Source organism: Anser cygnoides, chromosome Z (genome assembly GCF_040182565.1).
Source record: "Anser cygnoides isolate HZ-2024a breed goose chromosome Z, Taihu_goose_T2T_genome, whole genome shotgun sequence".
NCBI classification, from domain to species: Eukaryota; Metazoa; Chordata; class Aves; order Anseriformes; family Anatidae; genus Anser; species Anser cygnoides.
In genome coordinates this window covers 37,345,742-37,584,685 of record NC_089912.1, presented here as the reverse complement: position 1 = coordinate 37,584,685, position 238,944 = coordinate 37,345,742, and the positions used below count along the sequence as shown (strand labels likewise).

Here is a 238,944-nt window from a genome sequence, read left to right as displayed (position 1 = left end):
AGGTCTGCGCCACTCAGCACCAGCTGAGGATTTGGCTGGCGGTCCATATTTTCCTGAAGGCATAGCAACAATCCCGAAATGTGCCAGGGGCCTTAAGCTGTGCTGCGCTCTCTCTCCCATTCCTCCTGGCAACAAACCTAGGTGCGAGGAGTCAGCTAGGAAAGTATGTGCCCGTTTTTAAAAGCCTTACTTGCAGAAGGGAAGGGAGAGCTCCCCAGTGCCTTCCCTTTCTCGTTCTTGCGGAGGCGCTTCGCTGCCCCATGGAGGGAGAAGGTTTGCTGGACACGAGCCACAGCCCCTCTGGATGTTTCCACCAGCCCAGTGAAGCGGAACAGTCCCATCGCTGTCAGGCCAGAGCCAACGCACAATATTTTACGCAACTATTTTTGTGGTGGGATCAAATGGCCTGGTATCTGGGACATCTGCCGGAAGCAAGACACCCTTTGTGGGAGTCTACACAACTCAGCTGGCCTCACGCTGCCGGTTGCTGAAGCCACAGCCTGGGACTGCTTTTCAGGTCTGGTTAAGGACAGAAAAAAAATAAAACCCAGCTTGCTTCAAACAGATATCAATCATGCCCTGTGCTACTCTGTTAGGTGCATCTTGTGCAAAAAACGAGAACTGGCGATATACCCCCACGCACCTCCCCGCTTCCCCAAATCTTATTTTTGAGTGAGGAGCTGGAGTGAACTCATGGTTGTGGCAGGCCCTCACCCCATGCCACCTCTAATTATAGGGGAGCCCTGGTCTGTACTGGCAGAAAAATACCCCCCCCGCCCCCGCACAGACGTTGACACTCGGGCTCAGAGAGTGCAACCGTCAACTGACAGCTTCAGGCACTGGTTCCTTCACGGCAGCAAGATATAAATATAAACCTTCACAGCCCTGAGGTCTCCTTTTTTCGACTTTAACTCTGGTATTTATTTATTTTTTCTGTAGCTGATTCTTAAGGTCAGTTTTGTGATAGGAAATCCAAACGCAGGGCCGTCAACTGTCTTAATCCCAGGTGCCCATCCTGTTAAGCCCGTATCTGTTGCTATCAATAGGTGCTCCAGGCACAAGGGGAGGGAGGTCAGGTAATAGAAGGGCTTTTGACTGACCTCCTCCAGCTGTGCTGACTGAAGAAAAACCTTGTCGCTGGCTAATTGCACTACTGCTTGCAGAAAAGACGCTTGTCACTTCTGGCTGCAGTGAGATTTTGTTATCAGGAGTAATGCCATGTCAGGCTGTGTGAAAGTAGCATGGGGTCAAGATCTATACACCCTCCTGAGGCCTTCTTGCTTTATCTGTGGCAAATACTCTAGACAATGTCAGAGGACTACCTGTGTAATAGTGGCAGCACCTAGCCCTGACCTGGAGTGCTACTTACCCAAGGGCATATTTCCACACATGTATGTACATACACATAAAGGAGAGAATTACCTTAAGTTTTACTCTGAAGCTCTTGTAAAATCGTTCAAGAAAAGGCATTCTAAAGTCTCCATACAGAACACTTTTTTTGGAGAATGGATCTTACCTTTTTAACACGACAGGAGACCACAGCAGTCCCTTTGGCTTTAAGACTCAGCAGGAGCTTAGCTTCAAGCAGGCTCTGGGGCAGAATGAAATGCATGGTTCACCTACCATGAAAAGAAGAGCTTTCCCTTCTTTTTGCCTTCGTTGTCTGCTGACTGAGGACTGGCATAGTCTGCAAACTAGCCAGGCCTAGTAACAGAGTAGACCACCCAAACAACCCTGTGATTAATACCCTCCCTGTGATCCAGCCCCATATACTTAGTGGCACAGGAAGCAGCTCTGAGGCCTCTGTGTGAGCTCCGAGGACCTTCACCTCAAGCGTACCACATCTTTCCTTGGCGGGACAGTGGCATGGGACCGGTTTGTTCTTTGCCAAACTCTAAATCCAAAATTATATTCTTTATCTACAGTTTACTGGAGTGTGGTTTAACAAGGTCACATGCTATTGCAGATATTTAACCAAATGCAGTCAGAAAATCACAGAAAATCAAAACCAGCTTATTGCACTCAAGTAGTCAACAATTATGTGCAAGTCCTCCGTAATATGCTGTCAGGAAAATAGAAGAGGGCAGGCAGAAACCCCAAGGAGCCATAAATCACAGGGAAAATGGAGGGGAAGAAGGCAGAAGTCTGTAAGAGACTTCAAGAGGCCAGCTATTCCTTTTCTTAGGGCAAAATCACCATCTATGTCATTCCCTACAAATGTTTGTCTTATCTTAGGTGAGATAAGACAAACATCAAACACTAGTAATGGGGACTCCACAGGCTCTCAACACAATCTATCCCAGTGGTTCACTATCTCTGCTTTTAATGTTTCTCATGAATCTTCTTCCTATACTTCAAAAACGGGTAGGAGAAAAGTGCTTTGAATGATGGATTGCAAATGCTTTTTTTTTTTTTTCTTTTCTTTGCAAATTGAACTTAAGTTGTTTTGGTGTGCAAATAAAGATTATTCTGTGATTTTTTCTTTTCTTTCTCTCCCTCTTTCTCTCTGCCGGTAATCTGCTGCAAAGTGAAAAAGCAGCAGTAACAGTTAATCCATGCAAAGATGTGGAGATGGTGAAGAATACTGAAATCTATCCTCAACCTATTTACTAGTGTGCCTGTAAGAGGTCTGAACCAACAAGACCTGGAGTGTCTTCAGAAGGTCTAATGGGGCCTTCAGTGCTTAACACCTAGAAAGGTAGGACCAGACTTGATATTCTTACCTGCATGCTGAAGTTTTTAGACATATTCCGGTTTGATCAGAACGCTCCTCTCAGGAAATAGTCTTACCACTCGTTCAGTTTGAGAACTTCTCATGATTTGTAAGCAATGTCTTTCCGTGTGCAGGCTGTAACATGACTGTATTTCATTGCCACAAAGAAACCAGTTCCTATGTAGAACACAGTTTGCAAAAGTGATGTTTTTGAGGCTGGTGTTCTATTCCCATGGAAGGACATTAGTCAATGTTGATGACCATATTCAACTTGTCCCACATTACCCACACAAACACATATTTGCAGAAGCCAATGGGCAGATCTACTGTAGGTAATAAGCTGTCATAGCTTCACTGACTTCAGCTGGATAGCAGTGATTTCCATAAATTAAGGATCTGGTCCACAAACATCTACGTGTTTGGTTTCCTTTTGTGTTTACAGAAATACTCTCCACTAACTACATATTAAAGGGAAATTAACCCTCTATATGTGGGCAGATCTCAGCTCCTTTTGGATGCTTTCCTGAACATATTATGGTTGTGAGAGCAATCCTTCAGCTCAGCGTGATCACAGACACTTTAGTACTTGCTAGTAGGACACAGAAAAGTCAGATTTTTAGAAACTGAATCAAAAACTAACTATGCTTTATAATCAGGATAGTTGAGCATCAAAAAGAATGTATTTATGATTACAGTACTATAATTTAAGTAGGAACAGTTTTGTATTTTGTAACATAAACAAGCTTTGCCACAGAAATGATTTTGATAGTATAGTGGTAAGAACCTTTTTAAACTTTAATACTTATGGTACATATCCACTAAAATAATAACACTTACAAAAAGGTTTGTCGTTTGTGTTTTATTGGAGTTCTACTCACAAAATTCAAACTATGCTGTAAAGGTAAGCCTGCAAACTGGTATAATTATGGGGAAGAAAAAAAAAGTCATACCCATGAATTAACCGCTTACAATGGCTTAAATGAGAATCAGACAGGTAAACTATTTGAAGCCTCTTCTGAAAAGACTAATAACTTTTTCTTCAGGTACCTGCAGGGAGAGAGCAAACAGAAATATTATGTCGGTAAGGCAATCATGAGCAGAATTTCAGCATCTATGTATTTTGGTGAGAAAGGGCATGAGAAACTCCAGGGCATAGTATGTGCACAAACAAACCTGAACATTTCAGGTTTTCTAGATCAAAATTCTATCCATCACAAACACTTAGGCCAAGGCTGCAAGGTGCAGAGCAGCTGGGCACTCTGCTCAACAAATCCTCCTAACAGAAATTGTTTTACACCACATAACTCTACTAACAGAGTACAAGTTTGATGGGGGAGGACACAATCTGCTACAAACTCCTGATCTGTAGAAACACAGAAGCACTTGTACAACATGATCAGATCATTTGCAATAACAGGTCAGTTATCTTAAGCAACTCTTTTGTTTTGCAAGAACTGACTTTTCATCTTTTGATTTGTTTAAATGTGACATGTCCACCAACCTACATTGCCAAGATTTTCCCAGGACCGAAGAAACAAACAAATAAACAGGGGAGAAGAAAGAAAAAGAAAAAAAAAAAAAAAAAAAAAAAAGAGGCCTTTTATAAGAAGAGTATGTGCCTTCTTTTCTCTTATCCATGAGTTAATGCTATTACTTTCCCAAAGAATAGGGGCACATATCCAACATCCCACAGCTCTGAGAGACTTTCCTGAGCAATGAGCTCCACTTTTTCTTCAACATCTCTGCATAGCTGGAGCAGAATGTGGCCTCAAGTCTCTTACTCATCTCCCATCTCTGTGTGTGATCGCAGGCATTGCCCACCAGCGTTGAAAGGTACTGTCAGCACAGCTATGATTTCTTTCTCATTCCCTGCCTGACATTCTTGTAATGCCAAAAGCTCTAGACGCAAGCTCCATTTGGCAATAAAGTTGTAATTGCCAACACAGCTAAAAGGAATTACTTTATCATATAAGAACGAAAAAATTCAGTGTTGTTTTAACAGAGGTACCCTGGAAAAGTGTGCTAACAAAGTCCCTCTGGTGTGGGCAAGATCTCATCTTCATTTTTCCTTCCTGGCCCCTGTATGTGAGGCAGCCAGAAACTCATATATAATCTCAGAAGAACAGGGAGAAATCTCAGATGTTCTGCCAACTGCCCAGCTGTGTGCCTGAGAGGCTGGGGGTAGCACGTGCCCGGAAGGCTCTGTTTCTCTGCATTGTGCTACCAGAATCCAGATCAGACTTGGCAGGTCAGCAGAGGAACGCCCCAAAAACCTCAGTGGGACTTCCCAGCATTGACAAATCCCTAGGAAGCTCTGCCAGCTTCCCAGTCATTCTCAGTAGGCTGATATAGCAGGCTGATGGTAAGCCAGATGTAATAGAGTACATTTTATGTTAAAGTGCAAGAATTAATAAATGTTCAGTAAGGAAGGAGTTACAACACAAAACTCGTGTCTAGCTGAGGAGGGCTTTCAGCCAATAGTTCCAGTAAGGCTAATCTTTGGGACAAGCTCTCACCTCTAACAAAGACACAATCTTTCTTTATATTGCTCTTTTCTTGATGGTTTTTCATGTGTGCACATATGCCCTTAAGGATTTTCAGTAACCTCCAGCTCCAGCAGCTGATTCAACGAGGATGTCAGCTTGAATCTATCTATCTGCCTTACTAATTCAATCCCACCTATCATCAGCCCAGCAGCTGGTGGGAAGATTGCTTTTCAAATACATATTCACAAAGGGCAGGTGTAGAGCTGTGGTTGAAAGCTGCATTATCTTTGAGCTCATGTAAGTCTATGGCTGCAATGACTAGAACTATTTATTTATAAATCTGTAGAAAGAATAAAGAACGCAGGTTATTAGTACTGTGTGATAGAGTTTAAGCATATGTCAAGCAAGTAAGTTCGGACACAACAGTATCCGTGGGAAGGCAGTCTTTAGACATGACATGCTTAGTGGAAATGGGGAACAACCAATATGTCTTCCATGGCAACATCCTCTTTTACTCCCTGAAATCATCAGGATTTCCTCCTAGAAGACCAGAACAAGGCACTTTCTGCCCCTTGGACATTCTGCACAGCTCTCTTTGCCCGGGTCGTGGTCATTACTCTTACTTAAAAGTCAGCAAAATGTGCTGTTGCCATGTAACCACAAACTACAGTGGTCTTGTATCAAATTATCCATAATTTGCTGTTGGGGCTATCAGCTATTTACCAGATGTAATCAGGACTCTCTTCTAAAGTTGTGAAATTAATTAGGTTCACCAATAATGTGAGAAGTTTTCTAATTAACCTCTACAGCACAGCAAAACACCTTCCTCATTCTGTCCCAGTAACTCTTGTCCAATAGGACTTCAGCAGCATCCTGAGATGTTACACCCGGGGAGAGACATCAAGCGCCTCATTATAATTAGCATTTTATGACACTTAAATTGGAGATCTCTGACTAATGGCATTAACTAACATGAGCTAAATGTTATGAAGAGCTAGAGGAAAGCTAAATTTTGTCCCAGGGAATATTGTTTACTTCTGCTGAGCAGCAGGGGGAAGGGGAGCCCCTGCATATTAGGAGGAGAAATCAGAAATGCAGCCACCTAATTTCTTGTCATTTGTCAATTCAAAAAAAACATACTTGGATGCTGTTCCTTTGAATGAGTCAAAAACAAATGACTAATGTTCTAAAAGTCAGCTAACAGTGCCCTAGACCTGGATGCCAGCGTTTGTGCCACCATCTCTCCCTGTCTTCCCTCAGGTTCACTACCAAGCAAACCACTACCTTTTTTTCTGATCCAGCCTCTGGTTTGGAAATCATCACTTCCAAGCTGTTCCAAGGAGAATAAAGGGTTTTGAAAGCAGAGCACAGGCACATTGTCCCTTCTCTGAAGCTGTTGTGTGCTGTGAAAGAACCTGCAGGTTCATTCTTATGGTTTAAAGAATGAGAGAGGGCAAGAACCTGACAGATGCCCAAGTGTGACTGTCACACAGCTGCTCCAGGTACATCTGCCATGCCAGCTTTATCCAAGTGATCAACACCTAGACATATGGATTCAGGCTAACATCCTCATGCTCTCAGCTACAGGAAAATATGATGTTACTTTTGTCCCCACCAGCCTTTGCCTTCGGCTACCCCCCATGGTTATGGGATATAGGACTCTTTCCAATTCCCTTGCACAAGACTTTGCTTACTCTAGCCTCTTTCCATGGAAAGCCCCAGAAGACCTATCAACCACCAGCCATGGATATTAATTGGTTGTTGTCAACATGTGTGTCTTGACTCCATATCCCCACTAGACTAAACGTGCCCCAACTTAAAGCAGCTCTGACCTCCCAGCAGGGGCAGCTCCCAGAGCCTTTGAGCAAAGAGCTGCTCAAGTCCCCATGCTAAGGAGAGAATGAAGGCAGAAAGCTTTCCGAGCCACAGTACCACCCAAATATTTTCTATGCCATGAGTGCTAGCACTTGAGTCATTAGCACTGTAGCTGTAACCATACTTCTTGACATAAACTCAACTTTTAAATTATTGTGAGAGGAAGTTTGCTCGACCACCCTGTAGCTGTAATGCCAAATTAAGCTAGTTTCTAACAAATGCTATTAATGCTTCACTGTAAACAGAAGTACCATTTTTCAAATAGATAACAGCAGTTTGCCTTGTGGCTGAATTAAAAACAAACAAACAAACAAACAAACAAACAAAAAAACAGTTACTTGCCTAGTGAGCAACCTGGAACAAACCAATGTCTTACAGGTAAAGATAAAAGTACTGTGTAAGATGCAGAGCTGTTTGTCCAAACCCTTGCAAAGTTTAATGATATTATGTAGGATGCAGCTGCTAATTTAAACCATAAATAATTAGAAGGGACCTTCTGAAGGTCTTGTGTGGCTTTTTTTGTTGTTGTTGTTATTTGTTTTTTTTCTCCAATAAGTCTTATTGTTTTAGAGTAGAATAGTTGCACACGGGATTGGCAGTTACTGAGCTGAATAGGTCAGGCCCAGAAATAGTGATATCCCTGAGCTGAGCTGGGCTGGTGATCCTCAGGAGTATTAAGGATGAGATTCTTGGTCTGTCACAATGTACAACACCGTTTTGCATCCTTCCGATGCTTTTTGCCCCTTTTACTTTGCTGAAAAGAGACGGAGGTCTGCACCAGGCCCTGGCCAGCACAGACCTCGGCTTGGTCCCCACAATCATCCTCCTCTTCCTCTTCTTCCTCCTCCTTCTCGGTCTCCTCCTCCTTCATCTATCCTCCATCCATCCATCCATCTATCCATCCATCCATCCACCCACCCACCCACCCACCCACCAGCTCTCAGTGGCAGACAAAGCCAAGCCCCAGCTGCACCACCGGGCCCGGCTGCCCTTTCATGGCCATGCTGTGGTCAGCGTGTGGTTGCTCCAACTCAGAATTCCTCCTCGCTGGTGTTTACAGATACCTGCTACTCACTCAGACCTGCCGTTTGTGGCACCAACGTGAGAAGCTGCGTGCCGGTTTTAGTTCTCCTTCCTGCCGTGGTATCTGTAACCGACGGCGGCGATTAACGCCTCTTTGGAGCGCGCTCCGCTCGTGCTGCTGTAACTGTAAATACCACGCAGCATGCACGCAGGGCAGCTCTCGCTTGTGGCTGTCTTTGGGCCTGCTAGGGTTTGTGTTTTGTGGTCAGAGCAGAAGCAGAAGGTGGGATTAGCTGTCTGTACTGCCATGGTTAGCCTAAACCTTCCCTGTGGTCACCATTAAAGCTTCATTCACAAAACCAGAGGTTCAAACAGGGAAAAAAAAAAAAAAGATAGATTTCAAACAGAAGTGGACATTTTAACTTCCTCTGCTTTCCAAAGCAATATGGCTTTAAGCTCTACCTGTTCTCCCCCATTTTCTAACCAACAGAAGTAATAAATAGCAGGAGCCAGCACATGTGGACTATCTATCTTCGAGACCACCCTTGCCTGTTGTGGAGACACCTCACCTTTCCTCAGTGCTTCAAGTTTCCTACAACAGCTGCCCAGTTTTCCCAGTTTTTCCAGTTTGGGGGAAAAGTGCTGCCTGTGACAAGCATTACTGCAGGACAGCCCAGATCCCTGCACTGGCGAGTGAGCCAGACAGCCTCATCTAGCAGACGGTGCTGTTGATCTTCCATGATCCCAGCCACACTCCTACAGCTCTGGTCCCAAGCCTGCTTTCACAGGGTGCCTCATTTACACGCAGGCTTGGTCTCTCACATGCTGTCACAACCACAGACTCAAGCACAGTGAGGGTAAAAACAATGTTTTGAATGCCAAAATATTGATTTTTATTAGCCATTTGTAAACTTCCCACTTGTGAATAACACAGAGATTTTTTATTTGTATTTTTTGCTTTACAAAAGGATAGCAGATAAACATTTCAGCAATTTTTAACTTGAAGTTATTCTTCAATACTCCTATTCAGCCCGATGTAACATCCACCTACCACACCTACACTGACAATTTTGGCAGGGCTGTGCGAGATCTTCCCTGAAGGACAAGCCACATGTCCCACCTGCCTCTTAGGCTGCATGTCTGTGCAGTAACCCCATCCTCCCTGGCTACATCCTCCAACTCCATTGCTCTCCTTCTGCCTCTTTTCTTGGAAAATGGCTGCTCAGAGCCACTGGGCATGGGCAGACCTTTCAGGGGCTCAGTGGGGACCCATGTTGTGATGCTGGGTCAGCACCTCCACAGTGGGAACACAGGAGGCAGTTGAGAGCAACCTCATTTGCTCCGCAAGATAATGAGCATTGTGTGGTCACTCAGGGGCTGAGGACAGAGGAATAAGAAAAATATATATATAATGTATGTATATATATATATAAATATATATATATACACACACATATATATGTATATGTGATATATATGCCAATATATGCATAGCAATTTTATATATGTGTGTGTGTGTGTGTGACAAAAGTAGCATAAGGAGGAACCTGGCTGGAGTATTATGTGTGGACAGGCAGGATGGGAATAGTCAGAGAGAAATAGATGGAGCCTGCAGACAGGAGGGAGTAAGGACTTCTCCATTTTCCAACCGATATGCTTTTCTTGTCTTTGTATGTCTTTATTTCTAAAGCTAGAATTGTGGAAGGAATAATAATAGACTGTTGATTTCCATGTAAGTAAGTGTATAAACTTTATCATTAATGTATGTAGCAGACATGTAAAAACAAGATGGAGGTATACATACATGGTCTCACGAGATTCAAAATATCATCATGTCCTCAAAAAAAATTTAATCTGTGTATAAACACAACTGAGCTATGTTGTGGACTGAATGTTTCCAGTGGATGAAAAATTAATCCTTTTAAGTAGTAAGGGGGCATAGTGAGACAGACTTTGACTATGAACATCTGGAGTATCAGCTTGAATGAAATCTTTACTCATGCCCAAACTCAGAAAAAGCAACAATAACATGAACAGTTATTACCCTGCTATATTATAATACTTGAATATGTTGCGTGTGGCCCTGCTCTTCCTGACAGAAAACAGCTAGCACAAGCCCAGTTCTTGCACTTCTTAGCAGGTGCCCTTCATCTGCTTTTCAGCATTTTTAAGACTCTCACTCAGCTTACCTGAAGTACTAATGAAGCTCAGTGCAACAGACCACATTAATTTTTGCATGAAGGTTACACAGCACAATGTGAACTATGTGGGAATACATAGGGAATACTGAACCCATAGTGAGAAGAGGAAGAAAATGCTGGAGAAGAAGGCACGCTGAAAGCCGTCAGACAAAGAGGGCTTTGCAAGTAGAATCAAGCACTTTGCACCTGCCTGCCCAGAAAACTGCCGGGCAGCCTGCAGCATGGTACTGCATGTGGAAAGAAGCACCAGCTGAAACTGAAGAACTGGTGCATGGCGAAATAAGCTGGTGTGCCTGCCAGGGTGCATGGTGCATGAACCATCAGTGGCACCAGCCCCTTTGAGTCTAGGTAATATATGTGAGAAGCGCTACCACACATTGTCCTTGTCCGGTTTCCATCATATGTATATCATATATAGCCCCATTCATCCCTGCACTAGTGTGGGGTTGCTTCTTTGTCAGCACAGGTGTCTCCCTTGCTGGGGCAGGAAGCTCAGCAAAGAATAGCAGAAGCAAATTCCAGCACCCCATGGGGATGGGAAGGCAACAGAAATCAGAGCACCAGCAGAGAAAAAAGACTGAGAGATACAGTATTCATGAAGAAAAAACAGCCTAATTACAAGTGTAGACAAGGGAGTAATTGCAAAAGCTAAACAAGTAGACATGTATAAATTAATACTTAATTTATACCACTAGTGATACTGATTAGCAATGCCTTTAAGAACTAAATATTTAGAAATAGACTCTTACTCACGTAGAGAATATCTTTCTGCATGGAGTGCTGAATTAATTATTACCTGTGAAGTTGGCTCAGTAGTCCAGCTTTGACTCCAGTGGCCAAGGACTAAAAGTCATTGCTACCTAGGCTGGATGTGAGCTACAGACCATCAACCACCAAATTGTTCTGATGAGCAATTTATTTTAGCTCTAGCTATAGAAGTCAAGACCTGAGGAGTTGAGAGACAGGTCCCCTTGAAAATTGTTCAAATTCTTTCACAGACGCAGAAACAGAGGAAAAAAATGGTGCATTTTTTGTTCGTTTGTTTGTTTGTTTTACACAAGTGCAGAAAAGTAGATTCCACTTCAGGATGCCTATGAGGTGCCCCATGGGGTGTACCTGATTGTGTGCCCTCCCTAACCAGGAGGGTATGCAGTGGAGAAGGAGCTGGATGTGATTTTTGGGCTCCTGCCTGCTTGGCCATCAGGATAAGAGCTGTCATCGATAGCCACGCACAATGCTTAACTCCACGAGCTGCCTTTGACTTCATAGCTGTTTCCAACCGGGGGGAATACAGGAGCTATAAAGCATGAATGCAATCTAGGACTGCCTCTGCTCACAACTGTGCACTTTCCTGTGTCTTGCCCTTACATGAGCAATAGTAGTACTGTGAAGAAATGTGTCTGCAGCGCATGTGGAGACACTTGCACTCCCTAGTTTGATTAGCTATGCTGCTTAAACACACACAGTTATTCAGAAAATCCCTATTTTTCCCAAGTACTGTATTCAAATTAAATATTCATCTCTCTTAAAAAGCAATTAAATTTTACTGTCTAGTAATTTGCAAATCTAAACAGCAAATGTAGAAAAATAATTAGCATAGTAAGAAATCAGTTATTTCTCTGATAAGCTCATAAACCCTTTTAATTAAAATCACAATATTTTTAATTGCTAAAGGGAATATTTTGTTTATAATAGCAAACATTTCTAAGTTTTAATTTAAGTTCCAATCTAATATTGTGATAATTGAGAAATGGCCTCCAGGGGGCAACAGTATCCACCAAACAAAATAATGTGCATCTTAACTCTACCAAAGGATTTTCATGCATGAAAATTTATCTTCTTGGGATACAGTAAAGAAAGCTAACCTGTATGAACTTTGACAAGTCTCATGTGAGCACCCACCAAGGGAAACACTTGCTGTTCATTTCAAAAACACACTAATTTAGAAGTTATTATTAATTAAGATGCAAGATTATGCTTTAAGAAACTGGATGTATGCAAACTAGAATACAATTTGTAACCAAACGTGAAAAGATGTGATTTGCCTCTTAAGCTTTCAGAAATACCTTGGAATTGCATTGCTTATGTGTTGCTTTTCCCATCAAGAGCAACCAAATGATGTGTAAAAGATTTATGAAAAGTTAGTGGCCTGACAGTAGTGAGGCTGCCACCACTCCTAAAATGTTGCTGGGTCCTGCTGGTAGTGATGCTCAGCATATATTCCCAGTAGGCACAGAGACACACAGAGTACTTATACACATGCCCTCATCTCCCTCACGCAAAAGCAAGCAACAACAGCAGCCTTTTCCTGCTCCCCTTGCTGGCTGGTCAGGATGAAGGGCCATTACTGGGAAATACATACAAATATAAGCACAATGTGGATCCCTCCATTAGCTGGCTTCTGGGGATGCCCAGGGGGCACAGGGCAGGATTTAGAGTCTCTCATGGGGTTATTGGGTCTCCTCCAACTGCTAGTGGCATGCTGGACTCCTCTGTCATGTTACAGTATCACAGTATCACAGATTTCTAGGTTGGAAGAGACCTCAAGATCATCGAGTCCAACCTCTGACCTAACACTAAGTACTCCACTAAACCATATCGCTAAGCTCTACATCTAAACGTCTTTTAAAGACCTCCAGGGATGGTGACTCCACCACCTCCCTGGGCAGCCCATTCCAATGCTTAATAACACTTTCGGTAAAGAAGTACTTCCTAACATCCAACCTAAAACTCCCCTGTCGCAACTTTCGCCCATTCCCCCTCGTCCTGTCACCAGGCACGTAGGAGAACAGACCAACCCCCACCTCTTTACAGCCTCCTTTAAGGTAACTGTAGAGAGCGATAAGGTCGCCCCTGAGCCTCCTCTTCTCCAGGCTGAACAAGCCCAGCTCCCTCAGCCGCTCCTCGTAAGACTTGTTCTCCAGACCCCTCACCAGCTTGGTCGCCCTTCTCTGGACTCGCTCGAGCACGTCCATGTCCTTCCTGTAGCGAGGGGCCCAAAACTGAACACAGTACTCGAGATGCGGCCTCACCAGAGCCGAGTACAGGGGCACAATCACTTCCCTAGACCTGCTGGCCACACTGCTTCTTATGCAGGCCAGGATGCTGTTGGCCTTCTTGGCCACCTGGGCACACTGCTGGCTCATATTCAGCCGACTATCAACCAATACTCCCAGGTCCCTCTCGGCCAGGCAGCTTTCCAGCCACTCATCTCCCAGCCTGTAGCTCTGCTTGGGGTTGTTGCGTCCCAGGTGCAAGACCCGGCACTTGGCCTTGTTGAATTTCATACAGTTGACCTCAGCCCATCGCTCCAGCCTATCCAGATCCTCCTGCAGAGCCTTCCTGCCCTCGAGCAGATCGACACACGCACTTAGCTTGGTGTCATCTGTAAACTTACTGAGGGTGCACTGGACACCCTCATCCAGATCATCGATAAAGATATTAAAGAGGACCGGCCCCAGTACCGAGCCCTGGGGGACACCACTAGTGACCGGCCTCCAACCAGATTTGACTCCATTCACCACAACTCTCTGGGCCCGGCTATCCAGCCAGTTTCTAACCCAGCGAAGCGTACGCCAGTCCAAGCCCCGAGCAGTCAGTTTCTTGAGGAGAATGTTGTGGGGAACTGTGTCAAAAGCCTTACTGAGGTCAAGGTAAACCACATCCACAGCCTTTCCTTCATCCACCAAGCGCGTCACTTGGTCATAGAAGGAGATCAGGTTCGTCAAGCAGGACCTGCCTTTCATAAACCCATGCTGACTGGGCCTGATCGCCTGCTTGCCCTGCAAGTGCCGCGTGATGACCCTCAAGATATGTTCACATAGCTGATTACAGAGCCTAACAATGAGCACATCTAAGTTGTGCATGATGGATGGTAGGAAGCACATTTCTCAGTGCTAGGTCACCAGCATTCATCAACCAGAAGAAATCTTTTAAAGAAGCCACAAGTGACTTAGGTACCTTTGAAACTGCCATTGAATGGGGACGTTAATCATGAGGCATAAGCTTATGGTGCCTAACTTCATGAGAAAGAACTTATCCCAAACAGTGTATTAGCCAAAACTACAAAGACACACAAAAAACTGAAGTAGAGGAAAAATTATACAAGTATGGTCACTATAAATTGATCCTACCTTGCAGAGAAGTATGAGGTATGAGGTATGAAGATAGTATCAGGAAAGGGGAAGGGAAGGGAAGGGAAGGGAAGGGAAGGGAAGGGAAGGGAAGGGAAGGGAAGGGAAGGGAAGGGAAGGGAAGGGAAGGGAAGGGAAGGGAAGGGAAGGGAAGGGAAGGGAAGGGAAGGGAAGGGAAGGGAAGGGAAGGGAAGGGAAGGGAAGGGAAGGGAAGGGAAGGGAAGGGAAGGGAAGGGAAGGGAAGGGAAGGGGGAAGGGAAGGGAAGGGAAGGGAAGGGAAGGGAAGGGAAGGGAAGGGAAGGGAAGGGAAGGGAAGGGAAGGGAAGGGAAGGGAAGGGAAGGGAAGGGAAGGGAAGGGAAGGGAAGGGAAGGGAAGGGAAGGGAAGGGAAGGGAAGGGAAGGGAAGGGAAGGGAAGGGAAGGGAAGGGAAGGGAAGGGAAGGGAAGGGAAGGGAAGGGAAGGGAAGGGAAGGGAAGGGAAGGGAAGGGAAGGGAAGGGAAGGGAAGGGAAGGGAAGGGAAGGGAAGGGAAGGGAAGGGAAGGGAAGGGAAGGGAAGGGAAGGGAAGGGAAGGGAAGGGAAGGGAAGGGAAGGGAAGGGAAGGGAAGGGAAGGGAAGGGAAGGGAAGGGAGTCTAAAGAAAGAAGAATATGGTCATACCACCAGGAGCAGTTTCTTAAGAACTAAGAGGAAGGAGAATTAAAGCAGAACACCAAAGACAGGAGAAAATCACAGCAGTCAAGAATTTGACATTCATGGAGACAGAGATCCTTCTTCCTTCTGGACAACATCCACAAAGATCTGGACTGAGACAGATGGAAGGAGAGTCAGTTTAGTGCAGGATTTTGTTCAGATGTGGTCACTTCTCTTTCGATTCTCCAAGATGTGTAAGTGACATTGAGATCCAAAAGGCTCACTCACTACTTGAGTGTAACACTGTCCACTTGGCGATCTCTTGTTTCAGTTTCTCTTTTTTCTTCGTTATCTACATAGCAGTCAGAACATGACCTTAAATTAATCTTTGTCATGCTTAACTCAGTATTATTTTTTTTTCCAGGATTTGAGATCCTGGTGGGATATTTTTGCTGATCATAAAGAAGTAACTATATTTTGAAACCCATTTTGTCTTCCATTCATCAGCTTTTGTAGTTCACCATGTCCAGGCTTGACTAAGCATTGATCTATCATTCATTGAGCACATGACTCAGACAGCACAAAGCACAATGAAAGCTGTGTTTCTCTGACTGCAGAATATTTTAGTACAAGGAAACTACTCTTTCAAGAATGCCAACTTTTTTCACCCTCCACTCAAAGGGAGGTCCGATCAACCTTAAAATAAAAAGAAGTCAAAATGGCTGTCTTCCTGCATGCAAGCTATTATTTTAGAGCCTGTTCCAAATGTCTTTAACTGAAATACTTCAGCAGAAGTTAGATTAAGTATCAATTAGCATGACATTAATAAAACTGTCTTCAACCAAGTAAAGATTGTAGGTAATTTTTTGCTGTTGTTATCAGTCAAAAATGGAAATTTTGAATTGTTGGAGATGGGTGGAAAACTCTGTGTTGCATAATTATTTAAAATTATTTTAATATCTTAACATAATTGTGTGTAATAAAAACATCTACTATTGGGCTTTGTAAACAACAAAATATTTGACAAAGATATATAAGGATATCATTACATTAAAAAGAACATGAGAGAATAGAATCACAATATCAATATATTCCTGTGTTACCTCATTAAATAAAAACTGAAGTAACCAGTTTGTTCCAGGACGAAAAGCATAGTGTCAACTTAATTTTGATAGCTATTCTGTAGCTTGCTACTTTACTAAATAGTGCCAGATGAACTTTCTTTTGGTCCATTCACTTGTTCATGGGTTATGTTTCCTTGAAGAAGTTGTGAAGAATGTACTGATCAAGATTTCACAGCATAAAAATAATAAAAAAAGAAAACTTACTTCATTAGCTGTTAATGACCTGGCTTGTATAATTTCTGACCTTTGGTAGCCAACTATTAAAGTGTATTATGAGGTAGTCCCTCAAAAAGTAGCTGAGAAAGCATATGTGGTTAAAAGTCTAAAAAACAATGGAAAAACAAACTATCAGTAAAACCAAACCTCAGCAGCCAACCATGTTTCATGAGTAGAAACGTGAAAAAAATGCAAGTACATAACACGGAGAACAAAACTCCTGAATCTGTATGCATTAAGGATTAATGTATCTGGGATCAGCTACAACTGCAAGGCAGTTTTCTTATCTAACAGCTGAAAAGTAGAAGCTGAGAACATCTTTTGCTACAGATAACTGATTGGGAGTGCTGGTTTGTCTAGCAGGGAATATCTGTACATATCACACATCAGTTGTCATGACAGCACGAACACTCCTTGCATCAAAGTGGACAATTACTGCGGGTTTTCCACCTGACGCTCATCAATGCAACATGTCCAATCAACTGTGCAACTTGTTTAAGAGATTCTCCACTGAGGCTATTAAAGCAAAATCTTTACTGGAAGTTCAGGCCCCATACAAAGCTTTTCTTTGGGAAAGAATCCCCATTCATGTTTATTAATTATACCAAGTCCCAATGCACTTATTTCCTTATTATTTCCTTGTTTAGTAAACTAGTATTGTTTGCTAGTAGAAAATAGTCATCCGATCATTTCCTTTTGGAAATTATTAGTCTGGCATTGTGGTTGTGTCCTTTTTTTTTTTTTTTAATAAAATCTGGAAGCATCTGAAATTGTTTCTTAGCAACCCTTTTCAGTTTGCCATTTCCTTCTATTCAACTCCCCATAGAGTGCTTCTAAAGCTGTAGTAAGGTTGGCCATTTCAGAGAAGCTATTATGTTTCCTCTTCTTGTATAAATGGTAAGATTGAGCCCAGATACCACAGCCTACTAGAAATATTCTCCAGTACATTAAAAATTGTCCTTGAAACAAAAAAATACTTTCAAATTGAGATAATAAATGAAATATTGGCAAGAATACTGATAGCTGTACTTATTGTTCTTGGAATGGACAAGAGAGGATAAGGGCAGTTATTTCCTTATTGTTCTGTGCAGAAGGTTAATTTTGTCTAAACCAAAGCTTAGCCATTTATCCAAGTCTACAAAGGTACTTCTGACTCTCATCATCTACTTCTAGTACCTTCCCTTACCTATCCATACCCATTGGCAGCATAGTTATCCACCATCCCACAGAGAACTCAGAAAGCCCCTGCACCCTCAGAAATACACCAAATCAATAGTATGTATTTTACATGTTGTGAGACCAAATGACTCAAACATCATCCCCTTTGCTTTCCATAGGTCCCCCAAAATACGCTTCAGTCATAAAAAAGTGAAAATCCTTTCAAAAAGCTCAGGGCCACAATGGTGATTCCTGTTCCTGTATTTTCCAGTTCCATCATGTAAAGAAGAGTGACAAACTGCTTCAGAAGTGAGTTTTTTTCACAGCATGCTCTGACAGTGGTAAGCGACTCTTTTAAGTTAATTTATAGCAAAATAGTAAACCAGAACAGAACAGAGTGCTCTACAATGGAAAATCTATGCCAGCAAAAGTCTGTTCACCCATTAACTTCTGTGGAAAGGCTCTGAGACATACAATGGGCTGCTGATTAAAAGGAATGGGTCTGCTGTTCATTTGCAGTCAATGTACGGTGTTCCCTTTTGTTTCCTGGCACTCCTCCCACTTTAATGGGTGCCATTTACCACAGCACTGATTAGTTTATCTATATGTGAACATATTCCAGGAAAAATGTCAAAGTTTTGCATGCATCCTTCAGCACAGTTTGGGACTTATTTTTTGTTGCTGTTGTTGCCTACAGTAAGTGCATTGCCAGAATCCTGCAATAAACCATCTCTTTGTCTAGGACCTTGTCCTAGCCTACTGCCTTCTGCTGTTTCTCCAGCAAAAAAGGGACTTCACATTGATCAGGAAAGGCAACTGGGATGCCACCCACCACAGGAAAAATCTCCTTCCTGCTCTTTGTGTAGCTGTTTTAGTCATGGTCTCTGTCTGCAGTGTGGAAATTTAGGCAATGAATTCCATAATGACAACAAGTGGTTATTACTGTGTGCAACAATAAAATGGCTTTCTGGCATCTCTTTTTTGCCTGAGCTTTCAGGACAGAGAAACACAAGTGGAGTTGTGGTACATTTTGGGCATCCATTGCTTTAACACCTGAGTTTCAACAAGTTGTAAGATTAGAGATACGTTAATATTTATCGTGCTTCTTTAATCAAGCTTGTGGATCTGAACTGAAAATCTGAAAACCTATTAGTCTAGTTTACAGAGAGGCTGGGATGAAACAATCTGGGAGGGCATTGGCAACACTTTAATTGTGTTTTTTTTTCTGCTAAAACTGTGCTGGTCTGTGCATATACACCCAGTCTCAGCCTTGCCTCTACTGCATTCATTGACATGACTGGCACTGGGATCAACAGTAGCAGAAGGAGGGCTAAAATGGATATGTTAATTGCCAAATCTGTAATTTACGTAACCTGTTAGGAAGTCCTGTGACATATACCAGCTCCGCTGAACGAAGATCAGGTTATATCATGCCATCATATGACATAACGCAACACAGCCACACACAGCTTAGTGTCAACATCAAGCAGCACCAGTCACTCAGAGGAAACACCATATGGAACAGATGGATGAGCTGGTTGGATAACCAGGGTTATGTCTGCATTTCTGCCCCTTCCATGGATATTTCACCTTTACCAGGTCTCCAGAGATGCTATTGCACTGTGGTGTGGCGTTAATTATGACGCTTGTCACTCTAACAGAATTTGCTGTCCCTGCGATGTTCCTTCCAAAGTTACAAAACTTTGTGGTACTGTGTTACCTTTCTCCCATTTAAGACCTTGGCTTTCATATACAGCAGGAGGACACTTGGTGGCACTCATTCAACATCATTTTTACCTCCCATACCACAGATTTTGTAGGTTAATCTAAACAGGTGAATAATTCTCCATAATAAGATTATCTCATGAACTTTGTCACTACAGACCAACTCCTGCAGTCACTACTCAGTTTTGACTTAATCGTTAATGAAGTCAAGAATTATTCAGCTTGTGTAACAGAAAACTAAAGATTAGTTTATGATAGTGAACTGATGGCTAATTTGGGGCTGAACTGTTTTTGCCTTCCCATTATTCTATAAAATCTTCACTTTTCTGCTTGGCTGGGTACAAAAGATTTATTCCCTGTGTTACGTGTAAATTCTTTGTCCTGCAACTGGCATGCAGCTTTTTGGAGAACAAACAAATAAACGCTGACTGAAGAGTCTAGTAACCTAAATACAACCGAGAAAAAGACCAACTGTGAAGGAGGCAGAGAGTTGCACTTGTACTGTGCCCAGAAGCCGTTCTAATTTACACTTCTGAGTGACTGCCATCTGCAACCCAATATTCATACTGTGTTTTGAGAAAGATACATGGGAAGGCCCAGCACCCTATATAACTAGGTGAACAAATACCCATAACTCCTCTGTAAAATCCTTCTTTTCCAGGAATTGCCCCAGTTGCTCACGGATAGTACCCTAAACCCCTGCCAAGGGCCCTGGCCTTATTGCTGACACCTGGCAGTCGTTCCCATCAAAGCTGCTGAAAGACCTAACAGCCAGTAGGGGATTTCTTTATTGCCCTTAACAGCAGGGCACTATTACGTTAGCTAAGGATAATCCACCACAAGATAGCCCAAAGCTTGACTGAAGGTGCCTCCTTTGTGAGAGGGGAAGACTGAGCCCAGATGCCCCTGGATCTCTCCACTCAGCAGCACTCAAAATAAAACTTCTGCGAAACACAGGTTACGAACAGGTCAGCAGCCATGCGCAGCCAAGGCATCCTCAGTGGGAAATGCCTTAAAGCAGTGGAGCAGAGCCGAGCAGACAACCTGTCCACTCAAACCACAGAACCAGCTGCACTCCTTTGGAACAGAACAGGGCTGTCCCCACCATCCTCCGAGAGCACAACGGCCAGAAGAGTGACCCACAGCTGCTCACTGGGGTCACAGTACCCATGGACCTTGGTTACTCCATGGATGTCCATTGGCCCTGAGCCTACGAAATCCGTGCTGCCAGGAAATGCCCTTCTCAGAAGTTTTGCTTTCATTCGTCTTCCAAATTTTACCAGCTGCACCAGGGAAGCTTTAACTTCTTTGGACAAAGAACACGTTTCATTACCTGCACATACTTGCATGCACTTTGTTTGTATGCTCAGTGGTATTTATGTACTTGGAGAAAAAAAAAAAAGAAAAAAAAAAAAAGCTCTGCTGACAATATCTGTACAGATATCCAATAATCATGTGTTTATTAATACCCAGCATGTACTTCTCAGACCAAGCAAATAAAATGGTAGTCTAAAAGGTGTGTGCCCAAGCCAAATCATTAACTTCAGAACATTTTACTTCTGTCCTGTTCAAGAAGAGTTTTTTACTTAAAAATGAGAGAAAGATACCTTCTCCCTTTGATAACTTACACAACTAAAATGCTTTTCCTCTAGCATTATTTTTTTTTTCAGAGTGGAAAACCAAACAACCAAACAAAAAACACACCACCGTTTTAAGAGAAACACAGGAAAGCAAAATGTGATGAAAAGGCGAGTTGCAGCCAACCGGCCAAAGATCGTCCTGCCCACGGTTTGGTAGCGCTTCAGCCCTAGCACACCTTCCCTTGGTCTCACCACCGGGGCAGGATGCTGGCCACAGCGGCACAGCCAAGGGCAGCACCTCCTCTTCGCATCACGTCCACGGTCTGTCTGTCCCCTTGCAGGACGATGGGGCTGCATTGTACATAAATGCCACCGGTGCTATTTCTGTCCGTGCGAGGAACTGTAGTTACATCATGCTTTACCACGGGGATTGTTTTGTCGAAGATGGGTTACTGGCAGATAATGGCCGGGTCAGACACCGATCCTGGGGAAGCTTACGGCAATAGACAAACAAATAAAAGACACTCTTCGCACCGAGGCGGCTGGTACCGGGCCATTAACCCCCCCAACAGACCATGCTGCGGGGAGAGGCTGGGGGCACACGGCCGGGGACGGGTGCAGGATGCTGCGGCTGCGGCTTCCCGAGGCTTTGGGATCCGGGGAGCCCCGGGGCCTGTGACGGTCTGTGCAGCTCGGAGGGACATGCAGCAAAAAGTAGGTCAGCCGTGCCGAGCGGGGTGGCTGCAGGGGGAGGGACACGGGCGACAAAAGCCGCCCGCTGCCGGCTGCCCGCAGCCATCAGCGGGCACCGCTGGTGGTATTTACAGCCTGGTACACGGCTGTGTTTTCGTAAATACACGGACACATTCAAGGAATTTGAAGGGGGGGGGGGGGGGGGGGAGGCACTTAAAATTAAGAGTGAAGCACAATTTGAAACCCTGCCTACACCAGAGCTTTTATAATCAGATTGTGACATGCTTGGCGCTAAACACTGTTTATGTCCACAATTAATACAGTTAATACTAGGTTAGTAACTGTGGCAGTCGGCCACGTGCATAGCCTGGCACATGGGTGCCTGCTCGTAACTGAAGAGGCACACTTTCCTCCTCGGTGTGCACGGCCGGGCCAGCTCTAGCACATCTGGAACCAGTTTAACTGGGGCCTCCCTCCAATGCAGCACTCAGCATTGCCAGTGTATTCTTTTAATTAAAATGCTATGAAAGGGGGAGGAGGAATTAGGACAAAAATGGGAGTGGGAGAGCATGAAAAAAAAAAAAAAAGGAGGAGCGCTAGGCTCTTTCCAAACCAAGCCACCCTGCTGCAGCAGGTTTTGTAGCCTGCCTGAACAAGACCCAGCACCAGGGAGCCCCCAGCTGGGCCTCTATAACCAGTCTGGCCAGTTCTTGTTTCTCCTATCTCTCCCTGCAGTAGGATATCTCCGCCTGCATTACCCACCGGCAGCTGGGCGTTGTCCCCAGCAGGTGAGGGACAGTGGCAGTGCTGTTCTCTGTAGAAAATGGCTCACCTAAGGGGCACTGCATCTTGCACCAACCCAGCACAAGCAGGTAAACTCCAGTAACCCGCAGATGATGTTTTTCAAAAATGCTTTTCCAGAGACAGAGGTACCCTGTTGCAACGTCAGGATGAGCATCTCGTGAGCTGGTTACAAAACTCTGCTTGTACTTTTGGGGCAGGAGGTGAATTTTGAAACTGCATTTTTACAAGGTTCAAAAGCTCTGGCAAGACTCCTGCAGGCAAGTTCAAGGCTTCCTGGGGAAACCAAGTATCTTCAAACATTGTACCTATGCAAAGTCTGACCTGCTCAGTAATACACCAGGAACACTGATGCCATAACACACCCTGCTTTTCTTCAATGGCCACTCACAACTTCAGTGAGGGTAGGTGCAGTTTAGTCATGCACTAAGTAATGCCACTAGCATCTATCACATATTTCTTCACTTATTCTTTCTCCAAGAAGAGAAGGGTTTGTTTAGGCATTTTGCACGCCCCTAAACATTTATGCCAGAGACATAAAGGTCAAAGAAAACTGTTACACACCTGCGCTAGGAGCTGGTGAAATCTGAGATCAGCTCCCAGAGAGAAGGAAGCCTACTTCAGTCATGGCCTGGCCATCAAAAATTACTGCCCTCTGCACACATACGTCATTTCTCATCTAGAAAGATACCTCATGCCAGAAGAACATCCATGTCGACCCTCATCCTTTAACCTAATTCTTTAGATAGCCTGAGATGATCTGTCACATCAATTCCTCCCTCCCCTGGCACGGTTACAGCAGAGGCAAGCTCTATATCTCACTTTTGTTCCACAGAACCTGGATGAGTAGATTCTTCAATGACACTTTACACATAGTGATTAGTATTCTCTTACGTCGTGCTAAGCAAATGGGAAAGGTGAGGGGGTTCTGATTGTTTGGTTTTGTTTGTTTTAATTAAGGTACAAATTCATTGAAGGGAATAAACACTTCACAGGGGACAAGAGATGGCACGTGTCTGCTGTTACCTACCTCCACATTTCTTTAGGAATTCCATTCTGGATCACCTGCTGAAAGTTATTGCCAAAAAGGTAGCAAATACATTGCAACACATGCTTGAAAGGGTGCTATTCTTTCCTGTTTCAAAGTTTCAGAAATAACTTTGATCTGCAAGCCTCCAGAAGTCATACACACACAGTGGATTTTATTTTTTTTTTAAAGAAAATCAATTACTGATCTCCACTGAAAATGATCTTCAGCTGAGGCACTTTTCATTTTGACACACTTAAATACCACAGAATTAACACTGAATACAGATAACAAAAGGGTCACGCACTCATCAGCAATTAAAAAAAAAAATCACCTAGAAATGGAAAAAGCTTAAGCGTACAGAAAAGGATTGTGTCCAAACAATGCAAGGATTATGAGGAAAGAAACTTCTACATCTATTGAAGGGAAATAGCATCCTACCCAGGTTGCAGTCATTGGGTATATTAGAGTGATATTTTATCTCCTAAATAATGAAGAAGGGGGATTAGGTGGAGTTGCTTTTCATTGTTAAGTAAAGCTGCCTTTTTTCCATCATCACAAACTCATATTTAGAAAGGCAGGATAGTGTGGAAGGATAGACCAAGTCTCCTCCCGCTGTTGAGCTCCTTGCTACTGTTCAGGGTGAATGACATCCCAGCGACACACAGTTTAAAACGCCTGCTCTAACCATTTGCCCATCAAGCAGAATCAAAGTGTTTCAGTGTGCTGCTTAGTCTCACTGTCCCCAGCTCCTTGGGGCTGACCAGAGCCAAAAGAGATACACATTATTTGGCAGGTTTATAAGCTGTCTTCCCGGACTCTGTTAGTCATTAAGTAACATTTTAAGTCTTTAATGATGGAAGGACACAAAGAGCCTAGAATGGACATGGAAAACATATGGTTTTACCATTCAAATTATCGAGTGTTAATTATCATCACTGTACTAATGAGGTCAGTCATTCATGCTCATCTACTTTGAGCTGGAAAGCTCTGATCGCAAATATAGTCCACTCAGATGACTCCTTGTGGAAAGAAATATGTGGGAAGCCCTGGTTTCAGTACAGTGGTGAAAATTATGGAAATCATTAAAATCAAGCGGTAGAGAGGTTATTTTATGAAACCTAAAAGTCATTTAGTTGTATGCATTCATGTGTTTGTACAGACCATTTCTCTATTTTCAAATGGATTTGGTATACTTCATTTCTTAGCAGCCTGTTTGGGAAGACTCAGTAAACAGGAGACTGGACAGAAATGCACCTAGGTGATCGTGAGTGGTGAAATGTGGCAGGCAAGCAATGCAACCATTCACTGCCAGGTTACCAGACCGATGGCATGCCTCAGAACAAGCACTGGCTTTGGAGGTCAGTGAAAAGCCAAACCACATCTTACCAGGAGAAAGAGGGAGAAAGGGAAATTTGGCCCCTAATTCTTCCCTCTCTGGCTCCTGAGATAAGCAGAACTTATAAGAGCTCAGGATGATTACAAGATTGCCTTTGATTCACAACAGAGAATAATTACCCCATTAGCTATTGTTGTGTTACTGGGTACTGCTACACATCGTGTGGGGTAGAGCTGACTAAAATGTGTGCCTTCAGCCGTTTGTTGACTAACACAATCTTTGTGGTCGACTCATGCTGCAAAAGCTTTTGATAACGCTGTTATAAAGGCATGTGAATGTCAGTGTAGGAGGGCAAAATATTTTGAGCTGCTCAGCTTCACTTTATAAATATTTTTGGAAGCAACCAATGTGAAATGCTCCATTCACATTCAGCACTAAAAAAAAATAATGGCTTCTTCTAAAACAAAGACACATCTGTCAGTGCAGTAGAGTATATGAATTTACACAATCTGCAGCACAGAAAAAGTACTTTCTCAAACAAATTAAGTTGAAGCAGGCAGAGAAAGAACAGCATGAAGCTCTCTATGCAATGTCAACAATAATTAACAGAGCACTTTATAGTCTGCCAATGCTTCCCGTGAGTAAGGTACTCTCAGATATTTGGTATGAGCCGGCTGCCCTCCTGTTCCTCTGCTCCTTGAGCCCAAAGCCACAAGTGTTAGCTTTTAGCAGCTAGCCTTTCATTAACTTTTGAAATCTTTTATGCCACCCAATGTTTCCCCTTCAATGGACAGGAGGCAGAGGGCAAGAAGACACAGTTGCAACTGCTGCAGGGATTCATGGGGCTTGCTTGGCTTCTGCATCAGACTGGGAAAACTGGGGATTTGCATGTTTCTCAGGTGCACAAGGAAAAAAAATAAAAAAAAAAATAAAAAATAAAACAGCATACTGCAACACACAGACAGCCTATTATTCTCTGCATTCCTGAGTTTCCCTGTCGAAAGCTTTGGAGAAGACAGCTTTCTCACTTCCCTCAGGGACACGTGCAACATTTGGAATTTTTCTTCGCTCCCCCTGACTCTCCAGGGAGGCATTCTGCAGCAGGGAGTCTTCTCTCCTGGGTTGCTTGTGTGCAAAAGGCAGAACGGATGTGAGCCTACTTTAGCACAGAGCACTGTGTTGCTCCAGTGCTTCTGATCTAATCGTGTTGCCTTTGCAAGTGTTTATGGATTAAATTTCCAATATTGCCACAGAATGCCACAGTTCTTTCTTTGCAGATAGCAAAACTGCAGCCTTGCCTGGAGCAGAGGAATTTCCAAAAGTTTTTCCTTCTAGACTGCATGTGAATGATGTCTTCCACATACAAGAGTGCTCCAATGGTTGTCAGGGAGACTACTGTTGGCACAACTTTGCCTTGCTATTTCGGAGGCTCGGCCAGTCGACTGCTTTCCAGAGGGCTGCGCAGATGCAGCATGCAGGAGGATGGACAGACATGGCTTTTTCCTTCGCCAGCTTTTCATGAGCATGCACTACCTCCAAATTACAGCTGGGAGGGACAGACAGCATACCTCAGCCAGTGTTATTTGAACTAGTCTGAGCAGCAGCACAGCAAAAGCATGGAGACCAAAAGTCAAGTGCAGCCAGTGTGAGACATGGGGGTTATTTGGCAGGTTGGCCTGCAGTGTGTGTATTGCTCAGTAGTTGTTTAAACTCTTCCAGGCCAAGACGGAGCTCTGCAGCAATGCTTCCCTGATGCTGGTGTCCTTCATGCAGTACATCCCTCAGCCCCTCAGCCTGATTCCCATCAGCCTGCAGCTTGTGCCATCGTCTGCATCTCCTCTGCAGACCTCAGCAATTTCCTACTTCCCCTCCATCAAGCTGTGACCAAACCTAAATCAAAACAGCTATCACGTCCCCTGAGTTTGTGTAAAGGTTGAAAAGAAGGATAATGAACTTTGCACCGGCTGAAGCTAATTAGTGTGCAGGCAGTCATTTATGATTAAGCCAAGCAAAACAATTGCCAGTAGTGCGAGAACTGAATGCTGCAGGACAGTAAGGGCCCAAGGCACAGAGATGTTAAGTGACTTGCCCAGTTTGACACAGCAATTCAGTGACAGAGGTAGAAATGGCCTGCTCAGTTCTCTCTCTCAAAGCAGGTCTAATCTCCAGATCATGCTTTGATCTCCCTTTAGCAGCAGAAAATAAAACCCCTTCTGTTCATGCTATAAGTTATTACAGAAATTACTTTCAAGTTACAGACTCACCATTATCACATCGCTGCAAGATCAAAAAAAAGAGGGTAGTAAGAGAGAAAAAGAAGGGTTACTTTGTGTCATTTACTTCCACAGTCTGCTCAACAAAGCCAAAGAGGAAAAACTTTTTTTTTTTTGACAGATGCCTTTTACAACACATCAAACACTTCTCATGGGCGTATGTCGGAGACATTTTACTACAAAGGCTTTGTCCTTTGCATTCATGACAGTCCGGATGTTTATCAGGATTTTCCATTCCCTAAATTCAAGATCAAATTGGGATCTGCATTCTGATAGCAGCAGAAGTACATCAACGTAGTCCACAATGCAAAGCCATTATTGAAAAGAAAGCATTAACTCAACATGGTCCTGCAATAGCCGTGAGGTGGGGGTAGTTTCTGTCACATGCCACCCCAACGGACTGATCTTCTCTACTTAGGAATGGGTACAGGAGCCAGGCCTGAAGGTTTTCCAGTCCTCCAAAACCCATTAGCAACAGTATAATGACCAAATATTTACCATATACCCAACGCCGCCATTCTTTTTGCTTTTTGACACTGAGCTTCAACAAGATATTCTGTCTCCTCACTGTAAATGTTAGTGTTTTGGTTAGGTGGAAATTTAATTGCGAGCCTGAAGAACAGCTCCTACACCAACAGTAGAAAAAGACAGTAGGCAGAAAGAAATGTTTAAGGTCCTTTCCTTTGCTTCTGTCTGGAATATCAAAAATTTAGTAATTCTTCTCTGTCAGTTTTGTTATAGATTCCAGTAAGTGTTTTCCAGTTCTAGTGGGTGATCCTGGATTCTCAAGGAGGGTAAGCCACCAGGTAATCCCACACTTACTCTGGCCTCTACCACCACTGTCACTGTCTAGTGTTACACAGAATTTCCAATGCACACCAGCTTCTGCATTGGCCTTGCTACCCCCACCAGAGAATGAACAGATCCATCCAGCAGGCTCCAGCAAACGTGAGTAGCTGTGTCTGCAAAGAACAGGACTTGTGTATGTTACTTGCAGCAGTAACTCTTTGAGTCACTCAGTAACTCAGTCACTGAGCAGTAACTCAGTGACTCTGCATGAACAGGCTCTTCACCTGGGTTGAATCAAAAGGAGTCTGTTCTCCCTCAGAGATGCCACTGGATGGACGGGTCACCCCAAAAGTCCTGCCTTTCAGATCTTACGCTGCTTCCATGAAAATGGTGGGTAAGTTTCTGGCAGCTCTTCCAGTTCACAGCAGGCTGGGGAAAAGCAGCATGTAATTTTCTGGCAACAACAGTGGAACAATAAAATTAATGAGCCTCTACAGCTATTCCCACCTGTTCTTAGTGCAATATATATATTGGATATATACCCACCCATGAGTCTCCCTGTGATGTATGCTCAAACAACTTTAACAAGAAAAATAAAATAAAAAATAAAAAAATGGAAGCCTCCTCAACCTTTCCTTGGTTGGAAAAAGTGTGTAAAAGACCAGGTGGGAACTTCACCTGTTTTTGCATCACACTTAAGTTGGTCCTAAGCCCCTTCCACAGAATGGAATTAATACAGGACAGATGGGACAGCAGCAGTGTCAACCCAAGGCTGATACTGACCACATATATCATAAGATAAAAAGATGGAGCAAGACATGGGTGAGTCAGCAGAATACATTTGTCTTCTATGCAGAGTCCTAAAATCTGGCTCTCTCCGTCAGGAAATTACACTACTATTGAATCACTGTTCTATACACTGCTCTGTACAGAAGTTTTCCATGGTGAGGAAGTCGTTGTTAGGTTTTACAGTTTAATGCTGTGCTGCTATTTTAAAATATGTCCCGGAGCAGCCAGCTGACCCTGGGCAGGAAAGTATTTGAAGCACATCTGACTTCCATTCTCCCCCAGTAAAAACTCCAAGATAGTCCAGGGATACGGGCAGCAACCATTCCATATTTTTCCTGGGGAAAAAAAAAAAATAGTTTGTGACTTTTCATTTCCAAAACATCCCAGAAAAGAAGATCAAAAGAACTGGAAAGGATCAGTGAAACACTCACAAAATGGAATTTTATCTCATGACAAACGCATTAGGATTGCCTGGAATTTTTCTGAGATATTTTTCTCTCTCTCTCTCTTTTTTTTTTTTTTTTCCCCACATAATATATTTGTTAGTGGACATACTTTCAAGAGGAATATTCTCATTTGAAATGCTTACATTGTGATTAGAATTGCTTAGCCTGTCCTGCTCAGCAAACTTTACCAAAAGCCCTGGCAAATTACTTTTAAAAAAGCCTCCAAGATTTGGGAGGCTGAGAGGGAGTTAATCTAAACACAACTGTAGCAAAACATGTTTAAAATTTATTTCTTTTAATGGTTATTAAACGTTCAAAGTGCAGTACGGAAGATTTGCTGATAATTGAAAAACCTCCCTTTTGCAAATATAACAATAATAAGGCATCATTGCACAAGGGAAAAAACAGATACGGATTTTATCCTAGATATCCTTCCCCTTGGACAGTGTGGCCTTTGGCAAACGTAGGGACTGTGATGTTACCCAGGTCTTTAAGTAGTGAAGTTTTCAAACAAAAGGTTGTGAAAAAGATTTGAAGAAAATATGTTTATAATTAACAATGGAGCTTGGAAGAAGACCAACAATGAAAGCAATTCTTGTTTTCTAACCTGGAGAACAAGCTTTCTATAAACACTCACAGTGAAAGAGATTACCATAGTAATGAAGTAAAGCAATGAAGTGAAACAGGGTACGCATACTACACTTGAAAATGTTTCAGACTTTCGGCTATTCTCAGCCAAGACATAAGCTATCTAGCACAGATAGACTTCGGATGTAACATTAGTGGAGGTCTGTGGAGGCAGCCTCACTCTTACATTAGTACAGCTCCATAGTCCACACTCCCCAAATGATTCTTCTTCCTTCCACAGCTATTCACAGTGTGGAAATGTTTCTACTATCTTTCTAGTGTTCCATAAACCAGCACCACATACAGCAAAACAGTTGAATTGCAGTTGTTCTTTTTAGTGTGAGATGGTTTTACACATTCATGACTAGCTCTCTATGTAAAGCTTCAGCCTAACTATGGGAAAAAAATAAAAATAAGTAAATAAAAAAAAAAAAAAGAGGTGGTTTGGGCTTTGCAAAAGCCAAACCAAAGCTGTTTCAGTTCCAGGTCCCATTTACTCTGAACCCTGAAAGTTAAAGGCTGAATGGTTTGGATAAGTGCTTCTAATTCTAGCATATCCCTATTTAAAATAAGAGGGAGGATTTGTTTTTAAAAAGCTAAAACTAGGATGATCTGGAACAAAGTCTAAAGACATTTAGGGACAATTCAGATAAACAATTCACCACCACGCACACATCAATATCTGTCCTGAATTTTTATCTTATCCCTTCCTTGCTTTCTGTCTCTCAGATATTGTTTGCTTCCCCTCAATTTCCAATGGAGCTTGAAATTAGATTTGTTTTACTTCCTTGTTTGCAAACAGAGCTCTGAACTACATATCTGTGTGTAAGTTCCATACTGAGTCACTCAGTTACTCTCCACTTCTGTACCTGAACCAGTTGAGACTGTGCAACAGAAATCACCATATATGCATGCCTTTTTCCCTCTCACTATCATTATTTAATTTTGGGAAGGAAAATTCTGATTATACCTGGAAGGAGATAGAACCGTTCAATTGTAATGGTTTCAGCCTCGAATTATGACAGCAGAAAAGGGCCAACATTATGGCTCAAGATAGTATTTATTGTCACAATTTATAACTTCATCAAGAGTTAACTTGGGAACTGCAAGCTGGCAGCAATAATTCTTACATTGCTGCAAACTGTGTTTTCATCATTTTTGTTGATACTGGCAAAATGCTTGTTTTGGCTTTCTGCATGTTGCAGTCATTAGTATAATACAGTATAGCCACTCTCAGATATATTTATGGGAAGGTCATTTTTATTCAACTGATTACGTACTGGAAACTTAAATAACTTAAATAAACAAGTGAGTTAAAGACATCAGCAATCCTACTCCTCGATCCATGCCAAACTCAACTCCAAAAGCTGGTTGGTTCAATTAGAGGAAAAGTCAAGTAGTGATTATGTCAGCAGGAGGAAAGAGGACATTACACTTCCTTTCACTGGAGGAATACCTAGAATGGTGCTACCTGACAATAGCTAAGTAAATCCATGAAGTTGTAGGTGTTCAAAGACAAGCTCGAACAAGCTCAGTAACTACGACATTAGCACAATTATTCATCCTGTTCATAATCAACAAAATTCCTATTGAGATTTCACCAAGCACAAAGTAAAGAATCAGGATCATTTATTTACAGCTGTTTGAAGAGGTTTTCCAAGGCAGGAAAGGACACTGTCCTTGAGAATGATATTTGGGGGGAAGGAAAAGTCCACGTTTTTCATTTTGTAAGTTTGTAACTGTGAAAGTTACAAAACAAGTCACTTTTGAGAAGTACTTATCTTTTATGCTCATTAGATTGCAATCCAGCGATGACTGAACATGATATTTAAACGGTAGTGTTTTTGCCAATGAGTTACATGATCAACACGAACTGCTAATGTTTTCTATTCTAAACCTTCTCAAAATGTCAAGTGTTCTCGTCAGCTGAGTAGAAGTGGCATAAAAGTAACTTTTTAAGTTGCTGTTGATGAGATACCCTTGGGGAACTTAGTATATACACTGAAATCATATTCACAATATGCTCTAATCTCCCCTGCTGCAAAAGGATTAGGCTCTTAACTCTCATTTCCATTAATGGCAATGTAGCACAGCCTGGGTCTTCCTTCCAAAAAAGACATAGGGCATTCTAAAATAACACAAGTCTTATTTCCTGAATTTATTCAAGCTGGAAGAAAATAAAAATATAAAATAAAATAAGGAAATTGCTTCTGAAAACCTAGGCCTGGTAATTCTACTACAACCCTCCTAGTTTTAGCACTGTTTTTTGTTTGTTTGTTCCTTTGTTTTAACACAGCTGAACGGCACAGAAATTCATAGTTATCTAGGATACTCACTGTAGCAGGCTCACTGTTTCTTTGGAGTTCTGCAAGCAAAAATATCAGGAAAAGGTAAGCAAGATGGTGCACTTGACAAGTATGAAGAAGACCAGGGTTTGTTCCCGGGTGACTCATGTTTATCACATGTGATAATGGACAAGACATACAGAGCTATTTCCAGTAACGTACTGAGACAAAACATCAACTTGTGTGTCCAGAGATCTCATAGCTTTGCTTAGATGCCTCCAGAGCTCTGTAGAAATCTGCTGGGCACCACTGCCTCTCATTGATTTTATCCTAGTGACCCAGAAAAGACCACAGACTTACAGAATTTTGTCCCCAAAAGTGGAGGTTGTTAAAGTATTTTCGGCAGAAGTCATGAACTAACTTGCTTCTAAAGTTTCACTAAAGATCACTACCAACATTGTATTTCCAGAACTGTGGGTCTCACTTGTTGACAGATTTCAAGATAAGGCTTTTTTGGAATCCCTTTCTTGACTGATGAACAGGGTTTTTTTTGTTGTTGTTTTTTTTTTTACTCAAAGTTTTTTCCATGCACAAATATCTAATTACATTATTATTACATTTCTCCATTACACGGAGAAATCCATTACACGGAGAAATCAGTTTTGAGTTTTAGCACTGTACATCCAGAGTAACAGCACCGGTATATAATTTGGCCCAACTCATAAGTGTTTATGAAGATGAGGTTTTATATCCAGCCTTTACGCCCATGGATAAAGTGTAAATCAACATAAAAATCAGAAAGCAGGGCAGGATTTGGTATGTGTTTTATTATATCCAATTTTGTATTTTTTTTTTTTTTTTCCACTTGGCCTGTAGAAAATGTTAGTTGGGATATTGGTTCAATTAAATAAACATTTCAAAATTTGAGTGCTTTGAAATTGCTAATTGCTCATTTGTGATCAGTTAGCAACACTCAGTGCTAACTTCTCTAAAACGAGTAATCCATGTCTAAACTGATTTTTACACTGCTGAAAAGTAAAAGGTCAAGGATGTTGGAAGAACAAGTAAGCCTCCGAAAACATTTTGGGGTCATTTCACATGTTGGATCACATCTGCTCTTGTAACTGTGTCATGCATTGCTGGATTTAAAAGCTCATTTTCAGGAGGGTAATATGATACTTCACAGCATTGTAGTCTCATTCACGTCACATTCACAAACGTAGCAAGTGGGCTGAAAAACACAGCGATATTCAGTAACTAGGCTAACCCACATCCACAGATATCCAGAATGTGGGTTAAGTACAGGTAGATATGTACAGCTGCCACATCCAGGTCAATGAGATGCATCTGGGTTCCCAGCCCATCCTTGCCTCAGCTGGCTTCCTATGTAAACGAGGCAACTGGGCGAGTTGGTGATGCTGCTTAGCAGCTTGCCCTTTAAGCAAGGCACTTTTGCTCCTTTTAGCCCAACTAATAATACTATGATGACAGTAACAAATCTTGGCATTTTGCAACATCAACTCATTACCACAAGGTTTGAAATTAATCTTTAGACTATCACATAAAGTAGCAACTTTCTTCATTGGTAATAAGGTTCTCAAAACCCTCAGTAAAACAGATAGCCATGAATGGAGCAAAAACCACCCCATCCATATGAAATTTAAACTGAAACATCAGACGCCGGGAGGCTGACTAGAAGCAAGAGGCTCTGGATGATTATAATAGATAATAATAACTTTAATGCTTGTAATTTTCAGGTGATTTATTTAATCCTCATACACACCCATAATGAAGGAAAAAAAAAAATCCTGCCTTTGCTGTACAGAGACTATGAGGCAGTGAGAATAAGGGATTTGCCCAAGGCCATGCATGAGAAGTGAGGAATGTCTGGCTGCCAGCCCCATTCTCAAAATACGTCGCTCCTTTTCTAAAGGCAGCAGCTGTTTGTTCTCTGACACTCCTAAAGCACCTAAGTTTATTTCCACTGAAGATAATAATCTGTCCAGTCCAGTGCAAGAGAAATTGGGTCATAAATGGTTAAGCCAGTCCAGTTTTCCTGAAGACTCCTGGTAAGCACATGGTTACATGCAACATCATAATTACCAGGTTCAATTTGGGAAGGCGACTGGCACACCAGGAAGGATGGTGCTTAGGCAATAGCCCAAGAGCTGTGGGTTCAGTACAGTGATTGATCTTCCGGCTAGGGCAATTCCTGTAGCCTGAAATGCAGCTAAGGTTTGTATGCACGCTGTGAATCCTCCCTTGCCACAACTGGAGGTGGGTATCTCATGCAAGAAATACACAAGCATGTCCCCAGACCACGACTGGTGCATGCACCGGAGATGTGTGAAAGCATGAGGCCTTGTGAGTGAAGGCTTCCTCTGGAACATATGCACGTCTTGCATTTTGGTTGCGTGATGGCCTTGTCCATCCCATGAGACAAGAGTGGAGTCCAAGAGAAAGTGGCAAAGAAAAGGGCATAGACATGAGGAACTGTCCCAGAAAGCAAGATCCAGACTTGAAGCCTGGGCAGGATGTCCTTTTTATGCTCGGGTCTTTCTGTGAGACTTTGGGTAAAACAGAAGCATTTACATTTTTCTACAGTAAGGCTACTGAAAAGAAGGTGGTAGGTTTATTTTGCATGTTTTGGGGGAAGTGAAGGATTGTAGGATTGTTTTTTTTTTTTGCTTTGTTTGTTTGTTTGGTTGGTTGGTTTGGTTACCATGACGTCAGGATGTTCTCCAAGATTTGATCATTTTTATATGGCAGAATAGTAATGTACCTTGCAGTTCCAAGACAGAGCCCCGGTGCTTCTGACTTCCAGCATGTGCCTACTTAAGCATGGCATGGCAGCCAGGAGTCAGAGGAACTTTTCTATCTAGAGCACTACCACTTAATGAATTAAATTGGAGTAACGGGAGTAATGAATATTCCCATTTCTACTGAATTAAATTGGTTCTTATGGTTCTAATTAATATTCCTTTTTTTTTATGATTGTTGTTGTTTTTTGTTTGTTTTGAGTAGAGGCAGGCAGAATGATAATAGACTTTTATCAGCCTGCTTATTACTGACTCTTTTTCCTGCTTTTCCTGGCCTTGCCTGCCAGAACTGACCCTTTCTGTACATCCATAGGTCTGAGATTTACTCTTCCTCAGTGCAGGCATTTTTACCTAGGCAATCTGACTTGCAGGCTAGTCACTTTGGACACCCATACTGTCAGTGAAGAAATACTGGTACCATGGAAGGACAATTAAGCCCACCTAAGAATCCAAAAGTGTGTCAAACAGCTAATGCTGGGTCTTGTAACAACCTACAATTAGCATGTAAAGCCCAAGGCATCTGCACATTGACAGCATGGATTAATCCAGTAATAAAGTAGGCTAAAATGATCATTAAACCTAATAGCATTTTTAACAGAAGTGAAACTAGAAAAGAAGCTACACAAACATATTGATTTCAGCTATGCTTCCCTGACAAGTCTGTATAGATTTTGTTATTTATGCCCTCCCCCCCCCCCCCCCCCCCCTTCCTTTTCTTTTCCAGAAAGAACACAAGGCTTACAAATGTAGAAATCTCTGGTAGTGTGAAATGGACAGTTGTGCATCAAAATGAGGGATTTGCATGTTTAACTGCCTATATTTGTATCTTCCTACCCAGTTTGCATATGCAAAGGCGAGGGTTGTTATATTTATCAGTGCATAAATGAAAGGAGAGGAGATAAATGACCTGGTTTGCAGAGGTGCTGAGCACATGCAGTTCCCATTTATTTCAACTGGAGTGTGAAAAACAGGCCCTAAGTGACTGGCCCAAGCTCACACAATGCATGATTGTCAGTGCCAGGAAGAAAACTCAGAAATCCTTCCAGTCTAATCCTCCCAGTCTAAATCCTCCCCAGCCTAAACTCTACAACAGCCTGGCCATCCCTACTTTAGTTTGCTAAGAAAATTAAAAAAAAAAAAAAAGGGGGGGGGGGGGGCACATGAAAAACTCCTGCATAATCTCTAATGACTAACAAATAATGCCAAGTAGGGCAAGTAAATATGTGCGAAGCATTGCTCACACACCCAGCAACTTGCATGTGTGTCACAGATGGTTTTAGTGAAGAGCCAAGAAGAGAAAGAAAGAAAGAAAGAAAGAAAGAAAGAAAGAAAGAAAGAAAGAAAGAAAGAAAGAAAGAAAGGGAAAGAAAGAGGAAGAGGAAAACAAGTTTGTCCAGATAAAGAGAAAGATAGAAAGAGAGACAAAGACATTTTACAATGTAAAAAAAAAAAAAAAAATCCCTTAAATGCTACAAAAGCAAATGATAAAAACCATAGAACCATTCCTTTTCCTTGATAACGTGTAGGCTAATCTCTACATAAATAGAAATAACAGCCCTTTGAAATGGCAATGATTTGCTTGGAAAACATTCATTAAAAACGTCCTGCAATTATTGACTCTATCATTATTTCTTGGCAGCAGCTGAGTCTCACTGCATCTTGTGTTGTTTTTCCAGTGAAAAGCAAAGCATTGTTTAAAAAAAAAATTAAAAAAGCAAGGACATTGTATTTGAAATATGTGCTTGGTGACATGTAGCTGATTGCCCAAAGGAATCAGGATACATATATTTGTATTATTGTACACGTGAGTAGCTTGAATCATGTACTGTTCGCTCTCTTTGTTTGGATTATGCAGCTTGGCTGGGCAGCCATCCAAAAGATTCACATTAAATTCTAGCTATATTCAGCACAAAAGTCATCTAGCATCAGAGGATCAAAGTTACATCAACCAACAAGCACCAAGGAATTGATAAGCCGCTAAAATTAGGTCATCTCCTAGCAGCTGCTTTTGATGGATGAAGTAGAATTTAGCCTCAGGTTTTCTATTTAAAGATCTGTTACAGCATCTTTTCCTGCAGCTACAATGAGAACACAACAAAGTATAATGCTTCTGATTAAATGTTTAATCATTACTCTTTACTCTTCTGATTGTTTCTGAAATGCCACAGATTTACTGCAACAGCGTATTTGCAGCTTTCCTAGCCCTTTCTAAAGTGATGTTAAAATAGTCAAGATTTTTTAATTCCTAAGGTATAAATGTTAAGAGAGGACTTTTTAAAAAATATGGATAAAAATCTTGCAAAGCTATTTACTTATCATACTTAGTAAGGTAGATTACCACTTATGGGAAACTGAAAACAAATCTCTATGCAATTATCACACTACTGTGTCCACTGGAAGAAATCATTGGAAAAATCACTAGGAAGAGTTTAAATACAAAATTACATATCCATGCATAAATGTATGTGGGGCTAAATAAATTTATCATATCTATCTATCTATCTATGGCTACATATATATATATATACGGCTATATATTCTATGTGGCTACTTTTTGGGAAATTGCCAACTTAAACTAGTTAACACACTTTTAAAGGCACTTGCTAGGGCAGTAGGCTCTTAGGCCTTTAGCAGCTGTCATTGTGATAACTATAAAGAGTACAATATATGCCCTACCAAGATGTGCTTGTGATTTCAGTGCAATACAAAATGTACCATCACTAGCAGCCTTACAGGAGAGCTGAAAAAGGAAATAAACAGAAAGACTTGAATTAGTTTCTTACACAAAGAACCGGCCCTTGACCTGCTCAGAACATGATCCAGGTCTGCTGGCTGCAACATGCATACAACATTGTATTGCCATTATCTGTGTAAATGAAACCAGCACAGGACTTTGTCATCAGGGTTTTCAATATGACATCTCTTATGTCTGTTAAAATCGGTATAACCTAATTTAAATAATCTTGAGAAACATGGGAGGGGAAAAGAAGGAGCACCTGTCCTGTGATAAATAAGGTTAACAGCATTTTGCCTTTTCAAGTCAAAAATGATGGGGACAAAGACTGAAAAACATAGTACGTGATAATGTTAGGTAAGATACATAACCTACCTTTCTACAGATGATGGACTTATGTATGCTACTCTCTAATGGTCTTACCCTGGTTTCATTTTGTCTGCCTAATAAGCAGAGTATTGCTGGGTAAGGTTTATAAGGGGTGGAAACTCCCTGTGCATTTCAGTTCCAAATTTGGTATGCCCAATCTTTATTACTGAAGAAAGCAGCACTATGCACTATAGCTCAAAATTTTAATCTATTTTTTTCCAGCTATGTACCTATTTTTCAATTAAAAAACCTAAACTGGGGCAGGAGGGAGAGTGTGTAATATGTCTGGAGCAGACAACACATCACAAACTTTTCCTTTTTAAGGAAGAATCTTTATGAGCAGAATGTAAATGAGTTTAATTTGTCAGCAGCGCTTAGTACTGCAGTCTGCTTGGCTCTCAAGCTAATCAGCTTTCTCTTTTGCTCAGGGCCTTGGAGAAAAAGCCAGCCAGGGAGCCAGCTTGTAGGTGCCTAACTGGCTCACGGAAGAGGACATCTGGCGAGATGGGGATGCTTTGATGCCACATACATTTCTGACAACCTCATCTGAAGGCTGTCTGTCATAACATCTGCTATCTTACAGTGCTATCGCCACACTTTCTTCCTATGCATTGAATGTATCTGATGTTACACTACGCAGAATTTGGGAGTTCAGTTCTGCCTAAAAAGAAGTGGGAGAAAAGTACCTTTCCTGCCCTCTAGCTGCCCTTCTTGGCTCATCTTAGCATTAATATCCTTTTTGTTCACTCGTTTACTAGCAGAATTACCTCATCACCTACTATTAACCATATGCTCTAGGCCAAAGAAGACAGAACACAAGAAGAGTTTGCTTACTTTGTGACATTACATCTCAACATCGATCTAAGGAAATAAACACAATGCCCTCTATTGTTAAACAAAATCTGTGAAACCTTTTCAAAGGAGTAAAGCCATATATTTTCAATAGGCCTACAAAGTTTGTTTAACTCAAACACAAAAGAAGAATAACATGAACACCACAAGCAGAACATTTGCAGGAGAAATTGCCATTACCCTGGTCAACTTCTTTTGGCAAGGGCTATGATTTAAAGTTAAACATACTACTCAATCTTTCCTTCTTTACAGTTATGCTATTCTTGACAGTGATGAACATGCACAAATGAGAGTGGGAGCTCACTATTATTCTGTGTGATGCTAATCCCAATGTAATGCAGCATTCCTTAATCCATAAACATAAACTAAACCTCAATTGTTCAGGAACCAATCTGAGGCACATAAAAAATCTAGTTGGTCAATTTATCATTTGACAATATGAACAATTACTTTTTCCTACTTTTTCTTTCTTTGAAAACTAAATAATTTTTAAAATCCACCCCCCACCCTTTTTTTTTTTTTTTTTTTTTTTACAGCCATTTGATGCTATAAATTCTGTTATGATCATATTCTGGGGATATCTAAAGAAGGAAGAATATCTCCATTCTCTTTCATTGCTGCTACCTGCTTTATAAAATGTCAATATTCTAGAAAAGTTGCATGAGGAAAAAGAGAAATGCCAACAGAAAAACAAAATAAATAAAAAAAAAAGAAATTCATATGAGGTGCAGCAGTTTCTTCTTTTATTCCACTTAGTGACTAAATTAGGGGAAGGAAATGGCTCTTCCCCTCACCTCTCTGTATTTTCAAAATGTAGATGTTTGGCACATATACAGTTCATAGTTTTGAGAAAACATTGTATTTGTAAATAACAGTGTTATTTTACTTTACTCACAAAATCACAGAATGGATTAGGTTGGCAGGGACCTCTGTAGGTCTTTTAGTCCAACCCCACTAGCTCAGGCAGAGCCACCTAGGGCCAGTTGCCCACGACCATGCCTAGAGAGCACAATTGTTATTTTAATAAATCATAATTTTTTACTAAATAAAGTGAAGAATAATTGCAAACAAATCAAAGAACATTTTTATGAGCTCCAGTCCTATTCACCAGGTATGAAAGCACTAGTAGTTGTAGATCATCTCACTCGCCCACATGTGGTTGCTATGCATTATGTTCCAAAATGCAAAATGCACAAACCTACTGACGACAAGAGTCTGTAAGAAGAGGAAAATTGTGGTTACTTGTCGTAAATGAGAGGACCTGCTTCTTTTAGGCCTCCTTGTCTATATCAGAAGAGTTTCATCATGCTATCTGTGTCTTCTTGGATCGGCAACGTGTCCTACTTCCATGTAAAGGTTGAGCATTTGGCAATGAATGTGAAAAAATGCTGTGCAAGATCTCATTAGAGAGATCCCTGCTAGCTAGCCCAAAAATCGTTATCAGGTAATCCCTGTTCCTTGCTTATGTTGAAGGTGAACAGAGGGCTGGAGCACCTTTTCTATGAAAAAGGGCTGAGAGCTGGGGCTGTTTAGCCTGAAGAGAAGGTTCCAGGGAGACCTCATTGCAGCTTTTCAAAACCTAAAGGGGCCTTACAGAAAAAAATGGAGAGTAACTTTTTGTTCAGTCAGATAATGATAGGACAATGGAGAAAGGTTTTAAACTGAAGTAGGGGAGATTTAGATTAGAGGTTAGGAGGAAAATCTTCCCATAGAGGGTGGTGAGGCACTGGCACAGGCTGCCCAGAGAAGCTGTGGATGCCCCATCCCTGCCAGTGTTCAGGGCCAGGTTGGATGGGGCTTTGGGCAACCTGGTCTGGTGGGAGGTGGCCCTGCCCATGGCAGGGGGTTGGAACCAGGTGATCTTTAAGGTCCCTTTCAAACCAAGCCATTCTGTGTTTTATGATTTTATGCTTTTGAACTGAGAGGATCATGTTATATACACAGTTCACAGTACACTGTACAGCTATAAAAATCTTCTACAGGAGAAGAAGTGTTTATAGAAGAATAATATAATGCCATACTTTGATAGGTCACTAATCTAAGCAGGCCATAGGGAAGATTAACGTAGGCTGACAGTATGAGGTTTGGTTTGTGGTCACGAATGCTGAGGAATCAACAGTACCAGCTGTGTTTCAGAAAGAGACATAGTTGTTTTCTATACCCATAAACTCCACTGTGAAGAAAAAAAAAAAAAAACTGTGAAAAGAATAATAAGACTCCCAAGATCAAGCCCTTGAACATGAGCAAATTAAGAAGCAGTATTAGGTTTTCCACTGCCTCTTCACTGAGCCCCCCAAGCTCAGTTCATGTGACCATGTTTTGTTACACAGTTTCATACCCCTATGTTGGTATGCAACTTTGCCTTCTTCCAGTGGATGGCCGTATATTTGTTTATTCTACTCCTTCAGCTTGTGACTTCAGGTGTCATTTACTGCACGCCTTTCAAGCCCAGCAAGCAAGAGTTTTCTTATTGTCTGGCTTTTACATCATAATATTTTTCCATTGTTTTCTGTTTGCTTTTTTTCTTTAAATAAAGATGAAAAAATTACCAACAGTAAAACATCATTGTTTTAATGTTTAGATGCAGAGGAAAGCATGTTTCAGAGAAAATAAAGTAAAATCTGTGTTCAGCATGAGCTAATTTGGGGGCCAGTTTGAGATGCCAACTACAATTCTCAGTACTTGATAGCACCCTGTATTTGCTGAATATGGTTCTCACTGCCATCAGTTTCAGCTGTGAAGGTTTAAATTTCTGCAAATCCGATCAACACCTCTCATCATGGATATTCCTAAGTCAAGAACCTACTGCGCTTCCCCACCCATCCAGGATCCTTCTCTTCACCTGCTGTTTTCCACCCTTTCAGCAACTGTATCGCATCACATCTGTGATCTCCTCCTACCAGGGCAATAAGATTTGAACTGCTGAGAAGACAGCCCGTCTACTTTTGGGTCTGGCTTTCAGCTCCAGATAAGTGCTGAGAGAAACAATTTTAAAGGAAATTTACCATGAAAAGTCTCTCCTTCAAGGTCTGTGTATGTGTGTTCACATGTGTGTAGCAGAGGTAACTGGAGTAGAAAACTACCATTGTCCATTGCCTTTACCTAATTTTCTGTCTACAGCCCTTTGAGCCTATCTTCTTTTCCATCCTGTGACTTGTTGCAGTAGGTATAGAACCCACCTCTGTGTGTCCCCCACACATTTCACTTTCTCCCCACTGTATCCATGGAGTCTTGGGCTGGAATTGCCCAGCTAGTGATGAGACCCATAACTCTGAGGGGTTTAGAAAGGTATAGTGAGATGATTGTGAATGAAGCCAAGAGAATAGAAGTGTTGGCTGAATACAAGGGAGAAAATTATCACTGTCAGAAAGTTATTAAAATCTGGACCAGATATCCATGTAAAATGGTGGAAGACATCCATTTGAGACTCTTGAAACTCAAGTGGACAAAAGCATGTACTCCCAGGGGATGATTTGAACATGTTGTACTAGACCCTTCGCAGCTAAGATTTCCAGGATTAAAACTTAGTCTTGATATGCTGCCAGCAGCCTGTATACACTCTTCCTAGCTGCAGTGGTCAAGAAAGGGACCTTCATAGCTATATCAAGGCCTTTCCCACTTATTTGCAATAGCAGTAATGAGTATACGAAATATTTTACGTCCCCTTTCTTTGCCATATATAGCAATTATTCTGTCATTCATCAAATGTACACAAATTCCTTTTCATATGTAAATACACCATTTGCTTCACAACTCTAGCCAAACAGTTGTGCAGTTCTTTGTCAAGAAGATAATATATTTAATCATGGAGTGCCTTGTTTCCATTGTATTGAACAGGTGTTGCTTAATAGCATAGCCATTGTAACACGATATTCATTTATTAATGTGAGTGTAGCGAACATATTGTAGAGACAAGAATGTGCTGGTCTCATGGTTAGGGTTAGTGGTTTCTTATGATGTGGTATGTGTAGGATAGTGGCTTTGATTCAGAGCTGCAGAGAAGCAGGAGTTCATTATAGCAAGTACAACTGATGTGGCTGTTTTTGGCCCTTGCTCACTTTTGAAAAGCAGAGAATACTTGAAAGACTTCATTGAAAATGTGCAAGTTATTCAGTGTGGTTAATTCTACGTTAGCTTCATTCCCACCTTCTTTTGAGACTGTGTACGTGACCATGCCTTCTGAAACAGCAAAACCAATCTGAAATGGGTTCATTTTGCTTTTTGATATGTGCAAAATCCCTGGAATCCTATTTCATGAAATGACCTGTCTTCGGATATGATGGAAGAAGACAGGAGGTGATCAGCTAAAATTATGAAACTATGCTGAGTTGGCCAGCGCAGCTACAGAAGCTCTGTCTCTGCGTTTACTCATTTTTAAGCACACTGCCACTTTTTTAAGAGTTACTGCTCTGAGGATTCTCTACCTAGAATTGCAGCCAGCTGTCAAGGTAGCTACAGTTGCACAGGCAAATCAGGTGAATAAGTGGAATAACTTAAGCACCTGATATTTCATATTGCATGAAATCACCCATTTACCATCAGCCCTCAGGGAAACACAACTGACAAACGCAGGTAAATGTCTGCAGTGGCCATTTGGTTTATGGAACTCAAGTGTCTACTTCAGTTTGTTTGGACACGTGTCTAGTATTTTTTTGTGAAGTGCTTTATGCTAACTGTGATGTCCTATATCATTATTATGCGGTGCATTAGAAGTATCCCCCACACACACCCCACACACATTTGGAAATGTTGCCTTTAAATTTCACGGTATGTACTTAAATGATTGTATTGGAGAGAAGATTAATAAATGTAACTAAGTCTTCACCTCTGTACAATACCATCTGTTATATGACATATTTTAGCTTTTATATCATCTGGCAAATGAATAATCTTAATCTTGTTAATCTCTATTTATACAAAGACACTTTCATCCATAATGCTAACTGGCTCTTTCACAGCACTTTCTATCAGTCAGCCATAAGCACTTTCCCACTGAAGCAAATGACAGTATCCCTCTAATGATTTCCATTGCTGCTTTCTGGACTCTGTCAGTTCCCAATGTTTTACTTTTAATGGAGGGCCAAGAACAGAACAAGGAAGCTATGAAGTAAAATAAAATGTTAATGTTATTAAAATATTTTCTGAACTCTTCTTATGACCCTTCTTTAAATTGTCACAAGAGATTGATCAAGCTGTCCAGTCCTTCTTTCTTCTTTTCTTAGACTCACAAATCTTTCTCTTCATTTTCTCCTCACTAACATCAGCTTTGTAGTCTTCCAACTCCTGTTTCAGCTGAATTACCTCATAGTTGTGAGCGAGTAAAGAGAAAAAACGATTCATTATCTGCTTTGTAATGTTCTCCCATTGGTCTTGGGATAAAAGCAGAGTGTTTAATTCAAGCAGGAAGCAAAATTACTTTTGTTTTCAAGATCAGCTATGATCTGGGCAGAGAGAACAGGCTCCATGTACGAACCCTCAGCCCTGGCATGATCACTCAGCCTGGACAGTGCTGCTTTGATCTGCCACGGCCAAAGAGGAGAGATGAAAAATTTGGACCCTTACTTGAGCCACTTCACTGATCTGCTGTCTCATTACATCAGCTAATTATTGTGTCTTTGCTCCCAAATCAGATTCTGTCCTACACCTCAGACTGTTTACTGTATTTTATCCTCTTACTCAGGCAACAGTGCCAGACTTTGTCCCTCTCATTGCAAGCTCCCTCTTCTCTGGATAGAAATCTTTCATGATTTCTTCCATGAAACTAGATTTTATCTATCTGCCTCCCAAACGGCACAGGCTAGAAGAGAGCAGGGAAATCAACATTCAGAGCCACACTGGTTTGGTGTGTGCTGTACCAGTGACATCTAGCACAGATGCTCACACAACCTTAGAGGTTCCTGTCTCAGCTAAGGTCTTGTTGGATACCATATAGGCACATCCTGAAATATAGACTCTTGCCAAAGTAATTTGTCTGTACAAATGTACAGGACTGACAATGGATTTTTTTTTTTTTTAATTTTTATTTTTTGAGCGGAGGCAGGAGCCATTTGCCTACTGTTACAAAACAAGACAGTGAGAAAACTCAGAGCAAAAGCATCTTTTGGCTTCCTGACATAATACTGTGTCTGACAAGCTGTGTCAGTCTGTTTTATTTAGCTGTTTTTTTATATTTTTTAAATGGATTTTTATATTAGCCAGAATGAATTTTATAACCAGACTGAATAGTAGCCAACTGCCAACCCTACTGTAAAATAACTGTGGTGACAGCCCACACACCCTTCTTACCAGCTGAGTGACTGCTCTTCCATCAGAGGACACGGACCATGGTTCTGAGGATCAAATTATTGATTAACACAGGTCACATTTTCACCCCTTCTCTTCGTTAACCACTCAGCCTCATCACATGCAATGGGAGACCTCAGGATGGGTTTTGAAGTTTTCCTGTCATGAAAATGAGATTAAAAAATTACCCTCTCTTGGGTGAAACTGACAGCACAACCAGGTTTACCTACAGGATCAGCCTGCAGCCTGGACTTCGGAAGGACAGACACCATGGACGGCTAAATCCATGCATGGCCCTTAGCAGAATATGCTCACACATCTTTGCTACAAGAAAGCAAAAATATATCGCTTTTATACTCAATCTGGAGCTGGAGTGGAGAAAAGCAGCTCTCCAATCTCTGCCATGCTAAAGAAAGTATGATGAAAGTACGAATTTGACAGAATCCTCTTAACTAGCTGTCCTGTGAAATACAAACATAAGGCAGGGCAGGGGGGCATTCTATTACATGCCAGTTAGAGAGACATATGAGACCTCACAGTCAATATTCATTTTTCACAGATTGCCCTTCCAGCCACATCAGGAGATTGCATCATTAACTGCAGTAAAAGCTTTTCCTACGTGGTGGAAAAATGTTCTGATGGTGGCAGTGAGAAATACTATTTCACTACACAGTGAAAATGAAAAGACTGTATTCTTAAAAAGACAAAAAGAAATCTCCAATTGATAGAAAAAGGCAAACAAATTCTATTCACAGCTCTGTGTGAATCAATGATACTAGCCAACTTATCCTGAATTGTCAGCAATGTAGCAAACTTTGGCCAGTAACTATGGTGCATCTTATCTTACTATAAACAGAATTGCTAACATGCTAACTGATACCCAACCACAGCTGCACAAAAATAGCAGAACAGCTAGGTAGGGAAGCCAAGTGATCACAGGCTTTTGAAAAATAATTGTCCCTAAACAATAGAGATTCTCCGTGCAAAAGCTTCCTAATGGAAAGATCAATATCTTTTAACTATTATTTCAACAACACTATTCTTCATTAACAGAATAAACATATTAATAGTGTACTTCATCACTTAAGTGATAATAACGGTAATAAACCACTTTAAGAAGAACTCATCTGTTTCCAAATTTAGCTGTCATTCACCCTGAAAAAAATAATGTTACTAAATGTATATATATATATATTTTATTTTTTTTCTACAGCCTTTCCATTAGGAAACTCTACTTTTTTTTTTTTTCCTAAAGATTTATGAAGACTACATAAAGCTCAAGCATTTCTGTAGTGAAACTAGAGCTTATACAGCAGAGGAGGATGCAGTGATCTTTGACAGCATAATTCCCTCTTTCTAAACATTCAACTATGCCGGAACTTATGAGGTGTACATGGGCACAACGCAGCTGTTGTATAGTCTCAGGCAAAGCACAAGGGAGATTGAAGTCATACGGGTGCTAAAATGATGTCACTAAACATAGCTATCATTAAATTATTTTTAAAATTTTAGCACGGAAACATGATCTTGCTAGTCAACAGTTACTGGATGGACCAGCTGGGAGGATCTACTGGCAGCCTAATTCAGGATGTAGACATTCAACACATTGCATATGAACCTCAAAATAAGTAGAAAGAAGGGCAGCATTCCAAAATTATTTTTAAAAACAATTTCATAACAACTCTCTCTACCACGCCAACTACTCAGTGCTGTAGGACACTCCCTGATAACTGCTGTGCTATTGCTATCATGTTCTCATCTTGAATTCTCATTATATAATAAGCAAGGAAAAAAACAATCTTGTCACCAGGGTTGAAAAACTTTATATTCTAGACAGCCAGAGGACTCACAATTTAGTGATATTAGCTGCTCTGTTTTCCTCCATCAGCTTCCTAAAATCTACTTGCTAAGAAAAACATGGGATTTGCTCTTTCTGCTCATTCTGTTTCACTGTTGACTGCCACTGTTGGCATGCAGGTTAGGACAGGACAGGATGGAGTGGACAGCACAACTAGAGTTTGCTGGCTCGATGTCCGAGCTACACCTGGCACTCTTAGCAAGGAAACTGAGAGCAGAGGGTGTGCCATGTCAACATGTAAGATGAGTCTCGGTAAGCAACGGGATTTCAGAAACAGGACTCCCAATGGTTTGTTTGAAATGTCTACCATTACCTGGAGCTACTATGATGCCGTATATGAGAAGAGTACTTAAAAAAAAGATAGCCTTTTTTCAGTGATACTAATCAGGTTTTGTTTACCCATCCTCACTGTGCAGACTTCTATCTAATGAGCTATTATCTTTCTCAAGTTATGCAACACTCCCATAAGAGCTTTCAGATTACAAATGGATTTTTTCCAGGCATCATATTGCCATGTGACCCCAAATTATCAACTGACCTGCATTAATCCAGAACTTCTAAAAAGTCATTAGGCAACATAGCAACAGAGCTACAGGAGCAGAGGTTAGTCTTTACCGTGCCCCTAACTGAAGTGACAGCACTAAAATCACATTAGGGAAGAATTTCGAAAGGCTACACCTACTGTGTCTAAGTAAAGAACATAGATGAAGTGTTAATTGAAAGTCAGAGAAGTAGCAAGTTATGAAAATAAGATTAGAAGAAGAGTTACAGAGGAAAGAGAGACTCAGCTGATTAGAGAGAAATTATTCATAAGACCAACTGCTGTAATTTGAAAAAAAAAAATCTCCACAAGCATCCAATTTGATATTACCATATTTATATTAAATTTAACACTGTGAAAGACAATTACCAAACATGCTAAAACCATACACTGGGGAACTCACAAGAGGATGCTGACCATGCCTGACATTTAGGATAAAATGCCATGAGGTTGCACTGTTCCTTTTTCTTGCCCTCTGCACTCCTCCATTATTGCCTAGTGGTGATATATTCAGAAGGAAACCTGACCGGCTCTGAACAGTAATGAAGTGCCATTGTGTTATAATGGCATGCTTAACTTATATGTTTCAATGTTATTTTTGGCAGCCATGTGATAAAAATCAAAAACTCTGTATGTGTGTGCAAGCATATTACATTCAAGTCACATGAGCACCAGGCATAATTCTGTCCCAGAAATAAATGTACTATCATGGCTTAAGTTTTCTAAAAGTGTTCTTTCCCATCTGATGCTCATTTGGGCAAAGAAAAATCAGCTTGTCTTACTGGCAGAGGCAGCAGGAATTTGCAGTAGTAAGCTTTGCCCCCCCCCTACACCCTGTAACACACTCCCAGTGCTGCTGCACTCCCATGTACAAACTAGCTGTGGTGTCAGGAGCAATTCTTGCTCCTCTCCCCAGCACCCAGCTTAGTCTGCAATGGAGCTTCTGGCCTCAGCACAGCACTTGGGTGGTGCACTGTGACCAAAGCAGTGAGGAGGGTGATGCTGCTCCTAACTCAAATACAAGGTGCTTGTAACCTACCCCCACCGACACTGAGAAGCCCAACCACCGACAGGCTTCCTCGCAGTCGGTGTAGCACCTAAAGAGAAGAAATGGAGTGCCTTCCTAGAGTACAACTCCCCGTAGTTTCCAAGTGGCCTTCGGGTGATGGACAAACTAAGAAGAGCGGTGTGAAACAGCAATGACTATTAGCTTGTACAGGAGACTGTGGAGAAACCCACATTAACTCCACACAAGCTAACTTGGGAGCACTTCTGCCTGCACCCCCCGCAGCTCTCCACAGCCTGCTTCGCAGTCCTCCTGCAGAAACATCCTCCCGTTTCTGGCAGAGAAGCAAAATAACCAGTGGCTTTTGGAAGCTGTTTCCTTGTCATGGCAACACACGCAACAACCTTTGTGGACGTCAGGAAATTGCTGGGCTTGAACAGGCAGCAATCTCCCCTCGCAGCAGTAGCAGAAGCAGGCTAAAGGCCCCACCGAGCCACCTGAAAGGCAGGAGTGGGGCACACTGCTGTCTGTGCTCCAGGTCCTGGAGGAGGCAGTATATGTGGGCTGGCTTGGACACGTGGCAGGTGCAGTGACACAGAAAGAAGCCACCTAAATGTGTCTGTGTGCTGTACCTGGTTGCTGCTGAGTCATCCAGTGCCTTTGAGCAAGTTAAGTCTCTGTGCAGAGAAGGTCTCAGTTTCTTCCCTTTGAAAGTAGAATAATGTTTCCTTAGTGGAGTAAACCTCAGAAACACCAAATGCCTGCCTGATGCTTTGAAGCTTACATGTACCATTTAACCGCACAGAGTCATCCCCTTTAGTTCTGCTGCTGTTTCCAGTATGAAAAAGAAATTACTCCAGGAATGTTAAAATGAAACTGGCTGCTCATGGAGGCCAAGTCTTTGTCCCATCAGCTTTATTTCCCCAGTCACTGCAGCCCTAACCCGTCTCCTCAGTCCCCACTGTGTCCCTGGTACATGCTCTGTATGCACAACACGATGTCTGCTGTGCTAGGGAGCTCTGTGCTGGCCATAACACCTATGCTTTGCCTGCCTTCTCTCAGTGGAGGCACTACCTTTGCATCTCTTCCTGTAGACAGAAAGCAGTTTTCATAAATCTAGTCAAAACATAATTATCTGTAATCCCTCTTCAAATCCAGCTGAGGACTGAACGAGCTCAGAAGCTACTAGTGAGGGGGACTAGCAGACAGACTGATGACAAAGAAAGATTGCATAAGCCTCATTTTCTTACGAAGCCAAGCTACAGTACAATTAGGAGATTCAAAATGATGTTCTGCAAAGACTATAATTCATCCACAGTTTACAAATTATTACAGAGCGATGTGATTCATTTAGCACAGAAACACTAAGTGTTACGTAGGAAAAATGAGGGCTGGTCCTTTATTTATAGTTGGTTGAGGGGTCCTGAACCTGATCACGGGTCTTGGAAGCAAATAAAATATCTTAATGATAACCTTGCATAATTTCACTTAGCACTGAGAACACAGAAAGTTGATTTAACAGATTAATTGGCATTTGGATTTACCCTCAAATTGTCATAAAGCCAAACTACACTATTTTAGCTATCTAACTGAAACACTGATTAATCCCACATACATCCCACATTTTATGTTACAGTAACATTGGTGACCCTTCTAAAATTCAGTAGGCATAGGGTAGTCTTCCTCATGACCATTCATGTCTGTACAACTGAATGTGGTTCCCACAACCGAGTTCCCTGCTGAAGCTGTTTTGCAGTGGTATATGCACTTTACATTTCAGTAGTAAGCACACTTTAGTTTATACACGTATTAGCTTTCTGTTAGTGTAAATTGCTCGTTCTACTCATGGTTGCCATCAAAGTGGTTAACCTTGTTTAAAACCCCTAGAACTGAAGGGTTACCCCAGCAATATTGAAGCCTATGCATTTCTGACAACCTGCATCCAGCCATTTTAAGTCAACAAACATGTCTTTTCCCTGACCCTTCTGAGCTTTTGTTCAAAAGTTTGAAGGCTGCTTAGTGACAAGTGATTTGTTTCCATTAGAACATGCCTCATTCCAGCCATCCGTGACCATTTTGTACTTCGGGCTTTATAACCAGCACGTCTCAACATTCCTAAAATCCCAGAGAGGATCTGAAAATAGAATAAGAAATGAGCATTTAAATTAAAAACAACAGCCCTTGCATGAAGCTGCCAGGTTTTTATGGTAGATAGTGTCTTTTTGCCCACCCCCACTCTCTCTACTCCCCCTTCGTCACAGGGTTGTAAGCCGCATTTTCCATAATATTTTGCAATGCCACCTAGGGTTACATTCACTCTATTTATAGGAGCCTGTTTTAAAGTGAAACAGGTGTCAGCTTGAATGAGGCTGTTGTCAGCATACACGTCCTCTTGGGGAGGGGATGGGAGGTTTACTACTTTCTGTACTTGGGGGATTTACAGTTTGATCGCTAATCTCTCTCTGCAGGGTTCGGAGGGAGGAGGGGGGAAGAACAGAAGAGCAGTGGAAGGAAAGGTTAGCTTTCTGCTGAAGCTATGCAGTGCTGCCTCTCCCCCGGCTCCCTGCAACCAGACCTTTCCTTTTTTCATGTGCTGAAACTGATCTGAGTGCTTGTGGAAGGGGCCAGACAGCCTGTCCTGAGGAATGAAACCCTTCAAATGGCTGCCAAGCAGGCAGAGCTCAAATGAGGTGGGGGGGGGCATAGAATTCACGCCTCCCAACCGCCCTGTTTCATCCATCCCACCGGAGACCATTTCTGAGGCACAAAGTTCAGCGTAATGCCCCCATGCCTCTCCATCTTACGCTACTTTTGTTATTATCTGCTAAATAGCAAGGCATTAACCTAGCATTTAGGAACTCTGGGAGGAGGCAAGATAGAGACCACTGTGCTACGTAGTGTTGAAATAAGCACCAGCATAAGAAGTCCCTGACCTACTGAGCTCAGTGTCAGGCCAAGGAGGCAATGAGCACATGAACAGATGAAGGGCGTGGGGGTGGCATGGGAAGATGAGGTAACACTTAAAGAGGATTTAGTGAAAAGCAGAAGTCACAGCTCATTGCTTGCCTTCGTTTTGACATGCACATTAACCATGGTTATTGCCTAGGTAGCTGTATACGTGATTTTTAAGAACAAAAGAGAGGCCACTAAGACATTTCACACAGGCCAGTAACAGTTCATGAACTGCAGTAACTATTAATCACTACCTATATCAAAATAAAACTCTTACTACAGTGAATGCCTGCCACTCCATTGTGTGCCAGACATGCAACAGGGGCAAGCAAGAGTTGCTGCTTGCCCAGAAAAACATCCAACGTGCAGAATTTGACTCGATGAACAGAGGGAGGACAAAGGTACCATAATCACAGTCAGACAGCTGCTTAGAGAAAGGAGAGTGGAGCAAAACGATTTGTGACTAAAGGTGACTTTTCTTGCTGAGGTCATTTAATGCAAAGATGAGTGTCTCTCTGGCACAGTAGAGAAAGCACTGGAATGAGAAGTACACAAATGGCATACACTTGTAGGGGGAAGCTGGGAGAGATGCCCAGGGTCAGTGGGAAGGCTTGGTATGCACTGTAGAGACTGGAAACAGAGCTGCCAGGGTGAACACTGAGCTGTGGGAAAAGACAGTTATAGAGGCAACTTGGTAAGCGAGGTGTTCATGGAAAGGAAAAAAGGTTGCATGTGACACTAGTGACAATGATTTAGAAGTGTCTTGGACTTATTTGGCATCATCAGTATACCAGTCTGGCTATATGAAGTTCATTTTTTGTATTCACTGGTATGCGTCAGGAGCTAGAACATAACAACTTCCACTGCACCTGAAAAGAAAGACGTGGCCATACTGGAGACATTCCAGTGTAGGGCCACCAAGATGATGAGGGGCCTGGAGCCCCTCTCCTATGAGGAAAGGCTGAGAGAGCCAGGGATGTTCAGCCTGGAGAAGAGAAGGCTCAGGGGAGATCACAGAATCACAGAATCACAAAATCATTGAGGTTGGAAAACACCTTCAAGATTTCATTTATGTCTACAAATACCTGCAGGGAGGATGCCTTAAGGACACTTTTCCAGGCTCTTTTCAGTGGTGCCCAGTGCCAAGACAAGAGGCAGTGGACAGAAAAATGGAACACAGGAGGTTCCCTCTGAAGATCAGGCAGTGCTTCTGTACTGTTTGGTTAAACAAGCACTGACACAGGTTGTCCAGAGAGGCTGTGGAGTCTCCCTCCTTGGAGATCTTCTAAAGCTGCCTGGACACAGTCCTGGGCAACCTGCTCTGTGTGTTCCTGCTTGAGCAGGGGTGGGACCAGGTGACCTCCAGAACTCCCTTCCAATTTGAACCAGTCTGTGAAATGGAAGCATCTTTCAGGAGATAAAATTACAATTACAGAATGATCAGGCAGAGAGGAATATTTAAGGTGTATTAGGCCACCGTACTAATTTCCACCAGAAGTAAGTAATCTTTAGTTCTTGGACAGATGTAATACATAGAATCACAGAATGAATCATAGAATGGCTCGGGTTAGAAGGGACCTTAAAGATCATCTAACTCCACTCCCCTGCCATAGGCAAAGACACCTCCCACTAGATCAGGTTGCTCAGGGCATCATCTAACCTGGCCTTGAACACCTCCAGGTATGGGGCATCCACAGCCTCTCTGGGCAACCTGTTCCAGTGCCTCACTGCCCTCTGAGAGAAGAATTTCCTCCTAATCCCTAAGATAAATCTCCTCTCTTTTAGTTTAAAACTATTCTCCCTCGTCCTCTCATTACCTGATTGAGCAAAGGGTCGCTCTCCATCTTTTTATAAGCCCCCTTCAAGTACTGAAAGATTGCAATGAGGTCACCCCAGAGCCTTCTCTTCTGTAGGCTGAACATCCCCAGCTCTCCCAGCCTTTCTAAGCAGGAGACATGCTCCAGCCCTCTGATCATCTTTGTGGCCCTCCTCTGGACTCACTCCAACAGCCCCACATCCTTCTTGTGCTGGGGGACCCCAGACGTGGATGCAGTACTCCAGGTGGGGCCTCACAAGGGTGGAGCAGAGTGGGACAATCACCTCCCTTGACCTGCTCTGTTGATGCAGCCCAGGACACAATTGGTCTTCTGGGCTGCAAGCACACACTGTCAACTCATGTCGAGCTTTTCATCCACCAGAACCAGAAACCATCCACCAGAAATCCTTCTCTGCAGGGCTGCTCTCAATGAGTCTGTACTCCCAGTCTGTACTCTTATCTGGGACTGCCCCAACCCGGGTACAGCACCCTGCACTTGGACTTGTTGAACCTCATGAGGTACATGTGGGCCCACTTCTCAAGCTTGTCCAGGTCTCTTTGGATGGCATCCCTTCCTTCTATTGTATCAAATGCACCACTCAGCTTGGTGTCATCTGCAAATTTGCTGAGGGTGCACTCGATCCCACTGTCCATGTCACTGATAAAGATATTAAACAGTACCAGTCTCAGGACAGACCCCTGAAGGAGGTCACTTTCCACCAGCCTCCAGGCGGACATAGAGCCATTGACCACCACTCTCTAGGTGTGACCTTCAAGCCAACTCCTTATCCACTGAATGGTCCAGCCATCAAATCCATACCTCTCCAATTTGAAGACTAGGATGTCATGTGGGACCAGGTCAAAAAGCCTTGCAGAAGTCCAGGTAGATGACATTGGTCGATCTTCCCTTGTAAATATGTAAAACTCTTATTTATCGAAGAAACAAGGCATTAAGGCAATTGGATTTACATTAAAAAAAAAAAAAAAAAGGAAAACGTTCAGCATGTGTTTGTGGATTTACTGTGATTCAATAGACATTCATGTTAATTGGCTATACAAATAACAACTTATTTTTTAAATTTAGTATTTCTGCTTGGAGTGTTTGGAGTTATCACTACTGAATAACTCATCATGGCATTTGTGGTTTCACTCATGCACATATTTATGAACACTTGGATTTTAAATATCATGAAAATCACAAAACTATGAAAATCCCACTGCACAGCAATGCAATTGAAGTCTTGTAGAACTATTTAGTTTTGTTTTATTTAACAATGAAATAAATTCAGAAAATAACAATGAAAAACACCACATAACTTCACAGAAAATGGGCTTGGGAGAAGATACACAAATATTTAAGTACAAAAGGTTACATTTTCAGAAGTGTTCACCAGCTCCCATTCCTGAAAATGAACACCAGATCCACTGGATGCTGAGTGCTGTCAAAAATCTAACCACTTCACTGAAGAGCCTAACTGGGAGCTGAACTCTCTTTGTAATCTGATCCCATCTGGGAGATGTGGCATACCAAATTCTTTGCGAAGAACTAGATCTTATCATTGCTGTTTCTGAATTAATAAAATGCAGTTGAAAGAGTGCTTTGTGCAATATAAATCATTTTGATAACAAATTTACATGCTGCAAAAACAAACAAGCAAACAAAGCCCCTGAAGATAGGAAGCAGCAGTCTGTTCTTGGGAGGGGGGGGGGAGCATCAAAATAGGTAGCTGTTAAAGCCCTGCCTGCTTAAACACCTTGGGCATGACTTCACTGGACTTTGCCCTTCCCTAACCTCCAGGGCTTCTGTTTCCCCTCACACACAAGAAAAACCTGTGAGAGCTGGAGATAGTACACAAGCACAGCTCTGCTGGCTGCTGCATTGTCTTCCAAAGGATGGCACCACTGTCTCCTCCATTTTGCCATCCCTGTCATGCCCATGAGAAACTTCTTATTCAATTACTTCTTACTCACGATTCAGGTGGATACAATATCTATATATTTAATAAATTTAGAAGTTCATGGTTTCCAGACAGGTTATCTCTAGGTGATTACAAAGCAGTTGCTTCCAGTGGGGAAGCCTGAATTAGACTGCTCTCTGGAAACCACCTGGGTCTTGAGTTCAGCTATAACCAAAGAAAACACCTTCCAGACAAGCTCTGCTACCAATCCCCTGCGTCCTTCAAACATTTGTCAAACCTCATGCCTCTAAGCAAATGCCCATAGCTTGGATTTAAGGAAATAGAGATGACTATAACTGCAGTCTTTCTTGCCATTTTTTAGGACACAATTGCTAATATTCTTGGCAATTGATCACCTAATGTTATCTCTACCAACCCAATTAAATTTACTGCCTGCCAACCATAGATAGCTCTTCATTTTGTTCTACTCTCACGGAGATACAGTTCACTTTGCACTTTTTTTCAGACCACAGTTCTTACAATTATTTCTGAAAAATACCCTTGTGTCTTCAGCATCACACATCTGCATTATATTTTCGCTGTATGCCTGGACTTGATTCTTGAAGGTCACCAAACTGCATTTAAAAAATCTTTGTTGGCTACAACAGAAGCCTGTACATCACTCTTTCTGCTGTAAAAGTAATGAAATAATAAAAGCATCCACTGTGCAGCAGGAACTTCATGTTCACCTTTCAAAGGATTTGCCACCCTTATGGAGTTAATTTGCATTAACATAAATATTCCATTAGTAAAAATGTTTATAACACACTTCTCTCTCAAGAGGCATTCTGCAACATGATTCTTCAACCACTTATGTTTGACTAATGTGTATCACATTTGAATAATATAAAAAGACAACTGAGTTAAGTGATTGAATGCCTGGAGAAAACCAATGTTAATTTCCACTAAAAGCGAAGCACATTCCCTTAATTTTGCAGCTTAATTACTGCAGTATTTGGCTCACAAATAAAAAATGGTTCAAGAAAAAGTTTCCAATGATAGGTTGCTGAAGATGCCTTTTTTTTTTTTTTTTCCCCCACTCCTATGTAATTGCAAAAAGGATTTTTCATACACGTTAATTCAAGTCTGTTCCTGTGACCCAGACCAAGGCTGGTAATGTTGAATACTTGTTTCCTGATATGTTGTTAATGTAATCTGAAACCCTTGCAGGAGCTTGGCATGGGATGTCTTCTACATCCCAAGCTAATTTAGTGCCAAAAATCCATCCAAAGAATATGCTTGAGGTAAAGCAATGCTCTTCTTCTTGGTTCCTTCTGATAGCAAATCCTTTACTGACATCTGAATTTTTCAGAAGCAGCTTTATTGAGTTAACTCTAGAAATGGGCTGATACCCACGCTATCTGTTTTGCTGCTGAGCTAACTTGTTGGCCATACGTTTCTAATAATAGCATTAGCGACTTGCTGAGGCTACTCAGTTAAGATGAAGGATATACCATCTTTAATATAAACTTCGTCTCACAGATACCCCCCCAAAATTGAGTCAGTCTTCCTGCCATATAGAAGACAATCTTAAAGAGAAATCCATTAAAATGAACAGGAGGCAAAGGAAAGGGAGTAAGAAAAGAATCTATTAAAATATAAAGCTTAAGCAGCCTTCTAGTTTATGCATAGAAAACATGTCACTGACAGAGTTAAGACAAGCTCAGAAAAAACTTGTGGCCAGATTCTGATACCACGAGTAGCATCACTCCTTTGACTTCAGTAGAAACAGGGCAATTTATCTGGAATACAGGAGTGTTCTGATGTTTTACATTATTGCTCAGTGGAGTAGTGACCCAGATTTCTACTCCAGGCAGCTGGAAACATGTCATAAGGGTCACTTAAATTGTAATTATTCCTACTTTATCATGGTTATAGAAAGTTAGCTTGCCCTGTGCTGAAGTCTTGTGAAATTTCTAAAACTCAGTTGCTATAAATTTGGTTCTAGTGAGTGGTGCTAAAGCAGTCAGATGAAGACGCAACAGAGATACAGAGAATTATTAACTTGAGCCTTGTGAAGATTTTATTCTTTCCTTTAATCTATGACTGTTAATTTCTTATTTTTTTCTTTTTGTATGCAATAAAATCTTTCATGTTGCTCTAAATAATGTAAAAAAAAATCTGTAAATTGACAATAGCAGAAAGAGAAACATTCAATTCAAGTCAAGGTTCAACCATCTTTAAAAAGAGTGCATATTTCACTGAATAAACCATATAATTTCTTATACGCTCAGTTCATCCTGTTTCTCTAGACTCTTACCATAGTGTCTGAGGTGCACGCAACTAGTGTACTGTTAAAGAGTCATCCTTTAATGCAACTGGACCTTCACCTTTTAGTGAGACATTTTTCCTCATGATACACTTACAATATGGTACACTGAGGTGGCTGACTTGTATTACTGACTTCAAAGGACAATGTAAGTAAAAGACCTCTGCAGTGTGGACATAAAAATAGGCAGAAGGATAATGTCCATTAGAGACTGGAAATAGAAGGCTTCAAGAGCTTTTAGAGGATCAGTAAACTTCATAGAATCACAGAATGGTTTGGGTTGGAAGGGACCTTAAAGACCATGTAGTTCCAATCCCCTTGCCATGGACAAGAATACCTTCCACTACACCAGGTTGCCCAAACCCCCATCCAACATGGTCTTGAACACTTCTAGGGATGGGGCATCCACAGCCTCTCTGGACAACCTGTTCCAGTGCCTAACCACTCTCTGAGTAAAGAATGTCTTCCTTATATCTAATCTAAATCTACCATTTTTAGTATAAAGCTTTTACCCCTTGTCCTATCACTATATTTTTTGATAAAGAGTTCCTCCCCAGCTTTCCTGTTGGCCACCTTTAGGTATACCGGAATGCTGCTCTAAGGTCTCCCTGGAGCCTTGTCTTTTCTGTACTAAAACCCCCCTAATCTCTCAGCCTGTCTTCATATGAGAGGTGCTCCAGCCCTTTGATCATCCTTGCGGCCCTCCTCTGGACCTGCTCAAACAGGTTCACAACCTTCATGGACCCAGAGCTGAACGCAGTGCTCCAGGTGAGGTCTCAGAAGAGTAGAGGGGGAGAATCACCTCTCTCACCCTGCTGGCCACGCTTATTTTGATGCAGCCCAGGATATGGTTGGCTTTCTGGGCTTTCTGGGCTGCAAGCACACATTGATGGCTTATGTTGAGCTTCTCATCAATCAACACCCCCAAGTCCTTCTCCTCAGGGCTGCTCTCAGTCCATTTCCCACCCAGCCTGTATTTGTGCTTGGGATTGCCCTGGCCCAGGTGCAGAACCTTGCACTTGGCCTTGTTGAACCTCATGAGGTTCACACAGGCCCACCCATCCAGCCTGTCCAGGTCCCTCTGGATGTCATCCCTTCCCTCAAGCGTGTTGAGTGCACCACACATCTCAGTGTCATTAGCAAACTTGCTGAGGGTGCACTTGATCCCACCGTCCATGTCACCAACAAAGGTGTTAAACAGGTCCCAGAACTGACCCCTGAGGAACACCACTTGTCACTGATCTCCACCTGGACATTGAGCTATTGACTGCAACTCTTCGAGTGCAACCATCCAGCCAATTCCTTACCCCCTGAGTAGTCCATCAAATCCATCCATCAAATTTAAGGCATCACTTTTCAGATGAGCACAAGAAATAATTTAAGTTAAAAAGTCTGCCATGTGATTTTATTCTGAAGAGGTTCCCATTTCTCACATACCACATTGAAGGTTCTGATTAATACAAAGGCATAGGCAATTTAGTTACTTGCTCGCTCATGCAAGGGGCCATTCGACACAATCAGCCAGTAGTAAGAATAACTATCATGCTCATGCAGATTCTGTCCACTACTGTATGCAAAGGAAAAACATGTCTTTAAGGGAATTAAATATGAAAACTTGCTCTTAATTGTAGTTTTTACGTATATGATTAGGAAAATTTTCTTATCCATACAGAGTTCCACACGTTCAGTGACCTTTTTTATCACCAGATGTCATGCCAATTTTCATTTACTGAGCGAAGGAGGTGCCTTATTGTCAACATTTGCTGGAGGAAATGGTTGTATCTATGTGACTCTGACTCAGTATTTTTGTCTCTGGTTATATTAATTCCATTTACAGCCTAAACCAGCAGAGCTGTTCTTCTGAACATCAATCCAACAACGAATCTAGGTGTACACCTAATTTTACACATGCAAGTATATTCATGAAAATTGCTTAATTTATCTGAAGCTAGACAGGTAATGAAGTTCCTGATGTGAATCTGATTTCTTACTGATGAATGAAGTCTTATTCTCATGCCTAACATCCATTTGAGTACACTACCACAGACAATTAAAAACAGTACCTGAATGTTTCATGGCAATTCTGCAGACTTCAGATACTGCTAATCCACTAATTAGGCAGTGGCACTGCCTTATCTTGAGACTGCAAACATCTGCTCTGCATCAGACAGAAAACACGTTATCTCTATTTTAGTGATTAATTCATCAGCCAAAATGTTGCCACAAGAATTGATAGAAATGAACAATGAGAAGGTTGGATGATGCTGCTTGTATAAAACACAGGATGCCACTGAAATCAAGTAGAAATTGTGATGTATTGTAATGGAAATAAAAATTGGGTTATAGAAGAGAAGAGGTCCTGAATCTGATTGGGTAAAGCACAGGGCTGTAGAGCAGACTGCGGGGATTTCTGAATGTGCATGGAAGTATTAAGTATGAAACTGTTGTGGGGAACTTTCCAAGCTGGAAGGGATTTGCAGAATGCCCAGAGAGTATGTACATTAGAAAACATGGTGATACAGCAGAGAGATTAAGAGAAATGAAGCAGTAAGCCTCAGAAGAGCCATGGGAGCAAGAAGACAACCTGTGCACACATCTCTACACCCTGGACAACACTTTCTTTCATGGCAAAATCTCCCTTCTGCTGCTATATAGTGACAGTCATCAATGTCAAGGAAAACACATCAGAAACATGTAAACACAAAACAAAACAGCAATTCCAGCACTTAAGCTACACTGACACTTAATACCTGTAATTGCATTCAAAACAATAAACTCCAAGCAGCTGAACATTCAGGGTACATTTGATCACACAGAGTTTTGAAATAGTGTCAGAAAAGATGAGGCCTTCCAGAGCACTTCTTTGTAAGTGTGCCTGATGGAGGATGTTTGCAACTCATGTCTGATAGCTATGTGAATTACTTAAATCCTAAATTTCTTCCAACAATGCACAGAGTACCAGTTGGTGTTGAGGCTTGGGAAAGCTGCACTCTCCCCTACATGGTAAGAAGCTACATGGCAAGAAGCAGTGTGATAAAGCAGTAGCTACAGTATGCTGAAAAGACCATACACATTTGGACCTCTCTCTATGTGTATATGTATAAAATCAGCATTATCATGTGAGTTCTTCACAGATCTCCCCACGAAGGGGAAAGGTTAGAGCTACCCAGCCTTCCTTACACATCCATGTATCAACATATACTTTGCCACTGAAGGCCAGTAGAGCCATAGCCTCAAGGAGAATCACCTAAATGTTTCCTGTAGAACATGTATCAGTATGAGGAAACATCACAGAGAAGCAGCTATCTGCCCACTGGGCATCCTTCTTTTTTTGTTTTACAGGAAAAAATATATTCTTAGCATTCACAGTAGTGCTTTTTCAAAGAAAGGTTATATAAAGTGATATAACACACACAGAGACACGCAAAAAAGAAATGTGAATGACTCACTGCACTTATGCAAACTAAGTTGCGTAAGCCTGTTTTTCTCAGCTCTAAAAAAAAAAAAAAAAAAAAAAAAAGAAAAGCACATACACAACCCTAAAAAATGAGCTGAAATTCTCAGTTATGAAAGTTAAAAATGTTGAATAAAAGCAGAACTCCCTCAGCTTCTCAGGGTCCTTCACGCCCACATCTGGTGTAGTGTTTACCAGTGGATAAAAATAGAAAGTTGAAACTTAATAGACTCTAACAATTATCACAGTATTTAAGAATCTATCAAAACAGAAAACATCAGAGAAGTGGAATACACTTCAGAGAAAATAACCCTGAAAACTGAGAGATCAACAGCTACATTTGAAAGTGGATTTAGTAATATTCACTGAAATATTACCCCTTGGGTACATAACAAGGGCAGACTAGACAGAAAAGAACAGACTGTACTTCTTCAATTCAACAGGTACCTATAATAATGCAAACTGAAAAAAAAATTTAATCTTTTTTAAAAATCTTGCAGAATTTCCTTTAAACGGTTATCATGATTTTAATTGTTGGCAGATGACGTCATAGGAATTGATGTTTTTAGACAAGCACGAGGTCTGTCTTTCTTGGTAAAGGGCAGGCGCATTTCCTTATCTGCCAGAGCCGGCAGTTGACAGCACACATGCTCGAGATGGGATGGGACACAAACAGGCCGGGAACGCTGCACGTCACTGTCCGGGGGTCAAGAACCTTTGTCTGTCACAGGAGCGAGGCATCGCCAATCAGCGAGCTCTTCGACTGTGTCGGTTTGGAAAAGACATTGACAGCTTGGCAAACCAATCTTGAGAACTGCCAAACAGTGCCTTTGAACAGATAGGCCGCAAAATTTAGATAAATTAAACCCTGCGTTAAGGAAAGTGTAACACAAAATGAATCTTCTAATGTATTCTCAGAAGTGTGATCCACAATAATTTAAAAGAGCGTTTGCAAATAACCCTTCTTTTAATTGCAGTAGTAGCATTACTTTGGTGAATTATTCTAATCTATGGCTGATGAGATAATATCAGGACAGAAAACTATATGAGTCAGCTAACCTACTCTCACAGGATTCTGCTCTTTCTCTCTCATTCACAGCACATAGGCACACAACACACAGGCAGCATCTGATTGATTAGCAATCGGATCCTATGGGAGACTGGATGTCAGCCCCACGGGACTGAAGGGACCAGTCAGCACGAGCAAAGAAGCCAGAGACCTGAGCATATCACTGCCGGTATCACATCTCTGGCACCAAGCCGAGCCAGAGCAGTAGCACCAGAGCAGCCAGCAGGACTCTGGCAATGACTGTGATGGAGCAGAGCAGTAGATAAAGCTACACAGGTACAGGGCAGCAAAGAAGGGGGAGAGAAGAGGGCAGCGTGGGGAAGGCTCACTAGGAACCTTAGGCAGGGGAACAAGAAATACGAAAGATGAGGCTGTTTTTTAAACAGATGGCACCACGTAGGTGCCAAAATAATAAGTATCATATTTAAAATGAAAAGCCTGAGCAAATTTTAAGTTAGTGGCTGCAACTCTATCTCAGGGTTCTGGTACCTACGCATGAGACTTCATTCCAGGTTTCTGGCTTCAGAAGAAGCCTCTGATGGCATTCCAGTCTCATAATTCAAAGAGCTGCCTGTTTTGTTTTACAAGATACATGAACATGAGTCCTGGTTCTGTGCCTGCTGCCTGTTACTTACTCAACATGACAGACACAAAGAAAGCAGAACAGAGTAGTATATTTAGAGGAAAAGGAAGCCTAGACTCTTAAGGCCACAAGCCACAGCTCAATGGTTCTATAAGATATCTTTAGCAAAATGCCATTTTCTGTGTTGTGGTAAATTGACATTTTCCATTTGAATAAAAAGACTGATTTTTGAGCTACAGGGTTGGTGTTACAGATCTTAAAAACAAATTTTTGCTGTCACAAGAGGAATCAAAGTGACACTCATTTTCAGAGAGCTTGTGGATAACCACACTTCAGTTTTAAACTGCTGTCAGTATATCAGCTTTGAAGTACAAGTTTAAAGGATGCTGGTAACTCAACAATACAACTGCAGTCTTGATTCAGACATGGAGACTAACAGCATTCAGGAACCAGTTCTGCTCTAACAGCCAGCCCAAGGCAAAATCAGCAGTCCCACTGCCTTCAAAAGTTAATCTCAGTTAACACTAACTACAAAAAGAAGCACCACAGTCATGGGCTCCACACACTCCAAGCAAGGTGTAGTCTCACAATGAATAAAATGATGTTACTTACCACTTACCCTTGATTTTCCTAAGATGCTTCTGGTACTAGGTGTGAAAACTCCTTCAAAACTGAAAACTAGTCTAGACTTGGTTTTAAAGAAGAGCTCCAGAAATCACAGTTAGCTGCTGCATTGTGTTCCCCTGAACATCAGAACTCCAGGTCAGTGCAGGAGACAGAGATGATCTAGGGAAAAGTATGCCACGCTAGACACAGAAGCAGCAAGATCACAGAATCACAGAATCACAGAATCATCTAGGTTGGAAGAGACCTCCAAGATCATCTAGTCCAACCTCTGCCCTAACACTAACGAGTCCTCCACTAAACCATATCACTAAGGGCTACAAGATGCTAAAGATGTATCAGTAAACTATGTATTAAACAGAAATTTCAATTAAAAAAGCACTGTAAAACATTCCATTCTGAGAAATCAGATGAAGGTCAGTTCACTCTGCTGACTGCTTTAGCATGCTTTAGAAACAATTTGTTGCAGGTATCAGAAACTTCTAGTACCTCAACACAGAGCTTTGCATGGGTAGTGTCCTACGCTCTTCCAAGTAGACTGGATCTAGAAACCTTGTTATTTTAAAAAAAAAAATAAAAAAAGAAAAATCCGTACATTTATGAAATTTATGTGCAGAATCACAGATTCAGTTTGACAGGTATGAGCAACACTATGGCTGAGAAAGACGCAGGAGGATCTGGAAGAAACCACGATATACATCCAAGCCTATCCTTCAGTCTTAACTCTATCTTATTACAAGTCATAGAAATTAACTTCAAGATCTGAAGATACTTTGCAAATAGAATAATGCAGAAATAATAAAGCGGAAGAAAGTCCCCAGTCCTACAAAGTTTTATGTGGGTAGTTAACTTCATTTCCATGGTTAAAGTCACATAAAGTCAGACCATGTACAACTCCTTGCATAATGGGAACTTTTCCTTGTAAGCCTTTTACAGGAAGAATGGTCTTGCATGACTAATATAAGCCAATATATTGTGCATATATAAGTAACACTATTTCAATATATTTGGATTTCCACTTGATTTTTGTCATTCAGTACAGCCCTAAACAAAGAAACAAGCTTATTTCCTGCATTCTGTCCTTCAGACAACATAATGGTGGATAAAGACAAAAAGCCCCGTCAGACAGGGCAAAATTCTTTTACAAGAATTCATTTTACTGGAAGCTGCCATAACTATTAGTTTTGTTTCAAGGTCTAACCCTGACCAATGACAAGAAACTCAAAATTCCACTGGAGATGGGGATGATCACAACCTGGTACTCCATAATGCTTGCACCAATACATTGACGTTGTTTCTAGGAAATACAGACTTTATTTTCAGAAAGTACTACTACCACACACAGATTCCATTTTAATGGGTAGGCAAGAATCTCCGAACTCAAGCTAGATCACTTACATCATAATTTAAGGAAAAGGCAGGGATTTTATTTTATTTTATTTTATTTTATTTTACTTTATTTTTTGTGTTATTCACTGCTTAACAACTTCCTGATCCTCTTTCCATCATAGCAGGATGAAGAACAAGACTATCATATTATTAATTTTGAGACTACACAAATATAAAAAAGCAATGACATATGTAAAAGGAAATTGAGAATGACTGAACTTTTAGGCTGAATAACTACAGTGCACCAGTGGACACAAGCATACTTTCTCTGAAAATGACATTTCATCTGTCAAATTATCCATTGGAGTTGAGATGAGGCCAAAATTTATAAGTCGACCAGTCCTAAATGTTGACTGGTTGTTCAAGGTCAGAGGACAGATACCCTAGACTCGCAAAATGCCAATCCAATGGACTGAAGCTGGATAGCTGTGACTTGGTAACATACACACAAGCTTTCTGACCAAGAACGTCTGTGCAAACCATATGAAACAAACCACTGCTCTAATCCAGAGAGATTAGGTATATCAGTTCCTGACCTAAAAGCGTCACTGCTGGGCACCCTTCTTCAGTAGACAAGCTCAAAAAGGATAACGATGAGAATCAAAGTGTTTTCTTTCAGCCCCAGAGTTAGGTCTGTGTCACACTGAGCAGAGCTGCTCAGGAAAGCATGAACTACTGCTGCCAGCCTTGGTTTTGATGGAAGATGCTAGGCTCAGCAATTACACTAGACAACTCACATGTAACATCCAAATTCAATTCCTGGTCCATGAGGAGATAGCTGGAAAGACAAACCCAGAGGTTGCTTTCTTTCAATAAGGATTATTTTAAATACTCTTTATGCATGAGGATACGTTGTGCACACTGGTATACATGCAAATACGTTATTATATATTAACGAATATATTAGTATATATTTAATAGAGACATGTTACATAAACATACATAAATACATATAGTATGTTTATGTGCACTTCATAGAATTACATGTCATTCCTTCCTGGAATCATCATTTCAGCTATGTATGCAGCGCTAGCTTTTCTGAACTTACTTTGAAAAAAAAATGCTAAATTTAAGCTACACTACATTTTTAATGTTAATTATGTCATTCCTGATATTAAAGCCACTAATACATACTAAAAATACCTAGTGCTGTGTCCCACACAACATTTACTGTTTAAATAGACCCTTTACCTAATGGGGAGAAGCTCATGCTAACAGCTCAAGTAACACTATGCAACCTAGAACTGCTTCAGGTGGAGTTGTTTTATGTTGACTGGAGCACCAATGACAACAGAGAACTGATCTGTCGTTTAATAAAACTTTTCCACGACACAGCATTTGCTTTGCTTGGACTCCAAGAATGAACATTTGTTAATTTTTGCATACAACATGTGCACAGATGGGTCTACCTTTTGCTAAGCTACCCTAAACCAGTAATAAAAATCTTGTAGCATACTAGCACATGAAGAACTTGACCCATTTTATAATCTTTGGATTTAACTTCAGCTGTGAGTTAGTTATAATTCAAATATAAAATGACTTGAAGAACAAGAGAACAGCAACAGTCTGCGCAATTTTTTTACTTTACATACTTATTAGATAGACACAGGCATATGTGCATTGCCTCTGCAGATAGCTGGCTTATGCAATTACATGAAAAATTTTTGCATCTACAACTCTTTTATTCTCAAGGATGAAAACCGGTAATATAAATAGTTGATAGCAGAGGATATTGTCCATTTGACTACTGAAATAATTGACAAGTACAGGCCTACAACTCAGTTCAAAGAATACTGTAAGAGAAGCCTACTCAGAGAAAAGGTATTGGGTGGGTGGATGTGCTGGCACATCACGTATGCTGTAAAAGCAGGACCTCTTTCAGCTGCTGCACCTCTAACTCCCTTCAGTCGTTCATCATTCACAAATTAACTCCACCTGATTGTTAGCTGCAGTTGCAAGCAAGTTCTTTATCAAAGCTTCTCTATTAGTAGCTATGGGTAACCTGACCAACCTCAGAGCTCTGCTTTCCTTCCTACCTGCTGAGGTATGCTTATATTTAGGGGAAGAAAAGAAAGAAAGAAGTAAAGAAAGATGTGGTATGCTAGCCCTGCAAAACACGGGTCAGATGTGATACACCAAGTTATTGTTTTGATTCATCACTGCCAAATGAAAACATCCTGGATGGTCAGTTAGCTGGCAGCCCCTGTCTTCTGGGGGGTCATATTGCCTTCCAGGTAGGTGTTTGTTTGTTAAGCTCTATATAAATATCCCTATAAAAAGAAGTAATTACTGAGGTGCCTGGGACTGCACGAAGAAAAAGGGAGGTTGAGGACTCGCAAGCAAACAAAAGTTTGCAGGAGGTTGCAGGAAAGTGATCAGAGACATATTGGACAGTGCCAGTTGCTGCAACTCAAACTTGTCAAAATCACAGAGAAATTTCAGTTGTGCACTTCTAGAATAACATATTTTGAGACATATTTCCCAAGAAGCCTGTATTATGTGGAAACTGGTGAACAAGCACAAGCACAGACTATTTCCTGGCCCTGTAAAAGCACTATTTACTGCACTTCTTTGTATTAGAAAGCCTCAAAATGACATTCAAGAATTAAGTCCTGTCATCCTTTCAAGGTGAAGTATTAGCCTTCTTTGCATATGCAACTCAACAGCAAGTTCAGAACTATCTTCTGTATGCTGATTATTAGTGTCACCTGCTAAGACTTAGGCCTAACTGATTTCTCAGTGAACACAATATAAATTTTTAAAGACCCCTCTCTCAAGAGACATGGTTCAGCTGGAGGAGAAAGACAGCAGCAGAAGACACATTTGCTCCCAAGTCCTCTTACTACACCTGCCCAAGAAGGGATTTCCTGTCCTGTGAGGGGAATTCCTCCCACTAATACTTAAGTTTCCATTCCGTCAAACTAGCCTCCTCGTTTCAGCTCAGTACATAACAATTTAGGAGTGTGGAACAATGAGAAAGAGATTATGGACAGAGTGCACACCCATCAGCCAGAAATTTATTTATTTATTGAAAAATTGTAGTTCAGACTATATGTGTGTTTTAACATAAATGTCTTGAGGTACAATTGCTACAATGTGACTCAATGATCCTCGTGGGTCTCTTCCAACTCAGGATATTCTATGATTCTTCTGCTAATACACCAGACCTTATCTTCTCCTAGTCGAGTTCCATGCACTTTGCATACAGCCTGTTGTATCTGATAAGGTTACATTTCCTCAAAATTAGTCTCCTCATTGGGTCAGGCTTATACAAAAAATATTAGTCACTAACTCTTTTTCAGTACAGCTGGAGGTGATATAGGTGGTACTCAGTTTTAGATTGGATCTTGTTTTACCCAGGATGTTCAACAACCAGAAGTTACCACCTTGGAAAGGTATCACTGTGTGTTTCACAGGAAGGCATCCTGGGAGCCTTAACCTAGAGGGGTGACACTCTTCACACCTGCTGGAATCGCACCATTGCTCAGAAAATTACTGATGGGGACTTGGAGCACGCATAAATGCCTGACATATCTGGTGGCCTTCTATGATAGAGCTACAGCACTGGTGGATAGGGGAAGAGAAATTGGTATCATCTACCTGGATTTGTGCAAAGCATTTGACATTGTCCCTCATAATATCCTTGTCTGTAAACTGAAGAGACATGGATTTGGTGGATGGACAACTTCGTGGGTAAGGAATTAGCTGGGTGGTCACACCCAAAGAATTGTGGTCAACAGCTCCATGTCCAGGTGGAAATCAGCAACAAGTGGTGTTCCACAAGGGCCAGTATTCGGACTGGCAGTGTTTAACATCTTTGTCGGTGACATGGGCTGTGGGATCAAGTGCACCCTCAGCAAGTTTGCTGATAACACCAAGCTGTGTGGTGTGGTCAAGGGATACCATCCAGAGGGACCTGGACAGGCTTGAGAGGTGGGGCTGCGTGACCCTCATGAGGTTCAGCAAGGCCGAGTGCTAGGCCCTGAATCTGGGCCAAGGCAATCCCAAGCACAAAGTGGGTGAAGAATGGATCGATTAAGAATATTTCCTTAGATATAAGGAAGAAATTCTTTACTCTGAAGGTGACAAGACACTGGCACAGGTTGCCCAGAGAAGCTGTGGATGCCCCATGGAGGTGTTCAAGGCCAGGCTGGATGGGGCTTTAAGCAACCTGGTCTGGTGGGAGGTGTCCCTGCCCATGGCAGGGGGGTTGGAACTGGGTGATCTTTAAGGTCCCATCCAACCCACACCATTCAATAATTCTGTGATTCTATGTTAATGCATGTATAACAGAGTGAGCCTCTCTGGGCAGGAAACTGGGCCATTCACCTGAAGGCAGGGAGACCTCCATTTTAGTCTCCAGGTGAAACAAAAAACAATTCTACAAGCAGGAACAAGAACTCTTTAGAACTCTTTTTTAACACAGAAGGGCATAAGCAGTAACCCAGCAATTTTACTATTCTCTCACAGGAAGAAACAAATGTGGATTTGAATGGAGGAGACACAGATAACTGAAGTAATTTGTCTCAGAAATTAGCAATCCACTCGCTGTCCAGAGAATGCAGAACTTTAACAAAGGTTTTGGGATTCCATTCTGAGACCTAAACATTTGCCTTCTACCTAGGCCTTCTTTTGGATCTCTGATCAGGCTTAAGACAGTCTTTTACACAGCTACTTCCCCTTCTAAAGAGCTGCTTTTCCCTGAAGGTAAGTGGTCCATATTACCCCAATAAGCTCATTATAATCAACTGTGTTGGTATTTTTTGCTTAGCTTTTGACATTCTAGTCTGTTGAAACTCCTCTGACCTTGGGCTGTATCCCACAGATTCTGCTTTAATCCACCCCTACATTTTTCCATAATGAGGCTCATATACCCCTATGCACCACATACAAACACACACACAGACAATGTTTTAAATAATTAGTAATTTTCCCTTAAGGGTAAAAATGTTCTGTAATAGTATTTCTTTTTGTTATGAAATAATGTAAACGATCTTGGTGTGGTAATATTTTGTAATATGCCTGCATTATGCAATAAAGGCTGTAGGGTTCAGATGGCTTACACGCACCTGGAGATACGTGCTGGAGTCTTGAAGCTGTTAAAAACACTTAAATGTGTGTATACATCTATATACACATGCGCATAAATACACAAACATGACTTCCTACCATCTGGCTATGTTCTTTTCTAAGAAAAAAAAGAAAAAAAAGTTCTATGTAGTTTAACTTCTTTTCTTATTTCCTTTCCCTTCCCTTTCCCTTTCCCTTTCCCTTTCCCTTTCCCTTTCCCTTTCCCTTTCCCTTTCCCTTTCCCTTTCCCTTTCCCTTTCCCTTTCCCTTTCCCTTTCCCTTCCCTTCCCTTCCCTTCCCTTCCCTTCCCTTCCCTTCCCTTCCCTTCCCTTCCCTTCCCTTCCCTTCCCTTCCCTTCCCTTTCCTTTCCTTCTTTCTTTAGTGAGGATCACCATTCAGACCTAACGACATAAATTTTGTGGCTCTTTTTACAGAGGTAGACCTTGGCTCCTTCTCTTCTGCTAAGACATGTAAATCCTGTTGACTTCAGGAAGTATGTGTTTGGGTCAGTGCAACTCAATATGCTCAACTTCAATTTTGATTCCTTTCCTCAGCTTTTAATTTAGTTTTGCTGAAGAAAATGTAGAAACTTGCCAAATGTTCATATGTGCAAAGCAAATTCTACTGCCAAGAATATAAGAATTTATTTATTTAGTGACTTTTTTGATTTGTCTCCTTTAAGGTCATCGTTGGGTTAAGGTAATGTGAATGACATAACATTCTTATGAAAACGAGTTTCTCACTTCATCTTCCTCTTTCTTTAATTCCAACAAAGACAGTGGCTGACTTTGCATAACCAAAAGTTTATCTCAAAATCACTGTGGACCATGTGGTTGTGCCTACAGAAGTTAACCATCAGCTGAGTTAAACATCAGACTGCTGACTGCCTTAGCCCAAGCACTACAGTAATCACATACCTATCCTGGCAAGAACAGATATTTTTTTTACCACTTTCCATCACTCCCAGATTCTTTCATTTCAGGATTGTGGGATAGAAAAACTGTGTGGTAAAGGTAGCTTTTGAACAGAAAGTTTAATGTTTGGGGAATAAAGAAGATTTGACAAGAGGGGGCAGCATCAGGTATTACTTCAAGATAATACAAGGATAAGGTGAACTGTGATTTAAAAAAAAAAAAAAAGAAGCCTTTGCAAAGCTAAATGGTAGAGGAAGAGAAGATTCCTGGAAACAAAATTGTATTAGTCCACCACTCTAAGAATTTTAATTTATTTCAAAAATTGTTTCCACATGATTTCCTTTTTGTCCTTAATTTTTCCTTGAACTTGTTGTCTGTCTCACTCAGTACTGGGGTGTTGTGCAGGGCCAGACCTGGGATAGGCCATAGTGCAGTTCCACTGTATGGACAAACACACAATTGTGGCTTGCATATCTTGTAATCAGTGCACAGTTATATACCTAAAATACGGAGCATGAAATGCAGAGCAAAGTGTCCATACATTTGCCATACCAGATATGAGCATTCCATGAAATGGTCTGGCATCCACAACACTTCCATGACCCTGGCACACTTTACCTATACTGTGCTTGTAAAATCTACCTGCCCTCGTAACAGGCAACACAGGACTCCTCCAGGAAGAATCTCACAACATGTTGTATGCTCAGTGCTGGTCATCAGGAGGTAGATCTGACTTGTAAAGCTGCACGTCCAGGCTCAGAGTTCAGGGTCTTTGGCACACAGCAGGAAAATGTGCTCTTCAGTACACTACAACAGAAGATGTATTCAAGTTTCGTCTCCCACCCTTCCTTTACCTGACAGCTTGCATGCTCCAGAGCTTGTCTACAAGCACACTTCAGTGAGTTCAGTGTCAAGCCCAATGGATTGCTCCTCACAATGTAACTGTTGCCAAAGTTACTGACAATGTAATATTATATAGGTATATAGAGACAGTTTTTCAAACCAACATTGCAAGGGAGGTTTAGGGGGTTTGAAAGAAGCAGGTTTGCTTTGGAAGACGTGTTGAACTCTGGGAAGTGCCACACTGCTTGCTTTAAGCACGTAACATGCATGAATTTCAAACCAAATTGAGGACCCTAACTTCCCTCTGTACGCAATGGAGAAGGACTGATGCTGCCAGCAGGCAGGATTGAGCCCACCTAAATCTAGCTGGACACCTCTGGAAATGAGTATTCACTTCACCAAACTGGTAAACTGCTGTTTTGATTTTGGCAATTAATGAGCTTGCCAAACTCCTGTGAGCAATGAGGATTCTTAGTACTTCACAGGATTTGACCCTAAGAAGCTGTACCTCAGCTGTACCTCAGATATATATTTTGCAGAGTTCATTATAATGAAATACCTACTTCAGAAATGATCCACAGATACTTTTTTTTTTTTGGTTAATCTTTCTGTATCTATCATTCTAGGTGATATCTACCTCTTACAGAGACAAAAGGTATCATCTTCTTTTACCTGAACCCTTAAATTTAGTCCTGATGCCAACAGCTATGCCATAATGAGCTAATACTGCAGCATTTCTAAAAATATGTAAATCACCTGTAGGTGCAAAGGGAATCCAAAAGACTTTCTCCTTTCTCATCCAGTAACTCTGTCAAACCACGCTTTTAATCCAAGAAATTACTTTAAAGCAAACATAAGAACCCTATTTGACTAAGATGCATTACAAGTGCTTTTTTTTTCCACATGAATAACTCTCACTCTCATTTTCTTTTTCATAATTACAGAAAATGGGGTGTTTTTTAATGTCTGTTCCAGCAGAGCTGAAGATGTTGATTTCAGAGTCATTCAGACTTTAAAGTCTAATTCATGCAGTTGCTCCACAACATTAACCGGAGTGCAGGTCTCATCAATTTGATAAAGTGCCTTTATAACAACAGATGGTAATTTGTTGATACTTAAAGGTTTAAATGGACTCTGTTACAAAACCACTTAAAATGCTTTCTTAAAAAAAAAAAAAAAAAAAGACAGTAAAAAAAACCCACACAAGTGTTCAGATACTTTAACCCAAAGAAATTGCTGACAGATTTGTTTTCAGCCCAGCAGAGTAAAGAGCTGACAACATATTTTTGCTGGATATGGTAACTTGGGTCTATTTTTAGGACCCTTTTTTTTTTTTTTTTAAGTACACCAAAATAGCAGTGGGTTTAAAAATCACCATCTGCTTCTAGCAATGAAATAATTCTCTGAAGAATAGATAATAAGCATAAAAAAACCACCCTCAACTCTTACATTCCCCACAGCAAGACTGAAAGTAACAATGATGTATTTCTTGACAGTACTATTTATTTCATAAACAGTTCTGCAGTGTCTTAACATACCTGTGAATGTTCAAAATACCTATTTATCAGTTACTAATTCACCAGCATAAACTATTTACATTTCAGTCACGAATGACTGACTGGTAAGTGCTGTTGTAATTGTTTTTATGAGTTAAAATAGCCTAAAGCTGCTGATATTTGGGGCAAAATGCAGACTCTCTCCCTAGCCCCTGCCTGTCCCCCTGCCCCCTCTTGATTTAATTTGGATTTAGTAAAGGCAATGAAGAATTCTCATTTGTAGGGACTGTTTTTTGTTTTTTTTTTTAATGCCTACTATGCTATACTGCCATTAGGAATTGCAGTATATAATTGCAAATGCATGCAGAGAAATCTGAGTACATGTGCTTCCATGTAGTTTGGATACTGGTAACAATGAATCATTATGTCAGCTCAAGATGGCCCCAGACCTGGAAACTTGCTTACTGGAGGAAGCATGTGCCTACAGTTTCTTAGATCTCAACAGAGCTGATGTACCCTATACTCCACCCATGTATTGTTAGCCTTAGGAAACAAAGTTATATTACAAAAGTTATATTACAAAAATGTCAGTTCTCACTCTTTCACCCTTTGAACCCTTATACAATATAAATTGTACTTGGAAGAGGAGAATGACCTATTATTTTTCTATAGGTGGTTCAATGGAAAACAAATCTCAATCTAGCGTCCCCCTTCCCATCTGCCCCCTAAACAAGAACTTGTCTGACTTGGTCATTGAGCTTTCTGTCCGGAGGCTCCGTCCGCAGCCAGCACACCTGTAGCTACACAGTACGCTCACCTGGCCCTCCTCAGCCAGGGGTGTCCTGATCCACATGAGCAGGGACAACTGCTAAGGGACAGGCAAAAGGTGAGAAAGGCTAAACGGCCAAGAAAACCAGTTTCACTAGCTCTGGCACTGGGGCCTTGTTTGTTGGTTCTGTGATTTCAGTGAGATGACAGACTTCGATTTCGTAATAATTTCAGTTTAAAACCTTTCAAGGTTTTAAACCACAGTTATCTTTTTAGTATAATCTGAGAGAATGGCACTGCTTTTTTTTAACCCCTATAGTACTCCAGGAAAAATCAATCTGTTTTCAGACATCTAGATCAATTCTTCTAAAGATAGAAAACAAGTAATAGCTGCCACAGGATGCTTCAAACAACACGTAAGATGGTTTATAAACAATCGATTTTATAAAACAAAGCTATTTTGGAAGCAGTAGTATTTAACAAGTAACATTTCTTATGTATTTGTCATTGTGGTATTTAATTAAATTCTAAGCTTACAACAACAACAGTCCAAAAAAGGAGATGCCCATAATTCGTACTTGTACTTGGTGGATCACAACTCTTGTGACAACTAACTCTGTCTCACTTTCAAAAGACTTGCTAGTGGCCACCACAATGGCAGTGTTTTGGTTGACTTCCACATTTTGAAAAAAAAAGAGAACAGAAAAATCATGGAGAAGCACAGGCTTTTTGTTTTATCTTGTTCTGCAAGGACAGGACTTCTTCACAGTAATATATGAAAAGTATACAATTATGAAATAATTTATTAATGAGATAAATTTATTTTTTTCTCAGTCAGCAGTCAATAACTAGCATAGGAAAGGAAAAAAAGAAAAGGGAAATGGTAGTTTTAAGAAACCTAGTGTTCTCTAGACCTTTTCAAATGGTTTGCTCTTCATTCAAGAATGATTAAAGAAAAAAAAAAGGGGGACTGTGAATAGCCAAGACTCCCAGTGATCTCACTGCAAATTACACATTTATTTGGAATGCATTACAGGAATAATGTTACAGACTTAAGACCTGATCCAAATTCCATTATGTAAATGGAAAAAGAAAATTTTGTTGTCTTAAAAGGAAATTGAATTTAGTTTTTAGTTCCCAGTTAATGAGATACTAATAAAAGTAAAGAACTGCAAGGAAAGTGATCAAAGAGAAATGCCTTTTTTATTTTTTCTTCTTCTTTTCATATTAAATACTTACCTAAGCTGCAATTTACTCATATATCTAAAGTGGCTCTCAGATCCAATGGAAAAGCAAGCTGCAACTGACTTAATGTCATCCTTAATGAATGAACGGAAATGGGGCATATCACAGACTCTAAATGTGCAATTAGTGTCTAAGGATAAGCAAAAAGAGCTATGTAACCTGTAGGTGATCCATTGGTTATTCCATGCAATATAATCCTTTCCTCAAAATAATGTTAAGATTGTTGCTATTATTAAGGATATATATTTTGTTTTGAAACAAACACTTCAGAGACACCTCTTTCTTTTACAGACTGGACGCTTTTGTGATTTCATTTCAGTCTGAACCTAATACAGTTGCTTTCCTTAGTGTATGGAACCACCTAAACAGGCCCCAGATCTGCTAAATGATCTCACAAACAGGTCTTCCTACTTCTGCTAAGCTACACATAGGTCAATTGGCTACGCATAGGTCAACTGGTCTCACACTGTGTGCACATTTCCTAGCACCTGAATTAAACCCCACGATCAAAGCACTGACGTTTTGTCCTGCACAATCTTGAATGCTCTCAGCTTTTACTGGACCCAGAATGAGCTCAAGGTACTCAGAAACCCAGTTTGCACAGCAGGACTTTTGTAGCAGAATATCATAGCCATGAGATTTTTGTTTCTTCTCTAAAGGAATAGGCACACACAGGGGACTATAAGTAATGTGAATTTCAAGACAGGAACAGATCCATTTTGATCTGCCAGCTTTATTTAAAATTAATAAATTCAGTCCATGTATAAACTATCCAGTCATATCCTGTAAAGGTTTAAACAGTGAAACCACAAGGGAAAATAAACTAACATCTCTTCCCTTTTTATCTTAAAAGTGTCTGAAATGAATTGGTTGCTAAAGAAACCTGATATAATTGTGACAGACTGTTTTGAAACCCTTAGCGCAGTTCATCTGAAACCTCAGCATAACAAGTGGCCTCTTATCTGCGTACTATTCCAGGAAGAAATGCATGGCATTTCGTCATCACAGCTGAAAGACTAGCTGGCTCTGCACGTAGGCTAAGCGAGAATAAGAGCCCTCAGCTATAATGAGGGCACGGTGGTAGCTAATGCTTAGTCAGAGGCTGTTTCCTTTAGCCTTTGCTACTGCTTGTAGGAGTTGGAATGCAGGAAAAAGCAAAAATTAAAGAGAACATACAGAAGGTCAATGTTTACCTTCTCTGTTTGTTCTCAGTGAAGATTATTTTGGAAGAAGTGGAATGCATGAAGTAACATAGTGACATCCTAAACCATCTTGCCTATTATAAGGACTTTAAGTAGTTTTATTTAGTGTGACTATTTGTGAGAAGGATTACTTACAGGAGAGAGAATCATAAAAAGCAGATGTATTTTTTTTAGTCTGACATTTAAATGCAAATTAGTAAGTGGAAGTTTAATATAGTTATTTCCTTGTGAAAACTGATCTTGAATTTCCAAACAGGCAAACAACTTTCTCCTTAACAAAGCCACTGAATCATAGATAACTGGTAGCAATTATTTCAAAATTATTTCAAAAACAAGGTTACACCTTCATATGTGGAGAAATATGGTGAGGAACATTTATTTTTACAGGTTTTTCCTCTCTTTTACATCCTTAAGATCATAACATCCATGGTGCTCTGTCATTGTGATTTTTAACATAAGAATCTGTAAAATGTGAACATGGAATGACCAATCAACATAAAATGAAAATGTTAAATGGGAACATGTAGTAATGTTCAGACTGTAGGTTTGAGAGCTGATTCATTCAGGACAGCATTTTGTTTTGTTATTTTGGCAGCAGAAATATCACAGCAATTATTGTGAATTTACTCTGCTATAACCAAGCTGATTTAAGCACACGACTGTATACACTATAATACTGAACACACTGGACTGAGTCATTTACACGCATGCAGTTCCTGATCTAAATAAGGGCTAGATTTAACTTGCTCTGTTTAACTCACTGCCTGAACACTGAAAATTGTTGGCACAGATTTTTCTCAGGAAACTCAAACTTACACAAGCAGAGGAAAAACATTGCGAATGAGATGCTGCTGTGTGCAAAAATTCATCTTGGGTAAAACTTTAAAACCTAAAAATAAATCTTGTGTGCAGTTCTCCCAAATAGGCTTTTCTGTTCAACTCTGAAGGTTTAAAGCAGTTGTTAATCATGTACTGTACACAGTGCTAAGCAGGAAAGTGTTCAGTTATTTCTGAAACACGTTATTTTGAGGCTATATTTGAATCTTCCATATTTATGTGATGAGAGTTATGTCACAAAGTTAATCATTCCCAGGATGCTAGCATTCAGGGTAATGAAAAACTTCTTGTGCAAGCAGCCATTAATCAGTGAGTATAACATTGCATAATGCTTTCTGAAGCATGTGTTATGTGATCAGAGTACAAGGCTGTATAATACAGCAAAGTGTTTATGCCATATGCTGACCTTTTCTAAAGCAGAAATGGAGCCATGTGATGTGCTGCTCTTGCCAGCAGTTGCTTATTGCCAATAATTAAGTTTGACGATATGAAGAAACACAAACTTGTATTGCTTTAGAGTTCTAAAAGGAAGAAGCTTTGAAGTTTTTGGCACTGCAAAGCACACAGATTGCCAACTTGGCTTGCATACACTACCGTTGTCCATTATAGGCACCGCCCAACAAAACTGGAATCAAGTGCCCTGTTCAAGTGGTTACTGGCATTTGTGTAAAGGAAAACATGCTCCGTCGTTACAGGACTGCAGTATTATCCAAAAGAGCACAAAGGTCACAGGAACAAAGCAGCCAAAAGCATGCTTGGTACCTCAAATCTCAGTACATCACAATAACATTTGATGTTCTTGTGCAATAGTGCTAGTAAGCAGCTATTACTTAATCTCCTACCAGTATTACACAAATGTATACTTGCGAAATACTTCAGATAAATATGCTGTAATTATATGAACTATAAAAGCATGTATAGTACAAAATGTTTTTGTAACTCGAAACACACATACCTGTGGAGACGTGGTTTTAATGAGCTATTTTAACAATGGGAACAATGCTTCAGAAGCTTCCATGAACAACCATAAAACTATGTGCTGGAAGCAGAGTGGACATACGGACATGCATTTTATATATTATGTATATATACACGCACAAAGTGATCAAAATTTTGCCCTAAACACAGTTACTTTGTGCTTCACTGTTGGCAGAATCAGGTTGCAAAGCTGGAATAACCAGCTTCGTACGACTGCTTTAGCACAAGCAACCATTCTGGTAGTCTAGCTATGCTATGGCTGCTCCTGCACCATCTCCTCCCTGACTTGTTAGGGTTTCCTTTTACCTAACTGATGACAGCCAGACTACTTAGGGAAGCTGGTAAAGAAAGGGGTAGCTAAATTCCATAAGCATTACCACCTGTTAACAGCAACACAGTTCCATCATGGGACTGACTGTATGTCATCAGTAGTTAAAGTGATTCCTGATATACCTCTGCTAAAGAACTATTTTCAAGCTTAACTAACAGTCCTAAAGCACAAAGCAGTCTAGAAACACAATCACAAAGGTGCACATGTAAGAATAAGACTATGCGGGAGCTTAGGTGCCCAAGCCAAAAATTTAGATTCTCAAAATTCCTGCTTAACTGTTGAGATTTTCCTTTCTCCTTTGAAGCCATACTCCTGATGTATTAGACAATGGCAGCCATGCTGTATGTAACACCTTCCAGGATTTATGAATTAAGACTTCCACAGCTAAGGAATCTGAGTCAGAAGGCATCTTCACACTTGACAGACAGGAATCCACAGAGTACAAAGGAGATGTTGGGGATGAGAGCAAAGCCAGCAGGACTCTATCCTTGCTCCACAATCTATTAATAAAAGTGTAATACTCGCTGCAAGACAGGTCTTCCCTTTCCAATCTAATAGGCTAATGGTCATTATTACTATGTCTCAACAAGACAAATGGTAGACTAAGTAATTAAAATAAAAATGTTTAATCAGGATTGACCGAGAACCTCCAGTGATCACGTCACTCTTGAAGGAGTATTCAGATCAATTCAGTGAAAGATGGGAGCAAAAATGGATCTGCTCTGAGTTTCACGAGTACTCCAACTACTCAGAAATTAGATAGATCAAGTAAGTGAAGCATACCCTCTTCACTTTCTCAGTAAAGGACTGATTTCAACCCAGGTATGAAAAATGTTTAAGAATCCAAAATGAATTGGATTTGTGAATCCAAACTGAAGAAAGGAATTCCCTTCAGCAGAAGGTGGATAAAAGGAGCCCTAAAACACGTCCATGTCCTCCCTTATGAACTGATGATATAGGCAGAACCGTTCTCATTATGCTGTCTTTTGTGGACCCAACCTTCTTTCAAACACTATGTATAGATAGCCTAGGAATCATAAATGGATGTTACAATCTCTGTAAGTGATTAGGGTACAGAACTGGCTGAAACAAGCCAGAACAGAAAAATCTGTGGAGTTGCTCACAAAAATATCAGAAATGACTGTGCTGAACTTAAACACTGCAGCCTGAACACACTATACAAACCATTTCTTCTATCCATCCTTACAAGACCCACTACTTCTTCGAAGCATGGTTCTTGGCTCTCTCCTCCTTTCACCACTACTTTGAAGAGGAGGCTGGCCAAAATAACACAACTAAAACAATAGTCAATATTAATCATTTTTTTTGGATCAGTCCTGAGTGGTCACTATCTGTGGATGCTTACATATGTTTACATAAATAGTTCAGCTACATACGAGCTTTGGAGAGAACAGTTCTGGCAGTATGAATTTATTACATAAAAAAAAAAAAAAACAAAAAAAAACCAGTCAAACACAAGCACATACACACATTGTTAACATTTATATGTAATGAAAACACAACCTTCAAAACTCTGTCCTTATAATTTAAATTTTAAACTTTGTCTTTCTAAGCTACATGAAAGAGACGCTTTTTAAAGAATCTGTACAACTGGCATCAGATTATCAGATTTTTGAACATGCTAGAAAGAATTGAGCCAAAGATGATATCAGAAAGTCCCTTATGCTTAAATGAAAATGTTAAATCAATTAGCAATTGCTAGAATAAAGAAGCAACTATTTGCTGTATGTTCCCTAAAATAAAAAATATCAAAATCTTCATGTTCTTTTGAAAGTGATTATATTATGCAACATGAAAACTGCAACACATTCTCACCTCTTTAATGTTATAAAAGCTTTATTAGCATACACTTTAGAAATTATAATCAAAGAGTAGTAGTCACTAACGAGAACACTGAAGAGTCTACAAACATACATATACAGACTATGCCTTTCAGGGTTAATGTATTATTTTGAGCTGGAGTATTGCAATAGGACTTAGCTTTGACACAGAATGTTCACACCCTCTATAATAAATTCTTTTAACATATTTCATATTTCTTCCCATGTGAATGACTGTCCTTGGAAGAATTATCTACTAGATAAAATTTGAAGATGAAATCTAAGTCTAGACTTAGAAAAAGGGGGAGGGGGGAGTGGAGACTGATCTTATAATCTACGACAGTTGTTGATTAATGAGCTGCTCATGATTGCTGTAGGCCTGTCCAAACTGCAGAAGCAAATGGTTCTACAGGGCTGGGAGGAATGTGCTATCTGGTATGCCACACCTTTGTTTAAAGTTAGAAATCACTGTGACTTCTGCTACATTTGTTCTAGCCTTGAACTACCAGATGTGCATGATGAAATATATGGTAACACGCATGGATGTCCTAGCTACTTGACTGCTGTTCCTGCAAAAGAATTCTGTATTACAGAACTTCCACACTGCAAGTATTGCCACTTGGAACAGTCACAGTACATACTTTACAGGGTTCAAGGTTTTGCTGGTAGTGCTCTTGCACAAATAAATTCCAAACTTCCTGGAGTACAATAGTACTATCACATCCTGAAGGGGCTTGGTCTTATCTGACAGTCTGAAAAATTGTATTTGTATGTACACCTATGCGCACACATACATATATATATATGCATGCATACGATATGTCAATATACACACATATATAACGCATAATGAACACATTGTGTAAACACAGTGCATTCTGCAGAACTAAGGAAACATACTCAACTCCATTCCAAGGTTGAAACTGAACATGATTTGAATCTATAATAAAACGGTATCTTAGCAAATCTTTAATGATAACATGATTATATGTAATTAAATCTCTCAAAAAAACTTTTGGGATAACTTTTAAAACTCTTCTAACTTCAGTTATAAAACATCAGTGTTCTTAAGGTGAAAAAAAAAAAGAAAAACAAACAAACAAAAACAATGTACATGTACAAGTTATTAGAGGGGCACCCTGACCCCTGTTACCTGAGTTCCAGACTCAGACAAAATGAAAGCCAACAGAAAAAGGGGCATAGACAGAAAAACTAGTATTTAAAAGCCCTCAAAACACATTAAAAGAATTAAAGGAATTTCATTACCATTAGCTGTAGATGTCTTCTGTTGGCTTATCTGTTTGCAATTATTCTCTTTTTTTCTCATTTTTGGAGATAGTTGTCTTTCTAGAATTGTGCAGAAAAAGAACATCTTAAAATAACCACATTGTCATTATCACACAGTAAGTACATTAACTGTACAATCTTCATTAGACAATTGAATTTTCAGTAGTGCCATTAGATGTAATATGTGTAATATGAGAGGTGGAAGCACATCTTGTTCAATTTACACCACAAAAAAATACCAGTGGTTTTCAATTTATTTATTTTTAATAAATCATCTTTCTAACCTCAGTAGACACATTTTCAGGGATTTGCTTACATATAAAAACAATGAAAGAAAAAAATAAGTTGGTGATAAATTAAGATGTTTCAATTACTTTTTTTCACTTTGCTTCTATTGGTTTTGTTACTCTGAAACGGCACTAATACTACACCTTACGTTACACCCTAAGTCTCCCAAAGCCAAATTCAAGCTAGCATGATATTCTGCCCTCTCTTTGTTGAAGAGACTGTTTAATTTTTGTTACCTTCAATAAATCTGATTATGATTAAATGCATCATAAAACAATGACCAAAGAAAAATATGAAACATCTGCAAATGACACATCCTGGTATTTACTATTTTGAATGCAGCTGGTTAAAAGCAGTTCTAAAAAGCATAGACATGAACCCTGAAGTAAGACTATGAGTAATTCTGAATAGACTGACAGATTTTCAGCAACTATTTGGCACAAATGGCTCCACAATCTCATAGAAACGTTCCACAGAACAACATCCTCAAAGTGCTCTTAAGTGCATTATTACACAATCTCAGAATAAATAAAACTTGGAATTTCTTTACAGCAGGTGAGATACTCAAAGACTCTGAAGTGACTGAAGTAATTCAGACAATTCTGAAAACTTTATCCAGAAATTTATTAAACTAGAGAGAATGCAGAGTTACTTCAATATTAACACAGGGGAAAACAAAAACAAACAAACAAAATAAAAACCCAACAAACAATAAATACTTTCCTAGATTAAAGGTTGGAGGCTAAAATGACATGGGTCATATAAATTGGCACATTAATTTCTGCAAGGATTTCTGGGTTATTTATTAAGTTGCACTTGCACTTACACTGCCAGGAGGCTCAAGGTAACTGACCTACCTGAACTATCACTTTTCAATATTCATCTCAGTATTAAAGTGCAGAAGATCTCACTACCCACTTGAGCTCAGCAGAAGCAGGAAAAAAAGCTGCTTATGCCTAGGGACCATGAAATAACCTTTCAGGAAACCAGCAGGGACCAGGGGTCATCTACCCATGAGGTACTGTGCAGAAAAGCATGGCTTTACCAGGAATTGAAAGAGCTGATCCTAAGCACTTGAAGGAGGATTTGCTAGATCAAAACTTTCATAAGGAAAAGTCAGGCTATATAAGAACATTTCTGTTACAAATCACTCTCTCCTGGAAGCAGAATTCTAATATTGCTATTAATTATGAGCAATGAAGTCATCTTAATGCTGGTTACTTAATAAAAGAGACAGTAAGCGTTTAACACATCTTTTGCTAAAATATTGTTCCTTTAGAACTATTCCAATATCACTAGATAGTACCTTTAGAAATTGTGCTATTGATACTCACTTTGAAATAACATTCAAACTCTTGACTTCAAAGAAGGGACTCAAATTGCTACAATCTGACAATATCTCCTCCTGAGAAAAGGAATGGAGAGACCACTGTGACAGCAAAATTATTTTCTGAGATCAAAACTACTAGTTAAAGGCACAAATCTACACAGTCTTGTGCCACAGTATTTCAAGTTATTAGACTTTTTTAAAACAGACATTGACAGAAGCTACTGAATCAGGGCTTGTTAGAAAAACAGGCAGCTTAATAAGCAGACTGTATATCAAAGTTATGAAACACAAACCAGTCAGCATAGACTTAATATTTTTTCATCCCATTAACATAATTATTTCCTACTCAGTAAAAATGAAAATGACATGTTAGCATTTCAAAAACAGGAGAAAATGACCCTCTAGGCTTTATATGACTATCAAAACAAGCACCGGTACTTTATTTGCAAATTATCATGCATGAAATGATCGACTCAGCAAGTTTACCAGTCAACAAAGTGTGTGCTCTACCAGTTATAATCAATTTACATGTAATGATATGTCTAAATATGAATTTAAATGAGTTCCTGTCATTTCATGTTCAATAGCTGCTTTATCATCATAGATATGGACACTGACCATAGTTAATGTTGCAGAAACAGCAGAGCATGCACAAGTTTCATAAGCCAATGGTAACCAAATACAAAGAAATTTGTTTTCATGTAAAAGATAGCCTCTAACTGCTAAGGCATGTTTATTTTCCAGTCAAGTTAACAAAAATAATTTCTAAGAGGTTGTTTTCAAGCATTTGCTGTATATGGCACAACTACATCAAATATACAATATGAATCACAACAGCATTCTCACCTTATAACCTACTGGATTTCTCTTTCAAAATATGAAAAGAACCCTGAGGCCACCACAGAATAAAGAACATTTCATTATCATCCCTGTTGCATATAAATATACATTATTTAGACCCTGCAAAAAGGACATTCTGGGGATGAAGAAAATTCTAGTTTCTTTAACAGCACATTAGACACATCCCTGCGCAAAATATTTTAATACAATCATCACAAATTTAAAATAACCAGGGCAAGTGAAATAAAATTCCATAACAGCGGACAGTACTGATCAGATGGCATTTTGGAAGAATGCAAGACAAAGCCAAGTGTAACACACAAGAATGTATTATTAAAGGCTGGCCTCTAAGATGTCTTAATTTAATACAATTAAATGAATATAATAAGAATGACTTCATCAAAAGGACACCATTATGTGCTATTCTCAAAGTTACTTTCATTTTACTTAGAATAGTGTAATTCAGACAAATAAAGCTTAATATTTACCAAACAATAATCTTTTTAATCTCCCTTAACTTTATTTATAATGTACATATGCAGGTAGAATTCTCAAATGTATTTTTACTGGTATACAGAATCATTTAAATGCATATTTGGTGCAATTTCTTTTTTTTGGTGTTCAGAAGTCACTTTTATTCTGATAAAATGATACAGCAAATTTATACTTAACATCACATATAGATTTTGCCTATTTAAAGGATTTATAGAGCTTTTTAATTGTGGAATGGTAAATTTCATACATATGAAATTTTAAAAATGTTGCATGAAATTGTGACCTTGCCAGTACATAGATCGGCCTTCAGAAACTGTAATGAGCATGAATGGACACACATTTCTATCTGGGCCCAGTACAAGTATGGACACATTAAAAATGTTGTAACATCAGTATGATTTGCTTTTACTTTGGTGGTTGTGATATTCTAGGCTCAGATGCAAAGTGCACCTTAATGGTCCTCATATCTGTACATATACCCCATTGTAGTTTAAAGGCATCAGCTTCTTTTATTCTCCCTTGTAGCGAGGAGGCCTTTTCTCTTTAAATGCAAGAAGACCTTCAATTCTATCCTTGGTTGGAATAGTCTGCAAAGGGTAATATGTAACATTTCATTATTGATACAAAAAACAATACCAACAACAATATTTTTGTACATATCCCCATTCTTTAATATAACATAAAACATAACAGCAAAATGAAAAGTGCAACGTATAGTCAGATATGTGAAAGTACCAGTCATTTCATAGGCACAAAAGGAGGCAGAGAAAAAGTTCAGGAGAAGAAGGAGTATCTTTTCTCTGAACAGATGAGAGCGAGAATGAATCTCTCTAGGGTTTGTTTTGGGGTTTTGATGTGTTTGTTGTTGTTATTCTGTTTTTGATTTTCTGTTTGTTACCTGGTTAGCACACATACTGTTAAGTTGCACGTGCTTGTGAAGTGTCCTACATGTTATTTTATGCTAAACCAAAAGAAAACAATAGCAAAGCAGTTCTTGGACTAGGTGCATATCAGTGTATGACTGATGAGGTATAGGGCTGGCAGTGCTTCATGTAGTGTCCTACACCTCATTCCTTAAATTCCTTATAGAAACAGAGTATGTAGAAGGAAGGCCTAGATCCAATGACAAAATATTTGTAGAAGGAACTATAAAGCAATTTCTACTTGTATTTCTGCATGTGCCTCACAACATTCTCCAGCAAAGCCTCTTTTCTACATTTTTTTATTTAATCATGGTTACATACCTGAGCGTAACAAGCTTCTTCGATTGCTAAGCCTGTTACTAAGTCGACCTGAGAAAAAGAATTCAACATTATAAAAAGCATATTTTTGTACATTTCATATACATTATTTCCTGACAGCTAGCTGTGTTTCTATATGCCAAATACTAAAACAGTTTACTTTAAAGTTCTTCCATGGTACATTAACAGAGAAATACCTCTCTGCCATGTGGTGAGAGTGATTAGTGTTTCTGTAACAGTTTCCGTATTTGGTGATACAATTAGTATGTAATACACTGTCAAAACAATGTATGTTCTTCACTGCACATTTGTAATCATTTCAACTACTACAAGGGAAAAGATTTACTGCGTGATTATTTAAAATTTGTTCTGAAATAACTATATTCAAAAAAATCTGTAAGAAAATAATACCATACTAAAAAGTAAACATGGACTCAATTTTAAATGGATTTAAAAAAGTAAATGAGGCCAGTGGCAATCCTGCACCATCACCTAGTTTTGTGAGTTGGTCTGAAAAGCTGTCCTGGTTTTAGCTGAGACAGAGTTGATTTTCCTTACAGTAGCTGCTATGATGCTGTGTTTTGGATTTAGGATGAGAATAATGCTGGTAACACACTGATGTTTTGCTTGCTGCGGAGCAGTGATTATACTGAGCCAAGGAGTTTTCAGCTCCTCACACTGCTCTGCCAGCGAGGAGGCTGGGGGTGCATGAAGAGCTGGGAGGGGACAGACCCCAACTGGCCAGAGGCATCCACAATGTTGATTTTTTTTTCTCTTGGGGCTGCGGTGCTTGTTCTCAGAGTTGTGCTGTGTAACACCTTACTTGCGGTCTTTGCTCCCTGTTGTACTGTTTGTCACCTCTGGGGGCTGGTTTGAGGTTATCATTTTGCTGTACTGTGTAACGCTGGCTTATGATATGATAAAATTACTGGTCAGAGCAATTGCATTGTGCATCACTTGTTTCGTGTATATAATAGTAGTAGTAGTATTTTCTCTTCCTTTTCTGTCCTATTAAACTGTCTTTATCTCAACCTGTGAGTTTTATCATTTTTTTGATTCTCTCCCCCATCCCACTGGAGGGGAGTGAGTGAACGGCTGTGTGGTGCTTAGCTGCCTGCTGGGCTAAACTACAACAACAGATGAAATGACTGTTCTCCTGAAGTGACTGAAATGATTTTCTCACCAGTACCTCTCTGCCTTTCTAAAGCGTCAGCTGCAGCAGAATTACCAGCTCACCAAAAGGCTAGTGAAAAGGCTGTGGCTATGCACCACAAGTAGATTGTCAAGAGAAGATAAGCAACAGGATATATTACCAAGGGAAGCCGTGAAATCAGAAAATGGTAATCAGAACCAAATATGAAATTGGACTCCAGATATAATTTTAACACTAGCCTCTATTAAACTATTAAAAAAAAATAGCATGCCTTTATTAATTACTAAACACCGAAAGCCTTGATAGACTTCACACAGTATGACTTTGGTGATGTTTTTCTGTCCAGCATTTGCGATATAACTTGTTCATAGCAGTGTATGTTTATTTGCTCCTATTAGTAACTAGCAGAGTGCATTACACCTAGATAGATGTAGGATTGCTACACCTTGTTATGGAAATCAACATAATTCCTAGTCTCAACAGTATGAACTCAAAAAACATAGACATAAAAAAAATGCATTTAATCTTCAAAAAGGTTTTCACCAAATAGACTTTTAAAGACTTTAAAACACTGAGAAACTAAACACAGTTCTAGAAAGAAAAAAAAAAATAAATCACCATGGTAAACCTGTTGCCTGCCTGACTTATTTTTATGGGTAGTACAGATCCTTACCTCCATTCCCTGATTGATGGCCAGCTTTGCAACTCTCATTGCTACTGGTCCCTGAAATGAAAGACAAGGCTTATTTACATATCATTAAATTCTAAAAGATTATGCAGTAAAGAGTCAGCACATCAATGTCCTTATACTGGGACCCTTTAGACTTTGAACGTGTATTAAATAAACAGGTCAGGTTATATATCTACAGTAGCTATATTCTAACAAAATGGTATTTTCAACATTGAGAAAAAATGAAGAAGCATATCATTTTCAGAATAGAGAACTGAAAACAGTGTTTTGCGTTTCTGTTTCAAAGGTGCTGAGCATATCCACTTTTGTCAAGATTGCTCAATTCCTTTCAAAACAAGGCTCAGAATGACCACTGTAACAGGGCATCATTATAGGACTTTATAGATCAATCTAATTATGTCCCTATTATCACACAATGGAGATACGTAAAAAGATATGAAACCAAATTCAAATGGATCAATACAGCTTCAAACCTAAAATGTGCTACTGCAAAGCCTGCAGTGGTCAGGTGATGACACTTCTCCAAGAGCCACTGAGTTCAGTAGCAGACAGAAGGAGTTCCACCTTGGTCCTCCACAAGGAGGCATCTTTGGGAATCATCTCAGTCCTATGCCTGTCATTGGCATCAGCTTCCGAACGGTAAGAGACTGCTTTGAAGAAGTGGCCTACTGCTTTGGGAAAATCCAAATGCAGTCCCTTCGGTGGTGACATGGCATTGCACTTGCATGAGTTGACAGGACCTCAGAGCTTTCCATATGCTTCTGAACTGGTTCCAGTGCAAAGCTCTAACTACAAATCGGCCTTCCAGAACCACTGTATGCTAAAAGCTTTAGTATATTTTTCATGTTTGTCTTTCTATGAGGGTTTTCAAAACACAAACAGTCATTTTAAGCATCTTATTTAATCCATTTCCTATTTTGAATGCAAAGATTTTGCTGCTAAACTTGTGATCTGATACAGTGGTTTACTCATTTTCTTTAATGCTACCACCTATGAATTTGCTACCTGGGACACTTCAGTTAAAAAACAAGTTTGATGATCTCCAAACTCACATTTCTTCTCTGAACAAACAGCCTGCACTCTATGCCAGTAAGGGAACAGGTAGCAATCAGCTAACACAAAGACTCCTCTAAGGGTCATAATTAAATTTCTTACTAAATTGTTTAGGTTCTAAAGCACAGAAATTCAGCAAATCCCATTTCAAGTCTTTTAGTAAAAGATGGAGATAAGATGTCATGTTGAATAAATGATACAAGAGCATGATTCTTTCATCTAACTTATACACAAAGGATAGAAAGCAAAGGGATCACTTTCCAGTAGTAAATGGGTTTTGCTTTAATACTGATATTACATTTAGCTTTGTTTTTTCAAAACAAGAGCTATGCTGAAACACATTCACTTTCATAAGGACTTTTTTGTATCTCTTTCGAAGTGTTCAACAGCGACAGAATAACCTACTGAGACAACTGGTTTACTAAAAAAAAAAGAAAAAACAAACAAACAAAAAAACAACCCTTACACCATTTTTTACTGTTTAACATGTGAAAACCAAAATACACAATGCAAACACAGACCACAGCATGATGATACATGGATTGACAAAGCTTATTTGCTTTACTGGGAAATATTTACCAAATAACACCACTTGAACCATGAGAAAAATTTTTCATTGCTCTCCACATAACTACCATGACTTGTAAATACATAACTTCATGGCAGTTATAACCGGAATACAGCTGAATCTTTTTCAGACTTAATATTTGGTAACAACTGAAAGCAAAATAATTAGTTATACCTGAGGTAAAAATTCTCTTGCCAGAGCTAGTGCTCTTCTGTATGCGGCATCCCCTGCTTCATTCTGTTCTACCACATGGCTAATCAATCCTATCGATTTTGCTTCCTCACCATCTACAATGCGTGCAGAGAAGATTAGTTCTTTAGCCAAAGATACTCCAATTGTGCGGGGTAACCTCTGTGTCCCCCCTAAAATTTGGAAAAAGAGAAAATGCAAGTATTAGTTTCACATCCCTTTATCCCACAAATGTAGATGCCTTATTCAGTTCAAATATTTTCAATTCCATAAATATTTCTATGAAGATATGGAAATTACATTATCATACAAAGACACTCCAAAGTGCCTTTTTCAGTTTTGAAACTAAATCTAAAATCAAATCAATTGTTCTGTTTCTTAGAAAGACGTGAAAATAGCTGGAAAGAGCTAATAGTAATAGAAATTCTGTTTGACTGCAAGCAGGTTATCTTACTCAAAATCAGCCAAATGCTGACCATATCCAAGCATTTTGCTTCTTTTAAACAATCTGTATATTTACATTATATTACCATCTTATGAACATTTTTGAAGAACTACACTCAAGAAAAATATATACTCCAAGAAACAGAACAAGACTGTAGCCAATGCTAAACTTTGCATGTATTAGGGACAGGAAGAATTTCTACCTAACATGAACTAAAGACAAGGTCTTTAAAAAGTCATGGCCTTGTCTCTCCTTACTTTTGTCTTACTGTTGAAATCTAAAGCCTGATTAAAAATTAGAAAAGAGCAATGATGGATGCAGGCCAGTGGAAAAAGGCACCTAACATTACTTACCTTCTCTTACTATGTTAAAAAATTTTGGTAGATTTTGAGAAGGTCAAAAAGTAGTAACTACATTAACCAGACGTGTGAAGATAGATTGCTTGGTTACGAAGAATTAGCTTTCTAAAATTGATAGACAATGATAATGTGAGTATAACTGTTATCAGAACTGAAGACATAGATTGAAACCACAGAAGCAGATATTTGTATGAACTAAGAAGAGTAGAAATGGCCTTCATCCAGGAGAAGGTATTTTGAAACTATACAAGGTACTGTTTTGACATGGATCTGAAACAAATATTCCATTGAGACAGGCAGTCTGAAAGTAAAAATTTCTTTCCAAATAGAGCTATTTCTGCAAGAGCATGTTAATATATTAAATTACAAATGTATGTATATATGCAAGAGAAATATTTACAGATGTTCAAGAACAGCTGGTAAAACACTGGACAAATGCGTGTTCAACTAATATAAAACTTTAATTTCCACTAGGTAATTGTAGACTAAGCCAGTACTTTTTTGAAACCATTCAATTCTCTTACTGATGCTTCCTGAAAATACTTTAAATATGTTTCTGAGATATGATCTGACTGGACATAAACAAAACCTTATTGTGATTCCATGATTCAGCTTTCAGAAATTATTATTTCTTATGAATCACAAGCTTCAGTACTACTGTATTCCTTTCCATAAAAACAGACCTCCCTTTGAACACATTACATCATACAAAAATGAAGGAGGTTTGGGGGATTTCTGTCTTATGTCTTCTAGAATATTACAAAATCATGATATATAACAAAAAACTGACCTATCTTTTCCAGGCTGAAATTGAAGGAATTAAAAAATAATAATAATAAAAATTGTTACACTCAAAATAGTTATAAAATTTGCAGAACAGTAACATTAGCAAATACAAACACCAAACACTGTGAACTTTCTACAGACCTACCATTCTGGTATGACTAGTTAAGATCATCATCATGGACAAGGATGACAGGCAACAGAAAAATGAACTCATGTTTGGAAGTTCTGCTAGTTCAGCTAAGCAGGTGATAGTGCTAGCAGGAAAATTTTGCTAACAGCACCCACCAGAAGAACTGAAAAATCAGAATTTAAAGAAAGGCCCCATTCCAGAATATTTTTATGACAGGGGAAAGAAAAAACAAAACAAAACAAACAAACAAACAAAAAAAAACACCCAAACAACCTCCTTTTTAAAATACTACAAACCCTGAAGCCTATTAGTCTTGGCTGCCTAACTGGTGAGATTCACAGAGAATGACTTAAACTCTAGCTATAAACATTTAAATCCCATCTACATGCCATAAAAATATGAGATGTGTTTTCAAGAAGCTTGCTGCTTATGATACCAAGCTGTACCACTGCTTCCACACAGAAACATTTACTGGCATTTTTTTCATACTGAACATGTCTTTTCATTTCTCACCCAAAGAAGCTGTCATACCCTAATCAATGTCTATCCTCATACACATTTACGTGTACATCAGAACACTGCAGATGTCTACTCTCTCTTTAAGAACAGTTTTTTCATAAATTATCCCTTGCACCATAGTAATAAAATCCAGAAATGTATCGAGTTTGGCTTTTGATTAAAGAAAACTATGTGTCCAAATCATAAGACCTGAAACTATAAGAAACTGAATCTACTTATTCCATACCTTCTGCTCCATCTGTGTTCACTATGCCTCATATTTTTTTCTGCTTAAATATCTCTCCTTCCTTTACTACTTTATTTCTTCTATTACTGCTTCTACCAGGAAATGTTGAAAACAAAATTTAATTGTGCAATAATATTTCATAACTTTGACCAAGCAATGGATATGTTTAAGCATGAAATAGTGTTTATAGATGAAAAAAAAAAAAAGTGTTCTTGCCAGTGTCTTACACAATAATGATTAAAGAGCAAAAAGAAGAAAAAAAAAAAAAGAACAACAGACTATAGTCTATGTTGTTTGGCTGCCTCCCACACAGCAAAGCCATTAAGGAGAGGAGCACGTTCTTTGATTAATATTCACAGAATATAAGCCAACAGTTCAATGCATCAATCATACATATTCAGTAGTAGCAATAAGACATATGCATACACAAAAGCAGTAAGACAATCAATTACAAACAACGCACCAAAATACACATAAGTTATGTCCATTTATGAAGAAAATACAGAGTATGCTGCAGATGGATGTTTTGTTTTGGTAACACACAAAGAACATATAATGCTTGCCAACTACAATCAGAGCTAAAGGAAGTAACACCCAGTCTTCAAAGACATTACTTTACCAAGGCATTTCATCTAAATGTAGAGCAATATTTGATGGAAGAATAGCTGTTTCTTTTTCACAAACTTAAGGACATCTTATTTCAAGGACCAGTGATCTGGTATTACGCAGTGTGTTAAAAAGCGTATTTGACATACAGTTGCAATGTAAATGCATTCTTATCTAAGGTAGTATATATTCAACGTTGTAATAACTGTAAACACCAGTTTTAGATGACACTCCAGTTTGTGTGAAAAGACACATTGAATACAAGACTCTTAAGTATGGTATGAATATTGTTAAATGTATTTTTTGCATGCCTTATTTTTTCTTAACAACCAGTTGATTTTGTATGAGTATTTATTTACTGACAGTAATTCACCAATTACAAAATATGTACACAACTGGTTTGGATTAAGGGAATTACGTGATAAATTCCCAAGTGTATATCCAACAAGATGAAGCAACTAGCTTACTGGAAATAGATTCATCATTCTGGCAGAGAAGATCTACAATCAGTAGTTTCTCATAGCTCAAGGCTCTGTCAAAATATATTGGATGAAATCCTGTTCTGACAAAAAAAAAAAAAATCCAAACTTCAATTTAGTAATATTCTTGTTTATTAAGTCAAGTAAAATGATTCTTTCTATCCTATTCTTTTCACCACAAACTTTGTTTGATTTGCATTGGATTGATTTAACTGGACCAGTATCTAGCTTTCTCTTTTTAACTACTGTACATTTCTAGTGTTTTATTAATAATCAATGGTGAAATCAAAGTCCATCAGCCACAAACTTTCTAATTACATAATTCAGCCAAAAACATCTTGTAGGCATCATTGTGGTTCTTTCACAGAAAGCTGTGAGGAGTAGACTTTTTGCCTTTCCATTGAAAGATATGGAAGAAGAATGGAATATGGGAATGTAGAAGCCTGCTGTTAATATCATCCAATCCTTGACAATAAGTATAGAGCCCATAAACACGGCTAAAAAGACCATTTTAATGTAATACTTTCCAGTCATGTATCTTGTATGTAAAAAGTATGTCTAACAAATGTTTTAAAATACCTGACATCCATTGCCAAATAAAGCAATTTTCAAAATACAAACATTCTGAAAGCTATCAAAACAATCTTTAACACCAATTTTCCAACAGCTTATTTACCAGATCAGGCCTTGATCCTGCAAAGACACAAGAGTTTCAGCTCACTTAAATCCGGGAATAAATCCTTATGGGATCAGACATCCCAAATCCTTTCATAAAAGAAAACATGAAGAGCCTGTAACTGGCACAAACTAAGTAAATAACAACTGAAAACAGCTCAGACCAGGAAGGACATCAACAAAGATGTAGGACAGAGTGAAAACCGCATGGAGATAAAAAGAAACAAAATGTTATCTCCGTGACAACAAAAAAGCACTGAATTGACAAAAAGCAGGCAGTAGGCGAGGCCTCTCTCCTGTCTGGCCATGTAAGTAGTTGTTCAGAAAAAGAGTGGGGACCTGGATGAAGTGTGCCCAAGACAGTGGCCTGAGATTGACTTGGGAGTTGTGTTGGGGTCTGTGATGACTGAGGACAGAAGCTGTAGCCAAAAGGGATTTAGTAGGAGGCTGCCACAAGGGCCAGTGGGAATTTATTTTGCCAGTCAAGCCAAAAAAAGCTCAGCAGCAATCTAAGTCACAACTGCACCTGAGACTGGAGGTGAAGGATGACCTGCTACCTCCAGCAGCATGGCAGCTGCAAACCTCAGCTCCAAAGCTGCCAACCAAACTTGCAAATCAGTTCTTGATTTTCACAGTCTATTTTATTCATTTACGTCTGTAGTTTGGTTTATTTAAAAACCTATCTGAAAAATGCCTAGAATATATCAAAACTGCATGCGTGGGTGACTTGAAGGTGGAAGCTTGAGTCAGTAGAACATAGTACTTGGCTTGAAGATGTAAGAACACTTACAATTCATGAGAGAAAGTATAAATATACTCTCAGAATTCACTAGCAGTTTAATGATCACAGCTTTTGTACAGTAAGATGAAATCGTTGGGTAATTTAGAAAACATGATTTATTTTCAAAGTAATCCTCTTGTAGATTGGGAAAGATTAAAAATTGGTATCCCAGCAGACAGTTGCATATGTGAAATGAATGGATCAAAGAATGAATCTGGAACCTTATTTTTATAAAACGAACTCCACTTCAGAAGAGATTCTGCATCTAGTGTGAGGTATTTACTGCACACTTCCCTCACAACTGTTGGACATCCTGCTACACATCCAGACCTTCAGCCGTGCATAGACTCCACTGTCAGACCAAACACCGCTTGGCAAGCACAGATCTGCATTATTCCACATGGACTCCCAGGACTCATGGCTTTAGCAATGCACACACTGACAATCTGCTTTATCGTTTTCACTTGAATTATTTAAGGAAGAAAAGAGAAATGCATAAGGCCATTAGTCTAGTTATTAAATTTTACTTTAACATAAACAAATGCAATAGAAATGAGCACACACTCAGTAAGACCATGCGCCTTTCTTTTACTCCAGATAGAAACTTGTTCTTACTGTCCTTTGAGATGCAATGACAGAAAGTGCACTTACGCAAAATTAAAAAGTACATACACATTATAACATAACTCATCTTGCTGCAGATAGAAATTAGTGGCCCAGGAGAAGGCATTTTCCAGTTTCAAAATTACACCCACACGTTTATGAAGTCATTACTCAGCTGTAACAACAGGTAGGAGGTTTAGAGCAGTGCTGTTTCATAGGATCATACTTAACAAATCATGTGGACTTTATGAGTAATATTAGGCAAAAACTTTTTTTAAAGTTGCATTTGAAATAAATAATTTTGTAGTCCACACTCTTACGGTTTTGGATTGATTGTAGCAGCTAAAATTTGACTCAAGAATAATGACATAAAAAAAAAATGACATGAGAAAATCTATCATAAGTACTTAAGCAAATTACAGAAAAATGGGTTACCACAGAGGTATTCTATTCTTATTTACACTTAGAATGAGATCACAGTCCCAGTTTGGGACACTTCCTTGCTTTAGCATTTAGTAGCCACAAGTGAAATAATAATATAAAAAAAAAACAGTAAGCAAAGCAAAACCAGACTATTACAACTGAAATCTCCACTACTTATGGGTGAGTTACTTGAATGTTTTCCTTACTTCAATGCTCTTCATATAGAAATCTACCATTTTATCCTTCCACATAGCAAAGTAATACACTGCACTACCAACCCCCTACACCCAACTCCTATTCCTAACCCTACACCTTCTCCTATCCTGACTAATATTACACCTGCTTTCAACAATTCCAAAGAAATGGCTTTTATTTAAGAATTTTATTCTTAATTCTTATTTTATTCACAATTTATCTCTGAAATTATTATTCACCTCTCAAAATCGCTGGCTTGAGCAGTCCTAAGGAAAAAATAATCAGTGCCAACTTAGAACGGGAGTCCAGGGAAAACTCCAAAGCCAAGACTGTAGTAGGACACAGCACCTCCTGGTTCAGCTGTCTAATCCCAAGTGACAGACTGACAGCAGTGGTGAACAAGGGAAGAGAAACTGATGTCATCTACCTGGATTTATACATAGCCCCGATACAGTCCCGAACAACATCCTTATCTCTAAACTGGTGAGGCATGGACTTGATGGATAGACTACTCAGTGGATATGGAATTATCGATGCTTGCATCCAGTGAGTTGGATTCAATGGCTCAAGGTCCAGGTAGAGACCAGTGATGAGCTATGTCCATCAGGGGTCTGTACTGGGATCAGAACTGTTCAATGTCTTTGTTGGTGACAGGGACAGTGGGATTGAGCACACTCTCAGAAAGTTTGCGGATGACACCAAGACGAACGGTGCAGCTGATACACTCTATACTCTGGTCCATCCAGAGGGATGTTGGCAAACTTGAGAGAGGAGAACCATGTAAAGCTCATGAAGTGTTCAAGGCCAGGTTGAGTGGACGTTTGTGGAACCTGGTCTAGTGGGAGGTGTCTGCTGGGGTTTGAACTAGATGATCTGTAAGGTCCCTTCCAACTCAAACCATCCAATGATTCTATCTCTAAGAATAATTACAACTTCCATTAGGAATTAAAAATTAAAATAAATCCATCATAAAATATAAGAATGCATTCAGAGTATGTTATAGGATATTCTCCCTTTGCTACTTCTGAGCACTTGAATATTCACATGCCTAGCTTGAGACTATAAAAGACTTTTTTTTTTTCACCAAACATTCTTAGTGATTTCAGATTTCAGCTTCATGTTTTCATGCTCAGTGTCTCCAAAATACTGTAACTTGTGTCAAACTGGCCATTGAAACACTAAAATCAGTGAGCTGACACCTGAAAAATTGCTGTTTGAGAGATCTGAACATATGAGGTTAGAATCCTCTGACACAGGCTGGGATAGATGCTACTTTTTGAAAGCCAAGAACATCCTTTACTGGCTCTTCAGAGAACTGAGTTATTAACTATACAAATACAATTCAGCCTCTACTTATATACTGAGAACAGCAGATATCCTCAAGACTATATAGAAGACCAGGTATTCAAAGGCTGAAGGTTAAAAATGAAACATAAATGAAATCAACTGGAAGAAAATTCAAATTGCTTATTTGTTCATGTCTCTATCAGGAAATCACATCTCCTTACTATTTTTGACTGACACTTGGCCCCATCCATTGCTGTTCAGGATGAACTGAGAGAGTGTAGACGGGACTAGCATATTGTTTTGAGGAAAAATACATTAAAAGGATAGACGACTGGTATTACATTTAAAAGTGCCTTTTCTTACTGATAAATACTATTTTGTTTAATTCACATTGTTAACATTTTACAAAAGAGAGTTTTTAAAAATCTCGCAGTCCAAATTCATGAAAAAATCATTTTAATTTGGAAATAATTTTCTGTAAAGATATATAATAACATTAAATGACAGTTACCATGCAACAGGTGGATCCACCCCAGTAAGTGTAAACAGTGTAAACTGGATATTTTAACATTGCATTGTTTGGGATTATTCCGATGTTTTTCCTCAATAGAAATAGGTAACTCTTCCAACACCTTCTAGTCAAGTTGTAATTAAAAAAAAAAAAAGGAAAAAAAAAAAAGCCAATAACTGACAGGAAATTAACAAAGAGCTGAAATAAGTGATTATTCCCAGACTGTAGCCATCTGACTGTTAAAACACTAATGAGAGGGATTACATTAAGAAAGGCTCTTTCATATTCCTCTCACCTGCTGCTGTGACACAAGTGATACAGAAAAGAATTCACCGCACACAGGATGCAATGCAAGAGGGCTGTATGCAATGGTAATTCTTTCCCTATATATGGAGAAGCTAGTGCTAATTATATTCTTCTGCCACCTAATCACACACAGATGAGATGGAATTCATGGACCTTTACAGTTTTGAGGATCAAAGAAATTAGATATGAGTTTTACTTTCCTTACATCCCACTTTCAAATTACAGGAAAAGAGACATTTGGGGCTACATATGCAGGATGTAATGAATAAATGAATTTGTATCAGCACAGTGACCTAGGATAGCAGCTGGGAACACTCCACTTGTTAAAGAAAAAGTATCTTTAATTAGCGTAAGTCATTAAGACTTTTTACTTCAAACGCTAAGGATAAACAAGATGGGTAACATCACTCACCTACCTCTCACTAGCTGTTTACATCAGATAGGACCTTTCTGCTGTGAGCAGACCTCGGTGCTGAATCCTTTCTGCTTCTAGGTGCAGCTACAGCCTGGTTGCTGCTCCTAGGTACGGATATCTCAAAGGTACTTTTACATGGAGATCCTTTGACCCTTCTTTAGCAACAATCCACCTGCTCAATGATAGAGCTCTCCCAAATCCCTAGCAATTTTGTAACATTTTATTGGAGCCTGGACACTTCAAAAGAGACTTCAAAAGCTCTCTTTCTGTGTAAGCCCTTTAGAGAAAACAAGGCACAACAAGGAACTCAAAAATAGAATTCCTTTAATAATGGACAATTTGCCCTTGAAATCCACAGAGAATCATGGAATCTTTAGAAAAAGAGAATATGCTGAATGAAAGCCCTTGTAGATTCAATTTGCCTGCAAGGCTTGGAATTTGATGAACAAGCATAAACCCATATCACCTTCTTTGCTCAGTCTCCTTCTTGCTCAGAAAAAGTGGTATTTTTAAAAAACATCCCTATCTCCCCTTTCTTTCTAAGCCTGAGATGTATTTCACCCTTAGAACTGGTGAAACTCTGAGAGGCTCGTTTCCCAGCCAGCCTTCATTGAAGCATTTATTCTTTTAAGTGGACCACTGAAACGGAGCTCAGAAATTGAAAGCCTTTATCATATCTCCATTGTTAATTCTAACTAAGCAGGCATACATCTTCCCATGAATGCGTAACTTAAGGCCACACAGCAAAGTAAGTGTTCTGTGGAGACATCTGATCAAATACCAAAAGTTGGATAAGCTTGCTACTTGTTAGCATGGCTCTTATACTCTTGATCTTATAAAACCTAAATATGATTTGAGACAAATCTGTACTGTTCTCTCAGTCTCTCTTGTCTGGTTTCTTGTTCATGTATCTCCATCTCCTTGTTTGCTTTGTTAGTTTGCTTTTTTAAGAGCCTAAAATATCATTTCTGGTGAAAAAAAATATTACGTTTAACCTGAAACAAAACATTTTGCTTATATGACTTGATTTTGATTGATAATTTAGTTCAGCCACCGAACTGAACCTTCAATTATTTTAATAGTCCTGCCTACACCTAAAAATGTCTGACTAAGAAAAAATTTGCCCTTCTTCTCCAGTCTGCTGCTTGTACTCAAGCTACATACTATTTCATAACAGTGAGACTTCATGGAAAACAAATCTCCCTGTTGTTTGCAATGTCAAAAATTAAAGAAAATCAATGAAAACAAGCGCATGACTTTGATGGTAATCTTATATGCTACTTTCACCGTACATTTGGAATATCCTTGAGAAGCAGCTCTTTTATTTGTTTTGTGTCAGTAATTTATAGCCCCTTTGGTATGTAGATCCACTCCTTACTGGTTCAAACAGGTCAGAGGTCTAGGTGCACACCTGTGATCTCAAGCTGGTAGGTTCAAATCCCACAGACAACCTCTCCCTGCTTATTAGACTAAACACTGCCATGATTCCTCACAATATTGTTTTTTATCATTTCCTCCTCTTCCTCCTAATTATGAGAGCAATGGTGTTTTCACGCAAGCATGCTGGATGGGAAAGAGACAACCACTTGCTCCCCAGAGAATAAACATTTTGCTAGTCTAAAATACAGATAGGCTGATGCTCAAGGCAACATAACGGAAGACACGGTTTGAGAGGGAAAGAACTCTTCTAAAGTAAAAACCCTGAGAAACTGAATATATGTAACAAGCCTAAGTTGCAAGGAGCTGGAACAGATGATTATAATTGGAAGTGGAGTTTTCCAGTGACCCTTTGCAAAGCTCTTGAATTTCTTCTTTTTGTGGCAAGATCATCACTACATTTCTGAGACAAGAGGCAAATGAGGACTTCCCCTAGCTTGACTCTTTTCTAGAAACACCTGGAAAAAAAAAACAACCCCCAGAAGTTTATTATGAGGATTGCATAGTCCAAAGCTAAAAGGAGAATTACACTCCATATATAATAAACTAACTAATGGCTATCCTTCTGGCATGTATTAATTATATTAGTATATTAAGCTAAAAGGTCAAAATTAAACTATCTTCTCTGATCCTCTTTTAGTTAGGATAATTTAATTTTCAGTACAGTCATTCATATTTCTTGACATTCAGACGCAAAATGTTAAAAAATGACACCAAACTAAGCCTCTGAAAGACTGAATTCTATGTTTCTTTGCTAAAAGCATTCGTATCTATGCCAAATACATTGCATCCCCTGTTCCTATTTTCACAAAACTTCCACAGAGTAAGTCATGAGAAAACTCAGATTAACTCAGTCACCGATTAATACTGGTTTCTTAGATCTCAAATTACATTAAACTATAAAAAACATTAATACAAAGCTGCAAAAGATTAGTACCTTTTGAGACAATTTTTTCCTACAACTTCTTTTTTTCCTCTGTGTCTGAGATCAAGGGAGAAAAAACCGCTCTTGGTCATAACCTGAGCATACCTGATGAAGAACAGAGGTAGAGGAGGGACAGGAATCTAGTATTTCTGAAATTCAGAGATTTGTAATAGTTGGCTTAGATAAGTCTCCAGTGCCAGAGAGGCTGTGAAATAATTAAGGAAACAGTACTTCATAAATCATTTTATCCAACTTTATTTGTGGTGAACTAACTTGTGCAGCTGTTCTTTTAAGACAGACTACACAATTACCATTTCATTCATTGAATCTTCTGAAAATTGCTGAAAAACACCAGACATACAGTGAATTAACTATTAATTTGGAAGCTAATTTGCCGTCTAACATAATATAGTCATAATTGAATATGAAATGAAAATAATTGAACTCTATATTATTACTCACTGATGATGGATCTCAAAATAAGTAAACTATTTAACTAAAAACTGACTTACACTATTCATATCTATATGAGTGATACATTTTTCCTTTGCTTCAAATGTAACGTTGATCATAAATAGAATTGATTTTGTCTTTATTTTGTATTATCTTGGCATAAAACATAGCCTCTACTCACTTCAAAGTTTTCAACAACGTGACACCTGAAAATGGGGCCACATTTTCAGAGTGAATTAGTAAGCTGTGTTGTAATTTCAGAGAACTGACATTATATTTCATTCATCCTTTACCCCACACTTTCTGAGGGTTCAGCAGTTGGGCTAGAAGTGTTTGCTGAGAAAACCATCACTAAAGTTCAACGATGAGAACCACATAATATACTTAAATACTAAAGATTTTCTTTCATATATTACAGTGTAAATGATCCATGACTGTTTTTTACAAGTATTTTAAATTCAGTTACTAAACCTCTAGAAGAAATCGCTTTATAGCATAATCAATTGTTTTATTTATACTTTTATATCTTTTTTAAATGTTCACTTATTATTTTTTTCACCCCACCCTTTATAATGGCACCCACAGGTGCATGAATTTTCATTACATAGAACTGTGTGAGCAGTTGTGTTAAGTGTTTCTTCCTCGATTATTATTGAAGTGTATTCCAACTCGTTACTTAAATTGCAGTTTACTGAGGAGTGATTCTCCCCTCCACAAGACATTTAGTTTACTGCTTTGTAATTGTGGATATTACCAATCTATTTAAAGAATGACACCCATAAAACTCTATTTCATAACTTGTTTTTTATAACTCATATCTGGACCAAGCTTACTTCGATGGCAATCAGTCCTCCCTCTTATCAAAATCACCAAAGGTCTGCAGAACTAATGGATTTAGCTCAAGGCTTATGTCCCTTTTGATTTCCATACTGCTTGATGGTTACCATTTGATTTAATGACACCTAATGCTGATGCTAGCTTTGCAGCAGAGATTTGATCGTTATGAATAGTGGTCTTTCTCTTTTTAAGTTCAACCCCCAACTCCCATTCAGCTACTCTAGACACTCAATAACACAACTTTAAATATTTCATTAGGTTCGAGATGGAGAATATTTGCTCTCTGGAAGTGCTCAACCCATTTGCAATACGACACATGGTTTGCTCTTCCTCTTAACCCTTCCTCTGTACAAAAATGATCTATTTAAGAATAGGAAAAAAAATTGATTTTAATACATTTGACTTAGATAATGTTATGGAGCAGAGAGTAATACTAATAAAAGGATACTAAAGTAAATTATTTAGTAGAAACAAAACATAAATCTAATATTTTTCATCTTCTGTGCCACACAACTCTTGAATAATAATGCTGCTAAACACAGAAAGTGTCCACTTGTGATATTAATAACAGAATGGTTTTTTTGCTGCTTTTATTTATTTATTGACATGCAAGAAAGCAAAAGATTGAATATGCTAATAAAAGCATTCCTTCTACTTGTTTCCTCTCCCTCAGTAATAGCTAATGATTTTACTTAGAGCTCCCCACGCGCAAAGACCAATATTTCTTTTGATCAAACAGTAACATTTTCAAATTCAAACCAATTGTTCTAGCAGTAAGAAATAGGTTTAAAATTTTCATTTAGCTCTAAGACATTACACGAATATCTGAGAACAAGGAAAGTGAGATATATCACAAAGTGCTTTGTAACTTCTGTAGTCATTACTAGTCTAAGTCTGGCAATCACTATGTAACAGGCTAAACTGGCCTTTCTACCAGCAGAAGCATAGAACCTGGCATATTGTGCTACAGCAGGTACAAAATTCCCAATATTTACAAACCCAACTTCACATTATGATTTACTAACTACACAGGAAAAGTATCTCAGTGTCTTGTTTCATCCAACAATCAGATTTTGTTTATAAACTTAAAAATATTATTTATAAAAATATAGATAATAATATTTTTGTTAACTATTTAACATTTTCTCTAAAGATAAACCATGATCAGGAGGTGAAGGAAGATGTTGTTAGTTGGATTTTTACCTTGTTGACAGAACAAGACTATTTATAGTCCTTCACTTCACAGGAGTTTTGGACAAACAAACTTAACATCTCCACAGCATGGGTGTCTTTTCATAGTTACTAGTGATGCTTTGTTTTGTTTTGTAACGTTCTTGCAAGATGAAGTATTATCATCTTAACTTACCTGTACACAAAAAGGGAAAAATGAACAGTCATGTTCCCAGAATAAGGTTGAAGGATGTACAGTAAATGGGGAATTGTGTTTATTCTACACAGTGGGAAACAAAATATACAAAATATTAAATAGCAGCTTATTAAAGAACCATCTATCATGAGGAGGAGGGTATCCATGAAAAAAAAACGTGATGATGTAATTTATCATGTTTCATAACACTTACGTACAGAGCAGACAATTTCAGTCATGGGACATTATAGTGACAGTCAAACTGGTTATAGTTTTTCTTATAATCATTGGAAAATGTGAATTCATCAGTAAGTGAAGTGTTCGGTATAAACGCCCTTGTTTTCATTCAGTGGAACATAGGTGGGTTTCCTCTGAAAGCAGCTCTGTTTCCTGTCATTTAACGTGCATAGCTCATTTACGTCCACTCGACATTTCAGACTCAGAAGCTTAGCCATGAGGAATGTTCAACCCCATATACTGCAGGACTCAAAAGCTTATAGCTTTGTGGTAGATTCACCAAGCAAAACATGCCAGGCTAAGACTTGAGAAGCACTAGGCTGCCCAACCAGCTGGCTACAGTACACCAAGCTCTGGCCAAAGTGGATGTCCAAGTCCAGCAGCCAAGGGAAAACAGTGGTCTAGGAGCTTGGTAGTTCTTCAAGTTCTCCTACCAGAGGGCCCTGGATCTCTGGCCACTAGGTCAGAAGCTCCAAGGTCCCATTTAAGGTGATTCTTAGGTTTTTGATGTGGAGTGGGGAACCTATGCAAAAGGTAGGCAGGTTGGGGAACCAGTCAGCCAAGCGTCTAGAAACCCACAGACTTTATATAATTGATTTCTTTAATTTTTCATTTGTTTCTTATTAATTCCAGCCTCAGATTTATTAGTCAGAAAACTTCCCATTCTTTTTAGCCATACCAGCTATCATTAAGTTATTAGGCTTTTCATTTGCCTTTACCTTTCATCCCAAAACAAAATGGGCTCAGTATACTATATATAACTTTGTTTCCCTCCTGAAATTATTGTCCATTTTGTCTCCTCCAATCTGATTTCGTTATGAGATTAAGCTTCCATTGTAGGTTCAGCAGTTTTAAGTTGAAGGTTAATAACTTTCCTGAGTTCTGACAATTTAGAAGAAATGGGCTGAGGCAGCAATTTTACACCATACCACTCAAATTCTAGAAGTCAATATGAAACCTCTATATGGGGATCAGGTAAGACTAAGAGAGTTTGCAAAGGAGTACATGTTAATTATCTCATCGGAGGAGGAGAAAGAGCTAAATGCTACTTGGTTCAATTTTCTAGTACCCCCTGCAGGTTAATACAAAGGAGTAGCATTTGGCTTCAAAGTGAATGGCATATACATCCTGGCTAATTAAAATAAAAATAAGACCAAAGGTCTTTCATGTAGTTATTAATATTTAATAAAATATTTCTAAGCTTCTGTCTGAAGAGAATACCAAGGGGAGTTCTGACTGTATTTCACCCATCTCTTAATTTCAAGAAATGATAGTATCTTATTCACATTACCATAGTACCTACTGTTATTGTTGGGATTACATTTTAACAGTCTTCCTTGTTTTCATGCTTCCTGACATCCAGATCAGGTTATCCTGACCACTCACACCACTCTGTTCAAACAGATAAAACAGACTGCTCATCTAATTTAGATACTTCAAGTACAAAGACTGCTCATCTAATTTAGATACTTCAAGTACAAAGTAATCTTTTTATGTTGATCAGGATTCCAAAACAAACAGGGAATATTGTGAGTTCCCTGCATTAAGCTGTTGTATTTTTGTTTTTTTTTTAGTGCATCTTCTAACAATCTTCTTCTTTCCTGTGCAGTGAGTTTTCATTTCACATCCACTTAGTTGCCTTTGTAGATACTGTAAACAGATTAACATAGGTCTATTTTTTCTTAAATGCTAAAAAAGTTCAAAACTGTCTAAATATTAATCTTTATAGCCTCTTGGCAATATGATCCATTTATATTTCTATTTATAGGCAATGCTGGTAGTATCTTTTTTAGTATCACATAAAATTTCCCAATATAAAGTGTTATTTTTAATTGACTGTAATTTCTCAAATTTTATTATTGATCTTCCCTTTGCAAGTAGTGCCCAGCAAGCAGTTCTTTTTACTAGGCTGTTCATTTTATTTTTATTTTTTTAATTCAGCCAGAACAGTTCAGCTGTATGTAATAACATAACTAGTGGAAAAACATGTTTTCCTCATAATAATAATTTTTTAAAAAATAAAAGGCTTTGAGTCCCTCTAACTTCTTGGTGTTGGCATAAAGAGTTAAATTTGGCTTAGCATTGGTAGTAATGTCTGAGGAACATGTTATTTGCAATCCACAACATATATTTGGGCAATCTTCAGTCTTTTAAAAAACCTCAGTGTGAACAGCACTGGCAAACACAAGCCTGAAATGAAAGAATTTACAGAGTAATGCATAGAGACAAGGAGCAGGCTTAAAACTATGCAAGCTGTATCAAGCAGTTTTGTGCAGGGCTGCATATAACACTAGCAATTTTTAAGTGCTTCAATTTTCAATACTTTCTTCCAAAATACCTATAATGTATGCCTGTATAATCTCTTAGGTGTTGCTCCCTGCTCTTTTTTTTTTTTTTTTTTAAGGCCAAGTGTACCAATGCCATATAGGTATACAGCCTTTAGCTGCAAAGTACTGGTCTTCACCGTCTCTGCTGCTAAAAGATAACAGTAACATATTCCTACAGCAGCACTGAACACCATGAAGAGCACACAGCACATGCGTAGCTGGGTATTCTGATGACAGAAAAGTAATGCAGCTTGGAGGATATCTGTATGGGAGCACTCAAACATTAGACTAATTTATATTAAGGTAAGAAAGTTTAATTTTGAAATTAATCAAATCAAATCAAGTTAAGTTCATTTTAACTTAGAACTACGTACGTCCACATAGGAATTAACCTAGCTTAAGTAACACTACAAATAAGTAAATTTAAAAATTGCATCTCTCTTCCAAAATAGATAAACCTTTAAAAAACACTGGCTCTGTTCCCAGCTCTGGAACGGGCTGTGTTTTAGTGGGTGCTGCCACTTCTGATATGTCACCATCCAAACATCAGTCTTCATATACCATCTGCCCATTTTCACACTCAAGCTGTGCCCTGTCCTTTTTCCCACTCGCTCCTGTGGGGTCAGCCCCATTCCTTTCCCCAGCGTTATGGCTCCTCAGCATGTTATGTTTTGTTGTTGTTATTGTTGTTGCTTTTCTTTCCATTAGCAGTAGGTCCCTTCACACATTGTCCTTTCAGTTCCAGGATCACCAATCAACATTTTCAACCCGAAAAGCTAATGCAACTCCTCCCAAATCCCCACTCCTTCTCCAGTTCTGCTTCCTCACAAAGGGAGGTGTCCATAGTCTCACTAAACAGATCCTGAGCTGTGTCTTCCTTCCTCATGCTCTGAATCCACCCTGAACCTCAGCAAGGTGCTGGGGTGCTCTGCAGCCACCCATGCACTGTGCTGCGGTGGGCCCTGCAGCAGGAACAGGCCTTAGATTTCTCCCCCAGTGCCCAACTTCAACCTCTGAATACAAGGAAAATACTGTTCATGTCTGACTAGAAACAAAAAATTATAGCTAGATAATAGTTAGGGAGTTCCAGAAAAAAAATATTAACAGCATGTGAAAGGAGTCATTTCCCCAAGGATAACACTTAGTCACACTGCGTGTGCCAAAAGATACCTCCTTAAACACAGGGTCCTCTGTAATGCCCTCCAACCTCCCCAGACAAAAAAATAGTTTTAAACTAGCCCAAATTTCCATTTAAATTCTCACTAAAACAATCTTGAGATGGTTACTTAGCATTGGAAATTTCAGCCCAAATGGCTGGAATTGGTCAGTTGTATAAATCCATCTACAGATTCCTGCCTAAGGAATGCTTACAAAATGTGCACCTCAGCACACAGGAAGCCTCAGCAAAACAAGAGCTTGCACAAGCACTATGCACTGGCATTATGCACTGAATGGAGACAGTCATATATAAATACATATGTATGTACATATAGAGATGTTTAAGTATGTGTATACACACAGCACTCAACCCCAGTGTTTACTTAATAGAAATACTTAGCACCACAAGTTTTTTAATGTTATTTTCATCTTTCCAGGCCTAAATATATACCAGCCTGAATAACAAACACTGCTTAGGAATACCACTTCATGTATTTAAAAGTGTTCAGGTCAGTGTTGAAGACAGGGTGACTAATTCAGTATAGTTGGTTTTTTCCTTTAATATTATTCGATAGATGTTACAAACATGCCATGCAGTTATAACCTTCATATGAACTGAGGGGGTAGAAACGGACAAAAGTCTAAGCACACATCTTTCATTAAGAATAAAAAGCAGTTACCAAGCAATTCTGTAGGTGGTATGAAATATCTTCACTGTAGAAGACCTGCTGCAGGAATTCTTTTCCTATTAAACCACACTGAAGCCCTTAAGCTACTTTGAAGCGGCATACTAAATGAAGTCCAGGCTACATATAGTACCGGGAGATTTTAAATGATGAAATCTAGGGCAACGCTGGTGAGATTTATCATATGTTTATGTGTGCACAGGTGCAGCAAAGCTAGCAAACCAGAATCAGTGTGCTTGCACAGTGGAGTTAGTCTGGTCATGTCCAAAGAACCCAACAGAGCTGGTGGCAGATAAAACTACTGATGCACAGTTTAGCCCCACTTAGTCAGTAGTCACTTTTTGCGAAGTTGAGCAACCTGGGTTATCAAACCTCTGAAAATTATGCAGATGCCACAAAAACACAGGAAAAAACATGTTCCATATGCTTTTGCATAAGGTCAGATTCTACATCCTGTAATACACAACATTATCCACACAATATAACTGTTAACCTTATCTGTACTAGAATGAAAGCCATTCCAGAGCTTCAAACAACATGAAAAAACTTACACTGTGGTAAAACACTTCACTGTGGTTGGAACTGGTTGATATTTAAGCTCCCTTCCAACCCAACCCATTCTATGATTCTATGATTTGTGCTGAGGGAAGCCTCATTCCAGCTGAATTTCACTGCACCTGTTTGTCAGAGGTACTTTGAACAGCCCATTCTCTTGCCTGGACTCTATTTTGTTTCTGAAATCAACTTACACATGCTAGTTTGTACAGCCACAGAGACACAAAACAAAGCACAAATCTGATATTAACTATGTCAAAAGACGACGTTTAGAAGAGATCTTTACACTTACATCACTTGATTACTGCATTGTATGAACTACAGTGCAAGTTTACCCTAAAAACTACAGGTTCTGCTTGAGATTATGTTTACTTAACTAAAGTCTAGTTGAAATGTTTTAATTTAAAACCCAAAATACACAAAAGAAACATAATGTTTATATTAAATATTATGTGGGAAATGATCATACAGTTTTCCCTCTAACTTCAGAACAGGTCTCAAATGTTTCTATTCCTAAATAGATAGTAATTAGGTTACTTTTTTAAACAATAACCAGTAAAACAATATGCTCATCTCTTGTATCTTGCATCTCAAGACAGACAGCATAAAAGAGACCTTATTTCAATGTAACCACAACAATGAAATCTAGATGAAACAAACTGAGAGCTTACTAACGCAGAGTGCTCCACTGAAACTTAACAATTCTTGTCAGCGTTACATTCCGGTTTCCTTTTTTTTTTTTTTTTTAAATTGTATTCTGTGGGTTTGTGTTGTGTTTTTTTTTTAGCTTCTTATTTGCTGCATGTTGTGATGTGGCAAGATATCATTTTGAACATCTCCTGCCTGAAGATTTCTTTTAGGTTTACTGCCCAAATTCTTAAAACACTTTCTCTATGAGATGGCTTCTTTGTTCTGGGACGTTTAAATTAAACTGCTGAGTTTTATTTGTATTGATCACAGATTTATGATAGATTATTCCATATTTACTAAGTGCTTAGACAGCACTTAGAATCCCCAATATTTTTCTCAATATATATTGGAAAAAAATATGTTCAAAAAAGTTAGCAGAGGCCTATTCCCCTTTAGGATAAGAAACTGCAAAATGGAAAATTCTGGAGAATAGAAAGTGAGACAGAACTCCCTGAATGACATAAATTTGTAGTAGAATGAAAGCAAGTGCAAAATTTCCCTAGTAATCTCACGTCCTCCTCTGAATATCTTGAAGCATCCAGAAAGGCCAAGTACATTCAACCTGCTCTTGTATTTCCTTCCTTATATAGTGGTCCTCTATCACACTGTTACCCATAGTACCGTTTCTTGCAACAGCCCACCTTCTTTTCTATAGGGGGAGAATGGAATCACAGCATTTTCTCTTCATCATGTAAGTTGCTGCCACTATAATCTGAGTGTCACAACCTGTTCTGTGAAACACTTCAATTAAATATAGTATTTTCATTATGTCAGCAAAGCCCTTTCAGACACAGAAAGTTACAGTGAATAGTACTTATTTACAGAATTCATTAACAGTGAAACAGAAGATCACTTCACCTACAGGGATATATTTTGAAACAACAGTGCAATCTAAACATTAGAAAATCTATTTCATTTTCTAGCTTTATGGGGTTGTATTTCCAAAGTTAGTCAACCACTGCTGCCACAAATATGTAATACATAGACACACTATGCATAGATGCATATTTAAGTAACCTTAACATAGTACTAACAACTATGTTTGCATAGAGCTCTTTCTTGGTTTCTGAAGTTCTTTGTGCCAAGAGGAAATTATCATTTTTGTTGTTATTCATACAAAAGCAATGGCTTATGTTTAAAGTACATTAGTGAACGTTACACAAGGAAACATAGCACTGTGTTTGTAGAAAGGCCATTAATCCCTGAATCCACAAAATACATCAGTGTATGACATGAGATGTATAGGTCTACATCTCAATGAAACTGGTTGATACTGTATATTCAAAACAATTGCTTGCTTTAGCAATTTGCTGAATTGAAACTTTACATTGCAACAGTAAAAACCAACTTTTCATCATGCCCCCACTTGACAGCACCACTGGTCTTCTTCAAACAATACTGACAGGCTGGTTCAAAATGAGAATTTTGTAGATCACGAACAATATACAAGTCCTCAAATGGATTATAAGAGCATTCCAACTGGAATACTGAAAATGTCAACAAATCCAGACCGTAATAGGCAAACTTTTTTCCTAAGCAGAGTACTCCTTTAGAGAGTTTCCTTAAAATCCTTTAATGTAGAAATGTCCCCTTTTTAACATACATATAATTGTATCCATCTGAGCCTTTCACTTTCATTTCTGAAGCTGAGATGTAATGCTACGCTCCAAAACTTCGTAGTGTGATTCAAGACAAAAATAGCACATACTAACGTCATATTTAAAAATATCAAGCCACTAGTACAATCTTGCCACATACTTATGTTAAAAACATGTATCTATTGGTTAAGATGACCTTTCATGCTTAAATTCTGTATGTGTCATTGAATTTGTCAGCACTGGGGACTTTCCAGTTATTTTATTATTAAAATGAATGGAAATGGAAACTTAAAAGGGCAAGCTCGAAGTAACTTTGGGCAGTGACACATGTTAGCAGTAGATAATAAAAATCTTTCAGACCAATTTATATAAAAAAAGCTTTTTCCTACTCAATACAATCTGTAGTAATACAGTTGGATGATAAAATGTCATCCATCTGTATGCTTCTAAACCCTCCAATATCCTCCTATATGTCAAACACCTTCTTTTCAAACTTTTCGCTTCTGTTGACACTTCATTAGAGAACATTTTGAAAATTCTTATGTGTTGAAATACACGCATTTTGAAACACATATAGTCTCTGGAACAATGTATTTGCAATTCTCTCATTTTGGAAATGAAGTTTATCTTGCATTTTCTAAGTCTAGTTTAATATACCTGACTTACACAAGGGCCCACGCTGACAATTCAGTGAGCACTCCAGATGACCAAAGAATATGAGCTGGCTTTTTACACAGTCTGGAGAACTGTGAAGTACACTGTCCAAACAGAGAATACAGGAGGATTTAGTGTGACCTACACGCAAAAGGGAAAAAGTACGTAAGTTACCTCAACAAAAAGCCGCAGTTATTTTTCCCGTTCTGATTGCAAGCTATATGCATGTTGAGAAAAGATGAGTGACCTGACAGAATGTTTCCAACATTGGTTCGTAAGAGTATGTATAACTTTAATAACCTAACTCACACAACAGGCTAAAACAAAATTTTGCCAAAGGTTGTCATTCCCTCACAAGAAATCAGGTTTGTTAACACGTCATTGTGTATATGAAATCAAATGGACAAAACATGTTAGAACTGGCATAAGTATTTGCTGCTTTCCAGTGCATCACTACAGACAGTGAATCACATAATAAAGCCCTAAGATAACAGGCAACAGGACAAGCATTCTGAAAGAAAATTAACTTTAAATACTTTGTTTTCCAAAGTTGAGATAAACCATGCACCAGATTTTTTCACTGTCTACCATATTATCAGAATAAAGTCTGCATAGGTTTTGTAGGTTTTCCAAAGAGCCTTCCCAGTCTTCTTTCAAGTTGCATCTTGACGACAGGGACAAGGGACTTTTTAGGCCTCCAAAAGGCCTCCAAAATCCAAAGCTCTGCAAAAACCTTGGAATATGATTTTTAGGCTTGTCTTAGCTGAGGTGCACAATCCATCTAGATACCCTGCTCCAGAGCTAAGAAACCTTACAGGCTCTGCTACAAATTTTAAAAACACATTGTAGACAACTTAAGTCAGGACTCTCAAGCTCCCTGCTGAAAAACTAAGAGCCTGTTTTGGGCTGATGTGTGAGTCAGGAGCTTTGAGGTTCCAGAACACTGCATTGTGCTGCGAAGTCCAAAAGCTTGATGCATCAGATTCAATACTGGCTTCCAATTCTCTGATAAATTACTGCAATTTTTCCATTCCACACATAATTCTTCAAATCCTAATTTTAATCTTGAAACACCATGGCTCTTCACATAATCACACAACTTTGAAATTCTTTCAGTGAAGAAATAATCCTTAGACTAGTGCTACTAAGGAAATCAAGTTTTCTAACTTTTTTATGCACTTTGGATAAAGCTATCATTATATATAATTAGGTAATTTTAATTAAAATGTGTCAAATCCATTTAAGAACTTCCAATAATTTCTATTATTTAAACTAACTGCAATGACTTCTTTTAAATACCACTAGTATCAAATTCATCAGGATACTGCACATACATCTAAGAGTTATAAGACCCATACTGCATATATACATCTGCTACATAAATAAAGGTACCATCCACAGAGAATCAGCAACTGAGAGAATATTTTAGAAAGCTGTACACTATTTGCATCCTTCAATTGTCCAGTGTTTTTCTTGTGGTCATAACAATGCCTGCTGCAGTACATTTTGTCCTCTGAACACAACTTCTAAAATTCTTCTTATAATTCACAGACTAAACTGGATCAAAAATGGATAGGTTTTCAGTAGTGTCAGGACTGTGAATTCCGAACACCAAAAGGAATTTCACAGAGGTAGATGTCAGTGCTTTAATATTCATTTACCTCCTAATTCAGAAGTTACTGACAGAGTAACTGAACAGCAGAAGTCTGGCTACCAGTCTCTTTGTTATTCCATCTCTAAAGTTAACTTGCCAAAAAGAAATAGTTGCAATTGTTCAAAAATATCTAGTAAAAGAGGCTTTTGACTGGAACATGAATAATTGCATTTTAAGTTCGACCAGAAGCCACGGAATGACAACAGCATACTGGGGTTGTTCTTTTTTTCTTGTTACATGTCAAATGTAATTTGCTGTAATAATTACACCGTCACTATGTTTTGTTGCTTTACCACCTAAAGATCATCAGAAATAGCTTCAAGTAATTAGCCTAACACATATGCAAACTAGATTACGGAAATAACATATATTTTAAATGCCTCAAAACATAACGCAGTTGCTTTTAATTAAAAAAAATAGAAAAAATAAATTGTATTTGTTGATTTAGGCTAATTATAAGAGTAAGGATTGTAATTAAAACATGAATTACCTGAACTGGAGCTACAAGATGCAAGTTGTTTCACTTATTACTACAGACATCTCAACATGTAGCACCATCCAACGAGTTACTAAAACCGTCATACTCTGAACCACAACTGAGTCATCATGCACATCTTAAGTTCCATCCCTGAAGATCAAAGCTAAAATTACACTTTGTTCAACATGAAACCATCAGAGTCTAAAACTCATTTTACTTCATCACCTAAAGCCTGAAGCTGTCACTGAACATCCTATGTGTTTGTAAACTATTATATAAAATCGTTTGAAAGCTAGTATCTGTGCCTTCTGAATCGTCTTACAAGAAGAGAGCAATTTGTCTCCTTAGACAAGTGATCATCTCATAAGACAATGTTAGGAAAAGAACTCTTTTTAGGAAGTATATGATTAAATGGCTTTGGATGCAGTTAAACTCCTCATTTAAAAGCCACTACAGCTGCCTAATTTAAGACACTGGGAGGGAAAAAAAAAAAAGCACTCTATTTTAATACACCATTCAAGATGAAAAATACAAAATCATTGTATATGATAAGTGCTGCAAACACAATAACACTATGGGAGAATTTTGATCAGCTCATTAAACTGGTTAGTGAGGCCTGAACTGTGTTAAACACATATCTATTACATCTACAGACTGCTGTAATTAAGCTTTCTGGATTTTATAGCCATAAAATAATTCTTAATGAACAATGCAACATTTTAAAAATTTATTTCAATGAAATAAAATTAAATATATTTTTTCTAGTAAAGCCACTATAACAAGGACATTAACGGCAACTTTCATAACTCTCTGAACTACTGTTAAATTTACTTATCACAGAATGACTGATTTAAAAAAGTTGTAAGTTTTAAGACAGGTATAAAGTGCTGCCTCTAGGCCAGGTATTCCATGCTGCCTACTTTTAATATGATGTCTCAAATCCAAAAAAGAAAGAAAAGGAAACCTGCTTAAATACACACTTGAAACACTTGAATGCCATACAGTGTTCGAACAATTAGACTAACATCAACAATTGGCTTTGTGCATTTTATGAACAGGCTAGACAGAAATAATCACTCAAATAAAGAAAGGATTAATCTCATTTTACTTTACACTCTTCTATATAAACTAATAATTATTGTAAGGTTTGAACTGCATTCTAGCTGTAGACTTTTACAACATAACAGGTAAAACACATTTCTAGTTTCACATTTCCACTTGATATAGCAGGAACTGAAATTATGGAACACACAAAGTACTCAGCTACTTAAACGCACAAACTTCAGATTACTGAATGATTTGCTTAAAGCCAGGTATTTCTCCAGCTGAAAGCAGACAAAATTTTGGCAGCAATCATTGGAGAAAAAATGTGCATGCAGAAAGCTCAACAATAAACTCGTTCTGCAAGTATGAGGGCAGTAAATGCAACACCTCGAAGGAAAACGAGAAAACAGAATGTCACACAGTGTATATAAGGTGGAACAGGGGACAGGATACTCAAGAGGAATATGCAAACATCACCCACGAGCACAAATGGAATATAAGCTGGAGTTGACAGGGAACAAAAAGAGCTTCTGTAAGTATACTAGCAGCAAAAACTGACAAAGGTAAGCGTGGGTCTGTAGTGAATGAGGCATGAGACCAAGAAACAAAAGACGTGGAATAGGTATGACAAAGGACATCGAAAAGCTGAAATACTATCCAGTGCTTTCTTTGCCTTGCTTTTATTGCCAAGGTTTCTTCTCAAGCTTACCAGGGTTCCTGAGCCTCATGGTAGTGCCTGGAGGACTGAAGTACTACCCACAGTAAAGGGTGGTTTAGTTAAAAAACATCTGAGCAAACTGTGCATAAACAAGTCTGAAGTGAGAAGATGGGTTGCATTTGAGGGTGCTGAGGCTCATATCACGGTGACACAGGGCAGTTTCTTTGGTCTCTTCTTTGCAAGGACACAGCCATCAAAGTACCTGATGGCAAGACAACCAAAATGTAAATATCATATCCCTCTTCAAGGAGGAGGACCCAGTGAACTTGATGACAGCCAGCCTAACCTATGTCTATGGAAAGATTTCATCACCCATTTTCCTGGAATTTATCTCTAAAAACTTGAGAGGCAATACCTGACCAACCTGACTGCCCTCTATGCTGCAATGTTTGATTCAGTATATGTGGGGAAGGAAGAACATTTACCTCAAATTTAGCAAGCTTTTGACGCAGCCTACCAGTAGACTTTGCAGCCAGATTAGAGGTATGGATAAGACGAGTGGGCTAACAGATAGGTGGAAACATGACAGTCTAAGGAAAAGCTCAACACGATACAGCAGTGTGTGCACTTACAGCCCAGAAAGCCAACCATATCCTGCACTTCACCAAAGGAAGCATGACCGGCAGGCTGAGGGAGGTGATTCTCCCTCTCTCCTCCACTCTCATGAAACACTCCCTGAAGTGTTGAGTTCAGCTCTGGGGACCCCAGCACAAGAAGGACATGGACATATCAGAATGAGCCCAGAGGATGGCCATGAAGATGATGGAAGGGCTGGAGCATCTCTCCTATGAAGACAGGCTGAGGGAGCTGGGGTTGCTCAGCCTGGAGAAGGGAAGGCTCTGGGCAAACCTTATGGTGGCCTTCCAGGTCCTCCTTCCAAAAGGAGGCCTACAAAAAAGCTGGGGAGGGACTCAGGAAGTGTACTGACAGGACAATTGGTAATGGCTTTAAACTTAAAGAGGGGAGATTTAAATCAGATAAAAGAAAGAAGTTCTTTACTCAGAAGGTGGTGAGGCACTGGCATAGGTTGTCCAGAGAAGCTGTGGATGCCCCGTCCCTGGAAGTGTTCAAGGCCAGGTTAGATGGGGCTTTACACAACCTGATCTGGTGGGAGGTGTCCCTGCCTATGGCAGGCAGCTGGAAGTTGATGATCTTTAAGGTCCTTTCCAACCCAAACCGTTCTATGATTCTGTGACTACTCAAAGCACATGGACAACATTTCAAAGTCCCAGTCCCATTGCAGGTCTTTATTTGTGGTGTTATTTGAGGGGGTGGAATGTCAATACTGCAGTCCAAAGCAGTATATTAAATTCTAAAAATAGAAAGAATCAAAATCTTCACAATGAGGGTGGTCAAACCCTGGAACAGGTTGATCAGAAAAGCTGAGGAATAACTAAGCTTCAGACACATAAAATTTGACAGGACAAAACCATGAGCAACCTGACTAACTTCAAAACTGGTCCTGTTTTAACAGGACTGGAGCATGCGACCTTCAAAGCACCCTTCCAACCAAAGTTGCTCTATCATTAAAAAATACAAACGGGAAGTTCATCCCATATGATATTAGCTCTAGTCAATCAGGTTCAACTGTGCCAGTAGAAGAGGTTATTGCTTCTCTTTAAATACCAGTGATACTGCTTCTAAAATTGACCCTAGATTCTAGAATTTAGATTCTAGAATCAGAATTAGATTTCCTAAGATTGCTTTCATCCAAATCAGCCTGAATGGCTTGAATTGTAGAGTCTTTGTTAGTGCCTTCGTTTCAACTGTAATAAAGAAAAGTTTGCACAATCTGTTCTGCAAGCAGATCTACATGAGTGATGACTTCTGGCAAGAGGGCAATATATGCAGCTGAGGGTAGGATAATAAGCAATAATCTCTTTTCTCAGCACAGCTGCTTGTAATATGCTGACACCCTTCCATGTAACTATTTAAATTGTTTAAGCAACCACATCAGGAAAAAGTGCATCATGGCTAGGTCATCAGAACTTGCATTCAAAGAAGCAACTGTTCTTTGTCAGGTAACACAGAGACCCAAATTAGCTAGTGTGAGTGAGGTAAGGAGCAAGGACTGAGGGAGCAGAGTATCGACAGAATACATGAATTTTGTCAGCACTTACTGGTCTTGCACTGACTGGTCCCTTACTGCTCAGTCAATCCACAGTTGCAAATGCTAGTAATGATGTAATGGTTAGTTCAAAAAAGAAAAGGTACTTAGATCACATGAACATCACTCAGCTATCAGGTCACTGCTGCATTAGAACCTACAGATCCTGCTGTGCAATATCAACTCAGTTGTACAAGTACTGAACAAAGCAGGGGCTTAAGGGGAGGAAAGACCAGAAAAATTAATAGAAAGAAAATCCATGGAGAGTTATTAAAAATACATAAACTATATCCAGCTCAGAAATTCCCTAATCAGAAAACTGAGATTAGGAAAGCAATGAAGTGAGGTATCATTTATATATATCTACCCTGTCCTAGGAACCTATTTCTGTCTTCCACAGGAGAAAGGACACTGGGATAGACCTTTAGGGTAGACGATACCCTTGGTATCATTTAGAACTCCTTGGTTCTAAAGCCTCACTCGCTCAGTTAAGTCCCACTTGTAAACTAGAGAACCATATCTGGAAAACTGTAACATCTATTCACTTTTGTGCCTGAAAGTTTAAATTTAAGCTTACAGACTTCATCCAATGCTTAAAATTGTTTGAGGCTGTCCAATCAATAGTTGTTTGTTGTTTTTTGTTGTTTCTTTTTTTTTTTTAACCTGTGTGAATATCAGGAAATTAAATAATTAACAAACTCACAAAAGTTTAGCCTTCTTTACTTCGGTAATAACACTTTTTTTTTTGGGGGGGGGGGGTATAAAATTTTCTTATTGCTTCAGTACAGGAAAACCAAGACCACCCTATAAAATTGTGAACCTAAGATTGGGTCAGGAACAACAGTTCTAGTAACACCTGCATCTGTGACTTAGGGGAAGCACACAGGGAAAAGAGTGAGAAACAAGGAAGCCATGAAATGGTTTCTACAACTCTGATAGTTCAAAACTTTCTTTTCTTCCACTGCATATCCACACTCAACTGCAGCATCAATCAGCTGTTCTTCAAATCAAATTACGTTCGTTGTAAATATCAGAAGCAAAATTCAGGAGTATTGAAGAAAAGTTATTTTTTCTCTATCTAGAATATGTTGGGAATGCCAGTGGCAGTCTAGTCCTGCTAAAAGGTACAAGGGGTTTAGATTATAATGTACATGGTCAGCCTTCAAACCTTTGCTCATCAGAGTATGAGGATGAAATTTCAGCTGATTTCATTCTCCAAATAACAAAGAAGGTATCTCTACCCCATCTTCTCATCTTGCCATTCCTCTCTGCATCTTTTGTTGACTCCAATCAACTTCTATTGAGTAAAGTATCAGTGTAATGCTTTTCAGTTGTTAGTTTCATTATATCCATTAAGTCTGATTCAGTACTGAGTGTCTGAACCTGGTCTTTGAATGACAGCAGAAATGCCAATATCCACAATTCACTTCTCAAGCTCTGAAATAAGTACCTTTTTGCCTTCCTCTAGAGAAGACCAATTATTCTCTTCAAATTCAGCCTCAAAATTTTCCTTTACTCTGACACAACAAAAGCTGAAGAGATTGCATCACTACCAAAACCATTATCTATCACACCAAAGAATGTGGTCTCATGGTTTCCTTATATTTTGAAACCAATATATTGCATCTTTTCTTTAATTTACGCTTTACAAGGACAATCACTTTGCTCCCCTTTGGCACTATGCCTTAGACAAGACAGTTCTCATCCAAAACCAAGGTATTTGTGTGGTACAACACTATAAATGAATGATACCAAATATTTTTAAAAGGACCTTTTTGTTATTGGAGAGTCTAGCAAATCCTCCCATTACTTAGATTCCATTTTTAGCATGCTAGATTTGCAGTTATATTAAGAAATCCTATTTTTTTTAATGAAGAAATAAGTGGTAACTTCCTTTTTAACATTTCTTTAGGTATCAGAGAGATAAGTAGGACATGCACATAATTTTTAATTATGTATTTGAAAATCACATTCAAAATTGAAGTGAGTTAATGAACTTCAAAGTAAATGGCAAATTAACAGTTGCCTTCCATTACATCATTGCAGACCAATAGTCCAGGTATAAATACATCACTTTTTCCAGCATGCAACATAACAGCATAATTCTGCTGCACTAGCTTCATGGTATGAATAATATAATGCCCAAACACTGATTCATAAGACTATAAAACAAGAGACTGATGTGGAACACAGTTCAGCCACTTTTTATCCCACTGAGACAATGTGATTCATATAATAGACATTTTCTAAATGTCTGAGAAACTACTCCACATGAACTCCTCCATAAAAGAAGGATTAAAGTATGATACAAATCCTTAACTATCCAGAAGGCTTGACACAGTGAGGCATGACAGGATCCAAAGAAGAAGTGCTCTAACACAAAAGGTATTTAGTTACAGAGATTTAAACAGAAGTCCTAAAATGACCATCTTATTTTTACACATAAGTGCTGAGGTAATTTACTAAATTATGTGTTATTTTGATAAATTATATAAATTATATTGGTAGGATACATTGTCATATCACAGTCCATCCACTGATTTGGCTGTTTTCCAGTCACAAGTGTTTGATTTCCCTGTTTCTCCTTAAATTCTACATTTCATGACACAAAACTAATGTGGCTATTCTCACCTTTCCACTATTTCTACCTTCAGTTGCTTTCATAAAGCCTCTAGTCATCTACAGAAGTGTCAGATGTTCAAAACCAACATCTCATTTCACTACTATACCTATAACGAGCTCAGTGCTTTCTGCAACCAGCTCTGTCTCAGAAAAGCCACAATGGATGAAGACTCTTAGTGTGGCTGGATCCTGCACAGAGACACCAAAGTCAAAAGAGGAAAGGTTCTTTTCACATTCACCACTTCAGATTTGTGTCCATGTGGCTTCAGATAACACCTTGGCCTTTTCTGCAGACAAAGTTTATGCTGTAGTTGTGAGTAAGTCTGTGTACTCATATCTGAATACAAACTGACTGCAACTTTTTTTTTTTTAATATCTATCTTTTCTCTCTCTGATTTATATTAATTCTTAATTATTTATAATATCATAACAGTTACCAATTCCAAATTTTGTAATGTTTGAGAACTTAAAACAACCCAACACAATCCAAGATAAGTGTGTTTTTGTTTTGTTTTTGCTGTTCTTCCTTACAGCCCTTGACTTCCAGCTTAATATGCCCATATATGCAAAAGTAAAATATCTAGAAAGACATGTACCACAGTAATTAATCTTGACACTGCTCTAACACATACTATGCTGAAGACAATGTCACTGTCATAAGCAAAGTTTCCCTTACCAGCTACTTCACTTCTCTTTCTGCCATAGTCACTTAAAGACCCTTGGCCTTTTTTGAACATAAAGATAAAATGAAATTAGGCTTGAACAAAGAGCTATCAAGATTACGCAGTGACATCAGCTGTTTTACTGATGACTACAACACTGGTAATGTTTCATTTTTCAGAAGTTTTACAGTATTTTTTCTGCCTTTGCATTTCAATAAACAAAGTTTCACCTCTTAGATCTTCTGAAACATGAGAAAATAGTCTTGTTTCTGAGATGCCTAAAAATTCAGTCTGTCTTCTTCACTGATGCTCTTCTAGCATTAATAATTTATCATTTCAATGTGATAACTGTTATGAACTGCAGGGCTAACTGTTGAGCCCAGTCAGCTCTTTCTTCCTCATATCCTCAAACCTTGAATCAAACTTCTTGTTCCTGAAATTAAACATGAAAAACTAACATCACTGTCTTAGAGATCATCAGAATTAACATTTAATATAGCTCAAATGAAAACTAATAACCTGAATGCCATGCCAATGGGGAATAACACCACTAAGATCCTTACACGATCAGAGAAAATTCTTTTGATATAATTGGTAGTACTAAAAAAGGCAAACAAAACGAAGGATGTTTAACAGACTTCAATAACACACTTGCATTTAACATCAATAACACTTCTGCATTTTCTTGTTTTAAAATTTTAATGGGTAAACATCTTTTATAAAGAATATCAGTCAGCACTAATCAAAATATAGAAAATTTGCTAATCTTTTGGAATGTGTAACTGTCAGGAATTGAAAAAAAATCTTTATTTGACTTCTTTGTTGTCAAATAGAAATTGGATCTGGTGGCTCACCTACCATCACAGAGAAAGTTCAAACAATCAAATTTTCAATGACGCCATGCACAGATATAGAATATGGACTTAATACTATGGATATTCATCCTTGATTATCTTATCTGCAAAATTCTGTTGACAAATTATACACAAGCTTAGTATGTCTGTTCTTCAGAAGACTGGAAGTAGAAGACTAAAAATACAGTTATCTGCTTTTTAATACTGTAAACATGAGCTAGAACAATTAAATAAGCAGAGGGCTTCTAACAAGCTGCAGCATTTTCTCCAAGGCATAGGCTTTTTAAAGTAATTTATTATTTCATTGCTTACTCTCTACTTCTATGCTGTTAAACTACAGGAACGATGACAGAGTGTTATGAAACAGCATTTACAACTACACTACGACAATTTTATCAGCTGACTTGAATCAGATTCCACCTAGTCTCACATTCAACATCTGATTTCCCCATAAAAAGATACACAGAAGAGACTGCTACATCACTGAATCAATCTGAATTTTCCTCAACCTCCCAGTGTAAAGATCAACTTAAATGCAAAGGTTCAGATCTCATTCAAATCATTCAGAGTCATTATTAAAATAAATTGGTCACTTCAAGAAAAAAAATTAAAACTTTCTAAACATCTTCATAAAATTATTTTGTAGAAATTAGTACCTTGATTGATTATTTCTGCTTAAAAAGTAGAAAATTCTAAGTCTTTGTTTTTTGACTTAGATATTATATGAAATGAGACAGAAACGTGATTAGGAGGCAAAAAAACGTGCAAACCAGCCCTTTTCACAATGAGAACAGCTTAAATAATCGCAGAGAAAAATTATACAAAGATAATTGCCAGAATGGCAAAGGCAATAACTGACAAAGAAACACTGAAAGTATTTGACTCATCATAGGACAGACAGAAAACAGAATAATGTACATTATTTTTAATTATTTCTGTACAGAAGTAAAACTTAGCAGGCCAGCATTTAAAGAAGACAGAGTCACAAGCAACTTCTCACAAAGAATGTCAATTATTACTAAAAATGAAAATATCAGTCATATGGAGGTGTGTTCTATTTAGATGAAATGATATTCAAATGTAGTTAGTTCTTGGAAAACATTTTCCTCCTACACACATTCTTAAAGCTGACTTTTTCATTACGGAAATGATTACTACTATTACACTACTTCCATATTTCTACATTGCCACCCCAGTGATTGATGTAATTTACTTTAATCAGACACTCAAAAATCGATGAGCTGCACTGCAGATAGTTTAAGTCCCAATATCCCACTTCTGCAGTAGTGCAGATTAGTCTGGGGTTATTTTATCTTTGCAAAACAAGCAAAAATATACTACCGATCCTACACATATCTGCAGATTAAACATAAATCAATAGCATCTTTTACACATAACAAATTTTCAAATTCTTTAACAATACAACTTATCTGCCATAATCCATACTTAATTCAAAAATCATCTCTATACTTTGCTGAAGTTGACTTCTCATGGCTTATATGGTACAAAGATACTATGCTCGCCTATACTTAGGTCTCTAAATACCAGGAAAACATCTGAACTTTCCCCCAGAGATGACTTCAATTTCAGTGGGCATCCCAATATTCTGTTTCGCAGAAGAGACAGTAAAGACCATAAATAAAGCAGAGCAGAACTGCCACACCTCACTTTCAATTAGAGTCAAAACTAATTTTTTGGTCACGTAGAGTCAGCCAAATTAACTCTACACTTGTTCTGTACTTGATAATCATATTACCTAATCTACTAAAAAAAATTATCCTTAGTGCCACCCTTTACAATCTACTGAGCTGTGGACTACAGAGCCCCTGTAAAATATTATCTACATTTACCTTTTCATGAGCCTGTACTGACAAGGAAGCTATGAGAATAATAGAAATTCTTAACATGATAATAAACACTCATCTCCCTCTGTGAGAAAAATCCACATAACCAATCAAAGAAATAACGGATCTATAAATTTGTAGAGACACTTCCCAAAGCTCAGTGCTTATTGATGTGTTTATGTAAACCCCTAAAATTAACACAGTCCCTGACAGAATTAGACTATGTACATATAAACAGAAGAACACAATTTCTTTTAGCACTGAAAATGTGACATTTGGTTGCTTTTTCTTCTTATCTGCTTATTTAGGCATTTCTGGATGGACTTCAGTTACATTTGCTCAGCCAATGCAGAACCTTACCTCTGGCAATGGTCTTTTTCAGAGAATAATGAAAATCTTTCTAAAAGAAAAAAAAAATAAACCAAAAAAAGCCCACACATTTTTTTCCCGAATCTCTGAAAAAAAAAAAAATATCTCAATATTATTTTCAAAAGGAACTCTTCTAGTCAAGATCATTCCATCTACTCTTTGCATCTGTGGAAACATTAGTCAGATGCTAAGAATGTAGAAGCAAGATTCCAACTCCATGTTAGTCCTTTGTTTAGGAGCAAAACCTAGAACACCCAACACAACCTAGCAAAACCTTGGGAAAACAATAACAACAACAACAACAACAACAACGAACGATGAAACCCAGGACAACCTGGAATAAACACCCCAATGCAACCCAGTCACTGATATCAGACACGCTAGCGTATACCAACGCTCAATTCAGGTGAGCACTTACTCAACCACATATATAAACTATGACTCTAGAAATAAGTTACCAATCTCAGAATGCTTCTCTGTTCAGCTTGGTTATGTAGTTTGAAGTTAATTACTAGAAAAAAATCATTTTTAAATATAGATCCACAAACACACACGGATCAGAACTGCCTATGATACTATAGTATCTTTCAGTTCCTTTTACTTCTCCTATCCTGGCATTCTCCGGGCCAAGAATCACTGTACCCTGTGAGTGTCTTGCTCCTTAAATGTGACTATTCACAATAATCCTGTCTTCAATAAGAAATAGCCACTTTTAAGATAATTTCAGAAAGCATTTCACCTTTACAGCATGGAAAAAAATCTGCAACTGAACTGACAAATTCATATTAACCTTAACTATAGCAATGCTATCATTTCACTATTACTCTACACTTATTTGTAAAGATAATGCTGCTTTCCTTTCCGTTTTCATCAGCCTGGCTTGCTGGTGTGACAGCCTAAAACAAACTCCCTTCGGCACCAACCCTTTAACTGCATACTTACCTTGCATATCTTAGGCTTGGTTAAGCAGGAATACAACTAATAAATTTCTTGCCTGAGCCTGTTACCATCAATAAGAGAATATTAAAGTGAGTTTACTATCCATAACTCACACAGCAATATGAAAGAAGGAAGAAATCATAAAACACCTTTCACTGAAAGACTAAACTACCACTCATACATGTAATGAAACTTGTGAAGTAGAGATTTTGTCAGAGGTGATAATTCGAAGTCCTAGAACAGCAGGAAACAAGAGAACAAAAAAAAGATAACAACTACAAAAAAAAAAACATAAGACTGCAACAATATTTTGTTCTACAAATTGTGTTTTCAGGAAAGTCAACGATTTTTTCATTGACCCATTGTACTTCACCAACTGTCATTACACTGACCTACTTTGAAGATACAACTTCCTGTTTCTACACAGAGGGCAGGATTGAGGGAAAACAAACAACAACAACAACAAAAACAGATTTAGACTCACATGCACATATTACATGTTCTTTACGTTGTGCTATTACTTGTGCTTACATTATGCAAGCTCACTTTACCATGATTCTGAAAATTAAAAAAAATCAGTATGGTTTTTACTGTCTTTGATACTTCATCCAACTAACCAAGATCACAGAATCCCTGAATGATTGGGGGTTGGAAAAGATCACTGGAAGTCATGCTATCCAAACCCCCTGCTCAAAAAGGGTCACCTAGAACAGGTTATCCAGCACTATGTCCAGATCAAAGAAGTCTTTAGATACTTCCAAGTGCTTTTTAATTCACAGCAGTGGATGTTTTTTGTTGCTTTGTTATTGTCATTGTTGTTGTCTTCCTTTATGACTAAAGAGCAAGGACAACAATAGTTGCTTTTTATGCTTCATGAACCATTATTTTTGTACTCTTCCTGTTACTTTCTACTTATTTTTCACTTCAAGATTGAAGAAGTTGAATTTTGGGGTGTTTTTTTTTTGGTCACAGTGCTATGCTCTGGGTGACCTACTATTCTGTTGAAGAGATGATATCCAGAAATATATTTTGCACTTAAAAGTTTTTATTAGCATGAAGCTTTCTGATCACCTGCAGCAGTTATAAACCTGGCTAGGCATACCCTCCTTATAAACAACTGAAATACCAAAATTCAAGCACTGGATTTCTGCCCCTAATAGCAAATTTTGGAGGAGCAGTGAGAAATCCTTCACTAGTATGAGTCCAGTTTCAAAGGAAGTCACAGGACAATATATGTGGGTTAAAATTGTCTGTTGATTCCCTCAGTGTAAGGAAATTTAACCTACAAGCCATGAATTACCTTACCCATTGTCAAACTGACAGCAATTAGTGCATAAATCTGGCATGAAACTTCAGAAATTTCAGTAAAAGATCAACAGCTACCAGGTACATTTCAGATAGAATTATAATAGTAAAAAGTATTTGGTCTTCAAGTTATCACATTTCTCTTCCACATTAACAGCAATCAAGTCCATATCCAGTCCTTTACTTTGATTTGCGTGTGTGTACGTGTGTGTGTGTAAAACAGACATAACTGGAAAGCAAAATTTATACTTACAGGATAGGAAATAAAATATGGGCAAGAATTATGAATTATGATTTATAAAAGAGTACTTGCAATCTTTTATGTGAGCTTTCATATATCAAAATTCAAAGGAAATTATTGGCTAAGCATATAGAACTTGTATTTACTATTTATTGAATTATATTTCTGAAGCACACTTCCTTCTGTCTGATTTTCTTCATAACACTTACGGTTACGTACAAGCAGAGCTATGTTTCAGCTGCATGTTCTGTTCTTATTGTTAGGACGGTCTGTGAAGTTTTGATACTGCCTACAAAATGACCACATAATCATTTGTTATATTTGTCCAGAATTCTTACATTTGCATGACTTTGTTACTACTACAAATTAAATGCACATTTGTAAGTTGTCTGTACTTTCCAAGTTAAAATATAAGTCCAGGTCCAAACCAACAAGAAAAACAAACAGACATCTCTATCTGAATGAATGCAAAAATATCAACATGTACTATGCTTTTTATGTTCTGCATATCTACTAAATTCTGCCCTCAGAACCTCCTGTTCTTGAAGCCTCATAACACTGACGTTATGCGTTGGATTGAACTTACAACACCTAGGTATTGAAAGCATTTTAGACATCAGAGTGTATCTACAACTTCTGACACAGAAAACACAGAAGTAACAGGAGCCCCATCCAGACACATGGGACACCCATGTTTAGGGAACTGAATCCCACATGCTAGCAGGAACAGCCTTCTAGGAACTGAACAGAAAGGTTGACTACTGCTTCAAGATACACCACCTCGCAAATACTTGTGTCCTTCAGCTATTTTTATGACCCTCATTTTGACAATTAATACAAATATCTTGTGTCCAGATGCCCAAGAGACTTCAGAATTGTCCTACCAGTTCACAGGAGTACACAGAAACAGGCTGGAGTTTACATTTGCCTGTCTGAATACAGGTGTGATAGTATTCTAAGATTCTTCCAGAAACAGGGTGGTAGATACAGAAAAGATCAGCTTTCAAATTAAAGTAGCTATTTTTCACCAATCTTCCCTAAAAGGATGATAACTTCTCCCATTTTTATTAGTACATTGAGGATTCTAGTGCAAGAAAAATGGTAGGGAAGTCTCTACACTGTGAGACGGATTTACCACGAAAATTTTTCATCTGACTCAGCTAAGATCCACCTCATTCATTCATATATGCCACGAAGCAGCATTCATATATGCTAGATGAAGCAGCTTGTCAAAGGTTTTCATTTTTCCTTAGTGTTTCCTGAATGTTTAGTAGTAGTCAAACTCACTGCAATTTTAGGTGTACTTGAGACTGAGGCACCTGAGAACAGCTTGAAGATTTTGGAGGCGAGGCTTATAACAACAAAGTTCTACAGTATACAGTGAAAATTACACACATGAAATGTTCATAACTGTGAATGCTCAAGATTTTTAACTGGCTATCTTTCACCTACTTTCTACTAGACCTACTTTTATTCCAGCTCTGCTGGAAGAAGTATCACCTGCTGACCCCTTACAAGGAAACAGAGCAAATACTGCTATTTTCCAAAGTACTCTTCCCAGTAAAAACAGGGGAATAAAAAATGACATAATTACAGAAGAAGAAAACTACACTTAGCTTATGTTCCTTTTAAGTACAAACCTTTGGCAAATACGTTACAGAAATTCATTTGAAACAGTCAATAAAGCAGATGTTAAGCTGAGCAAAGTGAAAAACTGCAGGCAGTAATGCCAGAAAACAATGAACTCGTAGAATACAGACATTTTCAAGAATGACAGTCACATGAATGTTTACAAGATTACATTGTGCTACTTTATGCTTCTAGAGTATAGGTGAACTAGGGATTCAGTCTGAGAGCTTTTCCAAACATAAGTCAGTGTCAATGCCCTGAAACAATTATGAGTTTAGAAAGCCACCAAACAGTAACACGTTCCTATATTTCACGTTGAAACATAAAAATGGGACCAAAAAATTTGTTTGAATCATGATCATACGATGTACTAAGGACAGAATAGTAAAACAACACTACAAAATATTAATGGGATTTCCTTGTAAGTAGTTTATAAATGAAAGGAACCAAAAAGGCTTCAACAGCATGTTTTGAAGGAAAAACGTCTATGTGTCTGAAACACTGGAAGATATATCCAAATCAGTCTCACTTGGTTTGCCTGGCATGAAAAGACAGATAAATATGTTCTGCTTCCATGCAATTTACTAGATCAAAATGTTGTTTTACATTGTTCATTCCGTTTTTTTTGGTTTTCTCTTCTAACATATTTTAGAAAGTGACTCACCAGGAACTTATTTTGCTTTTATTCTCTTTTTTATTATAAAGACTTTGAAGGACAGACAGTAGACGTAGTGAACAGAGAAAAGATTAATTTACTGTGTCATTTGAAAGAACTTGAAAACAAAGGAGACATCAAAAGATGTAATCGGTCAAGTCATCAAAATTTGCCAGTATTCCATATGCTGAAGGATTGGATATTATACAAAGCAGACAGATTCACAGTCTGGCATTTTCTTGTTCCATACAGAGGAATAACATAGCTAGCAGTTTTCTCATTCTATGATAAAGATCACTAAGCAGAGGAGTATGTAATAGCTACTGCCCTTTATACAAGTCTCTTATTAGAAAACACTGGTTTTAACATGACTCAATGAAAAAGCTGCTATTTTCGGTCCTATTTATCATTTTTGGTTCAAAAAATGCATTTTCCTATTATATTTTAAAGCAAAAAAATAAATGGTCTGAATTTCATATATTCTAGCACTAAAACGGGATAAACTGATATTTCTATGGACATCACAACTTCATCCCCAAAAGGTGTTCGAGCACCTTTCAGATACATCTCAGAAAGCTAGAATATTTTAAAATACTAAGTTTCAACTAATACCTTCTCACTAAACAAGATTTCCAGTGTTTTCTCACCCTCAAATACCAGAAATAGTTAAGCAAGACCCTCCCAAAAATGGATTAGAAATAAATGCAGGCATTCACTTACACTGACTTTCTAAACCATTACAAAGCAACACTTTTTCAGCCACCATTGCCTATGACATTTGAGGCCACCTGTTGTCCTCTGAAACAACAGCTTCAAGAAAAACTCTACAAATCATGCAACCTGAAACAAAAGAAGTGGCAATTCCTTCCATGATTGCAATGGGAGCAACAGTAAATCAGCACTGAGCACTACTGAAAGTAGTCCCAACATCAGAAAATTAATAGACTGTAGTATACTTCATGTATTACATGTACTTCATGTATTACACGTAGTATACTTCATGTATTACATGAAGCACCTTAGCTCAGAAGCTCCTGAACTGTATTAAATTAGACACACAGACCCACAAAAAGCCCTTTCTCATTATTAAGCTTTAATCTATGCCCAACAATCAGTTTTGCACAAATCTGTACGATAGCCTTTTCCCATACATATCCAAGAGTAGGGTTTAGTACATGCAGTGGTGGTGCCTGATACTTTAATCGGAGCTAGTAAGAAGCATTCAGATCTAAAGGAAGGTAAAAGGTTCTGAACAAGGAGAACATGCAGAACAAGGGAGAGATCCCTTCAGAGCTAGGTTGATGCTTCTCTACCTTAGAAACAGAAATGCTGAAACAGTGGCAGCGTTGGTAGGAACAGCTAATTGTGATGCTGCACAGTGAGAACTGACTTCAGATCCCTGAACCCTTCTCCCTCAATGGCAGAAGCAAGCTCAAAACTCTAGGGGTCTGGCACACACAAAGTAGAAAAGGGCTAACAGCTATTTTTGCTATCCAGAGCAATCTACTGCCATTAAAAGAAGAAAGAAGGAAGAAGGAAGAAGGAAGAAGGAAGAAGGAAGAAGGAAGAAGGAAGAAGGAAGAAGGAAGAAGGAAGAAGGAAGAAGGAAGAAGGAAGAAGGAAGAAGAAAAGAGAAGAAAGAAGAAAGAAGGAAGAAGAAAAAGAGGATGAAGAAGAAGAAGAGAAAGAGGAGGAAGAGGAGGAAGAAGAAGAAGAAGGAGAAGAAGAAATTAATTCATTTTATTTATTAAGTATAACAGTAATGCAAAAACATGCTTGATTCAAACTACCCTTTCAAGCCATTATACATCATCTACATATGCTGAATTCCTATACTTTTCTCAGAGGTAATTGGATGCGTCTCAGATACGTTACAGTAAAATACGGTATAAAACAACCACTTCAAATCAGTTATCTCACTCCAATATTTGCTAATTGCAAGTATTTTCCTTTTGATTAAGTAGCTGGTTTGTTTTCATTAGCAGCCAGACTCTTCAACATGATCAAAACCAAAAAAATGTTACACTAAACAGAAATCCTGTAACTAATCACCTGGTAGGGTGACCATGACTATTTCCAGACACTTCCGCTGCCTCTATAAGCCAGTGACGGATTGCAGTTATTAACAGGTCAATGAATAAATTAATTCCAGGGCACTGGAAATTATGTTCATGAAATGAAAAGTGGCCTTGCTGACATTGCATCACTATTTCTAGACAGTGCGCTTGAACACCAAATAAATCTCACAGCTTGGATGAGTGCCAAAAACAAGTGACCTAGTTTCATTAGGGTGGGAAAAGAATAGCAATTGGTCCTATGAGAGCAGATTACCAAAATAACTTAACAGAGTCAAAAACATTCCATCGACAATTTTCTTTAAGTCAGACATTTTCCAAGCTAACACGTCACTGAAAGCCCTCTTTTCCTCCAAAACGCTACAGTCTGAGATCCATTAAAATTTAAAGTTAAAATGCACTTGCATTACTCACTCTGACATTCCTATAGAACATTCCCATTAGAGAGAATAAATATTATCTTCTTTCCATCTCATTATCTCTTTCCATCTCATTCATAATAATTTAATACTGTTTTAAATCAAAACAGCTTTTGCATTTTCAGTGAAAAATGTAACACTTCTGGCTTAAACAAAGAGTTTTTTACTAATAAAAGTAAGTCTATTTTTAAATATTCAGCACACAGTAATGTGCCCAGTAATCTTCCTTGATTAAAAATTCCTTGGCTTGTCTTCAAAAAACACTGACTACGGACGAGCTCAACAGCTGTCGACATAATTTTTAGGAACTTACCAAGCATTGTTGCGTCTATACTAGACCCCATTTATATACTCCAGCTGGTACTCCACAGCCCCACTCCTTCGCCCCCAGTAACATCTATATTGGGATGGAGACATATTGAGGAGAGGAATCTTAATAACAATACGCAGTAGAAGATATTTCATCATCTTTTTTTTTGTCTTTCCAAAGCCTGTTGCCTTCTGCAAACTGCTTTCCATTGACTAACCAAGTGAAGTACAGAAGATAAACTGAAATACTGCAAGAAAACTATTCTTGCACTGTTAAAATCCCACAACATTCTTTCATAAACCAAACTTTAATATGACATAAGTAACACGATGTATTAATTTCACCCAGCAACTCCTGTTATACAATTCCTTGCTGACGCATGCCAGTGACAACTGCAACTCTTACCTGTGTGCTATGTGCAGTGTGGGTCACTTGCATAAAGACTCAGACAAAAGGTCTACAATTTAAAAGATGGTGACATACTGCTCATTTTGCCTCCATATTATTTCAGGTTTTGCATTTTTCCTCCAGACTCACTACCTCTGGATTCATTACTAATAGATCAAGTCCTAAAGGCTGATCATAGTTTTTGCAGTCCTTACTGAGGCAAACACTGATGTCAATGGAAATTTTGACCAAATAATGACATACATACTTGTAACTAAGTTAAGGACATACACATGAATTTCAAATAAACTATGGGAGAATCTAGTGGGGAAAAAAAAAAAAAGGAAAGAGACAGGAAAAAAAGGAAAAGACAGACCAAAAAACAGATAAGTGCATATGCTTCTAAAACCCTTAATGATCATTTTATTTGTAATAAAGCATTTTTTAACAGAACCAATGAGAAGTTTTGGCATTTTACATCTTTCTCCTTATTTATTAAGAGTTTTTAAGTCCTTGGGTTTCTTGGGTTCAAACCTGTCTTGTTCCTCTGTCAATAACTTCCTGATCAGCATGTGTATCTTTTCTCCTTTTTTTCTCTTTACACCTTCTATCTCTGCTTGAAAGCTGTATTGTTTACACAATCTCTCTGTAAAATCTTTTGGAAGACTCCATAACATACAATATGTACAAACTGTGGCAGTATCACCAGTAGATTCTGAGAAAAAGTAGACTTAAGAAAAAGGAGGGAGAGGACGTTGTCACAGAAGCTGAGTCACTTAAAACTACTTTGAAGAGTGGCTTATGAGTTGTTTGATTCCTATGTATGAATGTTGCTCTTCTCACCTGTGAGAATCTTGCTGATCTGCTGCACATACTTTTTATCGCAGCTTCTGCAACTGAAAAACACCTTTGGTCATCACTTCTAAAGGAGTGCTGAAAACTATCAAGCGATACATTAACATAATTAGGTACGTATTTTAGTGTCAGTCATCTCAACATCATTTCCTATTAAATTGTGTCTATCACTATGCAGATTACTAAGTTTCTTAACACTACAAGGAATATTTACATCGCCATTTTTTTCTACACATCTTATTTAGGGACAAACCAAGAAGATAAGGACTTTATGTTTCCTGGGCCATCAACAATGCAGAGACACAGAAGTGATGCATGGCAACTAAGACTTCCAAAATTGCATTATGGTATGAATAATCTTCTTCACTTCTCCCTTTATTTTGCTGCGTTCCACTGCCCTGGTATTTTTTCCATGCACACATATTGATAATTGGTAATGAAACATTTCTGCTAGATTCTGTCACTCATAGATAAATTTCATTTTTTCCTTCGCCACCTCAAGAAATTAAAACATAACTTCCTAATGCAGATTGACTGGCGCATGCATTTTCATTCATCATTGATTCTTTAAGGTTTATCATTTTCTGTACTAGACACTTACTTTCACCTGCTTACTTTCTCCATCCTTCCTAATTTGAGTCCTCCATTCAAGTGGAGTTCTTTCTCCTTACAGCTTGTGTTGTAGAGATATTAAGAGTAGAGAAAAAGTTTGACAGAATGTAAGTAAAGCAACAGGAAGAAAGGACACTATTGAGAAAATATTTTATCTCTGAATATCAGCTGAAGTAGCAGCTAATCTCCTCAGCAGAGGAACATAGTAAAGATAATCAGATAAGCTGGTAGAGAACCTGAAAAAGTATATATGTGGAGGAAGTTGACCCTAGAACTTTGAAGCTCAGGATTTTTGTTTTAATTCCCAGTCCACTGTAAGATGGAAGACAAGTCAGAGGATATTGAGTTTAATTTGTCTAATATTTATTTCCAAAACATGACTCTCCAGAAAATCAATTTTTAAAATAAACTTTTATGCAGTTGTATTTTCAATATACTGCCAATTTTTATTTTCCGCATGCCCCATCTTCCCCTAGAAACATCAGCTACCAGTTAGTCTTCCTTAGTTTTCAGATCAGCTTGAAAATCATAGAATCATAGATTCACAGAAAATGAAAATTTGAAAGAAAATAACAGAAAAAATTTACACTAAGGTATGTACTCGGACGTTTTATAATGATTTTGAGTACACAAAAAAAGCTCAAGATAGACATCAAGTGCTGGTTTCAGGACATGTTTGGGGGTTGAAAAGGGTATTCTTTTAAAAAGTAAAAAGGGTGGTATTATATGAAGTACTTTTGGCTTCCTACAACTTTTTATATTAATTCCAAACTTCGTGCATTTCATCAAAGGCATTCTTGAACTCTGCTGGATTCCCATGACTGAATACAAAACTCATCTATCTGATTAGCTGCCAGACAGTGTATATAAATCATTTTAAATTTTAACTGGCTTTGGAAAAATAAGGGGTTCTTTACCTTGCAGCGTTTTCAATCATTCTTTTCTCCGTTTACTTTATCCTTTCCATCTCTTTTCACTAGAGTACCCCATGTGAATATACCCTAGTTTGTGCCTTGCTATGAAACGTGGTATTGTTACACTCTACCTAAACTGTGGTTTCCAGTCAATGTCATACTATTCTATACATGGTCACAAAGTCAAATTGCAAATGCAAAGTTCAGGTTTGCTTTCTTTTCAAATCTTCGCTCCTTAGTTTCCAATGTCACACAAATGGTCTGAAAAAGATATGAATGTGATAGTACAACCCACGCTAACTGAAACAGAATCTGAATGGGACTTAAATCTACATGATTTAAGGAGGATCAAAGAAACCAAACCTTTTGTTACACTTATTCTTATTTCTGGTTGTCATTCAAAAATGAGCAATCCATCAATCTCACAACGCAATTTTCAAACTGATGAAAGCAAATCTACTAATGTATCTATGAGAATAACAATTGATAATGTCACTCAGGTTGTAAGAATGAAGTTTTAATCCTAGATTTCAATAAAAAAACTACTCCAAAATTCAATCTCAATATGAAAAACAATGTTTTTATACTCACAAGACATGAAAAAGGTTACAACAAGACTACATCATTGTTTGTTGCTATTATCTGATTTCTCCATGTGTAAATTATAGTAATGCCAGGCCTTCCATGCTTTGCTTTCCAAGGCCAAGAAAATTTCCTTTCTCTCCTCTTACACTTCCTGTAGTGTTCAGCTTGGCTTCTGGGGCCTTCTTTTATCCTTATTTTATTTCTGCAGCATCAAAGGCCAAACTTTTAAAAAGATACAGTGGGGGATGCAGTGTTGCTCCTTATGATATTGAAACTTCTGAAACTCATGACAGTTAATTCTTGTAAACAACGTATTTCCAAATTCAGGTCAGGAAGAAATGTTCTGAAATGCGTGCTAGTAGAAACAACTGGCATGTCAGAAGCAGTCAGTTTCTCACACTGAACTTGGTATTTCAAACACATTCTATGCAGTTCCAGTCACTGGGTTCACTGATGATAGCCTTGGTTAACTCTTTTTTCTGCACGAATAATCAGTTGTGTTTTTAATATGATTTTGGAGAGTGTTCTATGGCTAGCACACAAAGGGAAAAGCACAGATTACTGTGTATCACTGCAAAAGTACTGGATGTTTCATGTGAATATGGGGAACAGCTTTGATGATGTGGCATTCTCCTATCATCTTCTGCTCTGCAGTACATTACCACTTCTTACAAAGTATTCTGTTTATACAGAGATACTGTAAATAAAATTTGAAAAACATTAGTTTTATGTATGAAGCTTTTGCAGCGCTAGTATTGCATGACATTTTCAAATTTCATCTCAACATCATCACCATTAAAAGGGATCATAAAGCTAGGGAGAAAATGAGTCATTTGATGAAAATCAGCTTATTTTTACTTAAGAAGAAGAAAACATAAGAACCACAATTCTCCCTAACTTACAGAAGCAGAATTTACTTCCCTCTACCAACATTCTATATATTGCATTTAATTACTTTGAGAAAAGAGTGGATGTACAAACATCTGTTTTCTACGCTATTAGGAATTTTTTACTTGAGGCCATCTATTCAACACGATGCATAAAATAAACATTACAAAATATTAAAATGCAAATAAAGCTTTCTAGACTTCAGATGATTGAAGAAAATATAGATAAATGTTCTTAGAGTAACTAATTTAGTTTTTTTGTTATACCAAATCACAATAGGATTGTAAATACAGAGCAGGTACTGTTAGACCTCAATAAAAATAAATAAATAAATAAAATAAAATAAAATTAAATTAAATTAAATTAAAAATCTTTTTAGATGGGGGAGAGGGGAAGAAAAAAGTTTATTTTCTTGGTTGTTCCTCAGTAAATAAAATTTTAAAAAAATATATTGATGAAATGGTGAAGACGTTGGTTAAGAGGCATCCTTTAAAATGTCTTCTACCAGTATTTAATTCGGGGAATTTACAGTATTAAAACTTTGACATAAGTTTGAGATAAGGAAACAGGCAAAGTAAGAGAAATCATAACAGAGTTTACGGATTAACTGAAAATAAAGAGAAACAAACTCAAAGCTGCTTCACTTCTTTTTTCCAGTCAGTCACTCAATTGTCATAGGACTAAGAACTGAACTTTAAAAAGTTAAGAGGACTCAAAGGGTGTCTTCACATAATAAGAAAAAACTGTATATCTAAGAACTAGAGAGAGTTTAAGGAAAAAGTAAATATGATGATGAGAGTACATCCAGTGAATGCCAGAATAAAGATGGGATGGAAAGGCAGAGGATTGCTTGGGGAAGAGGTATAAGGTTATATTAAACAAGCAGATTTTTCTTTCTAGATATCTTTGTAATGATGCATCATCATGTAGCACCTACATGCAGAAAAATTACGATTAATGTTCAAAAGCCTTTAAGTCCTACCACAACACCTTAATTTTTCAGTATTTGTTAAACACAATTATTCCTATTAGTGTAGAACTAACTGAAGTATGTAAATCTAAAGAACATACTGACAATATATTTTAAGGTGCATCAGATTGCAACTTGAAATGTCTGACATATTATTTAACCTTTACACTTGGTTGAATTGTACAACTTCTGCTGTTAGCAGTATCACATTCTGTATGAGTTTTTCACATCTGGAAACTCCCTTGACACCTTTCTCATCCAAAATAGGGTATTTTTTTCAACTCTAAAATAAATCCTGTAACAGAAACCTTCAGATTGTTTTTAAAAGTGAATGATGAATAATTCAAGAGATAAGGAAAATACACAATGATTACCTAAATTCAGTTTTCATTCTTACTCTCTTTTTCTTCCTGCGCAATGAAAATTAATTTTTAGTGTTTTCCTCTCTCATCAAGTACCATAACTTCCTCAATCACATTTTAAAGTCTAGAAAAACAGTCAAAACAATACTGTTACCAAAGTGGAAAGAAAAGAAGAACACATAAATCACATAAATGCTGCCATTAAACTTATCCCTTGCTATGTATTTTAAAGACAAAAAACAGTCCAACATGCTATGCAACACAGCTTTGGTTTCACCTCTGGAAAAGAAGGTTCAAAGTCACTCTAAAATGCAAAACAAAGACACAATCTACATTAACAAAGAAACTGATTTTTTTTTAAGCCTTCCTGGCAAAATATGCTTTTAAACTGAACATTGTCAATGAAAGCATACTCCTTGGGATTATGTGTTGGATTTTTATTTCATCTTTAGAGTCTGCATTGTTCATCATGAATGTGGAGGAGAGTTCTGTAATGAAGTAGTGGGGTTCTTTTTGGTTTGGAGGGGAGAACAAAGGCAAGATTTGCTTTGATGATTTGAATGAAGTCTTGCTAATTAAAATGTCTTCAAAACAAAATTAAAAAGAGGAGTGAAAGCTGTAAGTATGCAGGCCAGTAGCTACATTTTTAATCTAGCTGGGTCATATTATCTGCTGACATGAGCATATTAATTCCAGTGAAGTTCTGTTATCATGCCTTTTTTTATGGAAGCATATCGTTGATGTATACCAATATCTCAGCTTTATACATAAATTTTCCATGAAAAAAAAATCGCATAAAATAAAGCCAAGTTATTTTTCACCTGACTTTCTCACTTCCTATTGGCACAGAGTATTTTCCTCTCATCAAACAATCATATCTCATTCTATTAACATAATAAGAATGTTTAAGTATGTTGTTTTCAAGCATTTTTATCTTCTCCTAACAGATCTATTACTGAGTGGTATCCAAATAAGATACTAACAAATAAAAGCAGATCTGTCAGCAAGGCATCATGCATCTGCTGCAGGCCCAATATGATATCCGTAGTGAAAGACTAAATATAAGAAACAGAAATGAACCATGGATGGAGATAGCTTTGAAAAGCCACAAAGTGGAAAAAGAAGGTCAGTGTGAGTGCTCCAAAAGGCAATTTTCAGATAAGAAACTTGTCACTGTAAAATTCTTCTTTTGCAAGTAGATAGACACTAGAAACTACATTCAGTTACGGAGAGAGGTTGGCTTCCTTTTTACGTAAGTTTTAGAAGTAACAACAGAGAGAGAAAGAACATGTTTTTTTGTGTAAAAAAGCTTTCCTATGCTATGTTGAGTCCTGTACAGAACTACAGTGTTACACAGAAAATAAGGTGTTCAAATGGCTTTTTGACTATGAAATCAAAAAATTCAGCTCCTTTAGCAAACAACAACTGAGAAAAGTCACTCTGGCTGGTAACAAGCATCTCCTTAAACAACTGAGCTAATAAAATCTGGTTTCCCATGAAATCTGGACTCATTGCTGTAAAGTGAGACAAGCATTTTGACTGAAACATTTTCCACAGCTAGGACATCAACAATACTTCCCTCCTGTGCCAATTCTTTTATGTCCAAGAATAGGTTACTTCATCTTCCTTTTGATACAATTCTAGGGACTATCTTTTTTTGCAACCACTGCTCTTTAGTCAAACTAGACTGCAACTCTCCAAGAGACCCAAAGTACATAGGGAAGAAAAGTGAGGAAGTCAACGGATTGAAAAAACAAATACAGATAGTCTGACATACATGCATGGTGTGGTAACATAAGACTACTTGTGTAATAAACAGCAACTGGCAGACTTTGTAAAGAAAACAAAAATATTAAAGTTCATTCTCAGGTAACCTACCCAGCACTGAGCGACCAAGCCGTTTTCTCTCTGCTACACATTTCCTCTAGTTCACTGAATGTTGACTTCCTTAATAGACAATGGGATGTACTTAACAGGAAAAACTGAAAGATTTTCTACCTTCCCTACCTCACAGCTTGGCAGCTAAGACTTTTTTCATAGTGGAGAGAGAACGGGATTTAAATTTCCAAAGGCAGGAGATTCAATCTTTCGCCCTCACATTTTGAGCTGGTCTGTGAACAAAGCTTTTGTATAAAAGGAGGCACAGCTATTATTCCCACCAGCTTTTGCTCTGCCATCCACCATGAATGGTATTTCTGAGGAGACTCAAGCTGCTAGCACAGACAAGGCATGCTCTAGAAATGACTACTTGGTTGAAATCCTCAGCAGACTTAGAAGGAACAATTCATTTCTGTGTATTAACCGGGATTCAATTGCTGCTCAACCTTAGCCTTTACAATGCTGCAATACATTTGTGCATACTCAGAAGCAAAATTTCTCACACTTGGGCAATTTATGTTAAAACTGGTTGCTCACTAGATAGCACCTTACTACGTCCTTTCTTGTGTATATTTTAGAAGAGGGTGGAATTCAACACAGTACGCAACAAGGTCCAGAACACCACAGCTGATCTGCTCAGATACTTTAAAACTTGACTATTACATTCTAACAAAATGCTTCTAATATAACTTTTTGCATGTAACTTTTTAAAAAAGAACACTATAAAGAAGTTTTTCATATGACCTTAAACAAACTTGTTAATTATCACCTAATTTAAAATCTTCACATCTATTACATACATGTGACAGTACAGTAGTATAAAAACAGTAGTAGCTTGCCACGCTGTATGGACCCACTCAGAAGAAGCAACATATATTGTCAGTGAGTATTTGTTCAGATGTACTAGATGGTAGCAGAAACCTGTTGAGATCTCTTAATGGCTACATTTCTCTTTTCAGCTGCAATTCCCAGTCCTCCTTCAACTCAGAGCAGCTGGAAGTAAACACTATAAGAAAATAATTGCTTTACCCATGAAGCCTAAAGTTCAAGTGGACATTTCTGACTTCTCTACCTAAATGACATACATACAATTCCTTCACTTTCTGAAGACACAAAGCATGACCAGTAGCTAGTTCAATGACAGGAGGTGAAAAGAGCTGAAACATTCTCAGTGCTCGGTAAGGGTGGTGCAAGTGCAAGCTGATCAGGAAAAAGTTGTGATAAGCTCAAATACACTCAGCAAAAATAGTCTGACAGGCTGATAGGAGCGGGGAAAAATTAATCACTGAACATACTCTGAAACTTCACAAGAGGCACTGTAACTTGCTGAAATATGTCATATTTTCAAGGAGGTGAAGACACATCTCCAAAGTATGATTTTAGGATGAGAAAAACAAAAGGTTTCGCAGACCTCAGTCTCTGGGTAGTAATAACACATTCTGAATGAAACCCTCAAAGAAACTCATTATGAAGTCAGTTGCTTAGCATTTTAAGGCGAAAGCATTACAAATTTAAAACATCTATAAGTAACAGAAGATAAGGAAACCTGAGACAACCTCAGTAAGTTGAATACCGAAACTATCTGGAGAGCATGACCTGAATTTCTTGAGCTTGGGAGCATGTGTGCGACACCAGCCTGCAAGATTCCTTGGTAGAAGGTGGCATGGAAGGACAAGGTGGAAAAACTTTCCCCCAAAAAATGGCATTTTCTGTCTTTTACTTCTCCGGAACATACTGCAAAGGTATACTATCTCATGACAACAACACCAGAAGGAAATATATCCTTAAAATCATCTACAAAATTCATCTTTACCCACTGCTAAAAAGGGTCTGGTCATCAACTCAGTTATCCTTATGCAAAATGTAGCTCTGACCACAGAGAAAAAGAAGAGAGAGGGAGAAAATATTGACTGAAATCACAACTCAACAATAACCATAATAAAAAAAGCCTTTCAAATTGGACAATAATTGTCTGTATTAGTGATAGGACAGGAGTGTCTCCAAGACAAAGTTCATATCAGTGTTACCATTATGGTAGTTTTTACTCTCCTCTCTACACTGTTCATTAAAGTTAGATATGGTGCTTTCAAAATAGCTTCCACTTATTAGAAAGAAAACAGGTGTAAAGAAAGTGCATATAGTTCCTCAGATCTTCCAGAAACAATGGCCAAAGCTGAGTAGGGTCAGAAGGATTATGTTCAAGGTATTGTCCCCTTCCCAGAAAGGCAGGTATCTTAATGGAAGTGATTTATCCATAAAATCAAAAAATAAAAATCAAGAAAGAAATAAAGAAACAAAAGGTGTCATAACATAAAGGCCTTGGCAAATATTATTTATTCTGTAAATTTACTTCCCTATGAATCCAGAAAAAAAAAAACAAAACAGTGAGCTGGCCTTCCACTTAAATAATAGAAAAGAATTTTTGGCAAGACAAAAGATCTATTCCCACTATACATTCAGGTTTTAAATTCTTTACAACCAATGCACAAGTAGCATGAAAACAGAATTTGTACTGGAGAGTACATAAAAGTGGATCATTAATTAAATTACCATTTTTGTACACTGATAGTTAACACTACCTTTTTTTCTTAGCCTGATCCTCAACAAAATTACTCAGCCTTCATATCAAGACATCAAATCTCATTTACAGAATCACTTAATACTGCTTTAGTTAATGCAATTTTGACTGAAAAAAAAAAATACAAGTGCCACTCCCTGAAAATGAGCAAAACACTTTTAACTAATTTTCAGTAAGTAGCATGAGCAATAAGCTTTAAAAACAGGCCAATGATCCATAATGGAAATACAAAAATAAGCTGAAGTTTGCAAACAACCTAAAATCAAGTATCAAGAGCATGAGTTGTTTAATTTTCTCTGGAAAAAAAAGCAAAACTTTCATACCTGCACCTGGAATGATTGCCAACTTTGTTTCAACTAGGCCCATCTTAGCAGAAGAGGCTGAAAAAATAAAAGTGTAAATGATTTCTTACTATAATCTATAGGAAAACAACTTGCAAAATAAGTACTAATGCCCTGCAAGGGTATTCATTTGTTACATTTTCTTCAAAAAGAACAACAAATCACTCTATAAACACTCACTTGTGAAAAATATCTTTAAATAGAATTAATTGTTCTGCCCTTATTAAAAGATCTAATTATTCCCACCAAGGCAAGTTCTGCAGTTTATTAATTTACACATAACAAGTACGCTAATATGGGAAATAAGAATAAAGTAAACCTGTAGCAAAAATACTCCAGCCATCAGTAATAAGTGCTATGAAATTAACCATCAGCAAGTACTTCAGCCAAAATTCCTTTATGTAATTGGTTATGAACATTGTTAGAAAATAAAATCAGTTTTAAAAGACTGTTGCCAAGGCAAAGATTAGTCAAGCCTTCTGCAACACTAATAATCCTACGTTTAATAAACAGGATTCGTATTTACCTGCCACTCTTATGTCGCAGGCTAAAGCAAGTTCGAGGCCACCACCCAATGCAGTTCCATCTATTGCAGCAATGGTCGGTACGGGAAGATTAGCTGGGGAAAAAAAGTAGCACTTAAGCCTACCTCATAAAGAACATCTCCAAAACACCACAGTACATTTTGTTCGAAGTACAGTCACACTATGGAAGAAAAAATGGTTCATAAAACAATACAGGTATAAAAGTTGATTGTTCAGCAACACTTTGGCAAAGAACTTGACTCTCCCCTCTAATTATTCTGTGGCTTAATTGGTTTGCAATTCTTTTTGCTCACTTTTGGCAAAAATCTGAACAGTAAACCCCAAAAATATACAATGCAGAAGTAAACAAACAGGAATACTTGAAGAGATATGCAAAAACAGTCCCATTTGAAATACAGATGTCCTATCACAGTTAATTGTGATGATGGCATAGTTGGAAGTGCTCTTAAGTTTTAATATTACCAGATGTGGTGTGGCCACCACTATTGCCCCTTTCTCCTATAAAGCAGCAGCTAACAATTTAATGGAGTGTGTCAAAGTTTTCAATCTGATAAACGGATGCACATACTGCCAATATGCACAGCAGGTTAACAGGGCTACCGAGGCCTGTGGGACCATGGCATGATTTGTATTTAATTTATCATCAGTGTTCTGACACAGGGAAATCTAGCATTAAACATTCAACTTGGAGTATTGTTTTTCACCTTGAATGACTTTAAGTTCTTTTCTGCCCTCTGCACCACAAAATCTAAGAAGTTTGATGAAAAATGTATTTTTACTTGAAAAATAAACTGATATATAGCATCTTTCACTATATTTGAAAGTATATTTTCCACAAGCAATCAATAATTTTAAACTATACTCAATATTTGAGTATAGTTTTCCTACTAAAGTTTCAAATATAGTCAAAAGCAATCCATTAGCTGAACACTTGGGTATACAGCTTGTTGAAATGTTGAACAAACTCTTTACAGCAACACGTTTTTTCTGCCGATATTAAGAAAATAGTTTCATTTTATTTTTTCAGCTACTTGAATTCAGTGACCAGTTTAGCTGAATCTTAGCTGAATCTTAGCTGAATCTTAATCAATCTTAGCTGAAAATTGAAAAAGAAGACAAAATTGCTGCCTAAATATAAATGAAAATGAGGTGTGACAGAATGTTGTCTCCTTTTAAAATCTGAAAGGATAATGTGACCAGAAATCATTAATTTAATGTATTAATTATATATAATACTTATTTTCTTTAGCACAAGACTTCTAAATTTAAAATTTGCTCCACTAAACTTACCTTTTTCCTTTCTGACAGATACACTTCAGATAACATTTTTTTAGATGAATTAAATCTTCACGTGTATCATCATAAATAAATTTGTACACTAACAGGTAGTCTCACACTGCTTAACAAAACAAAGTATTAAATTAAGTGAAATACTATTTTTGGTTGTAAATCAACATTTTTTTATGTAAATTAACACCTAATGAAAATCCAATTGTCTTCCCAAAAAAATAACAAAAAACTAGCAATTCTATTCAAAATTAAAAGAGATGTTTTAAACCAAAGTCTCTTAGTGGCTGGTTTAGATCATGATTCAAAATGATTATCTGAATCAATTCCAACGTCAAAAAACACTACTGAATATTGTCTGAAACACTATCCATTTGCAGTCGCTTAAAAGAGCTGAAGCTATCCATTATATATTCTATCTACTACAGAAGGCATAGGAGACAGACGAATAGTAGTAAGACCTGTTCTTTCCCTATTTTTTCGTAGTTAGATGTGAAGGCAAGAAGAGAAGGCCACTCTCATTTCTAGTAGAGCCAGGCTGCTGACCAAACCCGGCATAACCCTATCACCATGAACAATCTGCTGAGCAGTCTTGGCAGTCCAAGTTCAGAGCTGATATAGACAACACGTCTCTTAAATGAATCTATCTTTGCTACAGTTAAATGAAAACTCATTTGTATAAACACAAAGGCATGCTCATTATTAACTGTAGTTTCCAGTGGTTACTGCCTACATTTATGTTTCACTTCTGAGAGACTAACATTATTGACACAATTTCTGCAGTACTCCAAGGCAGCCTACTTTCTCTATGATAAATAACTTCCCAATATTCTATGGTACAATTCAAGTACACTATTGCACACAAAAAATCTAACTTAGAGAGGAGAATATTAAATATCAGCTTGCTTTCAAGAATTACAGCCAGCAGTCCAAACAATAAATACTAAAATCCATAATTCACAGGGTAAAAAATAAGCTTGGTATCATGTTAGAATCATTACTTCCCAAGGATATTAATATTAAAGGATCACCTGACATGTGGCAGTTGACAATGAATGAATAACAAAACACAAATTCTTCACAATAGCATTGTGCTGAGGACATTTCAAAAGTATTGAAGAAATTAATCTCTTTGTTTTGTTAACCATTAGAAAAAGTCACATAAAAATAAATTAACAACTGCTCTGGATTATAAACTGTATGTCTAAGTCACTAGAACTTAATATTGAGGGTAAAGCTGCTTGGAATATTGGACTTCTATGGCAAGGGTTTGGTAGCAAGGGAGTGCAGGGGCGGCCTCTGTGAGCAGAGACCAGAAGCTGCGCTGTGTTAGGTAAGAGTCAGTTTCAAAAAAGGTCCAAAGGGACCCACACTGGCCAGAGCCAAGCCAGTAAGTGATGTTGTTTGTGCCTCTGTGAGAGCAAACTTAAGAAAGGGGAAATAAAGAAAAAAAAAATAAAGAAAAAAAAAAACGCTGCTACACAGTGGCTGGGAGAGAGGGAGGAGTGAGAAGCAGCCCTGCAGCCTCCCAGGTGAGTGCAGCAGGAGGGCAGGAGGTGCTCCAGGCAGGCAGCAGCAGTTCCCCTGCGGCCTGTGCAGGGAGAGGCCCCTGGTGGAGCAGGCTGTCCCCCTGCAGCCCATGGGTCCCACACGGAGCAGATCTCCACGCTGCAGCCCCCCCGTGGAGGAGCCCCCGGTGGAGCAGGTGGATGTGGCCTGGAGGAGGCTGCGGCCCATGGAGAGCCCCCGCAGGAGCAGGCCCCGGGCCGGAGCTGCAGCCCGTGGAGAGGAGCCCACGCAGGAGCAGTACTTTTATAAAAGACATAAAGCAATACAACAAGTGTAAAAGGATGTTTACTGACCATTCAAGACATGATACAGGTGGAATGACCAACAGGAACATGGAAGAAAAAAGAAACTAATGGCATACAAAGAAAAAACTTCAGAAAGAAAAACTAAACAATACGATAGAGCTAGTTAAGTCTAACTAACCCAGAAAAAGCTCCAGCAAAAGTTAGAAAAGATGGTATCAGCAATATAAAGAAATGGACATGTTTCCTACTCTACAACTGCGGACCTGTAGTTTAGGAAGTTTAGGAATACATTCCTTATGAACATGTAGCTTAATGGAGCTTAGGTTAGGCTGACCAGCAGCATCTGACCAGTAGGCTTAGGATGTCTCCTCCTTTCTCACTACTTTCCATTACTGAAAGACAAGGATGGAGTAATCTCAACTCCCACACAATTATACCAGCAATAAGACTGTCACATGAGGATGACTTTGTATTTAAGCGTGTAAGGACAAATGTAATGTGTGGGAAGCAATCTCAAAGAATCACAACTATATTTAAGAAGGTAATTTTTATTTCATTTTCAAGTGAAGTTTCTCTAGATTTCCACTGCTGGTGACTAACACAGGATTTCCTTTCTGCTTAGAGATGATTATATGATGAATGAAAGAGCAGCATATGAATATGAAAATCAGATCCAGAGGATTCAACCAAGGAACAGTTTCTCAGATGCATATCACAAAGCCCACACAACTGATTCATATATTGCAGACACTGACATTCCCCAAACAGAAGGTTGAAGTTACCTGGATTCTAGTGACCTGGATCTTATGTGCCTATGTAGTCCTCTAAGCAATTCATTAAAGAATTCTGTATAAAACTATAGTTACATAACATCTGAGAAGAAACTGAATTACACTTGACACTTTCTTAGTGACTACCAAACGATCTCCTTTTATTCCTGCACTACCTCACTGATTGACAGATATGGCTTTCCCCCGATGAGGGAGGGAGGGAAGAAGAGAGAGAGGAAGAGAGGGAGAAAGGAAGGGAGGGAGGAAGGAAGGAAGGATATGCCCATATAATGTAAATACAAATAAATAAAACCTGAAAAGGCAACACCTTATACAAGAAGGTAGTCTTGCCTTTCTGAAACATTAAATGATGCAGATTCTACATAACAGGTAAGGAATAAGCTCTCCACACAGTGGCCAAGACCTCAGAGGAATATCTGTCACTATTATCAGTCCTTTACTGAGAGTTCCTGAAATGGGCAGAGGATGAATAATATGGTTATCCAGAATTCCAGACTTCATGAGTTCTCATAACTTACAACCTTAGTGTATTCCTAGTCAATCTACAGCTTGTCCAGCTGGATTAACTTAGAATACAGGACATTCAGAAAGAGTCACTGATTTAAATGGTATCAAATCCAAGGACACTGACCTCATAAGAGTGACTTCCTGCTTGCTAAGTAAATTTATACCTGTTTATTCTGTTAGCAACTGTACTACATATCTGTACAAAAGGAAGAAATATTCTCAAGCTAGATACAAATTTTTGAGATGTACACACTTAGGTGTCAATGAGTTTTGTATGAGAACCATATATTTGTAGCTTGACAACAGTTTCAATCAACATGAAGAACATCACCTGTGAGATTCCTTCCTATAGCTAGGATATCAAGACGCTAAAGAACTGCAGGCCCAGTGCACTTGGAATTCATAGTTTCTCTTAGAGTAAAAGGTCACCACTATTCCTGCAGCAACAGTTGCAGTTCATGATTTCCACGAATCAGAAAAGAAAACTCTATGGAATTGGAAGCAGGCTGTCCAGGATCATGTCAGAGAGCCTTTGAAGATCTCCAGGGAGGGAGACTCCACAACAATTCTATGCAACCTGTGCCAGTGCTTGATCATCTTCACAGCAAAAAAGTGTTTCCTCATGTTCAGAGGGAACCTCCCATGTTTCTTTGTGCTCACTGCCTCTTGTCCCATCACTGGGCACATCTGGAGCAGGTCTGGCTCTGTTGTTTTTGCACCCACCCTGCACACATTAATGAGCCCCACCCCCCCTCTAAGCCTTCCCTTCTCCAGGCTGAACTCCAGCTCTCAGTCTTTCTTCACAGGAGAGATGCTTCAGCCTCTTCACCATCTCAGTGGCACTCTGCTGGACTCGCTTTAGTAGGTCCAACTCCCTCTTGTAGTGGGGAGCCCAGAATGGGACACAGTACTCTTTGTGACACTGTATAAGCACTGAATAGAGGGGAAGGATCACCTCTCTTGACCTGCCAGAAAAACTCCTCCCAACGTAGTCCAGGATACCAGTAGCATTCTTTGTGAAAAGGGCTCATTGCTGGCTTGTGTTCAACTTGATGTCCACCTGGACACCCAAGGCCTTTTCTGCAAAGCCACTTTTTCTAGCTGGTCAGCCCACATATACCAGTGCATCAGATTATTCCTCCTCAAGTGCATGACTCTGCACTTCCCCTTACTGAATTTCATGAGGTTCCCATCAGCCTGTTTCTTCGGCCTGTGTTGTTTTCTCTCTGGATGGCAACTCCGGTGCATCAGCCACTTCTCCCAGTTTTGAATCATCAGCAAAGTTGCTGAGGGTATATTCTGCCCTATCAACCAGATCATTAATGAAGATTTTGAACAGGACTTGACCCAGTGCCGATCCCTGGTACACACCACTAGTTAATGGCCTGCGACTAGACTTTGTACTGCTGATCACCACCCTCTGTACCCAACCATTCAGCCAGTTTTCAATTCACCTCGTCTTCTCATCCAGCCCATACTTAATCAGTTTCTCTATGATGATCTTACAAGGGACAGTGTCAAAAGCCTTATTAAACTCAAGGTAGAAAATATTCACTGCTCTTCTCTCATCTACCAAGCTTGTCATTGCATCATAAATTGTAAGGTTGGTCAAGTATGACTGCCCTTTTATGAATCCACGCTGACTACTTCTGATGACTTTCTTGCCCTTCACGTACCCAGAAATAGTTTCCACAATTAGTTATTACAGCATCTTCCCAAGCACAAATTTTAATGTATTGATATGAAATCTCCCTTTTTGTTCTTTAGTATATTTTTTTAAATGCAATAGTAATAATGCCTTAGCAAAAATAACAGTCATGTGCCCCAAAAATGTCTAAGCATGGCTGGAGACCTATTTGTAGATTCCATAAGGGATGGGCCAGCCATTAGGACAGTAAGCAAGAAAAAACAAATGCCACATCACACAGTGGAAATAACTCATTAAGCTCGAATACAAACTTTGCACTCAGAGAGGAATGTCGGCTGTTTCAGGCACGTACCTTGTCTTGTAAAATCTGACATCAAGTCACTACAACAAAGTTTACTTGCATTTTCAGTTGCAAGCACTTTCATCAAAAAAGTGCTTTCCATGACCAGCTACTTCAACCAGCATTTTAATTCCTTATTCAGGATAACTGTAACAATGAAAATCATCAAATATATGTAGCAACAAATGCAAATGACTAAGAGAGACTGCAACAGCTGTCAAAACTTCCTATATGAACCTGAAGGCAAAGAAGATTGGTCAGACAGTTTTGAGCAATAGTAAATAAATGCTACAAAGCTTTTTCTGTCATAATTGCAAAAAGCAAAAAAATAACAAAAAAGTACTCCAAGTAATTTAGGTATTTACATTTGTTTAAAAAAAAAGACAAGAAATGCAAAAACACGACCACACATTTAAGTTTGGATGGTCTGTATGTGCAATAGGATACACACAATACTTTTCCACACATTTGCTAGCTATAGCTGTGAAAGGCTTTTAGCTGCCCTCCAATTCTTGAGCTTCAGCAAGAAGCTTAATAGACTGCTACTGCTGGTAGATTTATTTCGAAGTGATTATCTTTGCTTTAATACTTCAAAGTTCATGCAGATAGTCTACAGCAAGAAAGAACTGCATAAAATACAATATATATATAGTACCTGGAATGAACGATTGCTTTTTAATGAAAATGGCTACTGCACATTGTTTACAGTTCATTACTGAGCAAAGACCTTAGTAAAGTTTATCTTCCCTTCTTTACAACAGTAGCTAAAGGGTTTTCTTAAGGCATCTCTATCAATCCCACTAATTTTCCAGTTTCCTCCACTGATTCTTGTGAATGACCTAAAAAAATACTTTTGAGTTCACAATGAAGACTTTATATAGGAATACTATGTTCTTAATTTTAAAAATTTCTACTTGGTACTTTGTTATTGACAGATAGTTGGAACTGTGTGCTTTATATACTTTATGAAAATAGCAAAAGCTAGAAAACTAATGGTAATGACAGGTGCTTTTATAAAATCCTTTAGCTATTGTCCTGTTACCAACTCTCCCAAAATTCTCTTATACCTTTTATACTATATAAAATAATTTGGACATTTCATCCTTCTTCAGTGGTACATTTCAGTTTGACAGACGGATTCCTCAGTTTCTTCATGTTCCTTCTTGTAGTCTTATTCTGCCCTCGGTAAAACAATAATGAAATAAACCTTGGATGTCAGAATCTACTTTCTGTGCAAATGGAGAAAAGCTCTGCTTACAAGAATGAAAAGTATTTCCTTCTGTGTGCGCCTTATCCTTTCTAAATATATTTAAGAACTTATTACTCACACAAATAGCATATCATTCATGTATTCAAGTACATGAATTTTTAAAAAAAAAAAAAAAAAAGAAAGATGCCAAGGATAAATTATTTCAGTTATATTTTTACATTCTACTTCTGCGTAATTTTTTCTTCCTTACATAGCATATAGAAAATACAATTCAAACAACAGCACAACAATAATCTCTAATAGCTAAAAGACTCCAATGGGACAAGATTTTCATTTGTTTATTATCTACCTGTTCAGTAACTAGTATGAAGTTAACATACACAATAGTACCAGCAGAATTCATTTGACACAATACAATGAAAATCCCTAAGACTGTGATCATTTTTGCTGAACATTTGTATTTTTTTCTCCTATATCAACTTTCAGCAGTATTTTATATACCTGCTTGCCTCAGTCTAATGCTAAAGTAGCTTTATTTCTATATTACCTTAATGTAATATACAATAGTTTCAATCATCTCATTCACTGAACACTACAGAGCAATTCTCTCTGATTCACAGTAATAATAATAATAATTAAAACAAACAAATAAAAACTAGCTCTACGATATCATCAAAGCAGTTCTGGCCAACCTCAACAACCAGCACACACCTAGACAAAATCCATGTGCTATTTAAGACTTGAATATGTTATTCTGAAGTCCAAGACTACAGCTGGGCCTAAGCAATGAGCTTAGGATTTTCTGGATAGCACACAGCAGCACAGTACTTCCTGTATCATGTCAAAAGTTGCTACCCTTTTGATACCAACTGGTTCTATGAACAAGGCCTGAGACTGAGACAGGCAAAGCAAAAGATCTAAAAAAGAAAAAAAAAATCCCTCTCATTCAGGGATAGAACAGTACAGTACAGTATAGTACAGTAGCAGGAACACTCCTAGTATGCTAGCGACTGGCCACCAGCCAGACATATCCTCATTCACTACAGCTCTTTCAGCTCTACCATTGAGCCAGTTAATCACCCATCACAGCACCAACCTGTTCAACTCACAGTTGGACAATTTGCCCAGAAGCATACTGTGAGGGACATTATCAAAGCTTTCACTAAAATCCAAAGGTTACATCCACCACCTTCCCTTTATCCACTACATGGGTGAACTTTTAGTAGTAGATCAGGTTACGAAGGCAGGACTTTCCCTTGATGAACCTATGCTGACTATGCCTGATAAAAGCTTTGTTCTTTAACTGACTTCTGATGTCCCCCAGGATAATCTTTTCCATAACTTCTACAGGCAGTGAGGTTGGACTAACAGGTCTGTTATTATTATTATTGTAACATGCAACTTCAAACCCTATCAGGGTAAGGAATAAGCAGTTTCCCAATACATCAAAAATGCGTAATGTGGTTCCCTAGTGAGGGAACAGAAACCATAGACAGCAGCTCATAGTGGAGGCTTATTTTAATAGTCAATGTGCAAACTAACTACATTAATCTCAATAAAGCATTTGGCCAACCAGCACTCTTCTTTTTATATAGTAACTTTTTGTGGAGGAAAATTAAAGACCCATTTCCACGGCACAGTCTCTTTTTCTCACAGACCAGCGTTTGGAATTACTACCAGAATGAAAACTAAACTACACCTGAAGCTATGTTAACTTATGTCAAGGCTGGGAAGCACTGACAGAGATCAAAGCAATGGATTGACAATGCAAAGTCACCTCCTTCCTGAATCTTCAGATCTATGAAGGAGGACAATCAGCTCCTCTGTTTTTCTGGTCTTGTTTCTCAATTTTTATTTTTATTTTTTAAATTTAGGAAGTTATTATGGAAAAAAATGTATTAACTATTGTGGAAACAATGCTGTCATATAAATAGCTAATAAACATCTTTGTAGAGAAGTTTAATGTTGCATTCATTGGCTTTATAATGGTACAGAGTTTAGCATTGTGTTTTTTAATTAAAAACAATCCAATGTGATTTGACAAAGCCCGTAATTTCAGCTCTGCAAGGACAACACTATCTATTTAGGAAACAGACAACACTTAGTCAAAGGGTATCTTAAATTAATTCAATGTTAAGAGAAGCAGTAAATCAAAGCCACTACCGGAAAACAATCAAGAGTTCAGCAACGCATTCAGAATGCTAGCAGTCTTGGACTGTATTAACTATGTTCTGCACTTAAATGAACAGGCAACCATGTAACATAGCAAGGGAAATACTGTGCCAGTATCTCCTTTTCACAGTTTCAGCAACACAGGGAGACCATGACGCCTGAAGTTGGTTGCTATGCACAGCACTGCAAGCTACAAATTTGTCCTTTTTCAAATATGATTTGCATCTGCTATATTTCATTCAGTTCCCAGTGAATGTTTTTCTTCATGTTATAGCCTGCACCTGTTCTTCCCTGAGACATAAGCTCATTGCCCTTTTCCCTGGACTTCCATGCTACAGCATTCTACTTTTGCTGCCCAGATTTACCTCCAGCAGAGACAGATTTGGTCAATGTTACATTATCAGTTGTTATTTGAAGTAGCAGTCAGGAGATACAAGTGTGTCCAAAATAGAACATGATACAGATGATAGGCAATATGATACTGATATATCTGCAACATCATCACAAAGATGCAAACTTTAAAGTAAAAATGTCTAAGCATATAGTTTCTCACTTAACCCTAGGACAGTCGTTCATTTCAGCAGGTTCTACCTCTCTCAAAAACCTTACCAAACCAAACCAAAGTCTGGGTAAGACAATTCACTTACCAGGTTTTGAACTACCCAGCGTTCTTTCACAGTATACTTACACTTCCTAAGGTGACAATTTTATAATCATTTCAAATGATAGTTGCTTCTTAAGTTGATGATTTAAACTTTCTTGAAGTTTTATGCATCTTCATAAACCTAATCAAATTAATTTACATGTCTCTGCCACAAGCAATGGGCATCAGCTTTTGTAAAGTGGGCTTCTACTATCTCTCATTTGGCAATGGAACACTGAATTCTGTCCAAAACTCTCAATCACTAGTACAACCTGCAGCAAATACCGTATCTATACATTTTGAAATTAATGCATCTAATTCCCACACTCTTCCTGATGCTCCAAAATAAGCAAATATTGTATCTTGACAAAATATTTACATTTTATTTAGTCTCTTAACGTGACTTGTAATTTTAAAACTGTATTCACTAAAGGAAAAACACTTTTAAAATGGGTGAGCAAATGGATGATGGCTAGGGTTCAAAGGGTTACAATAAATGGGATTACATCGTGCTGGCCACCAGACACTACTAGGGTTTCGACATCTCCATTTTAAGAACAGTTACCTTCAACGTTTTTATAAATGATCTGGATGCAGGACTCAAACATATACTAGGTCACTTTGTAAATATAAGCAAATTGAGAAGAGCTGCTCACTCCTGAGAGGGTGGAGAGGCCTTGCAGAGAGATCTTGACAAATCAGAGAGCTGGGCCATCACCAACAATATGAAATTTAACAAAAGTAAGTGCCAAATTCTGCAACTGGGACATGGCAATCCTGTATATATAAATATGTACAGACTGGGGGGGATGAGAGCCTGGAGAGCAAGCCCAGCAGAAAAGCATCGTGGGGTTCTAGCTGACAGCAAACTAAGTACGAGCCAGCAGTGTGCCCTGGCAGCCAAAAGGGCCAGCCATACCCTGGGGTGCATCAGGGACAGCACTGCTAGCTGGTTGAGGGAAGGGATCATCCTGTTCTGCTCTGTGCTGGTGCAGCCTCACCTCAAGTACTGTGTGCAGTTTAGGGTACCACAATATAAAAAGGATGTAAAACTATTAAGAGTGTCCAAAGGAGTGCTAGAAAGATGGTGAAGGGTCTAGAGGAAACGACATTTGAGGAGCAGCTGAGGTCCCTTGGTTTGTTCAGCCCAGAGCAGAGGGGGCTGAGGGGAGGCCTCATGGCGGCCTGCAGCTCCCTCACGAGGGGAGCGGAGGGGCAGGCGCTGAGCTCTGCTCTCTGGGGACAGCGACAGGACCCGAGGGAACGGCATGGAGCTGGGACAGGGGAGGGTCAGGCTGGGTGCTAGGGAAAGGTTCTGCACCCAGAGGGTGGTCGGGCACTGGGACAGGCTCCCCAGGGAAGTGGTCATGGCCCCGAGCCTGCTGGAGTTCCAGAAGTGTTTGGACAACATTCAGAGTTGTAGGGTCTGAGTTTTGGGTGGTTGTGTGTGGATTCATGAGTTGCACTTCACGATCCTTGTGAGTTTCCTCCAACTGAGGGAATTCTATGATACATCTTAGTAGAGAAAGAAGAATAAATTTGTTCACTAGGGCTGTGTCTGTCTATCTGCTTGTCTGTGTGAAGTGAAATTTCACAGCAAAACAAGCACTGCAGAATGAATTTCAGGTAAGAATTGATTAAGCACACTTTTATTGCATAACATTTAAATGTGCAGTTGCATATGAAATTGGGAAATGTATTTTATTGCATCTTATCTAGAAAAATGTAGATAACTCCCTCCTTTTGAAAAGCCTTAATGAAAATTTATGGAACACTATTCACACAGTCCAAACTTTTCTAACAGCTGTGTTTTTCACACAACATCAGCTATTTTTAAAAACTCAAACACATCCTTAAAGTGAACTAGATGAAATAAGTTCTCCTTTAAATGCAGGTGATGGTCATCAAGATATCCTTTGAATAACAGAACTAAGTGAAGTTAAGAAACTAAAAACTTGCACACAAAATATTTATCACAGCAGAAATGTTTATCAAAGTGAAGAGTAAGTATTCTACATTTTGAGAATAAAATTCCATTTACAGTTTACTATTCAACAGAATAGTCTTTTATCATACTTGACTTACATGTTTTGACAAATGCTCAGTAGAGAACAAAATATCTTTATGCTGGAGAAGTCAGCAGTGAAGTCAGTTTCTTTCAAGTTTCTAGTACTGAACCAGAACTTTTAATATTAACCAAGGTTCCACAGAATCCCCAGAAACTCAAATACCTACATAAGACGCTGTATTACAGAATCACAGAATGGTTAAGGTTGGAAGGGACCTCTGGAGGCCGTATGGTCCAGCCCCCCTGCTCAAGCAGGGACAACCTAGCAGGTTGCCCAGGACCACATCCAGGTGGTTTCTGAAGATCTCCAAGGAAGAAAACTCCACCACCTCTCTGTGCACCCCAACCCTGGGCCAGTGTTTGGTCACCCACACAGTAAAGAAGTGCTTCCTGATGTTCAGGGGGAACCTCCTGTGTTTGTGACTAAGGCCTCTTGTCCCGTCACTGGGCATCACTGAAAAGAGCCTGGCTCCGCACTCTTTGCATCTTCCCTTCAGATATTTGTAGTATTGATGAGACTCCCCCTGTGCCTCCTCTTCTCCAGGCTGAGCAGTCCCAAGTATTCACCTTATCAATGATCATTCTTTCCTATTTTTCGGATTTTATCATGAAAAAGTGGGGTGGTAGTAGACTAGAAATCAAGTGAAGCTTACACAATCCTGATTCCACTCCTGGGACCTTTGAGATCATGTTTTGACAGCCTGTATCAAAAAAATCCATAGTATGTAGTTTGGCACAACCTAGGAATTTCCAAGAATACATAATCTTTAATCTTCAGGAAAAAAAATGACAGTTTTGGAGAGTAGATTATTCTCTGAAGGATAAGCGAGAGCATTCTTTTAGGTAAATTAAAAGTTTAGTGATAACTAAAAGCAGCCATACTGACAGAGAATTTGTAAGGAGGGGAAAAAAAAAAGTAAATATAGATTTGTATCTGCTTTGAATAAAATAAAAAGCACCTAAGAAGAAATGCCGTTCGTGAAACAACAGTGAGTAACCAACCACAAAGTTCTTTCATTCGGGATAGTCACCTACAAATTGGATTACGTCAAAAAAATAATCACAGCTGTGAGTTATGTCTAAACAAAGTTATTAAATATTATTACTTGTTGAAGTCATATCACAACTTATAGAACCAAACTCCTTAGATGTCATAAACAAAGCAGTAGAAGATTTGTTAGAACAGAACATGTCCAACAGAAAACAAGTCACTTCAGCAATTAAAACTGCTATTTTATTGAACCACAATCACAGAATATCCTGAGTTGGAAGGGACCCACAATGATCACTGAATCCAACTGGCTCCACACAAGACCACCCACAAATCAAACCATGTGTCTTGATTTTCACATTTCATTGAAATAAGCTAAGAAAGAAGACATTTTTAGATCTAAGCCCCATCAGTCCACTTGAAAGGTGTTTTCCCTACCATTGGACAAAAAAATCAAGCCTGACCACACTTTAACTGGCATTTTTGATTTTCTTGAGTACTTTTAATCTCTCTTTTTTTTTTTTCTCTCATTTGTGGGATTACTTACACCTATGTTGTGGGATACTTACACCTATGTTCTTTGTAGAGCTTTGATAAATAATTGTGTTCCTCACTTATTAGAGGTTGAGGCTAAACTTCATTGAGTAATTATAGAGATATGCCAATCCAAATTCTTTCTTTAGTTTCATTTTTTTCTTTCTGTTAAAGACGTTTTGTTTTGTTTTTTTGTTTTGGTTTGGGTTTTTTTGTTTTGTTTTGTTTTTTTGGCAAACAGTGATTATTGCATTCAGCTTCACAGGTGGCCTTAAACTGTTTTGTAATTGAAATCTCAGCTGATAACATATATACAATAGCAGTATCACAGCCTGGTCCCCAAAGCCATTTTAAAGAATAACATGGATTTAACAGAACATATAGGCTGATCTGATCCCTAACAAGAGGATTTTTCCCCAAAAGCACAAAAAAACAAGGTTTCTGGGAGTCAGTAAGATTTTATTTCATTTAGTCCTGCCTGTTCTGTTGTACATGGCTCCAAGAGATCTATTAAGGTTTTTCTCTCTTATGTTTTTATTATTGTTGTTGTTTTTGTTGTTGTTGAGGGTAAAGATAGCATTACATCAGTAATAAAGAGCCTCAAGGCAGAATACAGTAATGGACAAACAGTCTTATAATTCCTACTATTTAATAAAAAATAAAAAACAACCCACACAATTCTGGTATAATTTTAGCAAAGCAACCACTGCTAAAAATAGAGGCTGTTTTGCTTTTTTTTCCCCCTCAACTTAAAGCTCTAAGAACTGTAACTAACAGCTCAGTACCATTTTTTCAGTTTTTTTTCAGTGCTTATTTTTATACCATATTTACTGCAGTCTTAATGCTTCACCCAAATTTAGCAAGTTATAAATTAATCCCATAAAGACAAATGCAGTATGCTTTTAATTTCCAGAAAATTCTCTTCTGTAGCTGTGTTCCAAAATGATGCTGCAGCCTTTCACAAAACCACTAGCGTAAGGATTTTAAACATAATGAAATTGACAGGAATTGAAGAAAGCCAAGTCATGTCAATTCTAAAAAGCTAAGTTTATCCAGTTGTTCAAGATGTAATTAACCTTTCCTGTATTTCGTCTGCAGAGATAACTTAATGTTCTTCTTTCTGAAAATACTGTTAAAAAGAAGCATTTCCTTACTAGGTCAGACATCTGAACACAAACACAATTATCAAAACATGACCTATTTCTGGAAACCAAAAAGTAGAACACATTTTAAATGAGATTACAGCATTAAACTTGGATAGAAAAAGAACAAAGTGGGAAATTGGCAAATATTGTTCCCTAGCTATATAGCATTCTGCAGTTGCAAATCATCATTAGAAAACTGTTTTCCCTCTAAACATTTCACAACATTCTGGTTGTTGCTGGGCAGGAAAACTATCACATTTTTTTTCAATATACTAATTCATTGTGAGTAATCTAATGCAAATACAACATCCCACTAGTTCTACTAAAATTAGGTTCTGTAATGACAGACCACTTCTTCAGAAGAAGAAAAGAAGAACTGAGAAGCTCTGACTTGCTGCAGAATTAAAGCTCACTTCTACTCATAAGGGCATCAGACATCATCACACCATACGCACCAATCTAATCTAATCTGATCTCCAGTATATAAAATCCACTTTCTATATTCTCTATCAATTCCTAATGGAAGGAAGTATATTTCAAATTGCCCTTTCAGAAAGATATTAGATTAATCCTAAAAATACATGTTGGCATAACATGTTCAAAAACAATGTCTAATATGTATATAGTGGGAATACATGAAATGGAAAAACTACTTAAATACATTACATAAAAACAGAAGAACATTAGAAGTGGTATCTCTGTACTTCTCTAATCCTGAACAACAAATTGCCATTAGTTTGCTTGTGGAAAAAAAAAGAAAAAAAGGAAGATGGCCAGATACCATGTAACAGTTTAAAACCTCCCAGTGATTGTTTCATTTAGTGGTTTCATGAAGAAATGGGGGGTGGGAGGAACACATGAAATGGAAAGAGAGAGAGAGGGAGAATACAAGAATCCTTCACCCAACCTATGCAAAAAAGTGTTGTTACAACATCTAGCAAAGGCTATGTTCAAATTCTTTCCCTTTTCCAATCTGCAGCTTGTCTAACCGCTATTGCTACAGCCCCTCACAAACCTTCTTATCTAGGTATTTCAGTAAACAATATTCTGAAATATTAATTCCACTTGCCCACAATTTCATGGGTCTTTCTTGAGCAAAAATAAAAAATAAAAAAATCTACAGAGATCCATGAATGAAAACACTCCTCGGTACTACTTCTGGTTTCCTAAACTTCAAGAAATTCACTGTTATCATAAGTAACCCACTGTAAACCTTTTAGATAACACTGAAAATTTTCTCACATATGCAGTACTTAAAATACTCTCACAGGAACCTTTAAGTTGATGATGATCAAAATTTTGTCTTAAAGTCTTTTCAACTCTGAAGCAAACAAAAGCATCACCACACTGCTTGTCTTTCCCAGTTAATCAGTGAAAAATGCCAAATACCAGTATTTCTTCAGGTTTTAGGAGTTTTCTCACTTAAAAAAAGAGTAATAATAAATTTTAAAAAATCCTGGTAAAAGGAAAATCTTAATAGCAATTGTTCCTATTTAAATGGTAATAGTGGCTCCGAAAGCATTTTCAGTAACTTCAGCCCAAGAAAGGCTGAAAAAAATACTTACATCTAAGGAATCCTCCTAAAAATCTTTAAAGTAACTAGATGGAACAACTTGTTGCCTCTTGCTTTGCATTCCAGTAAGAGGACAAGACCCAGCATGAAATACAGTATCTGCTACAGGAAATTAATGATCTATTCATTTCCAGGTTTTTCAATGAGCCTTGAGGATCTACTTCAGTTCAAAGACAAGATATTAATTCAAGGACACAAATATCTCCATGAAGTACCTAATTAGAGACTTATTCTTCAGTAGTCCGTCATTTACCTACAAAACATACTGGTTTCCATCCATTCTGCCAAACCAAGATCTGACCCAATGCTATTAAGGAAACACATACAGACTCGCCCTCTGAGTAATGATGTATTCCTCACAGTTTTGTGCTGTTCTTTGTTGTGTTTTTATTATTAAAAAAAAAAAAGGTATTATTAAAAACTGGTACAAATCAATTAAAACTAAAATCCCAAACTATTAACAGGTTTTACTACACCAGAACAATTACATATTAACAGAAAGAGGCCAAGGAAAACATTGGGTTGATGCTTGATGAAGATAGTCAGTCACCTAACAAGTAGGGAAGAGGAAAAGGCAGAGGCATTTAATGACTTTTTTCCTCAGTATTTAGTGTTAATGATTTTCAGTTGCCTGGTCCTCTGAGATGGAGGATCCATGACTGGGGGGGGGGGGGAGGGGGGAGGGGGCGGGGAGCAGCAACTTTCCATTTGTGGTTACTGAAATTGCAAGGGAACAGTTGCAGCAGTTGAATGCTCGTAAGTCCACAGGGCCTGATGGTATTCACTCTGGAGCATTGACAGACTTAGTAGGTGTTATAGCTGGACCCTGTCAGCAATTTACCCAAGGTCTTGGGAGTATGGTGAGGTCCCTGCTGTCTGGCAGCTAGCCAGTGATATACCCAGCTACAAAAAGGGCATAAGAGAAGGCCCAGGACACCACAGATATGTTAGCTTAGCGTCAGAGCCTGTAAAATTATAGAAAAGATTGTCCTAGGGGATACTGAATGTCAGTTAAAGCACAAAACTATTATCAGGCATAGTCAACAGGGGTTTGTCAAGGAAAAGTCCTGCCCTAGTATTCTACAGTAAGGTTACCCGCTTGGTGGATGAAGGGAAGGCCACAGATGTAATCTTTGCAGATTTTAGTAAGGCCTTTCCTACTGTCACTCACAACATCCTTCTGGACAAATTGTCCAGCTGTGAGATAAACAGGTTCATGCTATCCTGGGTGATGAACTGGCTCAATGGTAGAGCTCAAAGTGTTGTAGTGATGGCAGCTACACCTGGCTGGTCACCAGCAATGTTCCCCAGAGGTCAATTCTATAGCCAGTCCTGTTTAATGTTTTTTTGAAAATGATCTGGATGAAGGACTGGAGTGCATCCTCAGCAGGTTTGCCAATGACACTAAACTGGGAGGTGCAGTTACCCTCTGGAAGGATAAGAGGCCTTGCAGAAGGATATAGACAGATGGGAGCATTGAACAATCAGCAACAGCAGAGTTCAAGAAAGCAAAAGGCCAGGTACTGCACCTGGGATGAGTGATGACAGCCACAGGCACAGACTGGGAGGCAAGTGGCTGGAGAGCAGCTCAGCAGAAAGGGACCTGGGGGTGCTGGTAACAGGATGCTCAACATGAGCCAGCAGTGTGCTCTGCCAGCCAAGAGCACAAACTGCATTTTGGTGCACATTAACCACAGCACAGCCAGGCAGAAAGTGATCTCCTCCTGTATTTAGCATCTGTGAGGCCACACCTTACATGCTGCATGCAGTTCTGGGCTCCACAATATAAAAAGGAAGTTAAGGTTCTCAAGAGTGTCCAGAGGAGAGCAACAAAGCTGGTAAAAGGGCTGGAAGGCATGTACTGTGAGGATAAGTTGAGGACATGGGGTTATGCAGTCTGCAGAAGAGGAGGTGAAGAGGCAATCTCTTGGCTCTCTGCAACTCCCTGAGTAGGGCAAGGGTGGAGGGAGCTGCTGGCCTCTGCTCCCTGGAAACCCATGGCAAGATCTGCAGGAATGGCACAAAGCTGCACCACGTCAGGTTCAGACTGGACATCAGACTGGCTAATGTGACGCCCATCTATAAAAAGGGTCATAAGGAGGACCTGGAGAACTACACGCCTGTCAGCTTGACATTGGAGCCAGGAAAGGTGATGGAGCAGGTCATCTCGAATGCAATCACACAATGTATGTGGGACCACTGGGGGATCAGGCCCAGACAGCATGGGTTCATGAAGGGCAAGTCCTGCCTGACCACCCTCATCTCCTTCTATGACCAGATGACCTGTCTGGTGGATGAGGGAAAGCCTGTTAACATAGCTTACCTAGACTTCAGCAAAGCCTTTGACACAGTCTCCCATAGTATTCTCCTGGAGAAGTTGGCAGCGTGTGGCTTGGACAGGTATACTCTTTGCTGGGTTAAAAACTGGCTGGACGGCCAGGCCCAGGGAGCGATGGTAAATGGAGTGTGTCCCCCAGTGGTGTTCCCCAGGGGTCGTTTGTTGGGGGCAATCCTCTTTACTATCTTTATTGATCATTTGGATGAGGGAATTGAGTGCTCCCTCAGTAAGTTTGCAGATGACACCAAGTTGGGGGGAAGTGTCGATCTGCCAGAGGGTAGGAAGGCCCTGCAGAGGGACCTGGACATGTTGGATTGATGGGCAGAAGCCAGTGGGATGAGATTCAACATGGCTAAGTGCCGGGTCCTGCACTTTGGCCACAACAACCCCATGCAAAGCTACAGGCCTGGGGCAGAGGGGCTGGAAACCTGTGCAGAGGAAAAGGATCTGGGGGTACTGATTGATGCTCGCCTGAACATGAGCCGGCAGTGTGCCCAGGTGGCCAACGGCATCCTGGCTTGTGTCAGGAATAGTGTAGCCAGCAGGACCAGGGAGGTGATCATCCCCCTGTACTCTGCTCTGGTGAGGCTGCACCTCAAGTACTGTGTTCACCTTTGAGCCCCTCACTACAAGAAGGACATCGAGGCCCTGAAACCTGTCCAGGGGGGCTACAAAGCTGGTGAAGGGCCTGGTACACAAGTCCTATGAGGAGTAGCTGAGGGAACTGGGGTTGTTTAGTCTGGAGAAGAGGAGACTCAGGGGAGACCTCATTGCTCTCTACAGCTACCTGAAAGGAAGGTGTGGGGAGCTGGGGGTCGGCCTCTTCTCAAAGGTAACTAGTGATAGGACTAGAGGGAATGGCCTCAAGTTGCGCCAGGGGAGGTTCAGGTTGGAAATGAGGAGACATTTCTTCTCAGAAAGAGCAGTCAGGCACTGGGACGGGTTGCCCAGGAAAGTGGTGGAGTCACCGTCCCTGGGGGTGTTTAAGGAAAGGTTGGATGTGGTGCTTAGGGACATGGTTTAGTGGATGACATTGGTAGTAGGGTGATGGTTGGACCAGATGATCTAGGAGGTCTTTTCCAACCCTAATGATTCTATGACTATGATTAGGAAAAAATTCTGTACCATGGGGTAGTCAAACACTGATGGTCAAACACTGGAACAGGCTTCAATAGAATGAGTGCAGTATCTCTGAAAAAATGTAAAGCCTTATTTTATAATAAATCTATTATTCCAGTGTTTCAATGTAGATCTTAACATGTCCCTTTAAGGAAACCTATATAGCTGCTTGGTGATATTAAACAAAATTTTAGAAGACCTTAGAAGCATGTCTCCTATCTGTAGCTGATGCTTAACATGCTTCTAAAATTAAAGACTGTATTAATGAAACCAAACAGAAGTATGCAATAATGAAAATCAATTCCAAAGCACTTGGGTGTCACAAAACTATACATCTTTTATAAAAACAACAGGGCAAGTCACCTCTATTTCAGTTGAGATTTAGCTTTTTTCTAGCATTCTAAAAAATAAACTTCAAATCATTCAGTCACATTTTAAAAGATGTAATGCACCCCATGATTTATATATCTCATCAATTTGTGTATATCTTATTATCTGTCAGGAACTAACCAAGCATGTTTATGTCATTCCTTTGATCTAACCTTATCAGTTTATAGTTAAAAAACATCATTCAAGGGAGAGTTTACATACCCATTTCATTAATAGTTGCTCTTGCTTTTGAGACAAAAGAACCAACTTCACTTGAGTGCATTTTTGCTCTTTCTTTAAGGTCAGCACCTGTAAGTGACATTTCACATATATGTTAGCAAACTGTATACAGTACTGTAAATTTGTTTTCAGAAGTGAAATATAGCTGTGTGCCAGAGGAAAAAAAAAAAAAGTCTGCTTTGAGACAAGGACAGTTCAAATTGTTCACATTCATCTTCCACAGATTTCAAGGAAAACACAGAATCTTTATCACAAAAAAAAAGTAATTCAAATTACCCAGCAGATTTTCACCAAGTATATTCTTCCCAGTGGCATTTCTTCTCAAATTAATGAATAATAAAATCTAGGTAGGTTAATATTTCTTCTGACACATACTTTATTTTCTCCGCTGTGTCACAAAGTCTGATAATTATGTGGTTTTCATATCATGGTCTTGTTGTTATTCTTCTACTGGTAGATCATGAAGTACCTAGGGTGCATGTTTTTACAGTAACAGACAATATTTATCTAAACGAAAACTTCAACAGTGGGCCAAGTACAATTTTTCAACTAATTTTACTGAAACGTATTTTTGAATGCTGCATATGGCACTTTTTGTCTTTAAAAAAAAAAAGGAACCTTAAAAAAGTTTTAATCTATTTTTTCATGACATTATGAAGATAATTCTGTTTAAACAGCACTCTATAACTAGGGGTGATTAGAATTCACTGATAAGAGAAATTGACATTTTTTCTCAAGAACGAGTAAAGAAAGTGAGAAACAACAACAATCAAATGCAGAGTAAAACAGGAAGTCCATCCTTCTTACAGAGGAAGAATAACATTAAAAAGACAAAATTTTCATAAACATTTTCCTAAGAAATGCAATATTCCCAGTTGAATTTAGTGTGTATATTTTTCCATTTTGTAAAAATAAATCTATTAACTTATAAGTTGTTTCCTGGCATATGAAAGACTAAACAATGAAGGGAAAAAAAAAATCTGTATTTCTCTACCCTGAGAACCAAAATACTATCCATTCAGGAAAATGCACTGGACTCCAATCCAGTTAAAATAGTAGCTCTGATTTTAAACAGTCATATGTTCCCCTTTCTGCACTTAATTCCTGCTCAATGTAGTTCACTCTCTTCATCAAACATTTAGAAAGCAGTAGTCAAAATTAACAACTCTAGCCTGCCCCCCCCCCTTTTTTTAAATCAAAATTGATATCTCAATCTTACTTTTTGACTAATACCCAAATGTCATTTTACAGTAACATGCCCAGTAAAGAAGCTCTAAATCTCCCTTAGCAAAGCTTCTCATTTCAACTTTGTTCTCCTTCTATGCATGTCAATATAAACACAATGAAGCACACACTTGCATGTTTCCCACTAAAAAACATTCAGTTCACCTACACCTTTAGACACTTTTCCAAAAGCTTTCAAGGAACCTTCTATGATGTACCACAACTGACAACAGCGTGACAGGCCAGCTGAGCAGTCTGCATGTACTTGGAAATAATGCAGCAAAATTGCTGCAACTCTGTAGCAATTGCTACCTCATTAATTCACAATTAATGCCTACAGAAATCTTGCCAGGAACCTCGAAAGCAAATAAAATTTGCATTCATAAATCTGGACAGACTTTTAAACCATGTAAAGCCACAAACAAACACATTTATATACAGAGTTCGGTAACTGAAAATAGCATTTACAAAACTCAATGCCTGCTTTAAAAGCTATTGATAAAGCAGGTGCACAAATGAAAAAAAATATCCTTACTCTCATATCAATTAATGTTTGGGATTAGCTTCTACAACTTTGTCTAAAAGCATACAATTGCCTATATAACAATAACAATAGATTGCATGCTCTAGTAACAAGAGAATTGTATACCTGTACAATCTGATACAAAACTTCCATGCACTGAAATCCTGCTCACCTGGCATGCTGTAGAAAAGCAAATTTCAAAAGAGAAGCAGTGGACCTAAAAATGTCTCTAGTATTACTGTTAGGAAAATCTACTGTCAAGGTAAGACTAACGCAATTCCTAGTTTTTATGTTATTCAAACTCATTAAGAAAGTGGATTCGACCTACCTTCCCCTCTCCTCCCCTAAAAATAATGAAATAAATAATAAAAAAAAAACCTTCTAAAACAAAAATAGAGGTCACAGATTTGGGCCTTCATTTGTAACATACACACTTATTTAAATGTATTTACAGAACTCTATTAAGTTTTCAACAAGAACTTTCATACAAATTCATTAAAATGTAGATGGTAATTTAAAATTAACGAAAAAGTGTAAAAAGAATTTCCAGTACAACAGTTGATCTTACTGCATTAACCAACTTCTTTAACCTTACATTTCCTTTTTTAAGTATTTCTCCCTCATAACTGTCAAGGAAATGGAAAAAGTTCTTTTCCTAACCCTCTTCTATTTTAGCACTCCAAAGTATAGTAACCGAAGATCTTTCAGAGAGAAGACTTTTAGGCAGAAACCATTTGCTTCACTCCAATAGTTCACAGGAAATGGAACTGCCACTGACCTAATACTTTTGTTACTGTTATAAGATTAAACTGCTGATCAAAGAATCTTTGAAGAATTCCTTGATCCACACAGCAAAGAACTATTCACATGTTTCTTCGAAATCCGTTTTCAAGTCAGAAGTAGGTAAGGTTAAGTTTCTGAAGACAGTCATGAAGAAGAGTGCAGGTTCAACCAGAGGCTTCTGCTCTCTCAGCAGCTGAAATCAAAGATCCCTCCTGTCATCCCAAGTTAAGTACTTTAAAGTATCTGCAAATAATATTTGCTAAAGTCCTGACAGCAACAAAGTAGCTAAAATTTTCAAACTACAAAAAACTTAAAGAATGAACCTCTGCGCCGTTCCCATGGACTACAGCTGAAATCTGCAGATATGCTGGACTATCCGCTTCCCCACATCGACTCCCAACAGACTTCAGAGGGTTGTACTGCGGGTCTCTATCTCACACTAATGCAGGGTTTTCTAAGCCTTTCTGCCCAAAGATGCAAGAAAGGGGTATCTTGAGTTACCAGTGAGCTAAGGCAAACTAAATGTTACAGATTTGAGTGTGCACTGTAATTATGTCCCCACATCCATCCGGTTCATGCTAAAATGTGAATCATTGCTTAGTCCATATTGCTCTTTCTGGCATTTTGATGCTTACTCCCACCAATTGAATTCTATCCACTCAAATATAGCTACAGCTAGTCAAAACTGTGATTCCTGGGACATGCTCACCATTTCCCGCCCCTCCGCTCCCACCCAGTGCTTCACAAACTCCCTTTTAAGGACTATACACTTCCATTTTCAAATTACTAGGAGCTGTTAGTACACGCCAAAAAAGAAGTCTAACAGTTCTCCTAAAGCTACATTAGGATTAGAGCAAGGAAGAAGTTCTACTTGAACCAACTTAACTCACAAAAACATCACGTCTGAATTTATGAGACAAGCTGATAGGAGACAACTTTCCTGAAGACTTCTCGTAAACAGTCCTGTTTGCAAAATAGCAGTCCAAACAGCATTCCTTTGGAGATCTGCTAAGCAGTAAGTACATAAGCAACTGGTATACACAGATCAATCCTTACTACTCTGAGGAAGATGCATGCTGTTTTAACTACTACCTACACTCTCCAAGGTTTTCTAAATCTTGAAGGAAATCTCTACTTGATTTTGATCTCTCATCCTCTTATTTTTCCCCCAGTGTTGGGAAAATATGGAAATGTTAGTTATTTTTTTTACCTGATTTAAGGGTAAAAATATTGATGTAATTAACCTTTTTTTTCTTTTTTTTTTTTAATTTGGTTATTAAATGCTTGGCCATTGTACACTGTCAGTCTACAGAGTTTTTGCAACATGTGTTTTGACTTGCATTCCACAATGATACCACAGAAAATAGAAAGCCAAGTCCAGCAAAATAGGCATATTGCTGTTACTCACTAGAATTTTCCCACCTACACTTCTATATGACAAGGATTGGCTATTTAACTTCAAAAACACACCAAAAAAAAAAAAGTTTTACAGCGATTACTCTGACCCTTATGCCTTTTGCCTTATTTGGATATTTTCACACACTTTATAAACAGAATTTATACGCTGTTGAAAAGCTAAGCATTGTGTTCAAAAAATCTGTTCTAGAATCCTTGTGTAAACATCATTTTCCAAATGCCATACTTAAATGCCTAGAAATTTTACTGTACAGTACTATTCTGTACTATGGTTTAACACATACCTCCATAACATGACTCAAAAGATGTAAACTAAAATAATCAAAACTTTTCAATGAGGGAGGAAGTAATCCCACGATATTTATTCTAACTCTCCATAAATTTTCATCCAAACTCTCATATTCTCTAAAACTTTTCTTTGATGTTCATTTTCTAATATGAAATTAAACAAAGATGATTATCACTTCTATGTAGCTAATAGACTAGTAAGTACGACTTGCATCCCAAAATTTTAGTGCATTTCATACTGGTCTTAAAAAAAAAAAAAAGGAACTTCAGCACTTTTATCAAACAAGTTCAGCTGGAAACAAAAAACGCAAAGGTAGAGAAATCAGTAACATCAGAAAAAAAGAAAAAAGTACCTATTTTTTTCATACAAAAGGGAATGGAGAAACTATAAAGGTTACATATAAAGCATTCAAAATTCTGATGCAAAAAATTCTTAGGAAGTAAGTACACTATACAATTCCTAACAATTAGAAACCAATGAGAGTTTAAACACACTTATGATTATTAAGAAGAAAGAAATTAACATGTTATGTATAAGGAACAAAAAAGCAAAACATGTACATTTACACTGGGATCTAGTCTAAAGAGTAAATTAATGTACAGTACACAAATAGCCTTAAAAGCTGGCTCAGAAGCCCCAAGGAGCTACAAACAGACATTGGTTAAAAAAATTGAGACTTTGACACTGGGCCTACCTTGTTGGTTTGTCTTTCAGTGTCTGGTACTTTGTTACCCACAGAATCATCTAGGTTGGAAGAGACCTCAAAGATCACTGAGTCCAACCTCAGCCCTAACACTAACAAGTCCTCCACTAAACCATATCGCTAAGCTCTACATCTAAACGTCTTTTAAAGACCTCCAGGGATGGTGACTGAACCACTTCCCTGGGCAGCCCATTCCAATGCCTAACAACCCTTTCAGTAAAGAAGTTCTTCCTAACATCCAACCTAAACCTCCCCTGGCACAACTTTAGCCCATTCCCCCTCGTCCTGTCATCAGGCACGTGGGAGAATAGACCAACCCCCACCTTGCTACAGCCTCCTTTAAGGTACCTGTAGAGAGCGATAAGGTCACCCCTGAGCCTCCTCTTCTCCAGGCTGAACAAGCCCAGCTCCCTCAGCAGCTCCTCGTAAGACTTGTTCTCCAGACCCCTCACCAGCTTCGCTGCCCTTCTCTGGACTTGCTCAAGCACCTCCATGTCCTTCTTGTAGTACTCAAACATATTAGGGCTGTTACAGCATTTTCATAATTTTCTATTAAATAAGGTTTTCACTTTAACAAAATAGATCGCAAGGCATGGTTACCACAAGGTTTTAAAACACAAGACTTTATAAATCACTCATCGTAACTTAATAGTAACTATTTTCTCTGGTAATTGTTTGTTTTATTGTGAACAACCACCATGAATCCTCTTGCATGCCAATACAGAAACAAATTTTTGCACACACCACCTGAACAGAGTAAAAACAAAATGACATTTACATGTAACTTTGATAAAAAGCAAGGCATATTCTGTATTTCTCAACAATAAGAAAAGGATGCTGGCTGCAGTCATTGTAGTCAAGAGAAAAGCAATTTGGTTTGAAAGATACTGTGCATGTTTCCTACACAAGGAGGTAATTTTGAAATGATTTGTTTCTGATGCAAGGATTTATATTCATTAGGTTCTCTAAACCTGGATATATGACTTTTAAGTCAAAACTGGTATTCAGATTCTTCTGTGTATGATTTGCTGTCATATGCTGTTATAAGCATGACTTTGGTATCTCCTTGTTTTGCACATATCCCCCTGTGTCACAGACAAGTGCCTGAGAGTCACCAAACCGTGAAGAACAAAAAAAAAAAAAAAAAAGTTTGCAATTCCTGTATATTTGTGCCTTCGGCAGGATGTCAGTCCTGAACACATCTTCCTGTAAAATGGCAACCATGTAGCCCTACTGCTACAGATTATCTCATATTTTGCAATAATTTACACTCAGATCAGCATATTTAAAGCACTAGCTGCTAAATAAATTGGAATAAGTGGGATACTTTAGAAAGTGCAACATATACTTTTTTTTAAGCTTCTGAAGCCCAAACCTTTCTTAAGGGCCAGGATGCTAATTCAGACAGATTTCCTCCTCAGCTCCAGGAGTGCTGAATATAAACTCCCCTAACTTTATATACATAAATTCTACAATCCCTTTTCTATGCCTATGCAAACTCAAACCACATATGGAGTAAAGTCAGCTGGTTCTTTCTTCACCTTGTCTTTTCAGGTCTAATTTAGAAGCACCTAACAATATTGCTCCTATTAATATTTTTGTCATAAAAAAGGCAGCTTATGCTTACACTTCATATCCCTTTCCTGCATTCATCTTCACCTGGAGAGGCAGGGGGAAAAAAAAAAAAGATATCTCATCTCTTGAGAACAAAGCACAGATTTTCCCAAACACCAAGCAATTTTCCTTATGACACTTCCTTCATCCAACAACTCTCAGTGACTCCCTAGGCCACTAGTACCTGCTTCTGGAACCAAAACACTAAATAACTATCACAGCAAGACTTTCTGCAGTTTCCTCTGTTATACAACAGACCAGCGGCAATGGAAAGGTACAAGAACATGGCAGTTGCCTGTGTCCAAACACTAATTTAAAACAGTATTAACTTGGATTCTGTGCTATGCCTCCTTTCTAATAAGCTTTGTTAGGCCTAGCAGAAGGCAGGCATGGTAGCTGCAGCATGCGTTACTCTCAGACAGATAGAGAACCACAGAATCATCTAGGTCGTAGAAGACCTTCAAGATCACCAAGTCCAACCGTCAACCTGACCTATCGAGTCCCACAGCCAAAGTCCAGTCCCTTCACATTTCATTGCTCTTCTCTGCATATGCTCAAGCAACTCAGTACCAGTACCGAAGATTCAGGAGAAGGAGACAGTGGTGGTAGCAAAGAAGGCTGCCTAATAAATGGTTAGGAACAACTAAATCATGACAAATCCTGTTTATCCCAGTCTTCAAAGAACCCAAGAATTCCTCAAACATCAGCCCAGCTATTTAAACACTGCAAGAGCATAAACTTACTCTTCAAATCATTCTGATGATAAATACCATAATTTAAGGAAAAGCAATGACTGTTGCAATTATTATTCAAGAGGGGAGAGGGGAGAGGAGAGAGAGGAAAAGGGAGAAAACAGAACTGAAGTCTTATACAGAACAGTATGGTACAAATTACACAACCATAAAAGTTTCGTTTTCTACTCTACTATTTAGCTCCCAACTAACTGTGAAATCATTAACTGTGATATTTATTCATTCCACACCTTCCAAATGAAAATCATTTGAAGAGATTTGGGTTTTAAGCTAAGAGCTAGAAAAATCTTAGCCAATACATGTATATTGTAATATATATATTAACACCACTACTGCAAAAAAATAGCATTAACATAGCACAGCAAGTTGTCTATACCACATGCAAGACTTTTCCAGTGTGTCTGCTAATACTTTATCCATATAATGACAGCTGAAAAACTGCTTTCTATTGTTTAAGGAATATGTAGGCATTCCTAAAATTTGCTAGTGTCAATGTTCCTCACCTTTCTTCTTTAACTTTAAATCATTATTAATATTCAGACAATATTTTTTGTAATTAGTACTAAGCCTTTCAATTCAGTGAAATGTAAATACTATCAAAATGTTGAGCAACTTTCCGTTCGTTCCACTTTGATTTCTAGTAAACCAAGTAATTAGAAAAATATAAATTTTTCATTGCATTATTACAGATGACTGAGTCAAATCTTTTGCATATATACTGTACATATGACCACTGCACATACATTTTTTCTGATGGTAAAAGGAATTGATACTGCCTGGTTTATCTATTTTGATTAGTAATAATTTAAGAAAACTAACAGCACACCCAGTTTTATGAGCTGTAAATAGAAAAAGAGGAAGTGTGTTATGTGGTAAGAAAGAGAAAGAGAGCACCCATTCTGAAGAAATCCTGAAGTCTGTATTCAGGCATAAATCCTATTAAAGAAATGAGGAGCTCTTCCTGAGAAAAACCACGATTTGAATTATTTTACAGCTTAAATGTACACAAGTGAATGCCTTCTTCTTCTTTTAAAATTGAAAATATTCCCTTCCATCCCATCTTTTGATCTGAAAGACACTAACTAGTATCTACCTGTTTTTTTATTTTATTTTAAAAGATCACTATTAGCCATATTGGGGTATCACCTGGAAACTTCCAGCAGGTCGACACTTGATGATACTGGATTCTGTGCAGTTAGACAGCACAATATGTTCAGTGGAACAATCAAACGAGCATGTAAATGACACATGTAGCATATGAAAACAAACACACCTTGAAAAGAATATCTTTAACCGTAGTCATGATTTGTTGCTTCTCGACCAATGCATACAGCAGACCGCACACGAACTTCAGGAAAGATTAGAAGCATTGACCTTAGAAAGGCTTGATGATGTGGCTACAGAGTTTGACTAGGAACCCTTCCAAGTTACAGCAGGTGAAAAGAAAATGGACATTTGTGGGAAAACTCAAATTGAGAAAGAAAAGTCTTCAAGGTGAAAGATAAGGAGCTCAACTTTGGGCATTTTAAGTCTATCCAGGAAGACTATTCCTTGAACGCTCTCCCTCACCCCTCTCTGCCCCCCCACCCCCCCAAAAAAATGCATTAAAACAGCTAGCATTCCTGCACAAACATCTCTGCCTCATATTAACACTGGGCCAGCACTGAAGGCCAAAGTCTTGCCATTCCACACAGGACTGTGTGGACGTAAGGACTAGTAAGCATTTAAGCCATGAGCAGGAACATCTCTTAATTATGCTTTGTTCATGCAGAACCTAGACAGCAAAACAGCAGCTGCAACTCTATTTCTCTTAAGCACTAAGTTAAACTGCTCATAATCAGTACTTCCTCTTATTCCCACTGTCCCCAAAAGCTTCAAACTGACACAGAGAAATAAATGAAAATGCTTGCAAAGAGCAAGATTTCCCATCCATTGAATCCATTTTCAGCACGAATGTTGCAAACTCAATTCAATTTTCTAAGGACTTGATATTTTTAAATGCTTCAGAGATACTTGATCTCTTCTATTTTTAAAAGACCATCCAATAGACTTGTCAGCAACGTACTACAGAGAAAGTATGAGGACAGCGATCCAACACTGGAATACTACCTGCCATCTGGAGCGGATTAACAAATTATATGGATTGGCGGTATTTGAGCCCAGAGCTCAGTCACTTAAAGACCATGTCCGTCCACAAAGTCACCAAGTTCCAGCCGGTGACAGGAACTCCAAAGATAAGCATTAGAATACAACAAGTATTTTAGACCTTAAATTTCTTTTATCCAATAGAGCTCTAATGCTTCACTATTTACATAAGCTACTGAAAAAAAAAAAAAAAAGAAAAAAGAAAAAAGAAAAAAAGAGGGACACTGTAAACAACCACAGATCTGCACTTTTTCATCATTAAATAACTGTTTGGGGGCTGTTTTTTGCCTAAAGCAGGCAGGATCAGATGATGAGCCATGCAATTTATTTTACTTATCTTTTAAATTTCTTTTGGTGTAAGACAAGAGTTGCGATACATTTTACTATCTGATCTGTATATACAGAAGGACACATACATTTCTCTATTCAAACATACATATAAGACCACTTTTAAACAGGAAAAAAAGTAAAATTTTTGCAAGAAGACATTGATCAAGAGATATTTCATAATTTTTTCACTTTCATATTACTTGTATTAGTTCTACAAAGGAAACATTTTAAAACTTACAAAACAGATGACCACTTGATGGCTTTAGTAAGCTACCTATGATATATACAGAATTTTCATTATGGCCAAGCATCCATCTGTTTCTGTATCATGGTATGAACATAGTAGAACTGTGAACACATAAGCAACTGTATGCTACATTTATGTCGATGCAGTTATTTTGTTCCCCTCTAGCTTTCAGTTACACATCTAATACAGAAGAAGCTGAAAAAAAAAAAACTTTTTTTTTAATTGCAATAAACATACAACAAGGTGTCCTCATAGGAAAGCATTAAGTGGCAGACAAAGCCAAGAGATGAGCAAGTAAAAGTTTTAAAGAGTTATTAGAAGCTTCTTTTCATTTTTATGGCAATTAGTACACAATACATAGTTCTATTGTGTGTTATTCTATGCCATTTATAGAAAGAAGTAGATATGAAACTAACTGTTGTGAATTGTCTTAAAATGAAGATGACAGTCAGATATGTCTAAATACCTCTGCTACATGATCATTTTGTTCTTTTCAAAAGCAAATGGAAAGAAATTCTGTACCATGCAATAACTATTTTTGCCACATATTTTGCACATGTATTTCATTTCCAGTATGCATTACCACCAAGCACATGCAGTCGGATTATTTTTGCCATCAGGTTTTCTCAGCTAAGGATATAAACAGCAAAGCAGGCTTAGTTCCCTCACCAACAAAGAAACCAGGTGCCATTGGCACTTAGTACCAATGTAAATGGTTATTTAAGTTGTACGGCGCACTACAACAACTTAGTTCAGAGAACTGTGAAGAAACTCAACAGTCTTCTTCACAGGTCAAGATGTCAAATACATACAGATGTGATGTGTCTATTTTAAATGGAGGTGAGTACTTAAGTTGACTTAATACTTATGGAAGAGATCTGGACCTTGAAAACTGCAATGTTAAGTCAAATGTTCAGATATATGTAATACAACTTTTAAAAAAAATTAATTCCTCACTTAAGCACAAATGCATTTACCAGTGATGTCCTGGGTAACAGAGGCCTAGCCAAAAGCTGTCCTCTTATCAATTTATTCCTAACTGAGGTAATCATAATCTTTATCTTTCTATTAATCTTCACCTGATTTTAACTATTTTATATGGAGCATAGATGACGGAGTATACCTTGTGACAAAAAAAAAAAAGAAATAAAAGCATCCATATGCATGCCCTGAAACCATGGAGCAAAAACTCTCACCAACACCTGAAAACAAGCTTACTGCTTTTGAGAGGATCTGGGAGAATACTGCACACACAGAATTTACACATAACGACTTGTGATTGCTTTCTTTTAACCAGGATTTGAACTTGATGAAAAGAGCGAGAATTACATGAACCAAATTAGCTACCCTCTATCATCCCAGCAGTGTGCCCAGGTGGCCAAGAAGGCCAACAGCATCCTGGCCTGCATAAGAAGCAGTGTGGCCAGCAGGTCTAGGGAAGTGATTGTGCCCCTGTACTCGGCTCTGGTGAGGCCGCACCTCGAGTACTGTGTTCAGTTTTGGGCCCCTCGCTACAGGAAGGACATGGACGTGCTCGAGCGAGTCCAGAGAAGGGCGACCAAGCTGGTGAGGGGTCTGGAGAACAAGTCTTACGAGGAGCGGCTGAGGGAGCTGGGCTTGTTCAGCCTGGAGAAGAGGAGGCTCAGGGGCGACCTTATCGCTCTCTACAGTTACCTTAAAGGAGGCTGTAAAGAGGTGGGGGTTGGTCTGTTCTCCTACGTGCCTGGTGACAGGACGAGGGGGAATGGGCGAAAGTTGCGACAGGGGAGTTTTAGGTTGGATGTTAGGAAGTACTTCTTTACCGAAAGGGTTATTAAGCATTGGAATGGGCTGCCCAGGGAGGTGGTGGAGTCACCATCCCTGGAGGTCTTTAAAAGACGTTTAGATGTAGAGCTTAGCGATATGGTTTAGTGGAGTACTTAGTGTTAGGTCGGAGGTTGGACTCGATGATCTTGAGGTCTCTTCCAACCTAGAAATCTGTGATACTGTGATACTGTGATCCCCATTAAAATGGGTTAGGTATCTTGCTGGAGTTTAAGAAAAACTGTTCCATGTTAGAAGTGCCCTCTTATTATCCCCAAACCAGAATCAACTTGATACTACTACAAGACAGAATTCTGTCTAGCGCTCTTCTGTGTTTTCTGTGCAATAAACAAAATTCAATCTCAAAATATGCAAAACTGTCTTGGGAATCTAAAATGTATTACAGACGTGAACAACAAACCTGAACAGACAGATGAAGTTCCAGAAGAGAAGTATCTTAAGGTTAGGATACTAACTCAGTTTTTAAGAGATTTGAAAAAAGAAATGAAATACATTTCCTCATGTACAAATAATTTTTTCAGCGTCCCAAGATTTGATTTAAAGGAAAATTATGTTGCTGATACAGGCCTATATAAAAAAAGACAGTGACATAACATTTTGTAACTTAGAAACCTCTCTCAAACTGATTACCTAATACCTAAAACACTCAGGCACCTGAATTACAGACTTCACTAAAAAGAGCAACTGACAAAAGGAAAGGCAGTGAGAAAACAAATCCCCTTCAGGCATCAAAGTTTGGCCAAACTGCCAGCCATGAAGGGCTGGAGGTAAAGAAAGAACCTTTTTCCCAAAAGGTTTTTCTACCTGAACAGTGCTAAAGACACTTTTAGATTAAAATAGGTAAAGCACATCTCCCTAAGTACTGAGTTCTTAGGTAAGAGCTCAACACTGCGCTCTGAAGATGGAATGGAAAAAACAATCACCCTCTAGGGCTGTAACACCTGTCGGAACAAACCTAGTGATTTCAGGCATCCCACTAGAAAAGTCAAAGGGGAGTATGGTATCATCATACTAATGTTGGTATTCACTACTATACATGACATTCTTGGAGCTGTCCCAGCTAATTACTCAAGATTTCATTACAACTGTCACATGAAACTACAGTTTTGTTTAGTGACTCTGGCTAGAAGGTAAGACCCCACCCATGTGCTTGCTTGGGTTGGGAGCAGGGGGAGCAGAGCAAGAAACAGAGACAACCTAACACTGTGCAAGCACTGTTCAATAATAGCTGCAATACTGGCGAGTTATCAACACTGTTTTGGTCACCACTATAAAACAGCACCATAAGGGCTGCTATAATGAAAAATAATTCCATCACAGCCAAGCCCAGTATAAATTTTTTAAGAGAAGACCACTAGTACTGAAAGCACTTGTTATCACAAAGGTCAACCACAGGTGGGACTATCCAAATACCTCAACATACAGTAACCTAGAGAAGGCAGATGTAAGGATATAAGGATATCAGAGGACCCACCTGAACTACCTCACGACTTCCAATATCCTAGAGATACCAGTTTAGCTGGCACGTTTGCTCTAGCTGCTTTAGCTTTGGATATGGAATCAAAGGTTACCTAACTCTAATTCACCTGCTGGAATCTATAAAGCATATAGACAACAAATGATGTTATATTAAGGATTTTCCTTAAGAGAACATTCTCAAGCATGCCAAGAAGACTTTGTTCTCCTCCACAGAAGCAAAGGCTGTTCAGATACAGCATCATCTCCACTAGTCTACTCTATGAAATCAAAGACTTCAGCAGCACCTGATCTCGCAGTCCTCATATCCTGACACAAACACAGATACCGTATCTGGTCTGATGGTGGTGATGCAAGTTTCTAGCTAGGCCACGTCATTTTTACCATTGTCAAGTTCACCTGAACATCAATAAATAACAAATATAAGTAACTGTTGCTTCTGTATCAGACGAGTATAGAAATTTCTTACATGATATAGACCATGGTCCAAGGCTATGCAGACACACAATCATCTAATTACAAGCATTTCTGATTTAGGACCACTGCCACCATGAGTATAGTTCAAAAGTAAAGACCAAAGGGAATAAGCAAATAAAATGCATCTTTGCAAATAACCTTGAAAAATAGTGTTTGTATAAACCTGACAGAAGTACTACAGAAAATATTTATAAAACCAAAATTAAATGCATTGCAGTATACACGTAGTATAACCACTGAAGACTCATTTCTATTACATATAAACCTACATAACCCAGTCACATTACCAAAAACAACTGTAGATCAAACCTTAGAGAAGTATACTAATAGAAATTACAAATACAGAGCAGAACTATTTCTGATAAATTTTCCTCAGTTCCTCTTACAAAGAAACTATTTAAGTATGAAGTATGTCCAAATTCTTATTTCAGTGTTTAAAAGAATAATTTTACTATCTAAAGGCAGCTACTGCAGAATGTAGTTTTCCCAATACAAAATATGTTTTGCATCCTCCTGGTATCTTTTTGCATTTTATTTTAGTCTATTCTGTTAAAAAAAAAAAAAACAAAAAACTCTAGAAAACACTATCTGAAAATTCACTATAGCAAACAAGCAGAGTGCTTTTCACTGCTTCACAATCATCTTGACATGTCACTTTCATTTAAATTCTGGGACACACTTGAAGATGCTTTTCCACAGGTCCTGCTTGTGTCAACTTTACATACCAAGTCACTAAAAATTTATACTCGGGTATATTATACTCTTCTTTATTAATTCTCTAGCCATTCAAAAGATCTTGACCATTGTGTCAGTTTCAAACATCTCACAAAACTGCTGAAACTCCCCATCTGCTCAGGATCCTACTTAATGTGTCTACTCACAAGGTATATATTTATTTTTATTAATGAAATAACATTCAGTCATCTAGCTATAAAAATGTTAGCTCCAAAGTTAGGCTACTAACTTGTGCATTCTGTAAGTAAAAGCACGCTCCAATATAGAAAATAAAACCTACTTTCATAATTTTTACTCAACATGGTGTAAATTAGACATAAGACTGTGTAAGACACACAGAATCCAAACATAAATTTCTCATATACCTAAGCATGGTGACTACTTCAGAACGCATTAACAGCATAGTTTGTATTTCATATTTGAATTTGATAATTTTAGGCATTCAATTTGATCAATTCTTCCCCATGCTTTTGCAATAAGTTTTAATGGTTTTGAGAAAGCCATTCCTGCCTCCTGTTACACTCCACTGGTTAAAATACAGAACTAACCAGATTTCGCCCTCTCAGAAATATACACTTTATCTAGAAGTTAATAATTTAAGGTGGTTTTCACTGAAAAAAATATAAAAATATATTTCCAGAAAATACCACATTAATTATATTTTTTTTCTAGCAAATTAGAAGACAAGACAATGCTTTAAACTACTTACACAGGATTAAAAAATAAGCATAGCATTTTTTTAATCTGCAGTTGAAACTATCACAAGCTCGATAAGTTAAACAGCCAAAAATAGCTCTGCTTGTATACTTTCGAGAACACACAAACCTGTGAAATGACACCATGTATAGCCCCTTGTTGCTTAAAATTGGTTCTAAATATAGATATCCATTTCATAAATAATCCAATACTTTCAATAACAGAAGTTGTTTTGCAGTTCCACGTGGTTGTATTACAGACACCAACCTTCAGCAAGCAGTCTTACACCATCACTAGTTACCAAGCTTGATCATTCCTAATCAGTCACTGTCCACAAAAACTTCAATTCTACTTGGAAGCTTATAATGTGAAGAATCACCACAATAAGCAGAGGACCAATTCAGACATTTGGGTTTTTAAGTGTATTTTAAGTAACAGCATGGATCTCATATCTAAGACAGCTTCAATTCTAATGGGGGAGAGAAGAATGTTTGTGTAACTAGGGTCAATCAACCACTTACATTTTCATTTTTGAATCAGGTATATCACACGTAAGAAGGAATGGTCAAACATTCTCCTTCATGAGATTTGCCTTTTACAGCTCAAAGTTATATCAATCAAATTAGAATAATGCTAAAGAGATGGATCTCTAGCTGGCTTTCGTAATTTGCCTTTCCCTAATAGCCTGATCTTAAATACGTTACTTACCAGCTTTGTGCTCAGTGAGCTACGGTCTACAGCAGATTCAAGACCAAAAAAGGAAGAAAAATTGCATGGAAATATCCTCAACTGGCATCCCAGCTGAATACAACCAAAGGAAAAAAAAGTTTCTGGTAATTAAGTGTTATGCTGTGGCAATATTAGCAATGAAGAAAATTGTTTCTACTTCCACTAGAGCCTATGAAAATCTTCAGTCATGGACAAAAGTACACTGTGGCTGAAAGTACTATCAATCCAACTAGTCTTCAACCAGCAGCAATATGGAGTCTCTCTTAGACGTAAAATAAAATGTTTTTATAAATTGATCCCAGCACCGAAGGAAAAACTAAACTAAAGTTCTTACTAGAGAACGTTAAAAGAAAGGAGAGATAAACCCAGAATTTCCTAATATGTATCTCATAGCAAGTGTTTACAGAACACAACATAAGAAGAGAGACACCTAAGCAGATGCCCCAGATAAGCCCAAGGAAAAAAAAAAAAATAAACTTTTCACCAAGCAAGACACACAATAATAAATGAAACAGCTACAGACTTAGTCTCTTCTGTTGAAGTTAATCCACTTTACTTCTGTACACTACTGCATTAGCAGTCACTACTCACTCAACTGGAGATAAAGCATCCCTTCTGCTTTTATTTAGTACCTTTTTAAAGCAAGTTCCTCTGAGACTTTATATAGCTGGTCCACTCTCAATTTCAGAGCTCCTCAAGAATAAAGGCTTAGCCTCAGTCTTATTTTTGAAAATCGACAATAACTGGTGGGTCAACTTTGGCTGGCTGCCAGGAGCCCACCAAGCTGCTCTCTCACTCTCCTTCAGCAGAACAGCAGAAACTAAGATGGGAAAGTTTGTGGGTTGAGATAAGGATGGAAAGATCATTCTCCTTTTACCATCATGGACAAAACTTGGGGAAGATTAATTTAATTTATTGCCAATCAATAACCAAGTAGTATACTGAGAAACAAAACCTACTCCCCGGGGGTTCTTCCTATGCTCAACTTCACTCCTGACTGCCACCAGTGGAACAGGAAGGATAGGGAATCACAGTTGCCATCAGTTAATAAAAGTTCATCTCTGCCTCCTCACACCGGTCCCTGGCTCCATCAGGGGGTCCCTCCCACAGGATAAAGTCCTTCGTGCACAGCTCCATGTAGATCCTTCCCACAGGCTGCAGCTCTTCATGACTGCTCCAACATGGATCTTTTCCACAGTGCAGAGTCCTTCAGGAACCGACTACTCCAGCGTGGGTCCCCCATGGGCTCCCGTCAGGAGCCTGCTCCTGCAGGGGCTCTCCACAGGCCGCAGCCTCCTCCAGGCCACATCCACCTGCTCCAGCGGGGGCTCCTCCACGGGGGGGCTGCAGCGTGGAGATCTGCTCCGTGTGGGACCCATGGGCTGCAGGGGGACAGCCTGCTCCACCAGGGGCCTCTCCCTGCACAGGCCGCAGGGGAACTGCTGCTGCGTGCCAGGAGCACCTCCTGCCCTCCTGCTGTACTCACCTGGGGGGCTGCAGGGCTGCTCCTCTCCCATTTTCTCACTCCTCTCTCCCAGCTACTGTGAGGCAGCTTTTCTTCCCCCTTCTTAAATATGTTATCATGGATGTTTAACCAGCATCACTATTGGCTCAGCTTCAGACAGCGGCAGGTCCCTTTTGGAGCCACTGGAACTCGCTGTGTCCAACATGGGAGCACCCCCACAACTCTTCACACAGGCCATCACTGCAGCCCCCCTGCTACCAAAAACATCACACATAAACCCAATTCACTGGATTAAAAACTCCATTCCTGACTACAGAGTAACATGAAGACAGCTGAAAATAAGAAAAAAGCTTTGCCATAATTTTCTCAAGTCAGACATCATAATCAACAATGAGAAGGCAGACAAGTGATCCTTAGCTGAAAGTTTCACACATAATTAGAGCTGATTTGAAAACTGCACTGTTGCTGACAGTCCCACCCAACTTTCTAATCCACCCCTTGTGCTTGCCTCCTCAAGAGGAATGGATCCCTTTTTTGGAGACAAAGAAAAGGAACACAGCTATATTCTTGAACTCTTACTGAGAAAATTCCTGGAAACCTTCCCATTTTTATTTTTTCTGCAGCTAAAAGGTATCTCTATAATTATCTGTCTTCGCAGCATAAAGTAATGCATACAGTTATTTCCTGTGCTAGAAACTGCTGCATTAACTATAAGCATTTATTATTGTTAGTATCATTATTTGCTAATTGCCTAGTACCTCATTCTACTTACAATTAGCCACAAGGTTCAAGTAAATAAGTGCAAGATATAAAGAATAACACGGATCAAATACGTTGATCTCATCTGAGCTACATTCCAATGCAAGGAACACAGCAGCTCTGCCATACTTAAGACCAATCTTCTGCTTAAAGATGAACTTTTCCAGTCCTCAAAAATCTACAATTGTTCCAATTTCTTCTAAAATTCAATGTGCGTCTTCAGGACAGACAGTATTAGGAGCATTTGGAGTTATCTGATTGCAGTATTTCCAAAAGAAGGACCTTTAAAACAAGGTTTTCTTCTTTGGCTTTTTTCTTTATGGACTAGGCTATTAAATTCTGAGTGTACTCTTTATTGGCTCAGTTGCTCAACATGTGCACTACAAAATCATGGCAGCTATCAGTTCTTTCAGAAAAACAACATCAGAAATAACATTAAGAAGAAAAATAACCAGCACTGGGCAAATGCAAGCTTTAGACACCAAACTTAACAGATTACTATGCACCCACTCATAGGACAAAGCTGTTGCATGGCTGACCAACCTGCCACTGAGCCTTGTGGACTACAAGCAGCTTGCATCAGTCTGAAGCCAAACCTTAGTAAAAGTTTTACGTGATAAAAAGAGAACAGAACCTAGCTACACAATATCACTAAAGGAATTTATTGACGGGAATTAAATGTATATACAGCAATGAAAATATTGAGAAGGTACTAAAGTATTTTCATGAGTTATCTGAATCCTCAGGAGGGAACAGTGGAGTAATACATTAACTCTCTTCTCAGTTTCTGTGTGTGAGCTGGAACCTGAAATATGCTCTGGGAAAATACTACCCTCTCTCCTTGCTTACTTAACAGACACTGGGAAGAAAAAAGGAGACTCTACCCACAGTTGTAACTCTGCAATACTCTTGCTGGTTCTACAAAAACAAGCATAGGTAAAGAATTTGAAGGCTATTACAGAACTTCTTTCCTCCTTCGGCATTTTCTTTCAGTCCACATCAAAACCTTATAAGTGAAGTTTTCAAGGATCTGCTCTCCCAGGCCCATTTACTTCATAAACTCCTGCCAGAAAAACTACACCAGCTGGAAATGGCAGCCGGGAACCACGCACCATATAGCCAATTTAGCTGTGCTGGAAACAAAATTTTGATGTACGCAAGTTATGCCAACAGAAAAAGCATTTGTGTTGGCTTTATTCACACCACAGACCCAAGCGATGAATTTTTTCTGGCAGAAAGATTACTTCTGCATTTCCAAGAGGGGGTTGTATTGGCAAAGCTGCAGTGACTGAAGCTGTTTTAGATCAAAGCGGTTTGAAGAGCTCCAATACCCAAATTTTTCAAGCTGCCTTGAAAGCTGGATACAATAACAAAAAAAGTTAACTATCCATATTCTGATGCGTCTCAATGATTTCTGAAAGAAGGTCTCCAAAGAACAACATTTCTTCAAATCTGTCAATTATACAATTGCCCTCAAGCCTTCTTTGTGTTCACAGATATACAATGCAAGTAACTTAATCTCACAACCTCTATTTTAATTAGTGCAGTTCTCTTCGGAGAAACAATACTGAATAGTTTTATAATAATTATTTGAGCAACATGATCTAGCAGAAAGTGTCCTTGCCCTCGGCAGAGGGTTGGAACTAGGTGATCTTTAAATTTCCCTCCAACCCAGACTATTCTGTGATTCTGTGATACAAAGTTACCCAGAAAATCACAAGTTAAAGGTTCCTGCCCCTGAGCTCTTCCAACTCCCATTGAAAATGAAACCCAAAGGTGGTCTGTTCTGCTAGGGAATCACAGCACTCCATTCTCCCCTATGAGGGGAGAGAATTCTTCTTATCAGCAGAGAATGGATAGATACTGGGAAACTGACAATTACTTGGATATGAACTTTTAGGAAACACAATCAATCTCTGACCAGACTGGGAAAGTCTGAGCTAAGCAATTGATCTGTTTGGCCAGGCAACAGAGAAGGGAAAGCAAAAGGTTAATTACTTAAAACTGTTGAACAGTAGCATGAGGCTCTATTTAACAGTACTAGCTGTAAACTGATCCAATAGACTATGGGACAGTAAGTTACTATCTGACACAAACACACCGGGAGTAAATTTTTTAAACACATACAACTATCTTCTTGACAGAACGTGAAAATAAGGAACCTGACAGTCGCAACAACAGGGTGTAATTAAAGAAGAAAAAGAAAGGCTATGAATCTGATGGCATCCTTCAGCTTGCCCAAACAACATTCTACACAACTTCAGTAATAACAGTTTTATTTTTATGTATATATATATAATTTATATTATTTGTATTATCCTGAAATAAATATATATTATTATATAATATATAATTTGTTTTGCCTTTTATTGAAAGCCTTAGGAGACTGAACAGCAAATTTTCTACAGTATAGAATTACGTTGTTCAACTCTGAGCCATAAACATAGAGAACACTGTACAAAATAAAAAATAATTAAAAAAAGTAGCTCCTGGCCAATGTATTTCAATTGTACTTTCTTTTATATAGTTGAGATCAGAAGAACCTGTAATGCAAGGCTAACTCCCAGAATACACTTCCACTCCAAGATAAGGTTTTGCAACAATTTGCAGATAATCCTTCCTCCCTTCCTTACAGTACCGTATCTCCCAGAAATTTTTTGAAGATGAAGATCCCTGAAAATCTGCTAACAAAAATACCTGAGCAGCACCACTAATATTACATTAATAATGAAAAATGAAACTATTCTAATTACCGATGTAAATGTAATTCAGCCCACTGTGTAAACACAGCATAGCTCTTAATGAGTTGATCACACGCTTTTTACCCACGGGACACCTGCCTTATTCCATGTACAGACTGTACCTTCTTTGAGGATGGAATACTGCCACGTAACAAAAACAATTCCTGCATGGGCTCAGCTGCATTGACTTCAGAACTGGGAAGGCATACAACATGGCCTTACATAAGCCAGGACTCATCATGTATGTTCACTCCAGGAAGGCCAATATCTTATTTATTTACTTTTAGACAGAGGAAGACAAAGGCTAAAAAGCGACCTACAGCCAGAACACTTTGGAGAGAAACAGAAGAAGGCCTCACAGACATGATGCAGCCTTAAAAACATCCAAGCTCTTCATTGATTTCTAGGTGTTCTTTTTGATCAGTGCTAGAGCATTAACAAGGAATTTCCTGCATCCATGAAAGTACAGATCATAAGAAAGGAGATACAAGGGAAATGAGTAGTAAGAGATTCAAAAGTGAACATTTAAGCAGAAATGAAAGGATACAATTGCTGGCACGTCTCTACATTCTTTTATACAACTCCTCTTTTTTTCTCTCCCAGTTCACCATGTAAGAATCCCGTAATTTGGAATCATACTCAAATCCACATCAGTCATCAGCAGACTTTAAATCTTTTAATCAACCACACTGTCATTTAGCAAATAACAGTTGGATGTCATCTTTTGTGGACTAGCCCTTAGAAGGAAACAAGACACTTGGCTTGTGGCTTTCACAGATTTTTGTTGATAGCTGAGGAATGGCAAGATTTGAGGACCTTGGATTTCATTCCACACATAAAAGGGAATTACATTCTAGGACAAAGTTTCTCAATATGCGGTCAGTAAAACATCAGATGGTGATCCAAAAAATCATCATAAAAAATGTATTTTTAAAACCATACATTCCCACACATGCAAGCAAGAAAACATAATTGAGGAAATAAAAAAAAATTAAACAAACATTCAAATCTTAGCCTAACTGAATTGCACTACAATGCAAAACAAAATGTGACAACATTTCACAAGATGATCCTTCCTTTTTTTTAAAAGAAATTAAGTGATCTTGAAACAACACACTGTCCTTTAACATTTAAGTTTGAAAACACTTTCTTCTGCCCTACTGAATTTCCAAAGCGGGTCCCCTCCAGATAATGCTTTGTTAGATCCAGTATGTTCCTCCCTTCATCCTACTTCCCTAAGCCATTATCTGTTTTCTCCATATGCCCCTTATGTTTTCTCTAGTTTCATTCACTTTACAGACTCCCCTTAATGTCTTTTACAGAAGCAATCCATCCAGGCACAGAGCTTTTCCTGTCCATTTTCATTGACAAACTGCCTCAAGTCTTCTGGTTTACCCTGAATTTCAGTCGCCACTGTTGGAACATCCTTAATTTCACTGGTTCAGCTGCAGGAGCTTCTTTTCTCAGGCCCATCTTTATCTGACATTTTTTACTTTTTAAAATTACAGATAATTGGTCCATACCCTGTCTTAACTCCCTGATTTAAGATCCTGATACAAATATCCAGCCCCAGCCTTTTCCACTCTTATTTTCAGAGTTAATTTCCCTTCCTAATGTCCACTCATAAACACACTTGCATCTTGTCTTCATCCAGTTGTGTATACATACTCTAAGTTGTTTTTTTAAGCCAGGTTAACAGCCAATAAAGACATCTTTAAATCTTAATAACAAAACAGCTTTGCAAAGCCAGCCAACATGGAATACTGAAGAAGTATTTGGAGTTCATAAATACAATTTTAATAGCATACCTCAAATCCCTTCCACCAAATCAGCATGCCTGCTCTCAGAATTCCAATATTACAGCTACCATAAAATTCATGAATATTAAAAAAAGTTTATAAAAATCATTTGTTGACAAGTGTTAACTAACAACCATGTTTTCCTATGAATTACGTAACTTAAAAACCCACTTGTATGTGCTGATCTGATGCTGCACATTCAACACTTCTCATAAGTTTTAAAACTGCAGCTTTTAAACCTGTTTATTTTCCTGAAGATTATTGTTAGTTACTTATCTTTATAACTTGTTCTTTCAAACCAAGATGAAACTTTTAAATTAAATATGCTTATCAATACATGCCTATTTAAACTACTGGTATGTATTTCTAAACACTGTATGGCCTACTGTTCTTTTTCGAGAAGATTCTTTTCACAAGCCTTGTAACAAACAAGCTGCAGCTGGATACAAACAAATTTACTAAAGGCAACAACAACAAAAATTTAAGTAATTCTTGTTGAGTTTAATTATGTTATATAAGTTAAAACTGGATAGAATATCTTGTGTTTAAAATGGAATTAATTATGTTATGTGTGGTTAGCAAGCTTAATCGCTGCACAGATGACCAAAAACATAAGATTTTAGAACTGATCTTCTCCTCTATCCTTACAGTTCTGTTCACATATCAAAAGAAGATTGACCTACTTCTGTTTTCAATTTCAAATGGATTGAAATTAAAGTCAAACAAACCACTGAATAGGACATCTCAGTATAAAGAGACTATTCACTTGATATCTACAAAAGACATGTTTGCTTCAAATGATTTTGACGTGTTGACAATTTCTGTTTCTCAGTGTTTGGCAACTGAGAGCTTTTGCTTTCTCAGGACTCTGGCAGGACACATATTTGAGTTGCTTGTGTACCTTTTCTTTTTTTTTGGGGGGGGGGGGCCTGGGGAATACATTCAGTCTGCAGTAAGATTCAATTTCATAATGAATTTTAGATTAAAGTTTATTTAGGTCCATTTTATTTAAAATTGATTTTATTGTTTTTAAAATATGTTTCAATATAACTTTCTATACAGCCCTTAGCATTATTTGGTCCTCATTTTAAAGTAAATGTAACAACTTGTAAGAGCTCAATTAAGTACATTTTCACCACCACAAATATTATCTATTATATATTTTGAAACACTTTATGACACAGAAAGAATAAAACACATATTCAATTCTTGTTAGCAATTGAGGAAATTCAACATACAAAAACGTTTTGTTTGCTACTGAGATGAATATATATAAAAGACATGTTTCCTTGGAATCTGGGCTTTTTTGTGTGTGTGTGTGTCTGCATGGTATCAGATACGGATTTCCAGCTTCTCAGGAAAATTAAGTTTGCATACCAGCACAGAATATCCCTGGGACTTCACTCCGGAATATAACAGTTCGTACTTTCTTATCAGATTTCAAAGCATCCACAGCTTTTGACATCTACAGAGAAAAGGAGGAAGGGGAATAACCAAACGCTTTTTGAAGTATTTAATTCCAATGTTTCACCTTCATACTAGAAACTATTCTTTTCACTTACCATTTTTAAAAGATTTTTGTTAAGGGCATTCTTGGCATGAGATCTGTTTAACCCAAGCACCACAATTCCTGGAGGGGAAGAAAAATGGTATTATTGTTACAATATAGAAAATAATATCTCTGTATATAATTATTTTGATGTTATAAAAAAGGCATAATTGAGGATTACAAAAATAGAAAACAACATGCTACTGTAATCGTTTAGCTACAGAGAGTTTTAAAAAGAAAAAAAAATGACTAAAGTTTCCCAGGGCTGAACATTTCAGTGTTCAACAGAAGTGACATGTATTTCAAGTACTAGAATACGGCCCTAATACCTTAACATGGAAATAGTGCTCACAAGGGCTAAACGTGTAATTCCACTATTGCATGCACTAATTTCATGTTTGTGTGTGAAGTGCTGACATGCAATCAGGCAAGACACTCTACTGTAAAGCATATGTTTCCATATTTAGACAGCATGCGCTGAGAAACTTCTCAAAGCAAGAAGTGTTACCACAGCTAAGCAATTCTGATACAGGTAAAAGGAAGTAACAAACACAGACACAATGCTATTAAGAGAAAAACTGAACTTTTGTTTAGAAAGAAGAAAAATCGTATAGAAATTCTACCTCAAGACACAAACTGTGCTCAATGCTTGTCCACACAGCTCCAGTCACACATCTACAGCTCCCTTAGACCAGTTACAGATCAGTTGGCTTAGTGACTGATTACATGTGCTGGTTTGAATGCTGCGGAAGGAACAACATTTTTTTGTCCTAATTCCTACTCCTTCAGTTTTATAGGCATGACAGTCAAATAGGAAAATCCCAGAGAGTTTACCTTGGTAAGTGTACCAAGCCTATAGTAATCTTTTAGAAAATTGTATCCTGACAGCATTACAACTCCCTGAATTCTAAACAGCAGCACATAGTCCTATGAAATTGATCCAGCCTTGGTAAAGTCTTACCCATCAGGATTATTATTTTTTTTAACTTGGGGATGCAAAGAGAAAGGGAAGAGGACAAAGGACTAAGTCAGGGACCAGGAATGAAAGAGAGAAAGGGAACTCCCATTATCTCAGACAAAAATGCCTACCATATTACCATCAATCTACCAAAAAAAAAAAAAAAAAATCAGTATTTGCCAGTGTATTCACTACCACGACACTCAGCTCTGCATGTATAATCTCTAAAATCTGGCACTCTTAGTCATCTTCTGGAGGCCGTCTTGTTTTCTCAGTGCACACTACTTCTTTTCCTTTACAGAAACATGTCCTTCCAAAGAACTGATCTAATAGCCCTTGAGCCCACTCCTCTTCCTCTTCTTCCTCCTGCATGGATGTGCCCCCCCACACATGCAATTAAACGGAGGTCTTGTTTCTCCTGCAGCTACCAATTTGAAGCCATTGTCTAGCCAAACTCTTCTGAAGTCTACCCTGCTCAATGTTCAATGAAAATGGTTAAGCCCAAGTAGGAGAGCACACATTGCTCTTGCTTGTTCTCAAGGTCCAGTTGATCACTAACAAGAAATAGAGAAGAGGAGCCCGGCTGACCCAAACAACCTTCATTCCTTTGTTCTGTAAGCCTGAACTCCCACCCGTTCATCAACATGGTTGGAGGTCTTCATCTAGGACATCCTGCAAGGTCCCTCATTCAGCACTTAAACAGGAATCTGGTTGTTCTATTAAACAAACAGGACAAAATTCATGTAACGCTTCTGACTGTAGCACTCTTCTACTGTCACAACTTATTCTTCACGAGGAATATTCCAAATTCCAATACTTCACATGCTCACACAAGTAAATTAGGCAAAAGCAGCACAGCATTTTAAAATAACAAAAGGCAACGTGACCTGGCTTTGATTTTAGGCTCTAAGGCAGGCACACTTGCATATCCAATATCTGAACAAACTGAAGACATCATCATCCCAAACTATTTTTTAGTTTGGAAGTAAGGTCTTTTGCAGAAGCATGTTTTTTTTCAATGGCAATGACACTCTTTAATTACCACCACCAATATTAGTGTATTCAGAAGGAACTCTCAATTAACATTAAAACACATTTAGTAATTTTCCTACAAAGAAAAGCTCCTTGAAGATAAATCATACAGGTTGATTCTTCTTAGCAGTGTCATATCAAGTCATAAAACTAGCAGTTCTGCCTCCCTTTCCAGAAAAGTGAGGTAAATATAGATGACACCCACACAGCTATTCTATTTCTCAAATAAGAAAAAAGAAAAAAAAAAGTGAAGCAAGAACTACAACCAGAAAAACATATGAGATTAATACCAGAAAATCCTACTACTGGTTTACTATAGTATCTGTGCATCCTTAAATTCCTTGTGTTTTTGTTTGTTTGTTAATATTGCAGTAAGACTTGGGGTTCCCAATATATTAATCAGTGACCAAACTACAGACAGATTGGGTACCTGCTGAAAAGTCACATAACTGAAATAGAAAAATAGACTTCCTGATTTCCAGTTGAGCAATTCAATCCTAAGAATATACTTTCTCCGTTCCTCTGCCCACCTCAAGAATCATAGAAGAATCTCCAGACAGAAACTATTTAAGGCAAGTCTTCCTGCTTTGGGCATCCAACAAGATTTAAAGGCCTGGTCACACAGGTATACAAATTTTAGATTGGAGAAAGTTCCCTAACCAGGGCAAAAAGGAATAATCAGGCTCCATACAGCAATGCAGAACCCCACCAAACCATTTAAAAGAAGTAAAAAAAAAAAAACAGCAAAGTTTACACATTACTGCCGTAGAAGTAACCATTCTGACAAATATTTAGCAATATGAAAAGATGATTATTGGCATATATATTTTGAAATATCTGTTACATCTTCATCTGAAGCAGTTAGTCATCATTCTTTCTTCCTAAAGTCTCCACATACAGGCATGCTTTCCAATATCTTAAAAAAAAAAAGTTTGAAAAAAACTATCCAAAAAAAAAGTAAAGAGTCATCATCATATTCGCCAACAAATATCAGAAGAAATCATAATAGATCAATACCAGTATCTTCACAGCATCAGAGAAGGGTAGATATATTGAAAATGAATATATTCATTTTCATTATATAATATTAATATTCACACTATGCTGAATGCAATATCGATTTCATAATTTTTTCCTGGGAGTCATGTCCACATTACTCCAGAACACTCTTCAGCAAATAAGGTGTATCTATTAAAAATTACAGACACATACTAAAAAGAAATTTTCACTCTATTAGATAGATTCTCCAAGGGATTCAGTTGACTTCCAATGCTGACTAAAAAAGTAGTCATGCTCCCTCTGTATTCTCCAGCAACCATCAGAGGAAGAGCATATGCAAAGATACAATATGTTCTCTTCTTATATGTTACATCTGCCACCAGAGAAAGCTGTTATATAATTCTTAACATTTAAGAGAAAAATATAGTGAAGTCAAAGGAGAATAAAAACAAAAATGTTTCAGTGAGACAAAATACATATAAATGAATGATAACTTCAAAATACCTTTAAATTCCTAGACACATCCTCATTTCATAGTGTGCACTAAATTTGGGATTTTTATGAGTAAGTAGATCATATTAAAGCATTCTTGTATTTTGATAGGGGCAGCAAAAATGCATGATGCTATCATTATTTAAAACTTCTGAAAGAGAAAATCATATTTCTTTCTGTATTGTAAAAAAACAGGGTGGGCCAATTTAAGTGAAGTGATTAGATCATGTTCTAACTACAGCTTATATCGGCACACAGGAAATCTTGCTTTAAATAACAATTTTTATCTGTTTTATCTTGTGCTTCGTACTTTTCAAAAAATACTCATCCTCAGCATTTAGTAGAAACACATTTAAATTGTTAGTTACAAATGAGTCCTTCTACATTCATATCGTTAATTTGCCTTACTAAGATTCACTTGATCTCTATAAAAAGTACTTAGAAAAACACATTTATTTGTATTATATATACACAATCACACACAAAAAAAAAGTATCCAAATGTTCTTTTACATAACCAAAAAAAACCACTTCTGCATTGAGAAAGGGAAGAATGAAGAGAGAAAAGTTATAAGTTTGTCTTACTTAACTACTCAGATAAACCAAAGCAGATGAGTTGACTGAGATGCTTTTTAATTGTACAATATTTTCTTAATCATAACAAGAATCCATAGTGAGTATACCATGCACAATTCTGGTCATTTCCGTTGATCATATTTTTCAAGAAGCTGTTATGTGCAAAATCATACAGGTACGCGTTGAGCAGCATTTTTTAAAAACACCTAAGCACTTCTCAAAAATCCTAAGCACCTTCTTATCTCAAAGTGTAACTTCAAAAATCTTTCCTGCATTTCTTAAATTAGTACACCACATCTGCTCTAACTTTTTTAAAAGACGGAAAAAGAAGGGAACGTAAACTATTCTGATTTATCAGCTCGCTATTAAGTTTCCAGCCTCTGAATAAACTACCTCAAACGAGACCATATTTGTTCTGCCTGTATTACATACATTAAAATTCTAACTGATGAGGTCAAAAAGCTGTCTTATATACACTACCCAAACTAAAAACAGATAAAAAATATAAACATCAATAGTTATTCTAGTGGAAAATCTAAAATTTACAAATACTTGCAACACTTTCCAGTAAGTAACACTGCAACACTTCAGTCAGGATTGCAAAGATATTTCTGCTAATTTCATTTATCACCTATAGAGCGAAAGCCCTAACTTAATTAAAATTTCTAATGGGCTTGCTAATGCAACTTGCCTAAAAGCTCTGAAATTTCAGTAGTGATAATACATTTCAGATCTAACAGTGGTAATCAAATACAATTTCAAATAATGTACAAGATGGGTATTTAAATTAAAAATAACAATACGCTGACATTTAGCCACACTCATACGTGACTCTGATACTGCAAACATGAGCTGCAACATGTTGTCCAGAATACATGAGCATTTTACAACCGTATTCAAATCCTACATCTTTTGTATTCTTGTTAAGTTCAAATCTGGAAGTTGGAAAGTCTTGAATAACAAATTCAGTAACTAGTCCTTCCAAACATAGTCTCATTGCAGTAGATGTTTAACAAGGTCCCAAAACTGTGGTACATGAGTCACGTGGAAGTGTTATGAAGCAGGGCATTTTGCTTCTCTGCCTGAAGGGTGAGAATTGTCTAGAGCTAGAGGACACGCCAACTCTGTGTGAGGCAGCTCCTGTCATTTTCCTGTCTCCCCACAAGTCTCTGCTGTACCAGCCTGTGCATCTTCCTCCAAGCAACTCAGACAGACTGCGCATGGACAAGAGCATCACAGTAGTATCAATGAGCACGCGCTTGCCTTGAAGGGTAGTCGGGGTAGACAGGGTCTGTCCCTACGTGCAGTCAAGAAGCATGAAGTGGAAGAACGTAAAGGGGCAATGGCACTGGGGTCCCACTCGGGAAGTTCTGCATCATGAGCTGCCGGAGATGGGAACGGTAAGTGAGAGAAGAGTGAAGGAGACCCCTGCGGCTTATATGGAGTAAGCATCCTGATGGAGCAGAGGTATTGCATGCTGTAAGCAAACAGAGACAGATGAACTTGACACATGGGGCGAGGAGGAGGGTGTGCACTGGCAGAACAGGGAAGAAGCAGACAGAGACATGTTTCTTCTTCTGCAAAAACATGTTCTGCTCTTCGTGCTGCTGAGGGAGGCATATGAAGCGTATGTCTCCTGGCTTACTTCTAGACCCTTGTTTTTCTCCTTTATCAACAAACAGTATCTGTTTCCATGTCCTCCTGAAAGACAAAACCAAAGAAAATTCCTTCTCTTTGAAGTGAATCTATGAATTAAAAATAGTGATTGGTCCTCCCTTAAAATATCCAGAGCTGATTTACCACTCCAAACTGCATACCATGTTTTGGGGCAGCTTTAATGCCACATTTAACAGACTAGTATTTTCTGAAAACTAAAAAAACTTCAAGAAGAATTTTTCATCAGGAAAAATAAAAACAGATTAGGCTACTGACATGCCAAACTTTAGCTGTCTCTGCAACATCTCTTCAAAAACCTCCTCCAATTCTCTGCACAATCAAATTTGTATTATCTACATTAAAAACACACAGCAATGAACTTAAGATTGATACACTGTACAAAACACATTCATAACATTATAGAAGTAATAGCCGCTAGCCATTCCACAGCTGGAACACAGTACCAGTAACTCTATTACTAGCTGCCTAATGACAGAAATAAAACCCATGACCTTAGGTAGTACTCAAGTATCTTCTACCGACTTGTTGGAAAAGCACAGACGAAACAAGCAAATCCACCCCCAAACATTCTGTCGAGTCTTCTTTGCTCCTGCCTTGCCTCCACCTAGATTTAAAATAAGCTTAAAATTAAAATAAAAGTTTAAAACCAATTTCCAGTCCCACAGTTGGCTGAGAAAACAGGGCTAATCAAGTATTGTCTTCAAGGAACTGCAGAAGAGTTGGGTCAGAACAGTCACTCCGATAGAAGTGGACTGCAGGATCAGATTACATTATCAACCTTATTGCCTCTTATGAGCAATCAGATGAAACAGAACATCAGTTTTCCTTTTACAAAAAAAATCTAACCCTCGAGCTAAAATTCAGTTTTAAAGTAACAACTCTGCATGTGCATACGAATCTGTATACACGTATGCCCAATTCAAAGATGCCTGACCAAGTTTGCAGATGGTCTCAAACAACTGTGTTGATGTTCTGAAAGATGTAAACCAAATCATGCATCTCAAAATATGGTTGTTCCAAGACCTACTAGCCACCTAAAGAAATCCATACACCTCAGAAGGATAGTGCTCCACACTATGGCCTTCTCCATAAAAGTAGGTAGAACATCATGGCTCTAAAAATAAACCCTCAGAATCATAGAATATCCCAAGTTGGATGGGACCTACAAGGATCATCGAGTCCAACTCCTGGCTCTACACAGGTTTACCCAAAAATTCAGACCGTGTGACTAAGAGTACAGTCCGAACGCCTCTTAAACTTCAACAGGCTTGGTGCTGTGACTACAACCCTGGGGAGCCTGTTCCAGTCTGAGACAACCCTCACTGTAAAGAACCTCTTCCTGATATCCAATTTCATAAAAGGAAATTAAATCTGTCAAACAGGACCTACCCCTCATGAACCCATGTTGGCTGTGACCTATGACTGCACAGTCCCCCAGCTGCATTTCAGTAACTCCCAGGATAAAATTCTCCATAATTTTACCAGGCACTGACGTGAGACTGACAGGCCTTTAGTTGCCAGGGTCCTCTTTCTTACCCTTCTTGAAAATTGGCACAACTTTTGCCAGCTTCCAGTCTACTGGGACCTCTCCAGATTCCCAAGACCACTGAAAAATAATTGAGAGGTCTCGAGATGAGACTCCTAGCTCTTTAAGCACCCTGGGATGAATCCCAGACAAACCCATGGACTTGTATGGATCCAGGTGGAACAGCAAATCCCAGACACGTTCAGGGTGGGTTGGGAGTTTGTCATTCCCACCGTCATGGTCCTCCAGCTCAGGGCACCCTGGGTCCCGAAGCCCATCATCGGCGTTGAAGACAGAGGCGAAGAAGGCATTAAACGTCTCTGCTTTGCCTATGTCCTTATCTGTAAGGTGACCATCCCCAACAAGTAGTGGACCTATGTTTTCTTTGATCCTCCTTTTTCTGTTCATATATCTAAAAAAAACCTTTTTATTGTCTCCCAAGCACCTGGCCAGCTTCAACTCTAATTGGGCTTTGGCCACACGAATTTTCTTCCTACAAACACGAACAGTGTCCCTTTAGTCCTTCCATGTTGTCTGACCCTGATTCCCGCAGCCGTACATTTTCTTTTTTCGCCTAAGCTCCAGAAGATCCCTCGTCAGCAAATCTGGCCTTCTGCCCGCCTGCTTGACTTGCGATATTTTGGAATTGCCTGATCCTGTGAAGGAAAGCTTACAGCTACTCTTTATCACAGAAAACCCTGAGGTGGAAGAGACCCACAAGGACTAATTAAGGCCAACTCCTGGCTCTGCACAGGACCACCCAAAGACCAGACGATGTGTCTGAGAGTTTTGTCCTAACACTTACTAAACGCCATCATGCTCAGGGCCATGACCCCTGCCCTGGGAAGCCTGTTCCAGTGCCCAACCACCCTCTCAGCAAAGAACCTTTCCCTAACACCCAGCCTGACACGCCCCCACGATGCAGCTCCATGCTGTTCTCTTGGGTCCTATCACTGGTGGTCTACCATTCCTAGCCCTGCTGCACACAACTTTGCAAGTGACAAACACCCAAGGAGATCAAATACATCCACACAATAACACTTCCAAAATCTAGTAAGCACCAAACCTAATCAGAAATACAAAGTGTTGTTGAGAATCACAGAATCATTAAGGTTGGAAAAGATCACCAAGAACATCTGGTCCAACCATCACTCTACCACCATTGTCACCCACTAAACCATGTCCCTAAGCACCACGTCCAACCTTGCCTTGAACACCCCCAGGGACAATAACTCCACCACTTTCCTGGGCAACCCATTCCAATGCCTGACCACTCTTTCTGAGAAGAAATGTCTCCTCATTTCCAACCTGAACCTCCCTGGCTCACCTTGAGGCCACTCCCTCTAGTCTTATCACTAGTTACCTGTGAGAAGAGGCCGACCACCAGCTCCCCACACCTTCCTTTCAGGTAGCTGTAGAGAGCAATGAGGTCTCCCCTGAGCCTCCTCTTCTCCAGCCTAAACAACCCCAGCTCCCTCAGCTGCTCCTCACAGGACTTGTGTTCCAGGCCCTTCACCAGCTTTGTAGCATTGCTGTAATGCACGGGGCTGCAGATTAAATTGAAGCACTGATTTCTTAACCAGGGGGATTAAAACAAGACTCTTAGCACAGCTGAGGAAATCAAGGCTAGGAGCAGTTGGCAGCAGCAGAAGCGGAGAGAAGTAAAGCTGACTAGGAAAGCAGCATGAGATGAACAAGGGTGCTGAAGCCACGCTTTGGAGAAAACAAAACGCGGACGTAACTTCTGCACCGCTGTCTGTCCCAGCCAGCAGGTGCGGGATGCTGCCGAGCTGCAGCCGTTCGCCGCCAAACCCTCTTTTCCGCCCTCAGAGCGGCCACAAAACACCACCCAGCAGGGTGCTGGGGGCGAGAACGGCTCGGGGGGGGGCGGCTGGACCTGTTCCGACAGGGACACGGGCCGGCGAGGAGGAGGACGAGAGGAGGAGCCCCCGGCGCCGCGCAGCTCCCCGAGGACGCCCGGCACGGCCCGGCCCGGCGCGGCCCCGCCCCGCGCTCGGCGCCACCGCCCCCCGTGGCGGCGCAGGGGTCACCCCGCCGGGAGGCCCGGGCCGAGCCGTGCCGTGCCGTGCCGGTGCCCGCCTCCCCCTCGTTACCTTTGTGCTCGTCGTCCAGGTACCGGACCCGCAGCTCCTCCTCTTCCTTCGCCTCCGAGCCGTAGCTCCTCCCGGCCGCGGGGCGAGCGGCAGCGCCTCCCCGCACCGCCGCGCGGGGCCCGAGGCACGACGCCGACGAGGAGGAGGAGGAGGAGAAGGAGGGGGGGGAGGCGGCCGCGGCGGCCAGCCGGAGCCGGAGCCGGCCCCGCAGGAGGCCCAGGCCGCCCAGCGCCGCCGCCATGCTGCTGCCGCCGCCGCCTCACCGCCCGCAGCCGCCGGCCCCGCTCCCGCCGCCCACGTGACCGGCGGCGGCACGCTCGGGGCTCCGCCGCCGCACTCCTCCCCCCCCCCCCCCCGCCGCTCACCGCCGCTGCGAAGCAACGGTCACACGGCGGCCGTTGGCGCTGAGGGGGCGAGGGGCGGGAGGGCGGAGCCCGGCGGCGGGGGCAGCGGCTCCCACCGGAGCACCGGGGGGGGGGGGTGTGGAATGGGCTGGGGGTTGCCTTCGTTTTGCTAAAATAAAGGTGGAATTGACGGGGCTTGGTGGTCGCGGCTCGGCTTTGTTTGTCTGTCATGGCACGCTGGTAGCTGCGCCCCCTCCGCACCTTTTTCTGTAAATATAAAAGGTGCGGCTGGGAGATGTGTCCCGTCAGCAGTCACAAACTCACCTGTTAGCACTGCTATGAGCACCTCTTCTTGGCTGTCTCAGAGGGACTGCAGAAGGGGTTCTTGAGCCAACACCGTAACGTTTTGTTGAGCAAGGGTATAGATGTATTAGATTCCGAATACTGCACTGCATCCAAATCCTCAGCTAGGACTTGGAGAAGGTTGAGGTACCTGCCAAAGGTTGAGGTACCTGCAGCTAACCAAGCGAAGTAATGAGGCCCCCAAGGCTGAGAAATTTGTCTTCCTAAACTAAGTGTACTTTGACAAGCTGGAGCTTGAGTATTGAAAATGAACCTTTTTCACACACATGCCTCACCCCTGTAATTATCAACAGTCAGTGTTAATCAGAGGGAAAAAGCAAGCTCTATGTACCGCTTGTGAGCAGAGGCCCAGATGGAGCCATTTTGGCTGTCACTTGGGCAAACATGCTGCTGCATTCCTCTCCATCCTGCATTGCTCAGCAGCTCCTCCGCTGCCTTCCTTCTGGAGAAAGGAAAGTCCTGTTTGTTCCTGTAGAGCACCGTGAAGGGCAAATGAAGGGGGAAACACACTATTGCCTCGCATTTATTATGTTTTACTATTTAAACAGGGCTATAGCTTGTGATTAGCAGCCTGTTCCTGTAGTGCCTGTACTACACTAAAGACTTTTCCAACACAAAGGAATAATGAATGTCTGTCATGGAAATTTTGTTCACAGACAAGGAACATTTTATTTTATGAGAATGAATTTTGAAAGATAATACCCAATTATGTCGGTGGTAACTGAGAGGCAGCGCTATTCTAGAAGACACAGTATAAGATAAAAAGACATTAAAAACAGAACTTGATTCACTGCAGTACCGTCGTGTTGCCTTGAAGCTGAAGGCAGACGTGTTGTCCCTGCACAGCTGTCATTTGCAGTCTTTCCCAGACTCCTTGACTCAAGGACTAGCAAACACTTTCCCGAGCAGAGGTCAGCATGTGGAATCACACCTAATAGCCTTGTATCTCTTGTACAAACACCCACCGCCACAATTAAAACTCAAAAAAATTTTAAGCTCAATTTTCTTTTACACCATCAATATTTGATTTTATTTTCTTAGCACACGAAGGGAAAAGATATTTCATTTTTATTCATTTTTTCTGAAGTTTCTATCATCTACATTGCTAGAATGTGTTTACATTCAGATAAAAGTTTAATTTCCAACGACCTCTTCAGTGCTTTTTGAAAACAGAAGAGTTGAGAAAAATTGAACTCTACTTAGAGTGTTTTTCAAAAAATCAAATTATAAGGTGTTAGCAACATAAAGATGCCTGCTGGAATAGGTCATGCCATTCTTTGAACCATGTCTCTGTGTTAATGCTTAAAACTGCATGATACATAAATGTATTTTATTTTGGTGGTTTAGGAATACATTGCATTTTGCAATACCGTATATTCAGTTCCTCCCATTGCACTGCCATTCAAGCATGAATTGGGACTCTTGGATGGAATCAGAATTTTCCGTATTCTTGTTCCCTGTTTTTTCACTGTGGTTTAGTTATACCAAAACAGCTTTAAAGTCAAAGTAGGACATGGAAAGCACATTTAGTTACAGAGGGGAAGAATATTGACATGCAGATTGTTATGTAAATCATGTATACTAATAAGAAAAAAACTGGAGCAACCAGATCAAAACTGTTAAGCAACTGCCTAAATTACATATGACATTGCCTGGTAACCTGATCACTTCTGCACACAGAAATCCAAATATTGATACTTGGTGATGGGTAAAATAAATAGATTGAGCATGGTTGTATAAATCTTGACTCAGCCTCCCTCATGCCCAGAGAAGCAATGTTAGCATGAATGAAAATGGATCCAATATAGATGGAGGATAGCCCAGCAATTCTCTGCATTCAGCTATTACTTGTAATAGGATCAGTCAATCATAATCTAAGCAGAGGGGAAAGACTCAAAGGTCCTTCACCCTTACTTAATTTTGTATTGGGAATTTCCCTGGAAAGCCCATTCACATCAGGTAGTAGCTTCTCGCAGTGCACAGAACTGAGAGTGAAAAGAGAAATGTGCAGCCCCCTTTTTAGCTTCACACGCAGCTGTTGTCTGAAAACAGCATGCAGGTCCAGAAATTAGGAAACAGCCTACATGGTTAGTGGAGAGAAGTTTCTTACAAACATAATTCCAGCCACTTCAGTGCAGGGCTTCTGCCATGATTCACTCTCGTAATTAAGTATAATGGAAGAAAGTGGCCTCCAAGCTTAAGATCTAAATTAGGTACCTGAAATCAAGGAGAGTGAAAGTACTTGTGGATGTTCAGTTAGGCATTCAGTATTATTAAAAATAATGATAGATCATTTGAAGTGAGACAGGAAAAATAATTGCAGGTGTACGTATACTAATACATGACTTTACAAGTAACAATGAGAAGATGCACACGATGTGTACAGTAAGGCAGGAAAAATGATGGAAAAAAAAAGAAACTCAGATAGGTCTGAGTTGCTTAAGTTGCTCTTACATTATACAATGTGATGTGTAAGGAATAGTTTCATTTTCCCTGGGTGACCGTATCAGTGGTAGTGTGTAGCTAAAGTGAAAATTGAACATGTTTTACAGAAAAAAGAAAAAAAAAAAACAAAAACAGAGCACCAAATTTCTGCTATTCATGGTAAATCACGTCTTTTTTGCAAGTTGTAAATTAATTGTCTCTGTAAAGTGACTGTTGATGTTTCAGAGTAAGATCCACTAGCTACCTCTTTTTTTTTTAAGTTGATTTACAAAGGTTATTCCAATTTCATGCCACCTGCCAGGAGATCTTTTCTCTAATTTTCACATATTTGCTTTTAATTAATGGCAGAATTTTACTGTTTATTATGTTGTCCAGTTAGCACACTTTATTGCATTTCTAACTTATTTTAAAACTTTTTGGTCATTATACTATTAATGCACAAGCACTACACAGCACATTCTCTTTCTGGCACCAGGCCTATTCAATATGTTTCACAGGCAGCTGTTTCCTTAGATTGTCTATTTTCTTTCTGCTTAGTGCAGCTTTAGGATTGTAAAACTAAGACATACGTTTTTACAGCTTACTTTTCCTTTGCAGAAATTATTCTTATTAAACTCAGCCTACCTGGGTACACTTGCAGGTTTGCTTACATAGTGCTTGGTTACCTGGTTCTAACAGTTATTGTTCAAAAATGTGCCTATGTGTCTCATTCATGCCTCAGAACGCTGGAAAAAAATTGTCTCTGCATTTCTGCCTACCCCATTTATTTGTGCTTATACTCTCGCATCTCAAAAACGGAGGCAGCTGTATTGGATTGACTTATTGGACAAGTGCCTGGCATACATGAGCCACTTAGATGTGAGTCATAGAACCATAGAATGGCTTGGGTATGGAAGGGACCTCAAAGATTATCTATTTCCAACCCCCCCTGCCATAGGCAGGGATCCCACCCACTAGATCAGGTTGCTCAGGACCTTGTCCAGCCTGGTCTTGAACACCTCCAGGGATGGGGCATCCACAGCCTCTCTGGACAACATGTTCCAGTGTCTCACCACCCTCAGAGTAAAGAATTTCCTCCTAACCCCTAATCTAAATTTCCCCTCTTTTAGTTTAAAATAATTCCCCCTTGTCCTATCGTTATCTGACTGAGCAAAGAGCCATTATCCATCTTTTTTAAGCCCCCTTTAAGTATTGGAAAGCCACAATGAGGTCATCCCAGAGCCTTCTCTTCTTTAGGCTGAACAGCCCCAGCTCTCAGCATTTCTTCATAGGAGAGGTGCTCCAGCCCTCTGATCATCTTTGTGGCCCTCCTCTGGACCCATTCTAACAGATCCACATGCTTCTTATGCTGGGGGACCCCAAACCTGGACACAGCACTCCGAGTGGGGCCTCACAAGAGCAGAGCAGAGGGGGACAATCCCCTCCTTCTCCCTGCTGGCCACTCCTCGCTTGATACAGCCCAGGATGCAGTTGGCCTTCTGGGCTGCAAGCATGCGCTGCTGGCTCATGTCAAGCTTTTCATCCACCAGAACACCCAAGTCCTTCTCTGCAGGGCTGCTCTCAGTGAGTTCTTCTCCCAGTCTTTACTCGTGTCTAGGATTGCCCCGGCCCAGGTGCAGCACCTTGCGCTTGCACTTGTTGAACCTCATGAGGTTCACATGGGCCCACTTCTCCAGCCTGTCGAGGTCCCTTTGGATGTCATCCCTTCCTTCTATTGTATCAAATGCACCACTCAGCTTGGTGTCATCTGCAAATTTACTGAGGGTGTACTCGATCCCACTGTCTGTGTCATTGATAAAGATATTAAACAGTACCAGTCCCAGAACAGACCCCTGAGGTACACCACTCATCACCGGCCTCCACTTGGACATAGAGCCATTGACCACCACTCTCTGGGTGTGACCTTCAAGCCAACTCCTTATCCACTGAATGGTCCACCCATCAAATCCATACCTCTCCAATTTGGAGACCAGGATGTCATGTGGGACGGTGTCAAAGGCTTTACAGAAGTCCAGGTGGATGACATCGGTCAGTCTTCCCTTGTCAACTGATGCAGTCACTCCATCGTAGAAGGCCACCAGATTGGTCAGGCACAATTTGCCCTTGCTGAAGCCATGTTCACTATCTCAGATCACCTCTTTGTCTTGCATGTGCCTTGACATTGCTTCCAGGAGGATCTGTTCCATGATCTTGCCAGACACAGAGGTGAGGCTCACCGGTCTGCAGTTCCCCGGGTCTTCCTTTCTACCCTTTGTAAAGACAGGAGTGATGTTTCCCTTTTTCCAGTCACCAGGGAGTTCACCTGACTGCCAGGACTTCTCAAATATGATAGAGAGAGGCTTGGTAAGAGATAGAGAGAGGCCAGTTCCCTCGGGAATTGAAGGTGGCTTTTCAAGTCAATCATGGGACTTTTCAAAATCCTATTTCCCAAACATGGAAGGTGGAAACAACCAAAAGGTCTGCCCGTTCTCCACAGATCACAAATGAGGCAGGATGCTAAAACAGCCACAGGAACATAGACACATGCTGAGCAAGGCCTCTTGCATGAGCAAGTTGGCAGTACTGCCACAGGTTTACAGCCGTGCAATAGGTGCAGATCAGGGCCTAAGGAGGGCCTCAGGTACTTACAACAGGAACTGAGCGGACATTTGGTGAAGAAAATGTACAGAACATTTTCTCATTGGGCAGGGCACACAGCTTGGAAAAACAACAACAACAAAAAGTTATTTCCTTCTATGGGGCTAGGTATAAGCAGAGATAGTGGAAATAGAGTATTCATATCAGTGGAGATTCCTCAAAATTGAGATATTTGTATGTAATTAAAACCACAAGTCTTCTAATATGTCTCCTTTTGGCAAAGCTTTTAAAAAACATACTTCTCATTTTCCAGTAGTTCAGCAGAGCAGACATTTGCCTACCCAATTAAATAACTAACGCGTGCAGGCAAACTGCGACCAGAACATCACTGGAAACTTTTCGTACGATGAATGTACCGCGTTCAGCTATGTATGAATACTATTAAAATTGTGTATTTTCTCCATGGTCAGGCTTCTAGAAGAGCCCTTGTAGGAAGCAGTACTCACCTTCCACCCTTGTGTCCTTTTGAGGGATTCCAAGACCAACGTGACTTAATTCTGTCTTAGAGACTCTTAGCTTTGGCGGCTGAGAAGACAAGCTCTCCTACGGTGTAATGGGGTGGGTCAGTAAAAGCTGCACAAGAAGCACAGAAACCAAGCTAGAACCCTGATGGTGTATTTGATATTCAATTTAAGATGGTTGATAGGAAGTTCTAGTAAAGAGTAGATTTCCCAGTTTTGTCAGAGTGCCTTTATATGTGGTAAAACCACCTGGGCTGCTGCTAACAAGGCAGTAAAACAACCCCGTCTACTATATGCTATCTAGAAGAATGAAATAGAGCTAAACATTAGCTCAGTTAAGCAAGCTTTTTACAACAAAGAATTACTAACCTTTTCAAACCCATATCTAAATTCGGAGAGTAGGGTTTTCCTCCAAACAGGCATTTGGTGAAAAAAAGGCTCACGTCATCTGAAAAACATTGTGTTTAAAAAAAATCTTGAATTGAGGTAATGAAGGATGTTTCAATGAAATAAATTAATAATTATTGGCATCACTGCAATCAGGAGGTGAAACATATTTTATTACTTCTGTCCTGATATAATGTTATTTTCTAGTGAAAACAAAAATTACTGAGAAACTGCACTATTTAAACACAGTGCACTTTCCATGAAATGCATGTTCATAATAGGAGCTAAGAGAAACCTGGTCTTTTATACTCCTTATAAAATGTTATAGAAAAATCAACAGCACTTTATGGACTGTTTGTCAGATGTAATTCTTTATTACTGCTCATGAGCAAGCCAGGAGTTAAGCTGTATATTACATTTCTGAATGGCATAGTTACATTTCCCTTCTGTTCAGCTAATTTCTTTTCCTTGTTTTCTGAGGTGGCTTATGCCTAAAGGCAATAACTGATCTTACTGTGGACAGACTGTAGATAACACATGAAGTTTAAGATACTGTTTACCTTTTTGCTGAAAGCTGCAGCATTTTTGAGGAAAATCACAGTTACTGCTTGAAAAATATGATACATTATGCACAAATCACTCTGAAGATAAGTTTTAAGCTGTTATGATGTAAAATGTATTTATGCTCATTGCTTTTCCTTTTTAGTCTTTTTATGATTCACAGTATGTACTGCAGAGATCTACTATATTTCTACTATATTTCATTATTTGTAAGAAATGCCTCACATTCATTTTTACGCCATATGGGGAAAACAGTGGGGGCTTTTTTGGTGTTCTATTTAGAACTATTAGTCTATTATATTAGTCTATTAGAACCTAGTCTATTAGACTAGGTTATCTTCTACATGCTAACCTTAACTGTATTTTCTCACATTCTTTCCTCTGTGAGGAAAGTGATGGAATTAAGACAGTCTAATAAGCTGAGTAAGCATTTTCAGTGAAAGCTTATTCCCTCACGCCCAAAAACTCTTTTAATGTCAAAGAATCTGAACGACCCTGTGACCTGCATTTCCAGGACAGAGCAAAAGGTTAAATAGTCATAGTGTCTACATCACATATGGATACAAGAACAGAGGAATTGGGATCTACATTAGCTAAGGACTCCTAAGTTCTGTCAAAATAGTTTAATCATAACCCTTTTTCTGCTCATACTTCCCAACATAAGACATTTGTCCATGTAAGATCAGGAGCAAGGAGCCTAGCAACTGGCATGTGAAAATAAAAGAAAAATATATACTAAGTGGCTAGTATTTTATTTGCCTAGGCACAGACTGAATACAGAGATAATCACCAATGGCAGCAAACACCTGTTTCCAACAATTTTCACATTTCTGATTTCTTAAAATTCTTTAAAGACTTATATTTGTAGTTCCTCAAAATTAGTATCTCATCTAGGAGTCAGTCTTTGCAATTTGTGAAATTAAGCATCAATTAAAGAAAAATTATGTACAAAAATTAACCTCTCTTTGGAGTCATAGTCAACAATTCTTTTCTAGGTAGTACCTTTTTATGCACATCACTTTATGTCTGGAATTTAAAATCATATTCTAATTGCCTTATGTCCTGTAAAGTATGTTTTATCTCCTAAGTAGAAAACAATATACTGTGTCTTCTCAGCCCTGGCAGCAGCTGGCAAAAAAAAAAAAAAAAGGCATATATGTCTAAGCAACTCTTTAAAGTGGAAGACTTAAAAAACCTAAACCAGGTTTCTAAGACTAAGCCAGAATGTAAGGCTGATAGTGCCTGCAGCTTTCTAATTACAGAAACGGCCCATAACTTGAAGAGTTTTGTGCTCTTGCAACAGCATACCTGAAAAAAGTTATGAGTATGGTTGGTTAGAAAAGCAAAGTTTCCTCCTTCAGTGAAGTTCTTTAAACTTACCATTTTCCTGTGATAAGTGCAGGCCAACAATTGGTGGAAGAAGTAAAAATATGAACAAGAATGGGACATTTCCATGTTCTGAAACAGCACTTTGAAACTGCTTATGTAAAGAGGTTTCCAAGATGTTCAGAAAAGCTTGTAAACTATGAACACTGGAACACATATTTAATACAGTTAAGGGTGTTTTGACAGGTCTTGGTGTTATTCTTAATCCTTTTAACAGTCCAGTCATCACCTCAAGATGGCTATTTCTTGCAACAGAGATATAAAGCATCTTTGGCGTCCTTGTCCCCCATCACCTTGCACTGTCTGCCAGTGAAGCTCGAAGATGGCATGCTATCCTCCTTTGGATTCCCACACCTTGGCAGAACAGTTCTAAAACTGTCAGTCTTTCCTGTAGCTACTGCATAGAAGCATGAAGGAATACTGTAGTTTCTTTAGAATAAAACTTTTGTAGTTTTCTTTGTAGCTTGGATATCATTACAGCACCTGGGTCCTCTGTGGCCTTATGAGCTTCAGCTGAGCTACTTAGCACAGGATGAGGTGAGAACAAGATGGAAACTCTGAGGAAATGTCACTTCTTACCAGGATCTGCTTTGACCTTGCAATGAGGTTTTCAGTCCAATATGCAGTAGGAACTTGTCCCGACAGAAGCCCACATGTGTATGTCTTCATTGCACTCAAGACGCTTCAGCTAAAGGGCGTATCATTTACAGAAAGCAGGATATTTTTTTCATTACATAAATTAGATGGTGCTGAACTGAAAATTTGTTAAAGTGTTTTTTATGATTCCTAATACAAGAAAATGGCATTTCTTAACATAAAGTGCATGCTAAAACAATATACAACCATACTTCCCAACAGTTTGCTATGTTCCAATTTTTCAGAATTTAACTGAAACGTCCTGAGCATGATTTCTGAGACGTGATGAGAGCCTGCTACCTCCACTGAGCTCATTGGCAACTGCAAGTAGTCATGAAAACCCACTGTGTCTTATATTAGATACATAAGAACAGGACTAATTAATATGTCTAAAACTTTTGGCAAAGTCTGAGTGCCACAGATGTTACATCAGATTTCATGAGCATCTGAAATAAATAAATACAATGTATGGACCATCCCACAGAACTGTTGAAAGCTAGAAGTGTATTCTGCATTTATATTCCTTTCTCCACTTTTTTTTTTAATTGAATATGCTTATTCTTTAATAAAATCTTGCTTACTCATAGTCTTGTTTTCCTTCTACTCAATCTTGTGTTGCATTCAACAGAATCGTATGTTTAAAGCATCAGTCTGTTGCTGTGGAAATCACTGGTGTCACAAATTCAGTTAGAATTTCATGACAGGATCACATATGAAAAGTAAATGGGACTCAAAAAGAAGGAAACCATTTTTCAAATAGCAAAGCTTTGGTAACAGGCTAAAAGGAAAAAGTACAAAAGGATATACAAAGAGTAAGGCAATTTAATATTTGTGTTAAGAGAAAAATCCTTCTTTATTTTTTTCTCTTTCAAATAGAGAAACACAGAGTTGTGTGTAAGAAACCCTAAAGAAACATAACATAAAACCGCATTTTCTGAGCTTTCAAACTATTGCATATACCAAAACAGAAAGACATGAAATGGCCACAACAGTGAACAAGATGAATTGAAGGTAGGTTTTCTTAATGAAAAGAACAGGAAAATGAAATTTTTATTAAGAGGCGATATATAAACTCTATATTAATTGCTAGAAGAATTAATTTAAGTACTGTTTAAAGATTTATTCAAATGAATGTCATATTCACAAAGCAACATTTCTCTGAGATCAGATTTTTCATCTTTTTAGTCATTTTTACTGCATTTTTCTAAGACTTTGATTTAATGTGCTGGCTAAAAACATCTTACTAGCTGTATTATGTGGTCTGTCAGACTTGTCAGACATAGTACATCTTGGAGAAAATATGTGCTTACAAGATGCTCGGTGGCAACAAGTGATCTGCCTTGCCATTTCCAGTATAGGAGGTAACCAGCTGTTACACTGGTATTAATATAAAGGTAGCAACAAAGATAAGAAACAGATTAACGATAAGGATTTTAAGACACAGCATTTATTTATTTATTTATTTTTAAAAAAGGGGTAAAGTGGTACTGCTACCTTATGAAAATACTTGTAAAAATCACAGTGCATGGCAAAGCTTTCTCTTTCATAATTACAGCAATAAGGAGCCCAATGAAAAGGGTAAACATTTAAAAAGATACTGCTTTCCTGAGCATTTCCAACCGAGTTGCTTAGACTGTTTTCCAGTGACGTTGTTTTTTAGATATCCCATTCTTAAGTTTCACCTTCTCTGATAGCTCATGTAGGTAGGAATGCAGCAGAAGATTTAGGTATCCCAAAGGCTGGGTGCTGAAGTGCTCTGTTTCATGTTACCCAGCTCACTTTTTGAAAAAATCAGGCATGAAGTTATCTCCTTATTCTTGAGAATACTGATGAATGTAACACTTCCATGGAGTAACAGATGCCACAGTGCTTACCTGAAAGATGCTTCATACTGTTATACTTCATGAAAGACAGAGGCGAAGCATTTTGTAGACCTTTTCCTTCTGTCCATTTTCTAATGGACAGGAGGGGAAAAGAATATGATCTTACCCAAAATATCTTACCTACAGATTTTACCTAAACTGGGAGCCCATGGATAGCTGGAATGTGCAGCTGGACTTGAGAAAGTGGAAACCCCTTATTGACATATGACTTGGGAGATCTAAGGAAAAGGAATATCAACTTATCCTCCATTTTATGGGTTAGATTATTGTACAAAATACATTTATAAATCACTTCTTATTCAGTTTGTCCCATATTTGAATATATACCCTGTATTTGCAACAGCTAGAGTTGGGCACTGCTTTTAGCAAACCTATTCCATCTTCAGAATAAGAAAGGGTTTATGCTACCTTAGATTAGCTTCTTAGTATCTAACTGTAAGGCAGGCATAAACTTACTTCAGTCAGCACTTCATTAAATGTGCAAGCATTTCCAAGCACACTCTTGTGTGTGGGATGCAGAATAGATTAGACACATTTAACTACTTGAAGGCTGCTTTTGGCACAGACCTATTCATCCAGACCCACCGTCGTTTCTTTTTTCCATATCTGAAGGGCAAAAGCAGAAACTATTTCATATTATAGTCAGATGCTGTTTAAATTTGTCCACCCGCCCACATCATAAAACGTTTACAATTGTAATAAATGTAGCCATTCAGGCTAAAATTTGCCGTGCTGAATGCTTGCCTCAGGCTTTGGCTAAGTTTAAACTAGAATGGCCCAGTCATTTTTAAGATTGCTCTTGTAGGAAATGTATTGTCTCGAAGAAATTGCCAGCTAGTGTCATCTCCATGTCTTGTTACAGACAACTACACGTTGTCAGTGACATCACTGAAAAGAAGAGTTCTACCTTTTCACTTTTCTGTGAGAAGTCCTGCAAACTGGCTAAGTTGCAGTGTTTCTACCTTGGAGGGCTGACTCTTCAGAAATGGCCTGTATGAAAAAATGGGTATGTTCTGGATAAAAGTGGCACCATGTGGTAATATTGTTCGTACATCACTGTGTGTTGTCTACAACCCACCCACCCCCCCCTTTTATGGAGCAATGAACTGTTCTAAAGTAGCAAGCTATTCATATGGCTGTGCAAAATTCTCCAATGTAACATGAATAACCTTTTATGACCTATCAAAGTCAGCTCAGGTCATGTCTCACATGGAAATCTTCTAAGCCGTTAAAGACAAGTGAGGAAAAAATTCATTTGCTTTGATGTGGGATAGTGATCCATGGAAGAGATATCAAGGATAGAGAAAATAGAAGCAGGAAAATCAGAGTCTCAATTTATGTTGTCCCAACCCACCTCCTGAAAGCTTTTAAGAAATAAGTTTCAAGATCAATTAATTCTTTGCAATTCTTAGCTTGTCCTTCATAACTGTAAAATTTCTCAGGGAATTTTACTTTGTTGTGTCCTTTAGCCTGTCCCTCTAAGAAAACCTTGCATACAAGAATGATATGTAACAGGGTTTCCATGAGGTCAAATGGAAAGAAGTAAATGCCATATGATCTTAGCAACTGCTGTAACCCTGCAAGACTTTCAGTACACAGGAGTGGGTATTTTTCCATCCTCTCCCAGAAGAAAACACCAAAAGGGATTGTAAGACCTGCAATTTTTCCTTATATTTAGTGCTAAAAATACAGAAAAGGACTTCTTGTAAAATTAAACTTTAACTTCTGACCTGCATATTTGTTTTCTCCTCTTAGTGACAAATTACGCAAGCAAAACGATATACATTTACTAATTCTTCTTTTCTTTACCTTAAATGGTTTTGTAGCATGCTCAGATTCAAATCCCCAGTTAAGCCTGAGCATTGTTGGGTAACATTTTTATTATGCTCTAATGTTACTGAGTTTTGTTTTTATCTGAGAAAGCCATGCACCTTAAAGTTCAGGTAGCTGAAAATGTGTGATGAACATAAAAGTTGCAAGGAAAATCAAGATATTCAGTCTATTCAGATCTAGTTTTACAGTGGTACATGGTACAATCAGAAAGAGAAAAGTTGTATTTAATCTGAATTAGGAGAAAAAAAAAAAAAGGATTCTTAGCAATGAGAACAGGCAAGGTAGAACTGGAAATCCAGTAGTTTCAGAATTTTTAGATTAACCCGGAAAATAATGAAAAAATATATTCTTATGCTTTGTTATTACAGTTGTGGCTTAAGTGGCTTTTTCCAACTGTAGTGTCTGTGCATCATTGTCTGAAATCAAAGCAAGGAAAAGTTTCCAAAAAAAAATGATTATCTAGTCAAAGGAATTAAAAAGTCATTTTCTTAAGAATTACTTTTTCCAAAAGAAGTTTATAATTTTTTTATTTTTTTTTTACTACTATAGCCTAACTAACAAGTTTCAAGAACTCTTTTGTAAGACTCCACAGTTTTTTTCAGATTATAAATGCGAAGTAACACTTGTCTTACAGCTTTCAAACGTGTAAACATTTTTTTTGTCATCAAATCAAGTTCCTAGTTAGTTCTATATGCAAATTTTGATCTAATGAGATAAAGTTCTTTCAAGAGGGAATTGGGTCTTCTTAACAATATAATTCTTAGTGCTATGCAATAAAATAATAGTAGTAATAATTTGACATTTCAAAAAGGAATTGATGAGGTGATAAAGTCTTTAATTAGGTAGGAATCGGATACAGGTCAAGATGTGATAGCAATTGTAAAAGATGATGGAAATAATTTATAAGTGAAATAATCCCTTCCAAAAGTGCAATAATAATAGACACATATTTCTTAAATAGAACCATAATTCAAAAAGCACTCAGGGAGCAGAGATAGCTAAACCACTACCTGACATTTTCATGTATTATTAGGGAACAGTAAGTTTTCAATAGTGGCTGAAGTCAGACCCATAGTAAATCACAAAGGCTATATAAGCATTTTTCCATGTTATAAAAAGAAAACATCATCCAATTATATAAAACTTCATTCTTCAAGCTTTTATGTGCAACTGTAGTGATAAGCTTTAATAAATAAAAGATTTGATGAAATGGAGAGGGGGAGAGGAATAAAAATAAAAACGTTATCATCTAATGAAAGCCAGACTGGAAATCACAATGCAACTGTTTTACCTCCTCTTAGTAAGGAGTGGGAAAATGACCCCCATGTACCCATGATATCCGCAGCATATCCACTCTGTTATATTGTCACTGATGTTCAATCCACATATAGCTGAGCCTAGGATGTTTCAGACCTCTGTAAGTGGGGAAAGAAAGAACATATGGTTTGCACAGCTATAGATAAGCACATTAATTCCATGACATTCATCTAAACATTGATTCTTTGATGGTAGTCATAGAACAGCAATCTGATCAGCACTGTTCCTAAGCACATTGCAAATATTGATTTTTACATACAGTGATTTCTATAGCAGAAGAGCTTTGTTAAGTATGTGAGCAACTGGCGCTATTACAGATTACAGAACTGCACAAAAGTAGGGCTATCAGAGCTTCAAGGGGTACACCTATTTATCCCCTTTCCCAGAAAAATAACAGCCTGACAGATCCTTGACAATGGTCCTCTTAAAATTTTCCAGCAATGAACTCTTCACAGGCTTCACAAATGATCTACTCAAGTGATTTTCAACCCTTCCTGTGAGTTTTCCTGAATGTCCAGACCTAATTTTCTTGCTGTTGCTTAAGCCTCTTCTCATCTTACCCCTTCTGAATAGACAATAAATAATTATGTTATTCTCTGCAGCAGCATTTTATGTACTTGAATATCCTTATCTGTTCCCGTCCTTAATCTTATGTTATTTAGGTTAATTAACCTCATTTTTCCAGTCCTTCTTGTAGGTACTGCATTTGATTAGCTTCTTGTTGTCCTATTCTAGATTCTGTGCCATTCTTTGACTTTTGGTTACTATTGTTCTTGGAGATGGTGTACAAAACTGAAAACAACCAAAGCCTTCATAATGCAGAATTTTTGTGAGTATCCTACAAGCTGTGCTCCTGTTTATTATCTCCCAGTATAATTTTTTTTTTTTTCCCAATGGCATTAACTTGTTAACCATGATCAGCTTGTGCAAGTCACAGGTCTCCCCTGTGGAGGCCTGTCATGAGCGAGTCACTGCTCATCTTGTAATTGTACAATTGAACGTTCTTACCTATATACAGTATCTTGCATTTGCTGTTGAATATTATCTGTTTGCTTTCAGATCATTTCTCCAATTTTGCTATCATCATTTTGAAACTTAAATCTGTCATCCACTTTAAAGACTGTCCCTTTCAGTTTCAAATTGTCTACAAATTTAACATTTCTATAACTTTAATGGAAATATTTAATAGATGAAATGAGGCACAGGCTCCTGAAATATCTCACTTCGTCTAGCTTTCGTTTAACAATAAAAAACATTCAACTCACCACAAAATATCACCATGCTACTGTTTTTGCATCCCCATTTTAGTAATTTCATGTTGATCACATTTCCCTAGCCTACTGTGCATCTGTCATGTGAGAAAAAAGACCCTTACAATACTCAAGATATAGCATATATATTTCTTCTTCCCTACTCCAAGGCCTGCTCCCATGTGATGAAGTAAGATAGCTTAGTGCGCTCATGGTGAATTCCTGTTTATTGTCATTTCCTCACTAACTTTAGAACGTTTAAAAACAGTTTGTTTATTTATTCCAGAATTTTCCAAGAAAGCAGACCCAAAATTTTTCACATTTCCACCTCCTATTTTTGAAAGAAGCATATGTATATATAAACTGTATATATGTTATAATATATATCTTTTTGTTGTTGTTCCCAGAGCATCATCCCAGTTCTCACAAATAACTACTACAATTCTGAGATAGCTTTGGATGATTGTTTAAGCTTGAATTTCACAAAACAATTTGTAAGAAAATTGAAAGTCTTTGGTCTCTGCCAATTTGAATGTATCCAGCTCAGTGAAGTGTTCTTATTCTGTCTGGCCATATGTTAATATTGATGTTGTTAGAGAATGGTAATCGAAAGACATTAAACCCTTTAACTTTCTCCACTTTACCTATCATTAGCTCTTCCTTTCTGTCCTGTAGCAGAAGAGCAATTCCCTTCTCCTTCTTATACTGGTGAAGTGTGTATACACTTCTTGTTTCTGTTGATATATACTTAATTTTCTTCCTCAGACCTTCATGTGTGCTTACGTAACTGAACTTAGTTTCCACTTTCCATATGCTTTACTTATGCCTGATGCCAGTAAAACCCATCATTAAGCAAATTGCTCCTTTCCTACATTCCCCACCTTCCACTTTGTGTCCTTAGTATCATTGCTTTGTCAGTTCATCTTAACCTTTTACTTCTCTGACTTTTCATTCTGATTGCTGAAAGAAAATCAGAGGTGCTTTCATTTTATTTCATCTCTTTTTAAAAGTGATCATCCTTGTCATTTCACTGCAACCCCCTTTACTTGGCACTCAAATTTCTCAAACTCATTGGTTGGAATCAAATTTTAAAATGTTCTTTCATTATTTGCATACTTAACACTCTGCTTCAGAAAAATTATTACCAACTCATTCCAAGAACTTGCTGAGCAGCCTTCACACCATTCTGTACCTTCCCTAAGGTCACACCAAATTTCTGCAGAATTTTGTTACTTCTCTTAACCACAAAACATTTCTTCTGTTAATAAATAAATAAATAAATAAACAAGAATGGTCAGATCACTCGAATTCATATATGCATACCCTGACTTAGTAGGCAACCCTGTGCAATTCTTTTGGAGAGTTAATACTAGAAAAATTCTACCCATGTTTGGAACTATTTCTGCTTGTTCCATACTTTTATCAACCCTTCAAGCCAGATGGTAAAGGAACTCAAGTAAGAGAGCTTTTGCCACGCCTTAAAGGCATTGAGGTTTTTTGGGCTTGCTTCCTTCCTGTGACATTTTGGATACAAAAGGGAAGAGTCCAGCGCAAAGTTTACCAAACAAAGCCCTGAGAGCTCTGTGCATATCATAGTTTTGGTAACAGCAGCATGAGACAGAACATTTGGTACATTGTACATTCTTAGTTCGGATCCACGTACTTTAACAATGGCTTAGGAAACTAGACCAGTTGGTTTTGCTAGCAGCTTATGCCTTACTTTGTAATTTACACAGTGAGAATAACGAGATGATAAACCCTATGATTATTTTCTTAACTATACATCATATTTTGTTCAGTAAGACATGACTTTAACCTGGGGTCTGAAAGGCTAATCTGTGAGCAGAACTCTCTAATTAAAATATACTCTTATTTATAATGTACTCTTAATATTCCCTAAATCTTTAACTGACAATTGAAATGCCTTTTGATAATAATACAGGCTATTTTATCTAGTTTTCTCTTTCTCTAGAAACATCTGTGAAACAGAAGGGATGAGACTTTCTCTTAAAAATTGTGGGAACACATAAAATATACAGTACACTTCCTGTTATAGAAGCCTATTTATTAGTCTAAATACTTGTGCAATATTTGGCAAATGATCAAAACTAGTTTCTCCTGATGTGTTTACAATGTTCTAAATTAAAAGCAAAGCCCATTTTCAAGTGACATTTGTCATACAAACTGAAATGTTTCTCTCATGCTGCATGTGGTTATACTTTCTGCTTGACGGGATAAGCTCCAAATGTTGAGCACGAAGCTTGCAGGAAAGTTCTTGTGAGAATTCAAGTTGCCATCTAGCAATTCTTCTTGTAAGAAGAACCAAAGGAGTCTTTTCCCCAGTGTAGGATTTTTTTTCTATGACTGTATGTTTACTTAACTTTCTGCCTGATGCTGTACTTAATCAGCTACACTGAGAGAAATTCTTTTGATTTCATTGCATATTCTGTTGCTCTTTACCCCGTTTTAATGTTCTTTCCCATAACCTTTGAGTGGTAAAATGCTCACAGACAAGAGCAGAAGAGCTCCCATTTCTCTAGTGAATGCTTCAGAAATGTACTAAGGCATAAATTTAGCAGAAGTTTTGAACGGACACTGTCTTCTGCATCAAACTGTGAAAAAGTAGCTTGCAGTGCAACAGACATACACTGTAAGTGTTATAAAAATTACTCAGCACCATACACAAAACATTTTCTTTTCAACTCAGGTTCAGAACCTGTTATACAAACCTGTTTATTAATTACCATTATTTCTTCCTAAGGGTATTTGACAAGTTCTGAAAGAAAACCGGGTCAGTTTGTAACAGCAGCTTTTGAATGTATTGCACTATTACATGTGTACTCAAAACTCGTGCAACACTTAACACGTTGCACAGGAAAAATGTGCTTGGGTCATGTTTCACGTTATAAATAGATAGATAGGCAAACATATACACTGTATCATTTCCAAGAAAAACACTTCATATTCCAGTAACCTGTCTCTCTTTTCATACCTCAGATTTAGTAATCTCTTTACTGAGTTGCAGACTATTCTTGGACTTTTAGACATCCTTGAATTTAAATAAAAATTATTGGGATCTGTAGTTTTTTTTCTTCATTTTTCTTTACCTGAGTGATTTAATAACCATGAGTGATCCAAGCTGAAATTCAAATTAGGGAATCTGCTGCAGTTCAGGAAGAACCACCATTTGCCATGCACAGACAACTGCCCTGTGTATATTTTAGCACCGAAGCTTCAGCTGACTCAGGGATACTTGGAAAGAGAGTGAGTTAAAAAAAAAAAAAAAAAAAAAAAAAGGTGTTTAAGTGCAGTATTTTTTTTTAATTGGATTGTTTGGTGTCCCAACCCTTTCCTGCCTCTCAAAGAAGCACATTTACTTACTGCTGTAAAGGCTTTAAGTGGCAAACATAGATTTATTTATTTATTTATTTTTCCTGCAAAGAAACTACATATTTTTGGAGCAAAACATCGCATCTTCAGATATGGTAGAGAAAACATTTAACAAAGCTGAAGCTGACAAACCAGGAAGATAATACTGAAAACCAAATGCTGTAAAATAAAATTAAACAAACAAACAAGCAAACAGAAAACCACCCTCCTGTAATAAATAAAAAGCATGGCCTGAGCTATCAAGCCACAGTTACATAACTGAGAATACCCTGACTGTTGTTGTTTTGCCTCTTGATATTCTTCCAATTGCCAATGTCTCTTTTACAGTGCACAAAAAGATTCTTCCATTGCAAAATGAGGTCCTCGCTGGAGGCTGGATTCCTTTTCCTACATGTCGAGTAAAAAAATGTTGCCAGAAAATTTATGCCAAATTAAAGGCACAGTAAGGTAGTAGAGCTAAGATTAGCTCACTTCATAGGAGTCATGAAAAAAATGTAGACGGCAGGCATCCTGTGTATACAAGTATACACGTAACACTCAAACTAATTCAAACTATTCAAATAGACAAAGTCCTGCACCTGGGGAGGACAACAACCCCAGGCACCAGTAAATGCTGGGGGTCACCCACCTGGAAAGCAGCTCTGCAGTAAAGGCTCCCAGGGGCCCTGATGGACACCACGTTGAACATGGCCAAGGAGAGTGTCCTGGCCACAAAGAAGGCTGACAGAAGGGCAGGCTGCAGTGTGCAAAACATCACCAGCAGGTCGAGGCAGGTGATCCTTCCCCTCTCCTCACCACTGCTGCTCAGGCCACCCCTGGAGGACTGCGTCCAGCTGTGGGCTCCCCTCTAGGAGCGAGACACGGACATACTGGAGAGAGTGCAGCAAAGGGCCACAGAGATGGCAAAGGGCCTGCTGGAGCGCCTCTCCTGCAAAGAGCTGGGAGAGCTGGAACTGTCCAGCCTGGAGAAGGGAAGGCTCAGAGAGGACCTCACCAGCATGTAGAAACACCAGGAGGGAGGGGGCAAAGAGTACGGAACCAGGCTCTTCCCAGCTGTGCTCAGTGATGGGAGAAGAAGCAGTGGACACAAAGAGCAACACAGAACTTTCCTCCTGAGCATCAGGGAGCCCTTCTTTACTGAGGGGCTGACCGAGCATGGGCACAGGTTGCCCAGAGTGGCTGTGGTGTCTGCCTCCTTGGAGCTCTTCTAAAGCCACCTGGACATGGTCTTGGGCAACATGCTCTGTGTGTCCCTGCTTGAGCGGGGGGTGGGGTTGACAAGATGGCCTCCAGAGGTCCCTTCCAGCCTCAGCCATTCTGTGACTCTGTGGCTGCAGCACTCTCCTGCAAAGCTGTTGAGTTTCCGCCAACCAAAAAAGATCTCCGTCAGCAACTGGCCCTGCCCAGAGCACTGGGGAGTGGGGCAGGTGGGCTGGCGCTAAGAAAAGAATGGTCAGCTTGGCTGCAGGCCTCCAAGAGTTCAGTCTTCACCAAGCAAAGGTCTCTCCAGGTGCAGTGAGGTGCGCAGGCCAGGCCGTCCGCCATGTCTTTTGAATGCTGTTGCCACTGGCGTGTGCTCAGGACTCAGATGCACCTGGCGCACGCAGAATGAAAAGAGAGGCAGAGATGCCTGGCTTTCTGCAGCTGGGAGGAAGAAGCAGCTCGTGGCTCTTGGTACCTATTGCATGGGAGAGAGATGAGGGAGGCAGGCTGTTTGAGGCTGCCTGCTGTCCCCCACTCTCCCAGGAGGAAAACTCCATCAGTGACCACCACTGGCAGAGCAATTCTGAGCAGGGAAGTGTCGTGGCTTTAGTGGCAAGGTTTTGGAAGCGGAGAGGAGCTGCACGGGGGGCTTCTGCGAGGAGAGACTGTGAGCTGACCCCCATGTCAGACACAGCTGCTTCCAGCCGGCTCCAAAAGGGACCCACTGCCAGCCAGAGCTGAGCCAACGAGCAATACTGATGGCACCTCTCAAGTGGTGCCAGGGGAGGTTTAGATTGCATCTGAGGAAGAATTTCTTCAGGGAGAGGGTGGTCAAGCGTTGGAACGGGCTGCCCAGGGAAGTGGCCGAGTCCCCATCCCTAGAGGTATTGAAGAGTCATGCAGCTGGGGCACTAAGGGACACGGTTCGGCCATGGGACTCGGCAGGTCAGGTTGACGGCTGCGCCTGATGACCTTGAAGGTCTTTTCCAGCTTAGATGGTTCTGTGATCCTACACCATGTTTCAGCAAGAATAAAAAGTGCTGCACCGCTGCTGCGAGAGGGAGGAGTGAGAAAGATGTGAGAGAAACAACCCTGTAGACACCAAGATCAGTGAAGAAGGAGGGGGAGGAGGTGCTCCAGGCACCGCAGCTGGGGATTCCCCTGCAGCCCGTGGAGAGGACCATGGTGAAGCAGGTAGTTCCTACAGCCCTTGGAAGACAACGTTGGAACTGATAGCCATGCAGCAGCCCGTGGAGGACCCCACACTGGAGCAGGAGGCTGCGGCTTGCAGGAAGCTGCAGACCATGAAGAGCCCACGCAGGAGCAGGCTCTTGGTGGGGATGGCAGCATGAGGAGAGGAGCCCATGCAGGATCAGGCAGTCTGGTGGGAACCGCATCCCCTGGGGGACCCAGCTGGAGCAGCCCATTCCCGAAGGACTGCACCCCATGGTATGGACCCACGATGGAGCACCTCTTGAAGAAATGCAGCCCGTGGGAAGCCCACATTGGGTTAACTGGTGCAGAACCTGTATCCCCTAGGAGAGACCCCATGCTGGAGCAGGGGAAGGGCGTGAGGAGGAAGGAGCGGCAGAGACAAAGCCTGATGGACTGACTGCAACTCCCACTCCCCATCCTCTTGCACCACTCAGCACGGGGAGGAGCTTGAAGAACCGGGAGTGAGATTGAGCCTGGGAAGTAGAGGGGTGGGGGAAGCTGTTTCTTGTGCACTGTTGGTGTTGGGTTTTTTTGTTTGTTTTTTTTTGTTTGTTTGTTTTTTCAGTTCTCACTGCCCTGCTCTGTTAACAAGTGGCTATAAATTACAAGACTCTTCCCCAAGCTGGGCCTCATTTGCCCATGATGGTAACTGGTGAGCGATCTGCACGTCCTTATGCCAGACAAGGTCTACCCACCACGGGAAGAAAAGGGAAGTGAGGTCTTGCTGGTGCTTGCTCGTTCTGCAAGCCCATGTGCCCCCAGGCAAGACAGCACAAGTGCTGCTGCGGGAGGCCAAGCTCTGTGTGGCCAGGTGCCCTGACTGAGGCACCGCAGGGCCTGGCCAACTGCGCTCGCAGGACTTCTCCCTCTGCTCTTGCACAGCCTTCTCTGCCCTCATTTGTCCTGCCTGGGGCCTGGACCTGAGCGCTCTGAGTATATTGTGCCCCAGAGCCCTCTGCCGGACCCTCTGCTCCTGCAGGGAACCTCTTCCCTTTCTTGAGCACCATGGGGCCCGGCCCTATCGACTTTGGGGGCCTCTTTGCACTGAGACAAGCACCTCTTGAGTTGGGTCCTTTGCTCTTGCTGGACCTCTTTCCCCTGACTTGAGTCCCACCACTCCTGGCACCACGGTTTAGTAGGGCTTCCTTTGCCTATGTCAAGCGCCATGGCGCTTGGCCCTCTGCTCTTGCAGGGCTCCAGAGGCCCAATCCAAGCCCCATGGGCCTGGCCTTGGTCTTTGAGGGCTTCCTTCCCCTCCCTTGAGCACCATGGGGCCTGGCCTTGGGACCCGTTTCCCCCACTTTGAGGGCTATAGGCCCTGTGCCCTGCGCTGAGCTCCACAGAGAGGGGACGTGTGCTTTCGCGGGGGCTCTGTGTCCTGAGGAGAGAGCGCTCCGTAGGGCTGAGCCTTCTGCATCTCTAGGCCCTCTGTGCCTTGCTTCGGCTGCCATGGGCTCATTTGGGAAGCTTGGCCGCATTTCACGCTGCCGACGCTTTCCCTCCCGGGACTTCCCCATGTGTCCCTTCGCAGGCTTGTGACCCTTGTGCTCTGGGCTGGGCCTGCTCAGGTCTTGAAAACCTCCATGCTCAGGGATGCCTCCACCCGGCTGGACAACCCACTCTGGTGCTCTGTGTGCCTCACGGGACTTTTCATTTTTCCTTATCTGCAGCCTGAACCTCTCCAGTCCCAGCTGATGCCGCTTGTCTCTGCTCCTGCCACCAGGCACTGCTGGGAAGAGCCTGTCCCCATCCCTGTCATCCCTTCCCACAGGCACCAGGCAGTGCTGTTAGGTGCCCCTAAGCCTTCTCTGGTCCGTGCTGAGCCGGCCCTGGCCCCACACACCCTCCTCACAGGGCGAGTGCTCCAGCCCCACTGCATCAGGGGCCTCTCCTGAACCCCTCCGGCTTGTTGACATCTCTCCCACCCAGGACCCCAAGGAGGACGAGCGCTGAGCAGAGCAGATCACCCCAGAGAGGGGTGAAAGACAGGAAAAAAACCCTGACAACAAGTCAAGGGCTGCCTTTGGCTAGGCATGGGAAGAACCATCAGCAGAGCTGGAGGGTGGGGAGAGCTTGTGGGACTGTGTGGTGCTTTCTCAAAGGCAGGTGTGAGGTTTTATTGATTTTCTATTTTATTTTATTTTATTTTTTATTTATTTATTTTTTATTATATATATATTATTATATATAATATATATTATATATATATTTTATTTTTATTATATATTTATTATATTTATTTTTTATTTTTTATTTTATTTATTTATCTTCCCGCAAAGAAGAGCTGGGAGAGCTGGAACTGTCCAGCCTGGAGAAGGGAAGGCTCAGGGAGGACCTCACCAGCGTGTAGAAACACCAGGAGGAAGGGGGCAAAGAGTACGGAACCAGGCTCTTCCCAGCTGTGCCCATTGAAGGGAGAAGAGGCAGTGGACACAAAGAGCAACACAGAAGGTTCTTCTAAGCATCAGGGAGCCCTTCTTTACTGAGGGGGCTGACTGAGCACAGCCACAGGTTGCCCAGAGCAGCTGTGGTGTCTGCCTCCTTGGAGCTCTTCTAAAGCCACCTGGACATGGTCTTGGGCAACCTGCTCTGGGTGTCCATGCTTGAGCAGGGCGGGGTTGACAAGATGGCCTCCAGAGGTCCCTTTCAACATCAACTATACTGTGAAACTGATATTAAGTGTCAAGGTCTGGAATGCGGTAGTAAAATAGGAAATAAAGTTTCTTTAGGCTCAGCACTAAGTCCCTTCCCTTCCTCTTCCCCTTCCCTTTTTCCTTCCCCTTTCCCTTTCCCTTCTCCTCTTTCCCCTTCTCCTCTTTCCCCTTCCCCTCTTTCCCCTTCCCCTCTTTCCCTCTCCCTTTCCCTCTCCCTCTCCCTTTCCCTTTCCCTTTCCCTTTCCCTTTCCCTTTCCCTTTCCCTTTCCCTTTCCCTTTCCCTTTCCCTTTCCCTTTCCCTTTCCCTTTCCCTTTCCCTTTCCCTTTCCCTTTCCCTTTCCCTTTCCCTTTCCCTTTCCCTTTCCCTTTCCCTTTCCCTTTCCCTTTCCCTTTCCCTTTCCCTTTCCCTTCTATAACTATTTTAAAAATTAGAAACTCCTTTATTCTTAGATACCCATAAATTATGCTTTTTCAGGAAAGGCAGACAAATACAGTAAAGATTCAGGGTACTGAAGAAAGAAACATTTAAAATTGGTCAAAGATACTGAAGACAAGAGAACTGGCCTGGGCTAATTTGAGATTTTAGTAATGAGTTCATGGGACTGAACTAATGACCCTGCAATTTCCTTATTTTAGGAGATAGCTTCAATGACTTATGGAAAGTTTTGGCATCTGGAATCTGAGCTAACTGCAGTGGATGGGAAAATGAAACAACTTTTACTAGATCACTACTGTTACTGGGGGATGCTTTCTGAGATCTGCCCATGGGAATGGGCAGGAGGGGAAAACATCTTAGTCAACAACTGGGGGATATGCAGTAATCACTCTGAGGAGCAGCAGCATATTTTAGGTTTTGGTTACTATGATACGCTCCAATGCTCTTTTAGGAAAAAAGTCCACTTCAGCCACATTACAAAGACATGGTGTAGAGAGAGGAGACTCTGGCATGTAGTCTCTGGAATCTCTCTGTAATCTCCCAGGGCCACACATGAACAGAAAGAGTCTCTTTTTTAAGGAGCATTATCTCATGAATTTTATATGAGCAGGATATCAGAAGAAAAATAATTATTAACAGACACTGCAAACTTGCGTGGAATCAAGCTAGTGAGTGAAAGAATCAGATTAGCAAGTGTCATACAGACAGATTGTAATAGATTAGTGATAAAATGGCTCCAGCAGGCTCACAGGCTTTTCTTACTACACAAATTCATTATATCACTTCCTACATACAAAGAAGTCTTCTGAGAGGCAGCTGAATTTTTGCAAAATCTGTCCTGCTACTTAACAGTTTATCACCTCAAGTCTGATCATAATAAAAGTGAGAAGTTTGTAGGGGGGTTGTTTCATTTTTTGTTTGTTTTTCTTATTTTTTTAATTTCTTTGTTTATTTGTTTTTGAAGGTACAGTTTCCTTCTCAACCATAATCCTGTACTTGTTAAGAAAATGAGAGATTTCTGACAAAACAGAGGGGTTAAAAAGAATTCATATTGCAGATGAGTTATTGTTCCTTCTGGATGTCATCTGTCCTTTACCTGTCCTTTTTTTTTTTTTTTTTTTTCACATACCTGGAGAGGCTAGTGCATAGACATTGCATAAACCACATATGTAAACCACCCAATATAGATGTAGTAAGTTCTATAGAGAATTCTCAGATATTTTTGTGTTTAAATGAGGTTCTGATATGGCATTTGCTGTTGCATCCAGCTTCTTTATTATTTTATAAGATTTCACATCTGCCTGTCAGTAGCACACTTGCACCGTGATTTTTCATTTCTGTATCTCTCACTGTCACTACAATTTATTGTGAAATTTGTTGTTGATCTAGAAATTTATACAAATTAATGCATAACCCAAAAGACTATTCCTCCCTTCCTTAACACTACCTTTCAATTAGCATTGTTTGGTTTTCTCCAATGTTTGTATTATTTTTCACTATCATAAACATCTTCTGATAAAAGAAGCAAAAAATCTTCTCTTTTAAAGCAACCACATTATTCTTATGGAAAATGAGAAAATATAAAAAATTCTTTCCAGACCCCTAAATATTTATAACTGCATATGTTTTCTAACTGTCACTGTCTCTTGTCCTATGTAGTTTTATTTACATACACAATTTTAAGATTTGCATGTCCACATTTTTAACTATGAAGCTTTTTTTAAAGAAATGCATTACCAAGCCTCTTTCAGAGAATGGGAACTAAATACTTTATGCACATACACTGGCAAATATATGGGCTATTGATGTGTATATTGTGGACTAGTTTAATGTGTACTTTTACTTCATGGATCAACCCCTGACAGTTCATTATTTCACTTTTGTTCTCCCCTAGACTCCCTCTAGTATTTCTAAATCCTTAATGGGAACAAAGCCCAGAGAAAGGAACACCGTGTTCTGCTACAATGACTCTCCTTGCATTTTATCGTCTTTTCAGCTATTTTATACGATACGGTATTATGCTTTGGTACTTTCTGATTGTTATACAGACCATTAATATCTTGGCTTTCAGGGCTGCATAACACAAATCCCAAGGAAATCAATGCAATATGTAGCCCATATATTTATATATAACACCTAAGAGAATTTTTGGAGGTCCAAATTGTTAGAAACGTGTTTAATATCATGGCTGAGAAATGTAGATACAGTGCATGCCAACTCTGCCACATCCAGTCAACAGGGCAAATTTAGCTTTTTACATACCTCAGTTATTGACATAGATGCCCTTTCAGACATTTGCTCATCCAAGAATCTGCGGAGCATGGAGAAGTGTTAACAACTGCCTGACATTTCCCTTTAAGTTGCGCATACATTTGCGTGGGAGAAAAGGGTGGGATGAGGAAATATTGACAACGGTACCCAAATGTTGAGTGTTAGACGGCCACGTGGCTCCCCCAGAACCTTCAGACTAATATAGGCTTTCTTATCTCATAGATGCATTCCTGCTACTTTAGGAGTCCGAATGTCTCCTGATACTTTCTTTCCAAGCAAAAAAACTCCATGCCTCTGCCCTAAGCTTTTGGTCATAATTCACTGAGCCCTTTTTGAGCTGTCATTGAATAAATAATAGCTGAATATCTGGCCTCCTTCTCTTTCATACATGAGTAAGTTCTCTGTAATTCCAGTGGTATGAGTTAAGTGACTCACGTATCACTATTGTGTCACAAGAGAGCTAGCCTCAGATATATGAAAATCAGCATGAGTACGTGCCATGAGTGAACAGCAAAGATTATGTCTTGGTAATGTTACTCATCTTGAGTAAGTCCCTTATTGCACACATAAAAAGTCTGCTTGAGTAAGGGAAGTAGAATCTGACACTAAGTTAAAGGCCTTAGGATTTGGCCTAGTATTTTTAACTGTGAACTTGGCACTGCAGTGGAACAATATGTGCTACTCGTTCTTATGCAATAAATACCAAAAATTGTTTTGTTGTATTCTTGTAGTTACCAAGCTTGTATTGTGCAATAAACTCTAAAAGTATTTTTAAAACAATATGTTGTTAATAAAGGCCATATTAATTGGTTTCTCTGTGGATTTTCTGCTAAATTCATTGCATATAGCATATTTTCAAAAGCAGAATTATATACTAGCAAGTAGAAAAGATGTTTTTGAAGTTGGTATTTTAATAAAACTTCAAAGATGTGTTTATGGTGCAATTTTGTATTTCTGTTAACTTCTACAGAAAATAAATGTAGTCTCATAAACTGTGCACGTCTATGTAAGGGCCATAATGAAAACATCCAAAATATTAAGTGGAGAGGAATCGGGAGTTACCAGCTACCTGTCTCTTCTTCATGAACAAGGGAATATTTGGCAATGAAGAATATTATTAATAAAATTTAAGATTATTATTGTCCCCATTTAAGTTTTACTGAAGCCAGCTTCAAGGGATTCAGAAAACCGTAATGTATAGGACTGGTGTAGGTATGGGCACATCCACATTTAATCTTTGTACCTACCAAAAAATGTTGATGGAACATATTACTGTGTCGGTAGCTAAAGTTAGGTGGATATAACAGAGGAACTGACTCTCATACTTCACAGTATTGATTAACCACCAGTTGATGTCACTGGAAAAAAAACCTACCTTGTTAATCAACAGTTATTTGCCATTGACTTTTCTTAAAACTTTCCATGAAGATTTTCATATTAGTATTGCAGGCAAGATTCAGGACTAGCCAAACAAATCTAACATGATTAATGCTTATGTTCCTATCAAAAATAGTAATTCAAGCTGATAAGTCGCTAGAGTTTCCATTTTGCATGTGTGATCCTCCTTAATGTTCCCATGTGAAGGTAGACCCTACAGTCAGTTTTCAGCTACTTTCTAATCATCCGTGTTGCTTTGCAAGGGAAAGATTCCACTTTCAGAATGTTTTACAATATTTTCTCAGTGAATCACAGAGCTTACAAGAGTTCTCACAACTTAGAGGTTGTGATACCAGTTTGTATCTGCCCAGTATGACCTCTGACAAACCTTCTGATCACCAATGGAGAGACTAGTAGACCAGCCAAGGACAGCCTTTTCACAGAGGCAGTTTCCTACAACACAGGAAATGGCGGACTGGAAGGGCACAGCTACCTGACCCTCCAGCTCCTCTGTTCCCTTCTATGTGTGCCCATGCACCCGCTGAAAGATGGAGCGGTGGCAGGGTCCCACTGCATTCCCTCCCTCCCCCCAGTCAGTGCCACTTGTCCTCTTCCCTGATACCACGTGTTAAAGGAAAGCAGGCTAACGATGGGTGTGGAGGGTGAGGGGGCCAGCTACACCACACTTAGTTCAACCCAGAGTTTTGGCTGGTCAGTTTGAAACCGTAGCCAACAACAGTCTGGCTTTGTATTTACCACCCACACTCCAGCATCTTCTACCTCCAGTTCGTGCAAGCTACTCTGAATTCCAGCCATAGAAGCAGTAACTTCAGCATAGGAAGTTTTGCTGCAGAAGTGGAGAATTAACACCCGCTAATGCATATGTGTTGGACTAATATGATGAACGTACAAAAAAATCATGTTGTGATTAGTTCTGGTTTTGAACAAAAGACAAATTATTTATTTGTTTCTTCAAATGAAGCATAACACTAAGGTATAAAGGGAGTATAAATAACATCTGATTGTGCTCCTAAGCTCCATGCTATAACTTTCTTGCAATGACATCCTTCAACAAATTAACTACATCATTACTGTTAAGTATTAATTGCACAAAACAGATACACAAAATATATAATGAGCTAGAAGGAGGACAACATTCTTCCATTATGACAAACAACTGTAACAAGAAATGGAAAAAAAACAATAGATCTAGGCTTACACAGATGGCAACACTGAGAGTTTTAAGTCCTCTCCTTGAACACATTACATGTGATAAATAATATGCAAAATATTTAAAGAATTTTGTTGTTGCTTACAGAAGATACTTAGCAAGCAAAGAGCCAGTAGCAATCACTGCCTCATGTTTCATATCCCCATCATTCAATGCAAATTTTTACATTTCATGCAATAATCCTGAGCTTATTTTCAGTAACATTGAAATGTCATCTATATTAATTACCAAATACATACAGAGCCCAACTATGGGGTCTATTGTATTATTAAGGCATGAAAAAAGAATAACAGTTTATTAACTCTGAATGCCACAAATACAGCACAGCAGTTAGAAGGCTCAAAAAAGCTCAGAAAGTACCAGTGATGTCTGTGCAAAGGTCCTCCCAGAACATGACTGAATCAGCTCCTGAAAAGATACAGCATCAAATCCTGGCCTTGCTGACATCAGGGAGTTTTGCCATTGCCTTGACTGCTGGACCAAGCTTCAGAGCTATGAGGAGTAACTCAGACTCCTTTTCATATCCCCAAAAAATTGACAAACTTCCTCTCACTCAAGTCAAGTATGAATTTAAAAACCACTACCTACTTTTTTTCTTAATTAGTATTTTAAGTCTATGGTAAGATTCTATTATACAGCATGGCAATTAATAAAAAGCCTTTTCAGGAAGTGCTTATTTGTTAGTCTGATTTATTAGTACTTTAAAAGAAGGTGGAATTAGCATGAAAAGGAACTCCGCCAAATCTATGCTCTATTTATAACTTGTTTTTTTATTTTCAAAGGAAAGGCTTTGGTAAGCCAAACAAAGGGTATATGATGCAGTTCTAGTCTCCACAGTTCAACGGCTCTTCTCAAAGATAAAGAACTCCAAAGTCATCAGGTGAAGAACTCATCATCTGCATAAATCGCAAGGGGCTAGTGGAATCTGGGTTGTACAGTTCTCCACATATTCTCTAATTTACATTTAAGAAATTCTTGCAAAACGCCCTGTAGTAAGCCAGGGTATTCCAGTTCACTTAACTAAGCCATTGAAACTGAAGCCAAATTGGTGGTAAGTCTTACTTCATACTTAAAGTTGCGTTGTCTCCCATGGTGGGAACTACAGTAGCAGATGATCTCCTCTAACTCTGCTGCTGCTATTGCCTGCCCCTTACGTAGGTATTTGCCTAGTTGAGCACAGAGTTTACAGATCGGGGAGCCTTATCCTTCATCTGAAGGTGGCCCACGCTCTGTTGTGAAAAGAACCATGGGGTGGACAGATGCTTTTACACAGCCTTTGTGCAGAATTCTTTCTGTGCCTGCACCCCTTGCACACACAAACCACCCTTTGACAGAGATGGTGGTGTCTAATTCTATCAGTGCAAGGCTCTGAAGAACTTAGAAGATGCACAAATCCAATACAACTAATTTCATCTAAAACACCAAGATCGAAAAAAAAAATGTTTTGTCACAATAAACCATTCAGGAAATTCATTGCTCTCTCATTTGAGATAAAAGGAGAAGAAGGTTGCTGTTGATATTAGAGCTACCAGGACAGACTTTGTGTGGTTTTTGGTTAACTTATACTAACAAATAAGTTAAAGAAGGCTAAGGCTATAAATTGTTAATGTTTCATTTATAAATATCCACTTTATTTCTATTCTCCTCTAAAAAAAGTGTTAAGGAAAAAGGTGGCCAGAAGGTTTACGTGTGTTGTAAATTGTAATTTGGTTAAGTTAAGCTGTAAAAACCAAACCTGTAAGTGAAGTTGAGCACAGTGTAAGAAAAAGCCTTGATTTTTATTTATTTTTTTTTTTTGTATTTAACAACTTATTTACAAGTTCTTAAAATCAACTGAACTGGAGTAGATGTCCTGTGTTTGTCACCAATCAATGTTTTATTGTAACTGGTAACTTCCACACTTTATAGTAGAACAATAAAAAGAAAATAAAGTTCACTATATACAGCCTTTGTACAGGCTACTTGACTATACACAAGGCATAGTGATCATAGCACAACCTAGTCTTCATAATAATTTGTGCACAGAAGGACACCAATCAGACATTATGTGAACATTACAGTGAAATGACGTCACAAGTCCAGTGAAAATTCAGCATAATACAAAACATTTATCTACTGCAAATGACATCCTTTAAAACAATAAGCCTTTACTCAGTAGTAACTTAACCAGAGTCTGACGCAGAGATTTGTTGTGTAGTTATAAGTCTTTTAAGTGAAGCAACCTCTGCAGATAAGTTTGCTATCCCCTGCTTCAAATACAGGTTTTCGGACTCAGAGACATTGTAGATATTGTCTTTTATTTCAACAACTCCAGTTTTGCAACCACTCTGAATTTTTACATTGAGTTCCTTTTGATGCCAGAGTTCTGGTTTGAGTGACCAGTCTTGGATGTTAGTCACCTGAACCGAGAAAGGAGTGTGAGAAGAATGCACCAAGTTCTGTGCACCATGTTTTTCAAGCTCAAAATGTCTTTTTGAGGACATATCAATAGGTGATGATAATTTCTGTGTGGCATCATAGTCATTATCCATTGCTTCCACTTTAACTTGCATGGCTTTGGCTTTAATTCGAAGCTTGTGAGGCAAAGCTGAAGAATTCACTTCAGGAACTTTAACTGTTGCATGAACACTTTTATGTTCAACTGGGGAATGGATTGGACCCTTCGGAACCTGCTGCTCATCTTCTCCATCAGATGACTTTCCAACAACACCATCATCAGTTTCTGAAGTTCTGGGGGAATTACTGGAGGATCTATTAACTTGCAAGAGAGGAGGAGAATGTGAGTACACGTTAAAGGTAGTTCCCATGTAGTTTGGATATATGGATGCTTTATAGGAACCTCTGTCATCTCTTGGCTCTCTCTCTAATTCCATGGGCTCCTGTTTTATAATCTGGAACTTATTTTCAGGACTTCTGCAGCTGCTTTGTATACGACTTGGCTGAGTATGCTCTACTGATGACATTTCAGACACATCGGACATAGAGCTTTGAGGAGAATGCTTAATGACAGAAATACAACTGCTACCAACTATAGATGGTTCATGTTCATCTACAAATGAGTTAATGTTTGATTTGGAACTTTGATAGTCTTGGAAATACACAGTTGTCGAGCTGCTGAGTTTCTGTATCTCTTGGGCATAGGCTGCAGAACTAATTAAACCAAACTTTAGCTTCAATGAAAGCAGCTCCGCCTTCAAAGTGGCATTCTCCTCTCCCAGTGCAATTAGTTTGTTCTCTAAGACAAGGTCATTCAGTCGTCGTTTTTCACGAGATCTTTTGGCAGCTTCATTATTTTTCCGCCTTTTCTCCCAATACATAGCATCTTTCTTTTCATCTGGAATGAATTCACGCTTTCTCCGGCAAGCTGAAGATTTGCTTTTTCCGCTACTTGCTTCAGTAAGTAGTATATCTTCATTTGTGGACAACTCTTCAGACACTTCTGCTAAAGTAGACTTAAGTACCATGATTTTGTCCACATTGCTACTTGTGTCAACAGGTCCGTGTTCCTTTTTAAGGGTCTGCATTTTTCTCAGCTGCATCAGAAACAATTTGTAGATCTACAATGAGCAACAGAGCAAGCTATTTCTCCAGTACTTCTCACTCCACAACTTGATAAATACAGTAATTTTAAATCCACACACATTCTTCTGTTTGTTTCATATTCTCAAACAGAAGTGTCTAGATCCAATTTTCTTGGCAGAGTCAATGGGAATCTGCTAAAAAAACCTAGAAAAAAAAAAAGAGAGAGAATTTGATGACTATTTAGGCATCATTGGTTTGGGGAGTGCAAAAGGGATTTCTAATAAAAAGCGTAGACTAGCGTTTGGTTTATTAATCCTACTGTAGTCTGAAGGAAGCTCAATACTGAAGCAACCGATACCGTACACTTCATGATACCTAGGTAGCAATTTGCTTCCAAAACAAATACAACGTGATCCAAGGAAAAAATATCAATAAAAAAAACATTTGGGTTTTGATCCTACCATAATGTTGTCACAGAACTTTCCGTGATATCACTGACAAACTTAAATCTCTAACACTCAACACTGCAGGACACCAGGCATGTTGATGAGCAGCACTGGAAAGTATCTTGTTCTTCCACATTAAAGCATCTCTTCTGAAAACAGCTGTGGTGTGTGACTTAGAAATGCTATATATTTGGGTCCTTCATGGATTTAAAAATAACATAAACTGATCTAGAGAAGCTGGAGTGCTTTCTATTGTCTTAAAATAACACTACTATTCATTAAAGCTATTAAAGATTTAATTATTGTTTTTATATCCTGTAAATATAAACATATATATGTACCTTTATGAAAAGATTTATAGACACACGTGGAGTTTTAAAATGGCTTTTGATCAATCAGACCAATTAAAACTCGTAAACATACACATATAATTTTGGCATATGCCTAACTCTTAAAAAATTTACAAGACAAAAATGCGTTACGTAAGATTTTTTCTTGTCTCTTCCTAAGAAAACGCTGAAACCAGTACCAAAAAATACATTAGAGACTTAACATTTACTAACATAATTTGAATTTGAAAAATATCCTTACTGCATCAAAGTAAAGTTTAATACTATTGAGGCATGGGCACCTTTGGAAAACAGGGTTTACGTTAAAGTGAAAGTTTAGATCTAAAATTCTTACCATTAACAAAGGAAAACTAGCTTACCCTTTAGCTTTAGACATTTTGATCATTAAAATTGAATTTTGCACTTAAATTGGCATGTCTTATTTAGTCCCTCTTAATGCAAAAATGCTGTATTCTCATAAGATCGTTTGATCTTGATCAGAGATATAGCTTCTCAGTATCTCATTTTCCATAGTCAGTCAAGTTCCTTTTAAAATAAAGGTAGTAAGCCAATTTTTATAGGACTTACTATTGGGTCAGCAATGATTCTTGCCCATACAACAACAACCACCAGCACCTTCAAATTAATGTCACGATTTATTGGGAATGTTTTTACAATGACTATTGAAACTAATTTTAATATTATCAGTTGGGAAAGTTATAAAAGAATTAATGAATTGTATTCTGCCAGTTTCTCTTTTCTTTTCCAGAAGGCAAAGAGGAGTGAGTGATGTAATAACAATTAAGTAGGGTCATAAAGACTCAGGTTTCAAGCTGGGTTCTGTTCCATCAAACCATGCCAACTCTTCTGTCATGAAAAATTAACACATTTAATAGAACAGCTAAGAAGAATTTCCTAAAATCCATAGTTAATTACTGACATGTAACTATTTGTCTTTGATAATACAGCCTTAATGGAAAATAGAGTTAGAAGCCAGCCACACCAAAGACAGTCTCTAACATTTCAGTGCAAAAGCAGCACCACAAATTGCCATGTTTGTAAAGCAGAAATATAACTCTAATACACAAGTAATTACATAGTTAGATCCTGGTCCAAAATTCTAACTGGAGTCAAAAAGAATTTTCTGTCAAGTTAAGTAGGAGCTGGATCATGTTTAAAAACAAAAAATATGCCCCACAACAAAGCAACATCCAAAACTTCAGCATAATTTAATTTGCTGAAGAAGCTGTATAGTCATTCTGTCCATTTCACTGCTGCAAGTCTTCAGTGCTTTAATTAATATGCAAACTGTTTCAACTGCAGTGTAACCTGATACTTTATAAACACTCACACAAATATACACATACACATAAATAAAAATTGCCTCATACATGGACTTTAAAAATAAAAAAGCCAAGACAGGCCACCGGAATTTCTGTGGCATTTGTAAAATATTCAGTCTCTGCAATGTGGTTTTACAAAAAAAGGAGAAAAATACCAAGACCTTTTTTCATTGTCTCATAGCATTAGGAATGCACAGCTATTGATCCACAGTCACCCTGATATACTGCAATCCTTGTATTCATTTGTATCATTGACAACTTCTGTGTTTCTTTTGAAATGCATCCATCTGCCAAAGCACATATAGAAGCTGAATACCTACCTGTACTGAATACCTATGAAATCATCACTTGTCTCACAATATGCATCTCAGCCAACTCTTGCTAAGGTGAAAAGGCTTCAAAACAACTTCAGGGCTTTACAGATGAATATATCTGACTGAATTTTACGGTACTAGAGCGCTAAACTCAAAGCCAAATAATGTTTATTTTCTCTTAAGAAAGGGATACCAACATACATATACCATTACTTTCTTCCCTGGAACATCTACACTTACTTGAAACAGGAGCAGTAGAAACGAAGCAGTTATAAACGTAGGATTTGTGCTTATTTCTAGAAGAATGAAGCTATACCTACACTGGTTTAATACAAATTGCATTTTCATCTTATACCCCAGCATTCCGTCTCCACCCTACAGAAGTAACAACTTCATCCTTAAACAAGTCTGTTTCAGGGTAAGAACTATGAATTCGCATCTATCTGTGCAGTCTTGATCTCAGAGTGACCACACTTCAGCAACACCATGACACAGGAAAAAAACATCAGTAATGACAGTAATAGATAAAAATAATTAGCAAAAAGATTGTTTGCTTTTCTTCGAAATGAATGTAGACTAATGTCATAGTTCATCAGTAGGACCATCTATGTATCAGTAAGAAATCCAACTGCATGTCTGAACTATCTCGAGCAGCCAAACACTGGCACTGAGCTGCACTTAAAACCCAACAACCTGGGGAGTTCGTGTCCCTCGATTCAGGTGGCTTCTACAGATTGGACCATTCCAGTATGCAACCTGCCCATTTTAGCACTGATGACTCCTGTTTTGGCCATTCTCCCTCCCCTACACATTATTCCTGGCACAAATAGGCAGAATGTAGGTACCACACAAGTCTACAGCAAGTAATGAATGTGTATCAAAACAATGATGCTTTTCATGCAGTATTCAACTTTGCTTTCTGCCAGAGCCCATCAGTAAGGCTGTCAAGACAGAAGTGTAACCCACTGACATAGTCTTACTGATTTGCTATTTATGTAGTTCTTTCTAATGCCATTACTTCAGTGAACGAGCAAAACAACAATAAATCCTTCACTCCTTCCACATTTTCCTTGAGCACTTCTATCACGGTAACTGGAATTGCTGCTTTACGTAAGAGGAGTAAGAGCTCCTGTTTGTTAATACTTCTCCATGTGGATCAGCGCAATACTGAGTCTGTAAACAAATTAAATTCCATCTGATGATAATGGCAAAATGCCTTCAATAAAAACAGGCATTTCGCTTCACTTGTATTTTATAATTCCACTGGAAAACATCAGTATTTACACATAAATTAATGAACTGTAATGACTCCTCTGACTATATTTCAAATTCCAATATTTTCCCTTATGATTAATTTTTCAATTGCTTTATCACTCCCTCATAAAGTATTATAAAACCAACATTTAATACTGCCTTACATTAGTCACTGTTAAAGATTTTTTTTTTGGTTGGTTGGTTGATGTTAATGGCATTGAGTGCCAATTCAACAATGTAATAACACTCGACCCTATTAACTTAATTACAGACCCAGTCTTGCTCCCACAGCAATTTTGCCATTGGCTTGAACAGAAGTAGGATACAATCCCAGGCCCAAGTATTAATGAGACTGTTTTACAGAACTCATACTATTGAAGCAAGAAATTATGTATGCTAGAAATCGCGAAAAGTGAATTGATCCATGGACTTCAAGAAATACTTAAGCGATCTGATTGTGTCAAAATAGTACATTAAGGATCTGATCCCAGGGATTTGTGTATTCACACTGTAATAATTGAAATGTTTCAATAGGTTGAAGGACAGGACTACAATCTTGGCTGTCACTGTTCCATGTAATCTAATTACACAGGTCAACCTGACTTTGGAGAGTGCATATGGGTCTCCACACGTATGTGTAAGCTTCCTCACAAAGTAACTGTATATTATTCATATTTATCAAAATAATTCACGTTATCTCCAAGCATGGTATCTCAAAATAAATCTTAGAATGACATAACCTATTATTTAATTCTATTCTTCTAATAGTATTTCATTTAGTTTGATAAAAATATCTCTAGCAACTGGTTGCTTTCAAATACATTTCACTTTTGTACAGCCATTTGTCTGCAAAATTTATCTTCAAAACCAGAAAAAAGGCTAAACACAGCTTCTTGTTTTAAAAAAGAACCACGCCTCCATCAGCATCTTTTCAGTAAATAATTCAAACTACTATATGGTAAAGTGCAGAAATACAATAAGAGCTCACGCTACTATGTGTCTCTGCATGTTTTCAGTTGTTGTTTTCCATGTTTTGCATAGGTCTCATTAACCTACTACCATTCCCTCATATTTATTCTGAAAAGGTGTCTACACACCAGAAAAGCTAGTGTAGAACCCACTCAAAGGTAGCAAAATGATCAGTTCACATTCCAAAACTCGAAAAAATGAAAAATATACTTCACATTTTTATCTTCAACGTATTTTAAAAACATTAGCTAACTATCACAAGATTTTTATGAGGTACGGAAAAATACCATCCCCACTGCGCATGAAGGAGACAAAACTGAGTTTTTTAGTTTAGGTGGTGGATACACAACCTAGCTAAAGGCTTTGGAACCACTCTACCTCTACTGCGAGCCACTCTACATCTACTGGTTTTCCCAGACAAAAGCTACGCCATAGAATTCTGCACCTGTCAGGTCTATCATAATTCGGAAATGCTTTTGAACTGAAGATGTGGCCCCCAAATTCCATTCCAACCTCCAGTGAAATCGCTCAAGATAACTTTTCTTGCCTTTATGTAGGACAGTTTGTAAAACTATATTCTGATTAAAGAAAAGCTTTAATGCTGCTTCCACTGGAATAGTGGCACTATCCTGAGGACAGATTATTGGGCAAGAGGGGCTAGGCAACGCAGAGCAAATGAAGTTCAAACGCTCTGGAAAAAAACGAGTAACTGCACTTTATGCAGTAATAGATACGTTATCCATGGTCACAAAGAGGAAAAGCATTTACAATATGAATGTTGCCGCCAATTACTGCTATTATATAGTTACACTCGTACAGAGCATGAATCCATTACAACAGCAAGAAGCAACACGGAACTATTGCTCCTGCACAGAGTTCCCTTTTCTTACAAATTCACGGGCATCTTAAGTGCTTACAGTTCCAGGATCAGCATGTAATTAGGTCAGTGGAGCACTGATGATGATAGCTTTGTACAAGATGACCCATTTTTGCTAAAATGTTGTTTCTCTTATTGAAAGAAAGTAATGGGAGATGGCTAAACAATGTATTCCATGGAAACATCAAGAATCATTCATTTATTATGACACTTTCCAATCCCTCCTCCCTCCCTTCCCCCCCCCCCCCCCAAAAAAAAAAAAAGACTAAAGCTCATCACAGCTCTCACAACAGTATTGCATTTCCCTATTACCCACTTCCAAGCTGGACCCAGAAAGTTGACGTCATATGTAATTTTTATGAAAGGCTTTTGTTGTTAGGAAAATTAGTTAAGTTACTGTTTATCTTAATAACTACAAATTAATTCATTAATGTATAGCTTGCTTCCCAAAGGTAAATTACACAAATTATGCAAATAAAATTATTATTTGGAGGGAACTAAACATATATCAAAGGTAGTTGATGCTCAAAAAGGTCAGTCAAGGTTAATAGGTGCAAATATGACCCATATTTTCTTCCATTTCCTTAGGAGGACAGCATGCTTCTATCAGATCTGCTCAACTTGTCCTAAACTCGTTGCTTGCTGCTCTGGTATAAGCGGGAATAGATTGGTGGGAACAAAAATCTAAGAATGTTACTCAAAGAGCCATGAGAAACTTTGAAACTTAAAAGAAAAGGAAATGTATATATTACTTGTGTAAATATTTAATTACACTTATACAACACATGGTACATATATGTGTATATAAATTATGACATTTTATTTAAATATCACTTCACTTTCCAGTATTTTACTAAACTCCCAATAGAAACAACAGGAACTGAAGTAACAATACTGTAACAGTATGCTTCTCCTCATCTCAACAGCTATTTGACAGTAGGAAAAACTAGAGTGTACAAAGCAATCACTTAGTAGTAACAACGTTCTGGGAATAAGATCTGTGTTCTAATTAAGGCCCATTAAAAAAATACAAAATCAAGTGTTAATTATTCTGACAACAAATGGCTCTATCCTATTGAACAGTATTCTTAAAATGCCAACCATGGACCAGACCTTTGGCTGACCTAAATTTATATAGTGCTATTTAAAGGCAGGAGAATTATGTCAATTAATCCCAGCGGGTGCTCTGAGCATGCATTTGTTATGTAACTGAAGTATAAAGATGCAAAATAAACGATGTTTGTAAAATGTTGGTGTCTACCACTCACTGCAAATGGAACAGAGAAATAGCCGACTTCAGAGCTCCAATCATGCAAGATGGTCCAGATAGGAAGACCACCAACGCCTGTGCTAATTCCTGTTATCTCTGTTGTCGTGTTCCACTCACAAGAGGAGGTCTTGCACCACTGGCACCTATACTGCTGTGAAGTCACCTCTGTGGCAAAAAAAAAAAAAAAAAACCTGCTTAATTATTCTAATGCTTCAGGACAGAACTCATAAATACACTGAGATGGAACAACTCAAAAAAGGAAAACGCTTTTTAATACGGCTTTTTATCTGACAGAAAATAGATTTCTGTCACCAGATTCAACCTCATAGTATGAGATTTCAGTTCAATGGTTGAATGAGGAAAAGAAAAAAAAAGAAAAAAAACAGGATGTCTAGGGGGGACAATAATAATTCACTTCAGGTCTACCTCTTAATACAACAAGTTTTCAAGAACATTGCTTCTACCACATTTTGAATCAAGCCCAAGTATGCCCTTGCTTATGCAATCCTATTTTTGACAGTCATGCTTGTCATTGGTATTAGACAGTTACATCACCTGTTAAAAAAAAAAAAACATTTTTTTTCAAGCACTGTAAAATACCGTAGCAGAAATCATCTGACATTTTGTCTTAGAATGGACTGCAGCAATTGGCCATCTATTTGCATTTTTTTTCTATTACATATCCTAAGCACATTTATATCTCATAACTGGCTGTAATGATCATAGCAAGGTCACCTAGAAGAGTCAATTAAGCTGATGAGTCAGACACATTGCTTAACAGTGTGCAATAAGACTCAAACAGAGGATTTTATTGTTCATGTTATTGCATCATAGTGATGTTATAACAGCAGCAAGATTGCTGTCTGGAAAAAAAGAACTATTGCATAAACATAGTTTGCATAACTATCTGCTAAAATAAGTCAACTTAAAATGAGCTAAAGGTTTATTTTATTTATGAGTTTTATTTCAAGATAAAGGATTGAAAAAAGCAGCGTGGTGCTGACACCTTTTGTAGACTGTGCATTGCTTTACTCGCAATAGAAAGAATGTACGTTCAACAAATTTCAGCTAAAGCATGGTAAATACTGTTCCTTCTTAGGATAAGATTAGATGTGAGGAGGTCACATAAGTTCATATTGCTCATGGGAAGACTCTAAGCTTTCTGACACCTTTCAGATTAGTTCCTTAAAAGAAAATACAAACGAGAGAGAGGAAAAAAAGAAAAACAACAGCAGAAACTTGAAGCTTTGAAGTCAAATCCAGGAAGCTGGATATTATAAAAGCTAGTTAAGAGTCCTTTAGAGAATAAGACGAGTTAAAAATAGAAAGTAAATAAAAACGGAAAGTAAAGGCAGATCGTTCTAAAGAGGGTTAGCACTTCAACAGTCAAATAAAGACATTTGTAATGTGAGAACTTTTAAAGCGGTATCTGCTAGTGCCGATGATATTAGGGATCTTTACTCAATAATCCTTGAACTCGTTGGTTTGAATTAGGTCTCTAGGTCAAAACCCGAATCCTTATTCATTCACGTTTCTGATAAAAGCCAACATTTTGATCGAACAGGGACCATAAAAGTGATGCGCTTTTTAAACTAGCCTCTGGATTGAATTAATTACCGAGGAGGGCAAAGATGACTCTAAGTAGGTTACGTACACAGGAGAAAACACAATGAAACTGAGAGCAATCACTGAAGTTACAAGAACAAACAAACAAAAAAAAAAAAAGAAAGAAAGAAAGAAATCAGGCTGCTTGTTTTTGACACGACAGAAACTCCGAGATCTTCGCCACCAAAGCCGTACTTGACCCCCAGGACCGCGCAGCAGAAAAGTTTGCGCACGCCATCAGCAATATCGCATTTTTTACGTGCTCCGCTGCTGCTACCTCTACGGCAGCTACGCCGAGGCGCACGCCAGCGGCTGCGGTGCTGAATCCCACCTCGGCAGGTTTCGGTGACAAAAGACGCCGGGGTTTGGCTTCGCCTCCCCGGGAACCACCCCGCGGCTGGAGCCCCGCAACCGCCCCGCTGCTCCAGGGCAGCCCCGGGAGGCGCCCGGCCCGGGCAGCGCCCCGCTGCTGCGTCCCCCCCTCGGTACGCGAGGGGCGAGCCCAAGGCAGGCGGATGGCGGCGGGGGGCCCGCCCCGAGCCCCTCCGCGGGGCCGGGCGGTGCCGGTGGCGGTGCCGGTGGCGGCGGGGCGCGGCCCGCTGCGGGCGGCCGGACCCCTTTGTCTGCCGCTCCCCGGCCGGGGCCGCTCTCCCCACAAAGGCCCGGCCCGGCACGGCCCGGCTCGGCCCCCTACGTGCCCGGCGGCGCATGGCGGCCGCCCGCTCCCTCAGCGCGGCCCCGCGCCGCCGCCCCGGCCCCGTCCCCGAACAAAGGGCTGCGGCAGCGCCCCCAGCCCTCGCCCGTCGCCGCCTCGCGGACCCGGGGCGGGGGGAGGGAGAACGGGGGGCAGCGGCCGGGCCCCACCGTCCCCCAGCGGCTGTCACACTGACCTACTTGTGCGCCGCCGGCACGGCACGGCACGGCACGGGGCGCCCGCTGCCCGTGTCCCCGGTCCCTAACGGGGCGAACCCCATCCGTAGGGGTCCCCCTCCCCGGGGCAAGCCGCAGGGCGAGACGCTTTACCCGGCCTCCTCTCCCCACCCCCCAAAAAAACCCAAAAAACAAGGAACCCCGCGGCCGCAGCGGGCCGTGTGTGCGGGGCCAGCTAACCCCAGCACACGGCTTGCACACCCGCGTGTGCAAGGAGCGGGCGCAGCGTGAGGGTGAGCCCGGGCCGCCGAACCGGGCACGGCTCGTCCCGCAGCCTGACGAAACCTGCTACAGCCACGGTGTCCCCGCCGTTATATACATACATACATATATATATATCTTTTTTTTAATTCTCCTTTTTTTTTTTTTTAATTCTCCGGGGCGAGACCGTCCCGCTTCTCTTTGTAGCCCGATTATAAAATCGCGCAGTGAGCTGCTCCCTCGCCCTCGCCCGGCTGCCAGCGAGCCCCGCGGTTACATAACGCAACATTTCCAGGAACTACCGTGCGAGCGGCCCCGCAGCGCCCGAAATAAATAAATAATAATTAAAAAAAAAAAAAAAAAAAAAACAGCGACACGGCCGGCGGCGACGGGCACCCCCCGGACCGCCGGGGGGGGACGACGGCGGCACCGGCGGGGCGTGCGGGCAACGGGGTGGGGGAAGGTGGGGGGCAACCCTCCGGGGGCCGCC

General features: G+C 39.1%; 2 protein-coding genes, 1 long non-coding RNA gene and 1 pseudogene across 7 annotated transcripts in view; 2 read left to right on the top strand and 2 right to left on the bottom strand.

The window, feature by feature from the left end:
- Positions 1-83,345: 83,345 nt before the first annotated feature.
- On the bottom strand, positions 83,346-196,418 carry AUH (AU RNA binding methylglutaconyl-CoA hydratase). 4 transcript variants are annotated; one of them, XM_066989069.1, is made up of 10 exons: positions 196,115-196,416; positions 186,756-186,823; positions 186,571-186,658; positions 162,449-162,535; positions 141,659-141,751; positions 141,115-141,171; positions 89,154-89,341; positions 87,341-87,391; positions 85,518-85,565; positions 83,346-84,860 (listed from the first exon to the last, which is right to left on the bottom strand). In XM_066989069.1, the coding sequence occupies exons 1-10, from the start codon at positions 196,353-196,355 to the stop codon at positions 84,783-84,785; spliced, it is 999 nt and encodes a 332-aa protein (XP_066845170.1). In that variant the 5' UTR covers positions 196,356-196,416; the 3' UTR covers positions 83,346-84,782. The 4 variants fall into 4 exon arrangements, with proteins under 4 accessions (XP_066845170.1, XP_047902041.1, XP_066845171.1 ...); XM_048046084.2 differs by lacking the exon at positions 196,115-196,416 and adding an exon at positions 187,366-188,713; XM_066989070.1 differs by lacking the exon at positions 162,449-162,535 and having other exon boundaries at positions 196,115-196,417.
- On the top strand, positions 129,250-132,373 carry LOC136789154 (uncharacterized). Its single transcript, XR_010827992.1, has 3 exons — positions 129,250-129,805; positions 132,037-132,117; positions 132,250-132,373. It is a non-coding gene; the product is annotated as an uncharacterized lncRNA (long non-coding RNA).
- LOC136789153 (uncharacterized) lies at positions 159,283-162,051 on the top strand (annotated as a pseudogene).
- Positions 196,419-225,095: 28,677 nt separating the features above from the next.
- NFIL3 (nuclear factor, interleukin 3 regulated) overlaps positions 225,096-238,944 on the bottom strand; it is a 14,191-nt gene continuing 342 nt past the window's right edge. The window contains exons 2-3 of one of the 2 annotated variants that reach the window (XM_066988023.1): positions 235,717-235,883; positions 225,096-229,120 (exon numbers count right to left, since the gene is read on the bottom strand). In XM_066988023.1, coding sequence (XP_066844124.1) covers positions 227,557-228,933 — 1,377 coding nt within the window. In that variant the 5' untranslated portion in view covers positions 228,934-229,120; positions 235,717-235,883 and the 3' untranslated portion in view covers positions 225,096-227,556. The remainder of the gene's footprint in view (positions 229,121-235,716; positions 235,884-238,944) is intronic. The other variant, XM_066988022.1, reaches the window with a different exon arrangement.

Excerpts from the sequence above, each read along its gene's own strand:
- AUH (XM_066989069.1), bottom strand. The coding sequence starts at position 196,355 with ATGGCGGCGGCGCTGGGCGGCCTGGGCCTCCTGCGGGGCCGGCTCCGG. Across the intron at positions 186,824-196,114 it reads CCTGGACGACGAGCACAAAG|GAATTGTGGTGCTTGGGTTA; the intron begins GTAACGAGGGGG and ends CTTCCCCTCCAG. Across the intron at positions 141,752-162,448 it reads AGCAACTATTAATGAAATGG|CTAATCTTCCCGTACCGACC; the intron begins GTATGTAAACTC and ends TTTTTTCCCCAG.